At 41.8% G+C, this 288,358-nt stretch overlaps 6 protein-coding genes across 7 annotated transcripts; 3 read left to right on the top strand and 3 right to left on the bottom strand.

The window, feature by feature from the left end:
- Window positions 1-75,955: 75,955 nt before the first annotated feature.
- Window positions 75,956-134,485, top strand: LOC142193760 (solute carrier family 2, facilitated glucose transporter member 9-like). Its single transcript, XM_075262764.1, has 12 exons — window positions 75,956-76,043; window positions 90,085-90,183; window positions 92,163-92,323; window positions 94,930-95,054; window positions 122,140-122,269; window positions 123,754-123,902; window positions 126,499-126,686; window positions 129,241-129,351; window positions 130,826-130,927; window positions 131,161-131,236; window positions 132,033-132,160; window positions 134,278-134,485. The coding sequence occupies exons 1-12, from the start codon at window positions 75,987-75,989 to the stop codon at window positions 134,476-134,478; spliced, it is 1,527 nt and encodes a 508-aa protein (XP_075118865.1). The 5' UTR covers window positions 75,956-75,986; the 3' UTR covers window positions 134,479-134,485.
- Window positions 134,486-141,759: 7,274 nt separating this feature from the next.
- Window positions 141,760-179,061, bottom strand: CHEK2 (checkpoint kinase 2). Of its 2 annotated transcripts, none has more exons than XM_075276531.1 (15): window positions 178,903-179,061; window positions 174,793-175,037; window positions 172,144-172,268; window positions 171,665-171,812; window positions 167,976-168,066; window positions 166,552-166,657; window positions 162,478-162,531; window positions 161,849-161,913; window positions 160,074-160,170; window positions 157,740-157,826; window positions 152,545-152,708; window positions 151,454-151,569; window positions 151,186-151,271; window positions 148,124-148,195; window positions 141,760-141,861 (listed from the first exon to the last, which is right to left on the bottom strand). In XM_075276531.1, exons 1-15 carry the CDS (start codon window positions 178,968-178,970, stop codon window positions 141,760-141,762), a joined length of 1,626 nt encoding a protein of 541 aa, XP_075132632.1. In that variant the 5' UTR covers window positions 178,971-179,061. The 2 variants fall into 2 exon arrangements, with proteins under 2 accessions (XP_075132632.1, XP_075132633.1); XM_075276532.1 differs by lacking the exon at window positions 178,903-179,061 and adding an exon at window positions 178,787-178,872.
- HSCB (HscB mitochondrial iron-sulfur cluster cochaperone) lies at window positions 179,062-190,031 on the top strand. Its single transcript, XM_075276533.1, has 6 exons — window positions 179,062-179,614; window positions 180,876-180,972; window positions 183,775-183,864; window positions 184,096-184,240; window positions 187,887-187,934; window positions 189,662-190,031. The coding sequence occupies exons 1-6, from the start codon at window positions 179,130-179,132 to the stop codon at window positions 189,748-189,750; spliced, it is 954 nt and encodes a 317-aa protein (XP_075132634.1). The 5' UTR covers window positions 179,062-179,129; the 3' UTR covers window positions 189,751-190,031.
- Window positions 190,032-193,275: 3,244 nt separating this feature from the next.
- Window positions 193,276-210,374, top strand: LRRC74B (leucine rich repeat containing 74B). Its single transcript, XM_075262754.1, has 13 exons — window positions 193,276-193,463; window positions 195,723-195,897; window positions 196,855-196,997; window positions 197,527-197,659; window positions 197,939-198,145; window positions 199,679-199,788; window positions 200,324-200,439; window positions 201,697-201,775; window positions 202,873-202,968; window positions 203,850-203,966; window positions 206,293-206,421; window positions 208,736-208,821; window positions 210,287-210,374. The coding sequence occupies exons 1-13, from the start codon at window positions 193,296-193,298 to the stop codon at window positions 210,312-210,314; spliced, it is 1,587 nt and encodes a 528-aa protein (XP_075118855.1). The 5' UTR covers window positions 193,276-193,295; the 3' UTR covers window positions 210,315-210,374.
- A 22,255-nt stretch (window positions 210,375-232,629) lies between these two features.
- SLC7A4 (solute carrier family 7 member 4) lies at window positions 232,630-247,580 on the bottom strand. Its single transcript, XM_075276530.1, has 5 exons — window positions 247,397-247,580; window positions 238,525-239,574; window positions 235,920-236,614; window positions 235,260-235,368; window positions 232,630-232,975 (listed from the first exon to the last, which is right to left on the bottom strand). Exons 2-5 carry the CDS (start codon window positions 239,504-239,506, stop codon window positions 232,779-232,781), a joined length of 1,983 nt encoding a protein of 660 aa, XP_075132631.1. The 5' UTR covers window positions 239,507-239,574; window positions 247,397-247,580; the 3' UTR covers window positions 232,630-232,778.
- A 6,372-nt stretch (window positions 247,581-253,952) lies between these two features.
- LOC142193739 (protein DGCR6-like) lies at window positions 253,953-269,347 on the bottom strand. The gene is made up of 5 exons (XM_075262743.1): window positions 269,217-269,347; window positions 266,376-266,536; window positions 263,648-263,748; window positions 260,712-260,852; window positions 253,953-254,704 (listed from the first exon to the last, which is right to left on the bottom strand). The coding sequence occupies exons 1-5, from the start codon at window positions 269,324-269,326 to the stop codon at window positions 254,621-254,623; spliced, it is 597 nt and encodes a 198-aa protein (XP_075118844.1). The 5' UTR covers window positions 269,327-269,347; the 3' UTR covers window positions 253,953-254,620.
- Window positions 269,348-288,358: the final 19,011 nt, after the last annotated feature.

Genomic DNA, 288,358 nt, shown 5'->3' with positions numbered 1-288,358 from the left:
TTTAGGAAAAGTCTTAAATCCACATAAAATAGCAGTATAAATAAGATGCTTTTCATGGGACAAACCCTTTAAGCAGTCAGCTGCGTGGCTCAGTGCTTAGCAGCGCAGACTTTCAACGCTGGTGTCCTTAGTTCAAATCCCGTGTTGGGTTTCCCCAAGGGGGGGGCTGGTTTGGCTGTACTTGAACCCTACAGTTTGTAAAGTGCTGCTGAATACGTTGGTGCTATATAAATTACATGTATTATTATCATGCTTACACCAACCCTCAAACGTTTAACTTCACTTTAAACCCATGAGAATGATTTGTCTGAACTGTACAGGCCAGGGCAGCACCTCGAGCTAAACAGATGCCTGCGTGGCTCACTGGTTAGCGACGCAGCTTTGCAGCCTTTCAACGCTTGCGTCCTGAGTTTGAATCCCGTGTGGGGTGTCCCCAAACTCGAGTGGGGTTTTCTTTTGCTGTACTTGAACCCTAGAGTTTGTAAAGTGCTGCTGAATACGTTGGCGCTATCTAAATAAAATGTATTTTTATTATTCTTGCACCAACCATCAAACTTTTAACTTCACTATAAACCCATGACAATGATTAGTCAGAACTACACAGGCCAGGGCAGCACCGTTTGTCAACCAAGTAGCTGCGTGGTTCAGTGGTTAGCGACACAGCCTTGCATCCTTTCAGCAATGGTGTCCTGAGTTCGAATCCCGTATGGGGTGTCCCCAAACTCAAGCAGGGTTTTCTTTTGCTGTACTTGAACCCTAGAGTTTGTAAAGTGCTGCTGAATACGTTGGGGCTATCTAAATAAAATGTATTTTTATTATTCTTGCACCAACCATCAAACTTTTAACTTCACTTTAAACATGACACTTATTAGTCAGAACTACACAGGCCAGGGCAGCAGCCTTTGTCAACCAGGTAGCTGCATGGTTTAGTGGTTAGCGACGCAGCCTTGCATCCTTTCAGCACTGGTGTCCTGAGTTCGAATCCCGTGTGGGGTGTCTCTAAACTCAAGTAGGGTTTTCTTTTGCTGTACTTGAACCCTAGAGTTTGTAAAGTGCTGCTGAATACGTTGGGGCTATATAAATAAAATGTATTTTTATTATTCTTGCACCAACCATCAGACTTTTAACTTCACTTTAAACCCATGACAATGATTTGTCAGAACTATACAGGCCAGGGCAGCAGCACATATCAACCAGATAGCTGCGTGGCTTAGTGGTTAGCGGCGCAGCTTTGCAGCCTTTCGACGAAGGTGTCCTGAGTTCGATTCCCCTGCCGTGCCGAAAAGAGCAACCTTTCCAAGGTAAGATTGTGGTGGTTTGGGGTTGGCGAGTGATGTGAGTGAAAGAGGGAGTCATGATGTCATCTATCGGGTGCGATCCATCGGGAGGCGGAGTAGGGGGAGACAGAGAAAGAGGGGTGTACCGTGAGGGAGGTACAGGTACGAGAGAGGGGGGCAAGGGGCAGACAGTGGAAGAGGGCAGCATGGGTGGGAGAAGGGTATAGGTACGAGAGAGGGGGAGACAGTGGAAGAGGGCAGCATGGGTGGGAGAAGGGTATACGAGGTGAGAGGTAAGCAGACTGGGAGGCAGAGACGGTGAAAGATGGGAGAAGCGTAGATCAATGGGGAGGAGTAAGCCATATAGGGAGTTGGGAAGGTAAGCTGAGAGTAGAAGAGGGGAGTATGGGTGGAAGAAGCAGGTGAGATAGCAAGGGGGAGACAGTGGAAGAGGGCAGCATGGGTGGGAGAAGGGTAGAGTAGGTGAGAGGTCAATAGGGAGATAGGGGAGACAGTGGAAGAGGGGAGCGTAGGTGGTAGGCTCGGTGAGAGATGGGAGAAGCATAGATCAATAGGGAGGAGTAAACCATAGGGAGTTGAGAAAAGGGGAGTATGGGTGCGAGAAGCAGGAAGGGGGTGGGAAAGATAGCGAGGAAGAGGGCAGCATGGGTGGGAAAGGGTAGACTAGGTAAGCCGACTGGGAGGCAGTGACAGGGAAGCATGAAAAGGGTTGACTTGGGTGGGAAAGTTGCGAGGGTGGGTTTGGGGATCCATGGTGAAGTAGGGAGCAGAGTGTAACCTTTTCTTAGAACAGACTGCACCCCTATTTTTACAGATAACCCCCTCTCTTATGCACTGCTCCCCATGGATAACCCTTATCTTACAGACTGTTCCCCACGGTTCCCTCCTTCGCTCAGACTGGTTCACCCCGTATCTTACACACCCATGGTTCATTTTAAGCGCTGCTCTCCATGGATCACTCCCTATCTCACAAACCATCCGTCCAACCCTCAGACTTTTAACTTTATTTCTTTCCTTCGCAATGACTGACGTAGTTCCTGAACTATACAGTTCTGCAGCCTGAAGGCTCTGTGCTCTCTTCACTTCCTGGATTTCCCGGCACATTGGTGGGCGGGGCTTCACTTGCTCTGCTATCTGCTATGCATTACCACAGTATGAAGCTGATGCGGAAACTGATGTAGCAGAGCTGGATTTGAGTCAGCTTGCATTACATACAGAGGTAACGGACTCCTTATCTCAGCCCTTATCAGCCAAATTCAATTAAACCGGCTGATAAGTGGAAAAGCTGAAGATAGACAGCACAGTAATCCCGAAGCTCTCAGCTCCCGCCCTCCCCTATCTGAGGAGCTCCGTTGCTTGTCAGCCCCTCCCTCCCCTCCTGAGAACAGGCAGCTACGTCACTTGGGAAATGAGCAGATAAGCCCAGTGGCCATAGAAACGCAGTGTCAACAATGAAGGGAATAAATTAAGATAGCGGCCAAACAAAGCAGTTTTGATAAAGCAATGTATTTAGGAAAAGTCTTAAATCCACATAAAATAGCAGTATAAATAAGATGCTTTTCATGGGACAAACCCTTTAAGCAGTCAGCTGCGTGGCTCAGTGCTTAGCAGCGCAGACTTTCAACGCTGGTGTCCTTAGTTCAAATCCCGTGTTGGGTTTCCCCAAGGGGGGGGCTGGTTTGGCTGTACTTGAACCCTACAGTTTGTAAAGTGCTGCTGAATACGTTGGTGCTATATAAATTACATGTATTATTATCATGCTTACACCAACCCTCAAACGTTTAACTTCACTTTAAACCCATGAGAATGATTTGTCTGAACTGTACAGGCCAGGGCAGCACCTCGAGCTAAACAGATGCCTGCGTGGCTCACTGGTTAGCGACGCAGCTTTGCAGCCTTTCAACGCTTGCGTCCTGAGTTTGAATCCCGTGTGGGGTGTCCCCAAACTCGAGTGGGGTTTTCTTTTGCTGTACTTGAACCCTAGAGTTTGTAAAGTGCTGCTGAATACGTTGGCGCTATCTAAATAAAATGTATTTTTATTATTCTTGCACCAACCATCAAACTTTTAACTTCACTATAAACCCATGACAATGATTAGTCAGAACTACACAGGCCAGGGCAGCACCGTTTGTCAACCAAGTAGCTGCGTGGTTCAGTGGTTAGCGACACAGCCTTGCATCCTTTCAGCAATGGTGTCCTGAGTTCGAATCCCGTATGGGGTGTCCCCAAACTCAAGCAGGGTTTTCTTTTGCTGTACTTGAACCCTAGAGTTTGTAAAGTGCTGCTGAATACGTTGGGGCTATCTAAATAAAATGTATTTTTATTATTCTTGCACCAACCATCAAACTTTTAACTTCACTTTAAACATGACACTTATTAGTCAGAACTACACAGGCCAGGGCAGCAGCCTTTGTCAACCAGGTAGCTGCATGGTTTAGTGGTTAGCGACGCAGCCTTGCATCCTTTCAGCACTGGTGTCCTGAGTTCGAATCCCGTGTGGGGTGTCTCTAAACTCAAGTAGGGTTTTCTTTTGCTGTACTTGAACCCTAGAGTTTGTAAAGTGCTGCTGAATACGTTGGGGCTATATAAATAAAATGTATTTTTATTATTCTTGCACCAACCATCAGACTTTTAACTTCACTTTAAACCCATGACAATGATTTGTCAGAACTATACAGGCCAGGGCAGCAGCACATATCAACCAGATAGCTGCGTGGCTTAGTGGTTAGCGGCGCAGCTTTGCAGCCTTTCGACGAAGGTGTCCTGAGTTCGATTCCCCTGCCGTGCCGAAAAGAGCAACCTTTCCAAGGTAAGATTGTGGTGGTTTGGGGTTGGCGAGTGATGTGAGTGAAAGAGGGAGTCATGATGTCATCTATCGGGTGCGATCCATCGGGAGGCGGAGTAGGGGGAGACAGAGAAAGAGGGGTGTACCGTGAGGGAGGTACAGGTACGAGAGAGGGGGGCAAGGGGCAGACAGTGGAAGAGGGCAGCATGGGTGGGAGAAGGGTATAGGTACGAGAGAGGGGGAGACAGTGGAAGAGGGCAGCATGGGTGGGAGAAGGGTATACGAGGTGAGAGGTAAGCAGACTGGGAGGCAGAGACGGTGAAAGATGGGAGAAGCGTAGATCAATGGGGAGGAGTAAGCCATATAGGGAGTTGGGAAGGTAAGCTGAGAGTAGAAGAGGGGAGTATGGGTGGAAGAAGCAGGTGAGATAGCAAGGGGGAGACAGTGGAAGAGGGCAGCATGGGTGGGAGAAGGGTAGAGTAGGTGAGAGGTCAATAGGGAGATAGGGGAGACAGTGGAAGAGGGGAGCGTAGGTGGTAGGCTCGGTGAGAGATGGGAGAAGCATAGATCAATAGGGAGGAGTAAACCATAGGGAGTTGAGAAAAGGGGAGTATGGGTGCGAGAAGCAGGAAGGGGGTGGGAAAGATAGCGAGGAAGAGGGCAGCATGGGTGGGAAAGGGTAGACTAGGTAAGCCGACTGGGAGGCAGTGACAGGGAAGCATGAAAAGGGTTGACTTGGGTGGGAAAGTTGCGAGGGTGGGTTTGGGGATCCATGGTGAAGTAGGGAGCAGAGTGTAACCTTTTCTTAGAACAGACTGCACCCCTATTTTTACAGATAACCCCCTCTCTTATGCACTGCTCCCCATGGATAACCCTTATCTTACAGACTGTTCCCCACGGTTCCCTCCTTCGCTCAGACTGGTTCACCCCGTATCTTACACACCCATGGTTCATTTTAAGCGCTGCTCTCCATGGATCACTCCCTATCTCACAAACCATCCGTCCAACCCTCAGACTTTTAACTTTATTTCTTTCCTTCGCAATGACTGACGTAGTTCCTGAACTATACAGTTCTGCAGCCTGAAGGCTCTGTGCTCTCTTCACTTCCTGGATTTCCCGGCACATTGGTGGGCGGGGCTTCACTTGCTCTGCTATCTGCTATGCATTACCACAGTATGAAGCTGATGCGGAAACTGATGTAGCAGAGCTGGATTTGAGTCAGCTTGCATTACATACAGAGGTAACGGACTCCTTATCTCAGCCCTTATCAGCCAAATTCAATTAAACCGGCTGATAAGTGGAAAAGCTGAAGATAGACAGCACAGTAATCCCGAAGCTCTCAGCTCCCGCCCTCCCCTATCTGAGGAGCTCCGTTGCTTGTCAGCCCCTCCCTCCCCTCCTGAGAACAGGCAGCTACGTCACTTGGGAAATGAGCAGATAAGCCCAGTGGCCATAGAAACGCAGTGTCAACAATGAAGGGAATAAATTAAGATAGCGGCCAAACAAAGCAGTTTTGATAAAGCAATGTATTTAGGAAAAGTCTTAAATCCACATAAAATAGCAGTATAAATAAGATGCTTTTCATGGGACAAACCCTTTAAGCAGTCAGCTGCGTGGCTCAGTGCTTAGCAGCGCAGACTTTCAACGCTGGTGTCCTTAGTTCAAATCCCGTGTTGGGTTTCCCCAAGGGGGGGGCTGGTTTGGCTGTACTTGAACCCTACAGTTTGTAAAGTGCTGCTGAATACGTTGGTGCTATATAAATTACATGTATTATTATCATGCTTACACCAACCCTCAAACGTTTAACTTCACTTTAAACCCATGAGAATGATTTGTCTGAACTGTACAGGCCAGGGCAGCACCTCGAGCTAAACAGATGCCTGCGTGGCTCACTGGTTAGCGACGCAGCTTTGCAGCCTTTCAACGCTTGCGTCCTGAGTTTGAATCCCGTGTGGGGTGTCCCCAAACTCGAGTGGGGTTTTCTTTTGCTGTACTTGAACCCTAGAGTTTGTAAAGTGCTGCTGAATACGTTGGCGCTATCTAAATAAAATGTATTTTTATTATTCTTGCACCAACCATCAAACTTTTAACTTCACTATAAACCCATGACAATGATTAGTCAGAACTACACAGGCCAGGGCAGCACCGTTTGTCAACCAAGTAGCTGCGTGGTTCAGTGGTTAGCGACACAGCCTTGCATCCTTTCAGCAATGGTGTCCTGAGTTCGAATCCCGTATGGGGTGTCCCCAAACTCAAGCAGGGTTTTCTTTTGCTGTACTTGAACCCTAGAGTTTGTAAAGTGCTGCTGAATACGTTGGGGCTATCTAAATAAAATGTATTTTTATTATTCTTGCACCAACCATCAAACTTTTAACTTCACTTTAAACATGACACTTATTAGTCAGAACTACACAGGCCAGGGCAGCAGCCTTTGTCAACCAGGTAGCTGCATGGTTTAGTGGTTAGCGACGCAGCCTTGCATCCTTTCAGCACTGGTGTCCTGAGTTCGAATCCCGTGTGGGGTGTCTCTAAACTCAAGTAGGGTTTTCTTTTGCTGTACTTGAACCCTAGAGTTTGTAAAGTGCTGCTGAATACGTTGGGGCTATATAAATAAAATGTATTTTTATTATTCTTGCACCAACCATCAGACTTTTAACTTCACTTTAAACCCATGACAATGATTTGTCAGAACTATACAGGCCAGGGCAGCAGCACATATCAACCAGATAGCTGCGTGGCTTAGTGGTTAGCGGCGCAGCTTTGCAGCCTTTCGACGAAGGTGTCCTGAGTTCGATTCCCCTGCCGTGCCGAAAAGAGCAACCTTTCCAAGGTAAGATTGTGGTGGTTTGGGGTTGGCGAGTGATGTGAGTGAAAGAGGGAGTCATGATGTCATCTATCGGGTGCGATCCATCGGGAGGCGGAGTAGGGGGAGACAGAGAAAGAGGGGTGTACCGTGAGGGAGGTACAGGTACGAGAGAGGGGGGCAAGGGGCAGACAGTGGAAGAGGGCAGCATGGGTGGGAGAAGGGTATAGGTACGAGAGAGGGGGAGACAGTGGAAGAGGGCAGCATGGGTGGGAGAAGGGTATACGAGGTGAGAGGTAAGCAGACTGGGAGGCAGAGACGGTGAAAGATGGGAGAAGCGTAGATCAATGGGGAGGAGTAAGCCATATAGGGAGTTGGGAAGGTAAGCTGAGAGTAGAAGAGGGGAGTATGGGTGGAAGAAGCAGGTGAGATAGCAAGGGGGAGACAGTGGAAGAGGGCAGCATGGGTGGGAGAAGGGTAGAGTAGGTGAGAGGTCAATAGGGAGATAGGGGAGACAGTGGAAGAGGGGAGCGTAGGTGGTAGGCTCGGTGAGAGATGGGAGAAGCATAGATCAATAGGGAGGAGTAAACCATAGGGAGTTGAGAAAAGGGGAGTATGGGTGCGAGAAGCAGGAAGGGGGTGGGAAAGATAGCGAGGAAGAGGGCAGCATGGGTGGGAAAGGGTAGACTAGGTAAGCCGACTGGGAGGCAGTGACAGGGAAGCATGAAAAGGGTTGACTTGGGTGGGAAAGTTGCGAGGGTGGGTTTGGGGATCCATGGTGAAGTAGGGAGCAGAGTGTAACCTTTTCTTAGAACAGACTGCACCCCTATTTTTACAGATAACCCCCTCTCTTATGCACTGCTCCCCATGGATAACCCTTATCTTACAGACTGTTCCCCACGGTTCCCTCCTTCGCTCAGACTGGTTCACCCCGTATCTTACACACCCATGGTTCATTTTAAGCGCTGCTCTCCATGGATCACTCCCTATCTCACAAACCATCCGTCCAACCCTCAGACTTTTAACTTTATTTCTTTCCTTCGCAATGACTGACGTAGTTCCTGAACTATACAGTTCTGCAGCCTGAAGGCTCTGTGCTCTCTTCACTTCCTGGATTTCCCGGCACATTGGTGGGCGGGGCTTCACTTGCTCTGCTATCTGCTATGCATTACCACAGTATGAAGCTGATGCGGAAACTGATGTAGCAGAGCTGGATTTGAGTCAGCTTGCATTACATACAGAGGTAACGGACTCCTTATCTCAGCCCTTATCAGCCAAATTCAATTAAACCGGCTGATAAGTGGAAAAGCTGAAGATAGACAGCACAGTAATCCCGAAGCTCTCAGCTCCCGCCCTCCCCTATCTGAGGAGCTCCGTTGCTTGTCAGCCCCTCCCTCCCCTCCTGAGAACAGGCAGCTACGTCACTTGGGAAATGAGCAGATAAGCCCAGTGGCCATAGAAACGCAGTGTCAACAATGAAGGGAATAAATTAAGATAGCGGCCAAACAAAGCAGTTTTGATAAAGCAATGTATTTAGGAAAAGTCTTAAATCCACATAAAATAGCAGTATAAATAAGATGCTTTTCATGGGACAAACCCTTTAAGCAGTCAGCTGCGTGGCTCAGTGCTTAGCAGCGCAGACTTTCAACGCTGGTGTCCTTAGTTCAAATCCCGTGTTGGGTTTCCCCAAGGGGGGGGCTGGTTTGGCTGTACTTGAACCCTACAGTTTGTAAAGTGCTGCTGAATACGTTGGTGCTATATAAATTACATGTATTATTATCATGCTTACACCAACCCTCAAACGTTTAACTTCACTTTAAACCCATGAGAATGATTTGTCTGAACTGTACAGGCCAGGGCAGCACCTCGAGCTAAACAGATGCCTGCGTGGCTCACTGGTTAGCGACGCAGCTTTGCAGCCTTTCAACGCTTGCGTCCTGAGTTTGAATCCCGTGTGGGGTGTCCCCAAACTCGAGTGGGGTTTTCTTTTGCTGTACTTGAACCCTAGAGTTTGTAAAGTGCTGCTGAATACGTTGGCGCTATCTAAATAAAATGTATTTTTATTATTCTTGCACCAACCATCAAACTTTTAACTTCACTATAAACCCATGACAATGATTAGTCAGAACTACACAGGCCAGGGCAGCACCGTTTGTCAACCAAGTAGCTGCGTGGTTCAGTGGTTAGCGACACAGCCTTGCATCCTTTCAGCAATGGTGTCCTGAGTTCGAATCCCGTATGGGGTGTCCCCAAACTCAAGCAGGGTTTTCTTTTGCTGTACTTGAACCCTAGAGTTTGTAAAGTGCTGCTGAATACGTTGGGGCTATCTAAATAAAATGTATTTTTATTATTCTTGCACCAACCATCAAACTTTTAACTTCACTTTAAACATGACACTTATTAGTCAGAACTACACAGGCCAGGGCAGCAGCCTTTGTCAACCAGGTAGCTGCATGGTTTAGTGGTTAGCGACGCAGCCTTGCATCCTTTCAGCACTGGTGTCCTGAGTTCGAATCCCGTGTGGGGTGTCTCTAAACTCAAGTAGGGTTTTCTTTTGCTGTACTTGAACCCTAGAGTTTGTAAAGTGCTGCTGAATACGTTGGGGCTATCTAAATAAAATGTATTTTTATTATTCAGGGAAGCTCTGCAGGTTAATCAGTTAGCTGTGTGGTTCAGTGGTCAGCGATGCAGCCTTCAGTTCAAATTCTCTCCCGTGTCAAAGGGAGCAACCAGTAAGATGGTGAATGTTTGGATCATGGGTTGTACAGTTCACTCCTTCCTCAACCATGCCTATTTACTTCTTCTTGTGTTTATTATAAATCATTTTTTTTGGTATGGTGTTATCCTTTTTATATTGTCTTTGAATTTGTATTGTCTGTATGTATTCCATGTGGTGTCCTCCTCTCTTTTTCTCACTTGATCATTTTCTTTCTTTGATTCTGCCTCTGTCTGCATGTATCCACACCCCTCTTCACACCTGATACACATTATACAAATGTTTGCTAGTTTGTTTAAATCTAAGTGCATAAGTCATTTTGACCTTGGTCATTGTGAGATCTAAGTGTGCAGACCAGAATTAGGCCAGAATTGGACCAGAAGGGAACTGAAGGTAACAACCAAATAATACCTATTGCCTAATAACAATACTTCTCACTAGAATTACTGTTTTTCTTTCCATACTTGTAAAAAAAAAAAAAAAAAAAAATTCTCCACAAACCAGGCTTGTCAGTAAGGAAATCATTATCTCTTTGTTTATTCCACCCCACCATCTGACCATCTCTGTGTAGTTACTCACAAACCTTTAAGCTTTCCGCTCCTGAAGCACTCAACCTCCCCACACTTTAACTTAGACCTGCTGTGCCTCTCCCTGCTACTTGTTATTTCTGGTGACCACCCCAGCAACCCCCTACTGTCGCCTCGTTCCGCACAAACGGCGTTAGCGTACAGAACCCCCTAAATTTTAAACCTAGCTTACTCAGTCCTGCCCCTTCCCCTGTTCTCTTCGGTGCGCTATGGAACATTCATTCAGTACATAGTAAACTTGACTATGTCCATGACCTCTTCATTTTTAATGAATTTTCATTTATTGGTCTCACTGAAACATAGCTAACGCCTTCAGACACTACCTCCCTCGCTGTTCTCTTCTATGGAGGTCTGCAATTCTCCCACGCTCCCCACCCCAACAATAAACCTGGTGGAAGCACAGACCTACTCCTTCTCCCCAATCCAACCGCTACCTGCTCTCACCCTCCCCTCCTTTGAAGTGCACTCCGATCGCATCTACTCACCCTCCAACTGGCAATCTTATATCAAACGCCAGAACCTACTGCTGCCTTCATCGATCACTTCACCACCTGGCTGATGCACTTCCTATCCACAGATAACCACACCATTATCATGGGTGATTTCAACATCATCATTAACACAAAACACTCCTCCGCTTCCAGGCTACTGTCCCTCACTGCCTCCTTTGGTCTGTCTCAATGGTCCTCCTCTGCCACCCACATAAAGGGCCACATGCTGTACCTCATATTTACCTGCTTCTGCTCACTATGCAGCCTCTCTAACTCTCCATCCACACTCTCTGATCACAACCTGCTGACATTCTCTGCCCTCTCCTCTGAAATAAACCCCCAACCCTAAAACTAATATGCCCCCCACCAGAACCTTAATCGCCTTGACATCCGCATGCTCTCAGAATCTCTCCTACCACTCGCTGACATATCCTCACTCCAGAACGCAGATGCCGCTGCTTCCTTCTATGATACCGCCATTACTTCAGCCCCTAACTTTACAAACACCTCAGCCCAACCTATCAATAGGCAACCCTGATACACTGACCTGATTAAAAAATAGACGTTCCTCATGGGTTACAGAATGCCTCTATAATAAATGTTACTCCCAGAAGGACTTCCTCGTGTATAAAGAGGCTATTCTCACATTCAAGAACGCATTTACAACTGTAAAGCAGGTCTACTTCACCACACTCACATCTGCCCTATCCCACAACCCCAGACAACTAGTCACTACCTTCATCTCCCTTCTCCATCCTCCTATGCCCCCTCCAACATCACTCATCCCAGTTGTTGACTTTGCCTCTTATTTTAAAAGCAAAATTGACACAAAGACAGTCTCACCCTACACCCCTGGAAATCATTCTAACTGCTCGGTGTTCTTTATCTTTAACCTGTTTCTCCACCATGACTGATGAAATGCTCTCCACTCTAATCTCTAAATCTCACCATACTTCCTGCATACTTGACCCAATCCAGTCACATCTTATCCCCAAACTCACTGAAGTCATTACTCTGACCCTAACCCCCATTTCTTTAATGGATCCTTCCCTTCTGCCTTCAAACATGCCACCATCACACTCATACTTAAAGGGGTTGGCCACTTTATAACTAACAGTCTGTAATGTGTAGCCCAAAGATAAATAATAAACTTTCTCATAGACATTCATTTTTAATTCTCCACCTGTCTCTTTATTTTTGAGGCCACGCCCCCTGCTTCCCTGGCTCTGCCGACTCCCTGATACTCCTCCTCTGACCACTGAGCTCGTGACATGGAGGGGCATGTGACCCAGCTTGACCATGTCACGTGTCTGTGCCTGCTCTGCTCTTCTGCCTGGTCTTTCACTATTCAGCAAGGACCTTATGACATCACAGTCACATGATTCTCTAGTCTTGTTACTGGGTAGGCGTGTCTTTGATTGCAGGAAGGTCCTTGCACATGTAATAAAGTTGTATGCCATTGCAGTGGAGGAACATGCAGAGATGTGAGGTGCCTGGTGTAATGTGGGGATGTGAAAGATGTGGTGTTTATTGTGTAGTGTGGGTGAGATGTAGGGTGCATGATGTGGAGGGGAGGACAAATCTGGGGGATAGATCTGGGCTGCTTTGTGTAGTGGGGCTGAGAGATGTAGGTGTATGATGTACTGGGGGGCAGATCTCAGGTGCATGGTGTACTATGGGGTAAGAGTTGTAGGATGCATGTTGTAGTGTGGAGGTGGAGAGATGTGGGGTGCATTGTCTAATGGGGAGAGATATGGGGTGCACAGTGTACTGTGGGGGGCAGATTTGGGGTGCATTGTGTAGTGGGGGTGAGAGATGTAGGGTGCATGGAGTACTGTGGGTGGGGAGATCTTGGGTGCATGGTGTACTATGGGAGTTGTCGGGTGCGTGTTGTAGTGTGGAGGTGGAGAGATGTGGGGTGCATAGTAGAGAGGCATGTGGAGAGCTGGGGTGTGGTTGTGTGTGCTCCTTGCACTGAAGGTACATTCAGGAAGGGGGGGGTTGGCGATGCACAAGAGGCTCATGAAGAATGGAGGAATCTTTCATATCTGTGTTAGGGCTAGTTCACACGGGAACATCGGCGGATTTTGGCTGCAGAATCCACGTCATAATCCGCCTCCATACAATGATAGTCTATGTAGAGGGCTTGGGGGGTTTTTTTTTGCGAGCGTTTTTTACGCTAGATGAAAAAAAAAAGCGACATGACCTTTCTTCAGGCGTTTTCCGCCTGAAGAAAGCAATAGAAGTGAATGGGAAGCACAAAATGCGCGGTTTTTACCACGCTTTTTTTTGCATAAAAATGTCGCTTTTTTTTACAAAAAAAGTGCGGTAAAAACGCGATGCATTTCTTGCAGCCCGTTCTTTTTTAACCCCTTCCCGCCGATGGCATTTTTTGATTTTCGTTTTTGACTCCCCTCCTTCTAAACCCCATAACTTTATTTCTCCGCTCCCAGAGCCATATGAGGTCTTAATTTTTGCGGGACAAATTTTTCTTGATCATGCTACCATTAATTATTCTATATAATGTACTGGGAAGCAGGAAAAAAATTCAGAATGGGGTGGATTTGAAGAAAAAATGCATTTCTGCGACTTTCTTACGGGCTTTGGTTTTACGGCGTTCACTGTGCAGCCAAAATGACATGTCCCCTATATTCTGTGTTTCGGTACGGTTCCAGGGATACCAAATTTATATGGTTTTATTTACATTTTGACCCCTAAAAAAAATTCCAAAACGGTGTTAAAAAATTTTTTTTCTAAAAGTCGCCATATTCCGACGGCCGTAACTTTTTTTATACATAGGTGTACGGGGATGCATAGGGCGTCTTTTTTTGCGGGGCCGGGTGTACTTTTTAGTTCTACCATTTTCGGGAAATGTTATTGCTTTGATCACTTTTTATTCAAATTTTTATCAGAATCAAAACAGTGAAAAAACGGCGTTTTTGCACTTTTGACTATTTTTCCTGCTACGGCGTTTACCGAACAGGAAAAATATTTTTATAGATTTGTAGAGCGGGCGATTTCGGACGCGGGGATACCTAACATGTATATGTTTCACAGTTTTTAACTACTTTTATATTTGTTCTAGGGAAAGGAGGGTGATTTGAACTTTTAATACTTCTTATATTTTTTTATATTTTTTTTTACTTTTTTTTTATTTATTTTTTTTGCATTTATTAGACCCCCTAGGGGTGTTGAACCCCAGGGGGTCTGATCACTAATGCAATGCATTACAATGCTAATGCAATGCATTGCAAAAAATCATCATCTCTTTTGCAGGCTGCATAGACCAACCGGCGATCCCTGCCAAAATGGCGGCGCCCATGCGCCGCCGTGAAAATGGCGCCTTTGACAGCAGCGCCGGAGGGGTTAATGCCTCCGATCGGTCCGGGGACCGATCGGAGGCATTAAAGCCGGTTGTCTACTGCTTAAAGCAGTAGACACCCGGCGCCTATGACGGCCGCCTGGCTCCCGGGCGGTCGCCATAGTTACAGACCCGACACGCGCCGTACTATTACGGCGCATGTCGGGAAGGGGTTAAGGGATGGGAAAACCGCCTGGCCTTGTTGGAAGCGGTTTTTACAAAAAAAAAACTCCACAAAAAGCAGGCCAAGGTCCCAAAAAACACTTCCTAATTAGGAAGCGGTTTTTCCAGTGCCAGAATGGGCACTCATACACCAGGACTCCCTATCTATTTTGTTTGGCTTCCTATACCTCCTTCTTCCTACCGACACACTGAGGAAGGTCTTGTAGACCGAAACTTTTATTTATCGGAATAAAATTTCACTTTGGAAGCATACTTAGAGTGCCGGGAATTTCATTTACTATATCTTGCAAGGGGGGGTCATAAGAATTTGGACTGGTGAGGACCTGGCTGTGTACATATATATGTACATGTATGAGTCACTGGTGAGGACCTGGTCCTTCTGGAGTAGGGGATTTGGCCATTTTACTGTGAGCTGGCTAAATACTACTTCAGTTCAGGACCTGACCACTAGGGGGGAAAAAGGTCCTGACCAGTAATGGGAAATATATCATACTGAGGCGGCTAATACTATAAGTGATAAGGACCAGGTCCTTACTGAGTATAGTATTTAGTCACAACCCTATTGTAATTGATGGTGTTCGGTGGCATTTTATTGAATTTAGCGCTAAAGAAGGTGTTTTGGGGCTCCATTCAAATTGGATGAATCATAGCGGCCCTCAGCGGCTATTAGTTGTGCAGGACCCCTAGGATTCAGCCCAGTGTTGTGACAGCTATTGTGAGCGCATTCTGCTAGCCAGAGGTGCTGAGGTGAATAGAGCTGTGTGATCACATCCTACCCTGTTTCCCCGAAAATAAGACAGTGTCTTATATTAAATTCTCTTCCGAAATATATGACCTGTCTTATTTTCGGGGGGTGTCTTATGGAGCAGGGGACAATCAGCAGTCATGCCGGCGCTTCCTTAATGGAGTGCTGGCATGACTGCCGGTTGTAGGTGGTGCAAGAAGTGGTGGTGGGGAAGTATGCTAGTTACCTTCCCCATCTTCATAGCAGCGCTGGTGCTGCTGTTGGTTACGGTGGTGGAAGTGGTTGGCGGGGCTTAGTTGTGCCGGAGAGCCTCACTTAGTGGGCGTTGCAGCCGGCTGAACGCTGTGCTCCGTGTGCACAGGAAAGCTGGCTGCCTCCTCTTCTGTGATAGCACTGTTCCGGCTGCTGTGGGATGAGCTGGGAGAGTGGACTCCCCGCAGCATACAATGCTTTCCCAGCTCATCTTACAGCAGCAGGAACAGTGGTATCACAGCAGAGGCAGCAGCCGGCATACCTGTGCACACGGAACATCGTGCACAGTGTTCTGCCGGCTGCAGTGTTTTTGGGGATGTCTTATTTTCGGGGGTGCCTTATATTAGGCAATTTAACAAAACCTCCCCCTATGCCTTACTTTTGGGGGATGTCTTATTTTCGGGGAAACAGGGTATGTGTGGGCAGCGCTGTGATGCGCCTCAGCCTGGAATGTAGGTCAGGAGTTTTACTTTCAGTTTATTGATGTCCCGCCCACACAGGCCGGCTGAGCTCACACTGCAATATCTCATTTTAATGGGGAACAGGTAAAATAAATTTCATTTTTACAGCACATTTGTCCTATAACCATCTTTGAGTTGCCTGGGGCACTTTGGTTTTTTCAGCTTACGGGGTGGCCAACCCCTTTAACAAACAGTCCCTCAAGATGTCCTCTCTGGCCAACTATTGCCCCATCTCAGGGCTCCCGTACGCCTCAAAAATGCTTCAGCAACACATGCAATTAAACTATCCACCTATCTGGCCCTTTCCTGGATCTCCTCATACCTCACAAACCACCACACATTCAGCATCTTCCACTAGAATACCACCTCTTCACCACGTCCTCTTTCTGTAGATGTCCGCTAAGGTTCCGTCCTAGGACACCTCCCGTGCTCCATCTACACCCTCGGTCTTGGCCAACTCATAAAATCCCATGGTTTTCAATATCATTGCTATGTTGACGACACTCAAATAAATCTCTCTGGACCAGACACTACCTCTCTATCGTGCAGAGTTCGAGTGTCTAGCCCTGTAATGTTTTTTTTTTTTTTTTGTCTGTACTTGAACCCTACAATTTGTAAAGTACTGCTGAATATGTTGGTGCAATATAAAGTGTATTGTAATTATTATCATCATCATCATCATTATTATAAATAGAGAGAGAGAGACTACAACACGCTGAGGATTTCTCATGCTGCAGCCATTACCCTCTGAAACGTGTCACAAACACCACAACATTTCAAGATGTTTTTGCTGTCCCAGAATTTAGGCAAGGACACTACTATTGATTTCATAGCTGATCAAGACGCTGTCTGATGGGGGTGGAGAGTGTCCATGTAATGGGTTATTAATAGAGATGAGCGAGTACTGTTCGGATCAGCCGATCCGAACAGCACGCACACATTGAAATAAATGGACGTAGCCGGCACGCGGAGGGTTAAGCGGCCGGCATCAAAGTGGAAGTACCAGGTGCTTCCATTCATTTCAATGCGTGCGTGCTGTTCGGATCGGCTGATCTGAACAGTACTCGCTCATCTCTAGACTTATTAAATCCAGTTGTCAGGATTGTAAAGGTCATATTAGAGGTCCCCATTAGACCTCTATCTCAGTTTCTGTACATTTGTGAGCTGCTATTAGTCCATACTGACAGTGATGATGATCTCCTGAATGTCCAAAAAACCCCGTCCAACCATCAGACTTAACTTCACTTTAATAACATGACAATAATTTGTCATAATTATAAAGGTCAGGGCAGCACAGTGGATTCCCCTATGTCCTACAGCAGCACAATACAGGGTATTTTTGCCTCTGTGTACTAGTAGGACAGGCAGAATTTTAAATTAACTTAAAAAAATGCATGACTATGACACCCTATAAGAGGGCAAAGAGTCTTTTCCTGACCCGTGTTTCTTTGGACAGGTCCTGTGATAAGGTGTTTTCTTATAATATTTCCTTACCTTTCTTCTGGGCTGTGTCCAGCTTTTTTCATCTTTTCTTCAGTTTGCTTGCAGCTCTGTGGCTTTAGTTGTAAGTGAAGTGAAGGGTGTTATTTCATTTCTCTGGTGTCTGTTTTTGCAGGCTTACCTTCTGCTCCGTGATTTGGAAGCCTGATTGGAGCCAGCGCCTCCGTGATTCCTGATGTGTCAGGTTTCCAGGGTACTGATTTGCGGCTGTGCCTTTGCGGGATATCTCAGGTAGCATGGATTTGCGTTACTGAGGGTGTTTTTAACTTTAAAGGCCCATGTCTCCACAAGAAGATTTAAGGCCTTATTTCTAATTGTGAAGTCTCAGCTGGACTATTGGGGTGCTTCTCCTAAAGTGGACTGTACTGTAGCCAGGTTGTCCCACTGTACAGTGGTCCCTGTGGATGATGTCTCCAACCTCCATGACCCCATGGATAGGTGCATAGAAGAGACCCTTAGGAAAACTTTTGTTGCAGCCTCTGTGCAGACCTCTATGGCTATTGCCTCTAATGAGGTCACTAATAAACTGCGCTTTGACCTTGCCCAATGGGAGAAGGACATTGATTTAGGTGTTTCCAGAGCTGATCTCCTAGCCTCCCTGAGCTCTATCTCCCTATCAGAAGGTTACTTAAGCAAGGTGGCCCAACAGCAGTGTAAACTTGCTGCAAAATCAATGGCTAGCAGATAACGCTTCCAAGTTCAGCCTATATTCTCTACCCTTTGAGCTGGGCTAGTTGTTTGACAGAGGCTCAGATGATAATGGAGGTTCTTTCCAATAGGAAGGGTAAAGTCTACCTGGCTCCTTTAGAGGAAGATCTCAATCTTCTGGGCAGCGTTGCGGTTATTGGCCCCAGTCCAGACCTCAATCCCAGAGGAGTCCTAGGTATCAATCTAGGGGCTCTGTATGTAGATTCCCCAAAGAGGAACACAGATAGAAACCTAGCTTTTGACGGTTGGGTTCTTACTGTGGCCGACATTCCAGTTGTGGGACATCTTTCCAAATTACTTACTTTCTGTCAGAAAAATATTCACGATCCCTGGGTTTTGCATGTGGTAGAAAGAAGATATGCCTTCGAGTTCCTCCATTCACCTCAGGATTGCTTTATTATAACTCATTCTTTTCCTGCCACTCAGAAGGATATTCTGGAATGCTCCATTCTTGATTACATCAAAAAGGGGACCCTGGAGAGGATTCCCCATCTAGAAGAAGGTTTGGGAGTCTATTCCCCAGTCTTTCTGGTGACAAAACCATCGGGGACTGGAGGACTTATCACCCAACCCGTGTTGTTATCTTCTATTATCACCTCCCATATACAAGACTTGTCCCACGTTGCACCACTTCTCTGGAATGCTCTATCCCAGACAATCAGATTAATTCCCAATTTCTACAGCTTCAATGCAAACTAAAGACACATTTTTTTTAGACAGGCCTATCACAATTCCTAATGTAAAACCTTCCATACCATAATTAGAATCTTTAAAACAAATCCTCCTTTGTTCACACTCCCACATTACTCCACACAATATGATGCTGTTTCAGGCTAACTTTATAGGTTGAGGCACCATCCACATGTTAAAGAACACCACTGGTGACAGCTCATACAGTTTTATGTTGGTGTAATGACAGTAACCTCTATTACAACATTGTCTGATCACTGTATAAGCAATGCTACCTCTGATGCCACCCCTGCTACCTCTTGTGTCACCCCCTCTACCTCACAGATTGTAAGCTCTTGCGAGCAGGGCCCTCAGTCCCATTGTGTGAAATGACTATTTCTTTGTAATGTATTTTTTTTTGTCTGTACTTGAACCCTACAAATTGTACAGTGCTGTGGAATATGTTGGCGCTATATAAATAAAATGTATTATATAATTAACTTCTAAAAGAAGATGAGAAACAAAGCACCATCATTGACAAGAACTGCTCAGTTAGGTTAGCTACTTCTTAAATTAAAGGGGTTTTCAAGGTTTGTAATATTGATTATTCTGCCTTATGATAGGGCAGAAATATTAGATTGTGGGGGTCACCCCCACCAATCAGCTGTTTGGAAGAGGTTAAATACCAAGCACAGTGACATACATTGCATAGGGGTTGCAGTTGATATTACAACTCAGCCCCAATCTTTTGAATGGGAATGAGTTGCAAACGGGCCACATGAGAAAAAACATGATGCATCTGGCCTGTAATGCCGAAGTGGCTCTATGCCACATCAAGCAGCTGATTTGAGGGGGATCCTAGGTATCAATCCTCACTGATCAGATATTGAAGACCTATCCTATGCATTGTAGGTGCTTATCACTTGCAGACCCTCTTTGTGTTCTTAGGCATTAACCTGAAAGCAGAAATGCATATTGTAAAAATTTAGGCAGTATACACCCTTCTTCAGACAGTGTTGTTGTTACTTATGGGTAGGCTCAGAGTGGTTCACAGGGGAGTATGAGAACCTCCTGTAATTCCCTAGACCCTAAACCCCTACAGGAGTAATGGATGACACAGTACACTCACTGCACCACATACAGATAGGCAGTGTACAGCATCTGACACAATATGTAATTACCCAGGTTAATAAATATATTAAGAAGGTGACAGGCAGAGTACTGCAGAGTACTGGAGTCACAGTATATCTCCTCCATATTCTTGACATATGTGTCATTCAGGGCGGATGTTGAATAAGCTGCGGCCAGGTATAGGCTGGTTACTGGGCCATATAAGGTTGCAGATCCTGGGAGGAGAGGAAGTGGCTAGGTCTGTCTTGAAAACCTGAGAGTCTGGTGAGATGTGATACTGTACTACTGTTTTGGTTGATTTGTGTGGCTGGAAGTAAGGGAGCGTTCACATTACCGTCAGTGTCCGACAGGTAGTGTCCGCTGCTAATGTCCGTTCAAAATCTTGCACGGACATTAGCAGCGGACACTAGCTGTGTCCGTGACATTTTTCATTTATTTAAATGGCAATCGGGTGCGTTGTTTTACACTCTGTGCCTCTCCTTAAGTGTCCGTTCCTAAAGATGTCCGACTTTTCAAGCGGACAGCAAAACCCGACATGTAAAGTTGCACTTGACGTCGCATCAGTGAGTCCGGAGCAAGAAGGAGTGGGACCTGGGAGCAGACAGGTAAGTACTGACCTAATGCTGCCATGGGCAGGGGAAGACCAGTGAAAGGGCTACTGTATGGGCCATACAGTGGCCCCTTCACTATTCCACCCCACATACAGTGGCCAACTCACCTGCTCCACCCCCTATACAGTGGCCAACTCACTTGCTCCACCCCACATACAGTGACCCCTTCACTATCCCCTTGCCCCATACACTGGTCTTCCCCAAACAGAGGCCCTTTCATTGGTCCCCTATTGGTCTCCCCCATATCTGCCCCCAGCAGAATGTAACTTTAAAAGTTTAGCCTGGATAACTCCTTTAAAGGAGTTTTTTTAAAAAAAAAATAAGGCCGGGGGCGGTGCAAACACACTTCCTGTCCCTAGTGTCTCCCAGCACGGTTCAGTCATGCATCTCTGTTGTATTCTTCCAGCGAAAGTTCCTTCTGCCAATCAGCTGCCTAAGGGAAGGAATCTGGGCTGTCACATCCAGTGCGGACTCCTGGTAAAAGAAGACAGCAGAGTTGCAGGACTGGGCCGTGCTAGGAGGATACCGGAGAATCAGGGACAGGTGAGTATTTTTGTTTGTTTGAATTTTTTCCCACTTACCCAGATTTAATTACATATATATATATAAAAAAAAAAAAAATTATACAGGACAAATCTGTTTAAAGTGTGACATTAGTGGGGTATAGTAAAGAGGTTGTCCAGGCATAATTTTTTATGGTTTATCCTCAGGATAGGCCAGAAATACCTGATATCTGTAGGGGGCTGATACCCGGCTTTCAGACCGATCAGCTATATGGAGTCCCTTCCTGTACCTTTCTGTACACAATACCTTTCTGTACACAATTCTGTACACCTTTCCTGTACACAATACGGGGCCAGAAGCAGAAAGCTCTGTCCATTGTATACTACGCACAGGGCCGCACCTTTCGTGAGGCGGCTGCTTCAGAGTGGCAGTTTGGGAGGGGCGGCAGTCACGGGACTTTTTTTTTTTTTTTTACCTAAACAGTATTAAAATTAAAGGACCTTTGATTATGTCAGTGATGATGTCATCAAAGGTCCTGTTGCAATTCGGCATCTATACAGGGTCCGCATTAGGAGGAGAGGCGGGGCAAACATCCTCAGGTGCTCCATACTTTCTCTTCTATCAGGCTTACAGCGGCAGCAGATAAATCAGTGCCATTTGCAGGGGCTGTTCATCGCTATGTGTAAAAGTTTCCCTGCACACATCAACTTGCTGTGCCGCCCCTCCCCTTCAGCATCGGCAGACTCCCCCTATGGCTCACCATGCAGAAGAGGGCGCTATCATTCTGGACTCACATACACGGCAGCAGTCCTGGCTCTTACCACCACCAAGCCTGGTTGAGCCACAGAGCCCCGAGAAAAACTGATACCCCCAACCAAGCATAAGCAATCTGCCAAGCCAACATGCCCTGAACAAGGCCCAAATAAAAGGAGTAATTGAGAGAGACAAAGAGCGGTACATCGAGGAATGGAGAAGCGCAATATATAACTCCAAGAAACTCACCGTGTACCAGTCATTGCAAAGAGACTACACCATGGCCACCTACCTGGAGAGAATATGCCACCACAAACACAGACGGACCCTGAGCCGGTATAGACTGAGCGCCCACAATCTGGAGATGGAGACAGAGCGACACAGGCAGACGTACAAGCCACGGGACAACAGACTGTGCCAGCACTGTGACCAGGTGGCCCTAGAAGACGAGACATACTTCCGGCTACACTGCACCAAATACTCAGCAATGAGGGCCGTCTACTTCCAAAGACTCTCTGCCCACATCCCAGACTTCATATCTGCAGACGAGAAGAGGAAACTCTACATCCTGCTGGGAGAAGAAGAGGCTACTGTGGAGATCGCTGCCCTATACGTGTCCAGCTGTCACCAAACAAGAGGAAGATGAGACCCCACAGACTGTTATACCCCAAACCACCCACCCCACCCCCACCTCCCCATATAGCGGCCACCAACTAAGAGGAAGATGAGACTCCACAGACTGTTATACCCCAAATCAACCACCCCATACCCACCACTCCCGCCCCCACACTTTACTAGCTTTGGCAATGCCAAATATCTATTCAGACATGCCAATAAAGTCTGTTTGATTTAATTTGATTTGACTTCCAATCTATAAGAATAGTGGGTTTCAGATTCAGTTTAGATGCGACTGTGAATTAGACAGGGATAGATGTTCTGCCAGGGTTAGCTAGCAATTGCAGTGTATACTTCTAACATACAGAGGTATTTGGGCGCTGTAGTTTAGGAGGGCTCACCCCAAGGGCCTGAAAAGTAATTTTTGTATGGCTCAGCTTAAAGGGGATCTATCAGCAAAATTTTGCTGTATGAGTCCCACATATGCGTGAATAGCCTTTAAAAAGGCTATTTAGGCACCGCTAATCTTATTTTAAACCCCCGTCCCGTTTTAAAATAAAACTATAAAAACATATATGTAAATCATACCTTTGCATGCACGGGGGGTGGTCCTGCACGATATGACATCATCTTCTGGCACGCCTACCTCTTCTTTCCGGCTTCATCTTTATCTTCTTCCAGTGGTTCAAATACAAGTGGTTGAAATCCGGCACGTGCACAATAGCACTCCCTCCGGAGCTACTGCACACAGTCCGGCGCCATTTTTCTCAATGGCAGTGCCGCCGATGTGTGCGCGGTAGCTCCGGAGGGAGCGCTACTGCGCACACGCCGGATTTCAACCAATCAGATTTGAACCGCTAGAAGATGATGTCGGTGAACGTTCAGGTATGATTTACATAATTATGTTTTTATAGTTTTATTTTAAAATGGGACGGGGGTTTAAATAAGATTAGTGGTGCCTGAATAGCCTTTTTAAAGGCTATTCACACATATGTGGGGCTCATACAGCAAAATTTTGCTGATAGAGCCCCTTTAAGGGCCTCTCACTTAATTTGGAAGGGCTCAGCTCAAGGGCCACAAAAGTAATTTTTGGAGGTCTCACCACATCACACACACAAACACAATGACTGTTAAGGGTGGGTGTTGTTTGATTTCCCCCTTGCCTATGCCATCTGTGGTTGTCATGGGCAACGTGATTTAAAGGGGTTCAAGCTAATGTTTCTTTAGCTTAAAATTTGTCTTTCTGTCCATACTAATGTAGAAGAAAGAATGTTTCCAAGTATTTTTCCACTTTCCATAGAGGTTATATTGAGTTTGGAGTGTCTAGTTGATAGTCTGTGATAGTGGTGTAATACTGGGACTTGGGCATATTAGATGCCCCCAGACATGCTTCCCCTGCTGTCCCAGTTGCATTCCAGAGGTGTTGGCATCATTTCCTGAGGTGTTTATTGTGGACTTGGTGACTCTCCTTAGTCAAATTGTGGTTTCCCCTGAAACAAGCATTTTTTTCCCCATAGACTATAATGGGATTCAATATTCGGTCAAATACGGAGGTCTACTCAAATCGCTTTTCCGAATAGTCAAATATTTCACTACTCGCTCATCTCTAATATACTGTATATATACAGTATATGCGCCTTGGGTAACTGAGATTACATCTAGACAGAAAAATGTGTGTCAGTACAGTTGTAGGAATTTGCAAATGGGAGGCATTTAGCAGAATACTACTGTGGATTCTTCTTCTATTTTCAGATTTATGTTCCCTGAGGGAAATGTTTGTCTATTTTCAAGTGCAAATTTGTTGCAAATATTTGTAAAGCTATCCAGGTTATCTGAACGCTACTTGTAGAAATTTGTGCACATTCTGCAGACACAATTTTTTTAGTTGCAAAATTTTTTAAAATGAAGCTGCCGCTCGTCACATATCCACATATCCTTTTACAATCATTTTCTGCATGGCAGTTTTTTATTCACACATTTTGCCATACTTTTTCTTAACATAGAGGATAACTTGCAGATCGATGGAGATAGGATTTCTGATCAGGAGAACGGGGGGCGTATGTACTGAATGTAGCAGTGATCAGGCAGCACAAGCAGCAATTTATTAATTTCAATGGGAGTTTGTAAGACAACTTAAAGAAGTTGTCCAGGCTAAACAATATTTTCTCATTAGGCTGGGGGAGGTGAAAAAAAATAAAATAAAAACAAACTTGCCTTCTGGGGCTGTCTGGTCCTGCAGTTCAGCTGTCTTCTTGCTGTTGAATTGCTGCTGATTGGGCTTAGCGGTCACGTGAAAGCTGAGGCTGATCAGCGGTCTCAGAAGGGGAACATCACAGTTAGTGACAACCCCAATTTCTTTCTTGAGGCTGCTGATTGGCCTCAGCTGTCACGTGCAGTGGGTACTTCTGCCGGAAGTCAATGACAGAACTTCAGGGCCAGACCACTATGTTACAGTCAATTCTGGAATAATTAAAGGGAATCTATCTTTAGAATACCCTTTTTAACTAAATACACATAGGAATAGCCTTAAGAAAGGCTATTCTTCTCTTACTTTTATTATTCTGATCCGTGCCGCCGTTCCTGAGAAATATCTTCTTTCTCCCATATGTAAATGAGTTTTTAGACTGCACTGGGGGTGTCCCCTGTACTGTCTGTAAACTCTCCAGTGACGGCCTATGTCTTCTTCTCCAGTCCGCCTCTTCTCTCACGCTCACATCGCTTCTTCATCCAAAACACTGTGCATGTCCTTCAGCTATTTTTCTGTGTCCTCTTCCGTTCAACCACAGGAAAAAAGCCGACAGACATGCACAGTTGGCGCTTTTGGATAAAGAAGCGATGGAGCGTGAGAGAAGAGGCGGTCCAGGGAAGAAGACATAGGCTGTCACCGGAGAGTTTTCAGACAGTACAGGGGACACCCCTAGAGTTGTCTAAATACTCATTTACATAAGGAAGAAAGGAGATATTTCTCAGGAATGGTGGCACCGTTCAGAATAATAAAGGTAAGAGAATAGCCTTTCTTAAGGCTATTCCTACGTGTATTTAGTTTTAAAAAAAGGTGTTCTAATGATAGCATCCCTTTAAATGTACAGAAATGTGTAGTCTCAAACTGAAATGCAAAATGTAATGTATTGCGGCTATCAGTACTAGAAAAATTGATCGGACACCACATATGAAGGCTTATCCAGACAGAAAACAGACAGCTCTGCAACACCCTGCAGGTACTTCAACTTTTATTAAACTCTCAGGTACCCTTTAAAGTTCTTCATTGCTTAATTTTGTGCAGACACACTTAGTGTTTTTCCCTCAGATTCAGAGGTTGAATTAAGGGTATGTTCATATGCAATGTACTGTATTTTTCAGACTATAAGACGCACTTTTTTTCCTCCAAATATGGGAGAAAAATGGAGGTGCGTCTTATAGTCTGAATGCAGCGGTGGAAGTACGGTGCATCTGTGTCCCGTCCCTATCCCGTCTGTGCGAAGCAGAGAATGGCTACAGATAGAGGGTACCGGCAGTGCAGGCAAGTTAGAAGAAAGTCTGCAGCGCCTGCACTTGTTTATCATGCCACTTCCTGACATCTGTGAGGACGACGAGGCAAGTTCACGGGTAGATAGATACTACTGTACATTGACTTGTCTATCTACTAGACAAGTAGACAAGTCAATGTACAGTAATATCTATCTACTCGTGAACTTTGCTCAACTTTACCTGCTCAGAAGTGCTGCCGCTGCCCTCTGCTGGTCTGGTCCTCTGTCCGTCACGTGGCTTCAGAGCGCCCTGCGCCCCGTCCCCACCTCCCTAGACAGGGCCGGCGTCAGCGCACGGCATAGTCGGGCAAGTGCCGGGGCCCACAGAGCCTCTGGGGGCCCCCCGGCACTTGCCTGTCACAATTTCAGTTCATCGGCGTCCGTCCGCCGATGAGCTGGAATACATACGCGATGCAGCAGCTGAGAGATCAGCTCCTGCTTTAAAGCTCCGGCCCGGCTTGCATGTGTAGGCGTGATGACGTCATCGCATCACGCTTACACACGCAAGCCGGGCCGGAGCTAAGCAGGAGCTGATCTCACAGCTCCTGCATCGCGTATGTGACTGGAGAGAGGAGCATCGGGGGAACGATGGAAGGTGAGTGATAGAAGGTGAGTGTAAGTGTTTGTTTGTATTACATATTAAGGTGAAACATAATGAAGGGGGCCCATGAAACTGGGGGGCAAATGAAGGGGAGGGGGGGGAATGGCATGACACTGGGGAAGATGAAGGTGGTGGGGAGAGAACGGCATGAAACTGGGGACAGAGATGGAGGGGGCCCAAAGAAACTGGGGGGCAAATGAAGGGGAGGGGGGGGAACAGCATGACACTGGGGCAGATGGAGGGGGGAGAACTGCATGACACTGGGGCAGATGGATGGGGTGGGGAGAGAACGGCATGGAACTGGGGACAGAGATTGAGGGGGCCCAATGAAACTGAAGGGGCAAATGAAGGGGAGGGGGGGAACGGCATGACACTGGGGACATGAAACTGTGGGCAGATGAAGGGGGAGAACGTGATGAAACTGGGGACAGAGATGGAGGGGGGACACGAAACTGGGGGCAGAGGAAGGGTGTATATGAAACTGGAGGAGAGATGGAGGGGGGGCATATAATTTACAGGTGACTGTAGGAGGATTATACTGTGTGGGAGCACATGATAAATGAATGAGAATGGGTGGAATCAACATAAAAGTGGGTGGAGCTAAATTTTCAGCGGCGCGCAGAGCGTCGCCGCACATTTTGCCCCTCTTTCTACTCTTTAAAAGATTGGGAGGTATGGCGTTGGTGACGCCACACTCCTGCATGACGTCACTCGCTTCATCTGCAACGCACAGTGTCTCGACTCCCCCACCTCCTTTACAAGGGGGCCCACTGAGGCTCTGTCGCCCAAGGGCCCATAAAAACCTGGAGCCGGCCCTGTCCCTAGACTAGTATTATAGAGAAGGCGGGGCTTAGGAGAGTGTGGGCAGGTACTAGGAGGGGAAATGTGAGTGATGCACTCACATCTCCCTGCCCACACTCTCCAGCCGTACAAAGCCCCGCCTACTCCCTGCATCTCTACAATACTAGTCTAGGGAGGAGGGGGCACAGGGCACTCTGAAGACATGTGAAGGACAGAGGACCGGACCAAGAAGAACTGGGAGCTGCAGCTGTGCAGGTAAGCTGACACCGGTGGCGGGGTGAAATATTATATTATTATGTTATTAAATATTTTACAAATTTTTATAAAAAAAATTTTGCTTCAAAATTTTTTTCCCCTATTTTCCTCCTCTAAAACCTTAGTGCGTCTTATGGTCTGAAAAAATTTATTTAATTTTCCCTAAAAGCATTTCTTCAGTGGGAATACATGGTGCCTCATACTGGGCATTGTTGGCCTTAAACAAAAAGAAAGTCAGCAAAAGACTTACTTAAAGTACCCATATCGCTTTCAGCTAGTGTCACTGGTCATTGGGAAAAATGAATGGCACATGTAATGTTTTGAAGTACACACTCATATTAGTTAACCAGTTCTTTAAAATAATTTTAAAAAATCAGTGGATTCAGGTTTTTATTTTTTTTTATTTTTTTTTTAACATAGGAGGTGACAAATCAAGAACAGATTTTTACAATCACCATAGGCAAGTGCCATATCAAAAGATCCATTGGTTTAAAAGAAGACTTCTAGTAAAAATACTAGACAAAGCTATATGTGGGAGTGCTCCTGATGTAGGCACATTCTTTACCTCATTGAGTGATCTAATTTCCTGGATAACAAAACAGTTTGCTACAGGAATCCTGAATACATGCTATGTTGAGAACTAGTGTTCCAGGACAAAAATAAGCCATTGTAAACTAAAGAAATATAATGTGCCCACCCTAACAGAATATGCAAGTTAATCCGGCATTAACATGTACAGTATTCATATCTCAGATACATATCTGACCTGAGTGGGCACATGAATCAGAGCTACCAAAAATAAAGAGACATATAACTGGAAAGTCAAAGGAACAAATATATAAAGCTGGTAAATATTTTCCCAGGTATGCATTGTATGTGGAATAAGTGGCCCTACTAGCCAATAAAGCTGGCCATAGAAAGAACAAGACCCAGAAAAGATCCAGTTTCTTATTCTGGAAATGGTGTGTAATCTTTTTTACAGTCCTATGAAAAAGTTTGGGCACCCCTATTAATCTTAATCATTTTTAGTTCTAAATATTTTGGTGTTTGCAACAGCCATTTCAGTTTGATATATCTAATAATTGATGGACACAGTAATATTTCAGGATTGAAATGAGGTTTATTGTACTAACAGAAAATGCGCAATATGCATTAAACCAAAATTTGACCGGTGCAAAAGTATGGGCACCTCAACAGAAAAGTGACATTAATATTTAGTACATCCTCCTTTTGCAAAGATAACAGCCTCTAGTCGCTTCCTGTAGCTTTTAATCAGTTCCTGGATCCTGGATGAAGGTATTTTGGACCATTTCTTTCTACAAAACAATTCAAGTTCAGTTAAGTTTGATGGTCGCCGAACATGGACAGCCCGCTCTCAAATGATCTGAAAACAAAGATTGTTCAACATAGTTGTTCAGGGGAAGGATACAAAACGTTGTCTCAGAGATTTAACCTGTCAGTTTCCACTGTGAGGAACATAGTAAGGAAATGGAAGACCACAGGGACAGTTCTTGTTAAGCCCAGAAGTGGCAGGCCAAGAAAAATATCAGAAAGGCAGAGAAGAAGAATGGTGAGAACAGTCAAGGACAATCCACAGACCACCTCCAAAGAGCTGCAGCATCATCTTGCTGCAGATGGTGTCACGGTGCATCAGTCAGCAATACAGCGCACTTTGCACAAGGAGAAGCTGTATGGGAGAGTGATGAGAAAGAAGCCGTTTCTGCACGTACGCCACAAATAGAGTTGCCTGAGGTATGCAAAAGCACATTTGGAGAAGCCAACTTCATTTTGGAAACAAAGATTGAGTTGTTTGGTTATAAAAAAAAGGCGTTATGCATGGCGTCCAAAAAGAAACAGCATTCCAAGAAAAACACTTGCTACCCACTGTAAGATTTGGTGGAGGTTCCATCATGCTTTGGGGCTGTGTGGCCAATGCCGGCACCGGGAATCTTGTTAAAGTTGAGGGTCGCATGAATTCCACTCAGTATCAGCAGATTCTTGAGAATAATGTTCAAGAATCAGTGACGAAGTTGAAGTTACGCCGGGGATGGATATTTCAGCAAGACAATGATCCAAAACACTGCTCCAAATCAACTCAGGCATTCATGCAGAGAATAATTACAATGTTCTGGAATGGCCATCCCAGTCCCCAGACCTGAATATCATTGAACATCTGTGGGATGATTGGAAGCGGGCTGTCCATGCTCGGCGACCATCTAACTTAACTGAACTTGAATTGTTTGTCCAAAATACCTTCATCCAGGATCCAGGAACTGATTAAAAGCTACAGGAAGCGACTAGAGGCTGTTATCTTTGCAAAAGGAGGATCTACTAAATATTAATGTCACTTTTCTGTTGAGGTGCCCATACTTTTGCACCGGTCACATTTTGGTGTAATGCATATTGCACATTTTCTGTTAGTACAATAAACCTCATTTCAATCCTGAAATATTACTGTGTCCATCAGTTATTAGATATATCAAACTGAAATGGCTGCTGCAAATACCAAAATATTTACAACTAAAAATTATTAAGATTAATAGGGGTGCCCAAACTTTTTCATAGGACTGTATATCCCCTGCTTACAGATACATCTATTACATCAGCCACAACAACAGTCTGTAAGGAAAGCTGGTGAAGTTAGCCATATGCATCAAATGGAATAGCTGTTACTCAAACTCTTGGCCCTTTGAAATTCATTTCCCCATAAACACTCATGTCAGGTCAATTAAATAAAAAGAATGGCGTGCAAACATGCCCATCTTCAGTTCTCATGATATCTGATATGGAGGACAACCAACAGCCTTGTATGTGAATTATATTGACAGCAGTTCATGATGATTTTAGTGGTATCCACTGTCATGAAACAGGCTGCCTCATGAAGACAATCCTTTTACCTTTTTAGTATAGAAGCTAATTTATCTTGTGAAAAACCTAGTGATCAGGTCTTATTTCCAGAAATTGTGGTCAGTCATGAGTCCCCCACAGCAGGAGCTGCTTACACTTAGTGTTTGTCTGCTGTGACTCATAGAGAGGAAGACATGCTCTGTGATATCCTGATGTGATAAAGTCTTTAATATAATGTGTGTCTGATTTCAGATCATATCCTGCCAGAAATAGCGAAAAAGGAGCTCAAAAACAATGTTGCTATTCCCAGTTTAAAGAAGCACTACAGTAATTTTTGTATACTCGCTGAGCCTTGTTATAATGTAATGTTATTGAATAACTTACTGATAGCAGTATTGTGAAGTTATATGCTCCCCTGTGGAGCACTGACCTTCGATCTGCACAGTGTTTTGTGTATGAACTATTGATATATGTCTTTAGCAATCATATTGAGTCTCTAATACACTTGCATTGTGATTTTGAGTTCCTGTTCATACAGCAAACACTGTGTGCATCTGAGGAGTACAGTGGAGAGGAGGTCAATACTATGGATGGGAGCACATAGCTGATTGTGATCCCTATATGGGGCTCACAATCTACATTAAAAAAAAAAAAAAAAAGTTTACACTTTTACACTGTCCCCACGGTGAAATAAGTTGACCGCCTCCCTAGCAATATCTATTACATGCTAAAATAATAGCTAGAACGATAATTACTAGAGATGAAGGTATAAAACATTTCTGACAGGCAGAAAAGTTCCATCAGTCTGATAATACATTTTCACCAATTTAATGTCACAATGTGAAATCCCAGTTTTTGGCAGCTTTCAGATGGGTATACTAGTATAAACAGAACACCAGTACTTCCAGTAGCCTGTTGTTAAAACAACATTTTAATGGAAAAAAATGTCATCTTCTATTTTCATGGCCCAAACATTTGTAGGGTCAAAATACTCACTATACCTCTTTATAAATTTCTTGAGGGGTCTAGTTCAGTGGTTCTTAACTTTGTTTGAGGTACCGAACCCACCAGTTTCATTTGCACATTCACCGAACCCTTCTTTAGTGATAAATCAAATATGATTTTTTTTCCAAATTCAAGACATAGGTATATGTTTTTTTACTGGTACACAAAATGAATCGTGCATAGGGTCTAGGGTCCGATAGAACCCTGGTTAAGAACCACTGGTCTATTTGCTGAAAAATAAATGTAACTATTAAATAAAATAAGAATAGATAAATGTGGCCAAATTATGTCTGGGAATTTACAAGCAGTTCATAAAGATAGGGAGTTTTTTGTCCATTGTCAAATATGTGTCTTTGATTTATTTGAGAAAAGTTATTGTGATTGAAAATATCAAAATTTTGTCGTGATTTTACACTTCTGTCCTGGACAGCTTACAGCTTGTCCTGCTATGCCCCTGAAGTGTTTTGTTCATTAACAAACTTTGCCCGATCCACTGGCACATATTCCAGGGTAAAGGCTATATACTATACTTGGTAAGGCGCTTCTGACATTCTCTAGTCACGTGACTGGGTAGGCATGTCTTTGCTTGTAAGAAGATCCTTCCACGTGAAGAAAAGTTGCATCCCATGCAGGGTGTACTGTAGGGGGGAGATGTGGGGTGCAGGGTGTACTGTGTGGGGGTGAGAGATCTGGGGTGCATGGTGTAGTGTGTGGGGTAAAAATGTTGGGTGCAGGGTGGACTGTGTGGGGGGGGAGGTTAGGTGCAGGGTGGACTGTGTGTGGGTAGAGATGTGGGGTGCAGGGTATACTGTGTGGGGGGAGAGATGTGGGCTTCAATGTGTACTGTGTGGGGTGAGATATGGGGTGCAGGATTTACTGTGGGGGTGACATGTGGGGTGCAGGGTGTACAGTGTGGGGGGAGATGTGGGGTGCAGGGTGTACTGTGTGTAGGGAAGAGATGTAGGTGCATTGGTGTACGTTGAGGGGAGAAATGTGGGGTGCATCGATATACTGTGTGGTGCATGGCTGTGCTGTGGGGGAAGATGTGGGGTGTATGGCTGTACTGTGGGGGAAGATGTGGGGTGTATGGCTGTACTGTGGGGTGCAGAGTGTACCCAAAGAGAAATGGATGGGAATGGTCAGAGTCAATTTAGAAGTGGGTGGAGCTAAATTTGCTGTGGCATGCATAGCGTGCCCACATTTTGTTCCTATTTCTGTCCTTTAAAAGTTGGGAGGTATGCTATAGACATACATTACTTATCATCTTTATTTGCTTTCATGTTTGTCAAACAAAATACTGTCTGTGATTTCTTGTTATGTTGCCTAGGAAAAGCAGAAAGTTCCTGATCTATAGCCCATGGCTGGAGTTAATGAGTAATAGCAGGCTGGGTGGCCTAATACTATTACCCTCATTACTGTAAGTGGAACTTTCAATTGCTTAGAAAGAAATAACTACATTTACTAGGAATTCTCCCTCAATTCAGTATTAGTACACAAACTCCTCCAGTATAAACACGTCTTCTCTTTTACAGTTTCATAGTTACATTGCTTTGTCACTTAGTGTATATTTCTTTTTACCCTGCGTCAGAGTAATGATTTATTGACCCACCTATGCCTTAAACCCTTCAGGAGTAAGCAGGTTTAGCCCACCATCAGGTAACAGACTAAACACATTTATATCATTACTTTCCCCAGACATGCTGAGCATCACTGTAACCCACAGGGAATATTAAATCCATAACATGTTCTAGGAGAACAGCTAATGTATCTATTTTTAATCAAATTGTTTCACTTCAATGTACTACACAATGATGCTAGGCTTTCCTTCTTTATTTTTTAGTGTTTGAAAATAGTCTGTTTCTTTTTTCTTTTGAACAGCAAAATAAACACACTTTATGCCTGTCCAGATGCATAGTTAGTGACCCCTTCCCCTCACACCTTCAACAACCTCTCTCACCCGCTGTCACGACTTATCTTACTAAAATTTTTATCCACTTTCTCTCTTCTGGAATTTTTCCATCCTCTTTCAAACATGCAAGACTTTTCCCCAGTTGCACCACTTCTCAATGCTCTATTCTGGACAATTAGATTAATTCTCAATTTCTACAGCTTCAATGCAAACTAAAGACACATCTTTTCAGACAGGCCCACAATTCCTAATGTAAAACCTTCTGTACCGTAATTAGAATCCTTAAAACAAACTCTCCTCTGTTCACACTTCCACATTATATGATGCCGTTTCAGACTAACTTCATATGTCCAGGCACAATCTGCATGTTAAAGGACACAACTAGTGATGGCCCATACAGAGTTATGTTTTGTGTAATGACAGTTACCTCTATTACAAAATTGTCTGACCACTGTATAAATCAGAAAAAACATCCACATCAGGAAATTCATATAAAATGTAAATATTTTATTGACGTATATTAAAAGACATATAAATACATACAAAAAATGATGGGGAAGCAAGGATATAATATCCATAAAACGCCAAATCACAACTCCAAAGGGTGGAGTGACCCAGGAATATATAGCCAAATAAATATAGACACATACCATGGGGAAGTGAGGTAAAAAATCAATTAATGTCACAGAGAATCGTGTTAGAATTAATACAAAGTTACAGTGCAAAGAGTAAGCAATAATACAATATAATTAAGTGAATAGCAACCATGTTAAGTAAGCAAATGCAAGGATCAATGGACCCCTAAGAGTAAGTTAAAGGGATCCTATCATTAGAATCCTTTTTTTTTTTAACTAACACCTAGGAATAGCCTTAAGAAAGGCTATTATTCTCCTACCTTTAGATGTCTTCTCTGCACCGCCATTCAGTAGATATTCCGTTTTACATCTTTATGCAAATGAGTTCTCTCGCAGCACTGGGGGCGGGCTACAGTGCTTAAACAACACTGGGGGCGTCCCAATGCTGCGAGAGAACTCTCCAGCGCCGCTTCCATCTTCTTCAGGAACCGGCCTCTACGTGCCATCTTCCAGCTTGGCTTTCAACCTTCTACGCATGCGCAATCGGCTCTGCCAGTGGGCAGAGCCGACTGCACCTGCGCGTGGCCATGTTTTTGTGGCTGCTTACTACAAGAGCTAACGTAAACCGCCACAAAAAAAATGGCCGCGCACAGGTGCAGATTGCACATACGTAGAAGATTGAAAGCCAGCCCGAAAGGCGACAGGTAGAGGCCGGTTCCTGAAGAAGATAGAGGCGGCGCTGAAGAGTACTCTCGCAGAATTGGGACTCCCCCAGTACTATTTGAGCACTGGGGCCCACCCCCAGTGCTGAGAGAGAACTCATTTGCATAAAGACAGAAAACAGAATATCTACCAAACGGCAGCGCGGAGAAGACATCTAAAGGTAGCCTTTCTTAAGGCTATTCCTACATGTTAATTAGAAAAAAAGGGATTCTAAAGATAGGATCTAGAGATGAGTGAATACCGTTCGATCGATTAGATATTCGAGCGAATATTAAGTTATTCAACATATTCCAATTGAATACCATGAGGTAAACGCAGTAAAAATTCGTATGCCCTCCCACCTTCCCTGGCGCATTTTTGCACCAATAACTGTGCAGGGAAGGTGGCACAGGAAGAAGGAAAACGTAGGCATCAAAAAAAAAAAAATAGGAAAAAGTCATTGGCTGGCTAAATCAGGTGACCTCGGATTTATAAGAATAGTGTCAGCCATATTCGTCTCAGATGCGTTTTGGTGAGATAGGGAGAGATTGTTCTGAGGGTGAGAAAGAGATTGTAGCTTCTACTAGGCAGGAAAACACTCGTAAACAACAGCTCTTTTCAGAGCTACACTGCAGGAACAGTGTACACATACACTGAACCTGCCAATGATGTGTCAGGGTAGCATCAAGGGACGTGGGAAGGCACGTGGACGTGGAAATCCAGCTGGGGATCCAGTCCACAGTCCAGGTACTGGAGAGGGGCTGCCAGCAGTGCCCCTCGTCAGTAGCACAAGGGGATGAGGATGAGGAAATCCAGCTGGGGATCCAGGCCGCAGTAGCTCGACTCCAATTATATACTGGAGAGGGGCAGCCAGCAATGCCACGACATCAAGCGGGGTGCAGGGTGTAGTGCTGACGAGATCCGAGCACCAGGAACCTATACTAGGGTAGACAGCAGATATTGTGGACCCGCAAGCAGCATGTCCTGTCCACAGTACTGATGAGACACAGTTCCATGTGTCTGTGCCAGCACACAAGTTCCTCGTCCTCCTCCTCCAACACCACTACCTTCACCGTAAATAAATAGTTAAAAAACCCCATTAATGTTTTAGTATTCACCATAAGGGCCTGAAAATTAATGTTTTAGGGCTCCCCCCAAGGGCCTGAAAATTAATGTTTTAGGGCTCACCCCCAAAGGCCTGAAATCTAATTTTTTAGGGGTCACCCCAAGGGCCAAAAGCTAAAACTCTGTTGGTTAAAGGCTCCGTTCACCCAAAGGGCCTAAAACTCTGCTGGTTAAACCAATAGAGGGTGCTCACTGGAATGTGCAAGCCTGTCTTCCCTGATGTAATTAGGAAGACAGAATCTCAGTGATATGGCCGAATAAAGGCTGCTCCCTTTAACATCATGCTCGACCTTCCAAGAGGCCTTTGTTTTGCAATGATGCTGGGATTATTACCAGGTATAGTCTCTCAACTGAGGACGGCCGTTTCGATGTTATTGCATCTCGTCAGCTATGATAGTGGGGTAATCCTGGGACTTGGGCATGTTAGATGCCCCAGGAATGCTTTGCCTGCTGTCCCAGTTGCATTCCAGAGGTGCTGGCATCATTTCCTGGGGTGTCATTGTGGACTTGGTGATTCTCCTTAGTCGAATTGTGGTTTCCCCTGAAACGAGCATTTTTTACCCATAGACTATATTGGGATTCAATATTCGGTCGAATAGTCAAATATTGAGGGGCTACTCGAAACGAATATCGAATATTTCACTACTCGCTCATCTCTAATAGGATCCCTTTAAGTAACAACCATGTTATAAGAATGCCTGTGCCCACAAGAAAATGGCCACTTACTCAGTAAGCTGTGTAAGCGGCCACAAGAAAATGGCTGCTTACACAGCTTACTGAGTAAGCAGCCATTTTCTTGTGGCCGCTGGCATGCGCAGTTGGGTCTGCTCGAGGCCTAGAAGATTGAAACCTAGGACGGAAGAAGATGCAGGGAGAAGGTGTTCCAGATGGAGGCGTTGTTGTAGAGTTCTCTCACAGCATTGGGGATGCCCCCAGTGCTGTCTGAGCGCTAGGGCCCGCCCTCAGTGCTACAAGAGAACTCCTTTGCATACCGAAGAAAACCTGAATTTCTACCGAACGGTGGCGGGGAGAAGACCTCTAAAGGTAGTAGGAGAATCGTTGGTTATGTATGATAACCTTTTTCCCTTAGTTTAAACAGCAGCACAACAGATGGTATTCCTGACCCTGTGTGCGGTTTAGGACAGGTGGAATTTTAATTAAATTAGCTACAGCAATTAAACCCCCCTATAAGAAGGTAAAAGGAACCTCCTCCCCTTGTGTTAGTTATAAAGTAAAAGTAATAAGAATAATAATAGGGAGGTAGTCTTGTGCTGCTGTTTGGATTAAGGAAAACAGGTTATCATACATAACCAACGATTTCCCCGTGTCCAAACCGCAGCACAACAGATGGGGATATAGCGAGATAACCCCTAGGGAGGGCCCCCCTCGGCATACAGATGACAAGACAATTTGGTTGAAGGCAGTAGCCTCTGACCCTTGAAGGTCTAAACAATAGTGCTTAAAGGGATTCTACCATTAAAACTCTTTTTTTTCTAGGTAACACGTCGGAATAGCCTTTAGAAAGGCTATTCGTCTCCTACCTTTGGAAGTGATCTCCGCCGTGCCGTTCATTCGAAATACCGGTTTGTACCTGTATGCTAATTAGTTCTCTCGCAGCGATGGGGACGGGCCCCAGCGCAGGAGATGCGATGGGGGCGTCCCCATTGCTGCTCAAAAACCGACTCCAGCGCCGCCTCTGTCTTCTTCTGCATCCTCCCCTTCCTTCTTCGGCTTGACGTCAGACGCCTGCGCAGTACGCTCTGTTCGGCGAACTTTGCCGAACATACTGCGCATGCCCGCGGCCATAGTGCCGACACCGCAAGTTCGCCGAACAGAGCGAAAGCTGTACGGCCTAAAACGCTCACCGCCGCGAAACCGGGTTTTTATAATCCGGACACAGAGTTGGACATGCAATACTCTGTGTCCGGATTAAAAAAACGGTTTCACGGCGGAGAGCCTAAAACGTTCACCGCCGCTCACGGCCAGACCCGGTCTATGGTTTCCGTCTTCTGGCATGCAGAAGACGGAAACCATAGAACAGAGACCCTGAACGCAGGTGTGAACCTAGCGTAAGAGAAACCTCCTTCCACCTGTCCTGCACATAGGACACAAAAAACACAAGGGGAGGAGGTTCCTTTTACCTTCTTATAGGGGGGTTTTCATTGCTGTAACTAATTTAATTAAAATTACACCTGTCCTAAACCGCACACAGGGGCAGGAATACCTCCATCTGTTGTGCTGCAGTTTGGACGTGGGGGAATAGTCTTTCTTAAGACTATTCCTATGTGTTAGTCAGAAAAAAAGGGTATCCAATGATAAGATCCCTTTAAAAGGGTATCCTTACCTTCAACATTTACAGCATATCCACTGTATAGGATGTAAATGCCTGACAGGTGTAGGCCCCACCTATTAAGATGATATTGGTCCTGCATTCTTTTAGCAACTTAAAGTGGTCACTTTCCCCAGGTATATGTTGCAGTTCTTACACATCCTCATTTTCCTTTTTGAGTTTATGGTAGGCATAGGTATAGGTAGGTATCTGCTTTCTTCTGCAAATAGAAGCAGAATAAGCATCTGGACAGGATCGAGCATGCCTGTAAAGAGTTTTTAGACATAATTGATGCCAAGACTATGCTCTCTATATCCACATAGTACATTACAGGTCCACTCTAAGCAAATATCCCCTGTTGCACTCAGCTATTTCTCACCTGATCCCTGGTGTGAGTCTTTTTTCAATAAAACAGCAAGAACTCATTAAACTCTAGTGTTAATTGACTATTGCATATAAGTATCACTTGGCTATTCAGTACATTTATTTCTTTTTCTAGTGTATATTAGGAAAGTGTTTGAAGTCTTCGGGGAGTTCTATCAACGCATGAAAACAAGGACTAGAGGACAGATGGTTTTACAAAGAAACCCAAGCAGATTTGTTGTAGTGCCACATGCCAGTTAAAATCTGTGACACATTATGTCCTATAATACATTTCCTAATTAACATTGAGGTGATGACATCAGAGCTCATCAATAATAACAACATCAGAGCTCTCCATCTGTTTATTGCATCATTTAATTGAACAAGACAGAATATTAAACATGTACATATAAACTACATACTATACTTGACTATAGCAAGACATTCAGTAATTCTGTCTGTAAGAACGATACAGTGGAAAGGGGAATGTATGTATCTCACCAGGTTTCTTAGTTTGATTATTTCTTAATATATCACATTGACATGCCCAATGAAAGCAATGTCAGCAAAGAAATGAGACCTCAACCATTCCCTGAATGAAAGGTTCTGGCCATTACCATAAATGACCCCACTTAAGTTCACAATGCCTACTAATAGTCCTTATATAAATGACCCCCCTCCCCCCTTATGTTCACAATACCCCCTTACAGTGGCGTAACTACCGTAGAGGCAGCAGAGGCAGCTGCCACAGGGCCCGGGCCATTAGGGGGCCCGGTGACAGCCGCTACTGCTGCGTTTTGTTTTTGTTTTTTTTTAATAGGCCGTTACCGGCTGAAGTTACTTCAGCCGATAACGGGCCCTATTTACTTGCCGATCCTGGCCGGGATCGGCAAGTGACACCGCGGGCCCCACAAAGACTATCATTATACTCGGGGGTCTTTTCAGACCCCCGAGTATAATGATCGGAGGCCCGGGAGAAGTAAGGGAACATAGAAAACACTGTTACTTACCTCTCCATGATCCGTACAGGCCTCAGGCCTACGGTAGTTGTCTGACGTCACATTATCCCGGTCTGCGTCCTGGGTCATGTGACATCCGACGTCATAAAAGAAGGACGAGAGCGGCGTCCGACAGCATAGGAGCTGGGGGACAGGTAAGCAACAGTGGTTTTTTTATGTCTTTATTCTCCCGGGTCTCTGATTATTATACTCTGGGGTCTGTAAAGACCCCAGAGTATAATAATTGTTTATGGGTGTCCACAGTGGGACATAATACTGTGTGCAGGGGCGACTATGGGGGATAATACCGTGTGCAGGGGTCACTAAGGGACATAATACCGTGTGCAGGGGCCACTGAGGGGTATAATACTGTGTGCAGGGACCACTAAGGGACATAATACTGTGTGCAGGGGCCACTGAGGGACATAATACTGTGTGCAGGGACCACTAAGGGACATAATACTGTGTGCAGGGGCCACTGAGGGACATAATACTGTGTGCAGGGGCCACTGAGGGACATAATACCGTGTGCAGGGGCCACTATGGGGTATAATACTGTGTGCAGGGGCCACTGAGGGACATAATACCGTGTGCAGGGGCCACTGAGGGACATAATACCGTGTGCAGGGGCCACTGAGGGACATAATACCGTGTGCAGGGGCCACTGAGGGACATAATACCGTGTGCAGGGGCCACTGAGGGACATAATACCGTGTGCAGGGGCCACTGAGGGACATAATACCGTGTGCAGGGGCCACTGAGGGACATAATACCGTGTGCAGGGGCCACTGAGGGACATAATACCGCGTGCAGGGGCCACTGAGGGACATAATACCGTGTGCAGGGGCCACTGAGGGACATAATAGAGCGCGCGGGAATGTGGAGGAGGGGGTCAGTCGAGGTCTTTGGTGTCGGTCGGGGGGGGGGGGCATGTCAAAAGTTCGCCATTTGGCCCAGGCATTCCTAGTTACGCCACTGCCCCCTTATATGAATAACTCCCCTATCGTCCTAAGGTCCCTAATGAATCTTTCCTTATAATTCCCTTATAATTATAATATTAAAAAACTCACAAGTGCGCTAAAAAACAAAACAAAAAAAATTAAACTCGCCTACCAGTGATCCTAATGAATGGAGCTGCTGACGCCTCCTCTTCTTGACTCGCACTCTATGCGTAGGATGTCAACATCTTGGCGCAACATCTTGGCACAGGAGGGTGCGATGCTATGACGTCATCCCCCCCCCCCCCCCTCCTGTGCCAAGAGCAGACGTGCTGTCTGGTCTCAATGTTTTGTAAACCTGAAGGGGCTTGCAGTTTATAAGAGTCAGTAGGCCCGGGGCAATCGCCCCCTCTGCCCCCCTTAACCTCCCTCCTCAATCTAGCTATGCCTCTAGGTGGCATGAATGTCAACCATATATAGTCTGTGCCATTTTACCATGGACTGGGCACATACACATAGTTGTGTACATGTAGCCTTACAAATCTCTAGAGATATAGCAGAGTAAATTCAAACTTCTGCAATTGGTTATACTGCTGCAGCATATCTCATCTTGGAAGACTACAAAAAACACTGAAAAAAACCCCTTTCACACCTCACTACAAGGAAACATGAAACGCTAAAGGTGTCAGAATATGACAACTAAAATAATTTTTTGCATTTTGTAAACTTTTGGATTTTTGTAAAGGTAGTAAAACATGGCAAAAACTAAAGTGGTATCAATCTGATCGTGTCAACCCAAAGAATACAGGGAATGTGCCATTTTGGCTGCAAAGTGAATGCTGTAAAAATGAAACCAGTAAGAAAATAGCCACCTCATTCTGAATTTTGTTTGTAGCTTCCTAGTATATCATATAAAAGATTAAATGGTACCTCTGCAAAATACATTTTGTCCCACTCAAAATAAGCCCTCATGTGGTTCTGTGAACAGAAGGATGAAAAAAGTATGGCTCTTGCAAAATTGGGTGTAAAAAAGATAAAATTGCTGTGGCAAGAGAAAATTAAAGGGATGGTGCCATTCAGTGAACTTTTTAGAGGAGGTGAAAGGTCTTCTTTAAGATAACAGTAGAATGTCTGAGGTGAAGGAAGGTGTAGGGAGTTTCAGTGGCTGCACCTATAGCAATTAGTTGAAGAATGGTTGCGCAAATGGAAAAAAGCCTTTTCAATTAAAATGTTATTCTGGGTTAAAAATACTGATGACGCTGGGTTCACATCAGCGCCTGAACCATACCTCCCAACTTTTGAAGAACCGAAAGAGGGACAAAATGTGCGGTGTGCGTAGCGCGCCGCAGCAAATTTAGCCCCGCCCACTTTTGTGTTGACTCCACCCACTCGTTAATTTTTCATGTGCCCGCACACAGTATAATCCTCCTACAGTCACCCGTAAATTATATGTCCCCCCTCTATCTCTCCCCCAGTTTCATATACACCCTTCATCTGCCCCCAGATTCATGTTCCTCCATCTCTGCCCCCAGATTCATGTTCCTCCATCTCTGCCCCCAGATTCATGTCCCCACATCTCTGCACCCAGATTCATGTCCCTCCATCTCTGCCCCCAGATTCATGTCCCCCCATCTCTGCCCCCAGTTTCATGTCCCCCCATCTCTGCCCACAGATTCCTGTCCCTCCATCTCTGCCCCCAGATTCATGTCCCCACATCTCTGGCCCCAGATTCATGTCCTCTCCATCTCTGCCCCCAGATTCATGTCCCCACATCTCTGCCCCCAGTGTCATGCCGTCCTCTCCATCTCTGCCCCCACTGTCATACCGTCCTCTCCTTCATCTGCCCCCAGATTCACGTTCCACCTCCACATTAAACTTACCTTCTCCTCCGCTCCCTCGCCGCTCTCTGCCCGCCTCTCTCGCTGACACATGCGGCTGAAGGAAGGAGCTGACACAGGTCAGCTCCTTGCTTCGCCGCTGCCCGCGTCTCTCCCTGACACATGCGGCTGAAGCTGCTCGCGTGGTCGCTTCGCTGCTGCGTGTCTCTCTCGCTGACACATGCGGCTGAAGCAAGGAGCTGACCTGTGTCAGCTCCTCGCTTCGCCGCTGCCGCCGGCTCCTGGCTTGTCACATCGCGTCTACAAGCCAGGAGCCGGCGGCAGCAGCGAAGCGAGATGCTGACACAGGTCAGCTCCTCGCTTCAGCCGCATGTGTCAGCGGGAGAGACACGCAGCGGCGAAGCGAGCACGCGAGCAGCTTCAGCCGCATGTGTCAGGGAGAGAGGCGGGCAGCAGCGAAGCGAGGAGCTGACCTGTGTCAGCTCCTTCCTTCAGCCGCATATGTGTTCAACTCAGATCTGCGTCCTCTGGACGCAGATCTGAGTTGAAATCGGGACATACCTCCCTCCAACCGGGACCGCGGGACATGTCACCCAAATCGTGACTGTCCCGCGGAAATCGGGACGGTTGGGAGGTATGCCTGAACTCCGTTTTCAGGTTTCCGTCTTCTGCATGCGAAGGCTGACCTAAGGATAGGTCATCAATATGAGACTGATGGCTGCCTCTGTTGTCAGCAGCTGAAGAATAGCAGCAGTGAATAGTGCAGGAAGCAGTGGCTGAATTGAGTCACAGCAACCTAAGTCCCATTCAAATGAATAGATACTTATCTGCAATACCTGTTCAGGCCACTACACAGTGAATGGAGCTGTATGGAACCCAACCAAAAATTATTATATATTAATATTATTATACTTCTATATTATAGTAACGTAAAAGTGCTGTTTAATACATGGAGCAATATCATTTGTGCGTGAGCATGATAAAATGTAAGGCTAAGACTACATGACAATTCTAGTCTTTTATGTTGCTGCAGCAAAATTACAGAATTTGACTTTCTATCACCAAGAAATTCCTTCTGCAAAACATTTAAGATGCAACAATCAGGGTGTTGCCACCCAATGTGGCAGCACCCTTACATTAAAACAGTAAACCTTCTATTAATTATTACCTTCTCCTTTGTTACTGCCCACATGGTAACCCAAAAAACTTCACAACCAGTAAGAAAAACCAGGCAATAATCAATAAATGTTTCACTGTATGTTGTTCCGTATGACGCAACATACAGGAGCACATTTTTACCAGAAAAATCTCATTTTCTTTTCTATGATCTATATATAGATATATATGCCATTAGCTTGTGCAGCTTGCTCTGCAAATAAATACAAAAAATGAAATACAATGAATAAAATCACTGGAAATAAAAGCGAGTCTTCAAACCCACAAAGAAAATGTCTGCATTTCCATTTCTAACAAATTAAGACCCTAACACATCACGCTAGTAACATAGTTGAAGAGGTTGGGTAATGACACACATCCATGAAGTCCAACCTATTATGCTATCTTGTGGATCCATAAGAAGGCAAAACAAATTCTGTGATGGATACCAATTGCCCCAAATTAGGGGAAAATACCTTCCTAAATCCATTTATGGCAATCAAATGACTAAATCTCTGATCAACAATTGATTTTCTATTGCAAAAATTCCATAAACTGTGATATTTATACTTACCATAAAGAATGGGCCCAGAGTGATGTGTGGCACGCGGAGATGGCCAGGCCCAAGACTACCTGTTTCTCCAACTGTTATACATAATTGTTAATGGTTGGGGCCTGGTATGTTGCTGGGCCCCTTTTCAATTGAAGCCTACCCAGGGGAGGTAATTAAACCTCTCTTGGGCTTCTGACAGTTCCGATCTCTTCTAGCCTTTGACTGAGGTCAGCGCTCCAGACATCACTGCTGTGGTCATGTTGGGCACACCAGTGTAATGACATCATTGCAGTCCCACATGTTTGCTTAGGCCCAATCACAGGCCCCAGCAGTGACACCTAGGTTGTGTGACTTCAGTCACAAACAGTAGACGACCAAATAAGATGCTGAAGAAAGCTGAACAGAGTGAGTATGTCCAGGAGAGCTGAGGTAAGGTAAGTATAAGTGTTTGAAATTTTTAATCACCTCCCCTGGGCCTCTACCTATTATACTCTGGGATCTGAGAAGCATATTATATTGTGTGGGCCACTGTGCAGCATATTATACTGTATGGAGCCACTGTGGAGCATATATACTGTGTGTGGGTAACTGTGGAGCATATTATACTGTGTGGGGTCACTGTGGTCACTGGCAGTGGCCAGGATCGGTAAGTGACACTGCAGGCTCCACAAGCACTATTATTATACTCGGGGGTCTTTTCAGCCATCTTTTTGGTCAGGATTTTGAAGCGAGTACTGGTTTCAAAATTCTGACCAAAAATTTCCGTGTGAACTTATCCTAAGGCTACTGACACAGCCCTAGGACCTAAAACATCAGAGACTAGAGCTAGGCAGCAAGCTATTATTGAAAAAAAAAATTACATTGGTGATATTTTAGGAATATGCAAACAAGTGTTAGATAATATTTGCATGTAGCTGTACAGTGGGTCCTAGTAGGTATTTTAGTGGTGGGTTTAGGCACCCCAGTCAGACACTTACTATAAAAAAAAAAAAGCTGTGTCTATCATTATAGTGGATGATAGTCCTTGAATTATGGAAATCACAGGATCGATAGATAAGTTAATGGTATGCAATTAATGAAAAAAATGGAAATAAAATATTCAAAACATCTTGATTTATGCAATATTAAGTATGAGAGACACAGAATGAGACACATGAGATGCACAGAAATACATGGTCTTATGAGCCTTGGCAAGCTATCAATCAGGTCATTAATGGTTGTCTGAGGAATGTTATGCCACAGTGAATGCACTTGGGCACACAAATCATCAGGATTAGTTGATGGCAGCGCCCTTTGCAAATGCCAGCCAATGAAATCCCAGTTGTGCTTGATTAGAGACAAGTCCATGGTAGTACATCTAGATGACAAGTAACAAGCAGTCTGGAGTTGTACTTTTGAAATGGCTGAACTGGTTCCATGATCAATGTAATGCTAAGCTGTTAGTGTAACTGAATGGAGTGATCCAACTACAGTACTTTATGCCATCTCACCATAATCCCAGGCGTAGGAATGGTGTGACACCTCTGAATGAAGACTTCTTCATGGAGTTTCCCACATTGTCTTAATGCCATTCTTGCTATCATTGCAACTGAGACAAAAGTTCAAGAGGATAGACCACCATCTTAGCCTCCTGTGGCTGGAAGTCTAGCTCATAACACAATGTCATACAAACACATTCTGATGGTTTGTGTTGATACTCTTTGCTGCTCTTGGCTTGGAATGGTCAGTTTAATTTCACTTGAAGTACAGAATGGATGACACCACACATTCTTCCAGTCAGATGATCAGTCCATGCAACTGTTCAACTCCACAGTACCTCTTTTTGTCATTCCAATTCATCATTGCTCTTCCATCCACTGTAACACAAGATGTTGACCACTACTGACATTTGGAATAGCAATCTACCAGAATGATAAAACCAAAGTCTCAGTTCAAGGATTCTTTACTTCTGAGTTTAGTACAAGTAGCAATAACTGGCACATTGATGAGTAGGAGGCATCTTACACCACATGATCGATTTTTGAGGTTCAATGTAGCTTAAGTCGGAAACGCTATGAAGTAATGCTCACGCATTTCTTGATACATCGATGTTCATTTTGTAAGAGTCTGCGTTCTCCCATGTCCGTTCCTTGTTTCAGGAATAACACCAGTTCATTAATTGACATAGAAGATAGCGGAGTATTTGTAATGTTCATCTTTGTATTTTGTCTCCTGATTGCTTACACTTCATTGTCATAATTTATGCATATGTTCTTTGACATATTTTCTGTGAACTGTTTTCTCGTAAAAATTTGGTAAAACAAATAAAATGAGTATATATATATATATATATATATATATATATATATATATATATATATATAATCAAGAACATAACTTTCATGGTGCTACTCAGCAAAGTCAGAACAGTGACTGTAAGTGGTCCTTTACAAAGTTTCAGAAATTTCAGGTATGCAAACTATTATACTCTGGGGTCTCTTAAGACCCCAAAGTATAATGTGTAGAGTCCCAGGGGAGGTGATTAAACATAATAAACAGTTACTCATCTTCCCTGGGCTCTGGTGCTGGTCTTTGGGCCTCATATATGATCAGACCTCCACAGTCACGTAGGCATAGTGATGCCAATGTAATCCACATGAGTGCTGAGGCCTGGTAAAATATGGTTATATGATATATCCAAATCATTGCCTTCTTGTTATTTTCATAGTTTACAGTGTCCCAACTTTTTTTTTTGGAACTGGTACATTGGTTGTCTTCCTCTGTATTGACTTTAATTCAGCTGTGGCCTTCCTATATACAGGTGCCCAAATTTGTATAGAGACAAAACTATGCCTTTATCATTAGTATCTATACCTGTCTTGATGCATCCTATAATTTTGTTTGCCTTGGGAGCAGTTGTCCAACACTGGTTGCTAAAATTAAAGGGGTTGTCTGGAATAAACTTTTTTTATATGAGGCCTGGGAAGGTGAAATTAAAAAAAAAAAAAACACCTTTCCCCTATGCTCTGGTATCTCCCAGCTCGGTCCAGTCCTACTGCTCCGATGTCTTGTTTTGGCAGAAGTCTCTGCTGCACATGACTGCTGAGGCCAATCAGTGGCCTCAAAGATATCCTATGCCTTTCCATTAGGCCGCTGAGGCCACTGATTGTCCTCAGCAGTCACATGCTGGGGAACTTCCGCTGGAAGAAGATGCTGGAGCAACAGGACTGGACCAACCTGGAAGACACCAGAGCAACGGATACAGGTAAGAATGTTTTTGGGTTTGTTTGTTTTTTCCACCTTCCTTGGCCTCATATATACATATAAAAAATGTTTATTCTAGACAACCCCTTTACGTTTGTTGTCATACTTGAAAAACTTGTGTGTGTGCTTTCCTTGAGCCATTTATTTACCCAGTTACACATATTTTACCCTAGTCCCAGTATTGTAATTTTATGTACCAATTTTCTATGTATAAAGCATATGTACATACATACATGGTACAGTATCAAACACCTTTTAAAAGTCCAGATATGCTACATCTCCAGGCTCCCCAAAGTCTAGTCTGGACATACTTCCTCATGAACACAAGCTGATATTGTGTTACAAATTATTATCATAGAGATAGCATATCTACCAGAATAGCAAATCTTTAGAAACCCTTTAAATACTTTTCTCACAGCAGAGGTTAAACTTACAGGTCTATAATTCCTGGGCTCACTTTTTGACCCCTTGTGAATATTGAATGTGATGTATGCTTCGCATGTATGCCAAGATAAGGTCCCAATATACACAATGAGTATATCCATACAGTTCTCTAACTAGATATATATGCACCTATCTATCAATCGATCTAGCTATCGTATACACTATGCAAAACATAGGGAATTTATATTGAATTCTACTGTGGGAGTGAATGATGACAATGTCTATAAAGTGCTGCAATGTTGGTGAGCAAGAGAAATAAATAAAAGAAATACAGTGTAATATATTGCAGCTTTCAAAGGCATATGCCTAGAGCTAATCCCAATGTATACATCAGAGATCCAGAGAGTATAATGTGAAAGGTGAATTCACACATATTGTTACAGAAATTTCATTGAAGAAATCCCATACAGATCAAAAGAATAGTCAACAACATTTCTGCAACAAATTTTCCATATGTGAATTCATTGTAACTGTATGCCATTATATGCCTTATGGAAAATCATAAGAAAGTGTTCCATGTAGTAAAACTATGCAAGTTTGCCATCTGCTGGCATCTCCATACATAGCAAGACTCAAAAGTGTCATTGTTTTATTTCTGTAAAAGAATCCATCCTTTATAGTATACACTATAATACCTTGTATATTACATTGTGTTTGTAGTTAGTTTGTAAAATAAATGAGTCAAAAGATAAAGCTTATAAATATAACCCTGGGAAGGGGGATGGGCGTCATGCTACATTTCTAGATCATGGCTTCTATTGTTTCAATCTAAATAGATCCTAACAAATTCTGACAGATCTCACTGACATATTATGGATGTCATACATTTCAGAATAGGCACAAAGAAACCCAGAGGATGTCAATTAATGTATGATGAGGCGTGAAACTTGTCATAAATAAGGCAAATCCTCCACCAGTGCAGGGAAATTCAAGACCGACATGGAAAATGCTGGTCTTGATAAATCCTGACCTTTATTTCTTATGCTTATAATGTCATCATGGGGCTAGGAATTTATCTTCAATACGTATCTCATTTATTTATGAATTATTTCTTTCTATTGGTTATTTAGGGCCAACATATTCTGCAGCTCTTTACAGATATTGTCATCACTCACTGTCCCTAATAGGGTTCAAAGTCAAAAGGGAGCAAAACCAGGGTACCTGGAGGAAGCCTACATAGACATTATTCCCAACATTTTGTTGCTGTCCAGCCTGAATGACCACACATAGGAAACAATAATAGATTGGCCAAATGTAAATGTGTGTCTTTAATAGGTACACATTAGGCTACATAAACAACTAACATAAATATTACCCCCATTTGTTGCTTTTGGGTCCTATCGCTCTATTTCCCAGAGTGCATTTAATTTATTTGGTTATTGATACCAGACACAACTGTGGATAAAATATGAAAATGTAAAGCAAACAGCTTTTCATGCCCCCCACTGTTATGTTTTGCCCCAGTCACAAGCCCCCGTTCTTGATATTGCACATACAACACTGATTTCACACTGTCTTACGTATATGCGTAATGTATGTTTTGTGAAAGCTCCTGATGCATATGTTAAGTAGATCCATAGACCTGTACATTAAGTAGACCCTTAGACCCCCATTCACTAAACAGTGGTTAAAAAAGCATCTGTTTGGGAGATATCTGTTGGGGCTTCTGCTTTTTTTGCTGCAAGGAATCACGCCTGCTTTACCATATATTAAACTATTTTTTAAACATGGGCAATTATGCACATATAAGATGCAGTGTGAACACTTACTAAATAGAACAAATGTGAGAAAAAAGAATGAATCTTCATTGTCGCACAGTGGGAAAATTATACCTTTTGGAAAGAAGATTTATAGGACAAGTCACATTCTAGCAGACAGGAATGCTCTCAGAAAGAGAAAGGAATATGGGGACATAAATTTATCACAAAGCTTGACACACTAAAAACAGACCTCAATTTAGCCCATGGATTTATGTTTATGATCCTTAAGAAGCCTGTCTGCACTGATCTCCTGGGGTCATCACCCTATGGAAGACATACTAATTAAAAGGCCATGGACTGGCACTTCTTATCTAAGATGCAATCCTGAACATCACTTGCTTTGATCAATCACTTGGCACATTCTAGTTAAAAATGTCTTCCACATGGCCCTTTCCACTCCAGATAGTCAATAAGGAAGTGTTCTCTGTGTCTATCTATTTATCTAATAGCAATTGAACATAAAACAAAATAAGAGTTCACACACTGAAGTCAGCATGTAGAGAGAGTAAAGAGTCTGTCACCAGCATATTAAGTATCTCAACACAGATAGGTTAGGCTCCCCAGAATTTAACACCCTTTTCTCCATGATAATCTGTGCATCCTTTGCCAAGATATTAATTTATTTCACAATATGCAAATGGACAACCTGGAGAACAAACTGTGGCTTTCTTGCTCTAAAGTGCTATGCTCCATGTTGCTCTACTATACCCTCCTATCTTCTTGTTGAGTGACAGGGCTTGGTAGCTATGCCTAGCCCTATTTTCCCATTGTCGCTTTGGCATATTAGAGCAGTGTGGGGCATAGCAGTTTGGAGCAACAGAGCTGCCCTCTATGATCCAGACTGCTAATTTGCATATTGTGAAATTAATGAATATCTCAGCAATGAAGACATTTCATGGAGAGAAAGGTGTTACCTGCAGGTGAGCCTGCACTTATATAACTGTGCTGCTGCTGCTTTACTCTGGTGACAGGCTCCCATTAAGGCTGAGGCCCCACATTGCATAAACGCAGATTTTTTTGTTGCAGATAGCATAAGGTATAAGATAAAATATAAGAACTTTATATTTATATACTATATTTCCCATTTCTTTTGTAGCCATTCTTGACTTTGGCTCAAAAAAAATGCAGCAAAATCTGCAGCAAAAAAGCTGCATTTTTGCAACGTGGGGCATTAACCTAACCAGCATGTCAAATACACCTACGGAAACGCTGGCATTTTCCGTATAGGTATAATAGGGACAGAAAGTCCACAGAGGAAAACTCTGCAGATGTTCTGTAAAAAGCGCTATGGTCTTTTCCTTAGCATATTTTATCCCGCTACATGGGCCCTTAGCCTTTCCCTAAACAAAAGTTATCACCTATCCACAACTCTGCTCTGAGATCATGGGAAAGATATGCAAATCTGTCTTCCATGATGTAAATAAGAAGACAGTGCCTCAGTCATGCTGCCCACAAGGGGGAGCTCCCTTTAACATCATGCCTGACTTTCCCAGAGGCCTTTTCTGCAATGATGTGGGATTTTACTAAGTCAGACTCTCAGCTGAAAACAACTGTTTCAATCTACTTGGATCTCTTCAGCCCAGCGCAGAGAACACTAACCTGGCAGAGGTAAGAGGCTTCTAGACAGGATTAAGGGGATATTGTCACTCCTTAGGGAGAGACCACCATGTAGGTGTGTGGAGTCTTATTAAGCCATTTGCGCTCCACTGTGAAGGATCATGGGAAGAATATGCAACTCTGTCTAGAAGCCTCTCACTTTTGCCAAGTTAGTCTTCTCTGCGCCGGGCTGATGAGATCCAGATAGAGCGAAACAGCTGTCCTTGGTTGAAAGACTGACTTTGTAAAATCCCACATCATTGCAGCAAAGGCCTCTGGGAAGGTCAGTAATGATGTTAAAGGGAGCTCCCCCTTGTGGGCAGCATGACTGAGGCACTGTCTTCTTATTTACAGCATGGAAGACAGATTTGCATATTCTTCCCATGATCCCTCAAAGTGGTGCGCAAATGGCTTAATAAGACTCAACACACCTACATGGTGGTCTCTCCCTAAGGAGTGACGATATCCCCTTAACTTTATACAAGTATCATCCTACACTTTTTCTTTTTTTTTTCTTTTTTGAGTGTTTACCCCTTAGTGTATCTATGGACCCTGACAAAAGCTAAGGCAAAAGTGTTCAGCAGTTTATAAATGTGAATGCAATAAGCTCCTAAATTCCTTCTTGTGATGGCTGTAGACACTCAGAACGTAATCATTTCACTCTGCAGGGGATTTAGAGCTCTGTCAGGACAATGGAGCTTTCACCACTATAAAGACATAACAAATCAATCAGCAAAGAGACTGGGGTGACAGCTAATATACTCCCTGCAGGAGTGACCATGTTGTTAGCAGTCTCTGCTGGTCATTTACATGAAATTAACTGAAAAGTCACTGAGGCAGTGCTCTTTTTCATACAGATGACATCGATTTCCATCAAATGGCAGCAGGGGGACATTATAATGTAGTGGCCACATGGAGAAGGGCAGTGTCATGTGGGGGCTCATGGAGGGAGACATTATAATGTGGGGCCTCATAGAGGGGCACATTGTACTTAGTAGAGATGAGCGAGTAGCAGTAATACTTAGCAAGTACCATTCCCATGGAGCTCTCTGCTGCTCTTCTCCATTTGCCTCCAGGCCAATGCAGCAGTCTAAATGGTTGAGCAGAAAGCTAAAGGCTTCCTGCTTCCACATTGTAGTTAACTCTGAGTACACAGATTGGGGGTATGCCACAGTATTGGGGCAAATAAGGGGATGAGAAAGGGAGATATCTTAGAAACCCTCTGATGTAGAGTAAACAGGATAGCATATGCAAGCTGTCTCAGACCAACAGTAAGAAATATTTATTAAATCCAATGGGAAAATTATTTTGATTAATATATAAATACAATAAGCAAAAAAAAAAGAAAAAGCTGCATCTTAGATGGGGGCAGCTAAAGTGCATCAGCATTTCATTTGGGTAGCTCTGGAGTGTTCACCGATGTTGTGGGAATAGTCAGCCTAGTGTGGGAGCCAGTGTTAGGACAACTAGGGACAGCACAGTGCAAACCTGAGACATGACCTAGCCCGTCCTAAGATAAGATTGGCTTCTGGATATATAATAAACTGAAGTGTGAGGAGTATTGAACCCTTAAAACTCTTAATATGCTCGGGACTGTCATTAATAGGACAGAACCTTTGAGTCTTTCTTACAGGGGAAGATCACAAGGGGTCTGACATCATTTTACCCACATTACAAGTATACAGATAGGGTGAACAGAGTTGGGGAATTTTCGCTTGGTTTACTAACACCCTATTGTTTGTGCTCTACAGGAATATCTACGTTACTGTGCACACCAGAGCAGATTTTCTTTTATAGCAAGAAGTAGAAATTAGTATAAAACAAGGAAATGAAGTTTGAGTATTTAAAGACCTTCTCACCATACAATTGATCAGTGAAAGTGATTTTATTTATTTTTTTAATTTCCCTCAATGAAAAAGTCTCACCATAGAAAGAAGCTGCTTAACCCTGATGTATCAGTCAATTTATCCTGTATATTTCTCGGTCTGTTTTTAGACAGACTGACTTTAAAGCAGTAAGGGAATTCAGAGTTGACTTCTTTTACCAGTTTATATATATCCTCCCATGTTCCCTTGCAGTGGAGCAACTATGGCTGTATAAATCTCCACACACCTGAAAAGGTGGTCTCTCCCTAAGGATGGACGTTATCCCCATAATCTGGTCTCTCAGCCTCTCACTTCTACTAAATCAATTCTCTCTAGGCTGCGCTGATGAAGTCCAACCAGACAGAAATGGTGCCGTCCGTAGCTATGAAATTGATTTGGTTATAACCCCGCATTATGCAGTAAAGACTTCTGGGAAAGTCGGGCATGATGTTCAGGGTGCTTCCCATAGAGGGCAGCATAACAGAGGCACTATCTCCCTGTTTACATCTTGGGAGACAGATTTGCATATTCCTCCCAGTTTATATCTAGGGTCAGGGGATAATCGTACACCTTAGGGCGAGTGTGTGGCTACATAGGCAGTATGGAGACTTACAAGTCATTCCTGCTCCGCTAGGGATTCTGGGTAAAAAATATGCAAATCTATTCTCCAGGATGTAATTAGGAGAACAGTGCACTCTGTATGCTGCCCTCTAGAGGAGGTCCAAAAGACCGAAACAGCACTGTCCATAGCTGGGAATTTGTTCCTTTTGGAATGGAAATACTAATTTGGCAATTAAATCCGCATCATGATAGTAGGCTTATTAACTGAGTCATGCATGATGTTAAGGAGGCTGCCCTCTAGAGGGCAGCATACAGAGGCACTGTTCTCCTAATTACATCCTGGAGAATAGATTTGCATATTTTTTACCCAGTTTATATCTAGTAAACTGACATCTAGTGGCCAATATAAAAATTGCAGACTTTTATTATCTATTTTTTCAATGTGAAAGTTATTTTTCATGTGTTTGTTCCACACATGTACAGTTAGGGCTAGTTCACATGGGGCATGGAATGGTGGATTTTGGTCCTGATTGTGACACAGAAGGTGCGTCAGAATAGGACCAAAATGCGCCTGCCACGACAGTTGCGGCTTCCCGTTCCAGAGTAGGCCCAAATGATTGGGCCTAGTCCGGAGGGTGCTGCGGTGGAATCCGCCTGAAGAAAGGGCAGCTTGCTTCTTTTTTCTATGAGCAGAAACATACTACTCACAGAAAAAAGGAAGCTAGCGGTCTGCATAGACCTCTATTGTGAGGGGGCAGATTCTGACGTGGATTCAGCGCCAAAATCCGCCCCCTCTTGCCCCGTGTGAACGAGCCCTTAGATGGTATTATGAAAGAAGCCCACCTGTGCATATATCCTTACTAAATTATATAGTTTGTGTATATATTATTAGTGAATATATTGTTTATCCATGCATCATCAGTATATTACATTGCTATTTGTGTAAATAAGTAATCTCTGGAATGGGCCAGGGGTGAGACTTTTCTCTCCCTGTGTTCACAAGACCAGATATCCTGCCACTTTTAGTACTTTGAATAAAACAGATTTATAGCTCTAACAATTCTTTGTCCCTATTGAAATCAGTTAGGCACAAGAGAAGGGAGAGTTGTGAGACATCTACGATTTCTGTATCACTTAGCTTTGCAGAATGGAGATGGAACAATTAAATCCCAAGCTTTCCAAGAAAAAGAAAGGGAGAAGAGGAAGGCCCCCCTTCAGGTGGTGCATCTGCACCAGCCAGAGCTCACTATTAAAAAAAGAAAAACTGTGAATGCTTAAGAACTTTGTCAAATGTAGGACGCCAGCAAGCAAGCTGAGTGTGCTCAGCCCATCAGCATACCTCCCAAGCGTCCTGCATTTCACGGGGCTTTCACGGTTTTAAGCTCCTGTCCCACGATCCTGCACGGCTTCCCCCATGTCCCACTCTGCCCTGAGGTGTTTTACTTATTAACACGTTTTCCCCGATCACCCCCCGCCTCTTATAACAGATACAAGGTTGTAACTGGGATAAGAGTCGGGGGTGATTGGGAGAAAGCTGAAGGACCTTGTGTAACGTCAGACGTCACGTGACTAGGTGGGCGTGTCTTAGTAGTGCATGCAATGCTGGAAGAGAAGAAAAGATGTGTTGTCTAAGGTACTGACAGGGGAGGGGGTTGTGAGATGCAGAATGGAGAGTGTGAGTGTGTGTGTGTACAACTGTGGATATGATTAGTATAAGATAAATTAATGCTGCTCTACATGTGATTAGTGTAACATATCTGACTGCAGCTCTAAATGTAACTAGTGTAAGATATGTAAATGCCGCTTTGGATGTGACTAGTGTAAGATATGTAAATGCTGCTCTGGCTGTGACTAATGTATGACATGTGAATCCAATTCTAGATGAGACTAGGGTAAGGCATGTCAAGGGAATGCCACTATGGATATGACTAGTGCAAGGCCTGTGAATACAGCTTTGGATGTGACTAGTGTAAGACATGTATATGCTGCTTTGGATGTGACTAACAGTATAAGGTGTGTGTGTGTGTGTGTCAACAGTAACCTTGGGGCAGAGATGGAAGGGGAACGTTATACTGAGGACAGAGATGAGGGGGACATGAAACGGGGAGCAGATAAAGGCAGATATGAAATTGGGGGAGAGATGGAGGAGTAGAGGAAACTGGGGACAGATGGAGGGGGATATGAAACCGGGGGAGAAATGGAGGAGGGACATGAAACTGGGGATAGATGAAGGGGGCACTTAAACTAGGGATAACTAGAGGAGGCATTAAACCGTGGAGGTAACTGGAGGGGGACCTGGCTGCCTCTAGTTGCCCCCAGTTTAATGTTACCATCCAGCTACCCCTTCGGTTTAATGTCTGTTTCTAGCTGCCCAAGTTTAATCTCCCCTTCTAGTTGCCCCCAGTTTAATGTCCCCCTCCAACTACTCCCACTGTTTAATGTCCCCCTCCAGCTGCGCCAGTTTCATGTCCCCTCTAGTTTCCTCCAGGTTAAACTGGGGCACCAGGAGAGGGATTTAATACTGTGGGACAGTTGGAAGGGAACATTACAATGTGGGGACATATAGTGTACGGGAGACTGTAGGAGGATTATACTGTGTGGGGGCACATGAAAAATGAATGAGAATGGGCGGAGTCAACATAAAAGTAGGCAGAGCTAAATTTGCCGCGGCACACTATGCGCGCCACATATTTTGGCCCTCTTTCTGTTCACACCAGTGGATTTTGTCAAATGTATGTGTATGTGTATAAAATTGACTGAAAAATGTCACGTGACATGTACAAAATTGCCAAATACTCATCATCCAGGAGAGAAGAGGATAGAAATGGAAAAAGACAAGAAATCATTGTCGTATCATTCCTTACAACCAAAGTAACTTTTATTGTTTTTTTTTTCTATTACAAACACAAATGGAACCATAATACAACAGTATGAGATTATATATAAACATAGTTCGGTGCTTAAAGAGGACCTTTCACCACTTTTGGGCACATGCAGTGTTATATACTGCTGGAAAGCTGACAGTGCGCTGAATTCAGCGCACTGTCGGCTTTCCCGATCTGTGCCCGGTGTAAAGAGCTTACGGTGCCGGTACCGTAGTGCTCTATGGTCAGAAGGGCGTTTCTGACCATTAGCCAGAGACGTCCTTCTGCCTCGCGGCGCCTATCGCGCTGTGCTGTGGAGCGGGGAGGAACGCCCCCTCCCGCTCCTGATAATGCTCGTCTATGGACGAGCTGTGTGAGCAGAGGGAGGGGGCGTTCCTCCCGGCTCCACAGCACAGCGCGATAGGCGCCGCGAGGCAGCAATAACTGCTTTGCATCTGTCTGGCATGGAATAAATCAGGTTCTGAATATATTGCTGGTCAATTTCATGATGCCACACTCTATTAATGACTTCTTGGAATTCAGTTTTACTCTTTGGCTTCCTCGCAGCAATTTTACAACCCATGATATGCCAGCAATGTTCAATAGGATTCATATCAGGACTGTTGCCAGGCCATTCCAAAAAACACTGAGATGTTGCTCATTTTGAGGAATTCCTGGACCTGAAGGGAGTGGAGAAAGAGAAAGGTAAAAAAAATGTTGTAACAATATTAGGAAATAAACATATGAATAAATCTCACTGATAGAGATGAGCAAGTACTATTCGAAACTCCCGAATAGCAAACACCCATAAGAATGAATATAAGCGGCCGCCACGCAGACTTTGCTGGCGGCCGGCCGCTTAACCCCCTTCGTGCCGGCTGCATCCATTCACTTCTATGGGTGCGTGCTATTCGAAACGGGAAATTGTGTTTGCTTTCTGACTGCTGGTAAAGGTAGCGTGTGTCTGGGATTCTATTGATCTTGATTCTAACAACAATAGGTGGTGGCAGCATGTATTTGGAGGGCATATACTGAGTTATGGTGTGATTTAAGCTCACTTTGCAGCCTGAAAGAAGGGTGAGTCCAAGATTGACTTAACTACTGACAGCCGCACACTCACATCCCATGCTAGGACAGACCATACGTGACAGATGGTTATGTACATTTAGACCTATTCAGACCAGCATAGAAAAAATCAAGTCTGCTGTTTACCAAGAAAAAAAGTAAATTAGCTCCACTGCTTTGACAAGAATGTGATATTTCTTTAAATTTTCCACAATTCACTGCTATAGAAACTGTGGGCAGTGACAAACCAACATCAGCATCATTCTAAACATTACAAAAATGTAATTCAAAATCAGTTCAAGATACAAGATTATAAACCATTTTAGGGAGCCTTCACATGGAGTTTACGCTCGCTCATTCTGAACGTAAAACTCGTTCAGAGTGAGCGGCGTAAAAAAGAGATCCCTTTGACTTGAATGGGTGCCAGAATACGTGCACTACCCATTAAAATCAATGGGAGGCTTTTTCTTTACCTATTGCTTCTGAAAAGAAGGTCCTTTGAGGCAAAAGTGCTCGAAAAAAATGTATAATCTTGTGTAGTCAGCCCTAAAAGGTGTGTCTGAACCATAAATACTAACAAAGAAATTAGCATTTCAACTAACTGGACAACAGTGACTTTCATGTTAAATAAACTAAGGAGTTGTCCAGCTGTTAAGAAGACCCTTCCCCACTACTGGATTATCTACCACACAGTACAGTACAGTTGCAGAACAATGCAAGGAGTTCATTAGTCTGCATTTTAACCGGTTAAGGACCAGGCCCAAAAGTATGTTAAAGACCAGGCCTTTTTTTTCAAAACTGACATGTGTCACTTTAAATGGCAATAACTTTGAGACGGTTTAACTTACACAAATGATTTTGAGATTGTTTTTTTCGTAACACATTATACTTCATGTTAGTGGTAAATATTAATCAATATTTTTGTATTTATTTATAAAAAAAACTAGGAAATTTGATGGAAATTTTGAAAAAATTGCAATTTTCAAAATGTGAAATTCTCTGCTTTTCAGGCAGATAGTCATACCACCCAAATACATGAATAAATATTATCTCCCATATCTCTGCTTTATATCGGCATCATCTTTTGATTGTCTTTTAATTTATTTTGGACGTTACAAGGCTTACAAGTGTAACAGCGATTTTCTAGATTTGCAAGAAAATTCTCCAAACCAATTTTTTAGGGACCGCTTCAGTTCTGTAAGGAATTATAAAGGCCTATATAATAGAAACCCCCATAAATCACCCCATTTTCAAAACTACACCCCTCAAATTATTCAAAACAGCATTTGGGATGTTTGTTAACCCTTTAAGTTTTTCATAAGAATAAACATAATATGGAAGTGAAATTTAGACATTTCATTTTTTTTCATTAATACATTCATTTAGACCTAAAATTAACACATTCACAAAGGGTTAAAGGAGAAAATGCATCTCACATTTTGTTATGCAATTTCTCCCGTACACAGAAATACCCCACATGTGGGCGTAAACTGATTTTTGGGTACACAGCAGTGCATGGAAGGGAAGGAGCGACACTGGGTGTGTGAACAGCAGATTTTGCTGGAATAATTTTCAGGCACCATGCCTCATTTGCAGAGACCCTAGAGTACCAAAACAATGGAAACCCTCCAAAAGTGACCCCATTTTAGAATCTACACCCCTCACAGAATTCATCAAGGGGTATAGTCAGCATTTTGACCCTACAGTTATTCCACAGATTTTACTAACATTGGGATGTGTAAATGAAAAATTACTAAAATGTCACTTTATCCCCAAAGTTTTAATTTTCACAAGGGGATAAAGGAGTAAAAGCCCCCCACAGTTTGTTAAAAAATTTCTCCTGAACACGGCAATACCCCATGTGTGGCCATATTCTGCTGTATGGGTACATGGCGGGGCTCAGAATGGAAGGAGCGCTATTTGGCTTTTGGATGGCAGATTTTGCTGGAATAATTTTAGGTGCCATGTCGCATTAGCAGAGCCCCTAGAGAACCAATACAGTGGAAACCCCCTAAAAGTGACCCCATTTTGGAAACTACACCCCCCAAAGAACATATGAAAGGGTATAGTGAGCATTTTGACCCTACAGCTGTTTCACAGATTTTATTAACATTGGGGCATGAAAATGAAAAATTACTTTTTTTCCAATAAACTGTCAATTTAGCCCCAAATTTTTCATTTTCACAAGAGGATAAAGGGGAAAAAGCTCCATAAAGTTCGTTAAACAATTTCTCCTGAACACAGAAATGCCCCATATGTGGCCATAATCTGCTGTATGGGAACATGGTGGGGCTCAGAATGGAAAGCGCTATTTTAATTTTGAAGGACAGATTTTGCTGGAATATTTTTCAAGTCCCATGTCGCATTTGCAGAGCCCCTAAAGTATCAATACAGTGGAAACCCCCTATAAGTGACCCCATTTTGGAAACTACACCACTCATAGAATTTATCTAGGGGTAGAGTGAGCATTTTGGCCTCACAGCTGTTTCACAGATTTTATTAACATTGGGGCGTAAAAATGAAAAATTACTTTTTTTTCACAATGTATCGTCCATTTAGCGCCATATTTTTAATTTTGCAAGTAGTTAAAAAATTAAAAGCCCCCCACAGTTTGTTACAAAATTTCTCCTGAACACGGCAATACCCCATATGTGGCCATAATCTGCTGTATGGGTACATGGTGAGGCTCAGAATGGAAAGAGAGGTATTTGGATTTTGGAGGGCAGATGTGGCTGGAATAGTTTTGAGGTGCCATGTCACATTTGCTGAGCCCCTAAAGTACCAATACAATGGAAACCCCTCAAAAGTGACCCCATTTTATAAACTACACCTGTCATGGAATGAATCAAGGGGTATTATCATTTTGTGCCTAAAATGCTTCCAAAAAATGAATGTCCAAAATGAAAATTGAAATTTTGAAAGAAATATGCCATTTCGGTGCCCAATACGTTGCACCCACTTTGTGTTGTCAGAGACCTGCACTCCTAAAACTATTAAGGGGCCATCCCGAGGGGCAAAAAATGATATATGTGGGTGTAAACTGCTGCTTGGGCACACAGCAGGGCTCAGAAGGGAAGGAGCACTGCGCTTTTTAGCTTTTGGGGTACAGATTTAGAGGGACTTTCTGGGGGCCATGTTCCTTTTGGAGAGACCTGGAGGTAACTGTAAACCCCATTTTGTAGGGGCAAGTTTAGGGTCTCTGCAAAAGTGTAATGGCATCCAAAAACCAAACCATCTGTGCTCCATAAACCCAATAACCCTTCTGTGTCCGTCTGTGCCCTAATATCAGTTTATAACCACTTATGACATTACGTACGTTATCCCGGGTACACCAGTGTCATACATGTGCCCTAATATCAGTTTATACCCACATATGACATTACGTCCGTTATCCCGGGTACAACAGTGTCATACATGTGGCATAAACTGTAGTTTGGGCACACAGCAGGGCGCAGAAGGGAAGGAGCGCTATTTTGGTTTCTGGAGCACAGTTTGGTTTTTGGACGTCACTTTTGCAAAGCCCCTGAATTGTCAATAAAGTGGAATCCGCAGACATGTCACCCTATTTTGGACACTAGCCCACTGATGGGATTTATCAAGTGGCGTAGCGAGAATTTTTAACCCTTGAGTGTTGCATTTATTTAGTTTCCAGAAATGAAATCGCAACTGATAATGAGAAGTTAAAAATGAAAAATTTCCAGAGATTCGCCATTTCAGTGCCCGATATGTTGTGCCCAACTTATGTCATCAGAGACACTCCAAAAACTGGTAAGCGGGTATCCCGGGCACAACAGCTTTCAGAGCGTTCATCTCTGATACAAGTCAGGCACAATATATTACGCACTGAAATGATGTATTCCTGGAAAAATGGTCATTTTCACCTCTCACAATCAGCTTCGTATTCATTTATGGATAATAAGTTATAGCAAAACTTGGGGGCTAAAAATGCTCTCTGTACCCCTGGATAAATCCTTCAGGGGTGTAGTTTCCAAAATAGGGTCTCATATCAGGGGATTCCACTTTACTGGCGTTTCAGCTGTGCAAAAGTGTCATGGCATCCAAAAACCAAACCGTCTGCGCTCCAAAAACCCAATAACCCTTCTTCCCTTCTGTGTCTGGCTGTGCCCCAATATCAGTTTATACCCACATATGACATTACGTCCGTTATCCCGGGTACACCAGTGTCATACATATGTCATACATGTGGCATAAACTGCAGTTTGGGCGCACAGCAGGGCGCAGAAGGGAAGGAGCGCGATGAGGCTTTTGGAGTACAGATTCAGATGTTTGGTATCTAGACGCCATGTCATGTTTGTAGAGCCTGTAAGGTACCAGAAAAGTGGATTCCCCAAAGGAGTGACCCCATTTTGAAAACTGCACCCCTCAAAGAATTTATCAGGGGGTGTAGTGAGTATTAGTATCCGGACGTGACTGCACGGCGGATGGCGAAGAGGGAATATATAAGCGGTGCGGAGAACATTGCAGACACCAAATTCCCTACTATGTCCCAGTAGCTCCTATGATTGGGGGAGTCACTCTGGGGGTCACTTTGGGGGTCACTTCTGTGTCTGTTCCCTCATAAGCTGTAAATCTGGGGTGTCCACTGATATTCGCTCACACTGCTTATACATTCCCTTCCTGACGCCGCCAGTTGTATTCTAATAATTTGGCGATTTGGGGGTTTTTTGTCTTCACATTGGTAGATGCTATATTTTCTTTATTCTTTTGGTGACGCGGCCATATAAGGGCTTGTTGTTTGTAGGATGAGATGCATTTTGTAATGACACCATTTTTGGGTGCCTACAACATACTGAATACATTTTATTAACTCTTTCTTGCTGGATTTAAAAAAAAAATAAAAAATCAATCCTGGCATTGAGTTGTACCCTTTAAATTTTGCGCCATGCAGCGTACAGTATAAGTAACATGTAGCCTTTATTCTGCGGGTTGGTACGGTTACGGCGATACCTCATTTATAGTATTTTTTTATGCGATACTAATTCTGCAGAACAAAAACACATTTGGGGACATAAATCAGTGATTTTTGCATCGCCATCTTCTGAGAGGCGTAACATTTTTATTTTTCGGTTGACAGTGTTGGTTGAGGGCTTATTTTTTGCGGGACAACCTGCGCTTTTTATTGGTACTGTTGTGGGGTGCATATGATTTTTTGATCACTTTTTATAGCATATTTTGTAAGGTGATATGGTGAAAAATCATTACTTCTGGCGGGTTTTTTCCGTTTTTTTTTTCAGCTGTACACCATATACATTAAATATAATTTCAGTTTTATTGTACAGGTTGTTACGGACGCGGCGATACCAAATTTGCATTGTTTTTATTAATTTTTAGTACTTTTTTTATATAATTCATTTTGTATAGAGAAAAAGGGATTTTTGGGCTTTATAACTTTATTACTTTTTTCATACACTTTATTTTTTTTTAACTTTTTTTTTTTTAACTTTTTCATGTGTCCATTTAGGACACTTCAATCAGTTGATGCTTTGATGAAAGCATCAACTGAATCTGCACAATAGCAGACAGGACACGAGCAGGACACAAGCCTGCTCGTGTCCTGCAAGCTGCAGAGGAAGTGAGCTGCATCGCTCACTTCCTCCATCGGTCGGCAGGATCAACCAGGTATGTGGGGCTCCGGTAGTCTGGGGTCACTGGCCAGACCCCAGACTACCTTTTACTGACATCGGCACCCCCCGATCTCGCCGCGGGGGGTGCCGATCAGCTTCAATCTTCGGCGGATCCCTTTCGATCGCGCCGTGATGTTTCACGGCACGATCGAAAGGGTTAAAACGTTCAGTCGGAACTGAGTCCGACTGAACGTTGTTGAGGGGGTGGTTAGGTGTTAGTAACACCTAACCCCTGCCCTCCCCCCGCCCCACCCCCTGCCTAGTGAGTCTCTGAAGACCGGCCGTAAATTTACTATCGGCTGGTCTTAGAGACCAGGACTGCTGGCCGTAAATTTACGGCCAGCGGTCCTTAACCGGTTAAAGGAAGTAAAAAAAAATACTAAGAACTTTTGTGTCTGTGCGTGATCCACGTTACTAGTAGAGATGAGCGAACACTGTTCGGATCAGCCGATCCGAACAGCACGCTCCCATAGAAATGAATGGAAGCACCTGTGATGCCGGCCGGACGCCGGCAAAGTCGGCGTGCTGTTCGGATCGGCTGATCTGAACAGTGTTCGCTCATCTCTAGTTACTAGTGACTAGAGATGAGCGAACAGTGTTCTATCGAACACATGTTCGATCGGATATCAGGGTGTTCGCCATGTTCGAATCGAATCGAACACCACGTGGTAAAGTGCGCCAAAATTCGATTCCCCTCCCACCTTCCCTGGCGCCTTTTTTGCACCAATAACAGCGCAGGGGAGGTGGGACAGGAACTACGACACCGGGGGCATTGAAAAAAATTGGAAAAAGTCATTGGCTGCCGAAATCAGGTGACCTCCATTTTAGACGAATAGTGGATTTCAAATCCGGGTCATATGAGAATGTGAACTTTGTGACTAAGAGACAGGGATAGCTGTACAGGCAGGGATAGCTAGGGATAACCTTTATTTAGGGGGGAATGTTATTAAAAATAACTTTTTGGGGCTCTATCGGGTGTGTAATTGTGATTTTTGTGAGATAAACTTTTTCCCATAGGGATGCATTGGCCAGCTCTGATTGGCCGAATTCCGTACTCTGGCCAATCAGTGCTGGCCAATGCATTCTATTAGCTTGATGAAGCAGAGTGTGCACAAGGGTTCAAGCGCACCCTCGGCTCTGATGTAGCAGAGCCGAGGCTGCACAAGGGTTCAAGCGCACCCTCGGCTCTGATGTAGGAGAGCCGAGGGTGCACTTGAACCCTTGTGCACCCTCGGCTCTGCTACATCAGAGCCGAGGGTGCGCTTGAACCCTTGTGCACACTCTGCTTCATCAAGCTAATAGAATGCATTGGCCAGCGCTGATTGGCCAATGCATTCTATTAGCCCGATGAAGTAGAGCTGAATGTGTGTGCTAAGCACACACATTCAGCTCTACTTCATCGGGCTAATAGAATGCATTGGCCAGCGCTGATTGGCCAGAGTACGGAATTCGGCCAATCAGCGCTGGCTCTGCTGGAGGAGGCGGAGTCTAAGATCGCTCCACACCAGTCTCCATTCAGGTCCGACCTTAGACTCCGCCTCCTCCAGCAGAGCCAGCGCTGATTGGCCGAATTCCGTACTCTGGCCAATCAGCACTGGCTAATGCATTGTATTGGCGTGATGAAGCAGTGCTGAATGTGTGTGCTTAGCACACACATTCAGCTCTACTTCATCGGGCTAATAGAATGCATTGGCCAATCAGCGCTGGCCAATGCATTCTATTAGCGTGAACTGAGTTTGCACAGGGGTTCTAGTGCACCCTTGGCTCTGCTACATCAGATTGCTACATCTGATGTAGCAGTGCCGAGTGTGCATCAGATGTGTAGTTGAGCAAAACTGACTCAGCACTGCTAAGTCTCTGCATTCGCATAGGAATGCATTGGCCAGCCTTCGGCCAATCAGCGCTGGCTCTGCCGGAGGAGGCGGAGTCTAAGGTCGGACCTGAATGGAGACTGGTGTGGAGCGATCTTAGACTCCGCCTCCTCCAGCAGAGCCAGCGCTGATTGGTCGAGTTCCGTACTCTGGCCAATCAGCACTGGCCAATGCATTTCTATGGGGAAAAGTTAGCTTGCGAAAATCGCAAACTGACAGGGATTTCCATGAAATAAAGTGACTTTTATGCCCCCAGACATGCTTCCCCTGCTGTCCCAGTGTCATTCCAGGGTGTTGGTATCATTTCCTAGGGTGTCAAAGTGGACTTGGTGACCCTCCAGACACGAATTTGGGTTTCCCCCTTAACGAGTTTATGTTCCCCATAGACTATAATGGGGTTCGAAACCCATTCGAACACTCGAACAGTGAGCGGCTGTTCGAATCGAATTTCGAACCTCGAACATTTTAGTGTTCGCTCATCTCTACTAGTGACTGCTGAAATACACAGACAGCTAAACAAAGTAAGGAGGTATGTACAATACCATCATATAGATATGGATTGTGAAATAGTGTTTACATGTGCTCTCTGGATGGGTGACCAGCTTACACAACATGGAGATAGAGAAATAGTGGCCACGTGGCCTGGTCAAGTCATGTCATACAAGGCCAAATAACAGAACATTATATTAGCATTACTGGATGCATTACTTTTAATTGCTTTTAATATAATCTGGAATGCAGAAAGCGTTTCTTAGAATAACCAAGCCTAAACCTGTCCTGCTGCCAGGCACATGGTAACAGAAGATACTAACTGCTGCAAAAAGCATGAATATCCTAAATCTCTCTCTGATTTATGGTGAGGCTGCAATTTTTACAAATTTCTAGCATTTTTGTATCCTATATTTCCACATCATTGTATGTAATTGGTTTTTTATACGTAAATATTTATCTTGTTTAGATTTATGATGCATTTCTTAAAAAGCTCACATCATGCTACGTCTAAAGAATATGCAAATCTGTCTTCCAAGATGTAAATAGGGAGACAGTGCCTCTGTTATGCTGCCCTTATGCTACATCTACTAATAGAGCTGGAGAATAATAACATTACTAATTCTAAGGCTAAGTTCACATCTGCACTGGAATCTCTCTTGGAGACTCCATCACAATGTCTGCCTAAAATAGGTATATTGCTGGTTTCAGTTTTAAAGGGATTCTACGATTAAAACCTCTCGTCTCTTACCTTTAGATGTGATCTCCGCCGCGCCGTTCTTTAGAAATACCGTTTTTTTTTACCGGTATGCAAATTAGTTCTCTCACAGTGATGGAGATCGGCCACAGCGCTGAAAATGTGATGGGGGCTTCCCCACTGCTGCTCGAGAATTCGATCCTGCGACGCCTCTATCTTCGGCTGGATCCTCCCCTTCTCTGTCGTCTTCCTCCTGCGTCACCTCCAACGCCTGCGCAGTTGGCTCTATCAGTGAAACACCAGCAGAGCCGAGTGCGAATGCCGGCCGGCGGCCATTTTTGGGAGGTCGCTCCTGCATTGAACTTAGCAGTCTGTCTATCCGTTGTTCAGGTCCTCCAATAGATCCGAACGATGGATAAGTCAAATAGTGTGAACCTATAATAATAATAATATATTGTAATAGAAAGTGACAGTAATATATTTTATGTTAGTATATAATTTAGCAATGTCTTCATGACGTATATTCTACACACCCCATTTTAGTCAATGCGCTCCCTTGATGTCCCCCTGTGGGTGCACCAGGTAAGACACTTTATATTGTGGAGTCAATTTGAGAACATTATAATGTGGAGGCATATAATATCAGGGATATTGTGTGGGGAACACAAAGAGAAATAAATCGTAATGGGCGGCGTCAATTTAGAAGTGGGTGGACTTTAATTCACCGTGGCGTGCTATGCGCACTGCATATTTTGGCACTCTTTCTATCCTTTGAAAGTTGGGGGTATGGATTAACTAGAATCCCATCCACTTTGCTGTTTATAAAAGAGTACAGGGGAAACACATAGTATTTTTCACATAAAGTGAATGTGGAGGTCCAGCCTTTGAAATGAATTTGGTGGAGGAAAGGTCCTTTAGCAGACTCTGTGACAGAGTCTCCATAGGAAACCTCCAATGCAGATGTGAACATAGCCTAACCAAATCTAAAGTACCCCCTTTAAACAGTATATGAATACCAAATAAACTAATTCTGAGTGTGATCCAGAATCAGTGTCCCAATGAATAAAAAGAGATTCCATAAACAGAGCTAGAGTTTCATCATAAGAAATACCGATTTTTTTTTTTTCTCCCATAACTAAAGGAAACATGCTCTATATAGGCCGCAAAGCTTTTATAAACAGAAAAATAGTGCCCTGATGAGCATAGCTATAGTGTACTTATAAAACACAAAATTTAGACAGCACATCCCAATGTGAACAGTTGCAAGCTGCTGTGGTGGTAATACAACTTCAAAAAAACTGCAGCAACACTCTGTAAACAGCACTACAACCATACCTCCCAACTTTTGAAGAACCGAAAGAGGGACAAAATGTGCTACACGCGCCGCTGCAAATTTAGCCCCGCCCACTTTTGTATTGACTCTGCCCACTCGTTAATTTTTCATGTGCCCGCACACAGTATAATCCTCCTACAGTCACCCGTAAAATATATGTCCCCGTCTATCTCTCCCCCAGCTTCATATACACCCTTCATCTGCCCCCAGTTTCATGTCCCCCTTCCATCTCTGCCCCAGATTCATGTCCCCACATCTCTGCCCCCAGTTTCATGTCCTCTCCATCTCTGCCCCCAGATTCATGTCCCCTCCATCTCTGCCCCCAGATTCATGTCCCCTCCATCTCTGCCCCCAGATTCATGTCCCCTCCATCTCTGCCCCCAGATTCATGTCCCTCCATCTCTGCCCCCAGATTCATGTCCCCTCCATCTCTGCCCCCAGATTCATGTCCCCCCTCCATCTCTCCCCCCAGATTCATGTCCCCCCCATCTCTGCCCTTAAATTCATGTCCCTCCATCTCTGCCCCCAGATTCATGTCCCCTATCTCTGCCCCCAGATTCATGTCTCCACATCTCTGCCCCCACATTCATGTCCTCTCCATCTCTGCCCCCAGATTCATGTCCTCTCCATCTCTTCCCCCAGATTCATGTCCCCACATCTCTGCCCCCAGTGTCATGCCGTCCTCTCCATCTCTGCCCCCAGTGTCATGCCGTCCTCTCCATCTCTGCCCCCAGTGTCATGCCGTCCCCTCCTTCATCTGCCCCCAGTGTCATGCCGTCCTCTCCATCACTGCCCCCAGTGTCATGCCGTCCTCTCCATCTCTGCCCCCAGTGTCATGCCATCCCCTCCTTCATCTGCCCCCAGTGTCATGCCATCCTCTCCATCTCTGCCCCCAGTGTCATGCCGTCCTCTCCATCTCTGCCCCCAGTGTCATGCCGTCCCCTCCTTCATCTGCCCCCAGTGTCATGCCGTCCTCTTCATCTCTGCCAAGAAAAGTAGTGATTCAGCATCCAGTCTAGTGTCAGTTTAAGACTTACTTCGCCATGAGGAAGGGGCTCTGACCCTGAAACGCGTAGGCGGCTAAAGTCTTTTTTTCGTGTTACCGTTGTCCTATGTAATCCAAGAAACGTCTTCATGTAAGTGCTGTGTCTTTTTTCTATTACATTTTTTGTCACTGGTTTCTTGCTATTTTTAAATGTTAATGGTTAAATAAAAGTAATTTTTTAAACTGACACTAGACTGGATGCTGAATCACTACTTTTCTTGGGACTGTCTAATAGCACCTGTACCGGCAGGGTTTATAGTTTTTCGTGCACCAGTGCTAGTATACTCACACATTGGGAGCACAGGAAACGCAAGGGCTGTGACATACAATTTCTCTGGTCTCCATCTCTGCCCCCAGTGTCATGCCATCCTCTCCTTCATCTGCCCCCAGTTTCACGTTCCACCTCCACATTACATTTACCTTCTCCTCCGCTCCCTCGCCACTCTCTGCGCGCCTCTCTCGCTGACACATATGCGGCTGAAGCAAGGAGCTGACACAGGTCAGCTCCTCGCTTCGCCGCTGCGCGCCTCTCTCGCTGACACATATGCGGCTGAAGCGAGGAGCTGACCTGTATCAGCTCCTCACTTCGCCGCTGCCGCCGGCTACTGGCTTGTAGACGCGATCATCACATCGCGTCTACAAGCCAGTAGCCGGCGGCAGCGGCGAAGCGAGGAGCTGACACAGGTCAGCTCCTCGCTTTAGCCGCATATGTGTCAGCGAGAGAGGCGCGCAGCGGCGAAGCGAGGAGCTGACCTGTGTCAGCTCCTTGCTTCAGCCGCATATGTGTTCAACTCAGATCTGCGTCCTCTGATTCATGACCCCCATCTCTGCCCCCAGATTCATGTCCCCTCCATCTCTGCCCCCAGTGTCATGTCCCTCCATCTCTGCCCCCAGATTCATGTCCCTCCATCTCTGCCCCCAGATTCATGTCCCTCCATCTCTGCCCCCAGATTCATGTCCCTCCATCTCTGCCCCCAGTGTCATGTCCCCACATCTCTGCCCCCAGTGTCATGTCCCTCCATCTCTGCCCCCAGTGTCATGTCCCTCCATCTCTGCCCCCAGTGTCATGTCCCTCCATCTCTGCCCCCAGATTCATGTCCCCACATCTCTGCCCCAGATTCATGTCCCCACATCTCTGCCCCCAGATTCATGTCCCCCCCATCTCTGCCCCCAGATTCATGTCCCCTCCATCTCTGCCCCCAGATTCATGTCCCTCCATCTCTGCCCCCAGATTCATGTCCCTCCATCTCTGCCCCCAGTGTCATGTCCCCCCCATCTCTGCCCCCAGTGTCATGTCCCTCCATCTCTGCCCCCAGATTCATGTCCCCTCCATCTCTGCCCCCAGATTCATGTCCCTCCATCTCTGCCCCCAGATTCATGTCCCTCCATCTCTGCCCCCAGATTCATGTCCCCCCCATCTCTTCCCCCAGTGTCATGTCCCTCCATCTCTGCCCCCAGATTCATGTCCCCACATCTCTGCCCCCAGATTCATGTCCCCCCCATCTCTGCCCCCAGATTCATGTCCCCTCCATCTCTGCCCCCAGATTCATGTCCCTCCATCTCTGCCCCCAGATTCATGTCCCTCCATCTCTGCCCCCAGATTCATGTCCCTCCATCTCTGCCCCCAGTGTCATGTCCCTCTATCTCTGCCCCCAGATTCATGTCCCCCCCATCTCTTCCCCCAGTGTCATGTCCCTCCATCTCTGCCCCCAGATTCATGTCCCCACATCTCTGCCCCCAGATTCATGTCCCCCCATCTCTGCCCCCAGATTCATGTCCCCTCCATCTCTGCCCCCAGATTCATGTCCCCTCCATCTCTGCCCCCAGATTCATGTCCCTCCATCTCTGCCCCCAGTGTCATGCCGTCCTCTCCTTCATCTGCCCCCAGTTTCACGTTCCACATTACACTTACCTTCTCCTTCGTTCCCCCGCTGCTCTCTGCGCGCCTCTCTCTCTTACTGGCGCACAGTTGTAGACGCGATGTGACGTCATCACATCGCGTCTACACTGCCGGGTAGCCGGCGGCAGCGGCGAAGCGAGGAGCTGACCTGTGTCAGCTCCTCGCTTCGCCGCTGACGCTTCTCTCGCTGACGCTGACACATATGTGGCTGAAGCGAGGAGCTGACCTGTGTCAGCTCCTCGCTTTGCCGCTGCCGCCTCTCTCGCTGACACATATGTTCCGGCTCAGCCGCCCCCCCCCCCCCCGATTTTTAAATTTGGCCGGGCCCCTGACGCCAGTAGCAGTAGTACTGGCCTATCAGTGGCCGTTCGGAGGCATTAACCCCTCCGGCTCCACGGTTAAAGGCGCTGGAGGCGCCATTTTCCCGGCGGCGCATGGGCGCCGCCATTTTGCCGGTGATCACCGGCTCCTGGAGCATGCTCCAGGGCCGACGTCACGTTGTCATGACAGACGGGAGCCTTTACAAGGCTCCCAGGCTTGTCTGCAAATTCTCTTTTTTTCCCGCTGCGGCAAAAGAAAGGATGATTTTTTGCAATGCATTAGCATTATAATGCATTGCATTAGTGATCAGACCCCCTGGGGTTCAACACCCCTAGGGGGTCTAATAAATGCAAAAAAATAATTTAAAAAAAAAAAGTAAAAAAAATATAAAAAAATATAAAAAGTATTAAAAGTTCAAATCACCCCCCTTTCCCTAGAACACATATAAAAGTAGTTAAAAATTGTGAAACACATACATGTTAGGTATCTCCGCGTCCGAAATCGCCCTCTCTACAAATCTATAAAATATTTTTCCTGTTCGGTAAATGCCATAGCGGGAAAAATAGTCAAAAGTGCCAAACCGCCGTTTTTTCACTGTTTTGATTCTGATAAAAATTTGAATAAAAAGTGATCAAAGCAATAACATTTCCTGAAAATAGTAGAACTAAAAAGTACACCCGGCCCCGCAAAAAAAGACGCCCTATGCATCCCCGAACACTTACGTATAAAAAAGTTACGGCCGTTGGAATATGGCGACTTTTAGAAAAAAAAAATTTTAACACAGTTTTGGATTTTTTTTAAGGGGTCAAAATGTAAATAAAACCATATAAATTTGGTATCCCCAGCATCGTACCGAAACACAGAATACAGGGGACATGTCATTTTGGTTGCACAGTGAACGCCGTAAAACCAAAGCCCGTAAGAAAGTCGCAGAAATGCATTTTTTCTTCAAATCCACCCCATTCTGAATTTTTTTCCTGCTTCCTAGTACATTATATAGAATAATTAATGGTGGCATCATGAAGAAAAATTTGTCCCACAAAAATTAAGACCTCATATGGCCTGGGGCGCGGAGAAATAAAAAAGTTATGGGGTTTAGAAGGAGGGGAGTCAAAAACGAAAAACGAAAATCAAAAAATGCCATCGGCGGGAAGGGGTTAAAGTTTTCCACAAGCCACTTAGGTCTACTTCACCACACTCATATCTGCACTCTCTCGCAACCCCAAACAGCTATTCTCCACCTTCAACTCCCTCCTCCGTCCTCCCGCCCCCCCTCCGACATCACTTATCTCAGCTGACGACTTTGCCGCTTACTTTAAAACTAAAATTGACACCATCAGAGACAGTCTCACCCTACTCCCCCGACAACCCCTCTACCCAACTACTTACTGTTCCTCATCCCTGACCTGTTTCTCCTCCATAACTGACAAAAAACTCTCCTCCCTAATCTCCAAATCCCACCTCACCTCCTGCATGCTCAAACCGATCCAGTCACATCTCATCCCCAAACTCGCTGAAGTCATTACTCCAGCCCTAACCCATCTCTTCAATCTATCCCTAACCAATGGATCCTTCCCCTCAGCCTTCAAACACGCCACTGTCACTCCTATACTTAAGAAACCGTCCCTCGACCCGTCCTCTCCTGCCAACTATCGTCCCATCTCACTGCTCCCGTACGCCTCAAAACTTCTTGAGCAGCATGTCCACTCCGAACTCTCCTCCTATTTCTCATCCAACCTGCTCTTTGACAGACTTCAGACCCCAGCACTCCACTGAAACTACCCTAACAAAAGTCACTAACGACCTGCTAACGGCCAAAGCCAAGCGCCATTACTCTGTCCTCCTCCTCCTCGACCTCTGCCTTTGACACAGTTGACCACTCCCTCCTGTTAGAAATTCTCTCATCCCTTGATATCTCAGACCTGGCCCATTCCTGGATCTCCTTATACCTCACCGACCGCACATTCAGCGTCTCCCACTCGCACACCACCTCCTCACCTCGCCCTCTCTCTGTAGGTGTCCCCCAGGGCTCCGTCCTAGGACCCCTCCTGTTCTCCATCTACACCCTTGGCCTGGGCCAACTCATAGAATCTCATGGCTTTCAGTACCACTGCTATGCCGATGACACCCAAATCTACATCTCTGGACCAGACATTACCTCCCTGCTGGCCAGAATTCCAGATTGTTTAGCGGCTGTAGCCTCCTTCCTCTCCTCCCGCTTTCTCAAACTCAACATGGAGAAAACAGTTTATCATCTTCAGCCCATCCTGTATGGCCCCTCCACCTGACCCATCTATCAAAGTTAATGGAACCACAATTACCCCTGTCCCACAGGCTCGATGCCTTGGGGTAACCCTGGACTCTGACCTATCCTTCAAGCCACATATTCAAGCCCTCAACACCTCCTGCCGCCTCCAGCTCAAGAACATCCACCGAATTCGCCCCTTCCTCACCCAGGAAACTACCAAGATGCTCGTCCAGGCCCTCATAATCTCCCGCCTAGACTACTGAAACACCCTTCTCCATGGACTCCCAGCTAACACCCTTGCCCCCCTCCAGTCCACCTTAAACTGCGCTGCTCGCTTAATCCACCTCACCCCCCGATCTTCATCAGCTGCTCCACTCTGCCAGTCCCTCCACTGGATACCTATAGCCCAGCGAATTGAGTTCAAGCTACTAACGCTAACATACAAAACCATCCACAACATATATCTCTGACCTAATCTCCCGCTACCTGCCCACACGTAACCTCAGATCCTCCAATGACCTCCTACTCCGCTCTGCTCTCATCCGCTCCTCACACAACCATCTCCAAGATTTCTCTCGTGCATCCCCCATACTCTGGAACTCCTTACCACGACACATAAGACTGACCCCCACAATCACAGGCTTCAAGAAGGCCCTGAAGACTCACCTATTCAGGAAGGCCTACAACCTCCAATAACACTATCACCGCACTGCCATCTGTACAGTCTCCCCCTCTCCTTCTGTCTCTACCCCCTTCCCTCATAGATTGTAAGCCCTCGCGGGCAGGTCCCTCTACCCCACTGTGCCAGTCGGTCATTGTTAGTATTATATCTACCTGTATATTCTATGTATTGTATGTAACCCCCAAATTGTATGTAACCCCCAAATGTAAAGCACCAGGGAATTAATGGTGCTATATAAATAAATAAATAATAATAATAATGTACGGACGCATGCATTTCTATGGGTCCAGACACATGATTGCATTAATTACAGCCACTTGTCCGTATCATATACAAGTGTAACACTCAGGAGAGCCAGGGCTGGTATCACGGGTAATATATCAGATGTGGCCGGATTTCAGGGGGTCCCTGGGTCTCAAATGTGCACAAAATCTCCTTTTTGATGTCCCCGACTACTCACCCCCACGTGATATCTGACAATGACAACAGACAACCAGGTTTCGGGGGTAGCCGTTGCTCTTTTACTAGCAGGACAAGGTAATACAAATGTACATATGGAGTAATTCTTCACACACAATACAGCGATCTTTGTAGGTAGTGTCCAATTAAGCAGGTGATAGAGCTTGGAGCAGGAATGCTTTGGATAGTTTAATTAATAGTTGCTTGGGTAGTTAAACTTGTATATACTTGTAAAGATGGCCTGTATCCAGGGGGTTAGTCCTCAACAAACTGGGTACACGTATGTAGAAGAGGAAATAGAATTTTTCAGCAGCGGGAGACCCTCAATTTCTGCCAGACTAGCTATGGGCTTCTTAAATATAGATTTGTCCTAAAGGCTTACTTGAATAGAGAGATACGTGTGAGGTTCCCAGATGTATGGATAGGCAGATCCGTAAGCTTTAGTGCTTGTAGGCTTGGAACTTCAGAGGAAAACACTCTCTGAGGAGAATCTTGAGTACAGAGGAAAAGACATCTCTGCTTGCAGTGCTCTGAGAGTTGGCTGCCATTTTCAGCTTTCCATGTGTCTGTGTCTACAGCTAGCAACACACAAAGGGACCAAGACAAAAGGTCCCCAACCCCCCTAGAGGGGGCTGTAACTCCTTCTCCTCCAGGCCAGTCAAGGGAGCTTGATTGGTCCTGAAGGTCACCTATCATACTGGACATTCCTTTACAGTGACAATTCAAATTACAATGGCAAAGTATAGGCAGGTGTAGTTCACAAAAACATCCACAAGATGGCGCATTAATAGACCCCCTGTGTGCTGGCTCTGGTAATATATAGAAGGAATGAAGGGGGAGGAAACGCTTTACCTTATATGCAAATGTACATACCATCTCGGTCTGCAAGGACTATTAAAGGGAATGGGACGAGCAGTACCGGGACATTACACAAGAACCACAAAACATAAAGCATGTCCTATTTTTGCCCACATTTGTGGCACATACAAGTTTAGGTGATCATTAAAGTCTTTTTGCAGATTTGTGATTGCAGATGACATGTGGACTTCTTTTTTGCAGATCAGTGTTTGTGGCCACTAAAACCACTACAGTTGTGTAAAGGAGGCCTTAGAGGCCTTGGTGGTTATAGGTAATGATCCCACTTCCCTTAGCCAATTGTTACATGTGTATACACTGGCAGCATAGTTGGTTTATGGGTTCTTTCTGGCCATTCTAAGTTCCTAGTTAGAGTATTGTTCTAGGAGGTATACAACTGACCACCCCCATTTGGAAACTGCTGCATTTATTGGCACAGCTTACTTGGAAATGAATAGAGTTTGATATGCAACACCATATGTACGGATTCTCCATGGCAGTGCACTGCTAGGGAAAACTTGAGAACCTGTTTTCTACTGAAAGGAGGTAAAATAAGTAATAAAATTCACCAAACAATCCCCTATACAATAGTTTAAAAAAAAAGACAAAAAAACAAACAAGCAAGTGAAACAGCACTTACACATTTTCTTTGTTTCCAGTTATGAGTTCCCCGTCTTAGATAATACCCAAGAAGACTTGTTGGTGACAAGAGCTTAAAGTGCTATAAAAAGTTGTTCATAAAAGTAAAGTTCTCCTATAATTTATTAGGACAATTCTTAGTGTACCACTTTGTGACAAAGCATATGTTTGTTGCTTGTTCATTTGAATGTAACATCTCCTATATAACAGTCATCTGACATATAGCCAAAGGCATTGTCTGCTTTATACAATTCTTATCTGTTATTGCAATCGAGAATTATGAGGGCATCATGAAAAAGTTGGTTCCATCGCTTCTCTCTCTGCATGAACTTTGAAACAGCAGACACAGACAGGGTTTAAGGATAGACAAGAAAAAAATCGTCTCCACGGTCAGTCACATGAAAATTCCACATGTGTCGTAAAGAGTAAACATCTCCTTATCCAAAGCAAAATAAGATGGAAATGTTCAAGGTACGTTTTTAAGTTTTTGGAACTAATTTACCATATATCCTATAGACTCAAGTGATCTAAAAAAATGACATGCGTAGGTTGTAGCTGTGAAAGCAGATTGTATTAAATTATGTCTGCATGATCCCTTTTAATTTGCACGGTTTATCCCGATAGTATAATGCTGGATATTGTTTTCACTGAGTGAAAGAGAGAGTAAGAGAGAAGGGCAGACATTTCTTCGCTTCGCTAGAGAAACAGCAATGTTGGTGACAGCAATGGAATATCAACCTTTATTACACAAGAGGAGTGAAAGCAGGGTAAGTGGCCAGTATCTGCCAGCACAGTGGATGAATGGATTATGTGGAATCATTCAGTATATACTGTATGCTGTAACTGGAGTAAGGTCTACTCAACTCTCAGCTCATACTTCACATGAGTGCGGAGTGTTTACACTGTGTACAACTGTGGGGACCTGGTATAAAAGTGAACTTGTGCAATGTATTGTCAGTTTATTGCTAGATTATTTGTAGAAAAGTGTTGTACAAATGACCCATCCATATCAGTTCCTGTACCCAATTACAATGCAATATTCTATTAGAAACCAATAATTATACACATTTTTATGTTTATGTTTTACTTTTCATATACTATGAACTATAGATTGACAAGTGATATTATATACGTATAGGTAAACACATGTTGTGTATGTCTTTCTGTTCAACACTAGGATTGTATGTGTTTCTGCTTTTATACTCCAAATGATAGGATTTCTTTTCATACAATTCTTTTTACAAAGCTTCTGGTCAGTTTAGTGGGGCCACGTAACAGTAGAAAATATGTTAATTGTGTTATTTTCCAATTTCTTCCTATGAAGTAAACATTTTGTCACCAGTAGACTCAAAGCACAGGGAGCGTTGTGCGGTAAGATTAGTGGCTGCCCTACAGGCGCTCATCACTTCTTTTACAGGAAGCAAATTCAGTTCAAGCTAAAATCTGAATATTTTTGACAAAAGGAAGAAACGTAGAGTAAATGTACTCCATGCAGATGCTGCCCTTGGTTGTATTCAACCCCAGGACCCCAGCCCTGCAAGCAGGGTCGGACTGGGGTGTCTAGGGCCCACCAGTGGAATTGTTTCTAGGGGCCCACCACCAGGACCCTGCAGATCAGCGGTACCAAAACACGACGTCTAAAGGTAATAACATGTCGGGAGCCATGCTGCTCACCCACTATACAATGTACACTACCTAAATGTATTGCTACACCTTTTATGGCAAGTGAACAGCGCGGCTCCTAGAAATGCTACTATTCCCTGTAGCTGCTTGGTCCTGGAAAAGGCTGATCTGCAGAGGTCCTGGCTGTTGTATAATCATAGATGTAATATTGATGGCTTATCCTAAAGACAGACCATCAATATTAGAAAGATGAATAAATCCTTTAGGGCTAGTTCACACGGAGATACATGAACTCTGCGTGTGAACATTCTGTCGCAGATGCCAGGCATCCCGTCGTGGCATTCCGCTCCGGATTAAACCCAACTGAATGGGCCGGAGCCTCGTGCCGCAGATGCTGAGATTGATTCAGCCGCGGAATCTGCGGCAAGATAGGGCAGCTCACTTCTTTTTTCCGCTACTAGCTAGCGAGCAGCTCCCATTGAAGTCATTGGGAGTCATTTCCGGCAGCGGATTTTGAGGCGGATTCCACCTCAAAATCCGCTGCCAACTTCCCCGTGTGAACTAGCCCTTAAAGTGGTTGTCCAGGAATTGGAGCAACTCATGTGCCGGGCGGGAGGTGTAAAATAAAAAACAAATAAATAAAAAAGCATACCCATCTGTCCCTGTTACTCCGTTGTGCGCTGCCAGTGTCCATTCAGTCTCATACTGGCACCTCCTTGCTGGGAGTCCTGCACCTCATGTGATCACTGAGACTAGTTAGGTGAAGAATTTCCAGAAATGAGACCGTGAGACCGAACAGACACAGGCGGGGACAACGGGGTGCTGGGGACAGGTGAGTATACTTTTTTATTTTTTTTTTATTTTTACACCTCTACTGCATGTATTTTTCTGCAATGTGTGGATGGGATTGCACTCACAATATACCTACACACTCAGGCCTGGTTCACATCTGCGTTCAGTAATCCATTTGGGGAGTCCGCATGGTGGCCCCTGAACAGACTACTGAACGCATTAGCAAGCAGTGTGCTGTGAAAGCACATGGACCCCATAGATTAAAATGGAGTACGTGTGCTTTCCGTGCGGTGTCCACACGGAACATGCGGACAGAAAAGTACTTCATGATCTACTTTTCTGTCCACATATTCCGTATAGAGACCGCGCGGAAATCTAATCTATGGGGGCATACAGTATTTTCCCCTATAATGGCCCCTGCACACAGTATCATGACCCTTAGTGGCCCCTGCACACAGTATTATCCCCCATAGTGGCCCCTGCACACAGTATTATCCCTCATAGTGGCCCCAGCACACAGTATTATCCCCCATAGTGGCCCCTGCACACAGTATTATGTCCCTTACTGGCCCCAGCACACAGTATCATCCCCCATAGTGGCCCCTGCAAACAGTATTATCCCCCATAGTGAGCCCTGCACACAGTATTATGCCCCATAGTGGCCCCTTCACACACTATTATCCCCCCATAGTGGCCCCTGTACACAGTATTATGCCCCATAGTGGCCCCTGCACACAGTATTATGCCCCATAGTGGCCCCTGCAAACAGTATTATCCCCCATAGTGGCCCCTGCACACAGTATTATGCCCCATAGTGGCCTCTGCACACAGTATTATCCCCCATAGTGACCCCTGCACACAGTATTATGCCCCATAGTGGCCCCTGCACACAGTATTATGCCCCATAGTGGCCCCTGCACACAGTATTATCCCCCATAGTGACCCCTGCACACAGTATTATGCCCCATAGTGGCCCCTGCACACAGTATTATCCCCCCATAGTGGCCCCTGTACACAGTATTATGCCCCATAGTGGCCCCTGCACACAGTATTATGCCCCATAGTGGCCCCTGCACACAGTATTATGCCCCATAGTGGCCCCTGCACACAGTATTATGCCCCATAGTGGCCCCTGCACACATTATTATGTCCCACTGTGGACACCCATAAACAGTTATTATACTCTGGGGTCTTTTCAGACCCCAGAGTATAATAATCGGAGACCCGGGGGAATAAAAACATAAAAAAATTACTGTTTCTTACCTGTCCCCGACTCCAACGCTGTCTTCTTTGCTGCCGTTCTTCTGAAATGACGTCAGACGTCACATGACCCGGGACGCAGGCCGGGTTCATGTGACGTCAGAGACGTCAGGAAGGAGGCCTGGCAGGATCGTGGAGAGGTAAGTAACGCTGTTTGTTATGTTCCCTTACCTCTCCCGATCCGCCGATCATTATACTCGGGGGTCTGCAAAGACCCCCGAGTATAATGATGGTATTTGTGGGACCCGCGGTGTCACTTAACGATCCCAGCCCAGCCAGGATCGGCAAGTGAATAGGGCCCGTAACAGCCTATTAAAAAAAAAAAAAAAAAAAAAGCAGCGGTATCGGCTGTCACCAGGTCCCTAATGGCCTGGGCCCTGTGGCAGCCGCCTCCGCTGCCTCTATGGTAGTTACGCCCCTGATAACATATATGTCATATATATACTTATATGAATGTATGAATACTATATATACTCACATATATACATACATACACTCACCCATAAACATTATTGTAGCATACTGTATACATACCTGTATACAGTATACATACCTGTATACAAAGATACAGTACTCACACAATATACAACACAGATACAGTACACAAATGTACACATATATACATATTACATAGACAGATTTTACCAAAAGGATATACTTACATTTTCCAGAAGAGCACAGCATTGCATGAGACAGCTCCTGTCTTCCCCACACGATCCGATGTGAGAGACGACTCACTGTGAGGGGAGGGGGAGGGAAGCAGGAAGTGCGGGCAGCACAGCAGGTCCTCACAGGAGAGCAGCAGGTCAGTGACAGGAGTACGAGCTGCCATTATAGCTGAGGCTGAAGCTGCACACGTGTCCTCCGGTATATACTTTCCCTATATATCGGGAGGACACTATGTGCAGCATCAGCTAATGGAGGCCCCTGTGTTCTGAGGCAAATGCAGATGCATTGATCAGGTGCTCGATTGGGGGCCCCAACCAATGTATCTGCATTAGTAAAATGAGGATTTAACAGTCGGGGCCTGGGGCCCACCGGGGGATTCACCGGTACACCGGTGGGCCAGTCCGACCCTGCCTGCAAGGCAACAGTGCTAACCTCTGAGACACTATGATGCTATGGAACCTGATTTAATACATTAGAAAATTCAAGGGTTTTCTGGAGCACAGAATTAATGATTAATCTACCATAGGTTGTCTAGACTCAGCTAAGCATCTCTACCATCCCCATGACAATACTCTGGTCTACTGGTAGGATGTTCTTATTCTATTTTTTTGTATGTTTTTTTCTATGCTATATGTCAAAAAAACATTTCATTTTCATTTTTCTTTTAGTTTGTAGTGATAAGGAAAACATTAGTACTATTAAATATTATTACATATTAAATATTATTACATATTACTCTTACATAGTTCATCTTGGTTCTCCAATGAATTCAGATTTTGTCTAGCCTATATCTCATTGCAGATTTATAGCACATAAAGTTGCCCATACACATACAGTAACAGCAAATTAGAGCAAACCTATTGATTATAGAGGGTCCAGGCAAATACCTTTTGTGTAGGTGGATGTGCGGAATCTCCTCTTATGGCAGATGTCAGGAAAATGTTGGATTTCACCATGTCTGATACTCTGTTTTCATAAGAGAGTTTATTGCCAGTAATTTATTCCCCTCTAACTACTGAGAACACCAACATGCTCAGCTACAGAAAGCATGTGTTTGGGTGTGAGTGTGTTAGGGTCAATTCACACAGAGGAATTTGGTGCTGATTCTGGCACGGAATCTGCATCAGAATCAGTGCTGAAAAAAAAGACTCTCATTGACTTCAATGGGTTCTGTTTTCCATGCGGAACCCATTGAAATCAATGGGAGGTGCTTTTTTCCCATTGATTTCAATGGGTTCTGTGCTGAAAACGGAATGCATTCAAGTTGCGTTTAACCCCTTGGTGTTTGGCCGATTACACGCATTCCTATGCCGGCAAGATATTCCATCAAATACTACTCGCTCATCACTAAATGGAAAAGTCTACATACTTCCTTTATACTTCCCATTCCATTTCAAACCACTGCTGACTTTGGCTTAAAAAAAATCCTGCAAAATCTGCCACATGTTTTTTTTTCGCAACGTGGGGCCTTAGCCTTAGGCTCAATTCAGAAGACTTTTGGACATAATGACAGCGAAGAAAGGACATTTTTTTATATATCTGTTTTGAGGGGAACCCGTTTTCACTTATCTTTTATCAATTTGAGCTGATTAAGGGATCCATGAAAATGGACAGAAATAGGGTATGATTTATTTTTTGATGGTTTGCCGTTAAGAACCATTAAAAAAATGGCCCCAATCACACATATTGAATTTATTATTTATGACAGCATTAAAAAAAATGTCTATCACTTAGTCATTAACATTGGTTGTTTGAATAGGGCTTAAGTGTAGTATCAACAGTGGCCTCCAGTTCTGGATGATATAAAACTGAGGGAAAGAATTAAACTACGCCTCACATTTTGCAACTGTGGACTTATTTATCTAGCAATGCCAGCATTACTGTGCAAGGTCGGCACCAAAGCATCAGCACAAAATGTCAATAGCAGCGTGAACAAAGAAGAGCAGTGGTCAAAACTCAGTACAAGGTAAAATTCTATTGTATAACAAATACCACTCTCCTCCAAATGTGACAGATTTGATCAAAGGTGATAATTTTTGGGCAAAAACCATTTATCTTGGATTTCAGAAAACCACATTCATTTTTGCTATGCTGTTGCATCTTATGTATCAGTGTCTAGAAGCAGTCATTTGTAAGTAAGTAAGGTGCAAGTAAGCTGTGTCTTTAGCCACCCTTTGATAGGCAGTAGCCTAAAGATTACAGCTTAATCTGTGAAAGAGATTGAAGAATATTAATTTATGTGACATTGCTACATTTTCTTAAAGCCTCTCAAAACATAGATTTTTAAGTAACTCTTTATTTAGATTTGCTTATATTAGCTTCATGCTTTATATTTAGTATTTATGCAATACTGGGCAGCACTGCATGTTTGCGTGAGTAGTTCGAAGCCACCCACTTCAACAGGTTTAGACTTTGGGTATGATCACACAGAGGTATTTGCAGGAATCTGCTTCAGGAATTCTAAAACTGTTTTTGATGATTTTTTTTTTACATGATGCAGTTTTTGTAACTTTTTTTGTTGCAGTTTTTTGATGCATGATGCAGTTTTTTCCACTTTTTTTTTTTTTTTTTTTTTCTTTTTTTTTTTTTGCTCCAGCACACTTAATGGACCTGGAAATTTCCCTAAAAAAAAAAAAATTTTGCAAAAAAATTGTATCAATTTCAATGGGTTTTTCAGGAAAGCTCATGTAGCTTTTTTTTCCTCTTCTATTAGCTAGAGGGAAAAACTGCTACTGACTCCCAGTGAAATGAAAGTAAGGCTAAGGCCCCTCGGGCCGTAATCACAGCAATAAAGCGCTGCGGAAAGAACCGCTGCGTGATTGCATTGCGGTTCTTTCCGCAGCATTTTGAAGAGACAGTTCACACAGTTTTCCTCTGCAGACTTTCTCTTAACATTATATCTACAGGAAAGCCACAGGCGTCTCCGTAGATATAATTGACATGCTACGATTTGCAAAGCCGCAACAGCAATCGCATGAATTTCATCCACTTTGCCTGCACTGTACAACGCCGTTATTTTTTCCACAGCGTCTCTGCTGCGGGCATTTATGTCCCGTGTGGTCAGAAGCAGTCATTAAGTAACTAAGTAAGCTGCAAGTAAGCTGTGTCTTCAGCGCCACCCTTTGATAGGCAGTAGCCTAAAGATTATTATTATAATTATTATTATTATTATAGCCCGACACTTATCTGAATGAGATGACATTAGTGCAAACTGTGTCCTATCCCTTATCAGCAAAATGTAATTAGCGGACCTGATAAGAGAATAATATCATAGCTCTCAAAGTGAGCATGATCCTGAGAATTCATCCCCCCCTCCCCTCCAGAGAGCAGTAAGTCATATCATCCATCAAGGAATGTAGTGTTAATGAAATACAATGTATTTAGGAAAACTTGAATTTACACAAACTAGCAGTTTAGAATCCTTAAGGGTATGTTCACACAACAGAAAATGAAAAGGAATTCCTCTTAATTTTCTGCCGCTGGCATTTTCGCCACGGTCTAGCCATGACGCTGATGCAGTGCATCAGCATTCTGACGTGGCATCCCGCTCCTGATTAGGCCCAGATAAATTAGCCTAATCAGGAGGGAGTCTCGAGTCGAGTCGATTATTTTTTCCATGTCCTACTGTAATCTCTGCCTCCCATTGAAAACAATGGGAGGCGGGTTCCAGGAGGAATCTGTTTTGGATTCGGGGGCAAAATCCACCCCCAAATCTTTCAAAATGTATATGATAAATATTTTACATTTCAAATTCTATTATGTCACTCATGTGGGAAAACAAATGTTTAAATAAAAAATGGAGATATAAACAAATGATAAAAAATGCGCAGATTATTTTGAAATCTTCTACTGAAAGCATCATTCATTAAAGAGCTCCCAGGCATAAAACGAATAATAATTGAATTTCACATATTTAATAATGTCAGAAATAATTAAAGTAAAAGATATTGCCCTACAATCCAGCTATTCCTCTTGAGAAATGAAATCCATATAATCCATAAAATTACTTAAAGCAGAGTCTGTTTAAAATATCATACAATCTGCATATGATACACAGGATCCATACTAGATCAACCCTGGCATTGTAGCACAGTGTTGGTCTGAACAACCAAAATATATTATATTTGCTATACCCTGACTTACATTCTACAACTATCATTATCATCATTTCTGTTTTGTTATTGATTCTATGGCTGTCAACCAATTGTTAGTATATATTGTAAAGTAAAGGGCTATCACCAGGTCAGCCTTAGGTCAGGCATTGTTCTGTGCAAAATCTATTTTTGAATACCTTCCCACATCATAAAAATAAAGTCCTTAACAGGTCTTGTAGAGTGAAAGACTTGATGCCCATTTGCTAAATATGGCCCTAATGCATCTGGATGTTCTGTACCGTATTACAGGCAAAAATCTCATTCAAACCTCTGGTCTAACTTACTGAATCATAGTTCACAATGATGTTTTAAGTCCAGATCATAAAACCAGAGGCCTAAATGGGATTTTAACCAAAATCTGGATATATTAGGGCCTAAGACTTCATTCACATGAAAGAAGTGTAAAACTGTTTTTCATGGATCCCTCATACATTGCAATGTAGGGATCCTTGAAAATGGTCAAAAATAGTGCATGACCTATATTTTGATGGTCCGTTACTATGGACTGTCAAAATATTGGTCATGTGAATAGTCCTCATTCACAGACATGGCCAATTTTCATTGCCATAATTGCCATATGAATATAGGGTAGGGTCAAACAGTGGATTTTGTGGTGCAAAATCTGCAGAGGAAATCTTCCTGTCATCAGTAGAAAAATGTTTACTCCCATTCATTCCAATGGGCATTTTTGCGGAATCCATCTGAAGATCAGGTGGGACGCTTCATTTTTCTGCTAGCTGACTCTTTCAGACAGCGCTATTAAGATGCTTCAACTTCCCCTTGAGGTAAAGAGGAGGCAGATTTTTTTGCACCCAGCTTCCACTCTCATCCCCCTCTTGCCTTCTGACTGGTGAGATACAGCCTGGATCTGATGTCGTTACATAATTTTTAGGGCACAAGACAGGGAAGAGCAGATTGCATCTGTGCTATAAAGAGAAGATCTATTGTTTATGCCTCTGGTAAGAGGAGGTGGTATCCTCCGAGGCTGCTACACTTATACACACAAGGTTGGTGCCCTCTTTACTGTGTATTGGCCAGCATCATGCACAGGTCACATATAGCTAATGCTGACTATGAATAACATGTTGCAAAGGACTTATATAAAGCGACATACACAAGGCAGGTAGCAAAACACAGGTAAAAACACTGCAGCAGAAAAAAAACATGACAAAAATGTTTGCATTTTTCACGGCATTTCTAATGCATTCTTTATTGTCAGGTTTCCTCTGCGTACTTTAAGTTTCAATTATACCTATGAGGAAACCGCTGGCGTTTCCGTAGGTATAATGGACAAGCTGCGATTTCCGAAACCGTGCTGGTTTTGGAAATCGTGGCGTGTCCACACCACAGTTTTTAACGCAAAGAGGGCATGGGATTTGCTAGAATCCCATCAACTTTACCGTGACTGTAAAACGCTGCAATTTTTCCTGCGCCGGAAAGTGGCATTTATGTCCCGTGAGGCCTGATGTAGAATTATATCTCAGTTGCATCACACAAATTAAACTCAATGGGTCCATGAAAAAAATATGCAGAACAAATCCGAGCATCATCCATTTTTCACAGACCCACTGACATACAGAAAATGATAAAATTTAGACATAAAGAAAATGAAAGAAAAAAAAAACGTTAATCTGCTTTTCACAGACAGCACTCCACCCACGCATGAGCAGAGTGGGATGTTGTAAATGAATAGTGTGGACCTTACAGATCCATGAATTTACATGTGAATGACACTAGGTTCACACTAGCGTTCCGCTTTCTGTTCATCAGGTCCGCTTGGGGACCTGAAAAACGGAAAGCTAACCCACTTAAAAAGCAGTTACCCGTGGAAATTACCGGACCCATAGACTATAAATAAAAGATGAGAAAAGTCCTGATTGCAGTACTTTTCTCTCCACATTTTTTTAACAGAAACTGTTAACGTACAGTGAGTGCTAGTGTGAACCTAGCCTGGGGCCTAAATGTACATTTTGAAGTAGTTTAGACCACACTGTTTTGTGTGTAAACCAATGAAAGGCTTATATCTAGTGATATTTGTGGCACTTTTCCTCACTGACAAAAACTGAACAAAATTGATCTAATAATCATGTTTGATCATATTTGCTGTCATGTATATGTTGTCATGACAATAGTTATGTATTGTAAAAAAGTTTTCATAATGATTGTCTATAGACTAGTCTGCTCCCTGATTCCTTGCCCCTGCCTGGGTCATCTGTCACCTATACCGAGACTATGCCTAGTATAGAACCTGGTGCTGCACTGAATTGAAGATCATATCCTTGTCTAGAGGTTAAAGGATGTAAACAATCCTCAGTAGAAGCCCAAAGCTAAGCTGTTTAGGTAAGACAGTGGGTTCATACCTCCTGCACATTACAGGTGTCAATGACGTGAGAAGGCATGATGATGATGTCATAGTAATTTGAGATGATATTATGAAGATGTCATAATGTAGGATGACGTTATAATGACATTAGATGTCATAACGAATGTGATTAGGAGGATGTCATAACAATATGACATGATGTGATCATCATTATGTGAAAAAATGGCATGTTTACGTGAGTTTCCTCTGGGTACTCTGGTTTCCTCCCACACTTCAAAGACATGATCATATGTCTTGTACAATTTAGTGTAATGTGATTTGTTTATTTATATAATATTTGATTATGTGTATTATATTTTTTATTGGTTATACTTTTTTGTGGGTTCCTGTGGGTTGTAATAATATTATTAGTGCTATTAGGAGACTATCCTATTTAAGTTCCTTGATTATGTCATAATGATATTGATATCTTAAAGTGATATGATGAACAAATACTACTTCTGTATTGTGTATTATGTGTCAGGCTATGTTCACACTAAACCTGCTCTATGTTTGGGGTTTCTGTCCCTGAACCCAATTAAAAATGAGGAGAAAAAAAAAGTCCTGCAAGCAGGACTTTTCTCTCAGCATTTTTTGGGCAGAAAGTCAGCGGACTCCAATATAGTCTTTCAGGTCTGCGGGTTTCTGTGGGAAACCGCCTTTTAACCACAGTGGCTTTCCATTCTTTGGGTCCCTAAGCGGACCCGAAGAACGGAAACCCGAACGCAGGTGTGAACCTAGTGTCAGATCCAAAGGCACATCCAGAGCTTACTGGCAAGCCTCTAGATAGCAACTTCACTGGCAACCCCCAATCAAATTGCAGAGACTAAGGGTCCAGTAGACGGAGTCCTGTCCCTCTAATTACAAAGCTGCCATGATAACTACTGGTTGCGGCTTGTAAAATAGACCTCCAAAATAAAATTACAACAACGATGAAGTCCACACACTTGAAAAAGGGCAGAGAGCGCAAAACGCGTTGTGATTTTATTTTGGACATCAATAAAGAAAGCTAATTAATATAAGGTGAAGCGCGGTGATCATTCTCCTCTGGTCCTACTGGTATTCATTTAAATGGGAGTCAGTAGCAGTTTTTTTCCTCTGGCTGATTTTTTTCATCTAGAGGGGAAAAAAAGTGACATGACCTATCTTCAGGCGGATTCCATCTTGAAATACCCATTTTTTTACGTGGTTTTGATGTGCATCAAAATCTGAAAGTTTTTTTTTTTGTTTTTTTTTTAAAGTAGTTGCCAGGTCCATACAGTTTGCTGGAGCAAAAAAGAAAGAAAAAATCAACAAAAAGTGTGACATAAACCAAGTCATGTAAAAAAAAACAAAAAAAAAACAGGTCAAAAGGTTTCCTAATTCCTAAAGCTAATTTTTTCATCCTGTAAAAAACTCTGTGAGCATACCCTAACATCCAATACACTATGACGTACGGGAGGATGTATGCTGAGGGTATGGTTTTGAAGTTATGGGTCATCTTTCATGTGATGGGCCATAACTTACTAGCCTGAGCTGTCTCCATCACCTATTGATGGCAGATAAATCCTGTGCGGTTTCTATCTTTATAACAAAGCTGTTACTTTTCATGCAGTCCTTCTGTCTGATGGTGATGAAATGATTACTGACCGTGTGTACAATGTACACAGCACAAGCCAAAATTGGTTTCTACAAAACAGGAAGTGTGAGTCTGATGTGAGCTTGTAAAGGCAGGTGTGAAAACGGCCGGAAAAAAAAAATATATATATATTAATAAACTAATACGGTCTAACTTTTAGAAAGTGCAAACTTAGGCTAGACAGTCTTAAACTTCACCAGATTTTCCAATATGTCTAATGCTGTTTGAAATTTTGGCATAGTTTTAGACTGTTTAATCTGTTGCACCTTTACTTGGCTTGGAAACTATTCAATACACATAGAAAATGTGTCCATTAGTCAATTTTTCAAGTGCATTTACTTGGCAATATTGCATGTGAACAAAGATTGCCTTGTGACTCCTTCACTAAAGTTAGTGAGTAAAGTCACATTGCGACCCCTAGGTACGCTGCGATTGTGACTCTTAGTAACTAGAAGTTGTATTACCAGCACCTTACGGGTCACCATGTGACTATTGACTAACATTAATGAAGGAGTCACATGATGGTAGCCATAGTAAACATCACCATGTAACCCTAGCATTATACAGACTTTTTATTATAGCTCCTTTAGGCAGTGCAATGTACTTTCAGACCAAAATAGAAAATAGTCAGTCCTCTTACCATACCTTATTTTCTTTGCAGTTTTTATGAGTTTTGTTTTGCTACATTTCTGTCAGGCATGTGATAATCACAAGAGAGAAGGAAGCCTTTACCACCCATCTTCAGCAGCAATCTAATAACAGACACATTTACTGTAACAGGAAGCTTTGTTGTCTGATGCTTCTTACTTGCTATAGTTACTGATCGTTCCTACATATGTACATGATAAAAAACAAAACACAAACAGACTTCCCATATAACAATAATTACCGTATTTTTCGGACTATAAGACACACTTTTTTCCCCCAAAATTTCGGAGGAAAATGAAGGTGCGTCTTATAGTCCGAATGTGGGGGGGAGGAGCGGATTTGCAGCATGGCCGCGCTACTGCCACCGCTGGTTTTCTGCAGCGGCAGGAGCGTAACAATCTGCAGGCCCCGGCAGCTAAGACATTCCCCGGCATCCGCCGGTCTATTACAGCAGATGCCGGGGACTGTCTTAGCTGCCGGGGCCTGCAGATTGCCACGCTCCTGCCGCTGAAGAAAACCAGCGGTGGCAGTTGCGCGGCCATGCTGCAAATCCGCTCCTCCTCCGCAGGTCCCAGCAGTCAGTTAGCCCCGGGGCCGGTCCCCACCGGCCCCATACCTTTAGTGATGCAGACCGGCTCCTGCACGGCGAGGCCGCAGGAGCCGACCTGTTCCGATGACAGCTCCCAGGCTTGTCATAGATATATATTACTATCGCGGCTGGTCTATGACACTCCGCGATAGTAATGTATAGAATCTCCCATGGACGGCAATACACTTGTATTGCCGTCTATGGGACTTGCAATCAAATGATTGCAGGTTCAAGCCCCCTAGGCGGGGGATAATAAAATAGTAAAAAAAAAAAACACTTAAAAAAAATATAATAAAAAATAAAATAAATAAAAGTTCACCTCCTTTCCCTAGAATACATATAAAAGTATAACATTACTGTGAAACATACACATTAGGTATCCCTGTGTCTGAAAATGCCCGGTCTACTAATATTTTTATGTACAGTGAACGTCAAAATCAAAAGTGCTAAACCGCCGGGTTTTTCTCTCTGTTTTGCCTCTGAATTAAATAAAAGGTGATCTAAGCAATAAACATTTCCCAAAATGGTATATCTAAAAAGTACACCTGGCCCCACAAAAAAAACGCCCTATACATCCCCGTACAGCTGCAGGGTCACCTGTCAATGTGGTCTTGCAGCTGTTCCAAAACTACAACTCCCATATATTAAATATTTTACCATTTTTTGCCTGAAAATTTTTTTTCCCTATTTTTCTCCTCTAAAACCTGGGTGCGTCTTATAGTCCGAAAAATACGGTAATCCATCAAAAAAGATCCCAAACTTTATAGAGTAATGCTAGAGTAGGGGTATTGCAGTATAGAGCTGGAGAACATCCCACCTCCAGTATACACAAAATGAATTAAAATGGTGCTGGAGACATTTTGTCCCTAAAGGATACAGAAATAGAGCCAGAAATAAATTTTTGGCACCATTTTTAGGCTACAAATGATTATTTTAACAATAGTGTTATAAATTCCACTTATAATGTTGCATGATGAACCACTGAATGTAACAGACTCCAACACAGTTACCTCATATGTCCTGTTTTATAATCCGAACTTAATGTTAGACATTAGAATGGAATATAAATAACATTATTTTTATGTCTCTATAGATCCCAACAAAGAAATTATTTTTGGCTGTCTGTGCAGTGGGGATCGGTGGGGCATTTCAATATGGATATAATTTATCAATTATTAATGCACCTACCACAGTAAGTAAAACTTTATATGCCTTGATGGGAATATTTTCTTTTGGTGAATCATAAAGATAAACTCATTATAGAGTGAGGAGGTAAAGTAGAAAACAAATGAGATTTCTACATTTTACCATCATAGAATAGTGGAATTCTATAGTTCACTTCCATACACAAAGAAGCTGTTATAACCGTTATAATGTGTCTCGCATTATCTGATTTGTAAACTGAACACTGGCAAATATTATATCACTCCTTATGTCACTCCTTGTGTTGTGTAAATTCTTAATATAATAAATTTGTGGCCAAGAGACTGCGTAAACCAAATTACCGTATATCTTATTGCTTTTCTTTTAAGTTTTCTAACTCACTAAAGACGCCTGACTAGGGGTGGCAGGGGTATAGCTTCCTCCTCCTGTGATCATAGGATTGATCAGCTTATCTCATACAGCCAATAATACGCAGCATTCTCACGATATCGCCTTGTACAATGGTCTCTTTTTGGTCAATAAATAATTGCACTTTATCTAAAGACACTCCAAAGTCATAATGATAGCAAATTTAGACTATGGGCCCTACTTGGGATAGTAAGTGATGACAATATCTATAAAACGCTGTGGAATATGTTGGCACTATATAGGCAAGCTAAATAAATCAATAGTCTATTAGGATGTTATAACATAACTGCTTCTACCTTCTACATCAGTCACTAATGGGCTTTATTCAGACACAATTTACTTTCTATGATGACACTTGTGGCAGAATAATGCAGGGTCAGTCATGGACATTTATCCACTTAGATTTTGAAGTCAATAGCAACCATGGCATCTACGGGCTTTTGGAGTAAGGGGTAGTAGGTACATTGGTAGTACAATGCATTATAAAAGTTATCAGGAAATGCCAAGTTAAAATCTCCTAGGGGGACAAAAACAAAGTGTAAAAAACGTATATAAACTTTAAAAAAAAAAAAAAAGTTTAATAAATAATAAAAAGGAATAAAATCAAAACCCAAGCAACACAACTGTAATGTTATTTTAACTGAACGTTAAATAGGATAAATAAAAAATTTTTAAAAGTATACCAGAATTGCCTTTTGTTTTGTCTGGGCCTCCAAAAAAGCATTAGTGAAAGAAAGGTTAACACTTGTACCCAAAATGCCATCAATAAAAACATCAGGAATAAAATAAGCTGTTGCACAATTCCGTCAACAAAAAAAAAAAATATTAAGTTGGAAAATGGTGATGGAAAAAAAATATTACAAAAAAGGCTTTTACTTTGCAAAAGTAGTAAAACTCACAAAAACTATACAAAGTTGGTATCAATTTAGTTGTAAGGACCCAGTGAATAAATTTATCAACATTTTTAAGCCAAGTGACTGATGCAAAATTTATAGCATAAAAAGGAAATTGCAACATTTGAGGGGTTTTTTTTTTCCCCCTATTCATTCCCAGAAAGAGTTAATAAAACTTAAGACTTAGTATATGACAATAGAAAAACACAACAAATGGTTTGGTCATCATGGCCTACAACAGACTGGTCACTAAATGGCTAATCAATATTATTCTTTATCTTATCTTATCTTAATCAATATTATTATTTTATGATGGAAAATGCATGTATTTTACAAAACATGTTTTTGATGCGTTCTTAATGCAAACAAAAGTGATTATCCATATTAGTGCCGTTAAAGAAAATGGTACTCAATGTAATGAAAGTAAGAGGCTGATGCAAAAGATTGCTAGTTGACACATTATATAGTCAATTGGCACTTGGCACCTGCGCCAGCCAATGTAATAGGGCCTTTAGTCTCTTGAAGCCTTGAACTATCCCAGAAAGATAGACAAGCTTAGACAGTGAGAAATAGACTTTTTCCATCTTACCATTTTATTGCAACCAGTTTTAACTGCATAGACGCCATCATTAGATGATAAATAGGTGCTGAAGATTTGGGTCAATATTAATATCTTGAATTTCTATGTTCTTTTGCTCCCTTACAGCATGTACACAAGTTTATTAATGACACCTGGTATTCACGCTACCACTCACAGTTAGATGCCGATCTACTCACCCTCATCTGGTCAGTAATCGCTTCAGTGTTTACTGTAGGCGGACTTCTTGGGACATTTATAGGTGGACATGCAGCAGCAAAGATTGGCCGGTAAGAAGATGCCTCGTCTATGGAATAGATGTATAGTCATGTGGGTTAATCAAAGATACAGTATATCAGCTGAGTGGCTTACAAAATGATGTGATAATTCATGTTTGCAATGTCTTAAGATGTCTAAGAATTTATATTTCTGAGAATCTATATAAGGAAAACGTACACAATATCCTGGCTGGATGTTTATAAGAGTGTTAATAGAATTGTATTTAAAAGCAGTCTTGTCAGTAATAAATTGGTTATAAACCCAATCCCCGTACCTTATAATATCCCCTTACCTCATAGATATGATTATATAGTTTCCAGATATGCCTTTGTTATTCTGCTCCATTGTCATGCAAACTGTTTTATTTATATTGAAATGAGGGGTGTAACTAAGTTTGCCTGGACATTGGTGTGAGCTCAAAGTTTGTCTCTCCATTTGTATATGAATAAAACAAATTGCAGAGCTATTTATATGCAAGTGAGGCTCCAAAGCTGAATAATAGAGGCATATTTGGAAACAGCACAATCTCTACAAGGTACTGATTAGGGTTATAACTAGAGATAAGCGAGTACTGTTCGGATCAGCTGATCCGAACAGCACGCTCCATAGAAATGAAAGGATGCACCTGGTACTTCCGCTTTGACGGCGGCCGGCAGCTTAACCCCCCGCGTGCCGGCTACGTCCATTCATTTCTATGCGAGCGTACTGTTCGGATCGGCTGAGCCGAACAGTACTCGCTCATCTCTAGTTATAACTAATTTACCACTGATAGACTCCCATACACCGATTGTATGAAACCCCAAAGTTTTGTAATTAATGGGATGTGGAGACAACCGCTGCTGTCTGAAATGTATTGAAGACGAAATAGATGTTAAACATCTACCTCAGGGGTCTCAAAGACATGGCCTGCAAGCAGCATGCAGCCCCTGAGACTGTCATCTGCAGCATTGGCAGAACCAGGGAGATAAGAACTCCTGCCAAGGTTTAAAGGCTTCTCTTTTTTTTTTTTTTTTTTGCTGCAGGCCTGTGGCCTACAAGTTTAGTGAAGTTTGACTTCCCACTTTGTCTCCAAACACCACCTGCTCTCTTCCACTGCTGTGTTGTATGTTAATCTGAAGTAGTGGAAGGGAGAACGCCCAGGAGCAATGAGATACGTGCTGCCTGGGGGCCATTGGTGTTGGACATTAAGCTATATGGGGTAACATTAAACTGTTAGGCTACTTTTGGGGGACACTAAACTGGGGTTATTTAACAATACATTTGTATTAAAAGGAATGGCCCAACAACTTCTTATATATCCAAAATATAAGTTCAGATTTGAGCCCAGCCTAATGATTCTTCATAGAATGGAAAGAAAAAGCATAAAGGCTGACAGCGTACTGCAACATTTTATAGTTTACAGAATTAGGATTCTGATACCTAAGGTAGGCATGGATGTGCAAATCCCTATGATGGCCAAGTCTTGGAGCCCTCAAATGCTCTAGCTACTTGTGTTCAAAGTCTCTTTTAGGGACAATCATGATGGTCATGATGAACTGTTCTAAAACCTGTTTATTGCAAACCAAACCCTTCCAACCAACAGAAATGCTGATTATTTAGATATTTTGATCCTATCGTGCAAACACAAACTACTGTGAATGGCTTTTTGTCCTTGTACAATATACCAATGTAGGTCCAATGACTGGAGGCTAGAACCTGTGATCTGAATGTTTTCTAGATCTACTAGCAAAGTAAAGAATTTTTCCTTGGGCAAGGCAGATGAGACATAAACAGGTCTATTGAGGCATGTCAATGAGAAATTAACAGCAAAGATAACAGTCTATTGAAAAGCAGCATTGAATAAAATGAAGTGAATGAATTACATTTCTATCCCAGCTTTATTTGAAGAAAATACATTTTAGATATACCGTATATACTCGAGTATAAGCCGACCCGAATATAAGCCGACCCCCCTAATTTTACCACAAAAAACTGGGAAAACTTATTGACTCAAGTATAAGCCTAGGGGGAGAAATGCAGCAGCTACTGGAAAATTTCAAAAATTAAAATGGTCGTAGTTTTTGGGTGCAGTAGATGCTGGGGAAGGGGAGGGGGTGTTTTGGTTGTCTGTCTGTCTGCCCCTTCCCTGAGCCTGAGGACTGTTTTTTTTTCCCCCACTTGGAATTCAGTCTGGCTGAATATAGGTTATCTGCAGTGCTCCTATTAACCCCTTCCTGATGGAACAGGAGCACTGCAGATAACCTATATTCAGTAGACAGGGCACTGTCAGACACAGGGATACCTAATGTGTATGTGTTTCACAGTCATTTTCTACTTTTGTATGTATTCTAGGGAAAGGAGGGATTAAGAACTTTTATTTATTTATTTATTTATTTATTTATTTTTTAATTTTTGCACTATTTTATGGGAGATTCTATACATTGACATTGTGGCTGGTCATAAACCCCCCTCACCCTCCTAAAAAAAAAAAAAAAAAAAAAATTTTTGCTGACTCGAGTATAAGCCGAGGGGGGCTTTTTCAGCACAAAAACTGGGCTGAAAAATTCGGCTTATACTCGAGTATATACGGTATCTAACTTCCTTCATATGCTGACTTATCTGGTTATCTGTATTGCAGGAAACAGGCTCTTCTGTTGAATAATGTTTTAGCGATACTTGCTGCTCTTCTCATGGGAATGGCACAACCAGCTGGACTATTCGAGCTATTGATAGTTGGGAGATTCCTCATAGGAATCAATGCAGGTAAGTAGAGGGCTACAATATAGTTGTGAAGGACAACATATAAAAATAGTGGTTTGGTATAGTGTTGATAATATACATAGTCATTAAAAGTGAAATCTGTAATAAAATCTGTAATAAAGAGGCATAATCAAAGAAATACCCATCACCCTGAACAGCACTATGGGGTTCACAATGGTAAGAGTAAGGATCTTTATGTAATAACATCTTCTAAGGAAACTGCCTCTGAAGCTGACCATGAATATCAGACTTTGGTCAGATAAAATACGAAAATACTGTGAACATCCATGTGCAACAGCAGATATTAGTCTGCCAAAAATAGTTTAACTATGCTGGATATTTTTGGCCAGAGTTGTCCACAAATATCAAAGCTTGGTGTGATTGGCCAAAGCAGCCGATCATCAGCCAATCTGCACTCTCACAACTAAACTACCCCCAATCGGGCTATTTGATGATTTTGATCCACACCTGGTTTTGGCTTCATAAACTGCAACAAAATATTTGAAAATGAAAACTCTGCTTTAAAGGGTTATTCCCATGTACATGAATTTTTTTACATATGTAGATAATTAAAAGTTAAACATTTTTGCAAATATAAGTAATTAAATATTTTGCAGAGTTTTAAAGATTTCCCTAAATATCTTGTGGTCACAGTTTTGTTGTCTTGATCAGTTGCCATTGGATACGACCATGAATGCAGAAACTTTCTAAGGTCAGAAAATCAGCTATGATTTTCTTATTGTGGCCAGAATATCGTCTCATACATGTAGTGCCCCTGCTTGATAACCCAGCTACAATAAGAAAATCATGGCTGGGTTTTTGACAAGTCCCAGACCATAGAAAGTTACTGGATTTGTGGTCGTATCCATTGGCAACCGATCAAGACAACAGACTGTCATTACTAAGATGGTTAGAGGAAATCTTTAAAACGCTGCAGAATTTTTAATTACTTATATTTGCAAAACTGTTTAATTTTTAATTATCTACAACTATAGATATGATTATGTACATGGGAATACCCCTTTAAGGTGCCCTGACACATTACAATATCCAAAGAAATTCTCTGATTTCATTGTAGCTGGTTGAACATTGATACTGTGTGGTGGTGTCCTGCATCTCCCCTGACAGATAGTGTTGGCAAAAGAAGGAATGAGCATGCTGGATTTTACATGCTTGATCCTTTTGTATATAACATGCCACCAGAAGAGTTTGGCAACAGCCTATACCCTTCTCCTCACTGAGAGCATATGCAAACTTTGCTGATTTTGACAACTGCAATATTTGTTGTTAGCTGAAATGTCACCTACCTCTGCTTTTGTATATATGAAATAGTCTACTCTTTTATAACTCAGTAGTTTCATACTATAGTTCTTAAAGACATTTGTATGCTGATAATGTATTTATCTGTCCTCCCCACTCATTTTCTGTACACTTATCTATCCATTTTAAAATAATAAAAATAATTGAAATAGAAAAATGTATCTCTTACGGTACTGTTACGGAACTGATCTAATAATGTACCATTTAATGGATTATCCACATGTCATTCATTTCTGATATATCAGTCCTAAAAGCTAGGATCCCCATCATTCATGAGGACATGATGGTTGTGGGGTCAAATATGTGTCTGTGAAAACATATAGTCCTTCTCTATTTTATAAGTGATAGTTATTTACTATTACTGTTTGTTAGATGAGAATAATTAATTTGTTTTTACATCTTAGCTAATGGTGGCATGCCATTGTTATTGGGGTTATGCAATGAAGAGTATTTATCCACTGAGAACCCTACTCATCCTGAGAACATGGAGATATTTTAACTCTGTAGTCATATACTAAATAGTTACAAGTCAAATTTATGTATGAGATAGCCAAGATGGTTGTCTATAAAATGATGGTAGTCTCATGTTCAAAGCTGTAGTGGCTGGTGAGATATGGAGCCTGAAAGTCAAAGTTCAAAAGCTTGTTACCCTTTTGCTCATCATGTAAGGAGCATTAGGGGGTATCAACCTCTGGGGAATTGGGCAGTATTTTTTTTTTCATGTGGCAAATGGGCATTATTAGAGGGCACAAGGACAATTATTAATTTAGGGGCACTATTATTTTAAAGGGCAAACATGAAGTATTATTAATTGAGGAAGCACACATGGCCTTCCTTAATTTTAGCAAGCAAAAAGGAGACATTATTTATTTAAAGATGTTAACAGGGGTTTTTATTCATTCCTAAAGGTTTTTTTTATGTTGCATATTTTATAATTGAGGACAGCAGCATGATGGGAACTTTGTGTAGGTAAGCATAACGTGGGTTGGGTGCTTAGAACAGTGAAGAGACAAAGATGTCTGTGTTGCTAACTATACAGAGACAAGTCACAGCTGGAAGAAGTGGTGATGGCATTCTAGATGTAAGAGATGGTAAATGTGAAAGATTACAGTCAGAGACGTCTGTAATGAAGTTTTTCAGCAGTACATTCACTCAAATGGTCTACAGAGCCTTGCGTAGAACCACTATCTACCACTATATGGCACTGAATGGTGTTAATTAGATATGAGCGAACGGCGTTCGATCGAATTGATATTCGATCGAATATCAGGCCGTTCGAGGTATTCGATTACAATGGAATACCACGAGGCAAACGCACTAAAAATTCATATCCCCTCTCACCTTTCCTGGAGCTTTTTTTGCACCAATAACTGCGCAGGGGAGGTGGGACAGGAACTATGACAACAGAGGCATCGAAAAAAAAAATGGAAAAACTAATTGGCTAGCTAAATCAGGTGACCTCCAATTTATACAAATAGTGGATTTAATATCCGGGTCATATGACTGTGAACTATGTGACTGTGAGACAGGGTTAGCTAGGGATTACCTTTATTTAGGTGGGAATGTTACTCAAACAGCTCTTTGGGGCTCTATCTCGTTGGGATCCCTGTCAGCTTGCGATATGTGAGAGCTGACTTTTTCCCATAGGAATGCATTGACCAGCGTTGATTGGCCGAATGCCATACAGAGTACAGCATCTCTGGTGTAGCAGAGCTCAGCGCGCACTCAGTTCTGCTACATCTCGGGTGTAGCAGAGCTCAGCACACGGCCAGCTCTGCAACATCTTGGGTGTAGCAGAGCTCAGTGCACGGCCAGCTCTGCTACATCTCAGGTGTAGCAGAGCTGTGCGCTCAACACTGCTACATCTGAGATCGGAATGTGGACCGATCTTAGACTCTGTCTCCTCAGCACTCAGCTCTGCTACATCTCGGGTGTGGCAGAGCTCAGCGCACGGCCAGCTCTGCTACATCTCTGGTGCAGCAAAGCTGTGCACTCAACACTGCTACAGATTAGACCAGAATGGAGACTGCTGTGGACCAATCTTAGACTCCGCCTCCTCCGGCAGAACCAGTGTTGATTGGCCGAATGCTGTACTCTGTATGGCATTCGGCCAATCAACGCTGGTCAATGCATTCCTATGGGAAAAAGTCGGCTCCCGCATATCGCAAGTTGACAGGGATCCCGACGAGATAGTGGCTTAATACAGGCACTTGTGCATTTTAGATGCCCCCAGGCATGCTTCTCCTGCTGTCCCAGTTGCATTCCAGGGTGTTGGCATCATTTCCTGGGGTGTCATAGTGTACTTCGTGACTCTCCTGAGTCGAAGTGTGGCTTCCCCTGAAACTAAGCATTTTTCCCCATAGACTATAATGGGGTTCGATATTCGTTCGAATAGTCGAATATTGAAGGACTATTTGAAACAAATATAGAATCTCGAATATTTCACTGTTCGCTCATCTCTAGTGTTAATATTAGAATATATGGTTTGGGGGCCACTTGGATGTGTTTGTTTTCCCCCCTGTGCTGAACACTTAGCTACACCTCTGATATTAGGGAATTGAAAATTCTTCCTTTTCTTCTCACGATTTTGCACACTACAAGCTGTGATTGTATTTCCGATTGCAGGCAGAAATAAATAGCCAATAGTCTGATGATGAACTGAGATGAAGCCAAAGGGAATTCTCTACATGCTTTTATGTATAATAAGAATGCTTCTAATTGGAAAAATGAAACTGACAATACCAGAATTGTGAATTGTAATTCTCTAATATATTGTAATAGCGTGGATGGTTAATGGACTTCATATGAAACTTATTCTAGTTGAGGAGTAAATGGCAGCTATTGGTCTGCTATACTATATAGGATGCATATCCTATTAATATTATAAATGTGAAAGTTTGTGAGTTTGGATGTTTGTGGGTTTGTGTGTTCGGATGTTTGTTAGTCAATCACGCAAAACCCGCTCGACCGATTTGGCTGAAATTTTCCACAAACATAGTCACTACACTGGATTGTGCAATAGGCTACTTTTCGTCACAATAGCGCACATACGTTTGTGCCAGGACCCCCACAAAACCAAAACTCACACCACCATCTCTGCAATCTCACACACTTTGGACCATAGCAAGCCACAAAATTCATATTGCCCTCTGCAGCCTCGCCCCTAACCCCACACAATCACATATACATATACTTTACCACTTTGCCCCTCACCTTAACGATACTCCAGGAGGTTCTCTTTAACGCTCCGGAGCAGCCATGTTTGCCGACCCCCACCGCTCTGACAATCCGCGGCACCGCCCACCCATGTCAATACCCCTAGGAGGTCTAATAAATGCAAAAAAAAGTTTAAAAAAAAGTAAAAAAAAATATAAAAACAAATAAAAAGGATTAAAAATTCAAATCACCCCCCTTTCCCTAGAACACATATAAAAGTAGTTAAAAACTGTGAAACACATACATGTTAGGTATCCCCGCATCCAAAATCGCCCGCTCTACAAAGCTATACAAATATTTTTCCTGTTCGGTAAACGCCGTAGCGGTAAAAATGGTCAAAAGTGCCAAACCGCCGTTTTTTCACTCTTTTGATTCTGATAAAAATTTGAATAAAAAGTGATCAAAGCAATAACATTTCCCGAAAATGGTAGAAATACAAAGTACACCCGGTCCTGCAAAAAAAGACGCCCTATACATCCCCGTACACATACATATAAAAAGGTTACGGCTGTCGGAATATGGCGACTTTTCAAAAAATAATTTTTTAACACAGTTTCGGATTTTTTTAAGGGGTCAAAATGTAAATAAAACCATATAAATTTGGTGTCCCCGGAATCGTAACGAAACACAGAATACAGGGGACATGTCATTTTGGTTGCACAATGAACGCCGTAAAACCAAAACCCGTAAGAAAGTCGCAGAAATGCATTTTTTCTTCAAATCCACCCCATTCTGAATTTTTTCCCTGCTTCCCAGTACATTATATAGAATAAATAATGGTGGCATCATGAAGAAAAATTTGACCCAGGAAAAATTAAGACCTCATATGGCTCTGGGAGCGGAGAAATAAAAAAGTTAAGGGTTTAGAAGGAGGGGAGTCAAAAACGAAAAACGAAAATCAAAAAATGCCATCGACGGGAAAGGGTTAACTTCAAATACTTCTGTCCCAAAGTCACTATGTACAGTTTCTCACACCGTATATATAGCAGCTCAAATACAAATTAACTTCAACACAAAAGTCTCACGTATTCTCTGAATTACAGCAAAAACAAGATACAAAGTTACATTTCATATCCCAGACCTTATACACAGTACAAAAACCTTACCCGCACCTGTATACAGGGTCGGACTGGGATGTCTAGGGCCCACCAGTGGAATTGTTTCTAGGGGCCCACCGCCAGGACCCTGCAGATCAGCGGTACCGAGACAGGGTGGTTAAAGGTAATAACATGTTGGGAGCCATGCTACTCACCCCCTATACCATGTGCACTACATATACCTACTGCTACAGCCTGTATGGCAAGTGAACAGCATGGCTCCTAGAAATGTTAGCATTACCCATAGCTGAAGTGTCCTGGAAAAGCTGATCTGCAGAGGTCCTGGCTGTTGTATCATCGCAGATGTAATATTGATGGCCTATCCTAAGGACAGACCATCAATATTATAAAGATGGATAAATCCTTTAAAGTGGTTGTCCAGGAATTGGAGCAACTCATGTGGTGGGCGGGAGGTGTAAAATAAAAAACAAATAAATAAAAAAAGAATACTCATCTGTCGTTGGCGTTCCGTTGTCCGCCTCTAGTGTCCATTCAGTCTTGTACTGGCACTACTTGCTGGGAGTCCTGCACCTCATGTGGTCGCTGAGACCAATTAGGTACAGGAACTCCAGAAATGAGGCCATGAGACCAAAAACAGGCGGGGACAACGGGGTGCTGGGGACAGGTGAGAAGGCTCTTTTAAAAAAAATATATATATATATATATATATATATATATATATATATATATATATATATTTATTTTTACACCTCCCTGACGGCCACCACAGTGATCACTCCAGTTTATAGACAACCTGTTTTAAGGGGTTACTAGAAAAAATGTGAAAGGTTCACAGCTCACCCACAATGAAAAGAGTCCATACATCGCCATGAGTAAGGGACGGATGTCCTGAAACGCGTAGGCTGGTTGACTTTTCTCAAAACATGCGTTTATCTATGGAATCTACCATGTAAGTGCTATATTTTTTCTACATCTGGTACTATTTTTTAATGTTTTTGAAATAAATACTATGTTTTAAAAAGATACCTTTTTTTGTGCTGAAGATTGTTTGTTTTTCTGGTTTTAAGGGGTTGTCTGGGCCAAATATTTTATGGCCACTTCACTGGTCCCCCATAATGTATGGGTTACAGTGATGGGGCCATTATACTGTGTGGGAGCAGTGATGGGGCTAACATCCTGTGCAGAAGGGGGATGTTAAAATATGTGGGGCATATTAAAGGGGTTTCCAGGGTTAAACTTTTTTTATGGCCTATACTCTGGATAGGCCATAAATACCTCAAACCCCACATTGCAGAAACACAACGTCTTTGGCTACTACAGAAAAAAACAGCAAAGTGAATGAAATATAATCAAATTTACCTCATCCACACACTGCAGGAAAAAGATGTGGAACAGCCACAAACTCTAAAATGTGAGCGCTTCTAAAAACATGGCCAGTTACTTTCAGCTGCGCAATTGGGAGAAAGTGCGGGGAAAAAAACACTGTGGAAAAAATACATTGAGATTCGCCGCTATTTTTTTCCACAGCTATTTTTTTAGCCGCGTCTCACTGTTGGGCCTCATCCTTATTATCTCAATAGACTGAGCATTATACTATAAGGCTGAGTTCACACAGAGTTTTCTGGTCAGGAATTTGGTTCTATTGGGTTAGAGTTCTATTGGGAGATTTTTTTGGAGGATGATTTTGAGGTGGATTCCTGACCAAACAACTCCGTGTGAACTCAGCCTTAGGGCTCGTTCACATCTGCGCCTGGTCTCCATTCTGCAGGTTTCCATTTCCTGCACAAAACAGAGGCAGGAGACGGAAACCTGCAGGAGGCTCTCTCACCCATTCATTTGAATGGGTGAGAAATATGTCCGGCGGTGAGCGTTTTATGCTCTCCGCCATTAAACCGATTTTTTTAAATCGGACACAGAGTCGAACACGCAGTACTCTGTGTCCGATTTAAAAAAAAAAAACGGTTTTGCGGCGGAGAGCATAAAACGCACACTGCCACACCCGGTCTGACAGCTTTCTGTCTTCTACATGCAGAAGACGGAAAGCTGAGAACGGACTGCCGAACGCTAGTGTGAACCTAGCGTCAGCCTAAAGCCCCATGTAGCAAGACAAAGCAAAAAGCGCTGCGGGAAAAACCCCGGCGGCAACACATCAGTTTTTCCTGCAGCTTATTGCAGAAACTCCACAGAGGTTTCCTCTGAGGACTTTGTTTCCTTTAGGGTAAGTTCACACTGGGATTTTTGGTCAGGATTTTGAGGCCGTATCTGCCTCAAAATCCTGACCAAAAAGATGGCTCCCATTGAAATCAATGGGAGCCGGTCAGTTCTTTTTTTTCCGGGAGCCGGTCTGTTCCAACTCCCAGAAAAAGAAGCGAGGTGCTCATTCTTCAGGTCGTTTCGCCTCGCGATTCAGCCTGAAGACACTCCCTCCTCCCATCTAGGCCCATTTATTGGGCCTAATCTGGAGCAGAGTGCGTGACTGGATGCCGGTGCAGTGCACCGGCATTCAGTCGCGGCTACCCGATTTTTGGTCTGGAACCTGAGGCGGCCTCCGCCTCAGGTTCCGGACCAAATACCCCCGTGTGAACTTAGCCTTATACCTATAGGGAAACTGCAGGTGTTTCTGTAGATATAAGTGACATGCTGCAATTTCCAAAACCGCAACAGTTTTGGAAATTGCAGTATGTCTGCAGTGTGTGGATGGGATTGCACTCACTGTGTTCAGTAATGCATTCGGGGAGTCTGCATGGGGACCCTCCCAAACAGACTACCTAACGCATTAGCAAGCGGTGTGCAGTGAAAGCACACATAGACTATAATGGGGTCCATGTGCTTTCCGAGCGGTGTCCGCATAGAACATGCGGACAGAAAAGTACTTTACAATCTACTTTCCTGTCCACATGACTCATGCGGACACCACGTGGAAAGCACACGGACCCCATTATAGTCTGTGGGGTCCACGTACTTTCACTGCACACCGCTTGCTAATGCGTTTGGTAATCCGTTCGGGGGGAAGGGGGAGGGGGTTCCCATGCAGACTCCCCAAACAGATCACCGAACGCAGATGTGAACCAGGCCTTATACATATACCATATATACTCACACATATACAATACTATATACAATACACACATACAATACTATAGCACATATACATTTATATACATTCATATACCATATAAGTCATATATATACTTGTATGAATACTATATATACACACACACACACACACACATATATACATACACATTATTATAGCATACAGTATATACTCACACATACCTGTATACAAACATACAGTACTCACACAGTATACAAGTCACATACTTTACACAAATGTACACATGCATACATATTAAACATACAGATTTTACAAAAAGAGTTTACTCACCTATTCCAGCAGTAGTGAACTCAGCAGATGGCTCCTGTCCTCCCCACACGCTGCGATGTAACAGGACTCAGTGTGAGGAGGAGGGGGGAGGGGGAGGAAGTGCGTGCGTGCAGCAGGGGAGACCTCACAGGAGAGCAGCTGCAGGTAAGTGACGGGAGCGACCGTTAGCTGATGCTGAAGAAAGACACGTTGTCTTCCGGTGTGTACTTCTTCAGCATCAGCTAATGGGGGCCCCTGTGTGTGGAGGCAGATGCATTGGCCAGGTACCCGGTTGGGGCCCCTGGCCATCCCGATCGGGCCCCGACCAATGCATCTGCATTGGTAAAAAGCAAAACTTTAAGTCAGGGCTCGGGGGCCCACCGGGGGATTCCCCGGTACACCGGTGGGCCAGTCCGAGCCTGCCTGTATATACCCACTGCTACAATCACCGCAGACGAAGTCGCGGGTACCAGCTAGTGTAAGCATATATTCACATGCACCAGATTTGTTGCACTACTTTCTGTGACTGTTCTATTTATATTTAAATAAAACATGCAGATATCATTGTGCATGTCCTGAAACATTCTTATTCAGATGAATGAAACTGAACAAGTCTGCCATATTTTACATATTCACACAAGCCCCCTCAATAATAATGCCTGATTTATAGAACTGGTAACATTCCATAAAGCAGAGGGGGCCTTTGCGTTCCATCACATACTAGAATCTAGGTGCAAATGCAGCATCTATATCCCCAATCCATGACTGAGATATATAGGAGGAGGCATGAATAGATACTGCTGTATATAAACAGCCTATAAATAATTTTGGAACTTTCATATTATTAATAAATTATAGCTAATAAAACTAATAATAAAGCAAAAAATAATGACAAACAATCATATGGCAGGACTTCATCCGTTAAGTGAAACAGTCTGTTTCACTTATCAAACGTGAAAACAGTGTAAGGTGAATAAAATCCTTAAATGAGTAAACCACAAAACCACCAAGGCAAAGACCTTCTCCGTATTAAATCTTTCTCCTCTTCACAGCCCAGTATTCTTTATTCACCAGTAATAAATAGGCAGTTTATCAATTCTGCCACTGGCCTGAGTGCATTAGTATTTATCCACAGCTTTCAGCCTTAACAAAAAGCGCTCAAGTAATTGCTGCTGTGTCCCAGGAGTCGGAAGAGCAGGTATCTACTAAGACGTTTCAGTGGGAAGGAAATTAAAATGTAATTACTATATCGTTTACTTTCTGGAGAGATCTTAATGTGTCTTTTTGTTGGATGTAACAAGTTAATACCATTATACTGAACTTTTCTAAACTAGCACTTGCAGGGATTTTCCAGGAATTGTGAAAAATTTAATAAATAGAGATGAGCGAACAGCGTTCGATCGAGTACATGTTCGATCGGACATCACCCTGTTCGCAATGTTCGATTCCATACGAACACTACGTTGAAAATGCACTTAAAGTTCGATTCCCCTCCCACCTTCCCTGGCGCTTTTTCTGCACCAATAACAGCACAGGGGAGGTGGGACAGGAACTATGACAACGGAGGCCATGAAAAAACTAGGAAAAAGCCATTGGCTGCCGAGGACATGTGACCTCAGATTCAAACAAACAGGCGGCATCAGCTCCGATTCATTCTGTGCTTGCACTTAGTTAGAGAGAGACATCTGCTGAGGGCTAGTTAGGTTTTAGATTCTGCTAGGCAGGAAGAGCAAAGAAGAAGAAACACAACAACTCTTTTAAGAGCTACACTAAAGGGAGAAGCTGAAACAAGTTTGGCACAGTGTCTATCCACAAACGCTAAAGCGGGATTCACAGCAATTAAGCCAGGCTGTAACTGCACAACCCAGCTTTCCGCGGTGGGGATTAAGCTGAGTGGGATACACTGAAATTGTATGCCCACATACCCTATATACGCTTAATCCAGGGTTCAACAGTGTGTTGAATCTTCCCAGCAGAGTAATCCCAACTTTCCCTGCTCCCAGGAGCTGTTCTATGGTCCTTTAACCGTCCCTCTCCTTGTCCCTCCATTTCCCGATGCCCAAGCACTGGAGTCTCCTCCATCTCCTGTTGATTTTGTGGTGGTTGACCAGCAACCCACCCTCAGTGACCATGACGAGACACAGTTGCCATCAAGGAAGCCTGGTGCCATGTGCGGTGTGCAAGAGGAGGAGGCGAGAGAGGAATTGGCAGAGGAGGTGGTGGAGGACAAGGACACTGACCTGACCTGGACAGGGGGGATGTCAAGCGGGGAAAGCAGTGTCGATGTTGAGAGAGGTGCAGCACCAAAGAGGGTAGCTGGAGGCAGAGGCATGTCCAGAGGCAGAGGTCAGCTGCTTCGCCGAAGCCAGGCCACACCCAGAATGGCCCAAGATGTTCCCTATCATAGCCAGCCCAGAAAAACTCCCCCATCGAAGGCACGTTCCTTGATGGTGTGGAGATTTTTCAAGGAATGCACGGAGGACAAATATAGTGTGGTTTGCACAATTTGCCACTCGAAACTGAGTAGGGGCTCTGAAAAGAGCAATGTTTCGACCACTTCCTTGTGCCGTCATTTGGAATCCAAGCACTGGGCTCAGTGGGAGAGAGCAAACACAGGACAATCGTTGTCCGGCGTTGCCGCCACTGCCTCTCCCACTGTTGCCAGTGCTGGCGCTGCAGTCCAGAGCACCAGCCAGGACACCGCAACATCTGGCTCTGTCACTTTGGGGATTTCTCCCTCATCCTTCCCTGTTCCTGTCTCAGCTCCTTCTCCTGCACCATCATGCGCCTCCTCCAAGCAACTCACCATCTCTCACACATTTCAGCGCAGGCAAAAATACAGCACTAACCACCCACATGCGCAAGCCTTGATCGCGCACATCTCCAAACTCCTGGCCCAGGAGATGTTGGCGTTCAGGCTTGTGGAAACTCCGGCCTTCCAGGACCTGATGGTAAGTGCGGCACCTCGCTATGCCGTCCCTAGCCATCACTACTTCTCCTGGTGTGCCGTCCCTGCCTTGCAACAACACGTGTCACTCAACATAAGGCGGGCCCTAAGTTCTGCGCTTTGCACAAAGGTCCACTTGACCACCGAAGCATGGACAAGTGCATGCGGACAGGGATGCTACATTTCACTTACGGCACACTGGGTGAATGTAGCTGAGGCTGAGACTGGGTCACAAACTGGGCCGGTCTGGTACCTCGTCTCCCCGCCTATCATTCCTGGCAGTGGCTCTGAAACAACATCCTCTTCCTCCTCCTCTTCCTCCTCCGCCGCCGTTAAATTGACTCCAGCTATAAGCTGGAAACACTGCATCCGAGGTGAGGGATGCCCTCCTCGATGAGAAAGCAATATGGTTTGAGCCACTGCACCTGGGCCCAGGCATGGTCGTGTTTGATAACGGCAGGAACCTGGTAGCAGCTCTGGAGCTTGCCAGCCTCCAACATGTTCCATGCCTGGCCCATGTCTTTAACCTAGTGGTGCAATGTTTTTTAAAGACATACCCAAATGTGCACGAGCTACTGGTGAAAGTGCGGCGCTTGTGCGCCCACTTTCGCAAGTCTACAGTAGCCGCTGCTAGCATCAAAAAACTCCAGCAATGCCTACATCTTCCCGAACACCGGCTGTTGTGCAACGTCCCCACAAGCTGGAACTCAACATATCATATGTTGAGCAGAGTGGTTGAGTAGCAGAAACCTTTGATGCAGTACCATCTCCAAAACCCTAGGGTGCCACAAAGTCAGCTCCCTAAGTTTCTCAACCATGAGTGGCCATGGATGGGAGACCTCTGTGAAATCCTACGGGTGTTTGAGGAGTCCACCAAGAGGGTCAGCTGTGGCGACGCACTAGTGAGCATAAGTATCAAGCTCTTGTGTGTGATGTGAGAATCCCTCATTGCCATCAGGGATAATGCTGATCACACTGAGGAGTCAGGGATAGCAGCAGAACCGTCACAGCAGGAGAGTAGTTCCACACACCTGTCCGCTTCACAGCGTTTAATGACGGAGGAGGAGGATGAAGACGTGGCAGATGATATTATTATGACACAGGAGGCTACCGGGGAAGTTCAATGCGTCCCATTCTTGCAGCGCGGATGGGGTGAAAGGGAGGAGGAGGAGGAAGAGGAGGAAATGGAGAGTGACCTTTCCGGTGGTGGCAGCGAAGTCATGCCAAGTAACACTCTGGCACACATGGCTGACTTCATGTTGGGGTGCTTTTCACGTGACAAGCGCGTAGTCAAAATTATGGAGAGCAACCAATACTGGATATTTGCAATAAGCAATTGGTGCAGAACATGATGATGTTTCCATCAAGTGTCATTGGCGGCAGAGAGGACAGTTCCTCCATGAGGCGAACAAGTGCCGTCCGGTCCACACCCACAAGGGGTACACTGTCTAAGCTCTGGGACATGTTAATGGCACCCCTCTCCAAACTCCTGCCACTGAGGGGTCTAGTGTCACCAGGCGGGAAAAGTATAGGCACATGTTGCGGGAATACCTATCCGACCACAGCCCTGTCCTCTCCGATCCCTCTGCGTCCTACACGTATTGGGTGTCGAAGTTGGACCTGTGGCTTGAACTTGCCCTATACGCCTTGGAGGTGCTGTCCTGTCCTGCCACCAGCGTGCTATCTGAAAGGGTTTTCCGGTGGTATCATCACGGATAAGGGCAGCTGGCTGTCAGCTGAGAGTGCCGACCAGCTGACTTTCATCAAAAGGAACAGCACTGGATAGACCCATCATTTTCGTGCCCACCAGTATCAAGCACCCCCACATGAATTGTCATGTCTGCGCTCAACCTCTACAATTCCTCCTCATATTCCTCCACCATCTGCGTTGCACAATTCTGATCCTTCTAGGCTCAATCCACCCTGATTTCACCAAACTCTGCTGGTTAGAGGCTGAATCCACGCTGATTTCACCAAACTCTGCTGGTTAGAGGCTGAATCCACCCTGATTTCACCAAACTTAATTTGTAAGGGCTTACGTTAAGGGCCAGAAAAGTGAATTTTGGAAGGTCTTACCACATCACACACACACATCCACAATGACAGTTAAGGGTGGGTACTGTTGGATTTCCCATTGCCTATTCCATCTGTGGTTGTCATGGGCAACGTGATTTAAAGGGGTGCTTGTTAAGGTTTCATTAGAGTAAAATTTGGGTTTATGTCCATCCAATTGGGGAGGGAAAAAAGGTTTCCAGGTATTTTTCCACTTTCATAGTGGGTTTTTTGAGTGTGGAAAGTGTGTAGTTGATAGGCTGTGATGTTGGGGTAAAACTGAGACTTGGGCTTGTTAGATGTCCCCCTGCTGTCCCAGTTGCATTCCAGAGGTGTTGTCATCATTTGCTGAGGTGTCATAGTGGACTTGGTGACCCTCTCGAGTCGAACATTGGTTTCCCCCTAAATGAGTAATTTTCCCCATAGACTATAATGCGGTTCGATGTTTGATTGAACAGTCGAGTATAGAGCGGCTACTCGAATCGAACTTTGAACATTTCACTGTTCGCTCATCTCTAATAATAAACCTTTTTAACTCTACTTGCATTGGTACAATCCTAAACATCTTTCATTATATACAGGATCTCATTTTGACAAGGGGATTTCACTATAGTAAATTAGAATAGGCACTGTCTTATGTGACAGACTGATCCTACAAAGTAGATAGTACAAGTTATTTGCTGCTCTTGAAGTGTGACTCAGGCCAGTCCCAGGACATATTAATGCATTTTTTATATTCAGGCTGATTTGCAGCCTGATAGGATTATTGAGGCAATGGGGATACTTTATTAAGACTGGCGTGTAGTATGGTAGTCTTAAAAATCGGCTGCGCTAAAATAAGAGGAATTAGAGACACTAAAATTATTAAGAGGTGTATGCCTTGGCCTCCCTGGTTGTAAGCGTGCCCATTCATAGCAGAGTTCTCAACTTCTTTCATGACTCTCCCAATAAACTGTAAATCCAAACCGTGCAAGTGATATGTCCGAAGGTCCTTTCTACTCTTCCCTGAACATGCAATATAGAAAACCACTCATTGCAGACATTATCCTTTAGTTCATACAATGCATTGCCTTACGTACAATGCTCCCACTCAGCCAATTCCATAGTAGTCCTTAGGGGACCCAAGCTCCTAGTGACAGACAACCTGAATTTCCCACTGGCAGAGTCTGCTCCTGCTCCCGTGATAGGTCAAAATTCAACCCCCTATACTTCTCACATGTTATTTCTGGCTCCTCTCTAGCCCTGTGTCAGAAGCTCCCCAAGGACCCCATTCATTTCTGTGTATGTAGCAGTCAGTAGTAGCCCCTATTGTCTTAACAGTGGTGTTTTGCTGCCATCTACTGGTGTGAAGAAATATAGCCTGGGACTGTACTACTGTGAGACAATAATCACCCTGTTCTGTTTGGTAAATGGTGCGGTCCAGAGGAAGTGACGTGAGCAGGAAGCACAGAGTAGCGTGGTGTGGATCCAGAGTGTGTGCTGTGAGGACCTGTGAGAGGCCATTGCTGCTGTAGGCCATAGTAGAAGGCCTGAAACACTGCAGAGACTGACTGGAGAAAGCGGCAGTGTTGTGGAGATTGTTCTGGAGACTAAAGCCGGACTGTGCCTTGGACTTTGTTCAGACCTTCACCCAAGACAGAAGCAAGACAGAGTCTGCTGAGTTCCTGGACAGGCCTGCATCGAGGGAGCACCACAGAGAGCTGAGAGACTGTATAAACCCGGTACCGTACAAGTATCTCAGGGACAGCTAGGGCCAGTTTATAGCGTGCGTTATCCTCATACTGTTATATGTAACTTAGTTTTATTTTGTTGATTCCTTCCCATTTTCCATAAGTAAATTGTGTTATATACAGTCCTATGAAAAAGTTTGGGCACCCCTATTAATCTTTATCATTTTTTGTTCTAAATATTTTGGTGTTTGCAACAGCCATTTCAGTTTGATATATCTAATAACTGATGGACACAGTAATATTTCAGGATTGAAATGAGGTTTATTGTACTAACAGAAAATGTGCAATATGCATTAAACCAAAATTTGACCAGTGCAAAAGTATGGGCACCTCAACAGAAAAGTGACATTAATATTTAGTAGATCCTCCTTTTGCAAAGATAACAGCCTCTAGTCGCTTCCTGTAGCTTTTAATCAGTTCCTGGATCCTGGATAAAGGTATTTTGGACAAACAATTCAAGTTCAGTTAAGTTAGATGGTCGCCGAGCATGGACAGCCCGCTTCAAATCATCCCACAGATGTTCAATGATATTCAGGTCTGGGGACTGGGATGGCCATTCCAGAACATTGTAATTGTTCCTCTGCATGAATGCCTGAGGATTTGGAGCGGTGTTTTGGATCATTGTCTTGCTGAAATATCCATCCCCGGCGTAACTTCAACTTCGTCACTGATTCTTGAACATTATTCTCAAGAATCTGCTGATACTGAGTGGAATCCATGCGACTCTCAACTTTAACAAGATTCCCGATGCCGGCATTGGCCACACAGCCCCAAAGCATGATGGAACCTCCACCAAATTTTACAGTGGGTAGCATGTGTTTTTCTTGGAATGCTGTTTCTTTTTGGACGCCATGCATAACGCCTTTTTTTATAACCAAACAACTCAATTTTTGTTTCCAAAATGAAGCTGCCTTGTCCAAATGTGCTTTTTCATACCTCAGGCAACTCTATTTGTGGCGTACGTGCAGAAACGGCTTCTTTCTCATCACTCTCCCATACAGCTTCTATTTGTGCAAAGTGCGCTGTATAGTTGACCGATGCACAGTGACACCATCTGCAGCAAGATGATGCTGCAGCTCTTTGGAGGTGGTCTGTGGATTGTCCTTGACTGTTCTCACCATTCTTCTTCTCTGCCTTTCTGATATTTTTCTTGGCCTGCCACTTCTGGGCTTAACAAGAACTGTCCCTGTGGTCTTCCATTTCCTTACTATGTTCCTCACAGTGGAAACTGACAGGTTAAATCTCTGAGACAACGTTTTGTATCCTTCTCCTGAACAACTATGTTGAACAATCTTTGTTTTCAGATCATTTGAGAGTTGTTTTGAGTAGCCCATGATGCCACTCTTCAGAGGAGATTCAAATAGGAGATCAACTTGCAATTGGCCACCTTAAATACCTTTTCTTATGATTGGATACATCTGGCTATGAAGTTCAAAGCTCACTGAGGTTACAAAACCAATTTTGTGCTTCAGTAAGTCAGTAAAAAGTAGTTAGGGGAATTCAAATCAATAAAATGATAAGGGTGCCCATACTTTTGCACCGGTCAAATTTTGGTTTAATGCATATTGCACATTTTCTGTTAGTACAATAAACCTCATTTCAATCCTGAAATATTACTGTGTCCATCAGTTATTAGATATATCAAACTGAAATGGCTGTTGCAAACACCAAAATATTTAGAACAAAAAATGATTAAGATTAATAGGGGTGCCCAAACTTTTTCATAGGACTGTACCTGCCAGTGTGCGTCTGTCTCCTAGTCGCGGATCCTTGTTACCTGCTGGCCCGGACTTACATTTTGGCGTAGTCGGCAGGATCCGTAGCTCAGGAGACATGTCGGACAGGGAAGAGGGAACCTCTGCCGGGTCAAGCTCAGGCGCCCCAGCTGATAGTCCCAATGTAGCTGTTTTACCAGGAAGGAGAATGGTGCCGCCGGGCTCAGTGATGAGCCAAGTGACAAAATTTAATGGATGTAATATGACGGTAGCTGAATGGGCAGATCAGGTACGAGGCTTACAGCAGATATATGACATTGCACCAGATGTGATAGTACAGTTAGCCACACTGACGCTGACAGGGGACGCCAAGACGACTGTCAGGCTACAACCAGCTAATGAGAAAAAGACATTTGATGAAGTAGTGACTTTGTTAGAGACCATTTATGGAGAGACAGCATCATTAGGTTCCCTAAAGGTCAGGTTCTTTCAGCGAACCCAGTCAGAAACTGAAACTCTCCCTCAGTATGCCAATGCCCTACAAGAACTACTCAATGACGTTAGGGAAAAAGGGGGAACCAACGCTATAGCCGACTATGACCGTACTCTCCGAGACCAGTTTGTCATAGGAATACGTGACAAGATCATAGCAGAGGCAATGCAAGATGAGATAAGGAGACGGCCACAATCTACCTTCAGTGACATACGGGTGGAGGCAATTTACCGTGCGAATAGTAAAGTGACAGAGCCACAGGTGAGACAGAGTGTCACACTAAGTCAAGGGGCTGAAGCAGCAGCTATAGGAAAAGCCAGAGACCTGGAGTCCATTATTCAGAAACTACAGGTACAAGTAGAATACCTAACAAAGCGCTGCGAAGATTATGCACAGCAGGCCAAGAGAGGCTATGAAGGAGGAAGAGTGAATAAAGTACCTGAGAGTGGAGTGTCAGGGGCCTACCGAGGGGGCCCAGAACAGGACCGAGAACGTTGGGTCTACCGAGGGGGCCCAGAGAGACGACCACCTCGGCGAGAGATCCAGTGCTGGGTGTGTGGAAGACTGGGACATGTCGCTGCAAAATGCCCAGACAAGTTCCCAAGACAGCCGCCTTTAAACTAGAAGGTTCCAGCGCAGCGGGGCATGCGTTGGAAGGGAATAAAAGAGTGAAGGAAGTTAAGAGCCCTGATGATACACTGATTGCAGCAAGCCCAGTATTGCAGGTCAAGATGAATGATGTTCTTGTTACTGGAATGATAGATACGGGATCACAGGTTACCACTATGGGAAGAGAATGTTATGAACGGTACTTCCAACAGTCTGCCCAGTATGACCCTGAGATGTTTGTGAGTGTGGTGGCAGCCAATAACCTACCTGTCCCGGTATGCGGAGTAGTCTGGATGGACGTGAACATATGCGGCCGAGACTTAGGCAGAAGAGGTATTATCGTAGTCCAGGAGGGCTATGATAAACAGATCCCCGTAATTATAGGGATGAATATTCTGAAGGACATGGACCACCTGCTGTTTGCTAGAGATGGGCATAATTATTGGAGAGAAGCTACTGCTCACCAACCCACTCGGGCTGCCTTACAGCGATTAATAAGGATGTGTGAACTACAGAGAGCCACCGGTGGAGAACAGCCCGTGGGCTGTATTACTGTTCCTCATCACACCAAGATAACACTACCAGCTGAAAGAGAGACTATTATATCGCTCCCACTGGGCACCACCCGGAAATTAGAAGGCCTCTCTGTCATGATTGACCCATTATCTAACCAGAGCGGGTGCACTAATGTGCTTGTGGCTCGCTCCTTGTCTGTGGTAACCCAGGGGAGAGTGTTGGTGCGGTGTGTCAATACCCATAACCAGAGTTTAGATCTGACTCCAGGTAGCCTCCTTGCCAAGGTCTATGCTGTCCCAGCTGAAATACGAAAGGCGACACCTTTAGAACTGACCCCGTCCGGGAAGGGGGAATGGTCAGTGACCGTGTCCACAGAAGCAGAAGGGCTCATTGTCTCCCATGAAGAAGGGCGGTTGCTGCGGGAACGGATGAAGTTAAACCTTTCCCGATTCACCACTGATCAAGTCAGAAAGATAGACCAGTTGCTAGGAGAACACAAGGCCTCATTTGCACGACATGAGAATGACTTTGGCTGTGCACAGGGAATCTATCATGAAATACCCACTGGAGATGCGGCTCCCATCCGAGAGAGATATCGGCAGATACCACCCCAACAGTACCAAGAAGTGAAAGATCTGCTGAATTCAATGCTGGAGAATGGAGTTGTTAGAGAGAGTCAAAGCCCTTGGGCTGCACCAGTGGTGTTAGTCAAAAAGAAGGACGGATCTTTAAGGTTCTGCGTGGATTATCGTAGACTGAACTCCTGCACTGTACGTGACTCTTACCCGCTCCCCCGTATTGAAGAATCGCTTACGGCCTTAGGCAAGGCCCGTTACTTCTCGTCCCTGGATTTAGCAAGTGGCTACTGGCAGGTCCCCATGAGTGAGAAAGACAAAGGGAAGACGGCTTTCATCCTCCCAATGGGTCTATATGAGTTCAACCGTATGCCTTTTGGTCTGACCAATGCCCCGGGTACATTCCAACGGCTCATGGAGAAATGTCTGGGCGATTTCAATTTCGAATTCACTCTGATTTACCTTGATGACATCATTGTCTATTCCGCTACATTCGAAGATCATCTTCAGAAGCTGGGGCAGGTTTTTAGGAGACTGAGAGAGCACGGTTTGAAGTTGAAGCCCAGTAAGTGTCGCCTGTTACAGGAAGAAATTGAATATTTGGGACATCGAATATCAGGACGTGGAGTGCAGCCATCCAGTGAGAAGATTGCGGCTGTGCGAGACTGGCCCACTCCTACCACCCTACGAGAGGTCCGTGCCTTCTTAGGGCTTGCTGGATATTACAGGCGGTTTGTGAAAGACTTTGCACACAAAGCTGAACCACTGAATGCGCTATTGAGGAATACCGCTAGGAGTCCGAAGGCTCAATGCGTGCCTTGGGGTATCGAACAAGAGAGAGCATTTCAAACTCTGAAAGATGCTTTGACCAACCCTCCAATTCTGGCATATGCTGATTACCATCTACCCTTTCAGCTTTATACAGACGCCAGCCAATATGGTCTTGGGGCAGTACTCTCCCAAATCCAGAATGGAGAAGAAAGAGTGATCGCATATGGCAGCCGGTCATTACGAGACTCTGAAAGAAACCCTGCTAATTACAGCTCCTTCCGCTTGGAGTTATTAGCCCTTGTGTGGGCAATGACTGAGAAGTTTGCGGGGTACCTCACCGGGGCAGAAGTACAAGTGTTGACAGACAACAATCCACTGGCACATTTGGATAATGCAAAGCTAGGTGCCCTGGAGCAACGGTGGATGGCCCGACTTTCTAAGTACCGCTACAGTGTGAAATATCGCTCCAAAAATGAGAATCAGAATGCCGATGCATTGTCCCGAGTCACCACCCAACCACCGGTCGGGGACATAGATCAAGAATTAGAATCAACAGAGGTACCTGATTTCACCCAGTTTTCCCAGAAGGTGGTGACTGCTCGACAGAGCGAAATACTGGGAACTCAAGTAGCTCCCTTCCTGGGCCCATCCCACCAAGAATGGATTGGGCTCCAGCAACGTGATCCAAGCCTGGCACTGTTATGCCGTTGTGTTAAAAAGGGGTGCAAGCCTACTACTGATGAAAGAGACCAGCTGTCACCCGAAGTATTAGCGGTACTGGGGCAGTGGAACCGATTGGAGATGAGGGACGGGATCCTACGACGGCGTGTATACTTGCCAACTGAAATTGACGCCTGTTATCAAATTGTAGTGACTACTGATCTGGCCCGTCCACTAGCCGCCGAGGTACATCGTAGGAATGGTCACTTTGGAGCTGAGAAGACCTTTAGGTGGCTCCAACGATTGATCTTCTGTCCGAGTCTCCGCTTCATTGTTGAAGAAGTATGTCGTGATTGCAGAGCATGCGAAATCAACAAAGCAGTTGAACAGAGGGCTCCAACACAGACCATAGTGACGAAAGAGCCACTTGAAGTATTGATGATTGACTATCTCGCCGTGGGATATTCTGCAAGTGGGCATCAGTATTGCTTAGTTATGGTAGATCACTTTACCAAATTTGCTGTAGCCGTTGCAACAAAGGACCAGACTGCTGAGTCGGCTGCTGAGGCCCTGTGTCACCACTTCATACGAGTGTACGGCTGCCCTCAACGCATTCACTCTGACCAAGGCGCCTGCTTTGAGGGGCGAGTCATGCAAGAAGTGCAACGTATTTATGGAATGAAAAAGTCACGCACCACCCCATACCATCCACAGGGGAACGGGGCATGTGAACGATTTAACCGCACATTACTTCAGATGATCCGTACCTTGGAAGCCGACAAGAAGCGACAATGGCCACAGTACCTGCCTGAATTGCTATGGGCCTATAATAATCAAATCCACTCTGTCACAGGGTACGCCCCATATGTTCTCTTCTTTGGGCGACCCGGAAAAGGTGTGGGAGACCTCAACCTCGAAGACACCGATGAATTTCCTTATCGAGGCCTGCCCACTTGGATTCAGGCTCACCGTCAGAGATTAGAGACTGTCCACCGGATAGTACGTGAGAGACTACAAGAACAAGTTCACCCTAATCATCGGCCGGTGCAGGACACCCCTCTTAAAGTGGGCGACTTAGTCTTGGTACGAGTAAAGAAGCCACTAGGGAAATTGGACAGTAGGTGGGAACCTGACCCTTACTGCATTGTGGCCCACCCTCATGTTGATAGTCCCGTTTACCAAGTCCAAAATACCCTGACCAAGCAGACGCGGACGCTACACCGTGACATGTTACGCCCATGTCAGTCTCAGGGACCAGTTCAGAACGACAGAGAGGAAGTGACTATGACACACCCCTCCACAAGTGAGCCCTGGTTGTGGGATGACGATGATGATAACGGGGGTGTTGTGGAAGCTGTGACCACCCCGACAGTAACTGGGCCTGCAACAGTAGTGACACCCCCGACTGCCATATCTGACCGTCCTAATGAGAGACCGACCTCTACACTTGCTGATGATATGACAAGCTTGCGGCGGACTAGTCGCTCCACAGCGGGTGTACCGCCAGTGCGTTATGCCCAGAATGAGTTTGTTTGGCCAGCGGTCCATCGTTACATCACAACATTGCGATTACAGAAATGTGTTGATGGGGCTATTGTTGTCAGGGACTGCCAACATTCGACTGGGGGGGTATGTAGCAGTCAGTAGTAGCCCCTATTGTCTTAACAGTGGTGTTTTGCTGCCATCTACTGGTGTGAAGAAATATAGCCTGGGACTGTACTACTGTGAGACAATAATCACCCTGTTCTGTTTGGTAAATGGTGCGGTCCAGAGGAAGTGACGTGAGCAGGAAGCACAGAGTAGCGTGGTGTGGATCCAGAGTGTGTGCTGTGAGGACCTGTGAGAGGCCATTGCTGCTGTAGGCCATAGTAGAAGGCCTGAAACACTGCAGAGACTGACTGGAGAAAGCGGCAGTGTTGTGGAGATTGTTCTGGAGACTAAAGCCGGACTGTGCCTTGGACTTTGTTCAGACCTTCACCCAAGACAGAAGCAAGACAGAGTCTGCTGAGTTCCTGGACAGGCCTGCATCGAGGGAGCACCACAGAGAGCTGAGAGACTGTATAAACCCGGTACCGTACAAGTATCTCAGGGACAGCTAGGGTCAGTTTATAGCGTGCGTTATCCTCATACTGTTATATGTAACTTAGTTTTATTTTGTTGATTCCTTCCCATTTTCCATAAGTAAATTGTGTTATATACCTGCCAGTGTGCGTCTGTCTCCTAGTCGCGGATCCTTGTTACCTGCTGGCCCGGACTTACATGTAACTGGCCCATTTCTACCATTTTGTGTCTGCCACAGCCTAATTACACAGGAGCCCCACAGATTTTAAGCGGCTCTGTTTAGTGCCCTGCCCCCTCTCCACAACATCTCTGCTATTTACAGCTTTTTAATTGTGGATCCCTTGGATTCTCTGCCTCCTGCCTCTCTGAGCTGAGCGATGGAATTGGGGAAGTTGCATAGCCTGCTGCACATTCTGTCCCTCTTTCTATCTTTTGAAAGTTGGGAGGTATGTTATAAATATTAGCCCCCTTAAAAATACAAGTTCGCCATATATACAATAGTTCCCGCTTAAAGGGGAACTATTATTTATAAGAGGGAACTATTTAGAAGGGAGACCTATTAATAATAAGGGGGACTATTATTTATAAGAAGGGACAATTACTAATAAGGGGCACTAGTTATAAACAGGGACCCTTATTTATAAGGGGGCATTATTATTTATCAGCAATGATTACTATTTATAAGCAGGGATTAATATTAATAGGGCTCGAAAAAAAGCAATTCTCCAGCAAAAAAAAAATATAGAATTGAACTTTTACTTGAAATGATTAAAAAGAGACATACAAAAAAGTGGATCCATATATAAAAACTGTTTTTATATATATCCAATTTTTTGTATGTCTCTTTTTAATCATTTCAAGTAAAAGTTAAATTTTATATATTTTTTTTTTTCTGGAGAATTGATTTTTTCAAGCTTTGTCAATATTGACTCCGTGCCACAGTCCGGAGCTCTCTCCGTGCAATACACGGCTCATGCTCATTCATATCCATATGTGCATAAAACGCTCACCGGCACTCACGGACGGACTCGGCATGACAGGTCTCCGTCTTCTGCATGCAGAAGACGGAAACCTGAGAACGGACTGCCGAACGCTAGTGTGAACCCAGCGTAACTTTGATAGATGGGTTAGGTAGAGGAGCTGGATGAGGTGGGGCAAAGATGATGAACTCTGTTTTCTTCATGTTGAGTTTAAGAAAGCGGAAGGAGAGAAAAGAGGCTATGGCTGCTAGACATTCTGGAACTTTCGACAGATGTCTATGAGATGTCTGTTTATTTAAAAGTTATGTTTTATGTAACCTGAGCGAACGGCTGCTGGGCTTTTCTTCATAACAGACAGGTAATGTCTGGTCCAGAGAGATATATTTGAATGTCGTAAGCATAGCAATAATATTGAAAACTCATGAGATTCTATGAGTTAGCCAAGGCCGAGGGTGTAGATGGAGAATAGGAGGGGTCCTAGGACAGAGCCTTGGGTGACACCTACAGAAAGAGGGTGTGGCAAGGAGGTGATTTGCGAATGGGAGACACTGAATATGCAGTTGATGAGGTATGAGGAGATCCAGGAAAAGGCCCAAGTCTATGATGCCAAGGAATGAGAGAGCTTCTAACAAGAGTCACATGTGAACTTACCAATTGCAAGTGGCATTAGGTATTACTTATATGTCCATGAAATTTGAGGCTGTTTCTTTTAATATTTTTGAGACCTTATAGGCTTATAGAGACCACACTGTTAAACTCAGGGTGAGCATACTTAGTGGCTGACAGCTAGCCCTATTGCAGTCTTTTCAACATGAGAGTATGGAAGGAAGAGGCAACACGGTGGCTCAGTGGTTAGCATTGCTAGGAACAACATCTGCAAGGAGTTTGCATTTTCTCTCGTGTTTGCGTGGATTTACTCCCATTCTACAAAGACATACTTAAATGGAAAAAAAAAGTACATTGTGATCCCTATATGGGGCTCACAATCTACATTAAAAAAAAAAAAAAAAAAAAGAGAGTGTGGCAGACAACCCTCTTTTGTCAGTATCATTGACAGAATTGACAACTGAGTGGAGTGGAGTACAATTATATAGTGGGCCACCATATGAAGTATCTATGGGGGCAGACTCTACACATATGAGCCTCTCCCTCTCAGTAATGGAGGTATGATGGTCTATGTAACAATGTAATGTTATAGGAGCTACTCCACCCTCAACTGCAATGTGTTAACATTAATCTGTTATAACCACAGAGGGTGGCGCACTCTCTAAGAGTTAACACTTTTAATACCAGTGGGTAGTAGTAATAGGGACCTTTTGCTTTTGGGGCATCCATGTTTTGAATGAGCCTGAGCATTGGACTCAGATGTGTTCTGCAGGAACCCATGGCATAGGAATGACTACTTACCTTTTTGTACTCTCATTCATTGACATTGTAGTGACTTGCATCCTTTCGCACTACGATACATGGAGTTTGTCGCCCATTTGTTTTAACTAAATTATCAATAAAAGTTATATTTTAGTATTTTCTGAGGGCACCCACTTCTTTGTTTATACTGTTTCTTTTAATATGCAGAGTAAATAGCACAAAAAAGTATTAGCATTACATTACAAGTATATGGATGATGATTGACCATATAAAAATACTGATAGGGGGTTACAAGTACTATGGAAAGTAAAACAGCACAGCAGCTGTTAAAATGATGGGCTCTTTATGTATATATGTATGTATATATGTACAGTATGTATGTATGTATGTATGTATTCCTTGTAGGAGGCTCCCAACCGAGTGGTTTCTATGATACCAATACTATTATGAAAACTTGAAATCAAATTTCTGAAAATTTCCAAAGGGCCATAATATATTAGAGTAATAGAAAGCATAAAGAAGGGAAAACCTATGTAAAATTAAAAAAAAAAAAAATCAAGGTCACCTTCCTGTCCTTATTAATTCACAACCTAAAAACTGCTGAACAAAGCTTTTTTTAGAATAAAAATGCTAATGTTTCTGTTAATGAATGAGGTGGAAGTCTGAAAAATTAATAGTGATGTGTTGAAACAATGTGTTGACCATTTTATGAGACAATCACCTGGATCTTAACCCTATGTCAGCCAGATTAATAAACTGAGCCATGGAAGGAATCCTTTTTCTGATCAATGGCTTTCATTTTATGAATAAAAAAGTAATCTTTCATATATGACTTTCTCAACAACCAGGGATCTATATCACTATAGTGTATATGATATATCTGTTTAAGGTGTTTAATAAATTCTATACAGATGTAATAGAAGGGCATTTTCTGCTCTGCAGGGCCAGATCATCATAGGGTGCTGAAGGAGCCCCAGCTACATCTCGTATAGACAATACTTGGAGTTACGGAGGTAGTGTGTAAGGGTATAGCTGATTATTTTGCTAACAGCTATCTCTCTTGACTTCCTCATAAACATGCACGCTGGCTGGGTGTACATGTTTATTTCAACAGGAGAGTGGGATTTGCCAATGCCGGAAACTCTGCCCCCTTTTGGCACTTTAGACAATGTCTTATATCATATATTAATCTTAATCTGAACCCAGAGGCGTAACTTGAAGTTGCTGAACACCAATGCAATATCTGTAATGGGGTCCTAATATATCTTGTGCTATATAGAATAAGAATAGTGGTATGTGGCAGAGCAATCATTGGGGCCCTCTCAAGGTCCACTAGTAACTGCTACCTCTGCACCTTCTACAGTTACGCCCCTGTCTGGTCCTACTGATGGCACTGTCATTTATTATCAAAAGTGTAGAGCTTCTGGAGGACTCTGCTTGTCTGCCTTTTGTGCCTTGCATTTTTGTGTTTCTTTGCTTATGCTTTGCTGTCAAAACAGAAAAACTAAAGAAAATTGCGCATTACATGTGGTTAAAAGAGGTGAATGAAATTTCTAATTTATTTGTCATGGAGATATTGAAGTGCTGCCTTCTTTTGCTTTTTTTCCTAAAAATAATAGATTATATATTTTTGTTTCCTTTCTTTTATAGGTATTGGAATGTGTGTACAACCATTATATCTGGGAGAAATAGCACCCAAGAAAATAAGAGGCCTTACATCCGTGGGCATTAATATTTTCCTAACTGTTGGGATCCTGATTGGACAGATTATTGGTTTACGGTATGGACTGCTTAAGTAGCAACGGAACATCTCTTAAAGTGCAATTGTTATAATAATGCAATAGTAGATATTTATATCATAGCCACTCCTGAGACAAACAGCTATTTCTAGAATGCTAGGCTTCCACATCCAGGAGGGAATCTGTCAGATATTTATTTCATGATCTCAGGAATGCTTGAGATGGGAATTCTTTTTAAGTCTGGGGCCCCACATAGCATAAACTCTTCTTCGTTATACAGTACCTGCAGAGTGGTTGGGATTCTGGCTAAACCTACCCACACATTGCAGAAAAATATTCACATTGGACATTGTGTGATTTCAAAAAATGTGTTTCTGTAAATTGCAGCATGTTAATTATACCTATGGAAATGCTGGAATTTACCATATAAGCAGTAAAACTCTGAACATTCCGCAAAAAGCGCTGTGGAAAAAACCGTGATGCGTCTCTTTTTCGCTGTGGCTCCCTACGTGGGACTTTAGCCTAAGACCCCACATTTTAATGAAAAGCTTATTTTTTGTTGCAGACTTTGCTGTGTTTTTTGAGCCAAAGTCAGGAGTGAATTTAGCAAAAAGGAGAAGTATAAGGGTAAGTTCACACTGGGTTTTTTGGACCGCATTTTGACGCAGGAAGTCGCCTCAGAACCCGAACCAATAAACGGCTAGCTGCGACTCGATGCCGTTGCAGTGCAACGGCATCCAGTCGCAGCATTCCGCTCCGGATTAGGCCCAAATGAATGGGTCTAGTCGGGAGAGAATGTCTTGCGTCTGATTCAGCCCTGGAATCCGCGGCAAGATAGGGCAGCTCATGTCTTTTTTTTCTGCGAGTGGGAAGAAACCACTAGCGGATAAAAGAAGTGAACAGCTCCCATTGAAATCAATGGGAGGTGTTTTTTTGGAGCCGGATTCTGAGGTGGTTTCCATGTCAAAATCCGGTCCAAAAAACCTTGTGTGAACTTACCCTAGAGCTTCCTACATATTTCCCATCCCAGTTGAAGCTTTGGCTCAAAAAAGCAGCTTTTCCGCAACGTGGGGCCTTAGCCTTAGGGTCCATTGATACAGAGTAAACGTGCGCTCATTTTGGTAAAATATACGTGTAAAGAATACACATGTAAAAATAAGACTTTCATTGACTTCAATGACATTTTTTTACACATGTATAAGGAAACGCATAAAAAAAACGCGTCACGTTTTTTGGTGCATTTTTTACCTGTGTAAAAAGTGTAATTGAAGTCTATGGGAGTCTTATTTTTACATGTGTATTCTTTACATGTGTATTTTGCCAAAATGAGCGCACGTTTACTGCATGGAAATGGACCCTTAAAGGTAACATTACATTTGACATATAAATACATTGATAGTGTTACAGAGCATACAGTATATAAAATAAGACTAGATAAACTACTGAATAAGGGCAGACTTTTTTAGAATGTATTAATTAATTTCGGCTTATCATATCTGATCGTCACATGTCTTGTATGTCGTAGAGAGGTGTTGGGTGGTGAAAACTCCTGGTCTCTACTGCTGTCCTCTTGTGCCATTCCGGCTCTTATTCAGTTACTGACTCTACCATACTTTCCCGAGAGTCCCAGATACCTTCTAATAGAAAAGAAAGATGAATATAAATGTCAAAAGGGTAAGTCATGAAATAACATTGTAGAACTGATATCCAGAGAGTTTACGTTAAACACTTTTGTTTTTTGTTTTTTTTTAACTAAAAATCAGATTTTCTTGACAGCACTTATTTCTTATACTTTTTTCTATAGAGAACATACGGGTATTTAAAAAAGTAATACATGTAGCACAGCGCCGCACCTCCCATGAGGCGACCTGAAGCGAGCGCTTCAGGCGGCGCTATGGCAGGGCCCCAGGGAGGGCGGCATTTTTTCTTACCTAAGCCAGTCCAGGACAAGGTGTCCTGGACTGGCTTAGCACGGAGCGGTGGATTGAGGAGGCCGCTGAAGCAGCGCTGCTCCGGCAGCCTCCCCTCACGCTCAGGCAGAGAGCAGGTCTTCTCCGTGCCTGCTCTCTGCCTGCGAACGGCGCTAAGCCCTGCCCGCTCCGCCACGCCCCCTCCTCCCGGTGGGGGGGCGCTTTCTGTCGTTCGCCTCGGGCGGCGAGAGGGGCAGGTTCACCCCTGATGTAGCATTCCAAAGAGAGATAAAATAGTCAAATAAAAACCCTATTACACAAATATCACCCACTTGCAGAACAGCCACCCCATTATTTGTTAGAAAGCATTGGAAATTTTAAAGAGAGTCAGGGAAATATTCATGATCTTTTTTTTTTAATAAACCATGGATCCTGATCTACAGAACCCGGCACAGTGCCCCCAAAATATAGATAAATACATCCAGTCGCAGTGTCCGCAGATGACACCCATCCATTCTTCCTACTACTGTGCCAACTACTGTAATCCCAAATCTAATCCAACAACAATATGTTATAAACAAATCCAGTCACAGTTTCCAACAACAGTGCAAATCATAGTACCCCCCCCCCCCCCCAGAATAAACCAGCCACAGTGCCCCAAAACAGTGACTACACTAGCACCAATAACTTCACCTCTAGAACGGATTAAATCATAATGGCTCCAGAACAGAGTAAATCACAGAGACATGGCATAAATATATGCATACACAGCTCCCTATTACACAATCAGCTAATATAGCCCCAGAACAGTACCAACCATAGTGTTACCATTATGGTACGTTCATACTGAGTTTTTTTTTCCAGCCGATGAAAAAGTCTCTGAATCTGCCTCAAAAAACAGCTTGGTTTTTTAGCTCAATTTGGAGGCAGATTTTCATTTTGCAAGCAGTTTTTGGTGCTGATTTTCATACTATTTAAGCTGGGTTCACACATAGTTTTTTGGTCAGGATTTTGGAGAGGAAAAAAATCCATTTCAGGAACTAGGTAATGTTTTTTGAAGCGTTTTTTTTACGAGGAATTTTTTGTACCGTTATTTGAGGCGTTTTTAGTTTTTTTCCTCCAGCACAGTGTATGGACCTTGAAAAAACCACTAACAGTTTTTGGAGTGGTTTTTGCAAAAACTGCATGAAAAACCGCTTCAAAAATCACTAGCAGTTTTTCTGCCTCCCATTGACTCCTGTTGCTTTTTTCAGGCGGAATCCACCTGAAGAAAGATCATGTTGCTTCTTTTTTCTGCTAGCGGAAAAAAAATGCTAGCGAATTACATAGAACTCTATTGTGAGGTGGTTTTTGGAGTCGGATTTTGAGGTGGATTCCGTGTCAAAATCCTGACCAAAAAACTCAGTGTGAACCCAGCCTTAAGGTATTCTGCCTCAAAGTCTGGCCCTAACTTGCCTCCCATTTCCAAGAAAACTGAAACAGCCAGTATCATGCATGATCTTGCCATGATTTCGATGGCAGAACAACAGCTGAAGCCATGGCACTGGCCTCATACTGATCAACCTAATTGTACAAAGTTATTCTGAATGCAAACTAAGGCTGAGTTCAGACTGAGTTTTTTGGTCCAGAATTTCACGCGGAGGCTGCTTCAGATTCCGGACCAAAAAAACGGTAGCTGCAGGGCACTGCCATCCAGTCGTGACACTCCGCTCCGGATTAGGCCCAAATGAATGGGCCTAGTCGGGAGGCAGTGTCTTCAGGTGGACGTCCGCAGCTGAACCGGCCGCGGAATAAGCCTGAAGAAAGGGCATGTCGCTTCTTTTTTTCCGAGAGCGGGAACAAACCGCTCACGGAAAAAAGAATTGACCTGCACCCATTGATTTCAGTGGGAGACTTTTTTTGGTCAGGATTTTAACGCGAATTCCGCATCAAAATCCTGACCTAAAAACCCCGTCTGAACTCAGTCTTATACTATAAATACAACACTCAGCTTTCTGCCACAGATTCCACAGGGACAATTTGGAGTAGGTTTTTGAAGCGGAATACATCCTCAAAGTCCACTCCAAAAGTAGCCTTGTGAACATACCACTACTACTTGACATTGATCGCCTGACAAAAAAAACATTGATTTTTTTTTTTTTTCAAATAGCAGAAAGCACAAACTTAGGAAAAACATCTCGGATTACGGTTTTAGGTATTTTCCTGGGTAGATAGCAAAGAGAGGTGGAAAATAGCTGAAATCTGCTCTAAAAACTCTGTGTGAACACCTTATAGCCACACTATTTTTTTCTATTTTAACCTTTAACATGTTACTATGTAGTTATGATTTTCAGATAGTGCATTGTGTTTTCTTCTACCAGCACTAAGGTTATTTTATGGTTCATACCACTACCAAATGGAGATGGATGACATCCGGAAAGAATCGAATGCCTTAAATGGCGAGAAACAGAAAAAGATCCTAGAGCTGTTCTTCCTTCAGTCAGTAAAATGGCAGCTGATTACTGTAATTGTGGCCAACATGGGACAGCAGCTCTGTGGAATTAACGCAGTAAGTGAAAACCTTCACAAATCCACATCATAGTATTTACCAACCTAAGCACTAGTTTTTCACTACTGATTTGTTGTACATTGCTGGTAAATAGTTTTATCTTCTTCATAATAAAGATGGTTATAGATGTCTCATGCACAGTGCAGCATACCTGTGTAACTTTCTACTATACAAAGTAATAGAAACACAACTGTATGCAGTTTGTGAAGTGACGTAAAAAGGAAGCACTGTATTTTGAGTATAAGGCCACACATATTGCTATAGTATGGCTCCCTGTTGTATAGAGCTGTAATAGGGCACACACAAATATCCTCGGGTGCTTGCTGTGTCTTCCTTTGCTTTCCATTTCATGTAAAGACATATGAGGTCTTTTTTTCTAGTTGCACTCACACATATGCTATGCTTCATGACATGGCACATTGCAGAGGTGCATATTGTTCTCTTCAAACATTGTTTTGGCACCCAACAGATCAATGGTGCATGTAGTGAACAGACAGACCCATTTTATCACACATTTAAGTGACCAAGGTTATTTCATAGTTGCTGAAGAGTCACAATATTCCTGATTTCAGATCACACAAGTCAGTACTAGCTACCTGTCATTTCTGATTATACTCTGCATGATATGGGTCGGATTTGCAGACAGACAGGTCACAGACATTGCCAATTTTCACTGCTAATAATATACGTTTAAAACAGCATAAAATGTACCAAACACACATACAACCTTCTTCTGGGGATTCTATGAAATAAATCTCTAGCATGAGGGGCCTGGGGCAGTTGTAAGGTCCCGTTCACATCTGCATTTGGGTTTCCGTTTGGGGAGTCTGCTTGGGGATCCCCCAAACGGAAACCTATACACATTAAAAAGTGGTTCATAGGTAAAAAAGTATTCCAGCACCAAAATAATTCAAAGAAAAAATGCTAAAACATAACTTTTAATGAAAAAATATATGTAAATAACATAAAAAAAATATCACAAAATGCCAACCAAGGAAAGAAAAAACATCCAAAACACCCATCATCCTCTTTTTCATCAGTTGGTATATATGCACTTCTTTTATTTTGGGCTATGATTTTCTAATTTTTGTTTTACTATTAAAAAGCGGCTACCTAAGGAAAACCACGGACCCCATAGACTTTTGGTTTCTTTCATATGCCGTGTCTCAGTTCCTGGAAGCCCTGTTCCCCACATAACTGCTGGAGCATGAGTGTCACCAGTTCCTCTCATGCTAAATCTTGAGATTGCCAAATTCCTGGACAACCCCAGAGGACATTTCACCACCTCCACCATTTCAAATTCTAGGTATCTCTGAATCGGCACTGCTCCACTGATTCCAGCACAGTTGGAATTTTCTCTCTAGCCTCCACCGTTCGTCAGCCACAACCGCAGTTAGTTTTGGTGCCTATGTGTTATTTAGGCTCTGTAATGTAAGAAGGACAGTGTCAGACAAGGGGATGTGACTCAGAGCTCCAATTAGAGGCAACCTTTGTAGGACCTAAGAATCTCACCCCTTGTCTGACACCACCCTCCTGACAGTAGAGAGCCCAAATATCATATAAGGCACCAAAACAAACCACATTGATTGCTCAGGAACAGAGGGGGCTAGAAAAAAACCTCCAACTGTTCATAATCAGTGGAGCACTTGGTATTCATTGATGAAAAGACTTGATGAAGGTGACGAAAGGTCCACTTTAAGTTCCCGCTATTTTGATTTCTGCTTTATTTCAGTAAATAAAAATATTATTTTTAACAAGAAAAATAAAACTTCCTATCTGAATCCAACTCACAGATAGTATTTACTGTATTTATTTGTGAAACCACACCTCCATAACAAGGTATATGACTTCATTAAAGGGATCCTATCTTTTAAACACATTTTTTTCTCCCTAACATGTCGGAATAGCCTTAAGAAAGGCTATTCATCTCCTACCTTTCCTTTTCTTCTCCACGCCACTGTTTGCCTGCAATCCCGGTTTTTCTCGGTATGTAAATGAGCTCTTTCGCAGCACTGGGGGCGGGCCCCAGCACTCAAACAGCACTGGGGTCATCCCCAATGCTGCCAGAGAACTCTCCAGCGCCGCCTCCATCTTCTTCTGCAACGAAAGTCGTCTGCTGAGAACAAACATTCTTTCTGGAGTTTTCTCATCTCACCCACCTGAGTAGTCTGGGTGAGATGCACACCCCCTCCATTACCTGACCAGCCATCGGCTTACACCCTACATTTCTATAGAAAAAAACAGGGAGCAGAATCTGCCTGTATTAACAGTTTTGGGAGTGATCCGTGACCTCTAAGTCATCAGATCGCTTTGCCATTTTAAAGTCAAGATCCTTGGCTTTAAAATGACACCAAAACTGTCAAGATAACCCAATTTTTGACAGTTATGGGCTTCAGTAGCAAGGACGTAGTAGCTACGTCCTCCGCCACTGAGGTGCCACTTTGGGAGGACGTAGAGCTACGTGATTGGCAGTGAAAGGGTTAAGGAACACATTACAATATATAATACTGCAAAATGTAGGATACATTTTAAACTAAGCTCTTGTGTCTTACAGATCTATTTTTATGCACAATATGTGTTTACAAAATCTGGTATTCCCACTGAAAACATCCCATACGTCACAGTGGGGACTGGAGTCTGTGAATGTATTACTGCTATGACATGTGTAAGTACTCATGTAGTAGACTATAATAGCAAAGTCTTTGGATTCATACTTCAGGAAGCTGAAAATCAATGGCATACCTATGTGGCCCATAAAGAGTTGGGGCCGAGATGTGACTGCTTCCATGCCCTCATAAGTGGCCAGTGCAGAGTTGTGTTCTCAAAAGGAAATTTTTCATTAACAATGGGATGGGTCATTAGTCCAAATGTTTCTGGATAAGAAACAAACACCAGGGCCTTCTGTTTTAGGTGGCAAAGCATGATAACATAATAAGGGGTCCATCTGGATATTAATTTGTCCTCTCCACTGGGAAAACGCTGAATTTGACACACTGCGTTTCTCTGGGGGGTTTTTTGCAATTGGATGGAATTAGCCAGAATGTTATTCACTTTTCATTTTACTATAAAATACAGCCTTTTTTTTTTCCCGCTGCCCTTTGGCAGCATTCAAAGATTTAGCATTTCCACAACACAGGGCCTTGGCCTAAAGAGATTTTCCAGGATTTTTATATTGATGATTTTTAACTAAGAGAAGTAAAATTCATATGAATGTAACAACATCCCATTCACATGCCATGTCATAAAAAGGACTTTGATTGGAAACCAAATGCCAGGCCCTTTTTTTCTGGGTGGCAAAAGATGGTGCCATAATAGGAGGCCCATCTACATCATGGACATGGTCTGAAGTGTGTGCACCATATAAAACCTCACTGGACTGTTATAGTGATGACCAATCCAGGTCATCTCTATTAGATCAGTGAAAACTATTTTAGGACATACCACAGTGTACCCCATATGTTATAGAGGGTGTTTTTTTTTAGATTTTTGCATTGGATGTCACTTTTTGACAGATAATTTCATCTCCATGTAAACCTGGCTTAGGTAATATGCACATACCATTTCTGTTCCACATAAAACATGTATGGAAAAGTTTAGCAAACTATGCATTTCAATCTTGTAAAATCCAGTAAAATAATGTTATCATTTTTACATTTATCTGTATGGAATCTGTCAAATATAAGATAAAAATAAAATGTGTACACAGCATTAAAGATACCTGAAGATATTTAATGGGAAACTTTTAGAGCTATTTGGGACACGAAACCTCCCACAGCCCCTAATGAACCTGTGGTTTAATGTCCCAAATAGCCCTATGCTATTGCAGCCTTTGGCTTGGATAAAATATATACATACATACAGAAATAAATAAATAACCTTCATACTTGGGGTGCTTGCACAGGTCTTTACTGAAACTGAATAGTTTACTTCATCCTGTGAAGTCGGAGTGTACTTCCCTAGCTTTAGTAAGGGGTTGGGCAGGCACTGGGAGCACCACAGATGAGTCCGATGTTTTTGTGCAAGGTCTTTTTAGTTAGTTTAGTGCTCCAAATAGCCCTTTCAGGAATACTCTACATATACTGTATATACAGTATATACAAAGCTGATGATTCAATCAGTAATATATTTATTATGTGCAGGGTCTGCTGATAGACAGAGCTGGAAGACGGATTCTCATCATTGGAGGATATTCCCTGATGGCACTATTTTGTGTTATATTAACACTGACACTTACATTTCAGGTAATTATCATCATATGTAGTTTTTAAGTGTCTAACCTAGCTAAATAAGGCAATTTAAGAAAAATGTCCATGTGATGATGATGATAAAAATTATTAATATTATTATTATTACTTTGGTTCATAATACAGTACATCCTTTTCAATATACAACTGTTTTTGTAGCAATTTAACCTTTGCAACTTTTATTTTTATACTGTGCAATGAATTTATTTTTATACTTTCTCTCTATCTAGGATTCATATCCATGGGTGCCCTATTTTAGTATGGCAGCTATTCTAACCTTTATACTAAGTTTTGGTCTAGGACCAGGTATGTAAACATGACATATTGCATCATAACTGTACAAGGATAAAGAGAGTAATGCAAATGTCACTTTAAGGCTAAGGCCTCACGTTGCGGAAACGCACTTTTTTTGTTGCAGATTTTGTTACGGTTTTTTGAGCCAAAGCCAAGAGTGGCTACAAATGGAATCAGAAATATATAAAAACTGGTTATATTTCTGACTTCTGCTCAGTCTAGTCCTCGCATCAGCTCAAAAAAACGCAACAAAATTGCAATTGAAATGAATGGGCTGCTTTTTACTCTACAAGCGGTCCCATTGAAGTGAATGGGAAGCGCTCGCGTGTACAGCTCGCCTTGTGAAGGGGCCCGGCGCTTGGCTCAGTCCGAGCCGTACACGCGAGCGCTTCCTATTCACTTCAATGGGACCGCTCGTAGAGTAAAAAGCAGCCCATTCATTTCAATGGGGAGCGCTCGTATGCCGGCTCCCATTGAAATGAATGGGATCTGCTTTATACGGCGCTGATTCTGAATCAGTCACCGTATCCGTAGTGTGAATGCACCCTTAAAGGATTATCTTATCTTATTTTTGAAAGCATTCTTACTTTCTTGCTTTGTAAAAAAATTTTCCAATCCTGCCTAAAACCTTTTCAAAATACTGTACATCTGGTAAGTGAGTACTGTTTTTTTTTTCTTTCTTTTACAGTTTTCTGGGGTTTGTTATTTTTAAAGGTGTCTGACTATCCATATCTGAAATTTCCCCAATGTGGGACTATTAAAAGATTATCTTATCTTATATAAGAAAAACTTGTTCTTCTACCCATAGGTGGCGTCACTAACACCCTAACTGCAGAGTTATTTACCCAATCAGAGCGTACTGGAGCTTTCATGATAGGAGGATCTGTAAACTGGATAAGCTTTTTTGCTATAGGAATGGTTTTTCCATTTATAGTTGTAAGTATTTTTCTATGTTTATTTTTTTTATAACTGACAAATGCAGAAAACTCATTTAGGCTAAGGTCCCATGTTGCATAAATGCAGCTCTTTTTGTTGCAGATATTGTTGCGTTTTTTTCGGCTGAAGCCAATAATGGCTACAAAAGTAATGGCAAATATATATAAGAAGTCCTTATACTTCTACCTACATTCTGTATTTTTTCACTCTTTCCCTTGCTTCCGTATTGAGAGCTGTTCCTTGCCTCTCACTGTATGTTACTGTGTATGGGAGTACGGGCAGTGTAATATGTAGAGAAAATGAGGGTGGGGAAGGTCACTTCAAATAGTTATATCGGTCATTATAAAATATACAAACGTGCTTTTGGTGTCGTATGAAAGAGGATTTCCTTTTCTTGCATATGACACTAAGGTTGCAGTGCTATCTAAATTATTTCCAGATTGTAAACACAGTCAGGATTAGGATAATTATATATATATATATATATATATATATATATATATGTGATATAAATATCCTAATCCCAATTTTATTTTCAACCAGTGATAATTAGATAGTTCCTCTTTCACATGACACTTAAAGCAAATTTGTACATCTTAGAATGTCCAATATGACTGTTTGAAGTGACCCTGCCCTCAATTTCTCTACATCTTACACAGACCCGTACTCCGTAACAGACAGAAACAGTTCTCAAAGGAAAGAGTGAAAAAATGCAGGATTTCACAGAAAGTATCCAAAAATTGTTAATAAATTGTTAATAAACTATATTACATAACGTATTAATGACACATATACTGCCGGAAGATCAAACATTGTCTGAAAGTTTAGTTACGCTTTAAACATTACATAGTCTACGTATAATTAGTATTTGATCCATGTAGTTAGCCTGTCATTTCTGTCAGCTAAAGTGTCACAGGAAGAAAAAAAAAAAAAAAAAACCTTTAAAACTTTCTAATAATAGAATCCTGTATTGTAATACTAACATGTAGGAATAGCCTTAAGAGATGCTATTCTTCTCCTACCTTTAGAAGTCTTCTCTGTGCCACTGTTCGGTAGATATTCCAGATTTTCTTCTGTATGTAAATGAGTTTTCTAGCAGCACTAGGGGCGTCCCTAGTGCTGCTTGAAAACTCTTCCTCATCTTCTTCTGGCGCTGGTCTTCTAAATCCCAGGCACGCGCAGTTGGCTCTGCCATCGGGCAGAGCCGACTGCATGTCTGCAGCCATTTTCTTGTGGCCGCTTACATGAGCAGTCGGCTCTGCCCGAATGTTTTTGAAAATCACAGAATGTCAATCATACCTACGGAAACGTTAGCATTCTCCCTATGGGTAAAATAAGGACAGAAAGTCTGCAGAGAAAAAAATCTGCAGAAGCACAATGAAAAATGCTGCGGAAAAAAACAATACATTTCTGCTCTGCTTCTTTTTTTTTTTTTTGCTTTGTTTCGCTACATGGGGCCTGAGCCTTAGTAATTTCAGCTTATTTTTTTTAACACTTTTAATCTTACAGATAGTCAGAGATTGGACAGTTTACTTGTTAGTTTAACTATTTAATAGTTAAACTAAGTAAATTAATTTTTAATACTTAAAATAAAAGTTATTTTTTATGCTAATTAGTTTTGGTAAGTTTACTTGTTAGGACCCATCTTTTGGATTGCAAATTCCCAGCATAGTTTTTGCCCCACCTTTATGCTCAGCTACCTTGTTTGAGTTTACTTTCTAATTCGCAGATGAAACAACTTCAATTCAAATTACTAAGCATTTTGCTCTTAATTTACAACATGCCCCAATACCTTTCCATTTGGCTGGTACATATGAAAGGCTATATGCACCTATGATACATGATAATACACAGAATATTGAGGAATTCTGTAAATACATTGCATTACATCTTGCACTGGTCTTGAGTTATGGGCTATGTAAAACGGAATTGTATCCACAGTTATTTTGTAAGCTCTAAAATGACGTTCACGCATTTTACTAGGCCAAAATAATTATCATATCAAAGTCCATAGGACTAAAAGCCTAAACTAGAGATTAGCTAATAAACAGTATTATGACATGTGTTATATTATTTTGCACATTTAGTCACATATGAATTCTGTTCCTTTTTTCCAGAATGGGTTAAATCAGTACTGCTTCCTCTTTTTCTTTGTGATATGCATTATAATAGCTGGCTTCATCTACATCATTGTACCTGAAACAAAGAACAAATCATTTCTCAATATAAAAGAAGACTTCCAGAAACTTAACTATGGACACTCTTATATAAGTTCCCAGCAAATGGAAGATAATATTACACAAGATGAAGCCATGTGATGTTTATGAACGTATACTTTTATATTGAATAATAAAAGATAGCTCAATTTATATATATTGTGGCTATAAATATGAGATTGGGTAAACTGACCAGGTTTCTCCTGTTCACCAGTTCTCATTCGGCACCATGTCAGAACACTTTGCACACAATTGACAACACACAATTTTGGAATCAGATCATTGGTCAGCAAGGGTGGGCTTTTTTGCCATATTAATCGCAACTGGATTATTCCTGTTTGAAAATCTTGGTTTTAACACCTCAATCAGTGTTTTCTGGAAATTTGATATTTTGTAATCATATATTATATATCAGAAATATGAAATGCCCAGAAAACACATTTCGAGGCGTGAAGAGTAAGATCTTCAAAAAGGAAGAATCCATTTGCAATTAAAAAAAAAGCCAACAAATAAATAATTTTGGAGTAAACAAATTATTAATACGAGCACAAAGACAAAATGGTCACCATTTAAAGTTTGGAATAGTTTTGGAATCAGTATAATAAATTATATATACTATATAGACAAAAGTAATGGGATATCTACACATCATCATTCAACATTAGCTTTTATGACATCCCATTCTAAACCCATAGACATTAATATGGAGATGCCCTTCCCGTCCTTTGCAGCTCCTCTTTTCCGGGAACGTTTTCTGAAAAATATTGGAGTATGTCTATGGGAACTTTTCGTCCAAAAGAGCATTTGGGAGGTCAGAACCTTTTGTTGGACGACAGAGCCTGGCCCGCAATGTCCACTCTTTTTCATCCCAGATATGATGAGGTCAGGGCTGTGTTTCCATACCTTATGGACCTTGCTTTGTGCCCTGGGGCACAGTTATACTGAAAAGAACCTTTCCTAAACTTTTCCCACAAAGTTGGAAGCATACAATTGTCCAAAATGTCTTGTATGCTGAAGCATTAAGGCCTGGGTCACATCTGCATTCCATAATCCATTCGAATTGGTAAGTGGTGTGCAGTGAAAGCACACGAACCCCATAGACCAGGGGTCCTCAAACTGTGGCCCGCCAAGCACTTCTATCTGGATCCGCCGACAACGCCGGCAGGCGTGCATTTATAATGAAGCTCCTGGGGAGCTCGGGCCAGGCCATGGAGCGCACTTCACTTTACCTATTGGAGGGCACCGCTCCCGATGTCTGCGCGACCTGCTCTGCCTCCGGCCCATTGTTTAAAAAGTTTGAGGACCCCTGCCATAGACTATAATGGGGTCTGTGTGCTTTCCACGCGGTGTCCGCACAAGTCATGCAGACAGGAAAGTACTTCACGATCTACTTTCCTGTCGGCATGACTTGTGCCGAGACCGGCTGGAAAGCACAGGTTTCCTCTGCAGACTTTCTACCTCTATTACACTCTACCTCTACAGAAAATAGAAAAATAAATATATGGACAAGAAGGACCGTGCTTCCTATTTGATCTTCAAAAAATAGTAGGGGGGTTCGCCTTGGCGAGAAAATCCAGTTTTTTATATATAAAAATCTCTTATTGAGATATACCGAGTATAAAATGGCAGCGTTAAACTTACGACCAAGGGTCGAGGATACTAATAAATGTGTACCGGATATACCAGTAAAATGAAAGTTAAAACGCGCTCACTCAGGTAGGTATAAAACAAAATGCGATATTTATTTGAAGAGATGACGCGTTTCGGGGTTTTAAAGGAGTCACACAGGATTCCACCCCTTCATCAGATTTGCAAGGCTGGTAACATAGTCAGGATGAAGCCAGTGGTTGATGCACAAGATGAGCGTATTTACAGCAGAGCAGGAGAGAGCAGCTAGATTACCAGCAGAGCACAATAATCTCACGCGCATTTTAACTTTCATTTTACTGGTATATCCGGTACACCTCTACAGAAAATGCTAGCATTTGTGTAAGTATAATTGACATGCTGCAATTTACAAAAATACAAGCATTTTTGTAAATATACTGTATATATATATATATATATATATATATATATATACACACACCACTGGATTATATACTGTAGTTTTAGTAATGTTGCAATGCAATAGTTGTTATAAAAATCCTTTCATTTCAGTCTCCTCATTCCGACAACTGTAGCTTTATGTTTCTGTGCACGAAGAAGTGTAAGGGCTCGTTCACATCTGCGCACGGTCTCTGTTCTGCAGGTTTCCGTTTCATGGCTCTGCATTACGTTTGCATATCACACAGATCCAAGCCTAGACTAGAACTAATACTACATGCTGTGGTACTGTACACAAGTTGGCCACGTAATCACTTAGTTACTATACATCTGATATCACAAGGAAAGGGTATACTGTATGGCAAAAGTAGCAAAAATTATCACTGTGGGTTATAGCAAAAGGATCACCCATGAGCAGCTTGGAGGATCCCTTCTAACAAAGAGGTTCAAAAGATCCAAAAATAGAAAAAAAAAAAAATACCGTATATACTCTAGTATAAGCCGAATTTTTCAGCACAGTTTTTGTGCTGAAAAAGCCCCCCTTGGCTTATATTCGAGTCAAGAAAAAAAACAATTTTTTTTTTTTTTGGGGGGGGGGGGGGGGGGGGGTTGGTCTATGACCAGCCGCATTAGTTATGTATAGAATCTCCCATAAAATAGTGGAAAAAAAAAAAAAAGCTTTAAAAAGTAAAATAAATAAAAGTTCTAAATCACTCCTTTCCCTAGAATACATATCAAAGTAGAAAACTACTGTGGAACACTTACACGATAGGTATCCTGTGTCTGAAAGTGCTTGGTCTACTTAATATAGGGTATCTGCAGTGCTCCTGGTCTGTCGAGAAGGGGTTAATAGGAGCACTGCAGATACCCTATATTCAGCCAGACTGAATTCCTAGTGGGAAAAACCCAGTCCTCAAGCTCAGGGAAGGGGCAGACAGACAACCAAAACACCTGCTCCCCTATCCCAGCACCTACTGCACCCAAAAACTCCAACCATTTTAATTTTTGAAATTTTCCAGTAGCTGCTGCATTTTCCCCCCTCGGCTTCTACTCGAGTCAATAAGTTTTATCAGTTTTTTTGTGGTAAAATTAGGGGCCTCTGCTTATATTCGGGTTGGCTTCTACTCGAGTATATACAGTAAATGTAAAACAATCGCTATATATTATTTAATATACACTGTGCTTACTCATTCATTTTTTGGGATTCTTGGTTGCTTTTGCCACTATTTAGATTGGTCAAAAGACGACAAGAATCTCAATGAATCTTGTAGAATGATATTGGTGAAGTCAATTCTGAATGATAATGATTATTTGGATATTCCATGAATCACATCATCAGGATTCCAGTGAATCTAGAAACTCACATACAGCATTGTATAGATTTGATGTGTTCACGTTGAAGAAGGTTGGTTGGTCCCCGGATATCTTTAACTGAACTTTCTAAGGTTACACTTACGACTCACATATCAATTGTGTGTTTTGTCTTGCCCTATAACGATGTAATTAAGAATTCCATTGTTACGGCTTATGTACCCATGTGCGTTGTGCTTTGTTCTCAAGGAATATAATCCACTTTCCCCACTGAAAAACTGATGTATATTTGACAGAACTGAACATGAATATAAAAGGAGATCAGGATGAATAGTTGTATAGCCAACTTTTTACAGCTTTGTGGCCATCTCTGCAAGTGCACATTCTTATTCACAAACAATAAGGTCTGGAATGTATTTTTGATTGAAAATGAAGAGAAGAATCATCTTGTTTGCAAATTTATTTTACCTTCCACAATGAATGTACCCAGTAGAAATATATTGCATAGTCACTGATTTCTAGACAAAAGGCCAAACTATTTTGAAGAAAAAAAATTGATCATTTCAAGAAAATATGGATTCCCAGATACATATTGAGTTTTATGCTGGGTTCACACCTGTGCTTGTATTACATCCAGGGATTCCATTTTCCTCTCTGCATGAAAAATGCAGAGAGAAAAGCACTGCAAGCAGAGCCTTATTCTCCGTTTTTTTTAACCCTTTTTCGGACGGAAACCACACGGACCCCCATTATAGTCTATGGGGTCCGAGGATTTCCTTAGATAACCATTTAAGAAAAACAAACAAACCACATATCACGGAAAAAAGGCAACACTTACCTGATACCAGATAAAACATGGCTGTGCAAGATCCAGACAGCACTATGTAGTACACAGTCTAGTCACATTAATGCGACCACCTGTCAAAATCCAGAATGACCACCTTTGCCAGAGCGGACCGCTAATTCCTGAAGCAGATTTTTTTTGCTGCCTGCTATTATTTATCCCTAGTATTTATACTGCAATACGCAAATTAATGTGTTTTTGTCACCTTACTTGCCCCAATAATAGCCATAAGAAGATGAACAAAAAAATGGTACAAAAGTTAGTACCAACAATGGTATGTTCACACTGCGAAAAATGAAGGAGAGTTCCTCTTCATTTTTCGCTGCCATATATTCACCTTCGGTCTAGCCACGACGGGATGCTGATTCAGGGCATAAGCATTCCACCGTAGATTTGCATTGCTGATTAGGCAACAAACCCCTGATCATACCCATATAACCCCTTCCCACTGCAGGCATTTTTCGTTTTTGACTCCGTCTTACAAAATCCATAACTTTTTTTTTATTATTTCTCTATTTACAAATCTACATGAGGACTTAATGTTTGGTAATGGATCACCAGCCACATATTGTGCCCGGGACCTTTGATCCCCCCCCCCCTCAAAATGGCAGCCTCTAGGAAAAATTGTGCCTCAGCTTTGACCAGGGCACTGGGGACCTTAAAGCATGCAATGAGTGTGGGCACTTATTGTTGGCAGTGGCATCAGGTCTTCACTGTATAATTCAGCAGAGACCCGGCAGACTTTCAGCTCCTGATCAGTTCCAAATTTAAATACCATCACTGGTTGAGGCGGGTCAGTGCTGCTGTCCATTTGCTGTGAAACTTTTTTTTTTTGTTTGTTTTTTTTTTAAAGTAAAAAAAAGTGGTTTCACGATGGAGAGGCTGCATGCAAACACTTGCAGATTGCTTTAAAAACCCATTAAAGTGAATGGGTTTTTAAATTGACTGTATGCAAGTCAGTCCCGATCTGTTTTTCTGCAATTTCGGCAGAATCAAGATGAGTGGACAACAGGAGCAAATGTGAACACCCCCTTAATTACATCCAGCAAAACACTTATTTGCTATCAAATAAAGTTCTGTGCTCTAAGTCAAGTAACATATAAAAATTTTATGAGAATATGTACAACAAATATCTCAGAATAAACAGAAAGTCATAGTAAGGAAGCTTATCTGGCCCAACAGACAACTAGGATTTGCTGAAATATTTACCATAAATGATGTGCATGTAAAATGACATGTTTTTGTGCAGCATTAACCCCCTAACAGTCATATTAAAAATACAAAAACCCTCCTGAAAAAGTCACCGTTTTAATTTAAAGGGATCCTATCATAGAAACCCTTTTATGTTTTTTATGAGTAACACGTCGAAATAGCCTCAAAGAAAGGCTATTCGTCTCCTACCTTTTGTTGTCTACTCTGCGCCGCCGTTCCGTAGCAATCCCGGTTTGTCGGTATGCAAATGAGTTCTCTCGCAGCACTGGGAGCATCCCAAATGCAGGTTTCCAACTTCTAGGCCTCGGGCAGAGCAGACTGCCCATGCCCACAGGCCAAGAGTAAATGGCCGCTTACAATACTGTGCAAGCATCCATTTCCTCGTGGCCTGTAGGCATGTGCAGTCTGCTCTGCCCAAGGCCCAAAAGTCGGAAACCTGCACCAGAAGAAGAGGATGAAGACGACGCTGCTGATGAAGATAGAGGCGGCGCTGGAGAGAGTTCTCTCGCAGCATTGGGAACTCCACCAGTGCTGCAAGAGAACTCATTTGCATACCGACAAGAACCAGGATTGCTACTGAACGGTGGTGCAGAGAAGACAATGAAAGGTAGGCGACGACTAGCCTTTCTTAAGGCTATTCCGAAGTGTTACTCATAAAAAAAAAAAAAAAAGGGTTTCTATGATAGGATCCCTTTAAGATTTTGACTTTATTGCTGAAGTAAATAATGCTGCCACATAACTCTGGAGCCTTATGTACATTTTAATCCTTTATAAATCTAACATTTTATAACCTTACAATGTACCTCCAGTTATAAATTTTTCATAAATGAATAGTGCATGTTAATATATAAAAAAACTTTGTAATAATATTTGTAATAACTGGTGAAGAAAACAGATATCCTTAACAATATATATTATAAATATTTATATTCAAATGCACAATTTATTTATGAAAAACTGCTTAGAACTGGAAGTATGCTGTAAACCATTAACGTTTTATCCCTCTCTGCATTCCCGCTTTCTTAACTTTTTTTCTAATTTAATTTCAATGTAGCTTTACCTTGTAATTTGTACGTACATATGACTTTTTAATCAGTTTTTATTACTTTTTGTTTTTGAGAGGTGAGAAGAACAGGAAACATTAATTCTGGAATCTGAAGGTTAAGGTTTATGGCATTTATCATGTAGTATAAATAATATACCAGTCTTATTTTAGGGTTTTTTTATGGATGTGGTGATGGATTTTTTTTTTTTTTTATTAAAAAGATCCCTTTCTTGTCCTCCCATGCCATGTCACATGCCGCTGCACGGGTTACTTATGGATTTGGCTCTGATGTCATGGTACTTAATGTGTTGATCAACTGCTGTATAAACTCCTATGCTTTGTTTTTAACAGTTTTTTTCTAACAAAAAATCTTGATTTCTCTTGGGATTTATTTGTGACTGCATTTGTATGAAGTAGGTGCTTGTTTGCATACTGTAGTATAGGCCAATACCAAGGTGCATAACATGGCCGTGTGTATGTTAGTTTCCATTATAGCCTACGGTTATGTTCTGTTAAAGCCTTCAGAACTGAAATCTCCCAACATTCCTATTTAGCTCAATTTTTGCACACAGCCTTCTGAAAAGTGTTGTATCCGCATCAGGCTGCAATGCTACTTTGGCCTTATGACTAAGAAGTTAAGTAGGTCTTGGACAATGCAGTAGCATGATCTTCAAATGTAATTCTACACTTCAATTGTAAAACTAATTTGACTTAAGTATAACTGAGGTTACCTTTGTATAGATGATATATGAATATCTCTCTCCACCTCCACCCCCCCCCCCCCCACATCGCAACAAACACTGTCACAGTCATATTATTTCCAATGCAGCGCCAACAATATACAGATAACACAGAAAATAAAACAGTAAGATGGGATTTCTGTACAAAAATACAAAATATTAATTAGTGAATTTACAAAATCTTCTCATTTTTTCATCCTTTTTTCATGGATTGTTGAGGCTTCTGAGCTTGTAGAAGTGCTGGCAACAGGATCCACTTCATGACCACGTTTTCGTATCATAAAGCTCTGTGAATTAACCCAAAAAAAGAGGAAATTTATTAAAAAGAAATTGCTTACTGCAAGTTGTAATAAGTAAACTTTGTACTAATGTTGAAACTAAGCATGCCAAATTAAAGGGGTTGTCCCTATCCATACTGGTCGCTTATGTAAATTGAAAGCTTTTCCTAAATATATTGCTATAGAAATTCTGCTTTGTTTGCCTGCAATGTGAACTTATCCCTCCCATTGTTTACACAGCTTTACCATAACCACAGACCTGTAGGACAAGTGACATCACTACTGCTCTCACCGTTATCTACAGTTCTTCGGCAGAAAAATTAGTTCAGCTAATTGCTGATTATGCCCTGTTATCTCTCTATGCAAACACACCGATAACACTGAGTCCTTTCTCTACATGCATGTGTATATTATCTGATCTGCATAAGTATTGTGATACTTCAGATGCAAAGTATGCTAGGAGTCATAGCAACTAAAAAGAAAAAGACTCAGGATCATTTAGTTCTCTGTGCGGAGTGATCTTCGCTTAGTCCGATGTGGATTATACAGCCTGACCGCAGTTGGGAGGAAGGATCTTCGATAACGCTCCTTCTCACACTTGGAGTGAAGCAGTTGGTCACTGACAGTACTGCCCGCTTCTGTCGCGGTTTCACATATGGGATGAGAGTTGTTCTTTAGCATGAAGTTCACCGCGGACAGTATCTTTCTGTCACCAACCATCTGGGTCCATGGGGCTCCCCAGGACAGAGCTGTCCCTCCCCTTTATTTATGTGTAATGAAAGTAAACCGTATCACAAAAACGGCAGACCACTGTATAAGCAATGCTACCTCTGATGCCGCCCCTGCTACCTTGTGTCACCCCCTCTACCTCAGATTATAAAATCTTGCAAGTACAGACCTCAGTCCCATTGTGTGACTTGATTATTACTCTGTAATGTCTCTTTTAGCTGTACTTGAACCCTACAATTTGTAAAGTGCTTTAGAATATGTTGGCGCTATACAAATAAATTGTATTTATTATTATGCTATGCATCAAGGAATGCCATCTGATTGCATTCTGTTGTGTACATGGACCCTTAGTTCCTGAATATACCAGACTCATGGGCTCCAACAGTCTGTAGCTGCTCTTTGGATAATATTAAATGGAGTATTTTAATCCTAAATTGCAAAACTTTCAAAAGGCTACAGAATCTGACATGTTTTCCAAATAAATCTCATAAAACCTTTTGTATATATGCAGAATAGTATAATATATATATATCTTATAAAAATGAATTTCTGTCTGTCTGTTCTTTATGCGCGACCAAACGACTGGACCGATCTTCACCAAATTTGGTACACAGATACTTCAGGTGTCCGGGAAGGTTCAAGACGAGAACCCAACTCACTCAGACATACTATTCCGGAAATACAGCTTCCCCAAAACCCTGATCCCCCATTAGCCAAAACAAACCTGCAAGTCTTTCACTCATATTACAACTGCCATACACACGGTCACTCCCCATGTACACTGATATCCAAGCTGAGATGAACGCTTTAAAGGATTAGATACACAGGTCAGCACACATTATCACACGCTAGAGGATTAAATACGCGCTTCTGCACACATTTCCACAAGCCGAAAGATTACATATGCACATCTGCACACAGTTCCACATGCCAGAGGCTTAGATACACATGTCTGCACAAAGTACCACACGCTGGAGGATTAGATACACAGGTCAGCACACATTATCACACGCCAGAGGATTAGATACTCGTGTCTTCACACAGCACCACACGCCGGGCAGAGGATTAGATATGTACGTCTCACACAGTACCACACGCCAGAGGATTAGATATGCACCACTGCACACAATACCACATGCAGGAGGATTAGATACGCACATCTGCACACAGTTCCACACGCCACAGAATTAGCTATGTGCAACTGCACACAATACCACACGCCGGAGGATTGGCTATGCGCCAATGCACACAGCTGCACATGCCGCAGGATTAGATACACACGTCTTTACACAATAATACGTGCTGCAGGATTAGATATGCACGTCTTTACACAATAATACGTGCTGCAGGATTAGATATGCACGTCTGCACACAGTTCCACATGCTGCAAGATTAAATACGCGCATCTGCGCACAGTTCCAGACGCCGTAGGTCTAGATACACACAGTCACACGGTGGAGGATTAGATATGCACGTCTGCACACACTACCACACGCTGGAGGATTAAATATGCACGTCTTTACACAATACAACATGCCAGAGGATTAGATACGCACCACTGCACACAATACCACATACAGGAGGATTAGATACGCACATCTGCACACAGTTCCACACGCCACAGGATTAGATATGCACCACTGCAAACAATACCACACGCCGCTGGATTAGATACACGCTTCTACACACAATTCCACATGCCGGAGAATTAGATATGCGAGTCTGCACACAGTTCCACACTTCAGAGGATTAGATACGCACCTCAACACATAGTACCACATGCTGAAGGATTGGATACGCATGTCTGCACACAGTTTCACATGCCGCAGGATTAGATACGCACATCTTTACATAATACCACACAATGGAGGATTAGATACACGCCACTGCAAACAATACCACACAGCGGAGGATTAGCTACGCACCACTGCACACAATACAACACGGGGAGGGTTAGATACACGTGTCTGCACACAGTACCACATGCCAGATGATTAGATACGCATGTCAGCACACAGCACCACATGCCGGAGATTTAGATACGTATGTCTATACACAGTTACACAAGCTGATGCACATTAGATACGCACGTCTGTGCACACTTCCACACGCTGGAGGATTAGATACGTACGTCTTTACACAATACCACACGGTGGAGGATTAGATATGCACCACTGCACACAATACCACACGCCAAAGGATTAGATACATGCTATTGCACACAATACCGCACAGGGAAGGTTAGATGCATGCATCTGCACACAGTACCACACGCCAAAGTATTAGATATGCGTGTCTGCACACAGTATCCCACGCTGGAGGATTAGATACACAAATCAACACACAGTATCACACGCCAGAGGATGGTGAGCTCCTGAATACACAGGACTCAAATAATGTGTCCAATACATTTCTCTGATCACTCCTTTTTGTCATAAGGTGCTATGTTTTTGTCTAGTAAGATAGCAGGTCGGTCTCTATTCTATGTTGCCTTTGTGTAGTGGTGCAGCATAGTCTGAATGTATGTCCATTTTAAAGGCTATTGACACCTTTGAATATTTTATAATCTTGTTGTATAACTATTTTTAAGTTAGTGGTTATCATGAGTTTATAAAACCACAATAAGATTCAAGATGCACTCAAGCCCTGAAAAAACATCTGTATTGTGATTCTGTTTTTGACCGATTTGTCAAAAGGGAAACAAAATAAATAAATTATAGAATGGATGTAAAAGAAAATGGACCTCAGGTTGAATATGAGAGCCATAGCAAGCTCTGGCATGGGTATTACATGGATGGCCATTCAGTTAAATGTCCACAATGTAACACTATATCCTCGTGTATCCCTGGCTAGAACATTCTTTGATTAAGAATGTGTGCTAGAAGATGAAAAAGCTGGCTCCTTGGTGAGTGGGATGCCATTTTCTGCTTTAGAATCCATTAAAATTTTAGTTTAACAACGTGCCACTTTGCGCCATTGCATTATGTTGAACTGAGCAAAAGGTTAACTGGTAATAAAACGGTGCTTTCTAGCCACCAGGGATGGTAAATACTCAGAATACGGTGGCTTAACCTGGTAATGCCATGATTAATAGCAATCAAAGCATCTGGGTTCCAGTATAATAAAAAATAAATAAACAAATAACAGTATATTGCACTGGGTCCAGCAAAGGAAAGCTAAGGACAGGCACTCACCGAGCACTTCTTCAGTACTTTACTAGAAATGTTTAGGCAGAGAAGACATGCTGATCAAGTTGGTCAATGAGAATGTGATTGACATATATTTATGCCTGCCCTAATAAGCCATGTTGAACAGTTTGGCGAGTACCTATCCTCCACATTCTTTAGATGGATTTTAGATGGACTGGTCCTGGATTTCAGCACCTCAGGCCATACTGTTCTTATGGATGTTTTGAGGATTCATGGGAGCAATCTTAAAAGGGTAGTGTCCACTTTTGTGCATTTATTGTACACTAGCTGGTACCCGCGACTTTGTCTGCGGTGATTGTAGAAGTGGGTAAATACAGGCGCGGGTAAGGTTTTCGTACTGTGTATAAGGTATGTGATGAAATGTAACTGTGTATCTTGTTTTTGCTGTCATTCTGAGAATACGTGAGACTTTTGTGTTGAATGTAATTTGTATTTCAGCTGCTATACGGTGTTGGTATAAACTGTACATAGTGTCTTTGGGACAGAGGTATTTCAAGTGAATATACTTGGATATACGACATTGTATGATTTGTTATTTTCCGCCAGTACATGTACATTTTGGGCACAGGATACTCTCGAGCAAGTAACATAAAGTCTGGCCCTGTGCATGACAGTTTAGTAACTCCATGTGCCTCTTATTAATAGCAATTCACCCCATCATGTCCCTCACATTAACCCTTGTGTAAGAGTTACTGATATGTGAGAGACTTGGAGGTAATAATTAAGTATCTTCATTATTGAGGTCTTTTATTAGTACCTCCATATGTCTCACATATTAGTAACCTTTATATGGGGTACACAGGGGTTAATATGAGGGACATGATGGGGTTTATTCCTATTAATGTGAGGCACATGGAGTTACTAAGACTAAACTAATAACCCCAAATGCCTGACATTAATGAGAATAGTAATCCTATGTACCTGTGTGTTTTTCAGTTTCACTTTGCTAGCAGCTTCCTCTCCTCCTTGGGGAAACTTTGCAGGATGCAGACCACTATAGCAGGCACAGACCTGAGTGATTAAGCTCCACCCCCTGGGTTTCCTGCACCCCTCTCAAAGGGGAGTGTCCTTATGCCTCAGATCTAGCAGAGCACTGAAGGGACGCTTGGACTTCATTTAACTCTTGCAGGTCCTGTGCTGCTGGCATGCCAGTGAAATATGGCAGGAGTGTCACTCTTGACACGTGTGCCAGGGGTTGCTGACCTCTGCTGTAGAGGGTAATATGAATTTTGTGGCTTGCTATGGTCCAAAGTGTGTGAGATTGCAGAGATAGTGATGTGAGTTTGGGTTTTGTGGGGGTCCTGGGAAAAACGTATGTGCGCTATTGTTACGAAAAGTAGCCTATTGCGCAATCGAGTGTAGTGACTATGTTTGTGGAAAATTTCAGCCAAATCGGTGGAGCAGGTTTTGCCTGATTGAGGAACAAACATCCAAACACACAAACCCACAAACATCCAAACTCACAAACTTTCACCTTTATAATAGAATTGCACTGGGAATCAAGAGATCCTAGTCTCTTTGGATGACAGGTTATAAAAGTGCAAAAAATAAAAGTTCATAATTTATAATTCTATACTTTATAATTTAATACCTGCACAATTGAAGCAAAATAAACTAAAATTCCCGTGTGTATATGTCTGTACTACGTAAAAATAGTGTTATTCTTTCATAGAGTGAGTGCTGTAAAAAAATAAAATAAAAAATTCCATAATGCACAAATTAATGCATTTTGGTCAACTTGCCACAAAAAAAACAAAACAAAAAAAACATAGAAAGTGATCAAAAAGTCACACACACCAAAAATTGATACCAGTAAAAACTACCAGCCTGCAAATAAAAATCCTTGACATAGCCAAGTCAACAATATAGTAAAAAGTTAGTACGGTAACCGAAGGCAAATCATTTACGTTTGAACAATAAATGACCACAAATGGAAAATGACATTTTATTTAGTAAAAGTGGTAGAAACCAATATAAATAAGGTATTGACAAAGTTGCCATGTCCTTTTTAATGCAGAATAAGAAATTTCCGGCACTCAATTTTTAGACTTCCAAATAGTGGATAATTTTATTGTATCCGAACAAACAAACGATTCGGTCACTGGGACCTTCATAAGTATATCGGATAAGGTGTAGTGAAAGTGGAGTAGAAGCCAAGTTGGAGAAAACGTCCAGGAGAAAGAGTATAGTAATAAAGTTATGATTTTCCCACATACTAACAAGAACATTGGTTTCTCAATACTGGTCTGAAAGTGTCCAAAACCTCTGAGCAATTTATAAAATAAAAAGTCTATCTAGCTATCATGTAAATGGCTATATCAAGGAGGTCATACCTGTGGGGGAGGCGGCATTGGATGAGCAACATCATACATTAAGCGGTTAGCAATGCTCTTCATTTCATTATCCTGAGAGAAATACAATTAGCAATAAATCAAATACATGTAAGCAGATAAAATCCATCAAAATTGTATTAAATTTACAAAAAAAAATAAAAAAAAAAATCATGTTTTCATTAAAGAGAACAGTTGTGCTAGGTTCACACCAGCATTGGCGGTCCATTGTTCTAGTTGGTCAGAGGACAAGAACAAATGACAAACTGACCACTAAAATAGTGGTCACATACTGAGCCCAACAGACCCCTTTGACGATAATGGGGTCTCTGTTGGGTGTCTGTTCTTAAACCAAAAGCGGTGGATGAAAAAGCCATGCGTGAAGGAATTTTTCATCCACCGACTTCCAGTGGACACCACAGCGGTATGAAGACTCCATATGTGTGTATGTAGCCTTAATCCTTTTACTGCCAGGCACGTAGCTATACGTGCTCCCAAGGTGGCAGTTCAGTAGCCAAGGACGTAGTTACTACGTCCTCCCTACTAATGCCGATATCTCTGGACTGCATCAACATATCTTGATGCTTTAAAATGCATTTTAAAGAAGAGAATCTCATCTTTAAAATGTTACCAGGGACTTGATTATTATACTTACAGTCTTGGAGCGATTCACTGTTGAAAACACTATTTGTCATTGAGATCCAACTGAAGATCTCAATTCCCGACAGCGTTTCAACAGTGAATCGCTCCAAAACCGTAAGTATAATCATCAAGTTCCTGGTATCATTTTAAAGATGGGATTCTCCTCTTTAAAATGCAATTGAAAGCATCAAGATATGTTAATGCAGTCCAAAGATATAGAGCTCCAAAGTGTCTCCCCCCCCCCTCCTAAGCAAGCAATTTGCAAACTTTAACAGGAAAGGGAGAGGGACACGAGCAGTTCAGAAGAGAGAGAGAGAGAGAGACAGAGAAACAATCAGACTCTGTACATACCCTGTATGTGACAGCAGGATGGGGGTGGCAGGGACTCTATTAACCCTTCTCCTGCCAATCAGAGAACATACTATACATTTGTCTCGGATTGTCTCATACAGGTATAATGTAATTCCCCCCTGAGCTTTACTAGTGGGGTATTCTTATGTTATACCCCTTGAACATAACTAGGAAGTTTATTGGCGCTGTGACCCAGGCATTTACCATTGTCCAGGTCGCAGCGCCAAAAAAAAAAAAAAAAAAAAAAAAAAAGTCGCACCAAACACTTACACAACATATACATAAAGTCGCAAATAAAGTTTACATTTCAACCAATCCCTGTCCTGTCCATACCTGAGCTTTCTACAGTAAAATACGTCTGTAGTGATATTCGTTACACGCTAAAATAATAGTAATAACGATTATCACTACAGATGAACGTATAAAATTTTTTATAAGGGGATGGAAAATTACATAAAAATGTTAAGTCCTATTTAATTTGCATGCGCAAAATGGAATGGCGCATTTCTGCGATTTTGGCGATTCTTTAACACCCGCCCCTGTAAATATATACATGTGTGGTATTTATGAACTCCTCACATATTGCAGTTTTATGTACAGTACATTATGTTTGCAGAAAGGGATTGCTTGAGCCGCACTTTAGTGGCAAATTTGAATTTTTTGCGCAATTTTTGCTAGCAATCTCTGTTTGCCGCAATGTTGAATGAAGGTGGTTGTATACATGAACTATTAAATTGTGTTTTTATATACGGTATGCTGTGTACTCTGAAAAAAGTTAGATTTTGGTATCACAGTCACCGTTTGGTAGGTGCAGTATAGCTTTTTAACATATTAGTGAACAACAGCAAAATCCTGCTTGTCTTCTGTATTCGTGTTTTAGGGAGTCCGAGCTCTTGTTGTAGTTGATGTTTGTTATATATATATATATATATATATATATATATATATATATATATATATATATATATATATATACACACACACGCACGCACACACACACACACATTGTCTACACCTTAAGCTATTATTTTAAAAGTATTTTGTATATGAATGTGAGATTGAACATGAGTTTTGGGTGCAAATATGTGTTTTAGCGTACTTTTTCAAAAAATTATTTGTGTTGGTCGCAAAGTTGCATGAAGGTGGATGTGGCTATCGATGACCCATTAAGATATTTGTAATCTTCAGGTTGTCTACTTTCAAAAAATATATAGGGTTTAGGGGTTCACTTACTTTTCATGGTGTGTAATCCCTACATTTTATAGGATGATACTTTAACATTTCCAGCTTCAAAGCAGATTTTTGTTCCTTCCAGTTCTAGCGATTTTCTGAAGACACGTGCATGCAGGTTCAGGCCATAGTGATATGTATGAACTCTGCACATGTTGAACTCTTATTTTTAGGAGGTTTGGTGCATTTAATTTTTTGTTTGGTTTCCGCTTTTAACAACTAATATACATTTATTTGCATTTTTTCATAAAACATTCACTTTAAATCAAAATTGCATGAAGGTGCCTGTTCGTATACAGTACCAAGTGGCATTCTGACAATGCTGCAGGTGTGTACTTTAAGAAAATATATAGGTATGGGGGGATTGGATGCTTTTTTAATGTTGCAATTTAGGTTTGATTTGTTCATCTCAAAACTGTGAAAATTGCTCTGGCTACTGGAGGTGCAAAATTTCCAGAGACCCTTGGCAGCGAAAAGGTTAAAGGCTTTTTCATGGACAAATACAGACCCCTTGGAGGCTATGGCACTCACACTGCACTTGAGCCTTATTTGTAGATTTATAAAAAAAATTGCTTGCATTTGACACTGCAGCTCAGTCCCATTCATTTGAATGAGATGAAGCAGCAAACAGCTTAAATATGTCCAAAGAACATGACACCACATGGCCTGTGTACAGCTGATCGGTGAGGGCACCAGGTCTTGGTCCCCCCACCAATCAGATATTGAAGAGCTAGTTAACTATACTGTAGGTCATCAATATTTAAGTCCCGGAAAATCGCTTTAAGTGGTCTCTTTGGTTTGCCCCCCTCTTCGTATAAGGTACACAGAATCCAAATTAATACCTGCAGCCAGGGATGCTCCAGGGCTTGCTTTGTTGAGAGCCTCTTCTCTGGATCAACAACTAGCAACTTTTTAACAAGATCCAGTGCTGTAAATATAGGAATCTAGTAATTATTCTTGCAAATTCACAAGTTTTTAAGTTAAATAGAAAATTATTTTTCTACAAAGGAGAGATATCAGAATGGATAGTGGATTGAACACATTCATACTATAACATATATGCTATACTTTCAACTATAACATACTATTATGGTGGGTGCAGTTCCATACCTGGTTGTGATACATGTTTCCAAGCAGCTGGAATAAAGTTGTAAAGTCCTCCAGTGATTTGATCCTTTAAAGGTATATTACACTTGCTTTCAGAAAACGGAGGATACCCACTAAGGCTGTAATGTTTAAAATGTATCAAAGTTGTTGCATAAAAAGTAGCTTACATTAAAAGTAGTAAGATTCACAAAACTGTTCACTTACATTATCTGAAATATCCTGTTTTACAAGAAGTCTTAATGTGTTGAGCAGAGCATCTTATTGGTCCTCTAGAACCCCCCTCAAAAAGTCATGAAATTCCTTATGTACTGCCAGTGGTATGGCAGAAAGCCACAAGCTAAAGCATTATGTCAACTACAAAAAATGCTTCCACTTTTAATCATAGGGGTATTACCATCTCAAGACTTGGGTCTCACATCTGTTGTGCTCTGAGCACAGGGAAAGCACCCCCTGTGCTCTCAGAGCACAATTAACGTGACGAAAAATTCAAAAACGGAGGCGCAGACCTTCAAAATAAAGGTAAGAGATGAATAGTGTTTCTAAAGGCTATTCCTACGTGATTTTAAATTAAAAAGTTTTTTTTATGATAGAATCCCTTTAATTTAGAGTTGCTCTTTAGTCCTGTCTGCACAAACAGGTCTGCAGCCACCGGTACAATGCTCAGAATCAAGTTTCAGAGCCTGTCAACCTGAATTACTGACAGGCTCCCTCATTACCAAGAACTAGGTTTTAGTCTGAAATGCTGAAACATGCTGGACATGGGAAGACATGACCACTGAGCAGTTCTCCTCCAGCTTCTCCCAAACATCATCCATTTGCTTATGAAGACCGATCTGTCAGTCAACTTGTGTTAGAAGGAGAGAAGCCAGGGGGAAGACACTTTTCTCATGCCCAGCTATTTTTTTTTTGTTTGCTTTATTTGTTTTAACTGCAGCATTTTGGAGTAGAACAGTTTCCTTGTGATGATTTTTGCACTTTCTTTGGTCAAGATTTATATATGGTACAGAAATCAAAGTGATATGTGAACATACTGATGACAGAGCCAGAAAATCACAATTCAAAAAAATTACCATATTATATTGAATTATAGTTACCAAACAAAGAGAATGACTCCTAAACTCCAGTAATCCACTGCTTTACTATATCCACCCATGCCGGCAGTGTTTAACACTTCAGGTGCCAAGTAGTTAGGAGTGCCACACAGAGTCATCATCAATGAAGCCTCACCAAGAATTTTGGATTGCCCAAAATCAGTGATCTGTAAAAGCAATTACAGTGATTGAAAGGAGACTTTCAGTTTTATCGGAGCCATTTGTTTGCTAATGTTTTAATTTAAAAAAAAAAAAAAAAAGGTTCAAGTCACTCAACTTTCCCTAGATCAGATATAAATATAAAGTAAAGCCATATACATTAGGTATATGCCCTCAAATGTATTATGGACTTTGACATTAAAAATACTGGGGAACATGTACGACAGCCTAGTGGAGAAGAGGTGTGTCTACTATGTTGTGAGCTAGGCACGGTCTGCATTATGATAAATTAGCTGGTTATTGTGCTATTTTCAAAGACTTGTCCTCCTTTCCTAAAGTGTCACTAATGCTAGGTTCACTCAAGCATTTGCGTTTATGTTCTTCGGGTACACTTGGGTACTCCCCCCCCCCCCCAAAAAAAAAAAAAGAAAAAAAAAGAAACGGAAACACTATGCTTTTGCAACCAGAGAATCAGTGGGAACAGTTGCAGCTTTCTGTCCTACTTGGCTAAGTATTAAGCGAGTGTAGGAGCTTGCGAAGGTGGTTTGTTCCTAAGTGTGGTTTGGTCTAAGTGTGACTTAATATTAAGTGACTTTAGATTCAGGGACTTCACAGAGAAAACCCTTTTATTTTTTATTTGAATGTGTGCGTTTTGCTGTAGTAATCCCCATCAGGTAAGATGAGCTCCATATTTACCAATGCTGTCCAGTGTGCATCTTGCAACATGTATGCTCTGCTTGAGCAGCCGCTTGAGGGGGCATATTGTTGTGAAAGATGCAATGACATTGCACATTTGGAAGCCCAGATCATGGATCTAAATGGGCGAATTGAAACACTGCGATCCATTGGTAACTTAGAAAGGAGTTTGATGCTCACAGAGCAGCATCTCATTGGGGCAAGTGCAGATGGGGATGGTAGCATGGAGGTGCAGGAACTTGAGGCAGCTAGCTGGGTGACAGTTAGAAACCAGCGGGGTAGAGGGAAGAGTGCCAGGGAGGTTAGTCCTGAACTGGCACACCCCAACAAGTTTGCTAAATTGGCAGATGAGGGGATGTTAGTACAGGGGTAACACTGCTGCAGCACGATACTTCCTCTGAAAGCCAGGGGAATGTCTGCTCCAGTAAGAAGGGGGATAGAAGCGCAGAGAAGACTAGACAGGTGCTGGTAGTGGGAGATTCAATTATTAGGGGAACAGATAGGGCAATCTGTCACAAAGACCGGGATCGTCGTACGGTGTGTTGCCTTCCTGGCGCTCGAGTTCGACATATCGCGGATCGGGTTGACAGATTACTGGGTGGGGCTGGTGTGGATCCAGTGGTCATGGTGCACGTTGGCACAAATGACAAAGTTAGCGGTAGGTGGAAGGTCCTTAAAAATGATTTCAGGGATTTAGGAAGCAAGTTGAGGGCAAGGACCTCCAGGGTAGTATTCTCAGAAATACTGCACGTTTCATCGAGCCACACAGGAAAGGCAGCGGGAGATTAGGGAGGTGAACAAGTGGCTCAAGAGTTGGTGTAGGAAGGAGGGGTTTGGGTTCCTGGAGAACTGGGCCGACTTTGCTGTGGGCTACAGGTTCTATGCTAGGGATGGGCTGCATCTCAATGGGGAGGGTGCAGCTGTGCTGGGGGAGAAGATGGCTAGACTGTTGGAGGAGTGTTTAAACTAGGTACTGGGGGGGGGAGGGTAACAGATGTAGAGGGCAAGATAGTGTAGAAATGGAAAGAGGGCTAGATACTGTAACTGGGGGTGGAGCAGGGGGTCGGGTTAGAGCAGTCAGTAGGCAGTGGAAGAGTAGGGAAGATAAATCTATGAAATGTATGTATACGAATGCCAAAAGCCTTACTAACAAGATGGAGGAACTAGAAGTGATGATGTTGGAAGACAATTATGACATGGTGGGGGCAAGTGAGACATGGCTGGACTCTAGCTATGACTGGGCTGTAAATATACAAGGGTACAGCATGTTTAGAAAGGAGCGTACAAATAAGAAAGGGGGAGGGGTTTGCTTATACATAAAAACCGGCCTTAAGCCAGTCCTGCGTGAGGACATCTGGGAGGAAAATGAATATGTGGAGTCCTTATGGGTGGAGATTACGGGAGGAACAAAAAATAATAAAATACTGATAGGGGTTTGTTATAAATCTCCAAATATAATGGAAGAAGCTGAAAATATACTAATAAAACAAATAGATGAGGCCGCAAAGCATAATAAAGTCATTATTATGGGGGATTTGAACTACCCTGATATCAACTGGGAGGCAGAAACCTGCAGATCCAATAAAGGGAACAGGTTCTTGTCAGTAATAAAAGACAATTACCTATCGCAACTAGTGCAGGACCCAACAAGAGGCGAGGCACTGTTAGACCTAATTTTAACAAATGAACCTGACACATTATCAAAAGTGGAGGTTGGCGGACATCTGGGTAATAGTGACCATAACATAATAAGTTTTCTTGTACACATTAAGACGACGTTCATTAGAGGGGGTACAAAAACACTAAACTTCAGGAAGGCAAATTTTAACCAGCTGAGAGAGGAGCTTAGCAGCATAAACTGGAACAATGTCCTCAACGTGACAGGAACACAAACTAAATGGGACATCTTCAAAAATATACTAAATAAGAGCACTAGAAAACACATACCATATGGGAATAAGCGGGCCAGAAATCATAGAAAACCAATATGGCTAACTAAAACAGTACAGAATGCAATGAGGGATAAAAAGGAAGCATTTAAAGTACTAAAACAAGAGAGTAGCGACACAGCATTAAAAATCTATAAGGAGAAAAATAAATTATGCAAAATACAAATAAAGGAGGCGAAGATTGAGGCTGAGAGAAAAATTGCCAAGGAAAGTAAAAGTAATCCAAAATTATTCTTCAATTACATAAATAATAAGAGAATAAAAAACTGACAATGTGGGCACTCTCAAAAATAATCTGGGTGTAATGGTGCAGGAGGATGATGGAAAAAGCACAAGTATTAAATGCCTTCTTCTCTACAGTGTTTACACAAGAAAATCCATTGGCCAACAACATGATTAGGGGTAATGTTAACTCTCAATTAAATGTCACCTGCTTAACCCAGGAAGAAGTGCAGCGCCGCCTGCAAAACACTAAAATAGAGAAATCGCCCGGTCCAGATGGAATACACCCCCAAGTTCTGAGGGAATTAATCATGGTCCTAGATAGACCCTTGTATCTAATATTTAAGGATTCAGTAATGACTGGGTCTGTTCCACAGGATTGGCGAGTAGCAAATGTGGTGCCAATTTTCAAAAAGGGGTGTAAAAGGGAACCTGGAAACTATAGGCCAGTAAGTTTAACTTCTGTGGTGGGAAAGATATTTGAGGGCTTTCTAAGAGATGCTATCCTGGAGTATCTCAATGTAAATAATCTTATAACACCAAATCAGCATGGGTTTATGAGGAATCGGTCCTGTCAGACTAATCTGATCAGCTTCTATGAGGAGGTCAGTTCAAGACTGGACATGGGTAATGCAGTAGACGTGGTGTACCTGGACTTTTCAAAGTCTTTTGATACTGTTCCACATAAACGGTTGGTATGCAAAATGAGAATGTTGGGATTGGGGGAAAACATATGCAATTGGGTTAGCAACTGGCTCACTGATAGGAAACAGAGGATACTTGTTAATGGTAAATATTCAGACTGGGCCACAGTCACCAGTGGGGTGCCGCAGGGGTCAGTATTAGGTCCTCTCTTGTTTAATATCTTTATGAATGACCTGGTAGAGGGTTTACAAAGCAGGGTGTCCATATTTGCAGATGATACTAAACTTTGTAAGGTAATTAATAATGAGGAGGATAGTAGATTATTACAAGGGGATATAAGGAAACTGGAAGAATGGGCGGAGACTTGGCAAATGAAGTTTAATGTTGACAAATGTAAGGTAATGCACTTTGGTCGACATAATAAACTGTATGACTATGTACTAAATAGTAAATTACTGGGTAAGACTGTCAATGAAAAAGACTTAGGGATTTTGGTGGACAGAAAGCTTACCTTTAATGACCAGTGTCAGGCAGCTGCTGCCAAGGCAAATAAAATTATGGGATGCATCAAAAGAGGTCTAGATTCTGATGACAAGGACATAGTTATGCCTCTATACAAATCACTGGTATGGCCACACTTAGAATATTGTGCGAAATTTTGGGCCCCGATATACAAGAAAGACATAAGTGAACTTGAAAAAGTGCAAAGACGGGCAACCAAAATGATTAGGGGAATGGGTGGACTGGAGTACAATGAAAGAATAAAAAAATTGGGGTTATTCAGTTTAGAGAAAAGACGTCTACGGGGAGATCTAATAACAATGTAAAAATATATGAAGGGACAATACAAAGAACTTTCTAAGGATATTTTTACTCCTAGGCCAGTGACAGTGATAAGAGGACATCATCTACGTCTGGAGGAGAGAAGGTTTCACCAGAAACATAGAAGGGGATTCTTCACAGTAAGAACAACGAGGCTCTGGAACTCTCTGACCCAGGAAGTGGTGATGGCGGATTCACTGAACAAGTTCAAAGTGGGCCTGGATGCCTTTCTTGAAGAGAAAAATATAACGGGTTATGGTCTCTAGATTTTAAGGACATGTTGATCCAGGGTTTTATACTGACTGCCAGATTTGGAGTCGGGAAGGAATTTTTTCCCCTGAAATAGGGCAATTGGCAAGAGCCTCATGGGGTTTTTTGCCTTCCCCTGGATCAACACTGTAGGGGATTGTAGGGTTATAGGTTGGACTTGATGGACTAATGTCTTTATCCAACCTCATCTACTATGTAACTCTATGCGTTTAAAAAGCTATTTACTGTGGACCCCATAGACTATAATGGGTTTCCACAGATTTTATACTGAAACCAGTGGAGAGACGAGTCTTTCTCTCCTGCCTATTTTAAGTGGAATGGTGACGGAGTCCACAAACTCTAGTGTGAAAACAGCATTACTTTATTACTGCTCCAGAACGCCATGTGCTTTTTATCCCCTATTGATATCAAATCAGAAAAACTTTTGGTACTCACCTTTATACAGCATTCCTCACATGTTGATGATAGCAGAACATTTTCAAGTTTCAAATCACGATGTATTATCGCATTATCATGTAGATACTAAAAGGCAAGAAATATATCAATATAAATTTTATTTTTTTTTTATTTAACTTTTTTTAACCCGTTCACGCTCTGCTATAATATTACACACGAGCTGTGTCTGTGGCATTACTTATGGCACTCGGCTGAGGCCCGGGACAAGCCGTCGAAGGAAGATACTCAGACTCCAGCAGATTAAAAAGATTACAGGGTCATTACTGAAAATATGCTTTTACACATAGGGAGCCTATATGACGTGATGTGCTGTAATACTATGTAATGCAGTACAATGCACTGAGGATCAGAGATCCCAAGTTTCAAGTCACCTTGTCAGACAGTATAAAAACAAAAAAAAAAAACAAAAAAAACCACACCTTTAGGCCGAGGCCCCACGGACCGGAAACGCCGCGATTTGCCCGCAGTGGAGACGCTGCGGGAAAAATCGTGGTGTTGTACAGTGCAAGCAAAGTGGATGGGATTCAAGCGAATCACATCCCCACTTTGCGGAAAAGATTGCAGCACGGACACGCTGCGATTTGCAAAACTGTTGCAACTTTGCAAATCGCAGCATGTCAATTATTTCTACAGAAACGTTGGCGGCTTTCCCATAGATATAATGTTAAGAGAAAGTATGCAGAGGAAAACTGAACTTTCTCTTAAAAGCGCTGCGGAAAGAACCGAATGCACCCTAACAGAAGAAAAGATATCTGGAGTTCATGCTATTAAACAATCACACATGGTAGACAGCAGAACTGAAGAACAAAAACCTGTGAACCTAGTGATACATGTACATATTGTAACATTTCTGAATTATACAATATGCACTGTCAACAAAACAACACAAACATGGTATCATGAGGGGAACATGGTAATATACCAAACAATGTATACCCTCTGTAATGATTCAACCTATGGCATGTCTCATCAACAAATTTATATAAAACAGTAAAAAAAACAAAAAAAAAAACAAAAAAAAAAAAAAAAACACAAGATGTTGGGAAAGACACCACTCATAATATAAATGGAGTAATGTAAAATTACAAAGTTTATTAAATATCAACATACAAAATATGAAGGAAATAACGGATAGACAAAGGTCCAAAAAAGAGGTGAGGCAAGTCGACAAAATAATATGACCAATATCAATGTTATGAACAACACTGCACAAATTACAAGATGATGCTGATATCCTTGTAAAGTTTCAGTAAAGGATCATTCACAGTATGTATGATCCTATGTAATATCAGCCACATGTGATGTAAAGATTATACAATATATATTGTGTGTGTTTCAAAATGACCCACCTACATCAATTGCAAATATGAGGTAAGTACATAATGAATTGCATCTGTGTAATGGATGACTATAGTCAAAATAACCATATAATAGTGTTTAAATAGTATAATGTAACATACCCATGATCGGTCAGAGCCTCACCATGTTGGACCTTCCCCTCCCCTACGCAAATTTTGGCAACAAGACTCCTTCTACCCCCAGAAGAATCAGCCGCGGACATCTGCCTCGCGACAACTCCCTGCATCGGCATCCAGGTACGGCTGATCGTTTTTTGGTCCGGAATCTGAGGCAGCCTCTGCATAAAATTCCTGACCAAAAAACCCGGTCTAAGAGAAGAGTAATATAAAAAATAACTGAATAAATAACTAGACCTGCATGTAAGTTGTGTTTGCCATATTTTTTTTTGTCTTGTTTTGTTTCCTAGTGTCAGCCTCCTCAGCGGCCAGGCCTATACCCAAGGTGCTGTGTCTTCCAAAGATGGGGATGTCAAACAGCTCATTAGCATAGTGTGTGAGGGAGGAGGGGGGGAGCCAATATCTCAACAATGGAGGCTCCAATCAGGAAGCAGAGAAAGTAGTTTTATTTACATGAATCCAAGCTGACTAAGCATATAGTTTCCTAGAGACTGAACTGGTGATAGACTCCTTTTAAAAGAGTCAAACCGGTTTTATATAATTTTTCCTCTGACCTCCACCATTCCTGAGCTGTTAGCGTAATTAGTAAATTTGGTGCTGAAACTATGTCAGGAGAGCAGTACTGCCTGGAGCAGATAACCTGGGAGAAAGATTCTACCTGTGCCAAGAAAAAATTTAAAAAATCATTGTAGAGGTGGCTATTCATGTGTGTAACGAGGTGGTGGAGGGGACGAAAGGCCTTGAGAAAATATTCCTTCGGGTTAAGTAAACATTTGCATACAAAGTGTTGCTCAAGTCATATTAAGCAGCGTGATAGGCAATAGGATTTGTCATTTACCTGAACTGCGAGCAGAATCTGATAAAAATACAGTTTTACAGTTGACTCTTTGAGCCTGGATTCCAGTACTCTATTAAATAATTCACCTCCTTCCATCCTAGACAAAAAAAAAAAAAAAAAGGAAATTGGTCACTGGGTTAAAGGCCTACTCTGCTGATAAAATCTACCATAAAAACTCAGAGTTTTATAGGTTTTTGAGTCATGATCACCAGATGTCTAAGCTTCCAGTGTCTCAGCCAAAACCATAACATCTCTAGAATATACTTCTTAACAGTTCACAGCCTACTTGCTAATATATTTATAAACTGCTACTTAAATCGAACCTTTCATGTCCTCGGGCATATACGGTAGAATATACCACTAGTAAGCCAACAGTATGCTGATTTCAGTGAACTATAGGCTTTCCCAGTTATGTGCCCCTGGGGAAAAGCTATCAGTGCCGTTACTGTAGCTCTTAACTGTCAGAAGGGTGTTTCTGAAAGCCTGTGAGGAACGCCCCTCCTGACGGTAGCGTCCATAGCACTGTACTGTCAGGGGGGGGCATACCCCCCTCCCAGTACTAGTCTATGGATGAGTACTGTCAGGAGGGAGAAGGGGCGTTCCTCACCGCTCAGCGTCATGCCCCCTCTGACAGTTGGTCAGGTTCCATCAGTTGCAGTTAATCCTCAGTAAGTATGAAGCATTGGGTAACAGGGGCAACAAGGTGTCTCAGTGGTTAGCACTAGAGATGAGCGAGTACTATTCGAAACCCCCATTTCGAATAGCACGCACCCATAGAAATGAATTGACACAGCAAACACACAGGGGGTTAAGCGGCCGGACGCTGGCAAAGTCTGCGTGCCGGCCGCTTCCATTCATTCCTATGGGTGCGGGCTATTCGAAACGGCTCAGCTCTAGTTAGCAATGCAGTCTTGCAGCGCTGGAGTCCTGGGTTCGAATTCTGCCAGGAACAACATCTGCAAGGAGTTTATATGTTCTCCCCATGTTTGCGTGGATTTCATACCATACTACAAAGACCATCTGATAGGGGGAAAAAAAAAAGCACTTCATATCCATATATTTAATGAGTAGCCACTTGTCATATTGTTAAAATGCATGTCAAATTAAAGACTTCAAATCAAAATTTCATGAAGCTGTATAAAGTGTAATATTTTTACTTAAAGAAATACATAAAATGCGGTATTGAGGTAAAAAAGTGTGACTCAAGCAGTCATATGCACTCTCTTCAGTCCTTTTCTGAAAAGAAGAAAACCTCATATGTTACATTCAGAAAGAAAATAGAAGCTCTCTGATTGAGGAAAGGGGAGTTGGTACCAGGAACTGAAGTTCATATCATCCCTCTCCATGAGCATCATCTTCAGTTACAGTATGTTCACACAGAGTTTTTTTTGTTTGTTTGTTTTTTTTGTTTTTTTTTTGGGGGGGGGGGGGTTTGCATAGGATATATGCTCCTGACCCTGCTGGCTTTCCCTTACCTTTGATGCTGGCGGAGGCAAGAAACTGAAATTGGAGAGGGGCTGTATAGTAGCTAGAGCTGCATATACTGACTGGTCCCAATCATGATTATGCCTTCAACAAGCTCCAAGGTAGCTAGATATTTTCCTTTTGGTATTTTTTAAGCTAAGGATCTTAGCTCCAGGTACTTTACATTACAGGAGAGTTGTTATTAGCTAGAAACTTTGGCTACAGAAGGGCTTCCTTGTCAGAATGTAGATACATCCTTGGCAGGGAAAGTTTTATATAACAAATATTAGATAGAGAAAAAGTGTACTTACAGTTCCAGCACAATGTAAAAATAATCATCTGAGTCAATAAAGTTTTCAATCTTAATTAAGCAAGGCTGCACAAAAAAAACAAAACAAAATTAAAACTATACAAAGAAAGTAATACAACATATTTACAAAGTTATCTTGTACTGGCTTGGAATTACAGCCTGTATTACAGTGTACAGTTGCACAGTTCTGTATGTTAATAGGAAGAGACTAAAAGCTTAAACACAACCAAAATCAAAACGTAATTGAGCTTTAACATTCTAGGTTGCAATAACGTCTATACAGGCATCACAGTTGCTTTTAAAAACATTTCTAGATGTTAAAAAAAGTCACATGCATATTAATGCACCTGAGACTTTTGCTTGGATGTCAACACCTGAGCTCCACCCACCTGACGCAACAGTATAGGAGAACCAGACCCCTGTTTTTGGAATTGGTGTGGATCCTAATAGTTGGACCTCCACTGATTATGAAGTTATTTATCTGTAGAAGTAACTTCAAAACTTGGAATGACCCCTTTAAGCCATATGCTAGAATTCAGTATTTTACTTCTAAATGTGTTACAAAAAAAAAAAAAAAAAAAAAAAAAAAGCTTATGATGTAAAACAATTGCAAATCTGCATTTTACTTACATGGTTTATTTTTTTTAGAATTTCAATTTCTGTGTCAACTTGCATGGACTGGTCCTGCAGGAAGAAAAAATAAAATCAACTAAATCAGCTGAATTATGTACTGTCCTAGCATGTGACTGTGGGATTATTTTACTCCACTCACTCAGACTTATGCTCACCTTTCATTCAAGCAGCAAACCAAGCACACCCACACACTACAACATGCAACATATAAAACAGTTACAAAATAATTGGGGATAGAATAAACTAGGAAACACACTCTGGTTTGGCTGACCCCCTGTATGACTATTCATATTATCAGACCAAGGCTGTAATTTCAGCCCTTGGCTCAGGTTTCAGAGCCCCCTGCGCTATTATTCAAATCGCTTTGTGATTTCTGAAAGAATGTTACCAAGCAAGCGAGTACTATGAATATTAATATGGGGTCCGTTTCTTAATTTATATCAATTAAGCAAGATCCAGGTAGATAAAGTTACACTCTCCCTCTTACTATAAAAATTCTACTGAGCAGTTGTTCTTGCTTTTCAAACGCACATTTAGCACATAGTATTCAAAGAGGGTCATATTTTATTGTTATATATCTCTATTGAATGGGGTTATCTGATTTCTAACATTGATGACCTATTAATGTTAGATTTGCAGGAGTTCGACACACCTGACCCCCACACATCACCAGTATCGAGGCAACATGGTTCATGGTATAGTTTACATACCATGGGCCGTGATACTCACTCGCCATACAAACTGTAGTGCCAAGTATGGGTATCGCAACACTGCCACATAGAATTCAATGGGACAGCACTGCAATACCCACACTCACTGCTACAGTTTAGACAGCGAGTGAGTAGTGTGGCTCACATTATGTAAACAATACTGTAAACTGTGCTCTCTGTACTGGTAACCTGATGTCAGACCTCCCACATATACTAAGATTTAAGGATAGGTCATCAGTGTTAGAAACTGAATAACTCTCAGATTGGTGCCGCTACTCCCCCTTCAAACAGTGGATCTCCTTTTCGAACCTCCCCCTTCATCTACTTCCCTGGCTGGACTCCGTTCGCCTCCCCTCTCTGAGTTCGCACCCCACTATTGGCCCTACCCTCAAGGTGTGCAGAGCGCTCCTCCACAAGGACCGCCTCTCCCCTTCGTTTCCCATCCTGGGCAACCCTGCCTTCCCCCAGGTCCATTTCAGCGTTGGAGTGCAGCGGGAATGTAAAGAGCTATTCACTTTCGTTCAGGGGGTGCCTGGCGCTCTCACAGGGATCTTCTTGCGGACCCAAACCTTCCTTCCCTGGGCCCTTGGCCAGTATTGCAGCTCTCCCATTTTTTTTTTCTTCGTTGCCCAGCTCCAGGGTCTGACATGCCCCTCAGACTTTGAGAAGGCCTGTAATGGATCTGGCCTTCTCAGACATTCCCTGTTGGAGTTTATCCACATTCTTGGTCTCCCCTCCTCCGGGCCACAGACGCTCCTTCCTGTGTAAATGGGAGGCGGACCTGAAGTTGTCCTTCACGGACTCGCACTGCACTAGGATCCTAGAGCTTGCCCGCAAGAGCTCAGTGGCTTGTAAGTATCAGGAGGCAGGCTACAAGATCCTTACTAGGTGGTACAATGTCGCATCTAAGTTGCACAGGTTCTTCCAGTCCTCCTCTCCGCTGTGTTGGTGCTGTGGCTCGGAGGAGGGAACGCTTTTACACATTTTCTGGAGCTGTTTTGCATTAAGAGATTTTTGGGACAGTGTCCCCCTTTTGCTTTCCCAAATCTTCCAGACTACCCTCCCCCATTTGTCGGCCTTCTTCTTACTCCACCTCTCGGACGTCTCCCTTCATGCCTACCGTAAATCGGTGATAAGGCACTTGATCAATGGAAGTCCCCCCAACCTGCCCTCTCTCCGCAAAGTGAGGACATCCAATGTATGGAGGACCTCACGGCATCTCTCAGGGTTACTCGAGAGGCGTTCATGAAGGCTTGGACACCCTAGATCCTTTTCCAGGGGTCTCAGCCATATAGAGACATAATGGGTTGAGGCCCCACACCGAATTGGGTCTGCCCATGGCCTGGGACCCCGCCTTTCTCTTTTTTTTTTTTTCTCTTCTCTCTCTTTTCTTTCTTCTCTTCTTTCCCTCTTCCCCCTCTTTTACCCTGCTTCCCTGTCTTTTTACATTTGTAGGGCAGTACAGGGGTTTCTCTTTGCTTGTTTGTATTTGAGATGCCCCGTTTTTGTGCTGCTCTCCCTGTGTTATTAAGTTTCTGGCCCTATTGTGTACCCTTGGGCCCGTCCGGTTTTTTGTGTTTTGCTCTGTGCGGTTTCACTTTGAATTTGTGTTTATTTTGTGTTATAAATAAAGAATTTATAAAAAAAAAACAAAAAAACAACAACAACTGAATAACCCCTTTAAACGGTCTTAAAATAACGGAAATACAACCTCAAATGAACACTTGACAAAATAAGCCATGTAATTATTTATCCCATGACTGTCAAAATTAGGGTATACTTTAATTTTTCACAGTTTGTTTTTTTTTTTGCAGGAGGATTTTGAGGATCTCCATCATCGGGGCACATACCGGAAAACAGTTTCCCAAATTCAGCACATCAGATTTCTAGCGGTATATAAAACCGCCTATTAATGAGGATATGAAAGGTCCTCTTTACAGAACAGAATGCACAGAGATGGCACTCAGCGAGCATTTTGCTGTAAACTCAGCCCCACATCGGAAGCATACGCACTCATGTGCATGGGGCCTTATTAGTAGGCATAGCGGGAGAAGAAACAGAGTCAGCATTGCCAGGCATAGTAAATTATATCTATATATATATATATATATATATATATTATATATAGGATTACCTTAGACAAAAGACCCAAGATCAGCCAAGCAATAAGTATTAGTGCTGGGATCCAAATGTAGTCTACACTACTGGAGGCCAATTCCCCTCCGGCACGGACGAATGCCCAGAAATTCGTCAGTTCAAGTTTTCATTGGTGATAGGAAAAGAGTCCACAATGCTGAGCTCAGCTCATCTGACTTTCTTAAAGCTATACAAGATAGTCATTCTTTTGCTAATGTTGTTGCCCATATAAAATTACTGGTACCCATTTCTAGCTCCTGTATTAAAGTTAATAAAGTTGCCGTATCAGGACCTTAGACTGTAGAGCGACGTTTCGGTTCAAGTTTTCGTAGCGGACCTAGGCCTAAAACAACAAATGCTATAATATTTACCTGTTCATTTGGCTGGGGATCGAGAAAAGTATCTCCATTCCAATCCCTGACCTTTAGCCTACACAGTAGCGACAACACGTCCACCATAAGTAGAACACCCCTTAAAGACGTATGTATGTACACTTGGCCTCTAAAAACTATTAGTTCTAAAGCATATCGCAACACGTAAGCAGTGTGACGGCACATGCCCAAAAGAAACAAGGAACCTTCAGTTATATTATAACGTGACTGAGGTAAAAAGCTTTCAAGTCTGCAAAAACCTTGTGTCAATGATTTATATTAGACATACAGGGATATTTTATAGTTTAATCTAAACAGAAAGGTAGTTAAAGGGGTTGTGCCATTATGGACACTTACTCCCTATCCAAAGGACAGGGGATGTGTGTTTGATCACTGGTGGCCTGACTGCCAAGTCCACCAGCAATAAGGGGAACAGTGGACCAAAAAGTCCACATAAACCCTTCTCGGGAATGGAGGGCTTCTATGGCCTGCAGGTGCTGCCAGAGGTTACAGTCCCAGCAGCCCTATAGTAGTACATCAACTGTTGGTCATGCATGCACAGTGATGCTTCATTGACAGGGAGGCTTTAGATGGACTTTTGGTCCTCCCTTCTCATCACTGGGGGACCTGACAATTGGGCCCCCCAGCAATCGGACAATTATTTCCTGTCGTGTGGATGGGGGGGGGGGGGGGGGGGAGAGCATCAATAAAGGTACAACCCCTTTAACATCAACAGCTTTTCTTTTTTTTTGGGGGGGGGGGGGGGGGACCGCTACGGAGAGAAGGTATATGATCTAATTGATGAGCTAACTTGACTAAAACTATGACTTTTCTATTGCATAGCTAAAACTTACATGGTATGAGGAACTTAAGGAGAATTTTCGTTTACTTATAATTTTCACAGCAACTTTTTTGCATGTTGATTTTTCAAAGGCTAGTTTGACTTCTCCACAAGCACCACTGTAATAATAATAAAAAAAATTGATTAGGCAAGTGTGACAATTGCCTGCATCAAAACAAAACAGCACATATCTTTCTCTGCCAGCATTGAACCTTTAAAGGACACAAACTAAAGTCACCTTAACCCCTAAAGGGAAATTGTCAGCAGGAAAAACAAATTCAAAGTAGTAACATGGAGGTCTCAATGCATATCCCACAATATTTTCCCACTCCTAGGATTTACACATTCCCCTTCCTGCCACAATTAATCCAGTAAAGGATTTGGCAATTAGTGTTATTGGTTGTCGCACAAGTTATATATTTTTTTCCCCTGTTGATGTCACTATACGAGAGGTTTTCTTGCAATGACAAGCATTCAAATGAGGATGTATACCATATGTGGAGTAAGGTGGCACTACTTAAATATGCGCCGGCCAGAAGACACGGGGTGAATTTGTATGCAGTATATGGGTGGTGCTCACAGTAAAGAAGTCCAAATAATCCGAAAGCTCTGCAGAGCTTGAAAAAGTGCAAACAGCAATTGCTCTTCCTCACCAGGCGTGCCTCCTTCCGTGTGTATTTTTACTTGGATACTTCAAATAAAGTTTGGATTTTTATTGCAGAACTTCTATGGCGAGTGCCCAGTTTTTCTATTTTTCGGATTCCAATGATAACCTTTCATGTATTCATTAATCTGCATACTGCACCTGTAAGAGGCCACAGTAAAATGGCCGAACAGACATGTGCAGTCGGCTCTGCCCAAAGCCTGATGGCAGAGCAGACTGTGCATGTGAAGGATTTCCATACCAAAAGCAGGCTTGTCCCAGCAATGACGACACAGAGGACGTGGTGGAGAGGTGCAGCTGAAGATGATGGAGGCGTCGTTGGAGTGTCTTCAGGCAGCACAGGGGACGACCCCTGTGCTGTCTGGAGACTCAACTGCATACAAATTAAAAATGTGATATCAACGGAATGACAGCACGGAATTATAAAGTTAGGGGACGAATAGCCTTTCTGAAGGCTATTCTGATGTGGTATTACTTCAAAAAAGGATTCTAAAGATAGAATCCCTTTAGATATTGCAATAATTATAAAACGGCGATACTTCAGGGGAGACTTCAGCCTTACAGTGTACTGACACACTGCAGTTTTAAGCAAAAAAAAAAAAAAAAAGGAATACTGCCTCCCCAAAATGATAAACAAAAACAAAACAAAAAAATACTATATTTATTTGCACTACATTTAATACCAAGATAAGGTGCCCAAGGAGAGACTGAGACCTTTGTGTAACATCAGATACTACTTACTCTATTAGAGCATTAAATCTTGTTTTACCTACCTTCCGACGGTTTTTGACATGATATACTTGTCTCTAAACTCTGCTGGATAAACAGACTGATCATCTGCCAACAAATCTGTAAATACAAAAACTGAAAAAAAATTCCAGTCATTATCAAGCCTAGAATTATGGTGTGTTCACGTGTGTCAGATGTTAGTATCAGTTACCCTTCAGCAAAGGGTCTAACCAGCAACGAGGCTGAATCAGTCGTGGTATCTGCGGCAAGATCAAACAGGACACGTTTTTAGAGTCCAGTTTAAATTTCTACTTCTCATTGAAGCAATGAGAGGTAGAATCAGGATGGAATCTGTCCCCATGTTGCTCACATTTGCACAGTGTGACGGGTGAGGTGTGGATCAGGGCTTGTGGTACATATTTGACACAAGGTCCTTCTTGCGCTAAACGTGCACTACAAGCCTCAGTATCATCCTACTACGCCAAAAAACAGGAGTAGGGAATGATGAAACTTAGCACAGAGGAGGGAATTGATCTATTCCTGTATGCCAGTTTCCTGGAACAGAAGGATTCTACTGTGGTGTGGGGCACATTTGGCGTCAAACATGTATTGCATAACGTGCGAATATGAGTGGGTCAGGCCAAGGGGACAACTTGACCCAACCGATGTAGTTCCAAACTGGAACAGATTTCCAGGAGACGCCTGACACCTCTTCATAAATCTTTCAGTCCCTGAATCATGTTCTTTAACAAATCTGCTCCACTGTGTCCTTTATTGGGCATAGCTAGCCAAAAATGAGCAAAGTATGGCAATTACAGTTTTGGGTACTATATGGCTGTTTGTGGGGTAAGCAGGAGAAAAAAGGCACAATAGAAAGCTTATACTCCCCAGTATAAAGCCCCGTTTAGTGGCCTCTAAATGGTATAACATCCCCTTTACTGACCCGCACACAGCAAATTCTGCAAAACCCCCCCAAAAACCTGGGTTTTTGCAATGTGGGGGCCTCACTCTCAGGCAATACAAGGCTTTGTTTAAACTGACATTATGAAGAATAAATAAATATCATAGATGTAAAATCTTGATTGCATAGTGCAGCCTGCTGTGCCTGTAAACAACAAAAACCTGACAGAAATTAATTAATATAGGTTAGAACTTAATTATTAGCGGCATTAATCTGGCTAAGGTCCCACGTTGCGGAAATGCAGCTTTTTTTGTTGCAGATTTTGTAGAGATTTTTTGAGCCAAAGCGAGAAGTGGATTGAGCAAAAGGTAGAAGTATAAGAGTGTCCTCTATATTTCCTATTCCTTTTGTAGCCATGCTTGGCTTTGGCATAAAAACCTACAACAACAACAAAAAAAAAAATGCATTTTTGTGGCGTGGGGCCTTAACCTAAAAGCTACTTTGCTTTCTGAAAATGTAATTTAGGGCTTGTGCTGCCATCTTGTGGTACAATGGGAACATGTTTTAGAAAAAGTTTCTCAAATATGATTATATGTAGCTCAGTTTCAATAAAGTGCTTTTTATTCCATTTCTAGTTGGGCCAGAAAAATGTAATATTAAAACATATCTGGTTTCTTAATATGACTTTATAAAAGGGCAGAATCCTAAAGTTACAGGGCCTTGCTACGAGAAGCTAATAAGACAGGAAAAAGAAGTGCTGTTTGTCAATTAGTAGTGCAGAAATAATATACCAGTCACACAGTACAAGAGCATTACCGTAAGACCCACTTCCCTGCATCCCTTGGGGCGGGTTGTTGTATACATACATTATAATCTGATGCAAGTGATTGCTTCTATGACTATGTGAGCGCATATATGGTGCTGCCAACTTGGGTTCCAAATGAGATCAGAGCTGCTTTCACTTTATAAGAAAGTGAGACCTCAATTAAGAAGGGGTGTCCAACTCAATTTTTTTTTTTTTTTTTTATTTAAATTCAATACCTACAATGAGCACATAGAGGTAAAAATACTGTTTGATAGATGAGGGTCACTTGATTATAATGGCTGTTTTCATTTCCTAATCCAGGCATCAGTTGCAGAGATACGTTTTTAAATGCTGTTGTGTAACTGAGCAGTCTGAAGCACCGAGGAAGTCTCGCGCTTGTGCCACGATTTGCACAGTGTGAATAATCACGCAACCAGAAGAATACAGGACTGTCAGGAACGCCCTTCTGACTGTGAAGAGCTACGGTACTGGCACCGATAGCTCTTCACCCGGGGCACAGAACGTGAAATCCGACAGTGGGCTGAATTCAGCGCACAATTGGCTTTCTAGCGGTATATAAAACTGCATGTGCCCCAGGAGGTGAAAGGTCCTCTTTAACTATAAGTAAAAGCCACGGCAGACCTAGCCCTGAGTATGGATATGAGCGCATTCAGAATGCGTTGTGGCAGCGCAAAAACCGAAGCCTACAGCACCCTTCTCAAATGTGAGTTTTATATACACTCCAAGCTCTCTAGAGCTGCAGCCAGCTTTTGTTACTTCGTCTTTGCCTTTTAAGAGCGGTCGGTTTCATGCAAGAATCTTTTAAAAGGTTATGTGTTGGCAGAAATTTTTTTTATTGAGTTTTATTTTACACATTTTTTAAAGAATTTTTAGTGTTTATTTTTGAAAATTTTTTTATGTTATCTGTATTTGAAAATATTCCTAAAAATTCTGCAGTTCCATTTCTATACACAAAGTCAAATAAAATGTTGAGACTTCCTGTTTTCTGTAAATTTCTTTGCAGCAGCCAACTGATGATGATCTCAGATAGGACACTCACTAGGGTTTACAGCCCATTCATGATCTCTGTACACGTTAACACAATCAGCTGTTTTAGATGCAGATTCAGCAGAATTTATAGCATTTTTTTTTTGGTGGTAAAGCCATAGATAAAGCCATTTGAAGTGATCTCCACTTTGGTAAACACTTAGGTCTCGTGCACACGGAGTTAACGCAAGCATATTTTAGCAGAACACACGTGTAAAAATAACACTCCCATTGACATCAATAAAATCTTTTACACGTGTAAAAAAGAAAAAAAGAAAAAAAAAAAAAAGTTGCGTTTTTTTTTTTTTACACGTGTAAAAGATTTCATTGAAGTCAATGGGAGTGTTATTTTTACACGTGTATTCGGCTAAAATATGCTCGCGTTGACTCCGTGTGCACGAACCCTTAGGGAGGGTTCACACGGTGTAACGTGCCGCGTGATGTGGCACGTCTACACCGCGGGAACCTTTGCGGGCCGTACACCCTCCCATTGATTTCAATGGGAGCGGGAATCGTATGCGCCGCGCTAGTTTGCGGACGTGATTTTGCGGCCGCAACATCACGGCCGCAAACTAGCGCGGCGCATACGATCCCCGCTCCCATTGAAATCAATGGGAGCGTGTACGGCCCCGCAAAGGGTCCCGCGGCGTAGACGTGCCACATCACGCGGCACGTTACACCGTGTGAACCCTCCCTTAAGCTCTACATGCTGCATGGAGTACGGGTGTAGTGTCTTCCAGGCAATACTTAGTTAAAGCATTGCTAATGGGAACTTAAGAGCCTGTTCTCTAATAAAAATGTGTTAGCTTAATAAAGTATATTACAAAATTGTTCATTACATTCCCCTCTGAATTCACTAGCAAAAGATAAGTGTTACACTAGAAGTTTATTTTTAGTGTAAATATAAATCTGGATAATCTCTTTTAATCATTGATATGGTCAAACACTATATTATCATACAAGTACCAATATGATATTACCTTTATTTGTTGGTAATGAAATTGCAATTTCAGCATTATTTGTTAAAGGTAATCTCTTTCCACGTCCAATAAGCTCTTCATTTAAAAAGGTCCCATTTCCACTCAAATCTTCTATGTAAGCAACTGAAGACAGACCAAGTCCAGCTTCCTAATGTGACAAGAAAATAACACTACAGTTAAAAGGATATGCCCATCTCCGATATTTATGGTATACTGTCAGGATATGATCACTTGATCCTAATACAACATAGTATTCTTGGGTATCATGGAAGTGGAAAGCATATTTGTAAATTTTATTAAAAAAAAACCAAAAACAAAACAACTTTTGAAAGGTTGGAAAATAATCAGACATCTATATGGCAGCACCTCCTCGAAATAAAGTGTAAAATAAAGTATAAAATGCTTCCATAAACATGGAGTGGAAAGCTGTACTGTAATAATAGTTTAGCAGATGATTGTGTTAAGTTTCAGTTACTCACCCTAAAAATCCGAAAGTGCCTTTTACTGTAGGTTTTATATCTCTCTGTCTGGTTTACTATTGTCCGATCAAAGGTGTAATCACATTGCTTATCCCTTCCAAATATATATTCATCATTCACACAGTCTGTCCAAAACAAAGAACATCCTTAACACCAGAAAAAGACTTGGACAGGGTAAAAAAAAAACAAAAAACTGAGGAATCACTGGCAGCGCATGTTATGAAATATATAACTAAACCGATACCTGGGCAAGTATTTACTAAAACAGATGTTGGGAAAGCTAAGGCTACGTTTACACAACCATGGTAAAAAGCGGCAATGAATAATATATAAAACTGTTCTTTTATCGTGGCCATTTGCATTTGTGGCTCATGTTTAGAGCATCTAATTCACAACCATCTATTTTCAAAATCCATTAAAGGGATTTTATAATTAGAATCCCATTTTAAGCTAAACCAACGTCAGAATAACCCGAAGAAAGGCTATACTTCCCCTACTTTTAGAAGTTTTCTCTGCACCGCCGTTCCTTAGATATCTCTGTTTTCGGCCATATGCTAATTAGTTTTCACGCAGCAGTGGCGGCATCCCTGTGCTGCGAGAAAACTATCCAGCGCCATCTTCTTATTGTTCACCGCCTCTTCTTTCCTGTGGCCTCTCCAGGAAAATGGCGACGGACATATGCAGTCAGCGCTTTTTGAAGAAGACGGGACAGGACAAGAAAGAAGAGGCGGAGGAGGTGAACGAAGTCGGCGCTGGATAGTTTTCTCCCAGTGCTGAAAGAAAACTAATTAGCATATGGCCGAAAAGCAGGATATCTAAGGAACTGCAGTGCGCAGACGGCATCTAAAAGCAGAGGAAGAATAGCCGTTCTTAGGGCTACGTCGACGTGGGTTTTGCTGAAAACGGGATTCTAGTGATAGAATCCCTTTAAGTACTTTACTGGAAAGACCATTAAATTACTTGTAAAATTATCATTTTAAACCATTACTGGAAATACAGATGTGACCTAAGAAGGTGTGAGCACACCATCACTTCAGTCCGTGGCCCACTTTCATGGGGTAGTACTTCAGTGATCATTTTACATCCATATTTTTAAAGCGATTTTCTGGTTTGACAAAAGTAATGACCTATGCTTAGGCAAGTCCATTTACCTGATCAATAGATGTCTAACTTTTGGCATCCCCACTGATCACCTGTTTGAAGAGGCAAGACCTGCAGCCTCTTAACAGTGGGTTCATCTACTTCTTAGTGGCAGTGAAGCACATTTCAGCTTCCTAAGGGTAGGCATTCAAAAGAGGAAAAGTCCCAAAAGACTTAAACGGACTAATAGTTTTAGAGGTTCTACTCTTTGTTTCTATTTAAAAATGCTAACGGGGCAACACGGTGGCTCAGTGGTTAGCACTGTAGCCTTGCAGCGCTGGAGTCCTGGATTCAAACCCGGCCAAGCACAACATCTGCAAGGAGTTTGTATGTTCTCGTGTTTGCGTGGATTTCCTCCCATATTCCAAAGACATACTGAGAGGAAAAAGATGTGCACTGTGAGCCCTATATGCGGCTCACAATCTACCGTATTTTCCGGACTATAAGGCGCACATAAAAACCTACGATTTCCTCAGAAATCGTAAGTGCGGCTTATAGTCCGGTGCGCCTTATATATGGATGGAAGCGGCGGCAAAGTCTGCGTGCCGCTTCCATACATACATAAAAGGCACCGTAAGGGTGCATTCACACTACGGAACGCCGGCGTGTATCACAGCCGTACACGCCGGCGTTACAGCAGGGCTGCCGGACACTTCCTATTCATTTCTATGGGAGCCGGCATGCGAGCACTCCCTATAGAAATGAATGGAAAAAAGCAGTCCATTCATTTCTATGGGGAGCGCTCGCATGCCGGCTCCCATAGAAATGAATGGGAAGTGTCCGGCAGCCCTGCTGTCACGCCGGCCTGAAACAGAACGTGAAACTTACCGAGCGGTGCAGGGCGGGCATTCAGGCCTCCTCTTCCTCCGATGTTCCGTCCTTCTCCTCCGGCGCTCGCTGATAATGGCCTGGGCGCATGCGCAATATCATAATGCTTCTACTACGGCTACTGCGCATGCGCCCAGGCCATTATCAGTTAGCGAGCGCCGGAGGAGGAGGACGGAACATCGGAGGAAGAGGAGGCCTGAATGTCCGCCCACCCTGCACCGCTCGGTAAGTTTCACATTCTGTTTCAGGCTTCTATTTTAAAACGGGGGGGTAGTTTAATCTAACTTTTACGGTTGGGCTCTATCAGCATGATTTTGCTGATAGAGCCCCTCCTCGCCTGCCGAGCGCTTCCAATAGAAGCGGCTGGCATGCGGGGGGTTAAGCGGCCGCTGGCAAAGTCTGCCTGCCGCCGCTTTCAATAACATATAATGCGCACCGGACTGCGGCTTATAGTCCGGTGCGCCTTATTTATGAACCGAGACGGACTATAAGGTGCTCATGGGCAATGCGGCTTATAGTCCAGTGCGCCTTATAGTCCGGAAAAATACGGTACATTTAAAATAAATAAATAAATGCTTACCAAAATAGGTTGGCTTTAGACCTCACTCTTAATAACAATTTTCTAAAGTTTACTAATATACAACATGCAAAGCACTGTTTAAAGATTCATAATATACATGCCATGGTTCAAAAATCCCTTTCCAAGTGCCCAGAGTCGACCCCATGGATGTGAATTCTTGTCCTCTACTTCCTCTGGAATTGATGCAAGATCTTGTACTGGCAAAGTTTCCAAAGAGCTCAAAGTTCCAGAGCCAGAGGAGGACGTCTGGCTGGATGAGTGAGGAGCACTAGAAGAAGAGCTGGAGGTGCCTTGAGATGGCTGGGAGGGTTGGGACTCGCCCATTGTCTCTCGGGACATGGAAAATCTAAATAAAACACAACATGCATTATTTAGACAGAAACACAGGCAAAATAGGTTTTTTTTTTTCTACAACTGCTATTTTACACTACACAGCCATACCCGCTTCAGAAACTGAGCTGTCAGACTGAGCGATGGCTAGTAAAGCAGCTCTTCTCTGCAACTGCTTGTGTTTTATATTACACAGTGTAGTGTCGTACAAAACAAAGGAACTGCAGCAGCCAAACAGAGAAACATTTTTATAGAAACCTATTAGAATAGCTTTTGCTCTAGGTCAGAAAGGATGCCATGTCTCCTTAAGGAGATTGTACATGTTTTTTCCCCACAAAATCAATTACAAAAAGCAGTGTCTTATTGATGTGATAGGACAGGGTTAATGTCTTGCTGATCAGTCTACTGTATATCAGTGGTTCTTAACCTTGTTTGAGGTACCGAACCGACCAGTTTCATATGCACATTCACCGAACCCTTCTTTAACGATAAATCAAATATGATTTTTTTTTCCAAATTCAAGACATAGGTATAGGATTTTTTTACCGCTACAAAAAATGAACCGTGCATATGGCCTAGGGTTCGATCAAACCCCGGTTAAGAACCACTGGTCTATATGTATTTCTTGTTGTACATTTATAGAATGTTACTCATCACTCAGTATGTCTATATACTATTCTGTTACTGATCAGTAGCTAAACATTTCTTCAAATTCATGTGCCATAACTGGTCATGTTATAAGTTACCCGCTCAGCCCCTCCCAAAGGTACTATAAAAAACCCTATGTGCTATTGTCTTAGTCTCAGCATGGACCATAAAATAGGTGCCCTGCATCTCAGGAATTCAATGAATGATGAGTGTATATCAGTGCATGATATATCATGGGGCTCCCCATCCAGATCCACAGTTAAGAATCTATTTTCATTTATTAAATATTTATTTTATTACATTTTGGTGTGATCATTGTCATTCTTTGATCATTTTTCAGTTAACATGATTAAGAAAAACTTGTTTGCAGCTCATCTTTCAATATATAAGGACTTAAAGACCAAACATACCCTGCTAAGAATTCATCAAAAATATTTAAATACTACCACATTAGTGAAGAAGAAAAAAAAAACAAAAACAAAACTTGCTCTAGAGCCAATTTTTGAATGTTATTCCATCAATGCCTAGTTTTCCAGAAACATAGTAACATGCTCTGGAATTAAAGTCAAGACAGAATATCTCCCCCCCTAAAGGATGAGAGACTATCTAGAGAGGGTAATTGCAAAGCAGGGTTACCTTTATTTTTATTTTTTTGTAGGACCCCAACAATCATATACTTAAGATGCATGCATCTTGGGATAAATGTGGTGGAGAGGCAGGGATTCCTAGAATCAGAAATAACTGTAAAGCTAGGAGTCTGTCTCCCACATAGTTCAAGCTGGTAAATCCAACACACAGCCACATGAAAGAAGCCTACAGTAGATGAAGGGCTATAAATCAAAGCAGTTAGATAAGTAGAATAAAGCAAGGTGGGGTGCTGATACCCAATGTCATAATCTAAGGATTTAGTTCATTCAAAGGAGGAGTTCACTTAGTTCATTGTTTCTCTAGGATACTGCAGAGAGACAATTGGAGAAATAAATCAAGTCTATTATATTACTAGCTCTATAGAGGAGTTATAGTTCTGTTAATGATCAGATAGATTTTAATATTTCTGATTATTTTTTTTTATAAGAATAATAACACCACAGATTAGCAGTCATGTAGATATCTGCATAGTTAATAAAATTGTCAGCCTTACAGATATAACACTATTTAAAGGGGTTGTCCAGTTTCAGCAAATAAAAGTTAATTGATTGCATAATGAAGTTCTACAATTTTCCAACACTTTCTGTATCAATTCCTCACAGGTTTTCTCTACTTGCTGCAATTTGTTGCGATGTACACACGGGTGCACGGTTCGTGACAAGACAGTGGTCTGACTACTGGGACTAGCGAGTTGTGCACCGGTGTGTCCATCACATGACCATGGACTGATATTTATGCACTGGGAGTAAGCAGAATAACTGACAGTAAGGCTGGAGTCCCACGTTGCGGGAACGCAGCTTTTTTTTGTTGCAGATTTTGTTGTGGTTTTTGAGCCAAATCCAGGAGTGTATTTAGCAGAAAGTAGACGTCCAAGTCATATATATATATATATATATATATATATATATATATATATATATATATATATCCAATTCCTTTGTAGCCATTCTTGACTTTGGCTCAATAAACCACAACAACATCTGCAACAAAAGAAGCCGCGTTCCTGCACCGTGGAGCCTCAGCCTAAGAGAGATCTATAAAACTGTGATGAACTAATACAGAATATATATTGGAAAATTATATAACAATTATACAAACAATAACATTTATTCAGTAAAACGCCTTTAAGACCGGGAACCTACGTGGAAAAAAAAACAAAAAAAAAAACGAAACGTTTACAGCCCCTGCATAGTCGATGGGATTCTAATGAATCCCATCCACAGACTGCAGAAAAATCACAAGCAGTCAACAGCTGCGATTTCCAAAACAGTCATGAAACGCCAGCAATTTTCCTATAGGTATTATGGAATTAGAAAGTCCTCAGAGGAAACCTCTGCAGACTTTCTATGAAAAGAGCCCTGGGAAAAACGTGATGTGTTGCTGCTGCGGTTTTTCCCACATAAATTTTTACTGCTGTCCAGTACGTGGGGTCTTAAAGGGGTTGTCCAGGCAAAAATGCACAACCTGTTTAACCTCTTACTGGCAGTCCATAGACTATATACGTGGTTCCTCTCTTGTCCTGCAAGGAAGAGCCGGTACATCCTTGCAGCTGTAACTAAATCCAGAGTTCCCCTAGAGAAGGTAGGAATGGTTTAGTACCTCTTGTGTCACCCCCTCTACCTCATAGATTGTAAGCTCTTGCGAGCAGGGCCCTCAGTTCCATTGTGTGAAATGATTTTCTTTGTAATGTATCTTTCTGTCTGTATTTGAACCCTACAAATTGTACAGCGCTGCGGTATATGTTGGCGCTATATAAATAAATTTTTTTATTATTATTTATTACCGTCTCTGCCTTCCCAATCGGTGTACTGCGATGCTGCATATTGCATGCAGCATAGGAGCATCAGCCGACACCTAGTAGCCTACAGAGGTCCCCCAATGATGGGCAGGCCTGGTACCAAGTGATCCACAGCCTAGTCATTGGGGACCTCTGTTCTAAAGTACTAGTACAATGAAAACAATCACAAAAATGGGTCACTTTTTGGAAACTAGATTTCCCAAAGTTCCTCTAAAGTGGTATAGTGAGCATTTTGACCCCACAAACATTTCATTGAATTTATTAACACTGGGCTGTAAAATTACATTTTTCCATCAACGTTAGCCCCAAAGATTTCACTTTCATAAGGAGTTAAAGGAGAAAATACAATTACTCCATAGTACAGACGCTTTTGGAGGGAGGTTTGTTCATCTCTAGTTATGGCCCTACCAATGAACAATTTGGGACACTAAACCACCCAAAGGTCCTTATGGACCAGGGTTTGAGTGTCCTCTGGACCATAGGTACCTGTGGATGGATTTGTGTCCCAAATTGACAGATTCCCTTTAAGAGACCCAACAATGCTATTGAAAGGAATGGAGAAGCTGCAGATGTTGGTTGTGTGGAGATGCAGCACAGGAGTGTCATGGGTGACACACACAAAGCCAGACACTTCCTCTCATAGGCCCGAGTAGTAATGCAGTCAGACTGACCTGAGCAGGACACTGCGGTCAGTGAAGCTTCATCCCTTGTGGTACAGTCCTCTGTAGGGTTATACAGGGCCAGTATTGTCAATGGCGCGGGCCCGGCACCACACGTACACACTCACCTCAGAACAGCCGCATAAACAGGAAGATACAACGCTCCTCTTTTGCCGCCATACAAAGTCAAGCACATCGGGCCAATCAGCGGCCGTGACGTCAGTAATAGGCGGTAACCTTTCACCTTTCACCTCTAGAGGCTTTTTGTCCTCATGAATGAAAAGAAGGCGGAGCAAAGCTGCCTCAGCCCGTGGCTCACACACTAACATGGGGTATTCCTAGGGCAGTGTATAGTATGCCAAGGATTTGGTGTTTGGCGCTTTACTTCCGGGTGTCATCTGACTGCGCTCCAGCTATGGAGCTGGCCGGTCATATAGTATGGAGGCGCTGTGCCAGCCACTGGAGAGCAAGGACATGCTGCAGTTTGGTTCTGCAGCAGCCGCTCACTGCTGCTTTCCCCAGCTTGTGTATATCCACTGTTAGCTCCTTCTTCAGCACTTTACATAGTACTCCCCCCATGGCTGTGTGCAATGCCGTGTCCCAGGGTGCCCCCCTGTCATTGTGTAACAGTGCCGTGTCCCAGCCTAGTGCCTCTCTATGTAGTCTCCTGTATACACGAGCCTTCACCTCCAACCCGCTACGAAACCTGTGTTCATCTACTGGTAATACATCGTGCTGGAGTTGTCAGGCAGTGGTCAGCAGCTCTCAGCTCTTCTGCTCATCCTGCAACTCCATCCAGCCTCCTGATGAGAGCAAGGACTTCTTTCAGCTTCTGGGCTGGTAAGTGTTAGGCTAGGGTTACCTCATGACTATGGTCACACAATCAAAAAATGTGATTTGTCCACAGCTGCTTGCATGTGCTGTCACATGATGTACATTGATGGCCATGCTGGCAAAATTGTCTCTGACCAATTCCATAGTTTTGGGGCTGTTGTGTCACAATCTTTAGATTCTTTACTTGCGGTAACAAAAGTCTTGTGGGCCGTGCTGTAGTTTGTCCAAGGCCCCCTAGACCCTCCCTACAGCAAATTCTTGATAGCTATGTTTATAATATGCTCCACAGTGGCCCCCACACAGTATTATATGCTCCACAGTGGCCCCCACACAGCATAATACCCAGATCCCTATAGCATACCACCCAACCGCCCCGATTTTCGCGGGGCATTCACGATTTCGGTGTCCTGTCCCGGTCGGCAAGAGATATGTCCCGATTTCAACTCAGATCTGCGTCCAGAGGACGCAGATCTGAGTTGAATACATACGTGACTAAAGCAAGGAGCTGTCACAGCTCAGCTCCTTGCTTTGCCACAGCGCTCCAGCTAGTGGATGTGTGAGCGCGATGTGAAGATGTCACATCGCGCCTACAACTCTGTCAGTGAAACTGCAGAGAGAGCTGCGGGGAGGCATTGGAAGGTGAGCATAAGTGGGGTTTTTTTTTGTGTTAAACATTGAGGTGGAACATAATGAAGGGGGCCCATGAAACTGGGGGGCAGATGAAGGGGGGGGGGGGAGAACGGCATGAAACTAGGGGCAGAGATGGAGGGACATGAAACTTGGGGCAGAGATGGGGGGACATGAAACTTGGGGCAGAGATGGGGGGACATGAATCTGGGCACAGAGATGGGGGGGACATGAAACTGGGGGAGAGATGGTGGGGGACATATAATTTACGGGTGACTGTAGGAGGATTATACTGTGTGGGGGCACATGAAAAATGAATGAGAATGGGCGGAGTCAACATAAAAGTTGGTGGAGCTAAATTTGCCACGGTGCACTCCGCACACTTTGTCCCTCTTTCAGTTCTTCAAAAGTTGGGAGGTATGCTATAGTATACATCACCAGAACTGAGATCACAAGGCAGTTCTTTAGTGGTCCAGATTTAGCTCGGTAGAACTGTGACGTTCCAAGATTTTGTGACTGTACTTTTTTGGGGTAAACGTTATTAATTTTTTGCCAGCCCTGCTTGTTGCATTATTAACTGTTTGGTACCATCTTGGGGAAAATGACCTCTTCACTAATTTCTTCATATTCAACTTTACAGTGAGTGCTCATTTAATGTAGATGTTCAGGATCTGCAGAGAAAGTATAGGAATCTTCAACGTTTACTGCACCCAGATTACTTCAGTCAGAAGTCACAGGTAGGTTTCCAATGTGTAAATTGTGAATTATTTTTATTTATTTTATTTTTTCATAAATTTTGTAAATTAAATGGGTTATCTGACTTTAAAAAAAATAAATAAAAATATGGCATTGTGTTATTATAACAAAATACCTACATTCTAGGGCTGAATGATTATGACCGAAATCAGTAAAAGTATTCATACCCCTTGACCTTTTTCACAATTTTTCAGCTTACAACCACAAACTTAAATGTATTTTATTGAGACTTTAAGTGATCGACCAATACAAAGTAGTAGACAATTGTGAAGTGGAAGGAAAATGATACATGGTCATCTGAAAAGTGTGACGTGCAAGTATTCAGCCCCTCTGTATCAATACTAAGTAGAACCACCTTTCACTGCAGTTACTGCTGCAAGTCTTTTGGGGTCTGTCTCTACCAGCTTTGCACATTTAGAGGCTGAGCTTTTTCCCCATTCAGCCAGATTGGATGGAGAGCATCTGTGAAGAACAATTTTCATGTCTTGCCACAGATGCTCAATGGGATTTAGGTCTGGACTTTGAATAGGCCATTGTAACACATGAGTATTCTTTGATCTAAACCATTCCACTGTAGCTCTTGCTGTATGTTTAGGATCATTGTCTTGCTAGAAGGTGAATCTCCTTCCTAGTCTTAGGTCTTTTGCAGCCTCCAACAGGTTTTCTTTCCAGGATTGTCCTGTATTTGGCTCCATCCATCTTCCTATCACCTCTGACCAGCTTTCCTGTCCCTGCTGAAGAAAAGCCTCCCCACAGATTAATGCTGCCACCACCATGTATCACACTGGGGATGGTGTGTTCAGGATGATGAGCAGTGTTACTTTTCTGCTACACATAGCGCTTTGCACTTAGGCCAAAAAGTTCAACTTTGGTTTTATCTGACCAGAGCACCTTCTTCCGCATGTTTATTGTGTCCCCTATGTAGTTTGTGGCAAACTGCAAACAGCACTTCTTATGTCTTTCTTTCAACATAGTTACATAGTAGATGAGGTTAGATGAAGACATCAATCTATCAAATCCAACCTATAATCCTATTATCCCTAATCCCCTACAATGTTGATCCAGAGGAAGGCAAAAAAAAAAAACCCTTGAGGTTTATGCCAATTGCCCCATTTCAGGGGAAAAATTCCTTCCCAACTCCAATCTGGCAGTCAGTATAAAAACCCTGGATTAACATGTCCTTAAAATCTGGAGTCCATAACCTGTAAAGAGTCCATAACCCCAAAACTATGTTTTTCTTCTTGTTATTCTTCCATAAAGGCCATATTTGTGGAGTACACAACTTATACAGTAGTTGTCCTGTAGAGAGATTCTCCCACCTGAGCTGTGAATTTCTGCAGCTCCTTTAGAGTGATCTTGGGCCTCTTGGCTGCTTCTCTGACCAGTGCTCTCATTGCTCAATCTGCTAGTTTAGGTGGATGGCCATGTCTTGATAGTTCTGCAGTTATAGAATACTTTTTCCATTTTTGGATCAAAGTTTAGGATATGTTTTATAACCTAGCCCTGCTTTCCACTTTATCTCTGACCTGTCTGGTGAGTTTCTTGATCTTCATGATGCTGTTTGTTCACTAGTATTCTGTAACAAACCACTGAGGCCTTCACAGAACAGGTATTTATACTAAGACACAGTGAAGGAGAGGGAGAGGGTCTGTTTTCCTCACAGCCTCCACACATCTGCAAACTGCTTTCTCTGCACACTGTGCTGAGAGTAGTGCTGGGTGATTAATCAAAAATATCCAAAACTGAACATCAACAAGGATAAAAATAAAAAAAGTAACCAACAAGAATAAAATTATGCTGCTTTTTTGGTTCAGTTATTACAAGATTTGCAAGATTTAGATCCCAGGGTATAGTAAGCGGAGGCCCTGGGGAAGTGAGGAAAAAGAAAAAAACTGTTACTCACCTCTCCTGGGCTCTGGCGTGACTCCCTTCTGTTTCCAGGTCTTCTTACTGATAACTAGGTCTATCTATTTCTTCTTACTGATGTCTGGGACCGCTGAGACCTGTGATTGAGCATAGATGCAGTCGTCAGAAAGCTATGTGACAGCTGAGGCGCAATCAAACGGTCTTTGAAGACTCAAAAACGTCAGTGAGTTACACTGGAGCCCAGGAATGCTGACTAACACTGTTAGTCAGGTTATTATCCTGTCTAGGATCTTCTACGGGGAACAGCTCCTCCTCTTTTGACTGCCAGCACGCTGCAGTCCTGGCACTGTGCTGAAGCCTTCACTACTTCTCTATTACGCAGGCTCCCACACTTGTGCAGTAGAGATGTAGCGTTTGCTTCAGCGCAAAGCCAGGACTCTTTTGTGCACACGCAGGCTGACGTCAAGGAATAAGGAGGAGCTGTTCCCCACAGAAGGAAACCTAGACAGGAAGAAGATAAGTAAACATGATGGAGTGAATGGGGGAGATGGAAGTGGTAGTGACTTTCTATTTCCGGAAACGGGGGAAACAGGATGTCACATTTGGATTCCATTACTCTGGCTTCCTATTCCTCTTCCTACTACCGACACACTGAAGAAGGTCTTTAATTCGGACCGAAACGTTTGTATATTTGTCGGAATAAAGTTATATTTTGGAAGCATACTCTCAGAGTGCCGGAAATTTCATTCACTGTATATGATGGCTGTGAGAAGCCTTTTCCGGGCACCAGCTTGAACTACCGAGTGACTGCTCATTATCTATAGGGTGTAAAATAATAAATATATTTGGACAGTGTGAACAGAGCTTTAGTAATAGCTTTGTAAATAATAGTAACCTTTACTCTGATTTGTTTTTAGCATGAAAGGGATATTTCTGAAAAGCAGTCTGCATTGGTTAACAAAGCTTACAACACCTTATTATCTCCTTTAAGCAGAGGCATATATTTGGTAAGTTTGTTCTATGTTATTATTATTTTATTATTATTATTATTATTATTATTATTATTATTATTATTATTATGTAATAAGGTATAGAGCTTTGACTTTTTGGCTACTCAAGTATATCAGAGCTGAAAAGAAAATGTACAGTTCAGTTCCATAATGATATTGTTCTATATCATATTAGTAATTTTTTTTCCTCAATGAAATATATTTTTACCCTTTTATGTTTGTTTACAGTTAAGCCTTCATGGTGTCACTATTTCAGAAGGTACAGAAGGTGGTGTGGATGATCCATTTCTGTTTGAAATCTTGGAAATCAATGAGAAACTCAATGACATGAGCACTGAGGCAGAACTTGAAGAAATTGGGACTTTTGTACAAGGTAGCCCGTGTGTTGTTGTTTTTTATACAATATCAAAATTGATACAAAGCAGACTTTACTGCACAAACCTCTGATGAATGTGTAGTAACACAGTTGTTAGAAGTTCGTTGCATATACAATTTCACCCTACTGAAAAAACAACAGATATCCCAACTATAGTCAGGCGGGTCCCTCAGGATCTGTTGTCTGTTATTAGACAGATCCATTTTAATGTTTAATCCACTATGACGTAAATAGAGAACAGATTAAAACAATAAAGATGTGTACCCAGCCTGTTTTAAAGGGGTTTTCTGGGCTAAATTAAAAACAAACTGGTGATCTGGGATTGAGTAAAATAAAGAAGGAAATGATACTCTCCTACTCCCATCACTGAGTTTGTCCCACACATCCCCCAACTTACTCTGGTGCATGGACTGTGTCAGCGATGATATGCGGGGTACTGGTGACATCACTGATGATATATCACTGGTACCAAACGTGGCCACTGAGGCCAGTTATTGACTGCAGAGTTCAACTGAGCCTCTGCAGAATTTACCTGAGCCCCCGCACTTCTGTCACGGTGAGTATGAGGACCAGAGGAAATGAGGGGACCTGCGACCAAGCTGAGGAGTTGGCGTAGGAGAATATAATTTCTTTTATTGTTCGCTCGTTTTTTTTGTTTTTGCATTTCACTCAATCCCTAGCCAGTGAAATTCTAATTTCATCTGAAAAGCCCCTTTTAATAAGGTACAATTCTAGAGTCTACTGCTCTACCATCTGAGAAAAAATGTATTAGATCATCTGCCTATCCTGCTTCAATTGGTAGGTTAGGTTGACTTTTATCTAATGTGTATAGATACTTAAAACAACAGTTTTACCATTGTGTTGAACAATAGGTCTTCCAACTGATAAACTTGGAATTGTTAGAGAAGCTCCTAGAAAATATCTTGTCTTTTGTCTGGAGTGTAGTAGGTGTGCAGTACTTACCTGCAGGTGCAGTTGTGCCCCTTAATACTGCATTCATCCATTATCATGGCTGTTCAGGTCCAGTGTTATGTCATGTGACCTGCTGATTCATATATCATCTTCTGCTTGGACTGGAAATCTATCTCGCTCTCGTCTCAATGCATGTCTCTACAAGAGACTTGATGTAAGTTTCTTGCATAGAAAAGACCACGTGGCAGACACTGTGAAACAGCACATCATGTCACCTAATGCTGGACCTGAACAGCTGTGATTACATGGCAAATCTGGTCACCAGGAGCACAGATGCACCTACAGGTATTTACAGGACACCCACATCTCTTTAACTATCATAAGATTATTTGAAACATAAATTATAATAATTCTGTGAATGCTTACCTCCACCCAGCGTTGTAATAAGAACATTATAGATCCAAATCATCGCCCACACTAATGTGCTCATGTATACACGTGATATCAACTAGTAATTTTCTTGGTTAACAATATTGATGACCTATCCTAAATATAGCACCCCCATTGATCAACTATTCTTAGCAGTTGATACCCAGAGAATAGAGCAGAAACCGACAGTGTAGTCGCTGTACTGAATCTCTGCAGCTTAGGTCCCATTCAAGTGAATCAGTAATGTCAAGCCACTACATAGAGAACAGAGAGATCTGCTGCTCTGTTCTTTGGATTAACTATTGAGAACGGCTGGTTGGTGGGGGTCTTGGGTGTTGGTCTCCCAACGATGTGATACTAATGATGACCAGTTGTTTTTTTGCTAAGTCATTTCTACTTTCATGATATTTCATGATGAGATATGATGGGTTCAACATATCTCATGCACAAGCACAGGGTGGACCTGATTTATGAGGAGATCCAAGCTTCATAAATCAGTTGCTGCCTCATATGTGCCATGTACCTGCACTGAAATCTGTGCCAGCTCATAGCTGATATACACTCACCGGCCACTTTATTAGGTACACCATGCTAGTAACGAGTTGGACCCCCTTTTGCCTTCAGAACTGCCTCAATTCTTTGTGGCATAGATTCAACAAGGTGCTGGAAGCATTTCTCAGAGATTTTGGTCCATATTGACATGATGGCATCACACAGTTGCCGCAGATTTGTCGGCTGCACATCCATGATGCGAATCTCCCGTTCCACCACATCCCAAAGATGCTCTATTGGATTGAGATCTGGTGACTGTGGAGGCCATTGGAGTACAGTGAACTCATTGTCCTGTTCAAGAAACCACTCTGAGATGATTCCAGCTTTATGACATGGCGCATTATCCTGCTGAAAGTAGCCATCAGATGTTGGGTACATTGTGGTCATAAAGGGATGGACATGGTCAGCAACAATACTCAGGTAGGCTTTGGCATTGCAACGATGCTCAATTGGTACCAAGGGGCCCAAAGAGTGCCAAGAAAATATTCCCCACACCATGACACCACCACCACCAGCCTGAACCGTTGATACAAGGCAGGATGGATCCATGCTTTCATGTTGTTGACGCCAAATTCTGACCCTACCATCCGAATGTCGCAGCAGAAATCGAGACTCATCAGACCAGGCAACGTTTTTCCAATCTTCAATTGTCCAATTTCGATGAGCTTGTGCAAATTGTAGCCTCAGTTTCCTGTTCTTAGCTGAAAGGAGTGGCACCCGGTGTGGTCTTCTGCTGCTGTAGCACATCTGCCTCAAAGTTCGACGTACTGAGTGTTCAGAGATGCTCTTCTGGCTACCTTGGTTGTAACGGGTGGCTATTTGAGTCACTGTTGCCTTTCTATCAGCTCGAACCAGTCTGGCCATTCTCCTCTGACCTCTGGCATCAACAACGCATTTCCGCCCACAGAACTGCCGCTCACTGGATGTTTTTTCTTTTTCGGACCATTCTCTGTAAACCCTAGAGATGGTTGTGCGTGAAAATCCCAGTAGATCAGCAGTTTCTGAAATACTCAGACCAGCCCTTCTGGCACCAACAACCATGCCACGTTCAAAGGCACTCAAATCACCTTTCTTCCCCATACTGATGCTCGGTTTGAACTGCAGGAGATTGTCTTGACCATGTCTACATGCCTAAATGCACTGAGTTGCCGCCATGTGATTGGCTGATTAGAAATTAAGTGTTAACGAACAGTTGGACAGGTGTACCTAATAAAGTGGCCGGTGAGTGTAGATTTTATGACAGTTTTTGGGCATAAATGATGAATATAACCGGCAGATGATCCACCCTCACTTTGCTTCGTCACATCCATTTTTTTTTATTTTTTTTTTTAGAAAGTGGGAAGCATGATGCAAACACACAATTGGCGATAATTTTTGTCATATGTGGCATTTAAATCGTCAAAACCCAAAGTTGGCTGTAATGTTTTTTTGGAGGTTTTTTTCTTACTGCTACTAAAGGATTAATAAATGTTCCCCAATATTTCTATGATAGATGCTTCAGGCCTGTAATGCTAAGCACTGAAAACAATAATGGAAAATAAGATAATACTTTTTATATAAACCTTAACAGCCAGTCTAGATATTGTAGTGTTGGGCCATTTCATTTGATGAACTTGTTAAAATCATTCTTGTTGTACGTATAAACTATAGATACATGGTTGTTTATCTACACTTTTAAATACCGTATGATATATTACATATACTGGGTTTTTAAATTTTGTAGTTTACATTCTATTTTTTTTTTCCACAGATAAGTGTCAGTCATTGACTGAAAATGTTGCAAAAGCCTTTGAGAAAGGTACAGTCTTTTTCTTTAGTATTGATTTCCTGTATATACTAAAGTGCTGTTGATATAGTTTTACCAAGGCAATGAAAATGTTAAATGAATATATACTAAGTGTTATTTACTAAGGACTATACCTGTGATGGCGAACCTATGGCACGGGTACCAGAGGTGGCACTCAGAGCCCTCTCTTTGGGCACGCATCTGTGGAACAGATTGTATTGTGTGGGGACCACTGTGCAGCAGATTATGCTGTGTGGGGACCACTGTGCAACAGATTATACTGTGTGGTGACCACTGTGCCACAGATTATATTGTGTGGAGGCCACTGTGCAGCAGATTATACTGTGTGGGGACCACAGTGCATCAGATTATACTGTGTGGAGGCCACTGTGCAGCAGATTATACTGTGTGGTGACCACTGTGCCACTGATTATATTGTGTGGGGACCACTGTGCAGCATATTGTACAGTGTAGAGGCCACTGTGGAGTTGATTGTACTTTGTGGGGGTCACTGTGAAGCAGTTTGGACTGTGTGGGGGTCACAGTGGAGCAGAAAGCTCTATAAAGCCTTATTCACATGACCATATTTTGTGGGTCCATAATTGTCTGCAATTGTGGATCCGCACATTATTAAGGTTAAATTCCTGTGTTGGCAGTTTGTGACAAATTAGTAGGTTTTGGGTTGCAGTTTGAACATCTCTAAAAGGTTCGCCATCACTGGACTATACTGCTGTGCTGACATCTAGTGGTCAGTATGAAAAGTGCAGAAGTTTGTTTAGCACGCTTATGATGGCAGTGCAAGTTCCAGGTTTTTGTCTATAACAATTCAAATATGTATTGATTAGCTCATTCTCAGCAGAAATCCGACAAAGCAGACTCCACACGTACACCAGAAATCTCAGTGTCAGGTCACAGATCAACATTATGATTAGCTCCTTTGAATGGCTCGAAACTGCTGCCATTTTGGTTTCTGGCATGAACAACAGTCCATCCAGAATATTTTCCTAAGCATGTGGACTGTGTTAAAAAAAAAAAAAAAAAAAAAAAAAAAATTCCATCCAGTGGAGCTAGAACATTAATGGATTTGATAAGGATTTTGCCAATTTTATATTGAAATGTTTATCAAATTCTGAACAGCAAGGCAGATGGTAGTAGAAATAATACCGTTGGGTTTATCCATTCAATGTTTTGGTCTTTCAGGCCAAGTGATCATTCAGGTGACAGGTTCCCTTTCAATTGGTATACTATACAGTTATTGTGCATGATTATAACTATACTTAAAATGTCTGCATAACCTACTCAAATATATTTTATATTATGTTTTATTCATTATGACATCTCGATGTTAAGCCTGTATTAAGGGAGTGTTCAAACAGCTCTTTTTAGTAGATGTGCAGTATAAGCAGATATAAATATATTCATTCCCTTTCATATGTTCTGCTATGGAAATACAGTTTTTAATCCTTAAACAATCTTTTGTTGCAGAAAAAGCTGTGTGTGTATCAACAGGCAGTTTTTTGTGTCAATAGTGATAGCACATCCACAAGATATAATGGTGGACTATGCACGTCTATTGAGAGTTGCCTAAACTTGCTGAAGAACTCCATCCCAGAGATAGGTCAGACATTTTGCAGAATATAAGTGGTCGTACCCTGAATTGGCACAGTATTTCCCTACATGCCCTGGGCTGAAATACCAATAATATTTTTATGCTCATGTTAACTTTGTTCTTTCTTTAGGTGACCTTGATGGTGCCAAAATGTTGTTGGTCAAGATGAAGTACTACTCAAACATACTCGATCAAGTGAAAAAGAAATTGATTCCATAATATGTGTACACCAGCTGCTTATAAACAGTGCCTCTGTGTAGTGAGTTGACATACTGTGAGTGATAAGGTATGAGCACCAAACTTCACCATGAAAACTGCCTTTCTCTTTTTACTCCGTAATGAAATGAGATGAATGGACTGACCATTTCTCACATATTCTGGTACGACTTCCCTGATCCTCATTGTTTTGTTTAATGCTGAGTGCTGGAGACATCATAAAATATTACCTAGTTCTAGTTTACGACTGGCTCCGTTTAATGTATTTGGACAACCTTTTATGCAGTGCAATATTATAAATAAACTATATTTGGAAAATGTTGTTTTCTTTCTTGTGGGAATTTTTTTAAAATCTAGTTTTTGTTTTTATTTAATAAGCGTTAAAGATGTGCAAGTAGTATTCGATCGAATATCTCCCCTGCATAGTTATTGATGTAAAAAAAGCGCCGGGGAAAGTGGGAGGGGCATCGAATTTTTACTGCGTTTACCGCATGGTATTCAACCAAGTACACCAAGAACTATGCAGGGGAGGTATTCAATCGAATACTACTCGCTCATCTATAATAAGCATCAGTGTTCTAGTAATTTTATGTTTATCGTCCAACACCTAGAAGTAGATTAGAGTAATGCGCACACACAATGCAGCTTTCGAATTATAGGATTGGAGGACAAGAGGAATTACTGTTTTTTTCAGTGAAGTGACATAGCAGTATGTCAATAGATTTTTCAGGCAATGCTCCATGGGGAAAATATATCCAAGTTCATTTATACTAACCAAATCAGAAACTCCCATTTGTGACTCTTGACTAAAATGTGAAAACTAAAGCATTCTAAGAAGCCCCGCAAAACCATACCATTTGCCGTATTACTTAAAAAAAGTGTACTGGCAGGAGCTTACCTTATTTTTGAAACATGGTATCTTGTGTTTATAGGCCGAGAAAAATTCTGGAGTGTTCATCTTCAAGCCGCCACAATGAAAAGCACCTGAAATCTGGTGTAACTTGCTTTAAATCTCATTCATAAAGTTGCTAGTATAGATAGCAGTGTGTAAGCTGCCAGTGACCTTAGTATGGCTAACCTGCTACAGTCATTCCATGTGGCCCTGGCCGTTACAGGGTTTTTGTACAGCTAACTTCTCCCCTACATCAGATGGCTGGAGACTTCCATGAAAACAGAGTACCCTGTGTGAATGGAGTGTTAATGCACATTTTTGACTACCACTCCATTCACCTCTATGGAAATGAAGCAAAAGAGATCGTACAGCAGTCTCTCTATGGTAGCATTACTTGTGTACTGTGAACTTTCTTCTCATTGGCATTCATTATAGTGTAGTAATGTAAATATATGCTGCCATATTTATGTACAATAAGTTTGCTATTCACAATCAAGAAAGGTGTATCAAAAGTAGTGGAAGGTAAATAGGGCTTGTATTTTGTAAAATGAAATCAAGATTATCTGTCATTGGTAGCACCACTCAGGCCTGATTCACATCTGCGCATGGGTTTCCGTATAAAAAAGTGGTTACCTTAGGAAACCCCTGGACCCAATAAACTATAATGAGGTCTGTGTGGTTTCCACATGAAAAATGTGGAGAGAAAAGTCCTGCTTGCAGGAGAGGGGAATGAAATGCCCCGAATGCAGATGTGAACTGGGCTTTATCTCCTGTGTCCTGATTGAAAAGGTGGACAAACATAATCAGGCAGAGGTGGACATTCATGTTCAACTGATGGCCTCATAACTGCTCTACCTTGGCAGTGTGCATTCATCAGAAGCTCCATTTAATAGGGGTGTGATTGAGGTATTAAGACCCTATTTACAGGGTTGGTTATTGGGCCAATTATCAGGAACAAGAGATCATAAGAATTCTACTTCCCAATAATTGTCCAATTTATAGGTGCCCATACATAATGTGATCCAGGATGCCATAGACACATGCAGTTACCTGGAATTAACATGTTGCTCCTGAACTTACTGTTGTTTCAGATAGTAAGTACAGGAGCAGCCTGACAAACAGGAATAATCACATATGATTACCATGGGTGGGTTATACTTGTATGCACCGTGTTAATGTCCTCCCAATAAGCTGAAAAAAAGCAAAGCTGCATTTGTCAGCTGACTCCATCAATAATGCAACATTAAAGAGGACCTTTAATAACCTCCAACAATTTATAGGTGCTGCCCATTGATTCTGGCACAGTTGGAATTTTTTGCAACACTGTGGCAGCAGAGGTGCCGATTCACAAGGGTAAAACTGCCATTTGATTAGGGCACCTAATATGCTGCGTTCAGACTCCCTTTCATTGAAAGCACAGATTGATGGGTAACCCTCAGTCCTACAAGATTTTGTGGCCAGTGATCAGTGGAAAAACTGCTGATCAATTATTTTCTGCAATGTGGAACCTCACCCTTAGGGTGCATGCACACTATGTAACGCCGGGCGTGTATGAGAGCCGTACACGCCGGCGTTACAGCAGGGCTGCCGAGCACTTCCCATTCACTTCAATGGGAGCGCTCGTAAACGCCGCTGTTACGAGCGCTCCCATTGAAGTGAATGGGAAGTGTTCGGCAGTCTGCTGTAATGCCGGCGTGTACGGCTCTCATACACGCCCGGCGTTACGTAGTGTGCATGCACCCTTAGGGTGCATTCACACTGAGTAAACGCTAGCTTATTTTGTAGAGTAAAATTACACTTGTAAATTTTGCTATCCCATTGACTTCAATGACATTTTACAGGCGTATTTTTACAGGCGTATTTTTTACAGGCGTATTTTTACACTTGTAAAAAAATATCATTGAAGTCAATGGGATAGCAAAATTTACAAGTGTAATTTTACTCTACAAAATAAGCTCGCGTTTACTCAGTGTGAATGCACCCTTAGGCTTTATAGCATGCAAATGCCTGGATCTTATTCTGTGGATCAGCAGCATATTCTATCTGAAAACAGGATGAGATACAAATGTAGAAGTGCAGGAGAGTCATCCATATGATAGTTACTGTGATTACAGCCTGTGTGTCAGAATACAGCATGCTGAATATTTAACGTGTACTGAACATTACATACAGAGTAAGCATTTTCTGCTGTATGTGAATAGGAGTTAAATCTGCATAATAAAATCCTCAACAGATAAACCACATGTGATCAGGGACTTAGTGATTTGGATTGTCATTGCACACTGTGCCAGGCTGTGGATCTCACTCTTGTTGAGAATCACTGTTAAGCAGTGACTGTCTCTATGGTAACAATACAACAAACCAGGGCCCTAGCACTCCCGCCTATGGCTTCTGATTGGTGGATTTTTCAGAGCAGCTGCTGCAATTGGTCTGTGGCAATGTCAATCAGCTTGGAGAAAAGCAGCCGAGCAAGTTTCTATGTAGTCACCGTCAGCACAAGCCTGGATAGGCTCTCCTTGCTTTCCTCTTTATAGAGCGATCGACTGTATATTAATTTTTACATGTTGGGAAATATGTGTGTAATAGTTGTAGTCACATTTTAGGGTTTATTACATAATCATTCAGTGCTGCATTTATAAGAAGGATCACTGTGAGTATGGTGTTCGGCAAGAGGTTTTCTAAGGACATGAGTCCAATGCTTCCCTCAGTGGAGGAGGCAAAGGATGCTGAGGAGGAAGAAGTCAACCATTCCTTAGGAGGAATTCCTAGCAGACCACCAAGCAGACCATTGCCGCAACTGAGCCGAGGAAGTGTTGACAATAAAGTAAGTTATTTAAATATATTTTAAGGAAAACTTTCCTGTGTGGGGTATTTATTGGTTTTTTTTTGTGACCTTTACTCCCTCATTAGGGATTATGAAGCACTAGCCTAGACTTTGTCTGTGTGTTGTTGACGTCAATGATCCGCCTATATTCAGCAAATTGCTACTGTCGATTGTTTGCCTGCTCCATCATTTTGGCAGCTCTTAAAGGGATTCTACCATTAAACTACCTTTTTTTTCTAATGAACACGTCGGAATAGCCTTAAGAAAGGCTATTCGTCTCCTATCTTTAGACGTGGTCTCCGCCGCGCCGTTCCGTAGAAATACCGGTTTTAACCGGTATGCAAATGAGCTCTCCGCAGCAATGAGAGCGGGCCCCAGCACTGAAACACCGATGAGCGTGTCCCCATTGCTGCCCAGAGCTCTTTCCTGCGCCGCCTCCTTCTTCTGCAGCAACTCCGCCTCTTCTGGCTTCTCTTGCTCCTGTAGTTCTATACAGGAGCATAGAGAGGCCACCCCAAAAAGGCCGCCGGCCGGCTCCTGAATTGAGCTGCAAGAGCGGCTACCCAAAAATGGCCGCCGGACGGCTCCTGTATTGAACTGCAAGAGTGGCTACCCAAAAATGGCTGCCGGCCAGCTCCTGTATTGAACTGCAAGAGCGTAGATCTCCATTCAGGCTTCTTGTTGCATGAAGTTGTAATATGGCATCCATGGGCACTTTTTGTACCTATTTCAGATTCAGTACCAAATAAAAAGAAGATAATTAGATGTTGTATGCATGGAGATATTCCCTTTAAGAAGGAAAACTTCTAGAGTATAACTCTCTGTACAAATAACATAATGATGATTTGTGCACCAAGTCACACAGCCTTGATGTACTGACGTACAGGCTCTATGCACATGGCTTTGCGGTGTGCATGGGATTTTAAAGTGATACTGTTTATTAGACAAATAAGATTGAAAGGGCAATTGCTTAAAACCTGCTTTTTCAGTGTGCTTGCTACAAATCGGGCAATTTTTTTTTCTGCAGAGCACCTTGTGCCCCATCTGTAGATGTCAATAAGAGATATGTACATCATCTATTATACTGTATGCCATTTAAAGAATTCTCCTAATAGAGACACTTATCCCCAATCCACAGTAACAGTTATACAGCTATCTCCTACAGACCAATAGTAGTAAACTGAGCACAGTGGTCACTTGTATGTGTCTCTATTGCAATATTTGAAACTTTTGTGTCAAAAAGACAAAAGTGTTGTAGGTATAATATCTGTATTTGCTAACCAAAAAAGTTACATTTACAAGCTGTCATAGCATAATGGCTCATTCTTCAAGCATTCCAAATGAATGAATGAAAACTCAGCACACCACTGACAAGAGGATACACAAAGTCAATTAGTGATATGTTAGTGATATAACTCACTCTCATGCTAGATTGACACTAGGCTTTATGTCATTCACGTCCATCGGGGGACCTGAACAACGGAGAGTCAGACCACTACAACGGTGGTTACACACAGAGACCAGCAGAACCCAATGACATTTCAAAAATGAAAGTGGCAGAGAAAAAAGTCCTCGTTTCAGGACTTTCAATTTTTGGCAGTCTCTGTGATGGAGTCTCCAGTGAAGACTTCTATGCAGATGTGAACCCAGCCTTATCTCACTAACATATCACCTTATGAAATAACTGACTTTCTGTAGCATCCTGCTAATGTTGTGCTGAGTCCTCAGTCATTCATTTGAAAAAGCCTGAAGAAGGAGCCTCTGTTCTCTGAGAGTTGCCAAAACACTGCATCATGTGGATCTTCAGCGCCAACAACACGCTCATTATATTGCTTCCCAGCGAGTTGCTGAGATACCGGAACAATCACGGACACAGCACGTGGAACGCGTTCAGTGGCAGGCCAGCTTGACAGCTGTCGAAACACTGGAGCAGGTGAATCATCAACACCAACAACACATTCATTATATGGCGTCCCAGCGAGATGCCGAAACAATCACAGGCACAGTGCCAGGAACAAGTTCATCAGCAGGACATCTTGCGAGCTGCCAAAATGCCGCAGAAAACAAACCATCGCCGGCAGCAATTTGTTGAATATAGGCGGATCATCCACTCCAACAACCCGCAGACGGAGTCGTGGGCAGAGGCTAGTTAGAAAATTAATGAGGAGCAATTGCTTCATGTAGCAGTTAATGGTGCTTGTCACGAGAACTCTTACTATTAGTTCTTGTTCTAATGGTGAATTGTTACATCTTTTCTAGATTGTACTAAGATCAGCTAGATCAAGGTCCACGACAGAAGAAGTGAAGCAGGAAACAAATGAGGATATACCAAATACGGAAGAAACAGAGGAGACTGTACTAAATCAACACCCTGAAGACTCTGAAAAGCCAAAAGAAAATCCAGATAACTGGGACACAGACTTAGAAATTGAAGGTTTGTTACGAGTGGATATCTGAAGTTGTCAACCACATTAGAGCACATGATGTTATCTAGAAGCAGAGGGAGATGGCTCATAAAGCATGTGATATTTGTTATATCTTATCAAAGAAAAAGATAATTTTGTGACATGTGATGTGTAAATTATTTTATACATACATTCATTTATTTTTATAATGTGCTCTAGGTTCTAACTTAACAGAAAAATGCATGATTTAAGTTAACAAGCCTTCTTACAAGTTCTTTGCATTATATTTAGCTGTAATTTCACTTCAAGCCAACGAGTTGTCCGAGTGGTTGCAAGATATATACTGCCAAACAACTAAGTTTGTGGTTATGTGGTTGGGACAACTTCTACCTAGAAACTATATTGCCAGACATGATATATGGGCAGTATAGTGGCATAGTGGTTAGCAGCGCTGGAGTCCTAGTTTTGAATCCAGCCAAGGACAACATCTGCAAAGGGAGTATGTATGGTTCCCGGTGTTTGCATGGATTTCCTCCGGGTACTTTGATTTCCTCCCAGATTCTAAAGACATGCTGATAGGGATTTTAGATTCGGCGTCCTGCTTGGGACAGTGTTGTCAATATCTCTGTAAAGAGCTGCGGAATATGATGGTGCTGTGTAACTAAGCAAAATAGATAATAGCTGATCAGCTCTGCGCTGTATTTTTACGGTGTTGACAACAAAGAATTGCATAAACAGTTTGTCAACCAAAAACTGCACTTTAACAGTTTAAATGGCGTCTTCTGAGAGATGCAGGGATATATACATATATATATATATATATATATATATATATATATACTTTTTGCTATATGCATTTCACATTCACGGATGGGGAATAAGCTGTGGTCTGTTCTAGGGAAATCAGTCATGAAAAGCCTGTCGCATTCATCTGAAAGGGGTTGCCTTGCACAGTAATTAACTAAAAATTCCATTTACTTTTGCAGAAGTCAAACATTCTTATGATCCCTCTGGTAAAGCCAGATACCTATCCGCCTGCCAGCTATTTGGTGTGGTTCCAGTATCATACTTCTTACGTCATATGGGGGACTCTGAGCTGGTAATGAGGCATCATGGGCTTGGTGCACAGGTATCCGTTACTAAAACCAATGACTTTTCTTAAATGTTGAAAATGAGCAAAAAAGTCTTTAGAATTTGTAATGCTAAAGGACTTATGCCATGAAACGTATTTACCCTCCATCCTTGGGATTGAGAATAAATGCCTGATCAATGGGGATCTCATGGCTGAAACCCCTATGATCCCAAGAATGAAGGGTGTATTTTTGCCCCTGCTGTTCATTCAGCCTGACAGCAGCCTGGCTAAATATTTGCATGTCTTTTTTTTTTTTTTTTTTGCCTCCATTCACTTCAATGGGGGGTGCCTGATATAACCAAAGTACAGCACTCGGCTACCTTTGACATTCCCATTGAAGTGAATGAGAGACACATCCACCTCCAATCCCAGATTCAGACTGGATGCAGTCAGGCTGAATTTGGAGTGGGGAAAGGACCTCCATTTTTTTCCTCATGGCATAACCTCCTTTATTGAAAGATCAGTATGGGTTTGTAATTCAACTTGAAAAGACTACAATGAATTATAATCTGCTTTTTTATTCCAGGCTACTAAAGCAATTGCTCTTTCTTTGGTGACCAACACTTCAATTGTGAAATTAGATCTCAGTGATAACTGGTTGGAAGGAGAGGGGGCTGCTGCAATTGCAGATATGTTGAAGGAAAACTGCTATATTTCAGGTTTGTCTGTGTGGTATTGTTGAATGGATGAATATATACCTTACTTCCCTCCCCTCTCAACAGGGGGAGTGATTGAGCTAGAATTGGGCGCACTAAATGTACCATTTACAGTAATGGAGTCTTGTTATTCGGTAGAATGGTCTTTGATTCCCTCCTCCAGGCTACAGACCCTGAGCTGAATTGCTACCTCTGCGCCCGCTATAGCTATGCCTCTGTCTGTAACAAGGTAATATTATTACAACAATTAGAACCCTAGTCCTGCTGTGTATGTGCTTTCAGAGCTACACTTGTGTGACAACAGACTAGCACAAAAAGGTGCCAAAGTGCTGTCACTGATGCTCCTGGAGAACATGACACTACAGAAGGTGAACTTGTCAGGAAATGAATTCAATGACCAGGCTGCTTCCTGTTTATCTGAGGCCTTAATGAACAACCAGAAGGTGGAATCTATGGACCTCAGCCATAACATGTTTGGAGGTGGATCAGGTACAGCATACACATAAATGTTAGGTACTAATTATATTTTTTCCATTTTTGTTTCGTTTTTAAACAGGTTTTTTTTTTTAAGTACAAAACCTCATAAGCATTTTATAATATACTTAATGAGTATTATTTTTTAATTTATTAAGGAGGATTTTTTACCTCCTCTGCCAAGTCAAGTTTTTGCATAATTTTAATAGGCATTGCTCCACTAGTTCCACAACGGAATTTTTTCACTAGTCCCCACTGTTCCTGAAAAACAGGCGCGTTTTGGTGATTCATATGCTATTTAAGTTGTGTACTTTCAGATGGTCGGTGTCAGGTTAGAGCAGGCAGGAGGTGTAGTTATGAGCTCTAACACTGTCCACCTCAAATTGTATCTCAGAATCACATACACTTGTCTGTTCCTTCCCAACACTGCCTATCTGACAGGACAGAGCCGAAATAGCATATCGGGCACCAAAACTACCGTAACTGCATTTACTTCTCTGTAATGGCAGGAAATAGAGACAATATTCCAACTGTGCTGGAATCAGTGGGGCAGTGCCTATGACCGGATTCTAAGAACTGGAGTTGGTGGACGTGGTGAAAGATCCTTGTTAACTAAACAGGGCATACATGTAGCTGCAGTCTTTTCAAAACCATTGCCTGTATATACATAGCAAGAACATGTATTCTTTGTGTAGGTAAAGTTCAAATTTTGCCTGTTCTCTAAATTCTGATGAACATCAGCCTTTTCAAATTCATAATTTATTTATTTATTTATTTATTTATTGTTGTTTAGACAGAAATTGTAAATGAAAAGATTCTGTATATAAAACTGTTAGAGTTAAGTCCTCCATCTTTGTATTTTGTGAACCATCTTGTAACCTTTTTCATATAAACTGTATACGTATGTCTGTTTAAAGTTCAAGAGGCCCTTTTGGGTGGTTAAGGGATGCTGTGTGGATGAATCCTTATCTTTGTCTATCTCAAGGGTCTCATCTTTTGAAGATGCAGCTGACTATTTGTACATCTCTTATCTCTTTTACTCGATGTATACAATTAGAGTGTGTAGAGTGTATATACTTAGAGTTTATGTAGCCTATTTGTTATCTTCAAGGTTGGAATTGATTGGCACCAGCATGTAATCTTCTCTATCTTGCCATGATATGAGATGCTAGTTCACACATAAGTATTTTGAAACTTTCTGTGTTTAAGGACAAAGTCCATCCTAGTTTGGAAAGCTATAATGAGATGCAAAATACATTGGGCCTTTAGCCAATAGTCATGTGCCAGGTTTATGTTAAAACTCTACAATGTTATGTCATTAGAATAGTCCAACCTACTTTTGTCTGTATTGTATTTAAACTACCTTTTTGCACTATTAAAATCAGAACTCACTTGATACACTATCAGTTGTGTGTGTGTGGCTTCTCCAGGCTAAAGGATGGGTGAGATCATCCAGGCCTGTTATTTAATTTGGAACTCTGCAACATACTCTTATTATGGGGACCACTTAAAGTCTCTAACAAAACCAATGCTATAAATTCTGTCTAGGTGAAATATTGGGCGCTGCTATTGCTGAAAACACAGGAATGCTGGAACTGAATCTCAGCTGGAACTCTTTTCGTGGAAAAGCAGCAATAGCCATTGCTAAGGGAATAGGGGTATGTATTTAATCGTCTATTCTAGAATCAAAAGGGCGTTAATGTAATATATACTTATTCACATTCACATCTTAGACTGTCATGGCTGTATATAGAAATGCTACTGGAACAATAATATATACCACGGAGAGTTAATTTTTTTGGTATTTTGTACATTGTTTGCTTTCACACAGCAGTGTTTGGTCAGTGATTTTGTTCAGTGATTGTGAGCCAAAATTAGGAGTGGAGACTACACAGAGATCAGGTATAATAGAAATATTTCTACCTGTTCTGTGTTTTTAACCCACTTCTTGTTTTGGCACACAATCACTGTCCAAACACTAACCTTGTGAAAGCAGCCTAAGAATGCCACATACTACTTTTACAGAGAGTATGCAGTCTAAGAGAAATTGGCTCAGCTTTCTAAGTCTATGCACTATAGCCTTTACCAAAGATTCATTATATATCATTTGCACAATTCTCTATTGTTACACAATTTGACTCCTGCTTGTGTGGAAAATCTCCTATTGTATATATTATTTCTATTTGCCTACAGGCCAATATTTTTCTGCGAGTGCTAGACCTATCGTACAATGGATTTGGAAATGATGGATCAGCTGCTTTAGGAGAGGCTCTGAAGGTCAATAATGTGTTAGAAGAAATAAATATCAGGTAAATATATATCTGGGAAGTAATAGAATGAATTACAATTAGTATCTGTATGATGAACCATGAATACTATTATGTCATTGTCTTTATTCGAAAGAAATGGAGCCTTCCAGAGACAGAAGAGCTTAGATGGCCAATGTGTCCATGCCACATCTCATCCGGTGAAATACGGCAGACAAAGAGTACCACTCTTTACAGATCATCTATCTCTTTTTAGATTGTAGCTTGACTACATAAAAGAAACCAATGAATACGAGGCTAACATTTGTTTTTATACATTGTTGGATTTTACAGTTCTACAGTACAATGACAATTTTCACTGGGGGCATGGTCTTAAAAATCAATCGCCAAAATTTCTAAAGAGGAATGTAGGAAAAAATGGTGGTGTGCATGTTATAATATCACATATAGCTATTTTTCATTAAACAAGCAAATATTTATTGGATTAAAGCTACTTCTGTCCACTAATAAACTTTAGTTGTCATGCATGATACATACATCTGTTATCTCCAGTGTTTCATCCATTCTTTCCACTTATAGAACAGTGACCCGTTCCAAGTCTTAGACGCACAGAGTATAGGTTTTGTGGCATGACAAGCTTTTTGGTGACTATATGGGCAGAGTTGAGTCAGATGTTTCATAGAAGTCAACAGTAAAATATGAAGTTCTCTACACATAATGAAGGGTATTTATCTCGCATCTTGCTGTAGCTTTTCTCTTAATTTTTTTTAATGTTGTGTTAGCAAGATGTATGATGTGTTTGTACCTATTTTGAAGGCTTTTACGCCAGACTCTTCACTTTGCTTTTTATGTCAGAGAAAGTGGGTGTGATTTATCGTAGAAACTTTTACAAGGAATTTCTGAAAAGTACATAAAAGGGACAACTACACTCTAGTACAGTGATGACGAACCTTTTAGAGCCCGAGTGCCCAATCTGCAACCCAAAACCCACTAAATTATCACAAAGATACAGCAATTTAACCTTAATATTGTTTGGATCCACAATTGCAGAAAATTGTGGATCCGAACACAGCCTCAAATGTGCAATAACGTAGGTGTGGCATTCTTGAGGACATTTTCCACCACCAGAAATTACTTGTGATAGAAAACTGAAGCTTTCTTTTTACCTTGGTGCATTTTTTGTAGAAGTTTTTCCTCTAATACAGCTTTAAGTTCACTTTGTGTCTGAACGATAGATTTAAAAAAAAAAAAAAAAAGAAGAGATGCAATAAAAACTTTGTGTGTGTTTTTGCTTTTAAGCAACAATCGGATTTCCTTACAAGGTGCTGTACGTTTTGCATTGTGCCTTAAAGAAAATAAAACTCTGAGAGTGCTAGAGGTAAGCAATGTGTATATTAACAGGCAGGCAGTTTGTGGATAATTTCACTAGAAGTGCACCAGAAACTTGATCTACATCTACAGATGCCAAAGCAATGATTTAAAGCTGTTCAGCAATAGATGTACTTTAAAGGATATGCCATAAATGTTTGATAGATGCAAATCCCACATCAAAGAGGTGCACATTGTCCTTAGAATGGGGGTTCCCTTGACCCCCATTATGTCTCTTGAGGCAACTACCAGCTGCTACATTCAGGCAGCAAATAACTGTAGTGATGGTTGCACGTATCCATGCCTCTCACTGCCCATTTCAATGGCTCATTTCTCTCCCTGGTTGGGCAGCTGCTTTGCCAGAGTCAAGGACTGAAGGACCCCCATTCTGGATATAGGTGCAGGTCCTTGAGGTGCGATCCACAACTGTATAGCTGGTATACAGTAGCATACTATAACATGTATTTTTCTTACTGTATCACAAGCCTTCTGTCACAATCTTAATGTTAGTGAATATATTACCATGTGTTTCTATTGGAAGTTATGCCATAATGTAGTGATAGTCCAGATAATTGCATAATGACTAGAGATGAGCGACCACTGTTCGATCAAATAGATATTCATATCCCCTCCCACCTTCCTTGGCGCTTTTTTTGCACCAATAACTGTGCAGGGGAGGTGGGACCAGCAATGCATTGACCAGCATTGATTGGCCGAATGCCATACAGAGTACAGCATTCAGCCAATCAACGCTGCTTCTGCCGGAGGCTGGTCTGTGAGGAGGCGGAGTCTAAGATCGGCCCAGAATGGAGACTGCTGTGGACCGATCTTAGACTCTGCCTCCTCCGGCAGAACCAGCGTTGTTTGGCCGAATGCTGTACTCTGTATGGCATTCGGCCAATCAACGCTGGTCAATGCATTCCTATGCCGAGATGTAGCATCTCTAATAATGACGGCTGTCATGTAGCCCCAAGAGGCATGACTCCCTTAGATGCACTATTTTTTAATAGTACTGTACTTTTCTGCATATTTTATGTATGATTACTTAATATGATGTTTTTCTATTATGGTATAACGATTATTATTTTTCTGTTTTTCTTTTTTTAGATGGCAAGAAATCCTATGCAAAGTGATGGATGCTTTGCCATTCTAAAGTCAATTCAAGCAAACTCAGAGTCAGCTATAGAGTTACTTGACTTCTCTGTAAGTAGACAATCTAACATTAAATATTCAAAAGGATTATTTAATTTTCCAAACTGAAACTGAACAAAAAATCACACAATTGTTGCAGTTTTTGCAAAATTTGCATAAAAAACATGACAAAAAAAATACATCACGTTTTTTCTGCCTCCCATTGATTCCATTGATTTTTCAAGGTGAAATCTGCCTGAAGATAGGTCATGGCACTTTTTTTTGCTCTAGCTGAAAGCAGAGGGAAAAAAACTGCAACTGACTTCCAATTAAATGAATGAGAGATGTTAGCCTGCAAAAAATTCCATGTGAGCATACCCTAATGCTGGTTACGCTGGGTTCACACCTGCGTTTGGGGTCTCCATTCTATGGTTTCCGTCTTCTGCATGCCAGAAGACGGAAACCATAGACCGGGTCCGGCCGTGCGCGGCGGTGAGCGTTTTAGGCTCTCCGCCGCGAAACCGGATTTTTTTATCAGAGTGCATGTCCGACTCTGTGTCCGGATTATAAAACCCGGTTTCGCGGCGGAGAGCATAAAACGCTCACCGCCGCGCACGGCCGGACATCTCTCTCACCCATTCAAATGAATGGGTGAGAGAGACTCCTGCAGGTTTCCGTATCCTGCCTCTGTTTTAGGCAGGAAACGGAAACCTAAGTACGGAGTGCCGGGCCGCAGATGTGAACGAGCCCTTAGTGGTTTCTGCAATGTTTACATTTACCACTGCTGCTTCAGCGGAGAACAATGAGTATGGAGATCTGTAAAAGAAAGAGCAGAAGTTAGACCACTTGTAATTTATATTGTTATATTGCATCTAGTTTTATTTTCCAGTCATGTTTGATACATGTAAATGTCATGCAATGTGTCATACTTTTTATTGTTTCCATTATTTTAGGATATTGTTGTAAACAAGGAGTTTGATGATCTGTATGCTGCCGTAAAGACAACTATGCCAAATTTATCTATCAAGCTAGGAGGAAATTCTGACATGTTCAAAAGAACTATTCATAAGGTAACATCAGCCATATGATATGATAAGAAGAAGATTCTACATCGAAATCCTCATCAAATCAGCTAACATTGGAAATCTAATGCAAGAGAATTGGTTATGATATTCTATTCACATGTTTGTTGAAAAAAAATATCACAGAATATGCAGTATGCTCTAGCCATACAGAAATGGCATGCTCTACCTGTACCTGCTCTATGTGCACAGAATAAGCAGTATCCTCTATCTGTGTGGAGTATACAGTATACATAAAATATAATGATTTCTCTATCTGCACATAATATGCAGTATGCTCTATCTGTGCCGAATATTTGTATAGTCTATTTATATGGACCATGCAGCCTGCTCTATCCACACTGAGTATGCAGCATGCTCTCTTAGCACATAATATGCTCTATCTGTTCAGAATATGAAGCATGCTGTATATTCCATGCAGACAAGTCACATACTAGCCCCATCAATTGACACCAGTGGTAATCCTTATGGAACAGCTGTCATATTTTCAACAGAAATCCAAGCATTAGCCTAGTATAAGCCTTAGGCAAATCTTGAATGTGTGAACATATTTAGTCTGTAGTAACCTTTCAGAATTTTCTATATTTTTTTGCATAAATTTGATCTAAAACTGCATATCTCATTTTCATATAAGTACTGGGTAAGAGACCAGGTCAAACAAAATAGTGAAAAATAATAAATTTGGTCATATATTTATTGAAGAAAATTATCCATTATCACTTATCTGTGGAAAATTGTGAACCTTGAGGGTAAGTTCACACAGGGTTTTTTGGTCAGGATTTTGAGGCCGTATCTGCCTCAGAATCCTGACCAAAAAGACGGCTCCCATTGAAATCAATGGGAGCCAGTCAATTTTTTTTTTCCGGGAGCCATTTGTTCTGGCTCCCAGAAAAAGAAGTGACATGCTCATTCTTTCAGGCGGATTTGCCTAGCGACATCCGCCTGAAGACAATCCCTCCCAACTAGGCCCATTCATTTGGGCCTAATCCGAAGTGGAGTGCGCGACTGGATGCCGGTGCACTGCACCGGCATCCAGTCGCAGCTACCTGTAATTTGGACCAGAACCTGAGGGTTCCAGTCCAAAAAAACCCAGTGTTAACATACCCTTTGGATTAGCAGATAATTTGAGTGTGAAAATAGAGTCAGGTGTTTTCAGTCAATGGGATGACGATATGGTATGAGCAGATGACCTAGAATCTATCAAAGTCTGATCTTCACACCACGTTTATGGAAATGTATCCAAATGTATGGAACGAGCAAAGGAGATTTCTGTGGACCTCCAAAGAACAGTTAAGGCTCATCAGTCTAGAAAAATTTCAAAAACATCTTTAAAGAGTTTGTACTCCACAAATCCGTAGTCTGACAGCATGTGAATAAATGGAGGAAATTCAAGACCATTCTTAACACACCCAGGAGTTGTGCCAAGAGTAAGGGCTCGTTCACATCAGCATTGTGAACTCCGTTCTGCAGGTTTCCGTTTCCTGCCTAAAACAGAGGCAGGAGACGGAAACCTGCAGGAGTCTCTCTCACCCATTCATTTGAATGGGTGAGAGAGATGTCCGGCCGTGAGCGGCGGTGAGCGTTTTATGCTCTCCGCCGCGAAACCGGGTTTTATAATCCGGACACAGAGTCGGACATGCAGTACTCTGTGTCCGGATAAAAAAAATCCAGTTTCACGGCGGAGAGCCTAAAACGCTCACCGCCACTCACGGCCGGACCCGGTCTGAGCTTTCCGACTTCTGGCATGAAGAAAACTGAAAGCTCAGAATGGACAGGTGAACGCTAGTGTGAACCTAGCGTCAGGCATCGAATGGTCTGTGGGGTCAATAAGGAACCCAAGGTAACCTCTAAGGAAGGCCTTTCTAACATTAGCTAATGTAAATGTTCATGAGTCCGCCATGTGTTCCCTTTATCTACTTTTATATTTATGCATATTGATGAGCTACATTCAGCATTTTATACCTGTCTAACATTGAAGTGTCTGCATTGGCATATTTTTTTTTTATCAAATATCACACAATCTTTGAAAGATTTGACACATTCATAAGTTTAACACTTTTGTCAGATGTCAGTCCACTTTCTATGACACCCCGTTATGCAATAAGATTGCAACTTTAAATAAGTCAAACACATTGAGATAGGCTTTAAAACTTTGGGTTTCACTAACTTCTGAATTACTAACGCAGTCAATGTTATTTTTTTGGTGAAAATACTCCATAATAATTGTTACATATAAGAATGTGTTATTGGAATCAGTGGAGTCAGGAGTTCATTTTGAAGTTTTACACAACTGACACTTGGTTGTTTTGCTCAGGCAGATCCAATGAACAAAATAAAAGAATATATAAAGAAAAATAACCTGCAGGCAGCAGACTTGTTTGCAAAAATGGATGAGGAGAAGAGCGACCTGGTGACTCATGAAGACTTTGAGCGCAACTTAATGGCAAGTTCTCTGTTCAATGTCCCGAGGCAGAAAATAATTGAAAGGCTCACAAGTGACAATAGAAAAAGCTGATAAATTTTGCATGAAGCAAATCAAGCAGGTGAAAGGCTGACACATGAATTGTATAATACTGTCATGGAGCACAGAATGGTGGGTACTTATGCCCCACTGCCCCTATTAGCTAGTTAACTTGCCTTTATAAACTACAACAAATGTAAAAAAAAAAAAAAATTTGAACCAGTTCTGTTTTGTTCCTTTGTATGCTAGGCCCTATATGCTTGTATATAATAAGAAAAACAATAAAGTATGTTATACATGGCAGATGTTTCTGTGACTGAACATCTGTTCCATTTATCTGCATAGGGTTGTTTTGTGACAATTGCATGGATTTCTGTAAGCTGGATTCAGATAAATACCACAATTGCAGAAATGTCTGCATTAAAGTTTTGCGTAAAAAAAATACCCAAATTCTTTGAATGCTATTGAACAGCTCCTCTCAGCATGCAAAGATACCTACTATATATAAGATAAGATAATCCTTTAATAGTCCCACAATGGGGAAATTTCAGTGATACAGTTTCATAGATGGTACAGTATTATATAACAAGAGAGAAAAACACCTACAAGCTCATGGCAGATAGAGAAATCCTAGGAATCATAGCAACTAAAAAGAAAGAAACACAGACACACTTCAGGATCATTTAGTTCTCTGTGTGAAGTGATGTTAATAATACAGCCGAATGTGGTTGGAGGACACGAGGAGGGGTCACAGCATGTAGATATAACAGGCAAAAAACGTTTTTTTTGCAGAGGTGGGGGACATAGGTAGCTATCATGATAACATGTTGCAGTTCCTTTGGTAGGTAGTGAGATCTCATGCTCACAGCTGATAGTTCGGTATCTTGCATCAGCACTATTTATACTCGAGTATAAGCTGAGTTTTTCAGCACAGTTTTTGTGCTGAAAAAGCCCCCCTTGGCTTATACTCAAGTCAAGCAAAACATTTTTTTTTTTTTTTTTTTTTTTTTTTTGGGGGGGGGGGAGGGGGCTATGACCGGCCACAATAGTAATGTATACAATGTCAGGGTCTGGGGTTACTAGGTGGGGTGGCATAGACACAGTCCAGTTTCTTTAGTCCAAAACAAAGGTAAAGTTTTATTTTCAATCAAAAATATAGTGCAGCAACAAAAGGAAACAATACAAAAATAAATACCTGCCCGGCTAGGCTCTAACTAAACATAGAATAGATTACCTCACCTAGAATAACAGCTAGTTGAATCATTCAGGACACAGCTCTAAAATTATGACCTTTTTCTTTGGCACTCCAGCCAAGCTCTGCCCTCAGTCTGCTGCTGGAGCTGGCTTCTTAAGCTCCCTTGACGTACAGACTCTCTGCAGCTGAGTCACTGCCAGAACATCCCCAAAGTGTGGACTGGAGGGGGGGTGGAATGACAGGTCCCACTAATAATCTACCTGCCATTCCTAAAAATCCTCGGCTTATATTCGGGTCAGCTTATACTCGAGTATATACGGTAATTCAATAATATAGTGTTCAAGTGAAAAGAGTTATCCAGAGTAGAGATGGGGAAACCTCACAAGATTAGTTTTGATGAATCTGCTGAACATGTTCGCCACAAACTGGTAGCATGCAGACCCCAGAATATAATAAATGGATGCCTAAGTCAGGTGAGTAAAAATAACAAACACGTTCCTCACCTTTCCTGTGTATCATTGCAGCTTCTGGCATTACCGCATGGTCCTCTTCAGGCCTCTGGCTGATGTCAGGCATCCCAAGTTCACCAGTGAGGCCTGTGATTGGACTCAGCCATCACATGGAGCATGCCAGCCTGACAATATTTTGACCCAGCGTTCGTGCTGAGGCCTGTGTTTGGGAGTGTCTGACATCAGCCAAAGACCCAAAAAAGATGTTTGGGAGACCACCAAATGCCGATGAGAGTTGAGGCTTGGTGAGAATAAGTATTTAAGACGAAAACAAGCAACAAGGGCCCACGTGGCGGCCTAAGATTTCAGGCCCTGTAACAGCCACTATAGCTTCTGCTACTGGAGTTACACCAATGAAGATAATGACACTGTCCCGCCAGCAGGTAGCGATTGTACTGTCTCTAGCTGCCTATGTGGTGCTGTGCTTGAGGCATCGTGCCATTGTGAGAATGGCACAGAGGAAGATAAAGCAGTGTGAACTCTATAAATTAAGATGATTTATGATCAGAAGTACACAGGAGGATGAACTGCAGGGAAGTAAGGGCTTGTACTGGAGATGTCCTTTAGAAAACTGCTTTCTGTTATCTTGCAGAACACTGGGATTTCTATGTCTAAAGAAACAATTCAGGAGCTGATCAGATTCCTAGACAAAGACAAGAGTGGCTTGATTGATATCAGGTGATTATTAAATATTGTATATCCTTTATATTGTGATATATTGAACTTTTATCTAAAAACTTAGAAGTTGGAGCTGCCAATGACGTTTGCTCAATATAATACTGTTAACTAACAATGGAGTATACGGTATATATTTTTGGTGACATATATATAAAGCACTTATGCATACAGGTTGTTTTAATGGATAACCTTGAGCTTGTGACATTGACAGACCTCATGCACAGTCATTGAATACTTCCTGTTATACATATGAAAAGAATATTGCTATAAAGCATGGCTACAGTTATGTGCATATGGAGTTTATACACTGCTGTGTTAGATAACCGGTTACGTCACTCAATACTCGATTAAAAAGTATTATAAGGATTCTACATCAGCACATGACTGATATTACCTAAGCACAAAGTTTATACTGACCACACACAGAAGATATCTCTCCCTCAATTACCTGATATTTCCCTCTAATTTGGCCACGGTATATCCTGCATCAAGTAAAGACCTTTCTAATAGTGCCCCTCACTAAGGTTTCTCTTTCTGAAAAGAAAAGTTATAAGCTTTTAAATCCTTAGATCAGCATATCTACATTTACCTTACCTAGTCAAGGGGATGGTGAGGAGCTGCTTCATCTACTCAAGCAGTCATCATACTAAACCATACCCTGTGATGCATGATTGGCATGTCCCATACTGTCAGACCTCGGCCTGATAACCTATCTAACTGCCCAGTCTTACAGAGTGTAAGAGTGTCCTATAACATACAGTATCAGCCTTTATTAAGTATAAAAAACCATGGTCAACCAGTTGAACTTTTACCAGCAATCCCCTGACAAATCAGCAAATGTTTGTCTATTGGGTGATCGCATCTTTTATTCGCCACAAAAAAAGAAGGGTTAGGGCCCCTTCACACGGAGTATACACTCGCTGATTCTGAACTTGTAACACGTTCCGTATCAGCGGCGTTAAAACAGATCCCATTGCTTTCTATGGGAGCCGGCATACGTGCGCTCCCCATAGAAATGAATGGGCTGCTTTTTCTCTATAGCTTTCAATGGGATACGCGCTATAACGCTGCTGATACGAAACGTGTTATACGTTCAGAATCAGTGAGCGTATACTCCGTGTGAAGGGGCCCTTACTCTATAGCACGGTAGAGTATGTACTGAATTGATATTTGTCATATATGCAATCTATAGTATTAGACAGGGGCCACACAGTGGCTCAGTGGTTAGCACTGCAGCCTTGCAGCACTGGGTCCTGGTGTTCAAATACTGCCAAGGGCAAAAAAAAAAAAAATTTGCAAGGAGTTTGTATGTTCTCCCCGTGTTTGCATGGATTTCCATCCCATATTCCAAAAAAGACATTGTGATTGTGGGGCTCACAATCTACATTAAAAAAAAAAACTATCGTATTGGACAGTTTTCTAAAGTTGGTTTGTTATAAAGTTGTTTTTTTTTGTTTCTTTCCAGTGCATTTCACACAGCCCTGTCCTCTTGATGTGAGCGCCGTAAAGTGGATGTTGTCTACAGAGGAGCACTTTCATGTTGTTAGTCTTTGTTATTACACTCTCGTTCACACTCTTTATTTTTTTTTTTTCATAGTTTGTTGTTTATAGCTTAAAACTGTTGCCCATAACTGATTTACCTATGTGGTATCACTATAGTTATAATATGTCATATCGCTGTTCTCAAACATGGCCATGTCTAGATCACACTTTTGGAAGTTGATGCCCAGGGTAAAGAAGCAGCCAAAAATGCTAGTAAATATGTTGTAAAAGTCATTTGTGGGAAGGTCCCTTTAAGCAGAAAGCATTAAGAAATGTGAAGTATGTCCTGTTTCTCACCAAACTGCAGTTATGTGACCAGTAGTTACTGTACAGATATAATAAAGTTAAAATATTTTCTGCTAGTAATTTCAGTGGTTACATTAACCGTTTATGTCACATCTATTCCACATGAAACCATGTATTATTACAAAGATTCATATTTTAACCCCTTAAGGACAAAGCCCAAATGTATGTTAAGGACCAGGCCTATTTTTTCAAAATTGACATGTGTCACTTTAAATGGCAATAATTTTGAGACGCTTTAATTTACACAAGTGATTTTGGGATTATTTTCTCGTAACACATTATACTTCATGTTAGTGGTAAACACTAATCAATATTTTTGTATTTACTTATTAAAAAAATAGGAAATTTGATGGAAATTTGGAAAAAATTGCAATTTTCAAAATGTGAAATTCTCTGTTTTTCAGGCAGATAGTTATACCACCCAAATACAGTAATAAATATTATCTCCCATATCTCTGCTTTATATCGGCATCATCTTTTGATTGTATTTTAATTTTATTTTGGACGTTATAAGGCTTACAAGTGTAACAGCGATTTTCCAGATTTACAAGAAATGTAACTATGTTTGTTTTTTTTTGTTTTACACTTTATTTAAAAAAAAACAAAACTTTTTTACATTGTTTTATTTGTGCTGCAAGCACACTAGAACCAGTGATCAGAGAGGATCTCTGGTTCTATACTAACTACAGACTGCAATACACGTGTATTGCAGTCTATAGAGGAAGCTAGCTATGCAGATGCATAGACTAGCTTCCCCTCGTCCTGGCATCCAAGGGGTTAACCCTCCCCCCATCGGAGCTCGCTCCGATGGGGGGAGGGATTAAGGAGCAGCGTGTAGCTGTAAATTACAGCTCACACAGACTCCTGCTGCCGGCAACATGATTTATAGCCCGGCCAAACCCCTAGGGTGCCATGATCACTATGGATCATGGCACCTTAAGGGTTAAACAGCGGGGGGTCGGTGCAATCACCGTCCCTGCTGCTACAGGGGAAGCCTGGCTGTCAGATACAGCCGGCCTCCCATGGAGATCGCACGGGCTCTGCTTCTGAACCCGTGCGATCTCTATCACGTACAGGTACGTGGGAATGCGGGAACTAACCACATTCCCTGACGTACAGGTACGTGATTTAGCGTTAAGGGGTTAATAGACACTGCTTAGTTCAAGCTTTAAGGCCACATCAACTTCATTTTTCTATTGTTGCATTTAAAAATGCATAACTTTTTTCTTTCAACATAGGCATATGAGGGTTTTTTTTTTTTTACATGCCAACGTGTATTTTTTTGATGACACCATTTGGGGATACATTTAATGTTTTGTTGCTTTTCTTAATGTTTTTGATGGGGCTTCATGAAAACAACCTGCTGTTCTATCGTGGTAACTTTTTTAGTCATTACTGTAAAGTCAATACCACAGGTCCCTTTAAATGTTCTGCTTTTTACTGAATCGAATAAAATTTTGCAAAAAAATTAAAATTTAATTGAGGGCACCATATTCTGACATCTATAGCTTTTTTTATTTTTCTGAGGGCTCTTTTTTTAAGGGCAAGCTGTGGTTTTTAGTGGAACTGCTTTTAGTACATGTGACTTTTTGATTACTTTATTTTGTGATGAGACAAGGTGACCAAAAAAAAAAAAAAATGTGTTGCATTAAGTGTGTTTTTTTTTTTTTATATTGGAATTTATGATATTGGATAAATAGCAAATTTTAACATGTGAGGTCATTTTGGGACAATAAACCACACATAAATCTTTATGAGTCAGTGCTTTAGTGTTGTCCTGAATAGCCCTGTCCTAGCTCTGTCCACGACCGCATTAAATATAACAACAACAATAAATACCTCTTTAAGGCTAATGCCCCACGGGCCGGAAACGCTGCGCTAAAGCGCTGGGGGAGCATCGCGGTTCTTCCCGCAGCGCTTTGAACAGAAAGTTCACAGAGTTTTCCTCTGCAGACTTTCTGTTAGGCTTGGTTCACACATGCTTATGTGATCAGTCCGTTTGAATTCAGTTTGAGACTAAAAACGGACTGAAGCACATACTGATTGCGAACTGACACTTTTTTATGCTGATAGCAAACGCTGTCCGTTTAAAATGTGTCACTTTACTTTAGATGTTTTTTCTTTTTTTCTAGGAGAAGATTTGAATAGAGGACAGATAAGGGGATTAAAAGTAGAAAATTGTAAACAGAGTAGAGATAAGGACATACAGTACAGATCAAAAGTTTGGACACGGGGCCACACGGTGGCTCAGTGGTTAGCACTGCAGCCTTGCAGCACTGGAGTCCTGGTGTTCAAATCCTGCCAAGGGCAAAAAACCATCTGCAAGGAGTTTGTATGTTCTCCCCGTGTTTGCATGGATTTCCATCTCATATTCCAAAAAAGACATACTGATAGGGAAAAATGTACATTGTGAGCTCTATGTGGGGCTCACAATCTACATTAAAAAAAAAAAAAAAAAAAAAAGTTTGGACACACCTTCTCATTCAAAGAGTTTTCTGTATTTTCATGGCTATGAAAATTGTAGATTAACACTGAAGGCATCAAAACTATGAAGTAACACGTGGAATTATATACTTAACAAAAAAGTGTGAAACAACTGAAAATATAGGTACTTATTTGTTATCCTACTACATTCCGTTATCCTACTACATTCTAGCCTCGCTCGCGGTAAGGAGGCTCTGTGGTGACTATGACGACTGAGGAGGCTCTGTGCTGACTATGAAGACTGATTTTGGGTTATTAGAGGTGACCATAGCGACCAATCAGCTTGCTGCTTTCACTTTCCCTCATGAGTATTATCTGTAATCTGGTTGCCTTGGGCAACAGGTGGGAATATGTGTAAGTCTTGCACTGACTCACACGCGTTCACTCCCTGGGGGGGGGTACTTATTCGTGCCCAGAATGGAATAAAATTAAGATATGGGACTTACCTGGTACGGAGGAGGCCGCCGTACAGCTTTTCCAGAGGAAAGGGTTATTGCCGTCAGAGAGGAGATGCGGCAGCGGTCATCAAATGAACTTAAAATTCAACAGGTCCGGCGCCCGGTGGATTTGCGCGAAGACCAAGTGCTGTACAAGTTATGGGTTGAGGTCGGGTAATTGGTTCGAGGGATCCTGCCTTACTTTCGTCACGATCCTCCGTTTCATGTACTGCTAGTGTAAGGAGCTGACATCAGTTGCCTGGTGCAAGGAACAACTAGAGATGTCGATCTCGGCAACTGTCGATTGGAACAACTACATGAGGCAGGCATGTGCGGTGGAACTAGCGAGCCGTTCCGTAAACCAGGTAGGTGGCGCAAATAAGGTAGTCGAGGTCGACGAGAGCGTCTTCACAAAGAGGAAAAACAACGTTGGCAGAGTACTACCTCAGCAATGGGTATTTGGTGGAATATGCAGGGAGACGAAAGAGTGTTTCCTGGAATTGGTGCTGGACAGAAGTGCCTCTACCCTGACATCAGTCATTAGGAAACACGTGGCCCCGGACTCCATACTACATTCCGACTGCTGGAAGGGATACGACAACGAGGCCCTCCGGCAAGCCGGCTACCGACATACCACTGTCAACCATTCGCGGAATTTCGTCGATCCTGAGACGGGTACGCACACGCAGACCGTCGAAAGGATGTGGGGTTTGGCGAAGTGGAGAAATAAGAGGCACCGGGGCACAGCCAGGCACCACCTACAATCATACCTGGTGGAATTCATGTGGCGACAGGTCCAGGCGAGAGGACCTGCTGAACTGTTTACTGGTGACAATCGCTACGCACTGGCCGCCGCAGCTAACACCTGTCATGCATGAATAACGAATAAACATAAAGTATTGGAATGTAGTAGGATAACGAATAGATTAACAAATAAAATGTAGTGGGATAACAAATGTAGTAGGATAACAAGATAAAAAGGCATGTAGTAGGATAAAAAGTATTGGCATGTAGTAGGTTAACGAATAAAATGTAGTAGGTACAAATAAAATGTAGTAGGTACAAATAAAATGTAGTAGGATAACAAATAAGTACCTGGTGCAATTGATATATGACATAGAATGAAAATTGTAGATTCACACTGAAGGCATCAAAACTATGAAGTAACACGTGGAATTATATACTTAACAAAAAAAGTGTGAAACAACTGAAAATATGTCTTATATTCTAGGTTTTCAAAGTAGCCACCTTTTGCTTTGATTCCTGCTTTACACACTCTTGGCATTCTCTTCCAGAGGTAGTCACCTGAAATGGTTTTCACTTCACAGGTGTGCCCTTTCAGGTTTAATAAATGGGATTTCTTGCCTTATAAATAGGGTTGGGACCATCAGTTGTTACTCCTCCTCCTTTTCCACAACAACATCACTCATCAATAAGCAAATGTATGTACAGGAACAGCAATATGTGCCCAGTCATCCAGCAGTTCTGCAGCTTATCTCGCACATGGCAAAGCTTCTTGTGGTGTAATCGCTGCAGTATCACTTAGTAGATTCCACTGTATTTCACCAAATGATGGCATGTGCTCCACATTGATGGAGGATACCTAGCTGTCATTCTCTAGGAAAGTTGTCCGTGCATTATATCATCCTGTGTCAGAGAATGTGGGCCTTTCCTTCGATATGTCAGACTGGGGAAAGGTGCATGTCACTGTTGACACATGGAGCAGAATTTATGGACAAGGACAATACGTGGCTTTCCTGGCCCACTGGGTCAATGTTTTTTTTTTTGTTTGTTTTTTTTTAATGTAGATTGTGAGCCCCACATAGAGCTCACAATGTACATTTTTTCCCTATCAGTATGTCTTTGGAATATGGTATGGAAATCCATGAAAACACGGGGAGAACATACAAACTCCTTGCAGATGGTTTTATGCCCTTGGCAGGATTTGAACACCAGGACTCCAGCACTGCAAGGCGGCAATGCTAACCACTGAGCCACCGTGTGGCCCACTGGGTCAATGTTTAGAGAGGCAGCAGCCTAGAAACATGACAAGAACAGGTACTAGTTCCAACCTGATTGTGCTGGCCTCAATCCAATATCAGGAGGCAGTGGAATATCAGGAGGCAGTGGGCAGGAGCGGAGATTGGTAAGTGAAGAATGCAGCCACTTCTTCCCACTTCTTCCATCTGGATCCACGGGCTTCCTACTTTATTACTCTCCAACTTGTGGTCCACAGGCCACATTAAGTCTGTGGCCTACAAGCTCGTAGAATAAGTGGTAAAATGTACCTGACTGCTCTGCAGACCCTCCCACTGCTTCCAGTGCTGGGTGCACATGACATCACAACAGTGCGTCTGGAGCAGAGAGACAGAGTGAGATCAGATAACAGACAGGTAAACAATGAGTTAACTCTGCTTTATGCCACTACATGGCCCATTCTCTGATCTCTTCATAAGGTGGTCGTTTCACTGGTCCCCCCCCTCCCCACCTATACAGTGGGCCTCTTCACTGGTCCCTCCATTGGTCCCTCCCATGCTGTGTGTGGGGCATTAGGGTGTAATATTAAAGAGGTTGTCCATGAACTGGAACGACTCCTGGTGGCCTGGGAAGCTGTAAAAAAACAGACAAAACAAAACACAGTCACCTGTCCACAGCACATAATTGCTGGAAATCCTCAGGGTCGCTGGAGAGTGACCAGTGACATCACTCATATACCTCACTAGTTCATCAACAACGGCTGCTGAATTTTTTACTTTTTTTTTCATAGCTTGTATGCCAAAAGTAGTAGGATAAGCCCTTAGAATCAATTCCACTGGTGGGCCCTAGACATCCCGTCTAACACTGGAGTTCCTACATTTTTGGTGTAAATAACAATAAAACTAGCCTATGGCCCTGCCCCCTGAGTGCTGTATTTTGGAATAGTGGTAAGGGAGAATGCCTTTTTTTTTTTTTTTGAAAACTGCAGTACAAGGCATAATAAATCAGCCCCTATGTGCAATAACATAAAGTCTATATTAAGTAATGCAACGGATAAACCTTAGCTTTCATATGCCTTTACAAAAGATAGACCTTAGATTTCATGTGCATTTTGCTCTGCAGTATTGGTTTACCGCGGTGGATGTGATTACACAGAATGAAGTGACTTTTAGGCTCTTCACCTTCCAGCATGTTTCCATGCCAACACCCATGGTAAGAAGATGATTCATGGTTGGAAAATTGAGTTTGCGTGCACAATGACACAGGTCTGTTCACTGAAGATCATCCTCGTCACTAATACGTTCTACCGCTATCTGCAGGGATTAGCAGTATTTTCCAATATTTTACTCACATTTATAATATAAAGGATTTAAGAGAAGTATAACAAATTTTAAAGGCTTGTTTTTAATTTTTTTTTTATTTCTGAGATTTTATAGACATCGAAAAATTTGTCTCAATGGGAGTTGTAAACTAGAACGAAGGGACACCAACCAGCTTACGATCATAAGGACCACCTTGACTGTCATAGATCTATGTATCTCCACAGATCTCTAACTATGTTATCTATTGGCCACTGACCATAAATGGACTGCTTAAGGGGTAGACTATCAATCCGATGAGTGGGGGCTCTGTCTTCAAGCTCTCCCACCAATCAGCTGATTGAAGGGGTTGTAGTACAATACTAGACACAAATAAGTTGACTTGTTTGGTGTATGCAGTTGGCCCTACACTGATCCGATATTTAGGCCACTTCCTTTAAAAGTCCATTGCCAGTACAGAATGAAAAATGTATGCTCTATATCCAAGTTTTTCACACGTTTGTGTGCAAGGGGGCCTTACATTGGGCCATAACGTTACACCAGATATATGGAGCACAATGGTCTAAAAGCAGATGTGACTAATTGTGCTTAAAATGCATCAAGTTAAGGCTAAAGCCCAATGTAGTGGACCGCAGCAAAAAAGTGCTGTGGAAAAATCCATGGCGGAAACACATTGCTTTTTTTTCCCCATAGAAAGTCATCAGAGTTTTCCTCTATGGATTTTCTGCTTCTATTATACAGTATATTCTGTTATGCCATTACAGACGTTTATTCTGTATCCAGGAAAACCAGTGTAACCATATTCTGTCTGCCCCATCTTCTTACGCGCAGGACTTCTTCCATTGAAAAAGTAACAAAATGGACAAAAGCTTCTGTCTTACAGTTTCTTAATGCATATATGCCCCATTTGTATCAGTCATTACTAGGGATGAGCGATCAGGATTGGAAAAGATCGGAATTCCGATCCCGATAGTTTTAGGCAGGATCGAGGTTATTTCCCACAATGCTTTGCAAGCATTGTGGGAAAAGCGAACAATGTTAAGAATGAATGGATGCCGCCGGCACACATCCTGTGCCGGCATCCGGCGCTTAACCCCCTGCGCGCCGGCTGTGTCCATTTATTTCTACGGCATAGCAGGGAGGAAACAGAAGAGTAGATACCAAGCGCAGTAGAAAGAGGAGCGAGAACAGCGCGGATCGGTAGTGGCAGCTGGTAAGTAGACAACAGGGGGGGCTTAGGTAGCCGGGGGAATTTTTTTAATCACTACACAGCGTGGATTCTAACAATTAAAGCTTTCAGTTGTTAGATTCCCTGCTGTGTAGTGAATAGGATCGTTTTTAAAATCCGATCTCCGATTAGTAAAAAAATCCCTTTAACTTGCATTGGGATTGGAATTGGGATCGGGTTTGAATGAAAAATGATCGGAAATCGGATTTCAAATTCGATCCTGAAAAGTCAAGATCGGCTCAACCCTAGTCATTACATTCGTTTTTCAGTCTGTTCTTCTGATCCTGTGACATGTCACAACAAACTTAAAAGCTTAGCTGAGGGGCACAATCCCTCTAATTGTTTTTTTTTTTGTTAATTCACATTTTATTGAAAATTTTTGTGTAAACAGCCATAATAGACAGACAAATAAATGTTGGAGTATTACAACTGAACATAATAGATCACACCATAAGTGCAAAGAAAAAAACAAAGCGTAATACAACCATGAATGACATTATCGAAATAAAGCATATAAAAGCAAATAATAAACATAGAAGCTCAACTAAGTTGAGTTAGGTTGTTACAAAGAGTCAGTTGAACCTTAATACGTAGAGGGTCGTGCTGCACCCAAGGAAGAAAGAAAAGTAAGGGGGGGGGGAGGGGGGACAACAGTTAAGTAAGGATTAACACAGTATATGGACATAAGTATATTCAGCAACTACCTGAATCCTTTCCACCAGCGGGCCCATACTTTAACATATTTGTCATGGATCTAGTTTGCCAGCTGACCAACTCCTCAAATCTTGCGAGTTGGTGCACCTTTTCTATCCATAGATCTAGGGTAGGAACTGAAGTAGATAACCAATATAACGGGATAAGCGCTTTAGCCGCACCTATCAAGTGGAACCATAGCTCTCGTCTAGCCGCCTTCCAGGATCCGCTTGGACCCGTGAGGAAAACTAAATCAGGGAATAGTGGATGTGTGACATGGAACAATTTATCCATATATAGCTCAATCTCCCTCCAAAAGGGCTGAAGTAGATCACAAGACCACCAGATGTGGAGCATCGTTCCTTTCTCACATTTGCAACGCCAGCATGCGTCAGAATCACTAAGACCATGTCTATAAAGCCAGTCTGGCGTACGGTACCACCTGGTAAGTATTTTATAATGCAGTTCCTGTTGTCTAACGCATCTTGAGTGACCCATACTATGTTGCAGAATAAATTCCGTATCATCATCAGAAAAAGTTAGAGAGAGCTCTCTTTCCCAATTAGTTATGAAGGTGGGCTTACTGGAATCATCTTTATCAGAAAGCCAGCGTTTGCATGTGGCAATTTTTCGTTGAGATGGGAGAAGAGCGGCTAGTCCCTTCTCAAAGGTCGTTAGATTGCGACTCAAATCAGAGAAGCTGAGGAGTCGCATCATTGTACCGCGGAATTGAGCATATAGAAGGAAATTCAGTTTTACAGAAGGAAGTAGCGTTTGGAGCTTATCTCGTGAAATCGGCAAATTGTCCTGTACCAGGTCTTTAATCTTAACGTTCCCTAGAACTTGCCATAGGGATCCAGCCACGTCATGAGGTGACTGTGCTAGAGAAGGGAGGAAAGGGATCAGGTCTGATGTCATAATCGGCGATGGCATAGGAGCTAAACTCTGGTTATGTGATAACCAAACAATATAGGGGCCCTTAAGTAAAGGGCTCAGGTGTTGCTGTGCACCAGAGCGTGTAGGAAACCATAGGAATTTTTTGAAGTTGCCGCCAAATAATTCCTGGGCCAGATCAGTGAGTAACGACTGTTTGTGCGGAAGAACATAGAACATCCAGCGGGATAACTGAATCGCTGAATAGCAAGAGTAGATATCAGGTAAAGCTATGCCTCCCTCATCTCTCCGTCGAATGAGAAGTTAGTACGACAATCTAGGTGTCTTATGATTCCACACATAAGTGGAAAACAAACGTCTAATTTGTAGGAAATAGAACTTAGGGAGGAAAATGGGCAACATTTGTAAAATATACATAACTTTGGGTACAACATACATTTGGAGAACATTCCTCCTGCCCAGCCAGGATAAGTAAGGTAAGTTATAATCTTTTAGTATAGCATTGAGTCTAGAAAGTAAAGGGGCATAATTCAGAGAATAAACCTTGGATATATCGGTCGGGATCTGGACTCCTAGGTATGTCAAAGACTGCTCCTTCCATTGATATGGGACTTTAGCTTTCAATTCAACAGCTTGCGGATGAGGGACAGAGATGTTTAGGATCTCTGATTTTGTGACATTTATTTTGTAATTGGAAAGGGAGCTATAAGTGTCAATAAGGGATTGAAGCTCGGAGAGAGCTTTAAGGGGATCTGATAATAGAAACAATACATCGTCGGCAAAGGCCATTGTTTGTATCGTCTTCTTGGCGACTTGGAACCCCCGGATATGTGGGTTTTGGCGTACAGCCTGCAGAAGGGTCTCTAGTACCAGTACAAAAAGGGACGGGGACAAAGGGCACCCCTGCCTGGTACCGTTTGAAATATTGAAATAGCCAGAGAGAGAGCCATTTACCTTCAATCTCGCATGAGGTTGGGAGTAAAGCGAGAAAACGGCTTTAACAAAAGCGGAGGGGAAGCCAAAAGTCAATAATGTTTCATGCATATAGGACCAGTTTACACGGTCGAACGCCTTTTCGGCGTCGACGCTGAACAACAATAAGGGGCGATTCGTCCGTTTTGCTAGTTCAATTATGTGTAAGAGTTTACATGTGTTTTCCTTTCCTTCCCTCCCTTTCACAAACCCAACCTGTTCCTCATTAACCAAATGAGGAACTATATCCTTTATCCGTGTCGCTAATATTTTGGCCCAAACTTTCAAATCGCAATTAAGCAGGGATATTGGCCTATAATTGCAACATTGTGTAGGGTCCTTGCCCTCTTTGTGAATCAATGTAATGTGGGCCTCTTGAGATTGACGCACCATGGGCTCACCCTGAAGCAGGGAATTGCAGAAAGAGGTGAGATGTGGTATCAGTTGGGACTGGAAAGCTTTGTAATAAGAAGTGGTAAGGCCATCAGGGCCTGGGCTTTTTCCACTGGGTAGGCTAGATAATACATCCCTCACCTCAGTTTCTGAAACAGCACATAAAAGAGTTACTTTCATGTCCTCGGAAAGTTGGGGTAGTTTAAGCGACCGCAAAAAGGTCATAGTGGGGGATAGGCCACCAGTAGAGGAGCCCGCATGTAGGGGATCATGAGCTCCCTCAGATTGGTGTAGGTTATATAGGGAGGAGTAATACTTTTGGAATTCCTTAGCTATATTAAGGGTATCTTGGACTACTGTACCGTTTTGCTGCTTGATGGCTGCAATATGTGCCCTTTCCCTCTCTTTTCGTAACATGGCCGTCATGAGTTTGCCCCCTTTATTGCCGTGGGCATATAATCGGGCTCTAGAGTGCAAAAAGGATTTAGCTGAAAAGGAATGTAGTAGCTGTTTCAGTTTCTCTCTTAGAGAGACTAAGTCAGAATGTGCTGCTATAAAAGCTTTCCTCTTCTGGAGACGTTCCAGTGTTGCAATTTGTGACATTAGAGAGTCAAGCTCTTTTCTTTTCTCTTTTTTTAAGGCAGACACTTTGGAGATAAAGAGACCTCTAATATAAGGCTTATGTGCCTCCCAAACAAGAGAGGGAGAGAGGTCGGGGGTCTGATTTTGCTGGAAATAATGACCTAGTTCTATTCCTATCGAGTCTTTTATCGAAGGGTTATCCAATAGTTGCTCATTTAAGCGCCATGTCCACTCTTTAGGGAGTAGATCAGGGAGAGCAAATGAGGTAGATACAGGGGCATGGTCTGAGATACTAATTATGCCAATCCGGGAAGAAGAGATACTAGCTGACAATGATTTAGAACAAAGAATATAATCTAGTCGCTGGTAAGTGTTATGGGGTGTTGAGAAAAAAGTGTAGTCTCTAACCGAAGGGTTCATCAGTCGCCAAGAATCAACAAGATTTAAATCCTGTAAAGCTAGGTGCAAATGTCTAATAGCTTTTTGTGACAATGACGATTTATGTGAGAATGAATCTAATACGGGGTCTAATAAGACATTTAGATCACCTCCGATCAATATCTCACCTTCCGCAAATTGAGCTAAATTCTTTAATGTCTGTAGGAGCCAGGAAAGCTGTCCCTGGTTTGGGGCATAAAGTGAGGCAATAGTTAATGGGTGATTGGAAACATGGCCCTTGATGAAGATCGCTCTGCCCTCACTATCCGCAAGCTGTTGTGCAAAAACAAATGGGAACGATCTTTTCAGTGCAATAGCGACTCCTTTAGAAGACGAAGTCGGATGTGATGAATAATACCACCTATCATATATCGACTTTTATGGTTTAGGGATTCGATCTAATTTAAAATGAGTTTCCTGCAAAGCCAATATATCAGTGTTCAGTTGTTTTGATAGAGACATCAGCCAATGCCTTTTATGTGGGGAGTTCAATCCCTTAGCATTAAAGGAGGACAGTGTATAGGAGGGTGGGTTCGCTAGAGGCATAGTGCGAATATGGGGAGCAGAGGAGGAAGAGGAAAGGTATAAGGATGGACGAGAGGAAGGGATGTGGTATGGGTAAATCAGAGAAACACGTATAGTAGGGTACTGAGATAAGAAAAATAAGTAGCAGCACAACACAGATCACGTTCGTTGGGAAAGAACAATAAATCTATGACAAGGAAATAACAACCTAAAAGACAATGTTAGAGAACACTTCTAAGTGTAATCTATTCAGTAAACAGAACAGGTAAGTATCCTGATCGGATGTGGACCGTAAGGGTCGTCTCAAAGAAGATAAGTAATAGATATTACCAACCAAAAGGTAACACGGGCAAAAGTAGTACCATAAGATTATATGGGAAACATTCTGCAACATAGCGAGACAACAATATAACATAACAACTCAGAGAGAGATTATGCGCATGCCCATGCCAGACAAGCGCTCAACCACTCATAGCCAAGGTAGATAAATCTCCATAACCTTATCAAAGGGGGAGAGAAAAGAAAATTGCAAAAGTCATAAATATTTGAGTGAACCGAACCAAGGTTCCAAAAACCATTAGCGGCAATAACAACCGAGATTATGCAGCTCCATTGATAAAAAATAGATCACACAGGCCGGTGTTTCATTAGACTTTTGCGAGATTTCGGGGACTTTAGCTTGTGGAGATCAGATCCAGTAGTGAGAGGTGGAATTACCGGGACAGGGTCCAAATTCTGCGAAGGTAGCCACGAAGGTAAGTCCATAGGTTCCATATTCAGTAAGGCCCAGACAGCTGGCAGGTCTTGAGGTGTGTGTACTATAATGCGCTTTCCCCCAGTCAAAATCGCCAAGCCGAAAGGGTACAGCCAAATGTATTGGATGTTACGAGCTCTCAATTCATCTAGTAGTGGTTTAAGTAACCTTCTTTTTGCCAACATAGATGGTGCGACATCCTGGTATAATGCAATCTCAACTCCTTCCAGTAAGAGCTGCTCTTTGGATCTAGCCGCCACCAAAATAGCCTGGGTGTCTCTGAAGGACAAAAGTCCACAAATAATATCACGAGGAGGTTCCCCTTGTTTAGGTTTGGGTCGCAAGGACCTGTGGATTCTCTCAATCACAATATGTGACGCACGTTCAGTGCCCAGTAAATCTGAGAACAGGCTATCCGCCATCTTGGGTAAATCATCAGGGCCATAGGATTCCGGGACCCCTTTCAGCCTTATATTCCGCCTACGACTCCTGTTCTCTTGGTCCTCAATTAGTGAAAGGGAACGGTCCAAGAGTTCGTCATGGTATTGTAATTTATCTGAGACCGCATCTGCAGTGTCCTTAATGGCGGAGTGAGCCTCCTCTAGAGCCTGTACTCTACTGCTGGTGGCCTTGATTTCAGCTGTTATGGATGCAAGTTCAGCTAATACAGGTGACATAGCCTTACTAATAGCTTTTTCCAATGATTTTTGGAGGAATTTGCGTGTAATTTGTGAGAGACCTGTGTCCGAGAGCTCACCTTCAGCCGTGCTTTCTATTTCAGAGTCGTCACCAGAGTCCGCATCCGGCCGTTGCTCCGGCGCCATATTGGGGAAGGAGCGTGGTAAAGGTAAGCCTTTCTTCCTCACAAAGCGTTGCAGGTCTACATGGTGTTTGGCCATCTTGGGGGTTCCCGGGGTGTCCCCCTGCTTGTCTCTGCCGGTTTTGCCCATGACCGTCCGGTGGGATAGCTGGAAACGACCTCTTACAGTCCCGATAGTACGGAGCTCTACAGACTCGCGTCTATCATGCTGCGCGGTCAGGCCCCGCCCCCCCCAATCCCTCTAATTGTAAGAAGTGCTGTGGGTTCGAATTCAACCATGGACAAGTCCTGCAAGGCGTTTGTATGTTCTCCATGTTTGCGTAAGTTTTCTCTGTGTACCCTGGTTTCCTCCCACACTCCAAAACTCCAAAGACCTAATGATAGGGAATGTAGATTGTGAACCTTAGTTGGGATAGTGTTGACAATATGTAAAATAAATAAGATCACATTTATTAGGGTTGTCATTTGTTTACTGTTAATACTCTACTGGAATCTCTTTGTGCAGAAACCAGAGGTGATGGGCATTTCATCAACTGCTATCTATACAGACCCGATCAGAATGTCATCACTGATACATGCAGGGCCGCCATCAGGAATTTTGGGGCCCCATAAAGCCTAAGTGTCTGCCCCCCCCCCCCCCCGCCATTTTAAAACTACCTTATTTTGCGTCATACCAATTCTGTATTACATTTCCCTTTATTTAGCATCATTACAAGGCTTAATCAGATTCTATTTGCAGGTAAAATCTGCTACGTGTGACAGCACCTATAGAGAGCCAACACCATTTATAAGAGCCCTCTTAATAAATCCTCAGGGCTTTTTCACATTGTGTTTTTGGCCTCCCTTGCCGAGATACGTTGGTAACCAGTCAGAATCAACTGTCAACTTATCCCTGCACAAAGAACTGGCCAATAAAAAAAGGGGGGCCTGCAGTTCTCCGTGCAGGGATAAGTGGGTAGCTGATTGTGACTGGTTACCAACGTATCCTGGCAAGGGAGGCCAAAAACGCAATGTGAACACTCCTTTAAAGTGAAAGTCCCACCCCCAAACAGGCTGCTATGCTAGTAACATAGCAGCCTACATCATTATTATTCTCCAGCTAAAAACTTATATATTATATATTATGCCCCAGTTCCCTCTCCGCAGTGCCGCACACCCGATGTCCCAACAATCCCCCCCCCCCCGTCCACCCTCTAACATCTTTCCATTGCCCCCTGTACCCATACCTCCCAACTTTTGAAGAACCAAAAGAGAGACAAAATGTGCGGCGCGCTTTGCGCCCCGCTGGAAATTTAGCCCCACCCACTGTTATGTTGACTCCGCCCACTCATTAATTTTTCATGTGCCCGCACCCTGTATAATCCTCCTACAGTCACCCGTAAATTATATGCCCCCCCTCCATCTCTCCCCCAGCTTCATATACACCCTTCATCTGCCCCCAGTTTCATGTCTCCCCCTCCATCTCTGCCCCCAAATTCATGTCCCCCCTCCATCTCTGCCCCAGTTTCATGTCCCCTCCATCTCTGTCCCCAGATTCATGTCCCCCATTTCTGCCCACAGTTTCATGTCCCCCATCTCTACCCCCAGATTCATGCCCCCCATCTCTGCCCCCAGATTCATGTCCCCACATATCTGCCCCCAGATTAATGTCCCCCCAACTCTGCACCCAGATTCATGTCCCCCCCATCTCTGCCCCCAGATTCATGTCCCCCCATCTCTGCCCCCAGATTCATGTCCCCTCCATTTCTACCCACAGATTCATGTCCCCACATCTCTACCCCCAGTGTCATGCCGTCCTCTCCATCTCTGCCCCCAGTGTCATGCTGTCCTCTCCTTCATCTGCCCCCAGTGTCACGTTCCAAATTACACTTACCTTCTCCTTCGTTCCCCCTCTGCTCTCTGCGCGCCTCTCTCTCTTACTGGCGCACAGTTGTAGACGCGATGTGACGTCATCACATCGCGTCTACACTGCCAGTAGGCGGCATTCGCGCGCGAAGCGAGGTGCTGACCTGTGTCCTCTGGACGCAGATCTGAGTTGAAATAGGACATACAATGACTGCTGCGGGCGCCAGCACACAGTGGCGGTCCAAAACCGGGCCCCCCCCCATTTTTCAATTTGGCCGGGCCCCTGACGCCAGTAGCAGTAGTACTGGCCTATCGGCGGCCCTGGATACATGTTAAAGTAGGCTGGCCCAGTCACTACTGCCTTGTTCCAAAGGCCAGACTAATCCAGAAGGCACAGTTACTGATATTGTAAAACAGTGCACATGCTCAGTATCCCATTTGGGTGAGTATGCACACTATTTGCAGTGTGCAAAGGATCATCCCAGTATGGTTTAGGTATACTATGACAGAGCGCATGCTCATGAACCCATCCAAGTGTACACAGACCCTTTAAGATACACCAAGGTTTTTTTTTAAAAAAAAAAAAAGTTAAAGCCCTACTTACAGCATGCACAAATAATGTGGAAAAGGGCTGAAAAGGTAGCATTTCATATATCCCTACAGCTCAAATCTGCAGTGTTTAAAAAAAAATGCCAGAAATGTGCAAAACTACCTTATAATGATATCTGTGTTCCATATTTCTCTTATTCTGTGCATTGTATTCCCTGTGCAGTCATATTGTGTGCCCCGCCTTTTTAACCCTTTCTGCTGCAGCCATATTTTGGTTTTGCCTTTTCTTTCAAATCCATAACTTTATTTTTCTATTCATAGAGCCATACAACGGTTTACCTTTTGTGGGTTCCTGGTGACCTTTCCAAAAACTGTGACACCCATGCGACGCTGATAAGCAAATACTTTGATCATGTTTGGTCTAAACCAGTCAAGCCCACGGTCTCCGCTGTCACCCAGCTCGAGCAGTTGCCATGTTTAAAGAGTCAACATCCATTGTAATAGTAAATGGAGTTTGGCAACAGGGTCAAGTAATTGAAACTAATCACACAGGCTCTTCTGATTGTAATACTTTTATTCTCCATGAAAATTTGTGCCTTAGTTATAGTGATATTCATTCATATCACGATATGTAGAAGAGCAATCTGGAGCACCAAGGACAGCTCTGTTGCTCCAAACTGCTACTCTGCTCTAATATGGCTCCCCCTCCTTTCTTTGACTCGGGTTCATGGCAGCATATTAGACCAGTGTAGGGTATAGCAGTTTGGAGCTGTCTAATGCTCCAAACTGATCATTTGCATATAATGAAGTAAATGAATACAGAGCCATGAAATAGTATTACAAGTAGGTGAACCTGATCCAGCTAATGCTGGTGTTGGTAGGCTTTACCCTGGTAACAAACTCCCTTTAAACCATAAATTCTTTGGTTAGTGACGTGTAAAGATTTTTTTTCCCATTCCTAGAAATGTTGTTTTGCAGGGAAATGATCTGATTTGTATTACACTTATGCATCACGTTACCATGGTGCCATCTGTTCAGGTGACACAAGAGGCATACAGGGCGGTAGATGTATTCTCTGAATCTTGTATATGGATAACATCTCAACTGAACACACATGATAAAATGCCTGATTATACAACAAGTTTATCTTCCATTACTCCTCATAAGGGTTAAGGTTTGCTGATGTGTTTGTGCATGAAGGAATAACCTGATGATATGGAGACAACATGTAGAACATACGTTTTCTTTGCAGTTAAAATATTTAAAAGCTCATATCTGTGTATTCTCTTTTGTCCCGAGTATTTCATGGCCGCTTGCACAGTATTGTTAGCGGCCATTTTCCCGTGGCCTGTGCAGTCTGCTCTGCTCAAGGCCCTAGGCCTGGAAGTTATGAGCCTGCGCTGGAAGAAGACATTAAAGATGACGCTGAGGACAAAGAAGGAGACATCGCTGGAGACACTTCTCTGGCAGTGGTGAGGACACCTCCATCGCTGTTTGAGTGCTGGGGCCTGCCCCCATTGCTGCGAGAGAACTCATTTGCATACCGGTTAAAAACCGGTATTTCTAAGGAACGGTAGAATCCCTTTAAGGATTGTCTAGTCTGTTTATACCACTTATTAGTTGACTTACTTAGGACCATGGCATTATATGTCAGCAGGGTACAAACAAACATATTCAGGTGCAAACACCATAGAAAATTCCTCCTTGTATGTGCTGGGCTGCATACGTGCCCACAAACATCAGAATAATGGAGTAAGAAATACGCAGTCAGCAGTATTCTTTACGGAACATTTATTAGCTACTTTCATTATGAAATAAATACATCACTGTACAACAAAACAAACAGAACAAAAGTCAAAATCATTAGAAAAGACATTTAGAGTAAGCACTTTTCTTCCAAGGAATGTTAAAATACATTGATACAAAAATATGAGATTTCTTTTCTAGTCGCCATAAGCACTGGTAATACAATTAAGTGGCCGCATAATTAACTTTGGGTTGAAATCACATGATGAGAGCACATGATAAGTTAATCTTGTGCACAGTTCCCATGCCAGCTAGAAGAGCCCAGTGGCAAGTGCTATATGTGATGTCACACGTGTGCAGAATAAAGGCAAACAGCAAATCTGTAGAGGAAGGATTTCTATGTGGGTTTTGTCACTTTATATTACCCTGTACGTGGTTGTATAAGAGTGCGGTTTTAAAAATTCATGTAGCAGATAAAAACTGTACATTCTTGCTATACAGAACTACAAGAGATATAGAGATATTCGTCACACTTAATATTGGGGTACACAATTGCATAAAAGGGTAAGAAGTAAGAAAAAACACAATAGGGCAGATTCACCAAACTCCTCCATCACTTTTGCGAGTTTAGTTTACACCAGAAAAAGGCGCAGTGTCACAACTTAGGTCACACACACTTTCAGCCTTTCCCATGTAACCATGCTCCTTTTCTATACAAATTCTAAAAGAGTCTACAACGTTTCATGTAGCGCAAAGCACATTAGACAAAGTATTTTGGTGCAAATTACCAATGTGTGCCTTCAGCCTAAGAGCTGCTCCTGGAAAGAGAATGCTCTGGCAATTGTGGCAGTACATGTATCTTTAAGAACCTTTACAAATATGGGTGTGTGCTTGTTTAGAACTGTCAATACAGAGCAGTTCCTGAGATATCAAATCTAGGAATAGCCTGCAGAAGCATACATAATACACAGTTCTATTTAAAGGAATAGTCAGAATGCAATACAAAACTAAAAACCGTATGAGGTTTTCTACTTAACGAAAAAAAAAAAAAAAGTTCTACTTGCGGTTATCAAACTGTTTATCAGTCTCTTTGGAGTGTTAAAGGAGTATTCCAGTAATTACAAGTTATCCCTATCCACTGGATAAAGGATAACCTGTATCTACCAGAATACTCCTCTAGGCTTTAGTCCCACGTTGCAGAAACGCAGCTTTTTTTGTTGCAGTTTTTTTGAGCCAAACTCAGGAGTGGATTAAGCAGAAGTATAAGAACTTACTGTATATTTTCCATTCCTTTTGTAGTCACTCCTAGGTTTGGCAAAAAAAAAAAAAAAAAAAAAGCAGCAAAATCTGCAACAAAAAAAGCTGCGTTTCTGCATCATGGGGCCTCAGTACTTGCAACGTGCATGGGATTCTGGCTAATCCCATCCACACATTGCAGAAAAATATCGCCAGCGAAATGCTGCGATTTCAAAAACAGTCATATTTTTGTAAATCGCAGCATGTCCATTATACCTACAGAAATGCTGGTGGTTTCCGTATAGGTATAAATAGAGACAAAGTTCAGAGTGTAAGTGTAAGGCCCCATGTAATGAAATGCAGCTATAAAATGCATTGCAAAAGAAATCTGATTTTTTTTCTGCATTTTTACCTCCCCTATTAAATCTATAGGAGTAATTTTTTTCTGCAATATCTAGATGTAATGAAATGAAAAATACAGCTTTTTTTTCTGAAGCAGCCAAAAACGCTGCATTTCCAGAACATGCGGCCTTAGCTTTACCTGACATGTCCAGTTTTAGAACATTCTTGTAGCGATTCTGGGGCACCTATACTTAGAATTTTACCTTGTGCTGTTCCTCTTTGCTCACAGAAAATGATAAATGAATTGCAGTGTTGTGTGTGTGGAATGGTAACAACTATAAAAAATTAAAAATCTACATGTTGTCAGTTTCCAGGTTCACAGTCAAAAGAATGCTCAAGTCAACATTAATAATAAATCTTCACCCCACCCTGCTATATGTGTAGTATCACATAGACATCTTAATTGTAAATTGTATCCTATACACTTATCAAGTCATATCAAATTAATTCAATGTTCATTTTGGAAGTGAGCTTGACAATTTGTGACATATGAGAGTGGATGTGAACTGACCACTATGTGGTAAGTGCAATGTGAATAAACCTAAATTAGCCGAAAACATGGAGACCTTGCCTAGGAGGATGTGGCATGCCATATAAGATCCCTTTATTGGATTGTATAAACTATTAATGCTCGATAAGCAAGTCTGAGGCCTGTCCCTGACATCCTCATACCATATCCTCAGCAGAGTCACAGACCTAAGCTTACAGTATACCGTGCATACAGAAGGAGCACTATGTGATCAAGGCCATTGGAACAGGTTTCTAGAAAAGAAAACAGCCCGAGGCTAGAGCGACAACAATGCATACGAGGACATGAAAAGCTGGAGCTGTACAGAAATGACAGGTGCATTGTCAACGGAAGCCAGCATACAATAACCAGTTGTCACTTGATGGCACCTGCATTAATAATGTGGCAAATTTTGCCATGACCAGGCAGGTGCCAGTGGCCACATTTGGCGATGATGTGTAACTGCTCTAAGGAGGCGATGACTTCACTATTTTTCTTAAAGCATTTAATTGACATTTTCTGCTGTAAAATAAAGCAATTGTGTTTACAGTGGTCTGGATATCCTGGCAGACACCCAATCTAATGGTAGCTACACACTCCATGATCAGCCAATATGCGAGGCACATAAAAGTGTGCTTAACAGTCTTGTTCTGCTCTATAAAACTGTGACTAGAGCAATCATTTCAGGGTACGCTAAATTAACCAAAACTTGCTAAACAGGTTCAAAAATGCTGCTTGTTTGAAGCATTGAAATGTGGAATAGACAGATTATATAGGATTACATGCTGATGGGAAATGCATATAATCTTTCAGGTTTGCGCTATCCACCTGCCATATGGAAAGTCAAGTCAGCATCTAGTATTAACCAGTTAAAGGGGTGTTCCAGGTTTGTTTGTTTTTTAATTTATTGTTTTACATCAAGCGGAGACTTAAAATAACTACTATATAATTTACCTGTCCATTCGGGTCCCCGTTCTTCCTGACCTTAGGCCCGCACAGCATCCACAGATTGGCTTAAAGTGCTGGTGCACCGGGAGATTGTGAACAAAGACCGGGGGCCCGTATAAAGAGTTTATAGGCGGGCAGGTAGGGAGAAGTAGCCGTCAGACCAGAAAGCATTTGTCCAGCAGCCATCTGAAGTGTAGTCAGCTTATGCCACCCTTCTCAAGATCTCACAGCTTGAAGCAGAGACAGACTGCTGAGACTCCCAATGACTCTTTTGAATGCTGTATTTCAAGAAAGGGTATTGTACGTACATGGTTAGAGAGGGGAAGCACCATAATAGGTTTGTGATATGAGACTTGGTGCTTGTGCCTGTTTTTACATTTGAGACATTTTTGTTTTATTTTCCTTACATGGCCAAAACCTGTTCTACTGATACATGAGACATACGTTTCAAGTGACCTCCTTGTAAGTTAGAACATTGTCTTTTTTTGCAATATAACAGTTTTAGTTTACAGTCTCACGCTTTGATAACTGATAAGATAATGAACCCATCTTATGTCTTGATAAGACAAAAACAATGTGAATTCTTGTTTGGTGATACCATGCTTGTAGCAGCTGTCAGCATCTCAATACTTAAATACATAGATAGGTCTTTTAGTTTCTTATTATACACATGTACATATTCTGTACTTATAAACTAAAAGTATGCATAATATACTCCTTCAGTGAAAACACAGGCAGCAACTGGTAAGGTTGTTTGATATATAATCATTGCGTTACATATATTAACAGAGATGTCCAGGTAGTAATACTGTGTGCCTTATAGATATATATGTTGTATCAAATAGAACTAGTTAATATACTAAGGATTTGCTGGCAGTTTTTCACCTCCTAAACTACTGAACACCGCTGTCTGCTAAAAGATGGCTAAATCTTCACTTTGTGTTCCCATTGTGATACCATATAGTTTACAATTTGTCGTGCGATTTCCTAATAGTTCAGTGCAAATGGCAAAACTTTCTTGTGAAGGAAAAAAGTAAAACATACAGGCCTACACACTGGCATAACTCATGCCTTTACCCATCTAAAGCCATCTGTGCCCATTATGCATAAAAAAGGGTAGTTGGGACTGAAAGAGAGAAGGATACAATATTGACTAAATGCTGTTACTTTACAAATAAATACATAATTATAGAACAGGGCACTTGGTGCCACGATTCCCATTATTTAACCCTTCTCACTTAATGACTATCCATCCATTTCTTCAGTGCACCCAGCATCGATGACCGCAAAGGGGAGAATGGAGCAAATAATGCTAGTTTGCCTATAGCCTTTAGTTTTCCTAACTTACAGCTTTAACTATCATCTCTTATGGATTTCTTCATCCGTAATCTCAGCTCTTCCCATGGTATCTTGCAGATTTGGTTGAATCTGTTGCACTGTTTCTTCTAGGCTGCTGTTTGGAAATACGACATAGCGTGCAGTGACCCCATGGCCTTTTGGACCACGCAAGTTTTCTTTACTGTGCCAAATGCCATATCCAAAATAGACAATGAGACCTGGGAGAAATAAAAAAAAAAAAAAAAAAAAAACGACATTAAAGATATTAAGATTTACCTTTCTGTAGTCTAGAATACAGGAAACAACTTCTATAGGAACTGTAATGGCTGCTTTATCTGTTGTCTCTTTTGGAGCACAGGAAGAACTAGTTATACAACTGCAAGAAATTTAAAGGGGGTGTCCAGGAATTTGGCATTTATGACATATTCTTAGGATAGTCCATAGATATCCAATCTGTGGGGAGCCAACAGGAAGCCCCCAAACAGATAAGCTATACACAGAACCAGAAGCAGTTGGCTCTGTGTAGTGACCGTGTATTACTGCAGCTCCGCTCCCACAGCTACTATTGTTTTTCAGATGGTCTGATCCAAAGATATAGCCATTTTCCTGTGTTCAATACATCAATTTTAAGAGTTAACCGTTCCGTTGAGGACTAATACATAATATTCGCAGGTTCAACTGTAACAAGATAATCATAGTTATGTTATACATGTCACCTGTCCGTTTCATGCTATATCCGATCGTGTATACAGTGGGGCAAAAAAGTATTTAGTCAGTCACCAATAGTGCAAGTTCCACCACTTAAAAAGATGAGAGGTGTCTGTAATTTACATCATAGGTAGACCTCAACTATGAGAGACAAAATGAGAAAACAAATCCAGAAAATCACATTGTCTGATTTTGTAAGAATTTATTTGCAAATTATGGTGGAAAATAAGTATTTGGTCAGTAACAAAATTTCATCTCAATACTTTGTTATATATCCTTTGTTGGCAATGACAGAGGTCAAACGTTTTCTGTAAGTCTTCACAAGGTTGGCACACACTGTTGTTGGTATGTTGGCCCATTCCTCCATGCAAATCTCCTCTAGAGCAGTGATGTTTTGGGGCTGTCGCTTGGCAACACGGACTTTCAACTCCCTCCAAAGGTTTTCTATAGGGTTGAGATCTGGAGACTGGCTAGGCCACTCCAGGACCTTGAAATGCTTCTTACAAAGCCACTCCTTCGTTGCCCTGGCGGTGTGCTTTGGATCATTGTCATGTTGAAAGACCCAGCCACGTTTCATCTTCAATGCCCTTGCTGATGGAAGGAGGTTTGCACTCAAAATCTCACGATACATGGCCCCATTCATTCTTTCATGTACCCGGATCAGTCGTCCTGGCCCCTTTGCAGAGAAACAGCCCCAAAGCATGATGTTTCCATCCCCATGCTTTACAGTAGGTATGGTGTTTGATGGATGCAACTCAGTATTCTTTTTCCTCCAAACACGAAAAGTTGTGTTTCTACCAAACAGTTCCAGTTTGGTTTCATCAGACCATAGGACATTCTCCCAATACTCTTCTGGATCATCCAAATGCTCTCTAGCAAACTTCAGACGGGCCCAGACATGTACTGGCTTAAGCAGTGGGACACGTCTGGCACTGCAGGATCTGAGTCCCTGGCGGCGTAGTGTGTTACTGATGGTAGGCTTTGTAACATTGGTCCCAGCTCTCTGCAGTTCATTCACTAGGTCCCCCCGCATGGTTCTGGGATTTTTGCTCACCGTTCTTGTGATCATTTTGACCCCACGGGGTGAGATTTTGCGTTGAGCCCCAGATCGAGGGAGATTATCAGTGGTCTTGTATGTCTTCCATTTTCTAATTATTGCTCCCACAGTTGATTTCTTCAATCCAAGCTGGTTGCCTATTGCAGATTCAGTCTTCCCAGCCTGGTGCAGGGCTACAATTTTGGTTCTGGTGTCCTTTGACAGCTCTTTGGTCTTCACCATAGTGGAGTTTGGAGTCTGACTGTTTGAGGGTGTGCACAGGTGTCTTTTTATACTGATAAGTTTAAACAGGTGCCATTACTACAGGTAATGAGTGGAGGAAAGAGGAGACTCTTAAAGAAGACGTTACAGGTCTGTGAGAGCCAGAAATCTTGATTGTTTGTAGGTGACCAAATACTTATTTTCCACCATAATTTGCAAATAAATTCTTACAAAATCAGACAATGTGATTTTCTGGATTTGTTTTCTCATTTTGCCTCTCATAGTTGAGGTCTACCTATGATGTAAATTACAGACGCCTCTCATCTTTTTAAGTGGTGGAACTTGCACTATTGGTGAGTGACTAAATACTTTTTTGCCCCACTGTGTGTGTGTGTGTGTGTGTGTGTGTGTGTGTGTGTGTGTGTGTGTGTGTGTGTGTGTGTATATATATATATATACATATACACACACACACATAATACACAGTATATATTTATATTTAGTGTAATACACAATAGCCTATACCTATTACTTACCTATAGCCAGCCATACAGTGAACCGTATCCATGTCATGTAGTTGAGCTTTAGCATGAGATATATGTTTAGCAGGATACTAAGAGATGGAATCAGTGGCACCAATGGAACCTACAGATTAAAGAAATAGGCAAGCTTTACAAATCATAGGAAATCCAAACAGGAGTAACACTGTAAAAAAAAAAAAACAACATCTCTGTAAGCCAAGGGGGAGTGGGGGTAGAGCTTCCTGGAATCCAACACCCATAGACATGGGTAATACTATTTCTATAATAAAGAAGACAACCTTACGGCATGCAGAAAAATTCAGTTTATGGTTAGAACTTGTATGTAAAACTCATAACAATGGGAAAATATACTAAGACTGATGTTTAATATTCCTGATCTTAGTTCACAGTGTCAAAGTATGCTGTGATGCATTTATGGTTGTCTGGCACTAGGAAATATAATCTATGCCAGCTATCAGCATTTGATAAATTCCACCCAATGTCATGATAAGAATAGACTTAAACCAGTAGAGGTTATCACATATTTAGTAAATGGAAATGCTAGTGATGCCAAATGCTGGCTTGAGGACTGTTTTTGGGGTAAAGTTGCAAAGGAGTTTTTGGCAGAGGTCATATAAAGTTAGTGAGATACAAGCTGTGAATACTTCTAGGTACCTGGAATGTTGTAGTTTTCTTCTGTTGCTCATGAACCCATATCAAAAATAAGCTGACTAGGTACCCAATCAGAAAAATCACAAGTAGTAAATAAAAACTCCATTTGGGTAGATGCAGGTGGTTAGTTCCAAACACCAAGACTGAGCACAGGCAAATGCAACAGAACATCATTGTCACTACAGCAATGGTGACCACCTCTCCGGGATAACAGTCACTCAGGAACTTCAGATATGGTTCAAAGGCAGCTTTCAGGTGTCCAGTCTCTCTTCGCTCTTTGGCTTTTTTCTGAGTTTCCACTAGTTGAAGCTTATCTGAGAAGGACTCATATTCCTTCATTTCCTCTCCAACAATCCTTTCGGCACTCACACCGGGGTCACGATGCTGCGGACTTTGTTCTTGTTCAGCTTCATTTGAGGGTTCTGTCTTTTCCTGCTGAAATCTTAAAACAATGACACTGGCAGCAACAAAGGTGTAGGCCAACAGAGTGCCAATAGATAAAAACTGCACCAGGGCTTCCAGGTCAAAGACAAGCGCAAGCATGGCCATCAAGATACCGAACACCACAATACCAATGACAGGGACTTTGGTGGTTGGGTTTACTTTTGCAAAAAACTGAAAGAACAACCCATCTTCAGCCATTGCATATACAATTCTTGGGAGGGAGAAGAGGTTACTGAGCAGCACTGTGTTCATGGCTTAAATGAAAGAGAAAATCTACATTAATCATTTACAGGTTGACAATAGCAAATGATAATCTACGTTACATATTATAGACATATACATCCTATCATTAAAACTCAATTTTTTCTGCCTACCATGTAGGAATAGCCTAAAGAAAGGCTATTCTTCTCCGCGATGCCGTTCGGTATATAATCTGGTTTTCATCGGTATGCAAATGAGTTCTCTCGCAGTACTGGGGGCGGGCCCCAGCGCTCAAATGCTGCGAGAGAACTCTCCGGTGCCACCTCCATCTTCTTCAGGAATGGGTCTTCTTTGCGTCTTCTTCCGGAGGTGGCTTCAAACTTCTAGGCCTCGGGCTTACAAAGTATTGTAAGCAGCCAATTTCTTGTGGCCGGCAGGCATGCGCAATCGGCTGCCTGAGGCCTAGAAGTTTGAAGCCACCTCCGGAAGAAGACACGAAGAAGACCCTTTCCTAAAGAAGATGGAGGCGGCGCTGAAGAGTTCTCTCGCAGCATTGGGGACGCCCCCAGTGCTGTTTGAGTGCTGGGGCCCGCCCCCAGTACTGCGAGAGAACTCATTTGCAAACCGACGAAAACCGGATTATATATGGAACAGCGGCGTGTAGAAGACATCTAAAAGGTAGAGAAGAATAGCCTTTCCTAAAGAGGACCTTTCATGGGTTTGGTGTAGTTCATGATATATCCAGCAAACAATCCCGTAATTAAAACTTAGCCTTTATTTGACATGTATCTAGAATAAAAGTACATCCATATATACGATTTTTAAAAAAAGCTCATATTGGTAAAGAAGAAACAACAGCATCTGGCTTTCATGGTTTGGGGCACAGGCAGTTCTATATACTGCTGGAAAGCCGACAGTACGCTGAATTCAATGCACTGTCGGCTTTCCCGATCTGTGCCCCGGGTAAAGAGCTATTGGTCCTGGTACCATAGCGCGTCACAGTCAGAAGGGCGTTCCTGACAGCCTGTCAGGAACATCGTTTTCCCCAACAGCAGCGCCTATTGCACTGTACAGTGTGAGCGGGGAGGAACGCCCCCTCCCTCTGCTCACAGTGCTCGTCCATAGACGAGTATTATCAGGAGGGGAGGGGGCGTTCCTCCCCGCTCACACTGTACAGCGCGATAGGCACTGCTGTGGAGAAGGACGTTCTGACAGGCTGTCAGGAACGCCCTTCTGACTGTAAAGCGCTACGGTACCGGGACCGATAGCTCTTTACCCGGGGCACAGATCGGGAAAGCCGACAGTGCGCTGAACTCAGCGCACTGTCAGCTTTCCAGCAGTATATAAAACTGCCTGTGCCCAAACCCATGAAAGGTCCTCTAAGTCTATTCCTACGTGGTAGGTAGAAAAAAAAAAAAAAAAAAAAAATCTATAATATTACTTTCTTTATTTTATTCCATTCTAATGTTAAGGCACCACATAGCAACCCGCAGCCAAAAAGTGCACTGTAGACCTCTGGAAACGCAAGGTGTTTTTTTTTTTTCGCAGTGTTTTTCCACAGAAAGTCCACAGAGTTTTCCCTTTACAAACTTTCTGCTTCAATTATACCTATAGGGAAACCTCTGCAGACTTTCTGTGAAAAGTGCTGCCGAAAAAAACTGTGATGCATTTTCACCACTGTTCTCCCCGCAGCGCTTTATTTGCTGTGACCCGCTATGTGGGGCCTTAGCCAAAGAAGCAATGGCAGGTTGTGAAAGGAGGGTAGGCTTCACAGCTCAGCAAATTTTAAATTATTTGATCCATAAGTACACATCAGTGATTTAGTGCCCCACGTACCCCTGATAGGTTCCCTTTAATAATGATGTTGCCAGCTTGCCCAGTATGAATTGTACAAAGATTATGATGAGGAACATACCGCTATGGAAGGAAACAAAAAATTCTTAGAAGTACAAATTTCGCTTACCACAGATCGAGCCAGCAGCTACGATAAATCCTGCCCATGAATAACCTCGCCTGTAAAATGCATCAGAGAGAGCAGAGTCTGGTATTAATGTATTCCAAGGCACCATTAGAGTCAGTACAGCAGACACAAGGATATAGGCCCCTGTTGCAAGACCTAATGACACAGCCGTTGCTATAGGAACAGCTTTTTGAGGATTCTTTGCTTCTTCACTTGATGCTGCAATCACATCAAAGCCTACAAAGGCATAAAAACACGTGGCGGTACCGGACATGATACCAGAGAAGCCAAATGGAGCAAAACCACCACGTTCAGCAGACCAGTTTTTTGGGTCTGCAAGGATAAAACCGAATATAAGAATAAAAATTATTATTCCCATACTGATAGCAGCAAAAATGTGGTTAAGCCAGGAGGATACTCTTACCCCAAAAGAAATAAAAGCTGTGGCAAACAGTAATATTCCCGCTGCTAAGAAATCAGGGTAGTGAGCCAAAAACTGAACATTCCAAGTTCCAACATGGCTTTCGGTATAGTTTTTAATCTTGTGATCAAATATGGAGTCCAAATATCCGCTCCAAGCTCTTGCAACGGCTGCACCGCCAATCATATATTCCAGCACCACGTTCCAGCCAATCAGGAAGGCCCATAGTTCACCAACCGAAACATATGTGAACATGTACGCAGATCCCGTCTTTGGCACCCTTGCACCAAACTCGGCATAGCAGAGAGCTGCAAGAAGAGAGGCAATACCGGCGATAAGGAATGATACGACAACGGCTGGACCTGCTATCTCCTTGGCCACTGTGCCAGTCAGTACATACAAGCCAGAACCCACCATTCCTCCCACACCCAAAAGGGTGAGGTCAAGGGTCGAAAGGCATCTTTTAAATGATGTCTCCATCAAGTCATCTTCCAAAGTCTTCACCCTGTTTAGTTTCTGGCAAAACCGAACAACAGCTGCGGAAGAAGGAAGTTGATTCCCCATTTTGTACAGTGGTTTTCTACAATGTGACAATTAGAAATGTGATTCTTTCATGACTTTTAGGAGTGAATCTAGAAAAACAGAAGAAAATAGAAAATATTTAATTATCTGTAGCATGTTTTATTATTAGCATGGAAAAAATGTCATTCTTCTTTGCAATATATGTATATCTCCTTACTCTCTACTGTTAAAGTATAAGCCCTGCTGTAGAGATATACTTTGCTTCAGAAAACTGCACTTTGGTACCAGGCCCGATTGGGAGACATCTATTACCAAGAACATATCCATTCTTTGTTCTGACAGATACTTATTCCCTTCTTCCTGGCCATTACCTATGCAGACTTGGCCCAGCTGAAGGTTTTTTTGCATATGAGGGTCATCTGTACAAGTATCAGCCGACAGCTATCATGAGGTGTACAGTCCATTACAGTCACAAAGCATTCAATGGGCCTAATGTATTACTAAATACATATAAACACTAAAACTGCATCTGTCAACAGCTACAATGGTATTATTTTTTTCATACTCTGCACTCCTAAGGGCTAGTTCACACGTGGGCAAGGAGGCGGATTTTGACAGCGGATTTCGCCTCAAAATCTGCCTCCATACAATGGTGGTCTATGGAGACCACTAGCTGAGCTTTCTTCAGGCGAATTCCGCGGCTGGCCAAGCCGTGTGGCTTCAGCCCATTCATTTGAGCTGACTCCGGAGGGGGAAGCCGCGACCACGACAAAATCCGCCCCACGTGTGAACGAGCCCTTAGGAAAAGGCTACCAAGGAAAAATCCTATTCAGGACAAAGGTCTATAACCAGCACCTATTGCAGAACCTTGGATGGTTTTCCCACGTCTTTCACATTGTATACGCCACTAAATGATCTGATTGCAAATAAAACAAACCTAGAAATGTGCCCACTTGAAATACCAAATCACTGTGTATTTAGATTGGCACCTTGGGATGGGTTCACACTTAGCAGTAAGTGTTTGTTCTTTGCCACTCATCACATTTTAACAGTTTGCAACATTTTTCTCCCACTGAATTTAATATTACAAATAAACCAAAAAGTATTGTACTATAGAGCTTTGTACGTGGCGCTATACATATATATAATATATGATCTGATGTAGAGGTTCATGTCTGCATAATCTATCACTGAGAAGGTACCAGTCAGTAATCCTGATAGACCATGATCTGGGATTCTGGCTTGCTATGAATACTAGCTTCCTAGACAACACATGGCTAGCACCATGACAAAGCATGTGTGTGAACAGAGCCAAATAATAAATCAAATTTTTTTTTCAAAACATAATTTTATTTGCATGGCTATATTCTGACCTCCATAACAAACAAAACGGCATTTCAGCCATTTTTATTTTTCTGGTATTTTTAGACATGATAATCTATGGTAATTTTTGTTTAGTTATTTGTTTCTATAATCTAGAGCCTGATCACTCATATAATATACTGCAATTCACTTTTACTATACGTTTCCCATGGCAGCCTTCAATAGGATTCAAGCATGGCAGCTGATCGCTGCCCTTCGATGACATTTTATGGGGCAGCAGACGCCCACATACTGCTGAAGTGTAGATGCCTTGGTCATAGTTGACCATAGCATCAATATAAATAGTTACCAACTGTAATTGGTGCAGGCAATGTGATTCTTAACAGCCAGCACCCACTGGGCACAGAGAGGGCTCTACAATACCACCTTAGCAGCACCATGATGTAATAGCATGCTATGTGTTGTCAAGGAGTTTAGGAATGTGCCCTTAGACTTAGTGGGGACATCACAACCATGGACCAAATTTCAGGGAACAATACATTTTCACACCAATATTTACTGCTTTAGTGATTAATTCCCCTCCTTATATTGATCATTCTACTTCACATCACTATTCTCATATTATTCATATGTCCTCTAGTATATAAACATGAGATTCTTCAGACGTTGTGCTACACTACAGCAGATGAAGAGATCTAAGTAGGCTTGACATCTTTTTTAGTTATCCACTAAAATGTATCAACGACTGATGACTCAATTTTTAGATCTTCACATGTAGGTGATATTCTTACGAACAATCACAGGATTCCTAGAACTTGTGCCACTCCAAAAGATTGTCTTTAAGGCTAAGGACCCACATAGCAAGCTTCAACAAAAGTCTGTAAAGTTTTCCTCTGTGGACTTTCTGCCTCTATTTTACCTAGACAGAAAATGCCAGCATTGACAAAAACACAGGAGTTTTTGAAATCGCAGGATTTATGCAATGTGTGGATGGGATTAGCCAGAATCCACGTGGTGCCCCAGCCTAAAGAAGGCTTTTGGGAACTTAGGGATAGGTCATCAATCTCAGATTGTTGGGCGTTCAATATCAGGCACCCTCAGCTGTTTGAAGCCTACAACCTTTTCCCAAACCTTGCTGCTTCACTGTTTTTAGACCTTTCAGCCATGTTTCTATGGTGATTGAATCACAATTGTAAGTATTTCATACATTTTTAAACATTTATTGACAAGTACATCAAGTTTATATAAAGACTCATTTACAGTGTTGACCTTTTCATCTAAGTTTTCTGCTGTTTTTCACACTGGATATCAGTTTCTGAGCCAAATCCTGGCTGCTGGCAATCCATTCTTTCCTATTCAGTCCTTGCTGTTGGCATACATTTTACCCCAGACGTATAGGTTGGTGGTGGGTATGTGACATGGTGTGGACCTTCTTAATGAGAAGGTCCACACCTTGTCACATATGCTGGCTCTAGGACTATGGAGACCAGTGTCAGTAACACCAGTCTTCATAAATATGCTCCATTAACTTTACCCCAGTCCTCTGCAGTCTAATCCCTATACTTCCTGCAGAATATCAGTGTGTCCTTTATGTTTTTCTTGGAGAGAAGGCGCATCTGGAAGAATGCAAGACACAGCGGGAAAAGCAGTGAAAAGTCACCATTTCTGGGATTGAGTTTCTGCTGCATTTTGTTATGTGTGGCCTTAGTCTAAGAGGGATTTCCCAACGAAGTATATTGAGGACTTATATACAGATCAGACGCTTCATCAGTTTCAGACTGGTGGGGGATTAACTCTCTGCCCCTCTGCTGATCAGCCATTTAAATGGTCAAAGAGCTTCCACTTGTCCCCTTTACTATTTACAAACACAATATCTACACAGTGGCAGATGTGCAGAAAATCATATCTTTACCCAAATTCAGACCACTTTAGGAACCCCTTTGCTAAATCCTAGATTCTCAACTGGTGGTACGCGTACCCCAGGGAATATACATTTGGGGGTACTCGGATAGCATTAAGTACATCCTTTTTTCTTTTCCAAGCTCCTCAAGTTTAGTGCTGCGTTACAGTCCCCTTTATCCTTCAGATATCCGGTTCACCACTGCCCAAGTGATCTCCCCTCCTGCAGCTGATTCCGAGTAGAGTATTTCTCTGAACCTGAATGTCTCAGGACTCAAAATAAAGTCCTTATGGAAAGGCAATGTGAGTCAGCAGGTCAGAATGGAGACCGCATGGGCAGCGGAAGCCCCAATATCTGAAGGATATGGGGAACTGTAAGGGGGCTTTCACACTATCGTTATTAATGTCCGTTGCTGTCTTCCATTATAGAATGACAGTACCAGACATTAAACTGTTGCAGAGAATGGTCACGGACGGACTCCATTCCCTTGACACAAATGTAAACAACATGACAGAAACTCTCTTCTGTGAAGTTTGTTTGCTTTTGTAACAGAAGATAAAGTCCTGCATGTATGATGGAAGATAGCTTCTGTCATGTTGTTTACATTAGTGTCAATGTGAAAGGACAGAGAACCAATCTGTGACTGATCTCTTCAACAGTTTAATGTCCGTTGCATTGCTGTCATCCTGTAATGGAAGACAGTTACAAACATTAACAATGGTAGTGTGAATGCCCCCTGAGGTTTCCTACACAACGAACACCATTAAAACACCTATGAAGAAATGAAAGAGCTGAAATACCAAGAAATAAAAATAAAGTTGCTACAGGATTGAGTCATTTAGTTAGTGGTCCTGTTTCCTGGGATTTGTCCATATTAAGACAGATCAGACAAATGTATTAACAAATCAAGAAATAAAGTGGACACACCTTGTAACCTGACCTAAATACTGGTGTAGCTTGAAACCATTGGGCCCTGATCCAGGAGGTATACTTGGACCCAACAGATGACATTTTAGCGATTATGATACATGATCACATTATTCTGCAAAGGATCTGTACACAATAGACGGATCACCTGTTCATCTGTGTACTGAGGCTTCTCTGTTCAGATTCAGAACATAGTCACACAACTGCTTATCCTGAACGCCGCTTTCATAATGAATACCCCACAAGATATGGATTTACCCACAGGGGTATTTACCTACACCCTGGCATGTGCCTTAGAGGGCAAGTTGGAGTGACAAAAAAACCCAAACATTTCTGTGAAATATTTCAGTCTGATGTATAGACCTTTTTTCGGTCATTGTCAGATGCCGTTGTTGGCAACACGGACTGCCAGTTTACAAGACAAGTAGTTTTAGTCTCCACTGCATGTCTGTATCCAATAAAGCTGTCTCCAGATGCTAATTATGGTATGGCGGCTACTGGCACAGAAAAACATCACAATCATCTGCAGAAAGTAGACTTAGTGGGAACCTACTAGTTCAATCTCTAACACCTCTTATCCCCTAACCACAGATTAGTGGAGAAGTGTCTTATCACTGGGGTCCATCCCCCACTAACATGAATGGAGGTTGGTGTGTGTGATCTTTGTTCCATTCACTTTGATTGGGCAAACAGAGATAGCCTACTTCAGCAGTCCTAGAATAGGACTTGTGTACTTGCATGCATTTAACATGAGAGGACACATGTACGTGTTGCTGGGACAATATTAATTTAAGAGTCTTAGAAGGAGTTGCATATCACTTCAAATAAATTGTCGCCCAGCGCCTTCCCACAATCCTCCCTGCTATCTTCAATGAAAGACAACATTGGAAGCATCACAGGGGAGCTGCTGATGTCATTTAGATGAATAGGGACGGCTGTCTCCTCTGTGATTGGCCCTTTTGAAATCTGCGCCAAAGCAGACATTCTGACGATAAATTTATACGGATCAACTACACTAAACTATTCCATGTTGGCAGTGGCGCTTCTGTGATCATGGGGCCACTTCTGGTTTAGCCTATCCTAAACATCCTTGAGGCCCCACATTGCAAAAACGCTGTTTTTACTGTACTTGCAAAGTAGATGGAACTCTGGCTAATCACATCCACACATGGCAGGAAAAAAAAAAAAAAACTTAGTGAAAAAGCAGCATGTCAATTATACCTATGGAAATGCTGGTGCTTTCTTTATGGGTAAAATAGGTACAGAAAGTCTGCAGAGGAAAACTTTGCAAAAATGCAATTAAAAACACTGTAGAAAAAAAACTTGATGCGTTTCAGCTGCGTTTTTACTACATGGGGCCTTAGCCTAAAATGGAGTCTGTCACCAGAACACATCCCAGCAGATAGATAGGTTAAGGCATCAAACTCAAACCACCGTAGTTGTCAGTTTGCAAATTAGCTCTTTGGAGCAAAAAAGGTGTTGTCACTTGCCTCTTTGGAGCAATGACAATGATCTAATTGGACCAAAGATCTTATTTGCATATTGACAAAACAGATGATACTTCTTGGCAATGGAGGCAGCAAATACAAGGGCGAAACACTGTATGAATCAAGTGTACCTAACCTATCTGGGTTGCTATGCTGGATTTAACATTGTGTATTCTGAAAACGGTTTAGTTACTGAACCAGCAGATGTAATGTGAATACAGGTGTGGGCACAATAAATAGGTCATTGAGCCTAAATGATGTTCTCTCTATGCAATTACTGGTAAAGCACATTAATATATATGCCCTATTGTATATATGTATGTGCTCAACATCTGCAGCAAGGCTGCCACTGTCACTGGGGAAAACCTCGCCACGTGACGCAAGGTAAATAAAGAACACAGGCAGCATATGTGCCAGGCAACTGAGGGAATTAAGGGACAATGTACAGAGCTATACAGTAGGTCACCTGTCAACCTTCTGACTACAGCAATACTATGAGCATAATAAAAATAGCGTATGTAGGGGAGACCATAGTGAAAATCAGTAGTCTGGGAGGATCCACAAAGATCCATTTGGTACCTTATCCTGGAGGTCGTCCACATGTATAAAGCAGGGATTTTCCCCGTGTGTCTTTTTTTTTTTTCATATATTCGCCTGTAATATTTTCAGATCCCTCAACCCAACTATATTGAAAAGAACAGTCAAGATCACTTTTCAATAAAATTGTATGCAGAAAACAAAAACGTATACCACGTGGCAGTCAATAGCAGCTGTTTATAACAGTATAGACATATGGTCACGTATATTAAGCTACACATACATGGCCATAATACTGAGTGAACGGAATCCACCAGCAGAGACAAGACACAGGTGTGAACCTAGTCTTACAAGGTATATAAAGGGGGGGGGGGAGGGTCATAGTTTTTGGAGCATGCCAAGATGTATTTGCCAGCCCAGGGTATAGCATAAATTTCAGCTACAAGTTATAGTAAGTCTCTTGGGACGAGGCATTGCCCCAGAATTATACATCAATTCTTTGAAAGATCCAAAAGACCTCCCAAGTTGCACATGTATTATTTAGAGGCCAGAGGTCTTAATAAATCTGGTGCATCGCAGGCCATTGCAACCAATGCACAATTCGTCAGTCTTGATAAATCAGAACCATAGAATTTGCTACTGCTCAAGAAAAACACAAGTGAAAACCATTCCTGAGGAGCATTATGACACCCAAGTATATAGGGGTCCTTTATGCCAGAATTCTGGCATAAAAAGTCACACAGTTTTGCTAATTTTTCAGCTTATCTGAGAAAAGATTTTTGCAACATTTTACATTATTACACCACTTACTCCAACTTGTGACTCATTGCATCCTGCGCCTAGTTCATCACTTTTACAAAAAGTGGATGGGGATCAAGAGGGGCCAGCAATGCCTTAACCTGACTATATGGGGCTTCGATCACCACTGCATCCTAAATGGGGTCTTTCCATGAACATAATCATAGCTAATATTTGCAGACAATGAAAAAGGTCGGTGCCAATGGATATCACCACGAATGCTGAAGTTTTCTATGGCCTGCCATTGTCAGAAACCCAGCCATGATTTCCTTATTGTAGTCACGTTACGTTCTCTATCTGAAATAAGGAAGTCATGGCTGACTTTCTGACAAGAGCCTTAAAGTTCTTGTAGCCAGTGTCATATCCACCGGCAACCAAAAAAGACAAAAGTCCGTCACCACAAAGACAGATGGAGAAAGTCATAAAACACTCAACAAAATGTTTCATTATTTGTATTTTCAAAAATGTTTAACTTCTAATTACCTAAAATTGTAAATAGGAGAAAATCCCTCTAAGAACTTCTTAGGGAAATGCTATGGATTTTTACTTCTAAACTTCTTATCTCTATCCCATGCTTAGCTGGTTACTATAGAATATTCCCATACACACTAGAACTCCCCATATGCTGCTCTATCCCTGCGTCCAGTATATACCGCCCAGTGTGTACAGGCCTTCACAGTGCGCCTTCCACAGAGGCAGTGAAGAGAACCTGTAGTGATAATGAACATGTTGTATCATCCTTCATAGGCAGCCATAATCCTGCTCCATGCCTCTCCTACCCCCACACGGGCTGCCAGCAGATGCTCCAGGATAAGCCCTGTGCACACAAGCCATCATGAATTATTGAGTCGTGCAGACATGGCAGGATGATGGTGGCAGGCTGGAGCACACAATGCCCTGGCATCACATCGCAGATGGCCCTACACACACATGGAGCCGCTCCCCATAGCCCATCCTCACCTGTTCCCTATGTACCGTCACACTGCAGCCAGAGTGCCCGCAGATCAGAGCTCGCTGCCGGCCCTGTGCATAGTGGGTGCCGCTCAGGACGATAGATCCGTCACCTGTCTCCAGATCGCTGTTTCTTCAAGGATTTCCCCGCACCGTGGCGGCTGATCGGGCTGCTCAGGGCGGAGCTGTGCTGATAGATCCTGGAACCTTAAAGTGACAGCGGTGACTGGGGCTGCTCTGCCAGTGACGTAGCCTGGAGCTTTAACCCATTCAGTGCATCCTGACCTCTCAGCTACCTCGTGTATGCTGTGTACCTACCATCCCAAATCTGTCTCCAAGATAAGTCTATGTGAGTTATGTCAGTCTCCTAATGTGTTGTCTGAATTGCAGCCTGGATGATCATGTGCTATTCTTGTGTTCTGTAAGTAGAATGCAGACTGTTGTAACACCTGTGTGGACGGACTGGGGAATAGCCGTTGTGTTTTATAATTTTACCTTATTGTCAAATTTTTGCACCAAAATTTTGTCGCAAACTAAGCCAACTAATAAGCAGTGTAAAGTTAGACTAGACAGTCTAAAAGTACGCCAGATTATCACGGAAAAAAGATTCGAGCTGCCCTTTCTTCAGGCAGATTCCACGGCTGATTCAGCCCCGGCATCCGCGTCGCAACAGCAACCTCCGGACTAGACCCATTCATTTAGGCCAACTCCAGAGCGGGAAGCCACGACTGTCGCATTTTGGTCCTATTCTGGTCCGCATCAAAATCAGGACCAAACTATGCGGTCCCGTGCCCCGTGTGAACTAGCCCTAAGTGGGGGGAAGGGGGTAAAAATCACATTCCCAGCATGGTCCGGTCTAGCTGGTGGGCTGACTTCTCAAACTGGAGCTGCTCACTGGCTATGACATCCTTGATCCCTTCTGATGAAGCTGTTGATTAGCCTCAATGGTCATGAGACTGTTGAGGATAATCAGTGGTCTCAGGAAGAGAGACCACTGACACATGAATGTCACAGGTAGTGATGTCATATGGACCGGACTACACTGGTAGGCAATGGAGCACTGAGGAAGGTGAATATGATTTTCTTTTTTTTCACCACCCCCAATAAATTAAAAAAAGTAATTTATTGGTCCATTTTTGCCTGGACATCCCCTTTAAATCTATCTACGAAACTGTGAAAATGGGTGTACGTCCTCAGTAAAGAACTGCACAGGCGCTGGGAGCATCAGAGATTAGACTAATCTCTAGGTACATATAAAGGTTTATTTATTTTCTTTTTTTAATTGCAGGCACGGATGGCTTTAAAACAGGGTGATTTGGGACACTAAACCCTTTTTATAAGGACCTGTGAGTGATTTTGTATCCCAAACCATCCTGACAGGTTCTCTTTAAAAGATTTCTCCCTGCCAGAAAACACATTTAATGGTTTATTAGATAAGATAGGGGATAAATTGCTGATTTGTGGAAGTCCAACTGGGGAGACCCCCATCCAACCAGGAGATAGCCAAGCGCTGTGCTTCAGCTATTTGCATCACTTCCATTGACGTAAATGGAGCAAGCACGTGCACTTCTGTTCTTGGTCACACTCCAACCAGTGTATATTTTTGTGGAATATCCACTTTATTGTCATAGTTTAAGTAGCTGTCTTACCACAGAAAACTCTTCTAATATAACCACAGGTCCTAATATTCTCAGTAAACAGCAGACCTGGCAAGTAGTATATACAGCCAGTCGCTAATTTCAATCGTATATTGTTCATTCAGATGAATGGCGGCCCATGTAACAGCATTGCCACACTTGGGTGCTACATTACAGACAAGTCTACAGATCTGATTCATTTCTTTGGAACTGTTTGAAATTCTTCTTTTTATTACCGAGGTCTGAAAAATCGTATGGCTAATATGTCAATTTGTCATCCATTTTCACTGTAAACTTAGCCTCCTGTAAGACTTCTCCAGACTTGTATATCCTTTAGAATACTAGTAAGGCCTGGTTCATATCTGAGTACAGGGAGTCCGCATGGGGACCCCTCCAGACAGACTGGCAAGCGGTGTGCAGTAAAAGTACATGGACCCCACAGATTATAATGGGGATCATGTGCTTTCCGCGTGGTCTCCGCACAGAACATGCGGACAGAAAAGTACTTCATGATCTACTTTCCTATCCGCATGACTTGTGCGGAGGCAGTGCAGAGAGCACACGGACCCCATTATAGTCTATGGGGTCCATGTGCTTTAACTGCAGACCACCTGCCAATGCGTTCGGTAGGATTACCGAACACAGATGTGAATCGGGCCTAACTTTTTAGAGAAGTTGGGAATGGTCTGTAATTTCCAGAGAAAGTTCTTAGATACAAATCTTCAGTCCATGTAAAATATTTTATACAGTATGAAGGTTTATCTGGAGTCTTTTCAGTAACAATATAATCTGCTGTAACAGGCCTGTGTCTCAGTATTCACAGGATAATTCATGAAAATCTTACATTTCCATAAATGTACGTGCCCTTTACTGTCAATGGATAATTAAACCAGAAACTCTGGAAAAACATGGACAATGACTTTAAATAAAACCCGTTTTTCCAGTTTCTGTCTTGTTATCCATTGAATATTTCATCTCGGGTAAGGTTGGCATCTTATGTTGTGGGAGAAAACACCTGCTGTATATTCTTTCACTGGGATTGTGAGCCAAGATTATGAGTATAAACTACACAGAGATCAGGTATAAATGAAATAATTGTACCTGTTCTGTGTTTTTAACTCGCTCCTAATTTTGGCACAGTCACTGATGAGAATCACTGACCAAACACTGACCGTGTGAATGCAGCCTTAGGAAGCCTTCACACGGAGTTTACGCTCCGCTCATTCAGACACGTATACACGAGTGCTTCAAAACACATCCCATTCACTTTAATGGGAGGGCGTGTAAAGCTGGCTTTACGCGCACTCCCATTGAAGTGAATGGGATGTGTTTTGAAGTGCTCGTGTATACGTGTCTGAATGAGCGGAGAGTAAACTCCGTGTGAAGGGGCCCTAAAACCATTTCCGCAGAATTTTCATTGAGCCTGCTTTAGTGGATGGGGAGCATAGCATTGATCCTTTTGGGAAGGGGGGGGGGGTCACAAAACCCTTTTAAGATTAAAGCCCCACATAGCGAGCCACAGCCAAAAAACGCTGTTGGAAAAACCACGGCGGAAATGCATTGCAGTTTTTCCCACAGCACTTTTCACAGAAAGTCTGTAGCATTTTCCTCTCCTGACTTTTTGGTCCTATTAGTCCTATACAAAAAATACCAGCGTTTCCATACGTATAAATGACATACAACTATTTACAGAAGTGTTTTAGAAATTGCAGCATTTCCATTGCAAAATCCCATCCACTTTTCATAAACACCATGGCCAAATTGCATTGTTTAAGCTACGTGGCACGTACTTTGCAGAAACGTAGATTTTTTTTTTCTTTTTTTTTTAATGTAGATTGTGAGCCCCACATAGAGCTCACAATGTACTTTTTTTTTTTTTTTCCCCTATCACTATGTCTTTTTTGGAATATGGGATGGAAATCCATGCAAACACGGGGAGAACATACAAACTCCCTGCAGATGTTTTTTGTTTTTTTTTTCTTTGCCCTTGGCGGGATTTAAAAACCAGGTCCCCAGCACTGCTGCAGTGCTAACCACTGAGCCACCCGTGTGGCCCCAGAAACGCAGATCTTTTTGTTGCTGGTTTTTTTTTTTTTTTTGAGCCACAGTCAGTGGTGGCTACAAAAGGAATGGAAAATATTAAGGAAGGGCTTAGGCATTTCCCTTCTTTTTAATCCACTTCTGCTAGGAAAATCTGCAACTAGAAAACCCTGCGTTTCCGCAGCATGGGGCCTTAGCCTAAGGTCCCAAGGGCCAGAAATGCCGTGCTAAAGCGCTGCGGGAACAACCGCGGCATGAACACATTGCGGTTCTTCCCGCAGCGCTTTGAACAGAAAGTTCATGGAGTTTTCCTCCATGGACTTTCTGGTACAATTATATCTATGGGAAAGACGCTGGCGTTTCCGTAGATATAATTGACATGCAGCGTTTTTCAAAACAGTGACGGTTTTGGAAATCGCAGTGTGTCCCCTCTGCAATTTTTTCCGCAAAATAGGCATGGGATTCGCATAAATCCCATCCACTTTGCAAGTACTGTAAAACACTGCGATTTTTCCTGCAGCGTTTCCGGCCCGTGGGGCCCTGGCCTTAAGGTGAGCCTCCACAACCTACTTCCATTTTCAAAGGTCCATAGGCAATACACAAGGTAAACAGTTCTACATTTCACCTGCTACATTTTCATTTTTTTCCCCCACGTTAGGGCTTATTTTCTGCAGAACAAATTGTACTTTATAATAGCACCTTTTAACATTCTGTCCAATGTACTGAAAATCGGGAGGAATGAAGGGAAGAAGGATGGGGTGGAATTGGGGGGAAAAAATTGCAATTGCTCCTTTTTGTCTAGATTTCATTTTTACGGAATTAACTGTTCAGAAAAAAAAATACTTTTATGACACGTTTAAAAAATATGATTTCTTATAAAATTATGCAGAAACATAAAAATTCTGAATGCAGTATGTTCTATATAATTAGAATTTTTCACCAGTCAGCATTTTAACGGAAGCTTATTTAGCTTTAGGCTAGGCTCACACAGGGCAATTTGGTTCAGTTTTGGATGTGTTCCAATACCAGCCAGTACTTACCCATAAAATATCATAACAGATGTTCTTAGAACTTTGCATTGTGCTGTTTCACTCTTATTTCTGCCATAAATTTAGGAGCAAATTGATAGCAGGGAATTCCTCTTGACAAATGGGTTGTGTCCTTGCCCCGTCTGGTACTGGCAGCACTGACTGTATACTACTGTATTCATAAATGTCCATAACATAAGGAAGGTACAATACAAAATTAGGATAAATATCCAGAATTGTTATTTACCAAAATAATGTACAAATGTACAATGAAAAGATATCCAATTTTCCATTATACTTTCTGTATCAATTCCTCACGGTTTTCTAGATTTCAACTTGCTATCATTCATTCTGTTACTTCTAGAGGATAAAACTCTGGCCATGGTCATGTGATTTACAGTCCATGGTCATGTGATGAGGACACAGGTGCACAGCTGATTACCAGGCTCATGTCTGATTACTGTGCTGTGATTATAACACCTGTGCCCTCATCACATGACCATGGACCGTAAATCACATGACCATGGTCAGAGTTTTATCCACTAGAAGTAACAGAATGAATGACAGCAAGCCGAGATCTAGAAAACTGTGAGGAATTGATACAGAAAGCATATTGGAAAATTGTATATCTTTTTATTGTACATTTGTTTGTCAATATTGGTCTGAAAGTGGCCAACCCCTTTAAGGTATTTTTCACAAGAATGTCAAATGTTTTCTGAGGTCACATGATTGTTTTTAAATAAAAAATGTCCAAGTGTGTCTTCGTATGGCTGTTTTTTTTGTTTGTTTTTTTGAATATCCCATTTTTGTATGTTTTCACAGACTCCTCAATAGACCTCAGTCTATGAGGGACCTGTGAAATTGGAAGCCCGACAGATGCAAACCAACCTTGGGGACAAAAAAATAAAAAAACAGACCACTCATCCATTTTTTATGGCTTTGAAAGATGGATGGATGATATACACCCTAGATGACGCTTATTGACGGCACTAATATCTCCAGCACCAGGGCACATACTGGGAAAGCCAACAGTGGACTGATACAGCGTGCTGTCAGCTTTCTAGCGGCATATACAACTGCACACTGATGAGGACATGAAAACTCCTCTTTAATTCTGATGGTGGGATCATCGTGGTAAAAACCACCCGAAAGATTTATCTTCATTCCCCCCACAGCTTTTAACCTTTGAATTGGAAGAGGCTCAATTCTAGGTGTGAAAACCACAGCAACAGCTCTGATACTACGTGTTGAAAAACAGTTGCAATAGAGTGGAACGGATAAAGTCTGTCCACATTATGTAGCTGTTTTTTTTCCCCGCAAGAATGGAAAAACTGACTTGGGCTTCACACACAACCACTCTGATACTACATGTTGAAAAACTGCAGCAAAAGTCAGTTATTGCAACTGTAAGGCTTCATGAGTGTGCAATCTGAGTCTCTTCCCATGTTCCGTTCCAATTGATCTTAATAGGTCCCTCTCTTAAAATAATGAAATGCAACACCCATAGAGGCTCAGACTGCACACACAGTCATATGCATGAAGTCTAAATCACTATGGATTAGCGGTCAGCAAATTCGCAACATTAATCCACAGCAGTTTCACTCATTGTATCACTGGCATACATGATTTCCCAGTCCTTTACGCATTACAAAATTTATGTTACTTGAAAAACATGTCAATATGTATATGTAATAAATAGCAGTTGCTAAGTGGCACACAACCACTTGCCTATGGAAAACAGATATATGCATTTATTTGTCTGTACTGCGGAAACTTCAAGTGAAGAAAAAAAGGATTTAATGTTATATAGATAATGTAAAGAAAATGTTGAAGACGATAACAAAATAGTCATTATGAATATTTACAGTTATATAAATTCATAGAATTCACATTATGCATAGAGAGAACCCGTTAGAAGTCAGCAAAGTAGACAATAACTTAGAACAAGATCTGCTGCACAGCTCAAAATACATGAATTCTCGACTATAGCCAAAGGGAAAAGAAAAGAGAAAAAAATAAAACCTCTGAAAACCTAGATTGTGCCTAAAGTTTTGGACCTATACAACCTTTTAGTGTAGGTTCACGCGTAGGAATTTGGAGAGAAGTTCTTCAGCCTCAGATCACTCTCCAAAACCTCTAGCCTTAGGAAAGCAGGCCATACCGTGTTTCACCTGGGAAACTCGGTCCATGTGATAGCCAGATTTACCAGCTTGAACTTCATGCTGGGAGCGGGACTCCTAGCATCTTAGTTATCTATAATGCTAGGAGTCCCTGCTTCCCAGCAATATACTGTCCCTGAATGAAGTTCAAGCCGGTAAATTTGGCTATCGCACAGACAGAGTTTCACGGGTGAAACACGGTCGTGTGCTGCACCCCTTAATCTGTGAAACATAAGTGAATAACTTGCAGTGCTGTCAAAGTAAATATTTCCATCAGTTTTGTCAGAGCAAAAGAGGGTCATGAATAGTGTCCACCCCTCTGATCCTCTGTGACCAAATTAAAATATATTATCCAACTCGTTCAAGAACCTAGGAATATGTTTTGCTGGTTGAAGACTCCTTCTGCTGTAATTTAAGAATCAGCTCCAGTAAGTTCATCTGTAATGTCAGCTCCTAGAAAAACATAAAAACAACACAAATGTTATTTACATTTCCTGACAATATTGATCACAATTCATTTGTAATTCTTCATTTTTGTGAACCACATAATCTTAATGCACAATTTGATTCTTTGTCCTGCTCTGTACTTGAGTCATGAGATCATAAGAACTTATGATGTCCGCCCAACATAAGTGGATTATAGCCAGGAGGCAGGCTATTATTTGCAGGAACAAGTCACACAATGCCAACAAGAGTAACATTCACTAAGTAACATTCTCTAAGTGAATTAGAGTATGAGCAGGAAAAAACAGCAAGGGCAATAGAGCAGATACTGGATCAGACATTTTAGGGAAATCCAAAATGCTGAAGTTTTTCTGCACCCAACTTAGCAATCACAAGACCATTGGCGGTATATTCCTTTTAACAATCTATGGGTCTGATATCCCATACACAGAAAAGTTTGCTGTACATGGTGACATTTCCCAGTCTATGATTCATACTACAATATACAGGCCTTTGAAACTACACACTGTGAAATAAGTGACTGAAGCTGGCTATACGCATCTGATCAAGATAATGACATCTAGAAGACTCTGGTGCGATAATCTGGTTTGTAAAGCTTCTATAGATCCATCCTCTGCTCCAGCAGGGCACAAAAATTTTTGATTCATCATATTAATTTGATGAATTTGTCACTAGACCTCCCACAATTCTGGTTATACATAGATGTATGAGAGTGAAGAAAGTTGTGCTGAGAAGAAACATGGCAGCATCCCTACTTAGATACCGTGGACTTGGAGTTTTATGGGTCAGAAGACAAAGAAGCAGGTATCAGATCGATAAACGCTGTTTGTTTTCTTATATCCCATTCAATACTGATAAGTTAGACTTCTTGATATTCCTTGTCCTTGTTTCAGACTGTGGGTAACCGAGCAATAAACCCTCTCTATGGCTGATGATGGAGTCTATTTCTGCAAAACAGACAACGGAACTCCCCTCATAAAATACCTCTGGGAGGAGAAAGAGGGGGCCCAAACTTTTACAGGCTTTTCCATGGCGCTTTTTCCCCGAAAGTCTTCAGAGTTTTCCTCTGCGGATCTTCTGCACCTGTTATACCCATACGGAAAACGCTAATGTTTCTATAGGTATAATTCAGAAGCAGGATTCTCAAAAACGTGATAGTCCGTTTTTGATTATTCGTCTTTTGCTCATCACCTTTGAAGTCATAACTTTTTTATTTTTCCATTCAATGAATCATACAAGGGCTTATTTTGGTACCAATTAGTATTCTGTATAATGTACTAGAACATTGGGGGGAAAAAGTGCTTACAGGTATCAAGGCAATAACAAATAGAGTTTGTTCTCATGTTTTAACACCTTTACAAAAACAAAAATTAAAACTTTAAAAAATAAAAATGCTATTTCCATCAGTATATTATGACAGTCAACCATAAAACCTTTTTATATTTTTGTAATTTTTTGGGAGGAAGTAAGCGAAGAAAAAAACAGCCATTTGTGAATTTTGATTTATATTTTTTTCCTGCTACAACATCTACCTTATGGGATAAATATTTTTATAGCTTGGGTATTTTCAGAGACAAGGATACCCAATATATGTACTTTTATATGTAAATAGCAATGGTTCGCTACCTCCAGTAAGGAACGAGTTAACAGCCACAAATAGTGTAGTCACAGGCGGGTGGCTGCTGTAAAATTTAGTCTGAATCCTATACATACATCAGAATGTCAGAAGTTGTTTACAGGGTTAAAGTGGGTTTCCAGAACTTTTTAATTCATGACCTATACTTAGGATAAATCATAAATTAAGGGCTCGTTCACACGTGAACAAAGGGGCGGATTTTGACAGCGGATTTCGCTTCAAAATCTGCCCCTTTACAATGGTGGTCTATGCAGACCGCCGGGCTTCTTTTTTCCGCTATCGGCGGGCTGCTGCTAACGGAGAAAAGAAGCAACATATCCTTTCTTCAGGCGGAAGCCGCGGTGCGCTGGACCGCGGCTTCCGCCTAGCGGAAGCACCCTCCTGTGTCGGCTCATTCATTTGAGCCGACATAGGAGGGGAAAGCCGTGACCGCGATGGTTTGGGGCCAGGCGGGTTTTGACCAGAGAGAGACGTGGCTCGCCGCGTCTCTCTCTGTGTCAAAACCCGTGCGTCCCCCAACGTGTGAACTACCCCTAAAAATCAATTGGGGTCCAACAAGTAGGATGCATCAGTTATTTTATGCAACAGAGCACTACTACCACTTCATAGGCTATTTGACAATATGTTTATTGGTTACATGGCCTGATCGTGGCTCAGTCCCATTCAAATGAAAACTCCTTAAGGCTGGGGCCCCATGGGACGTAAACGCTGCAATTTGCCCACAGCGGAGACGCTGCGGGAAAAATCGTGCAGTTTTACAGTGCAAGCAAAGGGGATGGGATTCATGCGAATCCCATGCTCACTTTGCGGAAGAAATCGCAGTGCCGACATACTGCGATTTGTAAAGCCGTTGCGGCTTTGCAAATCGCAGCATGTCAATTATATCTACGGAAATGCTGGCGGCTTTCTCATAGATATAATTGTAAAAGAAAGTCCGCAGAGGAAAACTCTGCAAACTTTGTTGAAAGCGCTGTGGAAAGAACCGCAGTGCGTTCACGCCGCGGTTCTTTCCACAGCACTTTAGCACTGTGATTACGGCCCGTGGGGCCTTCGCCTAAAGAGGCTGCAGAGTTTGTAAAAGTTCTGAAGACTCTTCAATAGATATTGAGCATAGCACTGACACTTTATTGAGTCATGTAATATCACAGTCTGAAGAGGGAACACAGCGCAGTCCTAGCAGAAAATAAAACCGTAAAATAAACCCTCTACTAATACAAACTTCAGGTGTATGAATAAGTTAAAAGACATGGCTGTAAACCACAATAGCTACCCTATAGTCCAGATATTTGGATTCTTTATATCCAAATATCCTGCACTTCTTACAGATAATAGATAATACTAGGGCAGATAACTGGACCCAATTCCAATCAGGTGTTATAGCCGCCTGATCTGATACAGACACAGGATAGGTCATCGGTATCAATAACCTTCAGGTCCTGGACAACCCCTTTACTAGGCTCTGCTCTGTTCAATTATAGTTGGATTTTTTTGGGGGACACATGGTGGCACAGTGGTTAGCACTGCAGCCTTGCAGCGCTTGGGTGCTAGGTTCGAAGCCTGCCAGGAACAACATCTGCAAGGAGTTTGTATGTTCTCCCTAACATACTGATAGGAAAAAAAAAGTACATTGTGATCCCTATATGGGGCTCACAATCTACATTAAAAAAAGAAAAAGTATAGTTGGATTTTTTCTTCAGCCCATACCATTGCTAAGAAACACGTGCTGTAAGTTTCAACATCCAATATGCAAATTAGGATCTCTAATGTCAGGTGGGCTGGAGCCAATAGGGACCTGACAGTACAGCACCTAATTAGAATCAGAGATGACCACATGGGAATGTTGAGGACTAGACCTAAATTTTCAACTGTGCCAGAATCAGTGTAGCAAAGCCAATTAAAGGAAGTCTGTCAGCAGGAAAATCAGCATAAACCTAATGACAGAACCTTACAGGATGGCTTCTACAATTTCCAAAGATATTTTTTTTTTTACTCTTCATTGCAGCTCCACTTTCATGAAAATCAGCATTTTATTCTTATGCTAAATAGCTGAAAGGGGCTTTAGGGCCGTGTCTTCTCCTGCCAGGGTTACCTAGAGCAGAAAGTGAAGCCCCAGAGTGAGAAGAAGAGGGCAGGTTCCCTTTAAAGGATGCAAAGAGTTGGAGTTGGTGGAGCTTGTGAAAGGTCCTTTTTAAGTTACAATAATGTCTGTTGTGTACAAATAAGCCACAAGGATACAACAGAAATATTAACTTTCACTGAGTTTAAACCATGAAGATAAGCTTAAAATCAATAAAAAACAAAGAAAGGGAAATATATTTTCTTTTTTGGAACTTTGTAGATGCATTTTAAAAAGTAGCTAAAAGAGTGTTAGCTAGTTAAAAAAAAATGCTATGTATTTTCGAGAAGACACCGCCATAGATGAAAAACTGAATGCAGATGACATCTGATATGGTTTATCATAAGTAATGTAATATAACAAACAGTAGTTGAACTAGATTAAATATTATAGTAAACTTGGAAGTTTATCAAAGACAACAGGAACCTGCGTATCCTACCAGAGGTTTATCTCTTACTTACCTATCAATTATTCACACCAAGACACATATCAAATGTACAAGCAACCAGAGGTTCAGTTCTTAGTACAATATTCTTAATGTGTTCCTAAGAACTAGTCTTTTTTTTTTTTGTTTTATTGTGTACAGGACAAAGACTAAGCCCCTTTTATATATAGAAAACTAGCAGATAGGCTAATATCAACAAACTAACACAGTAGTGGAACAAGTATAAATATGCTAGAAATACAAATCGTCCAACAAAAAATACAAAAATCTCATTTATTAATTATAAAAACTAAAAACGAAAATACAAAATAGGGGGAAAGAAGTCATGTGACTCAAGAAACTACTACATGTAAATTTGAACAGGTGGCAAAATGTGGACACTGCTTAACAATGTAACATATACAGGAACATGGTTGCAAAATGGCTATGCAAGAAAATTAGCCTAAATATATATAGCATAGTGCGTAATAGCAAAACAGGCGATTACAAACAAAGCCATGTGTATATTCATGAAAATGCAAGAGAAATGAGCATTATGAAAAGCAATGTGACCCTACAATTACCCACCAGATGCATAAGTACCTCAATGCGCACTTTGCCTCCAGGATTTGTAAAGCAGCGTTCACACTCCCGCCGCTGTCTGCCCCTCGGTTTCTGTCATAAACCCAGGGGATACTGGAAAGAGGGCGACTTGCCAGCAGTCAACCATTCATTTGAATGGGTTTTTAAAGGTGACCGCCGGTGTCTGTATGCGGCCTCTCCGCCTGGAATCCGTTTTTTTTTTTTTAATGTCCAGGCCAAAAAAAAATGGTTTCCAGGTGGAGAGGCCGCATACAGACACCGGTGGTCACCTTTAAAAACCCATTCAAATGAATGGCTGACCGCTGGCAAGCTGCCCCCTGTCCAGTTTCCCTGGGGTTTACGATGGAAACCCTGGGGCAAACAGTGGTGGTAGTGTGAACGCTGCCTAGTTAATAAATATGAGATTTTTATATTTTTTGGTGGACTTGATTTGTATAACTTTTAAATATAGGACTGGGACAGAACACTAGAATGTGCCATAACTTCTTGACTGATGGGATCTGAAAGCCAGGGCACACATGTAGCGAGTCTGCAAATGTTGGCGGATGATTGCCAAAAAGTAGACAATCACCCCAAATATTGATATTTTCAGCAGACCATCAGTTAAAATTACACAGCATGACTATGTCGGCTCATAGTATGTATATGGCCGGACAGGGCCGCACCTCTAATGAGGCGAGGTGAGGCAGCGGGCTTAGGCGGAACTCCCAAGGGGGCGGCAGCCGCGGCAATCAGATCTTTTTTTTTTTCTAAACTAGCACAGGTTAGAGTCCGCTTTGAAAACAACCAGAGCAGCCCCTCTCCTGCGCTGGTTTAGACCTCTGCGTCTCAGCGCAGAGGTGTTATCACGCCGCCTACACTGAGACGCAGATGTCTCATTGCTTGTTTGCGCCACAAATCAGGATAGTATAGTATATTCTACCAATCTGATATAATATTTTAAAACTGGAATATCTCTAAACATTTTCAGTTGCGATATGTACCAAGTGATAATAATAAACCCCACTCCCCCCCCCCTAAAAAAAAAATATATATATGTAAAAAAGCAAAATGACATTAGATTTGTGGCGGTCAGTCTCTAAACTGTTTGGAAGGACTGAGCAAACTAGAACGTACACTATAACATAAATGTTATTTTTTACCATTGTGTCTTGTATCATCATGAATCACATTCAGTCATACATTCACAAAGGATTATGTAGAATTAAACACCCACCTGGGGGTTAGTTGTAACATAGAAACCCGACACACCAGCTTTCTCTAAGGTACTTTGCTGGTCTACAACTTTTTGGTCTAACTCTAGTACTATCTTTTCATCCATCATTCGTTGTTCTTCTCGGATTCTTTGCTCTAGAGCCTGTAAGCATTTAAAAAAAAAAACAAACAAAAAACCACAAAGTTAAAAACTTCCCCACACCTAATGAATTCAGATAAACCTCTCAATGACAAGGCATTGCCCCTGGCACTATTCACTACATAGAGCTCACTGAGAACCGCCAAGAAGAAAGAAATGGTAGAAGAAATTACAAAAGCGGTAACACTAGCTTATATCTTCTCATCAAGGTACTACATTGCAGAAGTGTTAGCTGGCAACACCAAAAGACATTACGTCACGTCACAAGAAGGAGAAATTTTGTTATAGGCTTATTGTGAAGGAACCCTCTTGGGAAGCAGTTTGCATCATAAAATAGGAATCTAATGGGTGACATTTCATGTAACATGTTCAGTATTACTGCACTTTAGTCTTATATATTACATGGGACTGCTTATAAATAATACATAGTAGTAAGACTATAAATATATAAAAACTCTCGATTGTCATAAAACCTGTCTTTCCTATGCTAAGCCTTTGGTGTGTCTTTGCTGAGACTTCTGCATTTACAGTATCCAATGAGGAAGTGATGCATCTTCCAGGACACAGCAGTGAAGATGTAATTTTACTGCAAATTAATTTGGATTAAGCTGTGAAATGAACAGATTATGGACGCAGGCCTGTTCAGCAGCACTTATCATGTCACATTACAGCTGCCCTTCCCAACATGTTGTAATCTTCTTTATAGGCAATTGCTGCTTACAAGAAAACGCGGCATTAAGAACATTAGAATTTCCATCAAGTTTTATGTCCTGTTCAGCTCTGAATACAAAGCAGCTTCTCCTTCTATGACGCAGACCATTTGCCCCACGTCCATAATAATCATCAATCTAATGTTGTGTGACTGATAATGACAATCCGCTCTTAAATACTCGATATTCAGTCAAGCACTAGAAACTTTTACTTCAAAACCATCTCTCAAACCTGGTCTGAAATGGATGCTATTAAAGAGCAAATCTACAAAACCAGAAAATGTGTCATTAATGCACTAACTAATAACGTGAGCCATCATCTGCAGATTTTTAGCTGTGCCTATGTACATAAGATATTCTTGAAACAGTTAAGTAATGCCTTATTAACACGACTGTGTAAACCAGCCGAGCAACATTCGTGAGCCATGAAAAAATAAAAAAACCATGCTCTATTTTTTCACGGCTCAGAATATCAGGACAGTTTTCACAGACCCAATTCACTCGTTGAAGGGAATGGGTCAGTGAAAAAAACAAAACAAAAAACTCCAAAACAAAATAAAAAAACATGGGTGCCATACAGGCATATGGGCCATTTATTTTTGATATCTGCATAGGATAAGCCACATAGATGTAATCGGTGGTTGTCCTATCGCTACTTATCAGTGATACCTGGGTCTATGGGCTTAGGTGTAATACAAGGCATGACAAACTGCTGATAATGCATACATGTGCCGTCTGGTGCATTTTTCTAACTGCTTATTAATGGGTGCATGGATTTGAAGATACAATTGTGTGCTAGTGAAGAAGACGAGACCCCACTCCTGCTATATAAGTTTCAGCAAATTATTATATTCCACATTATGAAACAATCTGGAACATGTTTTCTTGGAACTGTAACAGCCCATACACATTGGATTTGTGTTGGTTGAACCAATTTTGACAGGTTTGGTAAACTATCTAACATTATTACCAAACTTGGGGTTATTCAGTTTAGAGAAAAAACAGCTAAGGGGAGATCGAATAACTATGTACAAATACATGAAGGGACAATACAAAGAACGTTCTACTCCTAGGCCAGTGACAGTGACAAGGGGACATCCTCTACACCTAGAGGAAAGAAAATTTCATCAGCAACATAGATATAGATTCTTTATTGTAAGAGCAGCGAGGCTATGGAGCTCACTATCACAGGATGTGGTGATGGTGAACTCATTTGTCCAAGTTCAAAAAGAGCCTGAATGTCTTTCTTAAAACTAAAAAATATTAGGGGTTTTTGATTTTTAGTAAAAACAAGTTGCTTGAACTTTTTTGCCTTCCTCTAGATCAACACTATAGTGTTATAGATCTGACGTGAAGGGTCTATGTCTTCATCCAACCTCATGTATGTTACTATACAGTGCTACCTCCCCCCTAGCGCCACCAAAAAAAAAAAAAATTTTTTTGCTGTGGCTGCCTCATGACTTTTTTTTCTTTTTTTAAAGAGGCAGCAGTGTTGGGGCTAATTGCACATGCAATCATTTGCTCTTTGGGCAGTAAGGAATGCCCCCATTTCATCGTACAAGTCTACAGAGTTGTACCATCAGGAGGGCTTTCCTGACTACCCAGCGATGATGCTGTGCTGAAACGCCAGCCCCTCTGACAGCGGACTCATCTCTCTGCAACAGGAGGGAAGACACCAGCAAAGCTCAAAGTGCCCTAAAGTCATATAACATAGCAAAGCTGATGGTGTGCTAACATCCTGAGAAGATATAAAAGGTTATGGTATGGATATGGTATATACATACATCCTGGAATAAAGATAATTCATAACTGGACCAACAGTGAGATTAATAATAAACGTCTACTTAAGTTAAATAATCACTTTACTGACTCATTAGGGATCCCTATCAGTCTACTAACAATCTTTCACATTTTTCACAGATCTAGTAGACAGCTGGAATACACATGGAGACATTACATTACATCTATCATAAATCTATTGTAATCAAACGTCTTTGTGAAGTAAAAATAAATAAAATAAAAATAGCTCTAAACAAAGCAGTAAAGAAATTTGTCCCAACAATGCACAAACATTAGCATTGTACTTGCCTCTAGCTCCTTCTGTTGGGTGGATCGGAGGACAGGTAAATTGTGAGCTTTACATGACTGCAGAGCCTCTTTATGCTTCTTCAGAAGATCCTGTTTTAACGCTTTGCAAATATAAAGATGCACATTGTGATACAGAGACAAAACATTTGTCTGGGCAATTATGGACTTATACATTATTATTTTACATTACAAAGAGCAAAGCATGTCTAAGGCTTTGTATAAAATATTGTGTTATAAGTGGTTACAATGATATAATAAATAAGTGGTTATAGGGGATAACTTGCAGATCAGTGGACGTTTAACCACTGATCAGGTGTGTGAGAGATAGCCAAGGACTGTACTTCAGATATCTCCTGCACTCCCATTGAAATGAAGGGACCACTGCTCCTCTGTTCTCCATATTAGTGTGGTCTGAGCTGTCCCACCCAAATTGATCTGCAAGTTATTCTCTTTAAATAGGACCTTTCACGTCCTTGGGCACATGAGGTTTTATATAACGCTAGAAAGCCGACAGGGCACTGAATTTAGCACACTATCAGCTTTCTCATTATGTGGCCAGGGAGAAGAGATATCAGTGCATTTACCGATAGCTCTTCACTGTCAGAAGGGCTTTCTTGACAGTCTAGCTGGGAATACCCCTCCTGACAGAGCTGTGTGTAGTGCTATACTTTGAGAGGGCGTTCCTTACCGCCCACCTATGACGCTGCCAGTACTCGTCTATAGACGAGTACTGTAAGGTGAAAGGGGACGTTCCTCACCGCTCATCGTCATGGCTGGGCGGTAAGGAAAACCGTTTTTGTTTTTTTTTTAGAAAGGGATACAGTAGATTCCAAGTAGTGAAGTAAGGGTCCCAACCCGTCTTGTAGTATAAAGAGGAACTTCACGTTTGTCAGTGTCAAATTTTTTAGTAAAGTCAAGTGAACGTTTTTGGTCCCATGGACCTTCATCAGACTCTGTTCTTTTTAGATGTAAATGTACTCCGCTAGTACGGTAAATAACAAAAGAGGAAAGGCACTCCAGACCAGCCTCCTGGAGACCGGACCAAGCCCGCAGTATGCTAGAAGAAATTGCAACAATGTATATACGCAGTGTACTCGCGCTAGTGTAAAGCCTATGGCAAAAGGATGGCGCCATCCTTTTGCCATAGGCTTTACACTAGCGCAAGTACACTGCGTATATACATTGTTGCAATTTCTTCTAGCATACTGCGGGCTTGGTCCGGTCTCCAGGAGGCTGGTCTGGAGTGCCTTTCCTCTTTTGGTAAGGAACGCCCCCTCACAGTATAGTGCTACACACAGTTTTGTCAGGAGGGGCGTTCCCAGTCAGTCTGTTCGAAACGCCCTTCTGACAGTAAAGAGCTATCAGTAACAGCATCAATAGCTCTTCGCCCCGGGGCACAAATATACAGCTTTCTAGCAGTATATAAAACCGCATGTGCCCATGGACGTGAAAGTTCCTCTTTAACTAGCAAAATATGATAAATAGACAAATAAATGTATAAGTAGAATTCTTTCTGAAAACTACAACAGATTTAAAGGAGTTATCACACTGACAACACTTATCTATTATATCCACAGGATACGAGATTAAGGCCCTATTAGAAAGGGATGACTCAGCAATCAATTGTTGGAAACAAATGCCTGTACAAGCATTCTTTTCCAATAGCTGGCCTTCCTAACAGTGAACCACCCAATGAACACAATCACCCATTCCCAATGTGAATAGAGTTGTAGTGCTATATGCAACGAAGACTCAATGCACTTCTGTGTAACTTATAAGTTACGAGCTGGGCCATCACTGTCAGGGTCATTGAAGTGAATGGAGCAGTAATTATGCATGTGGGCTGCTCCACTCACACAGAGGATTCAGAGCGACCCCCGTTCATGTGATCACTGACGATCCCTTACATTTACTATATCCTATCACCTGTGGATAGGATAGAAAGTATTTGTTGTTAGTAGCAGACTCACTTTAAAGGGTTATTCTGACCTTGGACATTATGGATCTGCCCATAAATGCTTGGAATACCCCTACTTTAACACTTCCCTAACTGTCAAAGTAATGGAAATACCAAATGAAAGGGAGTCTACCACCAACTAAAGTACTTATATGCTGTTGTAGGGACGGTCATTGGTATAGTGAACATACCTTTCTTGTGTCAATGTGCAATCTTGCAAGGGAAATGGTATGCGACCATGATCAGAAGAGCTGTATCACACCATTATGGCTAGTTTTCCATTGTGGCCCCTAATATTAACAGTATTTAGAGCAGAGAGGAAGAATGCCTATCTCCCTTTTTTCCTTCTACATACACATTATACTTACATATTACTGTGTCTACAATACCTATGCTGCATCTCCTATAGTGCTCAAAGATGATACTACACCAATCAATATCAGGAAGTAGAATTATGGAAATTGTGAGGAATAATGCTATTAACATGCATCAGAGCTGTAGACCAAGCACGTGGGTGGCTGGAAAATTCAATTCCATTTGCTTTTAATTTCCAGTAAAATGTACGGATGAGAACAGACTCTTTATAAACAGTATTTCTTCAGGGCCTCTGAGAAAGTGAAAATCTCTACCTACATTGTTGTGTGTGTGTGTTAGGATTTACACATCAGAGATTTGACAAACATGAAATCCTCTGTAAATGGTAGCTTAATGCATCCGTGACAACATCAACCTGAAAAATAACGTAATGAAGTACTAGTAATCTATAGTTACCTCTGTGTTCTGCATGTAACTTTACACGCTGGTTATAGAGGTTTTTTTCTGTCAAATGCTGGATCTCCAACAAGCCTTGAACAATCTCGAAGACGGTGCCATCAATGAGTGCCAGGGCCAAATCACTGAGAGTGGTGTAAGACAAACGCTGCTGAAAAGAGCTGAAAATAAAAGACAAGTAATAATCATGACAATTTTGACATTATAGGATCTAGTACAGATATCAGAAATGATGGCATGGAAGGAAATAATTGCAATTTTTTTTCTGAAACCTTTGCATTAAAGGGGTCTTCTTATCAGAGCAAGCTATGTATAATTCAGATCGATGGGGTCTGATGGCTCTGACGATCCCCCAACCCCTCCGCTGATTTAATTTCAATGGAAGTGTTGGAGATAGCCAAACAACAGTGATTGGTAATGCGCCCACTGAAATAAATGGAGTGATGCACATGCTGCCTGACCAGTGACCATTTTTAATAGGAGGAAAAAAAATCCCTTCTGAGATGCGGTGGCTTGAGCTATTCCTTCTAATGTTCAGCCATACAACTCTGGCAGAAGGTACTCTCTTGTGAAATCCAACATGGCTCATCCAGCTTTCCTCCAGCCATCTGCCATTGAGAGAGAGTCTGGACACCCATTTACACATAAGATGGATGACTGGTCCCACAGAAATTGCAGGGGTCACCAATGTTCTGATCTATTTATGTATGGCCACATTACAATGCAGACATGAGCAATCACTCTAAGGCATAGCTAAACTCTGAAATAACTTTTGATTCCGGCCATGTTTGTATTATTTCCAGAGATATCACTAGTTGAAAGCACACTTGAGATTAAGATATTTATATGTAACTGCTTCCAATACAAACCAACCAGCCTCAACCAGTAGATTTCACAGAAAGAAAATTTGTTAGTAAAGTACATTACAAAATGTATTAATGACACAAATATTGCCAGAAAATCAAAAGTTGAATGAAAGTTAAGTTACAATTTAAAACATAGACAATTTCTTCCAAAACCATTATCTTGCCCAATAAGAGGTAAAGGTTATTTTTCTATCCCCCATAATTCTTTACCCTGCAGTGCTGATTATAAGCTACAAGCAAGCAACCTTCAAATTATAGAAGATAATTATTAGGCCCATATACACGACAAATGACACCTAAGGGCTGGTTCACACGTGCATAGAGGGGGCGGATTATGGTGCGTAATCCACATCATAATCCGCCCCCTCACAATGGTGGTCTAAGGAGACCGCCAGGCTTCTTTTTTCTGCTAGCAGCATGTTGCCGCTCACGGAAAAAAGAAGCGAGCTGACCTTTCTTCAGTCGGATTCTGCGGCTTGCTGAGCTGCGGAGTCCGCCTCACGGCAGCAACCTCCGGTGGGCCCATTCTTTTGAGCCTACTCCGGAGGGGGATGCCGCGCCTGTCGGAAGCTGCGACAGTCGTGGCAGGCGGATTTTGATCCGAGAATGACGTGGCTCCCCGCGTCACTCTCGGTGCCAAAATCCACCTTACCACCCTCTTTGTGAACTTACCCTAAGGGTACCGTTATTTAATGCCCATTGACATTAAATGACAGATGGCGATGGAGCCCCTTCTGTTGGGTGTCTATCTGCATTCATTACAATGTAAGACAACATAACGGAAACTTTCTTCCATTATTTTTTTTTTCTTTTTTGATGGAAGAAAAAATCCTGCATACAGGATTTTATCTTCTGTTACACAAGTAAACAAACATGACAGAAGAAAGTCTTGTGTATTGTGTTATTGACAGAGTGGTTAGGAACGGACACCGATGGAACTTGTGTTCATTATTCTGCTGAACTCTGCTAATCCATTGATGCGGTCCTATGATGGATGACAGCAACAGACATTAACAACAGTATTGTAGTGTGAACATAGCCTAACCAAGAGCCACATATAGAAATCTTTTTCTCAAAACATGCAATCTATCTTTTTGGAACCATACGAAGGATAAATGCTATTTTGCTTGCAGTCTTTAATTTGCCAGAATTTCTGATGACGTCAATGCCGATGAGTATAAGACTGCAGCACCCCATTTCATATAGATACAGGTGTTCACCTCAGCAATTACTTGCATATATTTTGGAGCTTCAGTAACAACAGCTCTGTTTGTAAAATAATGCCCTTTATAGAGGCAGTGAGCTATCCCATCAGTCGTAGCTAAAGAAGGACTTTCCAGTAGTTTTAATATAAGCAGGAGGAGGGGGGGGCACAGGACCCCTGGTTTTGTGGTCATAGGGGTTTCAAGCAGAATAACCCCAAAAGATCAGGCATTGATCACCTATTCTACAGAGAAGGAACATATTATGGTTGTGGGACAAACGTTTTAGATGGCAGTAACTGCACCCAAACAATAGAATTTGGTTCAGAAAACAGTGTTACTATGTTACTTACAAAAACTATGACTCTTGTGACATACTGCTACGATCACTGGCAACTGAGCAGATTCACCCTATTGGGTGTCTTAGGTATGGAAAAGAAAGGATTGGTGTGAGTGAGGACAGCGCTATGGAATATGCTGGCACTACAGAAACTTATAGGTGTAAACATTCCTTTCTAAGGGACTATTCACAAAAGAAATCTTCCCCTTCCTCCCCTTATTAGCCCCTATTGACACTGATCCTAGAATCCCCATTCATTATAGTGGATAGCACGGGGTGTGAGTGCCTGACTGGGCTGTCTGACTTCATGAGGTAAGGGGAGGTAGCAGAGGGTAAACACTTCCCATGACATGGTGGCAGTCCTGTAAACCATCACAGAACAATGTCCTCACACGTACAGACACTGCACACCAGCTGGAGGCCATGTTAGTACCTTGGCAAATCTTTGACGAGACTCTGCAGCTCGGACAGGAGATGATAGTGACGCTCCTGCTGCTGCGTTATATCGCTCGGCTCCTCATACATCCCCAGGTAGCCGGCCATGGCGGCAACACTACAGAAGGCGACAGGATGACGTTCAGATCATGTGAGGGCTCAGAGCTGATCATGTGATACACTGCAGCAGTCACGTGACGGTTGAGACTAGAATGGAGTTGCTCCGGGTAGGTCCTCCTCTCTGTTCTAGGCGGTTCACTAGTGAGATGACTGATTGGAGTTGCTGGAGGGAGAGAGGGAGAGGACCTGCTAGGAACAACCCCAATGTAGGCAGCTCTGTGCTTACAGGAGCTGCCGCCAGACATAACTGGCCAAGAGGGACACATTATATATATATATATATATATATATATATATATATATATACACACACACACACACATGCACATAACACATATGTGGTTGTCAATAGGAATAGAGGAAAAACCCATTACTGGACATATTCATGTATGGCACTGATAATTTATATATATATATATATATATATATATATATATATATATATATATATATATATATTTTATGAGTGCCATGTGTAGATATAATTTGCATCACACCAGTTCTGAGACGTCGTGCGAATATGGTCATAACAGGGCAGTGATGCCTCGGCCTGATGTGTTTATTATAACTCGCGCCACTTTCTTGTTGGAAGTGATAATGGTAATATATGGCAATTCATAACTGACATAGAGCTAAACTCTGACATATAGCTGTGCACCTGATTTATCAGTTTATAGTTACTATAGGTAGGTTCATGGTCTGGGTATATTCTGTAGTTACTATAGGTAGGTTTATAATCTGGATGTATTCTGTAGTTACTATAGGTAGGTTCACGGTCTAGCTGTATTCTGTAGTTACTATAGGTAGGTTCATAGTCTGGCTGTATTCTGTAGTTACTATAGGTAGGTTTATAATCTGAATGTATTCTGTAGTTACTATAGGTAGGTTTATAATCTGAATGTATTCTGTAGTTACTATAGGTAGGTTTATAATCTGGATGTATTCTGTAGTTACTATAGGTAGGTTTATAATCTGAATGTATTCTGTAGTTAATATAGGTAGGTTTATAATCTGGATGTATTCTGTAGTTACTATAGGTAGGTTCATGATCTGGGGGTATTCTGTAGTTACTATAGGTAGGTTCACGGTCTGGCTGTATTCTGTAGTTACTATAGGTAGGTTCATGGTCTGGGTGTATTCTGTAGTTACTATAGGTAGGTTCATGGTCTGGGTATATTCTGTAGTTACTATAGGTAGGTTTATAATCTGGATGTATTCTGTAGTTACTATAGGTAGGTTTATAATCTGGATGTATTCTGTAGTTACTATAGGTAGGTTCATGGTCTGGGTATATTCTGTAGTTACTATAGGTAGGTTTATAATCTGAATGTATTCTGTAGTTACTATAGGTAGGTTTATAATCTGGATGTATTCTGTAGTTACTATAGGTAGTTTCACGGTCTGGCTGTATTCTGTAGTTACTATAGGTAGGTTCATAATCTGGGTGTATTCTGTAGTTACTATAGGTAGGTTCACGGTCTGGCTGTATTCTGTAGTTACTATACGTAGGTTCATGATCTGGGTGTATTCTGTAGTTACTATAGATAGGTTTATAATCTGGATGTATTCTGTAGTTACTATAGGTAGGTTCACGGTCTGGCTGTATTCTGTAGTTACTATAGGTAGGTTTATAATCTGGATGTATTCTGTAGTTACTATAGTTAGGTTCACAGTCTGGCTGTATTCTGTAGTTACTATAGGTAGGTTTATAATCTGAATGTATTCTGTAGTTACTATAGGTAGGTTCATGATCTGGGTGTATTCTGTAGTTACTATAGGTAGGTTCACGGTCTGGCTGTATTCTGTAGTTACTATAGGTAGGTTCATGATCTGGGTGTATTCTGTAGTTACTATAGGTAGGTTCACGGTCTGGCTGTATTCTGTAGTTACTATAGGTAGGTTCATGGTCTGGGTATATTCTGTAGTTACTATAGATAGGTTTATAATCTGGATGTATTCTGTAGTTACTATAGGTAGGTTTATAATCTGAATGTATTCTGTAGTTACTATAGGTAGGTTTATAATCTGGATGTATTCTGTAGTTACTATAGGTAGGTTCACGGTCTGGCTGTATTCTGTAGTTACTATAGGTAGGTTCATGATCTGGGTGTATTCTGTAGTTACTATAGGTAGGTTCACGGTCTGGCTGTATTCTGTAGTTACTATAGGTAGGTATATGGTCTGGGTATATTCTGTAGTTACTATAGGTAGGTTTATAATCTGGATGTATTCTGTAGTTACTATAGGTAGGTTTATAATCTGGATGTATTCTGTAGTTACTATAGGTAGGTTTATAATCTGGATGTATTCTGTAGTTACTATAGGTAGGTTCATGGTCTGGCTGTATTCTGTAGTTACTATAGGTAAATTTATGGTCTGAATGTATTCTGTAGTTACTATAGGTAGGTTCACGGTCTGGCTGTATTCTGTAGTTACTATAGGTAGGTTCATGATCTGGGTGTATTCTGTAGTTACTATAGGTAGTTTAACGGTCTGGCTGTATTCTGTAGTTACTATAGGTAGGTTCATGGTCTGGGTATATTCTGTAGTTACTATAGGTAGGTTCATGGTCTGGGTATATTCTGTAGTTACTATAGATAGGTTTATAATCTGGATGTATTCTGTAGTTACTATAGGTAGGTTTATAATCTGGATGTATTCTGTAGTTACTATAGGTAGGTTTATAATCTGAATGTATTCTGTAGTTACTATAGGTAGGTTTATAATCTGGATGTATTCTGTAGTTACTATAGGTAGGTTCACGGTCTGGCTGTATTCTGTAGTTACTATAGGTAGGTTCATGATCTGGGTGTATTCTGTAGTTACTATAGGTAGGTTCATGATCTGGGGGTATTCTGTAGTTACTATAGGTAGGTTCACGGTCTGGCTGTATTCTGTAGTTACTATAGGTAGGTTCATGATCTGGGTGTATTCTGTAGTTACTATAGGTAGGTTCATGGTCTGGGTATATTCTGTAGTTACTATAGGTAGGTTTATAATCTGGATGTATTCTGTAGTTACTATAGGTAGGTTCATGGTCTGGGTATATTCTGTAGTTACTATAGGTAGGTTTATAATCTGAATGTATTCTGTAGTTACTATAGGTAGGTTTATAATCTGGATGTATTCTGTAGTTACTATAGGTAGGTTCATGGTCTGGGTATATTCTGTAGTTACTATAGGTAGGTTTATAATCTGAATGTATTCTGTAGTTACTATAGGTAGGTTTATAATCTGGATGTATTCTGTAGTTACTATAGGTAGGTTTATAATCTGAATGTATTCTGTAGTTAATATAGGTAGGTTTATAATCTGGATGTATTCTGTAGTTACTATAGGTAGGTTCATGATCTGGGGGTATTCTGTAGTTACTATAGGTAGGTTCACGGTCTGGCTGTATTCTGTAGTTACTATAGGTAGGTTCATGGTCTGGGTGTATTCTGTAGTTACTATAGGTAGGTTCATGGTCTGGGTATATTCTGTAGTTACTATAGGTAGGTTTATAATCTGGATGTATTCTGTAGTTACTATAGGTAGGTTTATAATCTGGATGTATTCTGTAGTTACTATAGGTAGGTTCATGGTCTGGGTATATTCTGTAGTTACTATAGGTAGGTTTATAATCTGAATGTATTCTGTAGTTACTATAGGTAGGTTTATAATCTGGATGTATTCTGTAGTTACTATAGGTAGTTTCACGGTCTGGCGGTATTCTGTAGTTACTATAGGTAGGTTCATAATCTGGGTGTATTCTGTAGTTACTATAGGTAGGTTCACGGTCTGGCTGTATTCTGTAGTTACTATAGGTAGGTTCATGATCTGGGTGTATTCTGTAGTTACTATAGATAGGTTTATAATCTGGATGTATTCTGTAGTTACTATAGGTAGGTTCACGGTCTGGCTGTATTCTGTAGTTACTATAGGTAGGTTTATAATCTGGATGTATTCTGTAGTTACTATAGTTAGGTTCACAGTCTGGCTGTATTCTGTAGTTACTATAGGTAGGTTTATAATCTGAATGTATTCTGTAGTTACTATAGGTAGGTTCATGATCTGGGTGTATTCTGTAGTTACTATAGGTACGTTCACGGTCTGGCTGTATTCTGTAGTTACTATAGGTAGGTTCATGATCTGGGTGTATTCTGTAGTTACTATAGGTAGGTTCACGGTCTGGCTGTATTCTGTAGTTACTATAGGTAGGTTCATGGTCTGGGTATATTCTGTAGTTACTATAGATAGGTTTATAATCTGGATGTATTCTGTAGTTACTATAGGTAGGTTTATAATCTGAATGTATTCTGTAGTTACTATAGGTAGGTTTATAATCTGGATGTATTCTGTAGTTACTATAGGTAGGTTCACGGTCTGGCTGTATTCTGTAGTTACTATAGGTAGGTTCATGATCTGGGTGTATTCTGTAGTTACTATAGGTAGGTTCACGGTCTGGCTGTATTCTGTAGTTACTATAGGTAGGTATATGGTCTGGGTATATTCTGTAGTTACTATAGGTAGGTTTATAATCTGGATGTATTCTGTAGTTACTATAGGTAGGTTTATAATCTGGATGTATTCTGTAGTTACTATAGGTAGGTTTATAATCTGGATGTATTCTGTAGTTACTATAGGTAGGTTCATAATCTGGATGTATTCTGTAGTTACTATAGGTAGGTTCATGGTCTGAATGTATTCTGTAGTTACTATAGGTAGGTTCACGGTCTGGCTGTATTCTGTAGTTACTATAGGTAGGTATATGGTCTGGGTATATTCTGTAGTTACTATAGGTAGGTTTATAATCTGGATGTATTCTGTAGTTACTATAGGTAGGTTTATAATCTGGATGTATTCTGTAGTTACTATAGGTAGGTTTATAATCTGGATGTATTCTGTAGTTACTATAGGTAGGTTCATGGTCTGGCTGTATTCTGTAGTTACTATAGGTAAATTTATGGTCTGAATGTATTCTGTAGTTACTATAGGTAGGTTCACGGTCTGGCTGTATTCTGTAGTTACTATAGGTAGGTTCATGATCTGGGTGTATTCTGTAGTTACTATAGGTAGTTTAACGGTCTGGCTGTATTCTGTAGTTACTATAGGTAGGTTCATGGTCTGGGTATATTCTGTAGTTACTATAGGTAGGTTCATGGTCTGGGTATATTCTGTAGTTACTATAGATAGGTTTATAATCTGGATGTATTCTGTAGTTACTATAGGTAGGTTTATAATCTGAATGTATTCTGTAGTTACTATAGGTAGGTTTATAATCTGGATGTATTCTGTAGTTACTATAGGTAGGTTCACGGTCTGGCTGTATTCTGTAGTTACTATAGGTAGGTTCATGATCTGGGTGTATTCTGTAGTTACTATAGGTAGGTTCATGATCTGGGGGTATTCTGTAGTTACTATAGGTAGGTTCACGGTCTGGCTGTATTCTGTAGTTACTATAGGTAGGTTCATGATCTGGGTGTATTCTGTAGTTACTATAGGTAGGTTCATGGTCTGGGTATATTCTGTAGTTACTAAAGGTAGGTTTATAATCTGGATGTATTCTGTAGTTACTATAGGTAGGTTCATGGTCTGGGTATATTCTGTAGTTACTATAGGTAGGTTTATAATCTGAATGTATTCTGTAGTTACTATAGGTAGGTTTATAATCTGGATGTATTCTGTAGTTACTATAGGTAGGGTCACGGTCTGGCTGTATTCTGTAGTTACTATAGGTAGGTTCATGATCTGGGTGTATTCTGTAGTTACTATAGGTAGGTTCACGGTCTGGCTGTATTCTGTAGTTACTATAGGTAGGTTCATGATCTGGGTGTATTCTGTAGTTACTATAGATAGGTTTATAATCTGGATGTATTCTGTAGTTACTATAGGTAGGTTCACGGTCTGGCTGTATTCTGTAGTTACTATAGGTAGGTTTATAATCTGGATGTATTCTGTAGTTACTATAGGTAGGTTCACGGTCTGGCTGTATTCTGTAGTTACTATAGGTAGGTTCACGGTCTGGCTGTATTCTGTAGTTACTATAGGTAGGTTCACGGTCTGGCTGTATTCTGTAGTTACTATAGGTAGGTTCATGGTCTGGCTGTATTCTGTAGTTACTATAGGTAGGTTCATGATCTGGGTGTATTCTGTAGTTACTATAGGTAGGTTCACGGTCTGGCTGTATTCTGTAGTTACTATAGGTAGGTTCATGATCTGGGTGTATTCTGTAGTTACTATAGGTAGGTTCACGGTCTGGCTGTATTCTGTAGTTACTATAGGTAGGTTCATGGTCTGGGTATATTCTGTAGTTACTATAGATAGGTTTATAATCTGGATGTATTCTGTAGTTACTATAGGTAGGTTTATAATCTGAATGTATTCTGTAGTTACTATAGGTAGGTTCATGGTCTGGGTATATTCTGTAGTTACTATAGGTAGGTTTATAATCTGAATGTATTCTGTAGTTACTATAGGTAGGTTTATAATCTGGATGTATTCTGTAGTTACTATAGGTAGGTTTATAATCTGAATGTATTCTGTAGTTAATATAGGTAGGTTTATAATCTGGATGTATTCTGTAGTTACTATAGGTAGGTTCATGATCTGGGGGTATTCTGTAGTTACTATAGGTAGGTTCACGGTCTGGCTGTATTCTGTAGTTACTATAGGTAGGTTCATGGTCTGGGTGTATTCTGTAGTTACTATAGGTAGGTTCATGGTCTGGGTATATTCTGTAGTTACTATAGGTAGGTTTATAATCTGGATGTATTCTGTAGTTACTATAGGTAGGTTTATAATCTGGATGTATTCTGTAGTTACTATAGGTAGGTTCATGGTCTGGGTATATTCTGTAGTTACTATAGGTAGGTTTATAATCTGAATGTATTCTGTAGTTACTATAGGTAGGTTTATAATCTGGATGTATTCTGTAGTTACTATAGGTAGTTTCACGGTCTGGCTGTATTCTGTAGTTACTATAGGTAGGTTCATAATCTGGGTGTATTCTGTAGTTACTATAGGTAGGTTCACGGTCTGGCTGTATTCTGTAGTTACTATAGGTAGGTTCATGATCTGGGTGTATTCTGTAGTTACTATAGATAGGTTTATAATCTGGATGTATTCTGTAGTTACTATAGGTAGGTTCACGGTCTGGCTGTATTCTGTAGTTACTATAGGTAGGTTTATAATCTGGATGTATTCTGTAGTTACTATAGTTAGGTTCACAGTCTGGCTGTATTCTGTAGTTACTATAGGTAGGTTTATAATCTGAATGTATTCTGTAGTTACTATAGGTAGGTTCATGATCTGGGTGTATTCTGTAGTTACTATAGGTAGGTTCACGGTCTGGCTGTATTCTGTAGTTACTATAGGTAGGTTCATGATCTGGGTGTATTCTGTAGTTACTATAGGTAGGTTCACGGTCTGGCTGTATTCTGTAGTTACTATAGGTAGGTTCATGGTCTGGGTATATTCTGTAGTTACTATAGATAGGTTTATAATCTAGATGTATTCTGTAGTTACTATAGGTAGGTTTATAATCTGAATGTATTCTGTAGTTACTATAGGTAGGTTTATAATCTGGATGTATTCTGTAGTTACTATAGGTAGGTTCACGGTCTGGCTGTATTCTGTAGTTACTATAGGTAGGTTCATGATCTGGGTGTATTCTGTAGTTACTATAGGTAGGTTCACGGTCTGGCTGTATTCTGTAGTTACTATAGGTAGGTATATGGTCTGGGTATATTCTGTAGTTACTATAGGTAGGTTTATAATCTGGATGTATTCTGTAGTTACTATAGGTAGGTTTATAATCTGGATGTATTCTGTAGTTACTATAGGTAGGTTTATAATCTGGATGTATTCTGTAGTTACTATAGGTAGGTTCATAATCTAGATGTATTCTGTAGTTACTATAGGTAGGTTCATGGTCTGAATGTATTCTGTAGTTACTATAGGTAGGTTCACGGTCTGGCTGTATTCTGTAGTTACTATAGGTAGGTATATGGTCTGGGTATATTCTGTAGTTACTATAGGTAGGTTTATAATCTGGATGTATTCTGTAGTTACTATAGGTAGGTTTATAATCTGGATGTATTCTGTAGTTACTATAGGTAGGTTTATAATCTGGATGTATTCTGTAGTTACTATAGGTAGGTTCATGGTCTGGCTGTATTCTGTAGTTACTATAGGTAAATTTATGGTCTGAATGTATTCTGTAGTTACTATAGGTAGGTTCACGGTCTGGCTGTATTCTGTAGTTACTATAGGTAGGTTCATGATCTGGGTGTATTCTGTAGTTACTATAGGTAGTTTAACGGTCTGGCTGTATTCTGTAGTTACTATAGGTAGGTTCATGGTCTGGGTATATTCTGTAGTTACTATAGGTAGGTTCATGGTCTGGGTATATTCTGTAGTTACTATAGATAGGTTTATAATCTGGATGTATTCTGTAGTTACTATAGGTAGGTTTATAATCTGAATGTATTCTGTAGTTACTATAGGTAGGTTTATAATCTGGATGTATTCTGTAGTTACTATAGGTAGGTTCACGGTCTGGCTGTATTCTGTAGTTACTATAGGTAGGTTCATGATCTGGGTGTATTCTGTAGTTACTATAGGTAGGTTCATGATCTGGGGGTATTCTGTAGTTACTATAGGTAGGTTCACGGTCTGGCTGTATTCTGTAGTTACTATAGGTAGGTTCATGATCTGGGTGTATTCTGTAGTTACTATAGGTAGGTTCATGGTCTGGGTATATTCTGTAGTTACTAAAGGTAGGTTTATAATCTGGATGTATTCTGTAGTTACTATAGGTAGGTTCATGGTCTGGGTATATTCTGTAGTTACTATAGGTAGGTTTATAATCTGAATGTATTCTGTAGTTACTATAGGTAGGTTTATAATCTGGATGTATTCTGTAGTTACTATAGGTAGGGTCACGGTCTGGCTGTATTCTGTAGTTACTATAGGTAGGTTCATGATCTGGGTGTATTCTGTAGTTACTATAGGTAGGTTCACGGTCTGGCTGTATTCTGTAGTTACTATAGGTAGGTTCATGATCTGGGTGTATTCTGTAGTTACTATAGATAGGTTTATAATCTGGATGTATTCTGTAGTTACTATAGGTAGGTTCACGGTCTGGCTGTATTCTGTAGTTACTATAGGTAGGTTTATAATCTGGATGTATTCTGTAGTTACTATAGGTAGGTTCACGGTCTGGCTGTATTCTGTAGTTACTATAGGTAGGTTCACGGTCTGGCTGTATTCTGTAGTTACTATAGGTAGGTTCATGGTCTGGCTGTATTCTGTAGTTACTATAGGTAGGTTCATGATCTGGGTGTATTCTGTAGTTACTATAGGTAGGTTCACGGTCTGGCTGTATTCTGTAGTTACTATAGGTAGGTTCATGATCTGGGTGTATTCTGTAGTTACTATAGGTAGGTTCACGGTCTGGCTGTATTCTGTAGTTACTATAGGTAGGTTCATGGTCTGGGTATATTCTGTAGTTACTATAGATAGGTTTATAATCTGGATGTATTCTGTAGTTACTATAGGTAGGTTTATAATCTGAATGTATTCTGTAGTTACTATAGGTAGGTTTATAATCTGGATGTATTCTGTAGTTACTATAGGTAGGTTCACGGTCTGGCTGTATTCTGTAGTTACTATAGGTAGGTTCACGGTCTGGCTGTATTCTGTAGTTACTATAGGTAGGTATATGGTCTGGGTATATTCTGTAGTTACTATAGGTAGGTTTATAATCTGGATGTATTCTGTAGTTACTATAGGTAGGTTTATAATCTGGATGTATTCTGTAGTTACTATAGGTAGGTTCATAATCTGGATGTATTCTGTAGTTACTATAGGTAGGTTTATAATCTGGATGTATTCTGTAGTTACTATAGGTAGGTTTATAATCTGGATGTATTCTGTAGTTATTATAGGTAGGTTCATGGTCTGGCTGTATTCTGTAGTTACTATAGGTAGGTTCATAATCTGGATGTATTCTGTAGTTACTATAGGTAGGTTCACGGTCTGGCTGTATTCTGTAGTTACTATAGGTAGGTTTATAATCTGGATGTATTCTGTAGTTACTATAGGTAGGTTCACGGTCTAGCTGTATTCTGTAGTTACTATAGGTAGGTTCACGGTCTGGCTGTATTCTGTAGTTACTATAGGTAGGTTCATGGTCTGGCTGTATTCTGTAGTTACTATAGGTAGGTTCATGATCTGGGTGTATTCTGTAGTTACTATAGGTAGGTTCACGGTCTGGCTGTATTCTGTAGTTACTATAAGTAGGTTCATGGTCTGGCTGTATTCTGTAGTTACTATAGGTAGGTTCATGATCTGGGTGTATTCTGTAGTTACTATAGGTAGGTTCACGGTCTGGCTGTATTCTGTAGTTACTATAGGTAGGTTCATGATCTGGGTGTATTCTGTAGTTACTATAGGTAGGTTCACGGTCTGGCTGTATTCTGTAGTTACTATAGGTAGGTTCATGGTCTGGGTATATTCTGTAGTTACTATAGATAGGTTTATAATCTGGATGTATTCTGTAGTTACTATAGGTAGGTTTATAATCTGAATGTATTCTGTAGTTACTATAGGTAGGTTTATAATCTGGATGTATTCTGTAGTTACTATAGGTAGGTTCACGGTCTGGCTGTATTCTGTAGTTACTATAGGTAGGTTCATGATCTGGGTGTATTCTGTAGTTACTATAGGTAGGTTCACGGTCTGGCTGTATTCTGTAGTTACTATAGGTAGGTATATGGTCTGGGTATATTCTGTAGTTACTATAGGTAGGTTTATAATCTGAATGTATTCTGTAGTTACTATAGGTAGGTTTATAATCTGAATGTATTCTGTAGTTACTATAGGTAGGTTTATAATCTGAATGTATTCTGTAGTTACTATAGGTAGGTTTATAATCTGAATGTATTCTGTAGTTAATATAGGTACGTTTATAATCTGGATGTATTCTGTAGTTACTATAGGTAGGTTCATGATCTGGGGGTATTCTGTAGTTACTACAGGTAGGTTCACGGTCTGGCTGTATTCTGTAGTTACTATAGGTAGGTTCATGATCTGGGTGTATTCTGTAGTTACTATAGGTAGGTTCATGGTCTGGGTATATTCTGTAGTTACTATAGGTAGGTTTATAATCTGGATGTATTCTGTAGTTACTATAGGTAGGTTTATAATCTGGATGTATTCTGTAGTTACTATAGGTAGGTTCATGGTCTGGGTATATTCTGTAGTTACTATAGGTAGGTTTATAATCTGAATGTATTCTGTAGTTACTATAGGTAGGTTTATAATCTGGATGTATTCTGTAGTTACTATAGGTAGGTTCACGGTCTGGCTGTATTCTGTAGTTACTATAGGTAGGTTCATGATCTGGGTGTATTCTGTAGTTACTATAGGTAGGTTCACGGTCTGGGTGTATTCTGTAGTTACTATAGGTAGGTTCATGATCTGGGTGTATTCTGTAGTTACTATAGATAGGTTTATAATCTGGATGTATTCTGTAGTTACTATAGGTAGGTTCACGGTCTGGCTGTATTCTGTAGTTACTATAGGTAGGTTTATAATCTGGATGTATTCTGTAGTTACTATAGTTAGGTTCACAGTCTGGCTGTATTCTGTAGTTACTATAGGTAGGTTTATAATCTGAATGTATTCTGTAGTTACTATAGGTAGGTTCATGATCTGGGTCTATTCTGTAGTTACTATAGGTAGGTTCACGGTCTGGCTGTATTCTGTAGTTACTATAGATAGGGTCATGATCTGGGTGTATTCTGTAGTTACTATAGGTAGGTTCACGGTCTGGCTGTATTCTGTAGTTACTATAGGTAGGTATATGGTCTGGGTATATTCTGTAGTTACTATAGGTAGGTTTATAATCTGGATGTATTCTGTAGTTACTATAGGTAGGTTTATAATCTGGATGTATTCTGTAGTTACTATAGGTAGGTTTATAATCTGGATGTATTCTGTAGATACTATAGGTAGGTTCATAATCTGGATGTATTCTGTAGTTACTATAGGTAGGTTTATAATCTGGATGTATTCTGTAGTTACTATAGGTAGGTTTATAATCTGGATGTATTCTGTAGTTACTATAGGTAGTCTCATGGTCTGGCTGTATTCTGTAGTTACTATAGGTAAATTTATGGTCTGAATATATTCTGTAGTTACTATAGGTAGGTTCACGGTCTGGCTGTATTCTGTAGTTACTATAGGAAGGTTCATGATCTGGGTGTATTCTGTAGTTACTATAGGTAGGTTCATGATCTGGGGGTATTCTGTAGTTACTATAGGTAGGTTCACGGTCTGGCTGTATTCTGTAGTTACTATAGGTAGGTTCATGATCTGGGTGTATTCTGTAGTTACTATAGGTAGGTTCATGGTCTGGGTATATTCTGTAGTTACTATAGGTAGGTTTATAATCTGGATGTATTCTGTAGTTACTATAGGTAGGTTCACGGTCTGGCTGTATTCTGTAGTTACTATAGGTAGGTTTATAATCTGAATGTATTCTGTAGTTACTATAGGTAGGTTTATAATCTGGATGTATTCTGTAGTTACTATAGGTAGGTTCACGGTCTGGCTGTATTCTGTAGTTACTATAGGTAGGTTCATGATCTGGGTGTATTCTGTAGTTACTATAGGTAGGTTCATGGTCTGGGTATATTCTGTAGTTACTATAGGTAGGTTTATAATCTGGATGTATTCTGTAGTTACTATAGGTAGGTTCATGGTCTGGGTATATTCTGTAGTTACTATAGGTAGGTTTATAATCTGAATGTATTCTGTAGTTACTATAGGTAGGTTTATAATCTGGATGTATTCTGTAGTTACTATAGGTAGGGTCACGGTCTGGCTGTATTCTGTAGTTACTATAGGTAGGTTCATGATCTGGGTGTATTCTGTAGTTACTATAGGTAGGTTCACGGTCTGGCTGTATTCTGTAGTTACTATAGGTAGGTTCATGGTCTGGGTGTATTCTGTAGTTACTATAGATAGGTTTATAATCTGGATGTATTCTGTAGTTACTATAGGTAGGTTCACGGTCTGGCTGTATTCTGTAGTTACTATAGGTAGGTTTATAATCTGGATGTATTCTGTAGTTACTATAGGTAGGTTCACGGTCTGGCTGTATTCTGTAGTTACTATAGGTAGGTTCACGGTCTGGCTGTATTCTGTAGTTACTATAGGTAGGTTCATGGTCTGGCTGTATTCTGTAGTTACTATAGGTAGGTTCATGATCTGGGTGTATTCTGTAGTTACTATAGGTAGGTTCACGGTCTGGCTGTATTCTGTAGTTACTATAGGTAGGTTCATGGTCTGGGTATATTCTGTAGTTACTATAGATAGGTTTATAATCTGGATGTATTCTGTAGTTACTATAGGTAGGTTTATAATCTGGATGTATTCTGTAGTTACTATAGGTAGGTTTATAATCTGAATGTATTCTGTAGTTACTATAGGTAGGTTTATAATCTGGATGTATTCTGTAGTTACTATAGGTAGGTTCACGGTCTGGCTGTATTCTGTAGTTACTATAGGTAGGTTCATGATCTGGGTGTATTCTGTAGTTTCTATAGGTAGGTTCACGGTCTGGCTGTATTCTGTAGTTACTATAGGTAGGTATATGGTCTGGGTATATTCTGTAGTTACTATAGGTAGGTTTATAATCTGGATGTATTCTGTAGTTACTATAGGTAGGTTTATAATCTGGATGTATTCTGTAGTTACTATAGGTAGGTTCATGATCTGGGTGTATTCTGTAGTTACTATAGGTAGGTTCACGGTCTGGCTGTATTCTGTAGTTACTATAGGTAGGTTTATAATCTGGATGTATTCTGTAGTTACTATAGGTAGGTTTATAATCTGGATGTATTCTGTAGTTACTATAGGTAGGTTCATGGTCTGGCTGTATTCTGTAGTTACTATAGGTAGGTTTATAATCTGGATGTATTCTGTAGTTACTATAGGTAGGTTCACAGTCTGGCTGTATTCTGTAGTTACTATAGGTAGGTTTATAATCTGGATGTATTCTGTAGTTACTATAGGTAGGTTCACGGTCTGGCTGTATTCTGTAGTTACTATAGGTAGGTTCACGGTCTGGCTGTATTCTGTAGTTACTATAGGTAGGTTCATGGTCTGGCTGTATTCTGTAGTTACTATAGGTAGGTTCATGATCTGGGTGTATTCTGTAGTTACTATAGGTAGGTTCACGGTCTGGCTGTATTCTGTAGTTACTATAGGTAGGTTCATGATCTGGGTGTATTCTGTAGTTACTATAGGTAGGTTCATGGTCTGGGTATATTCTGTAGTTACTATAGGTAGGTTTATAATCTGGATGTATTCTGTAGTTACTATAGGTAGGTTCATGGTCTGGGTATATTCTGTAGTTACTATAGGTAGGTTTATAATCTGAATGTATTCTGTAGTTACTATAGGTAGGTTTATAATCTGGATGTATTCTGTAGTTACTATAGGTCGGGTCACGGTCTGGCTGTATTCTGTAGTTACTATAGGTAGGTTCATGATCTGGGTGTATTCTGTAGTTACTATAGGTCGGTTCACGGTCTGGCTGTATTCTGTAGTTACTATAGGTAGGTTCATGGTCTGGGTGTATTCTGTAGTTACTATAGATAGGTTTATAATCTGGATGTATTCTGTAGTTACTATAGGTAGGTTCACGGTCTGGCTGTATTCTGTAGTTACTATAGGTAGGTTTATAATCTGGATGTATTCTGTAGTTACTATAGGTAGGTTCACGGTCTGGCTGTATTCTGTAGTTACTATAGGTAGGTTCACGGTCTGGCTGTATTCTGTAGTTACTATAGGTAGGTTCATGGTCTGGCTGTATTCTGTAGTTACTATAGGTAGGTTCATGATCTGGGTGTATTCTGTAGTTACTATAGGTAGGTTCACGGTCTGGCTGTATTCTGTAGTTACTATAGGTAGGTTCATGGTCTGGGTATATTCTGTAGTTACTATAGATAGGTTTATAATCTGGATGTATTCTAAAGTTACTATAGGTAGGTTTATAATCTGAATGTATTCTGTAGTTACTATAGGTAGGTTTATAATCTGGATGTATTCTGTAGTTACTATAGGTAGGTTTATAATCTGGATGTATTCTGTAGTTACTATAGGTAGGTTCACGGTCTGGCTGTATTCTGTAGTTACTATAGGTAGGTTCATGATCTGGGTGTATTCTGTAGTTTCTATAGGTAGGTTCACGGTCTGGCTGTATTCTGTAGTTACTATAGGTAGGTATATGGTCTGGGTATATTCTGTAGTTACTATAGGTAGGTTTATAATCTGGATGTATTCTGTAGTTACTATAGGTAGGTTTATAATCTGGATGTATTCTGTAGTTACTATAGGTAGGTTCATGATCTGGGTGTATTCTGTAGTTACTATAGGTAGGTTCACGGTCTGGCTGTATTCTGTAGTTACTATAGGTAGGTTTATAATCTGGATGTATTCTGTAGTTACTATAGGTAGGTTTATAATCTGGATGTATTCTGTAGTTACTATAGGTAGGTTCATGGTCTGGCTGTATTCTGTAGTTACTATAGGTAGGTTTATAATCTGGATGTATTCTGTAGTTACTATAGGTAGGTTCACAGTCTGGCTGTATTCTGTAGTTACTATAGGTAGGTTTATAATCTGGATGTATTCTGTAGTTACTATAGGTAGGTTTACGGTCTGGCTGTATTCTGTAGTTACTATAGGTAGGTTCACGGTCTGGCTGTATTCTGTAGTTACTATAGGTAGGTTCATGGTCTGGCTGTATTCTGTAGTTAATATAGGTAGGTTCATGATCTGGGTGTATTCTGTAGTTACTATAGGTAGGTTCACGGTCTGGCTGTATTCTGTAGTTACTATAGGTAGGTTCATGATCTGGGTGTATTCTGTAGTTACTATAGGTAGGTTCACGGTCTGGCTGTATTCTGTAGTTACTATAGGTAGGTTCATGGTCTGGGTATATTCTGTAGTTACTATAGATAGGTTTATAATCTGGATGTATTCTGTAGTTACTATAGGTAGGTTTATAATCTGAATGTATTCTGTAGTTACTATAGGTAGGTTTATAATCTGGATGTATTCTGTAGTTACTATAGGTAGGTTCACGGTCTGGCTGTATTCTGTAGTTACTATAGGTAGGTTCATGATCTGGGTGTATTCTGTAGTTACTATAGGTAGGTTCACGGTCTGGCTGTATTCTGTAGTTACTATAGGTAGGTATATGGTCTGGGTATATTCTGTAGTTACTATAGGTAGGTTTATAATCTGGATGTATTCTGTAGTTACTATAGGTAGGTATATGGTCTGGGTATATTCTGTAGTTACTATAGGTAGGTTTATAATCTGGATGTATTCTGTAGTTACTATAGGTAGGTTTATAATCTGGATGTATTCTGTAGTTACTATAGGTAGGTTCATAATCTGGATGTATTCTGTAGTTACTATAGGTAGGTTTATAATCTGGATGTATTCTGTAGTTACTATAGGTAGGTTTATAATCTGGATGTATTCTGTAGTTACTATAGGTAGGTTCATGGTCTGGCTGTATTCTGTAGTTACTATAGGTAAATTTATGGTCTGAATGTATTCTGTAGTTACTATAGGTAGGTTCACGGTCTGGCTGTATTCTGTAGTTAGTATAGGTAGGTTCATGATCTGGGTGTATTCTGTAGTTACTATAGGTAGTTTAACGGTCTGGCTGTATTCTGTAGTTACTATAGGTAGGTTCATGGTCTGGGTATATTCTGTAGTTACTATAGATAGGTTTATAATCTGGATGTATTCTGTAGTTACTATAGGTAGGTTTATAATCTGAATGTATTCTGTAGTTACTATAGGTAGGTTTATAATCTGGATGTATTCTGTAGTTACTATAGGTAGGTTCACGGTCTGGCTGTATTCTGTAGTTACTATAGGTAGGTTCATGATCTGGGTGTATTCTGTAGTTACTATAGGTAGGTTCATGATCTGGGGGTATTCTGTAGTTACTATAGGTAGGTTCACGGTCTGGCTGTATTCTGTAGTTACTATAGGTAGGTTCATGATCTGGGTGTATTCTGTAGTTACTATAGGTAGGTTCATGGTCTGGGTATATTCTGTAGTTACTATAGGTAGGTTTATAATCTGGATGTATCCTGTAGTTACTATAGGTAGGTTCATGGTCTGGGTATATTCTGTAGTTACTATAGGTAGGTTTATAATCTGAATGTATTCTGTAGTTACTATAGGTAGGTTTATAATCTGGATGTATTCTGTAGTTACTATAGGTAGGTTCACGGTCTGGCTGTATTCTGTAGTTACTATAGGTAGGTTCATGATCTGGGTGTATTCTGTAGTTACTATAGGTAGGTTCACGGTCTGGTTGTATTCTGTAGTTACTATAGGTAGGTTCATGATCTGGGTGTATTCTGTAGTTACTATAGATTGGTTTATAATCTGGATGTATTCTGTAGTTACTATAGGTAGGTTCACGGTCTGGCTGTATTCTGTAGTTACTATAGGTAGGTTTATAATCTGGATGTATTCTGTAGTTACTATAGGTAGGTTCACGGTCTGGCTGTATTCTGTAGTTACTATAGGTAGGTTCACGGTCTGGCTGTATTCTGTAGTTACTATAGGTAGGTTCATGGTCTGGCTGTATTCTGTAGTTACTATAGGTAGGTTCATGATCTGGGTGTATTCTGTAGTTACTATAGGTAGGTTCACGGTCTGGCTGTATTCTGTAGTTACTATAGGTAGGTTCATGATCTGGGTGTATTCTGTAGTTACTATAGGTAGGTTCACGGTCTGGCTGTATTCTGTAGTTACTATAGGTAGGTTCATGGTCTGGGTATATTCTGTAGTTACTATAGATAGGTTTATAATCTGGATGTATTCTGTAGTTACTATAGGTAGGTTTATAATCTGAATGTATTCTGTAGTTACTATAGGTAGGTTTATAATCTGGATGTATTCTGTAGTTACTATAGGTAGGTTCACGGTCTGGCTGTATTCTGTAGTTACTATAGGTAGGTTCATGATCTGGGTGTATTCTGTAGTTATTATAGGTAGGTTCACGGTCTGGCTGTATTCTGTAGTTACTATAGGTAGGTATATGGTCTGGGTATATTCTGTAGTTACTATAGGTAGGTTTATAATCTGGATGTATTCTGTAGTTACTATAGGTAGGTTTATAATCTGGATGTATTCTGTAGTTACTATAGGTAGGTTTATAATCTGGATGTATTCTGTAGTTACTATAGGTAGGTTCATAATCTGGATGTATTCTGTAGTTACTATAGGTAGGTTTATAATCTGGATGTATTCTGTAGTTACTATAGGTAGGTTTATAATCTGGATGTATTCTGTAGTTACTATAGGTAGGTTCATGGTCTGGCTGTATTCTGTAGTTACTATAGGTAAATTCATGGTCTGAATGTATTCTGTAGTTACTATAGGTAGGTTCACGGTCTGGCTGTATTCTGTAGTTACTATAGGTAGGTTCATGATCTGGGTGTATTCTGTAGTTACTATAGGTAGGTTCACGGTCTGGCTGTATTCTGTAGTTACTATAGGTAGGTTCATGGTCTGGGTATATTCTGTAGTTACTATAGATAGGTTTATAATCTGGATGTATTCTGTAGTTACTATAGGTAGGTTTATAATCTGAATGTATTCTGTAGTTACTATAGGTAGGTTTATAATCTGGATGTATTCTGTAGTTACTATAGGTAGGTTCATGGTCTGGCTGTATTCTGTAGTTACTATAGGTAGGTTCATGATCTGGGTGTATTCTGTAGTTACTATAGGTAGGTTCACGGTCTGGCTGTATTCTGTAGTTACTATAGGTAGGTTCATGATCTGGGTGTATTCTGTAGTTACTATAGGTAGGTTCACGGTCTGGCTGTATTCTGTAGTTACTATAGGTAGGTTCATGGTCTGGGTATATTCTGTAGTTACTATAGATAGGTTTATAATCTGGATGTATTCTGTAGTTACTATAGGTAG

Source organism: Leptodactylus fuscus, chromosome 1 (genome assembly GCF_031893055.1).
Source record: "Leptodactylus fuscus isolate aLepFus1 chromosome 1, aLepFus1.hap2, whole genome shotgun sequence".
Taxonomy (NCBI): Eukaryota; Metazoa; Chordata; class Amphibia; order Anura; family Leptodactylidae; genus Leptodactylus; species Leptodactylus fuscus.
This window is presented reverse-complemented; position numbering and strand designations above follow the sequence as displayed.

What these genes read in the sequence shown, in the direction of transcription:
- LOC142193760 (XM_075262764.1), top strand. Translation starts at nt 75,987, where the DNA reads ATGTTGGTGACAGCAATGGAATATCAACCTTTATTACACAAGAGGAGT. An exon ending in ACAAGAGGAGTGAAAGCAGG is followed by an intron (nt 76,044 to 90,084) that starts GTAAGTGGCCAG and finishes ATGTCTCTATAG; the next exon opens with ATCCCAACAAAGAAATTATT. An exon ending in TGGTTTTTCCATTTATAGTT is followed by an intron (nt 132,161 to 134,277) that starts GTAAGTATTTTT and finishes CCTTTTTTCCAG; the next exon opens with AATGGGTTAAATCAGTACTG.
- CHEK2 (XM_075276531.1), bottom strand. Translation starts at nt 178,970, where the DNA reads ATGTGCTTGACTTTGTATGGCGGCAAAAGAGGAGCGTTGTATCTTCCT. An exon ending in GAAACATGTATCACAACCAG is followed by an intron (nt 151,272 to 151,453) that starts GTATGGAACTGC and finishes CTATATTTACAG; the next exon opens with CACTGGATCTTGTTAAAAAG. An exon ending in CAATGCCGCCTCCCCCACAG is followed by an intron (nt 141,862 to 148,123) that starts GTATGACCTCCT and finishes GTTAATTCACAG; the next exon opens with AGCTTTATGATACGAAAACG.
- HSCB (XM_075276533.1), top strand. Translation starts at nt 179,130, where the DNA reads ATGCCAAGGATTTGGTGTTTGGCGCTTTACTTCCGGGTGTCATCTGAC. An exon ending in TTCTTTCAGCTTCTGGGCTG is followed by an intron (nt 179,615 to 180,875) that starts GTAAGTGTTAGG and finishes TCAACTTTACAG; the next exon opens with TGAGTGCTCATTTAATGTAG. An exon ending in AATTGGGACTTTTGTACAAG is followed by an intron (nt 184,241 to 187,886) that starts GTAGCCCGTGTG and finishes TTTTTTCCACAG; the next exon opens with ATAAGTGTCAGTCATTGACT.
- LRRC74B (XM_075262754.1), top strand. Translation starts at nt 193,296, where the DNA reads ATGGTGTTCGGCAAGAGGTTTTCTAAGGACATGAGTCCAATGCTTCCC. An exon ending in ATCATGGGCTTGGTGCACAG is followed by an intron (nt 196,998 to 197,526) that starts GTATCCGTTACT and finishes TTTTTATTCCAG; the next exon opens with GCTACTAAAGCAATTGCTCT. An exon ending in AAACTCTGAGAGTGCTAGAG is followed by an intron (nt 201,776 to 202,872) that starts GTAAGCAATGTG and finishes TTCTTTTTTTAG; the next exon opens with ATGGCAAGAAATCCTATGCA.
- SLC7A4 (XM_075276530.1), bottom strand. Translation starts at nt 239,506, where the DNA reads ATGGGGAATCAACTTCCTTCTTCCGCAGCTGTTGTTCGGTTTTGCCAG. An exon ending in AGAAAACTACAACATTCCAG is followed by an intron (nt 235,369 to 235,919) that starts GTACCTAGAAGT and finishes TTTAATCTGTAG; the next exon opens with GTTCCATTGGTGCCACTGAT. An exon ending in CACTGTATGGCTGGCTATAG is followed by an intron (nt 232,976 to 235,259) that starts GTAAGTAATAGG and finishes TATTTCTCCCAG; the next exon opens with GTCTCATTGTCTATTTTGGA.
- LOC142193739 (XM_075262743.1), bottom strand. Translation starts at nt 269,326, where the DNA reads ATGGCCGGCTACCTGGGGATGTATGAGGAGCCGAGCGATATAACGCAG. An exon ending in GTTACATGCAGAACACAGAG is followed by an intron (nt 263,749 to 266,375) that starts GTAACTATAGAT and finishes ATATTTGCAAAG; the next exon opens with CGTTAAAACAGGATCTTCTG. An exon ending in CCCAACAGAAGGAGCTAGAG is followed by an intron (nt 260,853 to 263,647) that starts GCAAGTACAATG and finishes AAATGCTTACAG; the next exon opens with GCTCTAGAGCAAAGAATCCG.